Source organism: Urocampus carinirostris, chromosome 11 (assembly GCF_059441175.1).
Source record: "Urocampus carinirostris isolate Australia breed hairy pipefish chromosome 11, RoL_Ucar_1.0, whole genome shotgun sequence".
In the NCBI taxonomy this organism is placed as follows: Eukaryota; Metazoa; Chordata; class Actinopteri; order Syngnathiformes; family Syngnathidae; genus Urocampus; species Urocampus carinirostris.
Window position 1 is genome coordinate 20,915,488 of NC_142359.1, and position 220,349 is coordinate 21,135,836.

General features: G+C 40.5%; 7 protein-coding genes and 2 pseudogenes across 7 annotated transcripts; 5 read left to right on the forward strand and 4 right to left on the reverse strand.

Annotated features, from left to right (window-relative positions):
• Positions 1 to 444: 444 nt before the first annotated feature.
• Positions 445 to 16,858, forward strand: LOC148356746 (uncharacterized). Its single transcript, XM_088348189.1, has 9 exons — positions 445 to 761; positions 5,856 to 6,058; positions 6,147 to 6,248; positions 6,324 to 6,419; positions 6,491 to 6,601; positions 9,178 to 9,301; positions 9,371 to 10,914; positions 13,603 to 14,106; positions 15,313 to 16,858. Exons 1-9 carry the CDS (start codon positions 734 to 736, stop codon positions 15,796 to 15,798), a joined length of 3,198 nt encoding a protein of 1,065 aa, XP_088204315.1. The 5' UTR covers positions 445 to 733; the 3' UTR covers positions 15,799 to 16,858.
• A 17,650-nt stretch (positions 16,859 to 34,508) lies between these two features.
• Positions 34,509 to 72,730, forward strand: igf1 (insulin-like growth factor 1). Its single transcript, XM_088348590.1, has 5 exons — positions 34,509 to 34,770; positions 36,467 to 36,635; positions 67,261 to 67,523; positions 67,593 to 67,628; positions 68,585 to 72,730. The coding sequence occupies exons 1-5, from the start codon at positions 34,720 to 34,722 to the stop codon at positions 68,642 to 68,644; spliced, it is 579 nt and encodes a 192-aa protein (XP_088204716.1). The 5' UTR covers positions 34,509 to 34,719; the 3' UTR covers positions 68,645 to 72,730.
• An 8,586-nt stretch (positions 72,731 to 81,316) lies between these two features.
• On the forward strand, positions 81,317 to 84,750 carry pmch (pro-melanin-concentrating hormone). Its single transcript, XM_088348147.1, has 3 exons — positions 81,317 to 82,284; positions 84,395 to 84,521; positions 84,622 to 84,750. The coding sequence occupies exons 1-3, from the start codon at positions 82,090 to 82,092 to the stop codon at positions 84,672 to 84,674; spliced, it is 375 nt and encodes a 124-aa protein (XP_088204273.1). The 5' UTR covers positions 81,317 to 82,089; the 3' UTR covers positions 84,675 to 84,750.
• An 80-nt stretch (positions 84,751 to 84,830) lies between these two features.
• Positions 84,831 to 103,358, reverse strand: parpbp (PARP1 binding protein). The gene is made up of 10 exons (XM_088347524.1): positions 103,299 to 103,358; positions 102,941 to 103,096; positions 99,877 to 100,116; positions 95,665 to 95,940; positions 93,649 to 93,803; positions 92,047 to 92,227; positions 89,880 to 90,061; positions 89,726 to 89,807; positions 86,149 to 86,296; positions 84,831 to 86,066 (listed from the first exon to the last, which is right to left on the reverse strand). Exons 2-10 carry the CDS (start codon positions 103,088 to 103,090, stop codon positions 85,834 to 85,836), a joined length of 1,647 nt encoding a protein of 548 aa, XP_088203650.1. The 5' UTR covers positions 103,091 to 103,096; positions 103,299 to 103,358; the 3' UTR covers positions 84,831 to 85,833.
• A 49-nt stretch (positions 103,359 to 103,407) lies between these two features.
• On the forward strand, positions 103,408 to 126,908 carry nup37 (nucleoporin 37). The gene is made up of 10 exons (XM_088347558.1): positions 103,408 to 103,653; positions 105,071 to 105,244; positions 106,877 to 106,998; positions 112,050 to 112,122; positions 112,649 to 112,743; positions 122,400 to 122,490; positions 123,513 to 123,694; positions 123,770 to 123,820; positions 124,024 to 124,117; positions 126,710 to 126,908. Exons 2-10 carry the CDS (start codon positions 105,071 to 105,073, stop codon positions 126,821 to 126,823), a joined length of 996 nt encoding a protein of 331 aa, XP_088203684.1. The 5' UTR covers positions 103,408 to 103,653; the 3' UTR covers positions 126,824 to 126,908.
• A 9,166-nt stretch (positions 126,909 to 136,074) lies between these two features.
• Positions 136,075 to 145,465, reverse strand: th2 (tyrosine hydroxylase 2). The gene is made up of 12 exons (XM_088346665.1): positions 145,131 to 145,465; positions 142,689 to 142,863; positions 142,520 to 142,608; positions 142,373 to 142,440; positions 142,249 to 142,299; positions 142,032 to 142,177; positions 139,988 to 140,123; positions 139,833 to 139,902; positions 139,705 to 139,761; positions 138,236 to 138,331; positions 138,026 to 138,159; positions 136,075 to 136,344 (listed from the first exon to the last, which is right to left on the reverse strand). Exons 1-12 carry the CDS (start codon positions 145,362 to 145,364, stop codon positions 136,179 to 136,181), a joined length of 1,422 nt encoding a protein of 473 aa, XP_088202791.1. The 5' UTR covers positions 145,365 to 145,465; the 3' UTR covers positions 136,075 to 136,178.
• A 248-nt stretch (positions 145,466 to 145,713) lies between these two features.
• Positions 145,714 to 180,027, reverse strand: pah (phenylalanine hydroxylase). Its single transcript, XM_088346767.1, has 13 exons — positions 179,896 to 180,027; positions 177,601 to 177,720; positions 160,864 to 161,047; positions 155,554 to 155,642; positions 155,125 to 155,192; positions 152,827 to 153,023; positions 152,618 to 152,753; positions 152,479 to 152,548; positions 149,182 to 149,238; positions 149,018 to 149,113; positions 147,573 to 147,706; positions 146,126 to 146,241; positions 145,714 to 146,047 (listed from the first exon to the last, which is right to left on the reverse strand). Exons 1-13 carry the CDS (start codon positions 179,965 to 179,967, stop codon positions 146,004 to 146,006), a joined length of 1,383 nt encoding a protein of 460 aa, XP_088202893.1. The 5' UTR covers positions 179,968 to 180,027; the 3' UTR covers positions 145,714 to 146,003.
• Positions 162,934 to 163,102, forward strand: LOC148356753 (U2 spliceosomal RNA; annotated as a pseudogene).
• A 28,398-nt stretch (positions 180,028 to 208,425) lies between the features above and the next one.
• LOC148356754 (insulin-like growth factor 1 receptor pseudogene) lies at positions 208,426 to 210,478 on the reverse strand (annotated as a pseudogene).
• Between the last annotated feature and the right edge of the window lie 9,871 nt (positions 210,479 to 220,349).

The following is a 220,349-nucleotide window of genomic DNA, read 5'->3' on the forward strand; positions in this document are numbered from 1 at the left end:
TATATAGCGATATGCAGACAAAACAGGGTCTGTTGGTGTGACACCTTGACTGTTATTAAAATTGTGTCCTGTTATATTCTAGACCAAACCCGATGCATACGAGCATTGGCTTGGCTCTCGCATGTGATTCAATTATTCTTGTACATACTGATATATTATATGACTGCAGAAGTTCTCTTTTATCTACAAGCATATGTACTTGCGAAAAGAGCCACGCGAGCCATAGGTTTCTGGCCATGCTCCAGACAAAACTAGCTAGCTGGGTCAACTTTGAGATTAAAGTTATCGCGTCCTGTGCCTATTTAAAAAAATGAATTTTGAAGACCTTAAAAATGTTAGGAGTTAACCTACTGTATAGGTTTTATCTGCCGCAATGCTCCAAATGGACTGAAGAGGGCTATGTTTGCTCTTTTCACCACTTAAATCCTACGCGAAGAAAAAACATCCCTCAGGCTGCGCTCTTTTTCCCTAAGTTTGCTTTTGTATGGCAGCGTTGTGCTTCCACTCATTAATAACATTATAAATCCCTTTTCGAAAATTAGTAAAGCCCAACGTTACAATGCCAAGAACTGCTGAACGAAGACGACAGAAAACCTTTTGAGAAGGACGACGCCTGCGCAGTCAGGAGAGAAAATCGAGCCGCCTTTCCTGTCAACACGCTGAGCCAACATCAAGACGCAGTCAAACCTGTAACTCATCTTCCCTTTTTTCCCCCAAGGATCGTTTTAGAATCATGGACGATCTGCAAAGCATTATAAAAGGTGAGACGAATAGAATTGATTTAATATTTTACTCTTAGTGAGTTTCAGAGGTTTTCTTTAACCGTGTGTGCGCCCGATTTGCAACATGGCGTAGCCCGTCTTGATATGGCGCTGGTTTTGTGCTGTGATCAAAGTGTATTCATTGAGCTTGCAGAACATCGGCGACTGTTAAATTATGCAAAAATAAATATTATTAAGATTACTGATACGTCTTTGCTGAACTTGTGGAGATACTCGCTTAACCGTATCCGTTGTTATGGCCACAGATTTTAATCTTTTACGTTTGGTGACTACACCAGAAAGGTATTTTACTTTGTCTGGTTGTAAATTAAAGACGCGATGCAAAATAGCGTAGTAACAAAGTTAAGCTCTTTAAACGATGAGCTTTATTATGTTCAGTTAACTTTATTTATATTTAAGTTAGCCAACGAATTGACTCAATAAAGGTTTGCAGTCCTTTTTAATAAAAATTCCACATAACACAAATATGTATACTGTAATATGTATATATCTCATCTCATTAGCTGCACCGTTTATCCTCAGTAGGGTCGCGGGGATGCTGGAGCCCATCCCAGCAATCATCGGCAGGGGACACCCTGAACTGGTTGCCAGCCAATCGCAGGAAACACAGGGACAGACAACTCGCTCGCTCATTCGCACCAAGGGACAAATTGGACCAGCCAATCCACCTAAAATGCATGTCTTTGGAATGTGGGAGGAAACCGGAGTGCCCGACGGAAACCCACGCAAGCACGGGGAGAACATACAAACTCCGCACAGGAAGTCCGGTAGCTGGATTTGAACCCACACAGAAGGTTCCCAAGACCTTAGAACTGTGCCGCACACGCGCTAACCACTGTGCTGCCCTGTATGTATGTATGTATATATTTATAAGAAACTAAATATGAATAAAATTACTAAATTTTGTGCAGGCTTAGGGAGTAACGGAATACACGGAACAGCAAAAATCATGTCGCAAGCTGTTTGGATTTATTATAATTTTGTTTCTGTCGCATTTTATGTTAGTTTTGCCGGAGATCAAAGAGATTAAAGCCAGGAGAGAAAGCCTACCACTTGTTGTGAGTCATAATTTTATTCATATTTAGTTTATTTTGTCTTTTATTAGCATATTTGGTATTGGAGTAATCCCAAAAGTAATTGAAAGTAATCAAGTTAAAGTAACTCTACCCAACCCTGTATATATGTATATATATATATATATATATATATGTTATATTATATTCAAGTGGCTGAAATGAGCTGGGCTCTTAGAGATAAGGTGAGAATCTCAGTCATCCAAGAGGGACTCCCTGTAGAGCCACTTCTCAGTATTGAGAGGAAACAGTTGAGGTGGCTTGGGCATCTTATGAGAATGCCTCCTGTACGCCTCCCTCGGGAGGGATTCCCAGCATGTCCCACCGGCAGAAGGCCCCGGGGACAACCCAGGACACACCAGGGAGACTACGTCTCCAGGCTGGCCTGGGAACGCCTCGGGATCCTGTCAGATGAGCTGGAAGAAGTGGCTGGGGCTTCCCTGTCAAGGCTGCTGCCACCGCGACCCGACCTTGGATAAGCGGAAGATAATGGGTTGGTTGGATCCCTCAAGCAATAGGGTCGATGGGGCACCATTTCCTGTGGTGTGTCTTGGGCAAGTAAAGCCTGGTGGTGACCATTCCGCTCCAGGCCAACATGCATTTCCCCCCGGACAGTGTAGAAGAAGAATAGAATTTACTTTTATTGTCATTCTATGTAACCATGCACACAGAACGAAATGTCGATACACCTGACCCGTACAGTTAAACTGTAGCGAGCCGATGCAGCCGCAGCCAAACAGGGCGCAGCCATTTTAGACCCAACTGCTGTGTTGGGAGTCATTAGGTGACCAAATCCCCCAATTCCAAACCATGGAGGCAATGAGTACCAATGTTGTAAGTCTTAGGTATGACTCGGCCGAGGCTTGAACCAGCGACCTCCCAGTCTCGGAGCGGGCGCCCTACCATCTAGGCTACCGAGCTGTGTAATCGCTACTTATGAATTTATTAAGTTCTGGGAGTAGCTTTGTAACCTGAAACATTTGTAGGTAAAGACACATTTCGAATGTTAATGCGCTAATCCGTTTCAAGCCCTGTAAACGTATATATTTTTTTTATAATTTATAAAAGAGCAACAGAACATGAAACAAATTCATATTGAAATTAGATTACCCCACAATAAACATCTAGTAAGAGGCATGTAATGTATAAAAACGGAGAATAAAGGAAATAATAAAACATTATTTTATCTTTTAATTGGCCTGTTTGTTTACTGGTCCTCAGCAGTGTATTTTGCCTTGGGTTTCTTGAAAAAGTCATCAATGATGTCTGCTTTCGCCGGCTTTTATTAATCCGTCAAGAATGCGCGATGCAGACCTCATCATTATTAGTGATAGCTCAACCTGTAAATACTTTTCTGGGTGATTCATTTCCACAAATTCTGAATTTTGCCAAAATGTCTTCAACTTGGGCTGATAGAGTGACTGATGCATCTTCCTCCTTGACGTTTCTGAACTTTCATACCTTTCTATCATCTCTTGCTTTGTTTGGATGGCCAGAAAGTCTCTTCCTCTTTTTTTTTTCCCCTGTCCACTTTTTTGCATGTCTTCTGTTGGGTCCATTGTTAATGATAGGTTTATGTAGCAGTACCATAAAGTAGTATGCAAAAGTTTGGGCACCCCTGATCATTTTGAAGATTTTCCTTTATAAATCATTGGTAGTTCGGATTAGCAATTTCAGTTAAATATATCGTATAGCAGACAAACACAATGATATCTGAGAAGTGAAATGTAGTTCATAAGATTAATAGAAAGTGTGCAATAATTACTCAAACAAAAGTAGGTTGGTGCACCCTTGTTGTTTTATTGATTTGGATTTAGCCCTAATTACTGGAACACAAAATTTGTTTGGTAAGCTCATTGACCCTTGACCTACATACAAAGTGAAGCCAATCATGAGAAAAGGTATTTAAGGCGGCCAGTTGCAAGTTGCTCCTCTTTGCATCTTCTCTGAAGAGTGGCAACATGGGAGCATCAGAACAACTGTCAAATGACCTGAAAACAAATATTGTTCAACATCATGGTTTAGGGGACGGATACAAATAGCTAGCTCAGAGATTTCAGCTCTCAATTTCTACCTTTTTTTGGTTTGAACAAATTTATTGACACTAAAAACAGAAAACAATCATGACAATCAGCAATTAAGCACATTCACAATATTATATTCCAATATTACGTTTTTAACAGCAAACACAAAGTGAGGTTTGAACAAACCTTCTCGAAAATCAAACATATTCACAATTTCATTATATAACATCTTTGTTAGTGTCAATAGATCCGTCCAGGCCAAAGTCGATTGTCCTCGGTCTGAACAAATCCACTGACACCAACAGCAGCAAAACACAGCCATCAAGCATATTCACAATTTTTTTATATTTGACAATATGAAATGGAAAAGCACAGGCACAGTTCTTGTTAAGTCAAACTCAACCCACCGATCAGCTTCAAAGACCTACAACATGAACTTGCTGCAGATGGTGTCACTGCGCATCGTTCAACTATTCAGCGCACTTTGCACAAGGAGATGCTGTATGTGAGAGTACTGTGGCATGCTAAAGCACATTTGGACAAGTGAGCTTCATTTTGGAATAAGGTGCTGTGGACTGACGAAGCTAAAATTTAGTTATTTGATAGATAGATAGATAGATAGATAGATACTTTATTCATCCCCGTAGGGAAATTCACACTTCCAGCAGTCTACCCCGTTTGGACATAATAAGGGGCGGTATGCATGGCAGAAGAAGAACACAGCATTCCAAGACAATCACTTGCTTCCCACAGTAAGATTTTATGGTCGTTCCATCATGCTGTGGGGCTGTGTGGCCAGTGCAGGTCCTGCCAATCTTATTAAAGTTGAAGGTCGCATGGATTCCAGTCAGCAGATTCTTGTGAACGATGTTCTTCAATCAGTAACAAAGCTGAAGTTGCGCCAGGACTGGATACTACAACAAGACAACGACCCCAAACACTGCTCAGATTCTACTAAGGCATTCATGCAGAGGAACAAGTACAATGTTCTGGAATGGCTATCTCAGTCCCCAGACCTATATATTATTGAAAATCTCTGGTGTGATTAATAGCGGGCTGTCCATGCTTAGAAACTATCAAACCTGACTGAAGTGGAGATGTTTTGTAAGGAAGAATGGTCGAAAATACCTTTTAACCAGAATCCAGACCCTCGTTGGAAGCTATAGGAAACGTTTAGAGGCTGTTATTTCTGCAAACGGAAGATATATTAAATATTGATGTAATTTTTCTGTTGGGGTGCCCAAATTTATGCACCTGCCTACTTTTGTTTAGGCAAGTATTGCAGATTTTCTGTAAATCCTATAAACTACATTTTACTTCTCCAATATCACTTTGTTTGTATACTATTTGATATATTTAACTGAAATCGCTGATTCGAACAATTATTTATAAAGTAAAATCTTGAAAATGTTCAGGGGTTTTTGATAGCCAAACCATATATTTTAAGACAAAAAAAAAAACCCCAAACCCTCACTCCAGAAAAAAGCAAAATGTTCAAGACATTCTATTTTGCTGTGTGACGTTTGATGAATTGATAAAATCTAGGAAATAATAATGCCATGTGTCCCATATATATATATACGTACCGCTTAGAATTTATACGTCAACCGTACTTACTTCAGATTGTTGAGGCTCATTTCGACCATCATTTTTGTCGTTTTCAAAATAAGATACCAGCAAAGTTCTTTAATTTTGTAAGAAAAAAAACATTCACAGAATACCGCAAACAAGAAGGATAAGAATGTATTTAAAGGAGTGTGCTAAGTGTGGAGAGATCCTCCCCTCTATCGCTCACCCAATCAAATAGTTTGGGATGCTTGGCCGGCGTTTTTGCGTGTTTCGTTTGTTCTTTGGATTCATCATAAAAAATTTTTGTCTAAAGGGGCTTGTTATTGACTGGTAACCAGTACAACTAAAATAAAAGTATGTATTGTATGAATGATTCATAACAAAATGCTCCTTTAATGTGTGTCCAGATGCACCTCTCTTGCTTCCTTCCCTGCGCCTCTTCATTCCCCCTCTGCGCCTGGTGTCTGCCGCCATGTGGCAGGTAGTGCAGGGCGGCGATGTGCAGGATTATGGCACGGTGGAAGAGTTTGTCAGCACCGTCACAAACATTTTACCTGAACTCCTGAGTGTCGACCAAAGGACACAGCTGCTGCTTGGTCTCCGGGCACGGGTGGGTTTAAAAAGGAAAGCATTTAAGTGAACTGTGACAGTGAATGTCCCAGACACAATACTACCGAGTGACGTGAAATTTGTTGCAGGTGGTTTTGGAATTGTGTCGATCTGAGGAGAACACTGATAAGGGCACTATTGAAATACATCTGAGTCGAATCAAGGACCTCATATCAACATGGAGAGCTCAGGTTCGAATTTGAAATGGAACTCCAATGCGTGTCTTTTATTATCATCTACCTAAACTGCTCACACTTGTATTTTAGCCATGCTTTGCTGAGGTCCAATTTTCTGAATCAAACTTTGTGGATCAGATCAAACTGCTTATGAAAGATCCAGAAGAGAAGAACAAGTTCTTTCAGGTTTGTTTGTATTGTCAAAATAAAATAATGATTATAGGAGTCAGATTTTAAACCTGTTCACTGCTTTCCAGGAGGTGTTTCCTACCACCTTTGGACCAGAGTATGACAGCGCTCTGCAGGTGCTCATGCTGGACTTCCTTTCGAGGCTGGATAAGTTTCTGCCTGTTCCAGACATCCAGCAGGTACTGTGGTTGTATTTTCACATTTACTTTTTCCTTTAATCATGTTGCAACAAATGTCACATCACAAAATGAACAAATAAGAATAAGGGGATATAACTGGTTGACGCCAAAAGCTTATATGAGAACCGTCCCCAAAACAACTTTGAAAACTTCGTCTATCAATCATTTGAACTCATCATCGTGTCTGGTGTCATTTTAACCATCATTTTTTAGTCCATTTAGAAACAATACAAGAACTACAGTGAAACCAGGATTTAAGCTAAATTATTATTTTTTTGTTTAAGAAATCATGCGCACTACTGCACTGAAATAGCCTGTATTTGAATATTTCTCTCTTTTAATAAAACATTGAGCGATTTGAAAAATATACTTCACACTCATTTAGACTTTAGGTGCTCCTTTTATAAAACCCAAAGATAAGGATATAACTCGGTTATTTTCACGCCTACGACGTGCACAAAAAACTATTCAATTTCCTTCGAATGTGTGTGTGTGTTGTCTGTAATCAGGTACCACACCATAGTCACTTTCTCACGGAAAGCTTGTACTCGGCATCAACACATGCAGCTAATCGAAGACACTACTAAAAAGCGCTTGGCTACAGATTCACCCACCAGCAGCAAGAGAATGGTGGTTACATGTGAGCCAAAGGCCTTAGCCCTGGTCAAGGATGATATCCTCATTCCGTTAACAGAAGCTTAACGGGTGAACCCTTTTTCAAGATCTATGGTTGGATCTATAGTTTGCCCTTGGGAGTCCACGAGGTAGCAAACCAGATGCTTTTACCACAAGCTTGGGAACTGACACCTTTCTAGCTTACCGACCAAACAGTCAATATCACCCAATGGACAGAAGTCCCTTGTGATGTAGTCAAGCGGGCCGTGTCCGAGGGCCATGTTCTTGTTGTGAAGCGGACGAAGTAGAGGACACCATGAGAAGGTTTAAAAGTGAAGTGTGGTCATTATTTGTGTATGAAAGAAGAGGTTGAAAGGACACCTACACTGTATGTATGTCATGCAGAACATTGTGGTAGAACTGTGACTATGCGTGACCAATTTGATATCTGCGTATATCAGACACCATCTGCGAGAGTCACCACTAGCAACTAGTATTTTGATTTACCTTAGTGCCAGTGTTGCGATTTCTCCATTAACTTTCCACTGTATCTTTTGCATCGTCATGCCGTCTTCTTTTAGCGTGAATTACATCTTACACATCACATTATTTTTCTATATACCCTCAGAAGACTTAAGAAATTCGAAAATTTGCTGCCTAAGCAATGTCAATATCCAGGTAAAATGGTCCTGTGATCCCAAATATTTGATCAACACAACGTGAATCCTCTCTGAAAACGTCTTCTGGTGTTTGGTGATAGCGTCGTGTGCCAATAGCGCTGATCGCATCTTCTTATGGTTCCTCATCTGAGTGGGGATTCACAGCTGATTTGGGAAAAACAAGTGAAGCAACTTAAAACTGAGCTTTCCATCATTCCGGACGGACTGTGGATGCCTGGCCTAACGTTTCTGCTCGAACTATTGTTCGAGCTTTAATGAAAACCGGTATTTCAAAGAAGCCGCACAGCACAGAAAAGGACTCTGAAAGTGAACCTGTCACGTTTGATAGACATTCGGTGTAGCTGTAGAAATCAGTAACAGAGGATGAGGATATTGGTTTGATTGACAATGATTACCCTTAGAATTTTTTTTTGTTCCAAACGTATTTTTGTGTTTATTTTAGCCATGTGTTTTACCATGCCCATGTTGATTGATGGTTATAAAAAATACTTGCATCTATTAAAAGCAAACTCCGTTTTGCTACATCTTCATTTTCAAATACACACACTTTTGTGTAGAGGTAAGAGGGGCTAAAAAACTCATCCCGACCTAGCCGCGGGTAAAAAAGCCCAAACCAGTCAGAGCCCAACCGATTAAGTTGATTTGGGGGACAGAGCCCAAAGCAAGCTTGAAGTTTTCTTGTTTTTTTTTAGGACGAAGGGTGATTAGGGCTGTCTCCGACAATTACCTCGACCTCGCACTGTTCATGCTTCGCTGTGTCCGACAGTGCTGTCGGGCAGCAACAAATTCGCCGGGCAGCTTAAGCGCCGTTGTCCCGGCAAATGCGCCGAACAGCAGGCATCGTGCGCGGAATTCGCACTGCGGATCCTCAAGAAAGAAAAAAAGACAGAAAATAACGCGTGGATAATTTTAAAACAAATAATAAGAGAGAAGCCTGACCAGACCGATCTGAACTGATGAGTGACATTTTATGCTTGAACCCGGCCCGAAATTCAGGCCAGGTTGAGGCCTGGGCCCAAGATCATACCTGTGCGTGTGTGTGTTCTTGTTGTAAGGCGAACAAAGTTGCCCGCACCCTATCATTAGGTGGTCCTTATGTATGTTAAATACAGCAATGGCCACGTTACAGACTGCGCCTTACAGGATGGTGCACCTTGAAAAAAATGATATTTCTTTATGGGTTGTAGTGGAAGTTACAGTGAGTCCAAATGAGAAATTTCTTTTTGAGATGAAATTATAATGAACAATTGAGAGTTTTTTTTTTGTTTCTTTCCTTTTCAGACGGCTGCTTTGTTGAGCGCAAACCGAGAGATTTTGGATGAATGCGTCCACTCAGTTCCTAACCTGCATCACTTAAAGGCAGTACTCTTGCACCATACTGCACTCAGGCATTTTGATGTTACCGGTAAAGCTCTTTTGCATGCAGAATAGAATGTAAAAATAGGTTTTGATTCTTATTTGCTCTTCTCACTAGATGAATCTCAAAGCATCCTTTCCTCCTTTGGGAACTGCATCCTGTCCTCGCTGTCCCTTCCGCAGCTGCAGAAGGTGATCATTGATGCCGACCAGATGCAGCTGCAGCCACCCAGCGAACAGATGGAGGGATGTGTAACCGTGCAGGTGGAGGGCGAGACGGTCACGCTCTTGGACTACATACATATTGAACAGACGCCTGGCTTTATAGAACCAGCGCCTGAAGAGGAGGTGGAGGAGGAGGAAAAAGAAGAAGAGGGCGAAAAAGCAGATGACAATTCATTGAAACCAGCAGCATTCCAGCCACTCAAACAGAGCAAACGTCTGCAGCTGAAAAGGGAAGCCGCTGAGGCAGAGAAGGATGAAGACTCTTCCGAGCAGGTTAAGCATCAGAGGAAGAAGCACTCGAAGAACAAGACATGCCCGGTGTGCGGCAAATACTTCCTGCGCGCTGCCGCTATGAGACGGCACCAAGAGACCCACTTGGAGAACCGTGAACTCAAGTACAAGTGCTCCCACTGCGACAAGCGCTTCCGCGACTTGTACGACATGAAGCGCCACAACATGCGTGTCCACGAGCAGGATGATGACAATATTGACAATGAGATGACCATGGCAGAACCTGAAGATCAGGTGATGTCCGAAAACAAAAACTGTCCCTTCTGCGGGAAGTTCTTCGCCAGGCAGGTAGACATGGACCGGCACATGACGACGCACTCTGATGAGCGGCCACACAAGTGCTCCTTCTGTGGAAAGAGGTTCAAGACTCGGTACGTCCTTAAGCGACACCAGAAGGACTCCTGCAAAAGTCAAGAACTTGAGCAGCATGAAAAGCAGATCCTTGATCTGCATCCAGAGGCGCCACTCGAGGGCAAAGTTTGCCCCATCTGCAGCCGCAATCTGCCTTGCAGTGCTGACATGGACAAGCACCTGCGCTCGCACACAGAGGAGAGGCCCTTCATATGCGTCAGCTGTGACAAGGGCTTTAAGTACCGCGACACGCTAAAGAAGCACCAGATAATCCACGACCACGAGGGTGTCCGCGAGGAGCCCAGCAAAAGCGTGGAGCAGATTCTGGCTGAAGCCGAGCAGAACCCAGTGGACATCGCTGAAACCTCCAATGTCACCTCAGGGTCTTTGGGATGCGGTAAAATGATCAAAGTGTGCCCGGTGTGTGCGAGCTCTTTTGACAGCATCAAGACCCTGAACCGCCACATGCAGAGCCACACGGAAGATCGGCCCTTCCACTGCGTGCACTGCAAAAAGCGCTTCAAGCACCTGCACGGCCTCAAACGCCACCAAATCTATGCCATCTGCCACAAGAAGACAGCCCGCTACTCTTGGAAGAAGGAGGCCAAGGCTGGGTCCAGCCAAGGCGAGGCCCAGGCTCTACAGATCCCCGTGTGGTGCTCCAACTGCGGCAAGCATTTTGAGTTCCTCTCGGCCCTCAAAGAGCACCAGGAGAACGTGTGCAAGGAGGACCTGCGTGACGTCATGGCGTGCAGTGCATGTGGCAAGGAGTTCAAGAGCATCACTATGCTCAAGGTGAGGCTGTTCCCCACCTAACTTGGCTGACTTGTTGGCTCCTTGTTTGGTTTTGGTTTAAGGTTGTTTTTAGCTCTCAACTAGGAACACTTTTATCCTAAGAACTTAGTAGACAAGAACCAATTTGTGTTGCAAGTAACGAGAAGTCTAGAGCATGGAAGCTAACATAACTGTTCTTGGGGAGAAGGCTGTCTGGGGGCTTATGCATTTCTAACTTCGTTGCAATGTGTTTTTGACTAAAATGCCACTAGATGGTGCCAAAACACTAGTTACAAAATGTGTGGTTTAGGTCTCAATATAAAAGGCAATCTTTGTTTTTGTCACAAGCATCTAGGAAATTTGGGAGTTTCCTGATCTCTGATTTTTAGATGAGACACGTGTAATTATGGCCAAAGGAATCACATTTTTGTTTTTACATATTTGTATTTCCTTGACATTCTAGAACAGGGGTAGGTAAACTTTTTGACTCATGGACCACATTGGGTTTCAAAGTGTTTAGAGTGGGTCCGTTCCAGGAGAAAAAACAACAACGTTGTTTGAATGATTTCATTTTAGGTATTTGCTGAATCCCTATCCAATACTTTTCATCAAAATGAAGTGAATGAGTTAAAGCAAAATAATAAAACATGTACTTTTAAGCATTACATTTGATCAAATAAATGGGGAAAACACCCAAAATTCAATAGGGCAAGTTCAGAAGTTTTTTTTTTATCACATTAGATTTTTGTAGTGTGCGTTTTTTTCTTGATAAACACAATTTTTATACAAATAAAGTGCAAAATACAGAAAATAATTTAGCCATGACATTTACATGATTTAAACGTTTGCTTTGAGTGCTGTATACTTTAATGTGCAGCTTAGATGCTTAATAAAGGCAAGTTTTTATGGTTTTTACATGTTAATAAGCTTGTGCATTCTAAAATATGCGAGATAGACGTCTTTGGCATGTTACTACTTTCATCAACAAAAAGCAAAACTGGATTATGAGCCTGTTACATTTTCTCATCAAGTAATCAACATTTGTTTAACACTTATTTGAATTTAAGTGCATCGCCGCTGTTAACTTTATGTCAATTCTCAAATCTTGCGACTGCGCTGTCCTTTTTTCATATTTTTAGGTCCAAAGGAGCATAAACGCTTTAATTTAAATGAAGCAAAAACAGAAGTAAAATGAGAAGTTCTCCCAGTGAATTATCCCTTCAAGCTAGGCTGTTTGGTCAGAGCATGCATGAAAGACTTACTGTTGATTCGGTTGTGCATGTGTGTCACCAAACCTGCCGCTGAGATTGGATTGTGCCATCCAAAGTTTTCAAACATATGATGGGCGCCACCAGGCTGTACTTGCCAAAGACCCACCACAGGAAATGGTCCCCCCACGACCCTAGTGGTTAAGGGATCCAAACAATCAACTGATCAACTCCAAAGGTTTAATATAGTTTATGTGGGTCATCTATTGGGGAAACATGGGTATTGCAGCGAAGAATAAATGATAGGTGTACTTTTTTACATCGCACAAGATCTTTCAAAACATTTTGAGTTGCTGAGTTGAAAAAAAATGTTGCACATAGGAACGGGCCAGAGAAAAAAAATGATTGATGCATTTATTTTTTGTATATTCCAAAAGAGCAAGGATCGCTAACCTATGGTCCGGAGATAAAATAGAACTTGCACAATTGTTTAATGTATTGTCGTACATGCAAAGCGGAGCCAATATTGACTGTTCACTGGGTTTATTCCAGTCTATATAGGACACAATTTGAACTACAGTTTATAGTCAATGTGTCACAGCAACAGACACTGTTTTGACTGTAAATAGCAAAAAATCCTTTATATATATATGTTTATTGTTGAGACACTGTATGATGAATAGCCAAAAAACATCTTTTAAACACAAAAGATCTTTACCAAAGCACCTAGAGGAATTAGAATGGGTTAGCGGTAGGAATTGGCAAAGCTATACACAACACGCAAACACTCCTCCTCGCCCAGCGCCGTCTGCACTGAAAGTAAATATGTTGGTATCGTTGTTTACTGTTTTTTTGTGACATTTTTACCAAATAATTTTGCTCGCACCTTGTTTTGAAACCATTATTTAGGACAAAAAAAAAACCTCAACACTCTTAAATAACTGTGGGAAGGAGACAAATTTTAAGGGGTATATTTGAATTGATATGGGACATTGGCTCTGGTATTAATATTATTTTTCATTTGTCAAGTCATCAAACGTCACAGATTGAAATGAAATGTGCTGAAGAATTAGCATTTGTCTGTTCAGCATGTATGCCGTTTATTTTGAATTTTGTCTTGAAATATACAGTGAGTCTCTCTCAAAAAAAAGTATCAACATATTTTTGCTTTTATGGCTCTGTGGGTAAAAAGATTCCCGCCCCCTGCAATATGGTCTTAAAACTAATGCCCTGGCAATGCATGATGAAAACGGTTAACATAATTCACTCCAATTTTTCACGTTTGCATTTAACTGTACAAGTTGTGTTTTATTGTCTTTGTTTATAAAGGGAACATTTCATCCAAGTTGTTTTGAAACACACAAAATATGCCAATAGATGTTTTTTAGAGTGCCCGGTTGAACATTAAATATGTTGGAGGCCCAAGCATGGGAGTGTGCCTTTTTTTTAGGGGGAATTAGTAGTAGTTTTGTTGTGACAAAGTGTCTTCCTATCATCGAAGGTGCATCAAAGGATCCATGACCCGCTGTACTGCAAGGAATGTGGCAAAATCATGGGCAGTGAAGCGGCCTTCGAGAGGCACCAGCTGATGCACCGGCCAATGCCGTGCACCATGTGCGACAAGAGCTTCACGCTGCTGCGCCGCCTGCGCGAGCACTACGAGAAGCAGCACGCTTTCACCGGGCCCTACCCATGCTCACAATGCGACAAGACCTTTTCCCAGCTCTCTTACCTGGCCATCCACCAGCGCATCCACAAGGGTGATTTCCCCTTCGCCTGCGATTCGTGCCCCGAGCGCTTCCGCTCTTCCAACTGCTTGACAGTGCATCAGCGCAAGCACACGGGCGAGCGGCCCTTCCTGTGCTGGCAGTGCGGCAAATGTTACCGTTCGGCGTCCGAGCTCACCGTGCACATGGGCACGCACTCAGAAGAGCGGCCGTGGGGATGCACGCAGTGCGAGGCGGCCTACCGCACCAAGCAGCAGCTCACCAACCACGTGGAGCAGGTCAGACATGAAACTTTCTCTCCTTTTGAAAAATCGCCATTTTTTAAGTAAAAAAGGTGACAAATGTGAATTGTGTACAGTTAAGGAGAAACTTTTTCGAGGGGGAAAGGGGGTTTTGTGAGATTTCCTGAAAGTCGAGCGGGTGTTAGGGGTGGTGCGTTTGAATTCAGATCAGGAAGTTTGCGCAGGCGGAAGTACAGTGTTACCTCGGTTATCGTGGTTAATGGGGGGCAGAACCACCAGCAAAACTTCAAAAATCCACAAAGTAGCAACGCCCCTCTATAAATGCCCCCATGGGTCCAACTTACCTTGAGATGAAGTCCTTACTGACTGAAAGTATACAAAATAACAAATATAGATCAAATAAAGACACAGAATTGCAGTTCAATAAATGGTCGTTGTTATTATATAAAACAATAACATTTGAAAGCTTCTCCTTTCAGTGTAAAAAACGCCATTCAGAAAGCAGCTGGTTAGCGGCACATTAACATCACGTATCTTTGAATTAAGCCAAGTCTCCATAAAGATTAAGATGCAACCATCCCTAATGAAGCGGTTTCCCACGAGTTGTAGCTCCAGGTCATCCATTTCACGGGTAATGGATCTGGCATTGGTAAGATACAGGCTTGGCAGGGGTGGCTTGTTATGTGGCTGTAGGCATCAGCCACCGCTATTGCTTTCTCTCCCAATGCTGCCTCAGTCACTTCCCGGACCCAATAACAATCTAAGTAGCACCCGCTGGTGATCACCACTTCTTTGCGCTTTTTTGACTTTCCTCTGAGTCAGATTTAATTGATGAATTCATTTTTAATGTAACAAACCGCTGAAATACTAGCTAATTTGTAGCCGTGCTCTGCAGATTTTTGGAGTGGGTGTACACATTTATTTGCGCGCCCGCCCCCTTTGACTGTTTGTCTGACAATCGCACACAAAGCCCTGTCTGACCTGTTACTGTGAAAGCATTTATGCTGTCTGCTCGAAACACAATGCACGATACATTGATATTAATGACAATTAAGACAATTTAATTCAAAATCCGTGAACCAGCTAAAACCGAAGCACCAAGTAGTGAGGGGTCACCCCAAGATGTATTTGTGTTGTGTGGTGCCTCCTGTAGATAACTGAAACACAGTGCAGATCAACAGACCTAAATATTTTGTCCGGTAGGCACTCTTTTAACCCCTGACCCATTTTCATGCCCGACAGGTGCACATCGGCGTGCGCTACCCGTGCGCCATCTGCGGCAAGCAGTTCATGAAGGAGACTTCACTCAAGCGCCACGAGCTCATCCACACGGGCGAGCGTCCACACCAATGCACCGTGTGCGGTAAGACCTTCCTCACTGCGAACGAGTTGCGGCTCCACACCCGCTACCACACGGGCGAGCGGCCGTACAAGTGCGACGTGTGCGGCAAGGCCTTCATCCAGTCAGGCTACCTCAAGTCTCACGTGCGCATCCACACGGGCGAGAAGCCGTTTAAGTGCGATGTGTGCCAAAAGGCCTTCCGGCTCTCCTACCATATGAAGAAACACCGGCGTACGCACTCCACTAAGACTGGTAGGGTCAAGACTTACTCCTGCGACAGTTGTGACCTTTCCTTCCTGCACAAGAAAGCCATGTGGGAACACGCCGCCACTCACCACATCAAGTTGGAGCCGCCTTTCACCGAAGTCGGGATAGAGTTCCAGTAACCAAAGAAGGACTTGCCACCGCCATCATCCCTTATGTTAGATACTTTTTCTAAAAAATAAGCACACAGTGGAATTGACCTATGGCCAAGCCCTGCCCACTTCACTCACTCGGATAAACAATCAACATTCTGTTAAGAGCGCCATGTCAAGTGTCCCTGTACTAGACATTTTGCAGGATGCGAGTTATTCTTTTTGGGCCCAGAAAGATCACATTTCATCTCCAAATTACCAAAAGGGCTTTAACTATGAATTAGGGTTTTTTATTAATAATGTCAGTGTTGATAAGGCCGTTCTAAAGCTTCAGCTTCAGGCATAAATATACAGGTCACAATGTAAACATGATAAACCTAATCTTGTTGTCATCTTAAACAACAAGATGGAGGATCAGCATTGTTTATTTACTGCAGCGTAAGAAATATGATTTACCTTCAACTGGTCAACCTAACTTGATGTGACTTAAATTGGATTTGTTATTGCTACTAGCTTTTTTAATCTAAACTTAGCTACAACTATGCATTAGCCCAGCAAGATTTTTTTAACTCGCGTATGATTACCAAAGTACAAAAACTAGCACATAATTGGCCACTGAACTCTCCGAAAACAAAGTGACGTTATGTAGAACTCAGCCAAGAGCTAACGTTAACAAACGTCAGCTGAATGTTAGAGACATAAACCTGATTATTAACTTGATATTTCACTCCATCAAAGTGACAACATGTTGCCTCAACTAATATGTTGACTTATGCTAGAACAGATGTACATATCCTTATTCACTGAATCCACGTTGAGTTGGTGCTGTGGATGACCATAAAGCTTTAGCCAAAGCAGACATTTGTCTCGATTTGAATGTGGCTTTGGAAAAGGTAAAAAATACACACCATTGCCCAGCTTATCAGGATTCCTCTTATCATATTTTTATGCACACCCTTTGACCATTTCAGAGTTTTAAATGCAAGAAAAAACACAACAAAGAGACTGTAACTGACAAACTGCAATACAATTCTATAGACAAAAGAACTCAGAATGTCCGAGTGTAGTGGTTTTGTTACACACACTGTGATTAGCTCACCGCGTTTGAGGGCGAGGCTTTTACCCATGGTTCAATTCTTGCTTCAGTCTTTTTTCAAAGTTATTGTTTAAAGGAGCTGTACTGAATTTGGAAACTTTGTTACTCTCTGCCGCCATCTCCTGGCTTAAGTCATGATTACAACCTCAGCTGCACGCAAGTCGTGCATTTCTTCGACATGCTCGAATAAACTTCTTTATTCATCTTTTGAGTTTTGAGTTGGCATTTGGACTCTACAAGAAGCAGGCTTTTTTGTACTTTCACCATTTTAATGCTACACTGACAAAAAAAAAAAAAAAAAGCAAGACGTTTCCAGAATGGCCCCCATTCCTTGAACTTATGTTCCTGAACACCTCTGATCAAAGTATGATTAAAGCAGTTATGCACAGGGGAAAATAAAGCACACACAGGACACAGTATTTGATATTTTCCAATAATTGTTTTTCTTTTCCCATCTTTCTCCTCATTCCTTAGGGCCCGGTCACACAGCCGTTTGCGTCTGTATCGCGGGTAAAATTTTGCGTTGTTTTTTTTTGTCCGTGGTTGCCCGCGATGGAAAATGCGCAAAATTGTCCAACCCGCTGTTCATCGGTGGTATGCCCGCAAAACAGACGCCGTCAATTTGTGGACCTCGGGTATAAAAGCTCCCGAGCCGGTGTTGTGCCCAAATCCGACTCCTACGCAAATTCACGAGGCTGGCCGTGATACAGCCTCGATACGCCCGTGAAAGGCTGTTCACCCGTGCTCTAAAGTATTGAGCAGCGCAAAACTTTTTCGCGCTGCCAACCGCGCGTGAATTTCCGACCGCATGTTAAGCACTGCTGTATCTCGTCTGTATGACGATCTCAAAGCGTCCAATAGCGTCCGCCTCACAGGCAAAAATTTCTGGCCGTGATTCAGCCGCAAACGGCTGTGTGACCGGGCCCTTAACAATATAATATGAAAAACCTGCAACATTGATACATTTTCTTGTGAAAATTTTGTAATGGGATTGAATGTTTATCAAGAGTTACAGGGGCCTGACGAGAGCCTGTGCCCAGCCCCCATTTTGTCCGCTTTTTTCAGCTTCTGATGATTGCAGCTTATTTCAAGGTGTTTACAAGTGTCGTCTGTCTGCGAGGCTGTTGGCCAAGATGGCATCTCGACGTCGAAGATATCAGTGGTGCCATTCTGCGCGCCAATCAACTCGTCATTCTCCTCTGTCATTTTAACTCAGCCCCCATTCCCATGCTAACCAGTATCGCTCCGATGAGCATATGTATTCGCAGCGTTGTTCAAGTTGGAGACACCTGTTTCAGTGTTTTCTTGGGAAGCCCCTTCAACAGTACTCAGCACAGAGACTTACGAGACCCACCAGAGTCACTTACCTGGTATCACATTCCAATCCCACCACAATGACAACAATAAAAAAGTTCCTTCACACTTTTGTTTTTGTTTACATACTTCTGTACAGCTTGGGAGGCAACTGGGAGGCAAAAGTCCTTGGATCAGGTAAGCACAAGCTAAGTTTATTCTGATGTTGAAATTAAAATATTCACATTAATGATTTGTTAATTATACATTTACATCAAATACATTTCATCACCAAACTCATTTTTTGATTTACCGTAAATTCCGGACTATAGAGCACACCTGATTATAAGCCGCAGCCACCACATTTTAAGAGGAAAACCGATTTTGTACTTACACAAGCCGCACCTGTATATAAGTCGCATGCGCCCACATTAAAAAAATGAACACAAACACAAAATTAACCCAGACCCGAATTTAAGTCCCGCGATTGTAACTAAATATCCTTCATTAGAGTACACAGTCCAAAAATCACAGAATGAACGGAAAATGATACCGGTACCTAAGGTTTGATGCATGTTACAATGTATGTGTTTCACCCGGTGCGGTTATAAGGGGGCACCAACTGTCAATGTAAACACTGAAGTTTCCGGTAAAGCTGAGTGACATACATCGGTGTGCTAGTCGTCATTAATTAATGGAAAATCTAACATAAAACATGGTGTCAGAAGTATTATCGAACTCATAGACGCTAACGGATGTCGAGTGACGAAAGGGAAGTGAAAGAAGAAGCGGAGGACAGCATCAACGAACGTGAAAAGACAATGGATGCACTCGGTTTGAAACCTCCCGCCACATTGGATTGGCATTCCAGCTGCCTGGCGAAGACTTGGAAGACGTGGAAAGATGAGTTTTCATTGTATGTGGACATAACTTTGGCTGCGTCAGACGACAAGACAAAGGTAAAAGTGTTCAAATACTTGATTGGAGAAACCGGCAGGGAACTGGGAAGAACGTTGTGGGCAACACTTGGACTGGAAGAGCAGAGGGAGGAAACTTTGGACAAGCTAATAGCGGTGTTCGACAAACACTGTAATCCTAAACCAAATGAAACGGTTGAGAGATACAGGTTTTTCTCCAGAAACCAGAACGCGGGTGAATCGATTGATAAGTACGTGACTGAATTAAGAGTTCTTGCGGACACGTGCAACTTCGGAACTGCAAAAGACTCGTTGATTAGGGATAAGATAGTGTGCGGAATCCGGGACTCGCACGTGAGAGAGCGCTTGCTGCGCGAGGCAGACCTAACGTTAGAGAGAAGCGTCGAAATATGCAGAGCAGCGGATCTATCGAAGGAAAATGTGATGACAATCGAGGGAGGAGTAGGCGAAGAGGTGCATGCAGTAAAGAAGATTACTGGGACGCAGGGGGCGAGGCCAAAGACAATTAGGAACTGTAGGTACTGTGGGAAACAACATGAGTGGAAAAAAGAGAGCTGTCCTGCTTATGGGAAAGTCTGCAGTAAATGCAAGAAACAAAACCACTTTGCCTCAAGATGTAGAACGTCAGATGCACAATCTAAGCGAATACACTGTGTGGCAGAAACTGAGGAGGACTATGAGGAAATTATGAGCCTTCGTGCAGAAGGACAGGAGAATGCGCAGGGGAGACAACTGTTTGCGACCATGCTGCTGGGGGATAAGTCAGTGAGATTTCAATTGGACTGTGGGGCAAGTTGCAATATTCTTCCGTTACATCTGCTGAATCCCGACACAAAATTGGAGCAGACGCAACAGGTTCTTGTCATGTACAATAAAAGCACTCTGAAGCCTTTGGGCAAATGCAAGATTAAAATAAGAAATCCGAGAAACAGGAAGCTGTACAGACTTGAATTCATGGTGGTTGACGGGCAGGCATCTGTGCCCTTGCTGGGGAACAGAGCAGTGCAGGGCATGGATCTAGTCAGAATACAGAGAGAAAATATCATGGCCATTGATGACATAGTTCAACAAGCAGACGGCAAAGGACAAACACTGGAGAAGGAGCAGATCAGGGAGCAATACCCACAGGTGTTTGAGGGTGATGGCTGTTTATCGGGCACATATGAGCTGGAAGTGGATCTAAGCATAGCACCAGTGAAACTACCAAAGCGGAGAGTTCCAGTGGCTCTGATGAATCCGCTGAAGCAAGAACTGACAAGCCTGGTGGAAAGAGAAATAATAACGCCAGTTGAAAGGAGCACAGATTGGATCAGTAACATGGTCCTGGTTAGGAAACCATCGGGAAAGCTGAGGATCTGTATTGATCCCAAACCTCTAAACAGAGCACTGAAGAGACAGCATTTTCCGTTACCAACGATTGAAGATGTCCTGCCAGACCTGGCGAATGCCAGGGTTTTCACGGTGTGTGATGTAAAAAATGGATTCTGGCATGTGAAACTGACGGAGCACTCCAGTTACTTGACAACATTTGCGACGCCATTCGGAAGGTTCAGGTGGAGGAGGATGCCGATGGGGATCAGCCCAGCTCCTGAGGTGTTTCAGCACAGGCTGACACAGGCACTTGAGGGGTTACCAGGCGTACGCATTATTGCTGATGATATCCTGATTATTGGAGAAGGGGAATGTCAGGACAGGGCAGTAAGGGACCATGACGAGAAACTGAAAAGACTCCTTGAGCGATGCAGGTCATGCAACATCAAACTGAATTTTGACAAACTGAAGTTGAGACAGAAGGAGGTTCCGTACATAGGTCACAGGCTGACATCGGAGGGCTTGAAAATTGACCCGGAGAAGGTACGCGCCGTACAAGAAATGCCTAGACCCACCAACATTAAGGGCCTACAGAGATTGCTCGGAATGGTGAACTATCTCGCAAAATTCTGCCCACACCTATCGGATAGCTGTGAGGTCCTAAGGCAACTGACACACAAGGATGTGATCTGGGAATGGACTGACATACAGGACTCTGCCTTTGGGACAATAAAAGGTATGATAGCTACAGCACCAGTATTGAAATATTACAATCCAAGGGAGGAACTCACTCTACAATGTGATTCATCCGAAACTGGGCTGGGTGCAGCACTTTTGCAGGGGGGCCAACCTATAGCGTATGCCAGTAGGGCACTAACCTCTACAGAAAGAGGATATGCACAAATAGAAAAGGAGTGTCTTGCCATTCTATTTGGAGTCGAAAAATTTCACCAATACACCTATGGCAGAAAGGTAGTGGTACAGTCTGACCATAAACCACTCGAAACCATCACACGGAAGCCTCTGCTTAGTGCCCCAAAGAGGCTACAAAGAATGCTATTAAGGCTTCAGAAATATGACGTGGATATAGTGTTTGTTCCAGGCAGGCTGATGCTTGTTGCAGATACGCTGAGCAGGGCATACCTACCAGAATGTGCAGTTGAGGGTTCAGTTGAAGCTGAAGTTGAAACGGTGAATATGATTAATTACTTACCCATTTCAGGGGAGAGACGAAAAAAAATCCAAAGTGAGACTGAACAGGACCAGGCCCTCCAGGTGCTGAAACAGAGAATACTGCAAGGATGGCCGGAAGAGAAAGGACAGGTTGAGCTGGAGGTGAGGCCATATTTTTCCATGCGAGATGAGCTAGCTGTACAGAATAATGTAATCTTTCGGGGAGAAAGGGCTGTCATCCCAACAGCTCTAAGACAAGAAATTATGGAGAAGATTCATGCCTCACATTTAGGGATTGAAAACTGCATCAGAAGAGCAAGAGAATGTGTGTATTGGCCGGGTATGCATGAACATCTTAAGACATATATAGGGAAGTGCCAAGTGTGCAGGGAAGTGGACACTCGACAACAGAAAGAACCATTACTGAGCCATGACTTCCCATTGAGGCCATGGGCAAAAGTGGGTACAGATATTTTCACCTTTAATAATAAAGACTACGTAGTGACTGTGGACTATTTCTCAAATTTTTGGGAAGTTGATTATCTGCCTGATACCAAGTCCACCACAGTCATCCACAAGTTAAAGGCACATTTCGCTCGCCATGGTGTGCCTGATGTGGTGTTTTCGGACAATGGCCCACAATATAGCTCACAGGAGTTTAAGAGATTCAGCCAGTCTTGGGAATTTGAACACATAACATCGTCGCCCACATATCCCCAAAGCAATGGAAAGGCAGAGTCTGCCGTCAAGACGGCTAAAAGATTAATGGGGAAAGCCCTGCGGGCAAAGTCGGACGCATATCTAGCCATACTGGCTCACAGGAACACTCCCACGCAGGGTTTCCAGGCCAGTCCTGCACAAAGACTGATGAGCCGACGGACAAAGACGCTACTGCCCATGTGTGAAAGTCTGCTTAAACCTGCGATTGTGGACACTGGTAGCGCTGTGCAGGAAAACAAGCTCAGACAAGCTCGTTATTACAATAGGGGGGCTAGAGGACTACGGCCTCTGCAGAATGGAGAACAGGTGCGAGTACAGTCACATGTGGCCGGACGCACTGTCTGGACACCTGCAGCGGTGGTACGACAGGACCGGAGAAGGTCCTATTCGGTGGAGCTGGATAACGGGACTGTGCTGAGACGCAACCGTAGACACCTGAGGCCAGCACCAGGGGTCTCATCAGCAGCAGAGACGGTCAGCGGGGCGCCGCCCACCTCAGACCCTAGTGGTGGTGATCACGTCACAGACACACCTCAACCCTGCTCAACAGCTGCTGTGCCGGATCCTCAGATGGCCCAGACTGTTGTCACCACCACCAGATGCGGCAGGGTTGTTAGGAGGCCTGCACACCTCCGGGACTTTGTTTAGCACTATGTGGAAAAAAAAAAAAAAAAAAAAAAAAAAAAAAAAAAGGGAGATGTTACAATGTATGTGTTTCACCCGGTGCGGTTATAAGGGGGCACCAACTGTCAATGTAAACACTGAAGTTTCCGGTAAAGCTGAGTGACATACATTGGTGTGCTAGTCGTCATTAATTAATGGAAAATCTAACATAAAACAATGCAGACCTGCAGAGTCCGGTTCCCGTTGAAAGTAATCCAGGGAAAAAAGGGTATTTTTCCAAGGGTAAGAGTGGGAAAAATATATATCCACTATTGTCCGCCGTGTCCCCACTCACTCACCTTTACCGGTCCCCACTTCCGGCGTTTGTTACGCCTCCTCTTTTTAATTCGCCCGTCCAAAACATCAGAATAAGTGTCTAAAATAAATACAAATAAATACATTACAAAAATATACAGTTGCAAATACATATTATACATGGTTACACATATTTACAAAGAAAGACGGTACACCGAGATAGTTTTCAAAGCTTTAATAATGATAATATAACTTTCATCCGGGCAGTTAATGGTGGCAACACGCTCGCAACACAGTAAACGGGTCTGTTAAAAAAACATACCGTACTTGTAAAAATCACAGTAAACCGTCCTCATCTTCCTCCTTAGAACTGAAGCCATCAAAGTCGTCTTCCTCAGTGTCGGAAAGAAACAGTGTCATATAGACGTCGTCCCACGCTCCCTCAGCCTCACTCGCGCTGTCACAGATGGGTGCAGTGTAGCCAGCTTTTCGGAACCCGTTGGTGATGGTGGATTTTTTTATGCTGCCCCACGCTGTCAGGATCCACTGGCAGACTTCTGAAAAATTTGCCTTTCGCATGCGGCCAGTTTTAGTGAAGGATTTCTCGCCGCTAGTCAAGCCAAGAAGTTGCAGTCTTCCTCGACGCATATATTCCACCGGTCTAAATCTTACCTTTTGTACTCCAGCGCCGCTGGCGGCCGTTAGAAAAATTACATAAATTGGCCGCATCACTGAATAAGCCGCAGGGTTGAAAGTTTGGGGGAAAATAGTGGCTTATAGTCCAGAATTTACGGTACTTAGATTTCAACATCACTAAATCATCAAAAAGCACATTAAAAGGTTAATCGATGGGTTTATTTCACAGAATAAGCCCTAGAACCTCCCAAAGTGCTTTACAACCCATTCACACACACACTCACACACCAATAGCGGCCATCTATACTTTTCTCTGACATCCAAGCTAATTTTTGAACTGTGCACAGCACAACAGAGATTTTATGTTCCATGGACTTTTATTTGTTTATTATTTATTTCATTAACACTATTACTATTATGATTTTTTTCTGTGAAAAATCCAGAAGGGTTATTTGATGTCTGGAAAACAATAAATTTTGACATTTAGGCACTCCTGCAATTGTCACACTTTTTGTCACAAATTGACCGCGGCCCTTCATCAAAGAAGGGACTCAGAATGTGGCCCTCACAGAAAAATATTTGGAGAGCACCTGAATCACGCCGTTCCTTCCATATGTCATTGTTTTTTTAACCAGTAGATGTCAGCACAGTAGTGGTAACCAGCACCAAAAATCCGTCTTTGCAGTGTTGCTGCTCCCTACCGGAATTTTATCATCCTGCACCCTCTTCATGTTAACGCTTCATGTCAAATCTTTATTTATTTATCTTTTTGCCGACTTCGAGTTCTGTTGGGCCCCAATGACAATTTTAATCGCTGTTTTCCGATGTGTCGTCTGCAGAAGCAAAAACGACTCCACGGAGCCCTTTGCTTTCCAAGCCCGAGCTGAGCTGATTTATGTCCCCATGTAATTGCTTCAGCGTGCAGTTTTCCTGCACGCTGTGAGGTAGCTCGACAACGCACACGCAGGCCTCCTTTATGTGTGTGCCTATAAATATTATATTCTTTTACATAGCCTTTGGAAGCTCACAAAAAGCTTGCACGCGAGACTCCAAACAACTTCATCTTTCAGAGTAAAATAACTTGCATATGAGAGGAATACATCACGTGAATGCTACAATTTGCTTTTTCTCTCCTATCTTGATGAATCTGTAGATGTATGACCCCATAAAAAAATCGCTTTGGGGTTTTCTCAAAAGTAACTTTTATAGGAAGTATTCAATGATAAGGAATTACAACATTATACAATGATGATTTCTGCAGTTAATCTTACTTATTTAAGAAATATTTTTGTTTGTACGATGAACCGACGTTTTCCAGTCATGTCATTTAGATAATCGTTTATGAGGGTACATTTTACCAGTACATATGTAAAGAGCGATGTCATGTCAAGTCATGTTTATTTGTATAGCCCTTAAACACAAGGAGTCTCAAAGGGATTATTGCAAACCACAGACTATTATTACACCATCCCCTGATCTAAAACCTACATGCACTCTACCTACTCCGTCTTATATGAACGAAATTTGATGATGACAACACGAAATTTCCATCTTTTTAAACATTTATCACAATAAAGGCACTCTACACCACTGAAATAAGAATAAACATATAATAAGTGCACAAAACCCCACCACTACTATACTCTGGATTTTTCTTTTTAGTTTATCTCTCACAGTGGACATGGACCTACGATGAAAATTTCTGACTCCTACTTGATTTCCAAGTCGGTGAAATGGCAAAATAGTAGGATGTTCAAATACTTATTTTCTTCACTGTAGTTCAATGGCTGAAAGATCCTTTCACGAGGCCATCTGCTGTCATCCTTCAGTGTGGCTGTGCCTCCCTCGTGTCCCTTTCCTCACATGGTTAATCTGTGCCTTTAAGAAAGAATCACCAGCTTGAGCTACCAATACTTGAATTAGAAATAAGTTTAAAGCTGACAGAACTGTTCGGACAAGGGTATTCCGAAAGACAACGCACATTGACAAGCTCCCAAAAAGGAGAAATATTACTGGAAATGTTTCAACAAAGTCCCAAAAACTTTTTGTTGCAAGCAATTTGTGATGTTGGCATTTCAAAATCATCCGTCCATCACCTCATGAGATGTCAACGGACAAGTTACATTCCAAGATTAGTCCATGCTCTCAATGCTTGCCAAATAAATTTGCCAAAGTTTTTTCAAACTCAGGTCTCGTAGCCATCACTCGGTTCAATAAGTTCAATCTACAAAGAGAAAAATTAGTCTTGTATACTTTTTTTTAGGGATTTAACAAAGTTTTGTTTTTTTTGGGGTGTATTTTAGGACTAGGTTGTTCTTTGGGAAGCGTCACATTTAATCTGGAGAACGGAGGATTAATGGCTTTCCTAATCAAGCATCCTCATGTAACCCTGCTTGCGTGCACGGACATATTGTAAGCCATGGTCTCTCGAACATTATATCATTAAAAATGATAACGATATATGCAGATATTTCTTGTCGTTTTAAAGCATTCTGACACATCTTTTAAGACCCATAGAATATTGTATATTGTGGATTTTTCCTTTTTTTTTCCCTTCAGTTCCTAAGTCATCTGCAGTACTAAAAAAAATTTGGATTTAAAATGTAAATTCGCCAATATTGTCTTTGATTTCTCAAATTATAAACCCTTGAAAAACCCAGCAACAATGACTCACTTTGGTCAAATGTCAATGGCTTATCCATATGACATTTTTAAATTCGCTCCATGAAGTATATCCCATTTTCCTGCTCTCTGTATTTTGTTTATACACTGATAAGATTATAGACTTTTAGACACTCAAAATAAGGAAATAATATGTCACTGGATTTTAAACTTGCAAGGAAAACCAGGGGAGGGACCCCAAATGCCCTTTTCTTCTAGATTGCAGAAAAGATCCGCCCTAATGGGTGTGGAAATCAAAGAACAGCAACAAGATTGCTGGATTGTGACAATGATGTAAACCGTTCATAATAGTGAAAACCACAAACAGCAGTACGCAATAATAGTCAAAATAAAGAACTGGCATCCTATCCAGTCTCCTTTGCAGGTTTCCTATATTAAAAACAGAATACATTTCCTAAACAGTCCATTCAAAACTTTACTAAAGTAATGACTGGAGATGCAGGAATTTTTGGTACAGAAAGATTGTCTGTCTAAGATCACCTAAAGTGCATGTTCAGGTTTGGCCGAAAGAGGAAACAAATGGTCATGTCAAAGTGAGAGGAGCCTTGCAAAGCTGGTTTCCCCAGGGGGATGAGTATTTTTCATTTTACACGACAATACGGAGAAAATGGAGAACCCCGTCGAAATGGGAGTGCGGCCAAGCTTTTACAACAACACCCTTTCCCAAAAGTAACCGTGTCTTTTCCACAATTTTATCAGCTGCTTTTTTGACTTACCTAATGTTTACATGCTAACCACACAGAGCTCAGCAGTTTTTTATGTGTGATATTTATTCCATTCATCCCTGAAGTTGTTTATTTGGCACGAAGCTATGTGAGAGGAGAAATCAATCAATATCATTTTTGATTAGCTTTGGCGAATACTTGAGTAGTGTGGCTTGTCGCGTCGTCATCTTCGGCAGGTCCTTCCTCTCGTAGTCTTCTTGGCACCATTCACTGTCCTGTCCAATAAAAGCTAAAATGCACACAGAAAAGGCACACATGAGTCTTTAAATCCTAGGGCGTGTCCTATTGGGCAGTGTATCCTGTACTTCATGCAGAGCGGCAGATTGAGACCAGCTCGGTGACCTTAGGCTTGGGTGCACTGGTTCGAAACTTGACCGAGTCACATCTTACTTTACTTATTTTGAGGTGAAATCCGATATTTTTGTGAGATCGTCTACATTTTCTACCAAATGCGACTTCTATGCATGTTCTGTGTCTTCTAAGCATCTCTTGTTTTATTGCCATTATATCCGGTTTGCACAGAAGAGGGTTCGTGACATAACACGCAATGGATTGTTTGCGGAAGTGCTCATGGATGCTAACACCGTAGCCTATCCAGCATTTAGAAAGTTATTTTGTTACCGGAGGCCGAACAGAGTTGGCGCCCCAAATAGGAGTTATATCCAAAACCTTACTTTCCCTTCATTGAATTCTTTCCGTGTTTCGTCCGGCGTGGGGTGTTAATTTCTGTGCAGGCTTGAGGAGTAACGGAATACATGGAATGGCAAAAATGATGTTGGCAAGCTGTTTGGATTTATTTTCATTTTGTTTCTGTCGCATTTTATGTTAGTTTTGCCTGAGATCAAAGAGATCAAAGCCAGGAGAGAAAGCTTACCACGTGTTGTGAGTCATAATTTTATTCATATTTAGTTTCTTTTGTCTTTTATTAGCATATTTGGTATGGCAGTAATCCAAACGAAATTGAAAGTAATCCAGTTAAAGTAACCCTACCCAACCCTGCGCTTGTATACTTGTAAGTGTTGTGCCAAAAAATGACCGAACCATCCCCCTGCATGAACCTATCCCCCCTCGCAGCGCAAACCTCACTAAAACGTATTTGTATCAGCTTGACTGGTGAGTGAGACGCGGCAATCACCAATTTTCAAAGCAGACGATCCGACACGGAAAAGTTTGTTCTCGCTTCTTTGACCTGCTGAAGTTGATCGCACTCTGCTCAGTTAACAATTTAAACACTATGGCGCCCTCTAGCTGGTGTAGATAAGCTGGACCTTTACAAAACTATGGTGATTTCACCTTAAAAGTAATGCACCCTCTCCATTTAAAGATGTTCATAGAAGCTTGAGTTGGTAAAACCAGCTCGGTAGCCTGCTCCGAGACTGGGAGGTCGCTGGTTCAAGCCTCGGCAGAGTCATACATAAGACTTATAACATTGGTACTCATTGCCTCCCTGCTTGGCGCTCGGCATTAAGGGTTGGAATTTGGGGGGGGTTTGGTCACCTAATGACTCCCAACACAGCAGTTGGGTCTAAAATGGCGGCGCCCTGCTTGGCTTCGGCTGCATCAGCTCGATACAGTTTAACTGTACGGGTCAGGTGTATCGACATTTCGTTCTGTGTGCATGGTTACAAAGAATGACAATAAAAGTAAATTCTTCTTCTTCTAAATGGTGGCTGTAATATTTTGACGAGGCGTACGACTTTAACTCGTCTCAGGATTTATTATTTCTGGCAGGGCAGTGCTTGAACAGACCGCGTTTCCTGTCATAATCCAACCTCTATAGGCCCTACGACACTTCCTTTGATCTTGACACAGGTATGGGTGCCCGTAAGGTACATTCATGTGACGGTGCTTAATACACAATACATAAAATGTATATAAATTATATACAAATATATGACAGTGGGGCGGCACAACGGCTGAGTAGTTAGCGTGTCCGTGGCACAGTTCTGAGGTCATGGGATCAAATCAAGCTTCCAGCCTTCCTGAGCCGAGTTTGCATATTCTTCCCGTGCTTGCGTGGGTTTCTTCTGGGCACTCTGGTTTCCTCCCACATTCCAAAAACATGCGTGTCAGGTTAATTGGCTGGTCTAAATTGTCCCTAAGTTTGAATGAGCGAGTGAATTGTCTGTCTCTGTGTACCCTGTGACAGGCTGGCAACCAGTTCAGGGTATCCCCTGCCCACTGCTCGAAGACAGCTGGGATGGCTCCAGCACCCCCGCGACCCTACTTAGGATAAGCGGTTCAGATAATGGATGAATGGACATATGACAGTGGCTTTTATGGATTTACACCAGTGGTGTCAAACTTGTTTTAGCGTTTAACTAAACATTCTCCCGGGGGCCAGACTAGATGGAGGGCTGGGGGTCTAATGGGAGGCTCATGGTTAAATTAGAATTGGGGATGTATGATTTGATTATAAAATTATTATTAAGAGTTTTCCTGAGTATTTTTTTTTCCTTCACTAAGATGTATTCTCTTGTAGTGTTTATCAACTGTGCATTAATCTCCACCACAGTGTAGTTAACAGGGTAAAACTCATGCAGACTTGAAAGTGACAAAAATAGCACACAAAAACTGATTTAAATGATTGATTTAATTAATCGAAAGTATTTATACTCTTTATTCGTATTATTTTATGAAAATGTTTGTCTGAATATGGGAACCTCGCTGTCAGATTTCATACCTATTGTAGCAAGGAACTAAAGCTTTTTTAAACTTCTGCAAAGTCACCCAAGTGCCTTTTTAAAAAGAAAAAATACATTTTTAATATTGCATTAAACAACGTGTCGATGACTTTGGTTTTGAGTAAAACAACATCGGTGTGGGTTTCCTCAATGTTCTCTGGTTGATTATGGTAGTCAGCAAATACAGCTACAATGGGTGCTTTGTGAGTGGCACCTCTTTGGCGACATCTTGTGGACATGTTTAAAACTGCAAGTCATTGACGAGTCGTGGATCATTTTTTTGTGCTTCTCTTATCATTCTCTCATGGGTCACGTTTGGCCTACGGGCTTTGAGTTTTACAAATGCGTTCTACACAATTAACAATCACATCAGCTCGAAATAACCTATAAAGTTGTCACAGAATCTCTATACTTGCAGCCAAGCAGTTCATTCTGTGATCCTAAAGCAGCTTTCAGTGTCATCATCATCATTGTCGTCTTGCTCCTGCGCATGCGTGTTGACCCACTTCCCCCCTCCATCCTTAACTCCCTCCCACTCCCCCTGCCTTCCTCTCCTAGCGTGTCTTTTGGCTTCCCCGGTGGCCGAGGGACGCACGCTCGACTGTCCTGCTTTGCTATTGGCTCCCGCTCTACCAGTGTGCCCTCCCTTCCTTTTAAGCCCTGCGTGCGCTTTCATTGCTCAGTGGCGCCCTCTGCAAATTCCCAAACCTTAAACACCCCCCAACCCCACCTGGCCCATGCAAAAGCCCAATGACGCCCACAACCGCCCTCTGCAAACCTCAAAGACCCTGCAAACTCCTTAACCCCAAAGACCCCCACTCCCACTGACCGGAAAACCCCAAAGATGTTTATTTCCTGCTTTGTTTTATTTAATATCATTCTACTTTTATCTCGGGAAACACTTTAGTATTTCCCTTTCCAGAACTTGTGACTTGGATCACAAAAAGACATGCAATTTGTTATACAGTGGAACCTCGGTTTTCGAACGCCTCTCAGTTCGAACAAATCGTAGTCCGACCAAAAATTTTGAGAAATTCTTGATTCGCTGTTCGGTCAAAAAATCGGAGTTCGAACGCCAGTAATGCGTGAGTGCGTACGCTAGGGTGCGATGCTGAGCAGCGTACGGGTGTTTTAGCCCCTTAATATGCCCTTGAAGAAAGTCAGTGCAAGCAGCAAAGTTGCTACAGGTGAAAAAAGAAAAGTAGTGCGTACAACTATTGCATTTAAGAAAGAAATAATAGCAAAATATGAAGGAGGTGTGCGAGTGTCTGATCTTGATAGGGAATACAGCATGGCTAAATCTACAATCAGTACGATACTAAAGAATAAGGAGGCTGTGAAATCTAGTGATGTGGCTAAGGGAGTGAGTGCTATAAGCAAGCAACGGCCGCAAGTTTTGGAAGAGGTTGAAAACTCTTGATGATTTTCCTCTCCCCACCGTCCACCTGCGCCTTCTGCTGACCACCACAAAGGTAAGAAATCCTATTCATAATTCTTTTCTTTATCCTTTTTTTAATTTTCACACATTCATGTTAGCGTAATCTTTCGTACGGAAGATTACGATAACGCGAACGTACGATTAGCCTGGGTTAGCTTTACGTTAAACATTTAAGGTAAACATTCAGGGTGTTGGAACGGAGACCCCTTTCCAATGAACCGCTCACCACTTGTTGTGGAGACCCGGGTGCTAAATGACTTGTAAACGACCTGCTTTTTTTATTTTTACACGTTCATGTTAGCGTAATCCTTCGTACGGAAGATTACGATAACGCGAACATACGATTGGCCTTGGTTAGCTTTATGTTTACGTTAAACATTCAAGGTAAACATTCAGGGTGTTGGAACGGATTAAAACGATTTACATTATTTTTAATGGGAAAAATGATTTCGGTGATTGAACAAATCGGTTTTCGAACTGGGTTCTGGAACGGATTATGGTTGAGAACCGAGGTTCCACTGTATGAACAATGAATAAGGCATCTGATGATGGGAAGCTGATGTTGCAGCTAGGACGAACTGATGCTGACAATGAGCGGTCTAGAGCACTCTCTAGTGGTAGCCTCTGGGACTGCTCGTTGCTTGGATTTGCCCTCGTGCGTAAAGCAAAATTTAGCCACAAAAGATACCTGTACATCGGATAGGTACTACTGTCCTGGTATTGATACTTTTTCTCTTGCACCAATTTCCTCAAATGGTCGCTTTCCTATGCAGCTGGTGCAGCCCTTCTCTATCTCACCCCGTGCCCTCAGTCATTCTCAAAGTTTACGCCTGATAAGGTGACCAACAGGTCCACTTTAGCACCTGCTACTGGTAACCATTGAAACCAGTACTATCTGTTCTTTGTGGCGAAGCTTACCCCAAGCCAATACATCCTCTTGGAGAGGGATGGGCATACATTTTTTCTTGCCTAAGACACGCTAGAGCAGGGGTGTTAAAGTCAATTGCACAGGGGGCCAAAACTCAAACAACACCTTTGATCGGTTTTCAAAGGCTACATTGTCCGAATCAACTTTTTGCTCGGCCATTGTGAGAGTTTAGCATCTTGGTAATCCACAGCAACAGAAACGTCACCCTGCTTTTTTCCATTTAGCCTTCCGTTACATCGTGATGAATAGAACTTCGTCGCAGGGCGTTACGTCTCCGCTTCCTGTCACTTTTTGTTTTTGCTTTCCAACTAGCCAGCGTGTTGTTTGTCAGTAGATAGTTTTAAAAGTGGCTGTGCTCATCAGGCTAAAGGTATCTCGAATTATGCGGGAACATTCTCAGGACCATTATAGTTGATCTATATAAGAAGATTTCCCTGGCCGGTTATAATTGTATGCCGGGCCTGATTTTGCCCACAGGCCGTGAGTGTGACACCTATGCATTAGAGAAAATGGTGCCCCAACGACCCTGGCGTTTAAGGGAACCGTGAACATGAACAGTGATGGTGAATATAGAATAACAAATGCCCCTCTTCCACTACACAATTCTGGCCTTCCTCGCCTCGTTCTGGCTTTTTTTGGTTTTCCATTATGAAAAAGTAACCGGTTCTTGGTCCCCGGAAGCCCGGCCTTAGGTACCCTCTCTGTTGAGGTTCTATACCCCGGACGGGGGGCTTAAAACTATCAGGACTAGAACGGAAACAGGACCCAATTGCGTAGCGTTTACCACAAGTTTGATTGAAAGAAAGAGGAAGTGTTTGTGTTAATCGTACATTCGCGTTATTGTAATCTTCCGTTTAGAAAGATTACGCTAACATGAACGTGTAAAAATAAACAAAGGGTAAAGAAAATAATTATGAATAGGATTTCTTACCTTTGTGGTGCTCAGCAGAAGCCATGCTGTATGTATAGCAAGATCCGAAACTCGCACACTTTATTCATATTTTGCTATTTTTTATTTCTTAAAGGCAATAGTTGTACGCACTACTCTTCTTTTTTCACCTGTAGCAACTTTGCTGCTTGCACCGACCTTCATCGGAGGCATAATTAGGGACTAAAACACTTGGTACACCTATATTAAAAGCGAAAGCAAAACGAAACACGTCCGCACGTGATAACAGTTATTCACGAGGGGTGGGGGCAATCTACACGATCTACTCCGCTCAGCATCGCACCCTAGCGTACCGGCAATCGAACTCCGATTATTTGACCGAACAGCGAAGCAAGAATTTCTTGAAATTTTTGGTTGACAACCGATTTGTTCGAACTGAGAGGCGTTCGAAAACCGAGGTTCCACTGTATATGGTTTACGATTATTTTGTATGGGAAAATACGACAGTTTGTACAGGCATGGAGCCGTGGAGGTTGACAGGTATGATAGTGAGAGATGGGGTGTCACGGGCTGAAAAACTGGTCGGGACTGGGAGAGCAGAGCGCGGTCGGGGTCGAGAACAAATCATAAGCCAGGACGGGAGAGTAGACATAGTCGGCATCAAAAATGGGTCGTAAGCCGGGATGGGAGAGCAGACGTGGTCTGGATCAAAACAGGTCGTAGCCGGAGACAAACGGGAGCAAAAACGGGACAGGCGGGAGTCGGGGTTGAAAAAAGGCTTGCCTTGTAAAAACAGAGGTTCGCAAACGGACTGACAACCGGGAACTGACGGGACTGGGTTTAAACAGTGACAGGGAGCCAATCAGAGCCCGCAGCGGTTGGCGCTAAATGAGCGGGCACAGGTGTTTCACACCTGTAATCATGACAGAAGGTATCGGATCAGTTGATACCAAATTACCCCTGTATCGCCCATCCCTACTCAAGAGTGACGTAATCAATACTGTGGGCACTTCGAACAAACGCGCGCGCAGAAATTCAAACCACTTTAAGAGAAGAAGATGCAAAAAAAAAAAAAAAAAACTAAAAGAGAGAGAGTGGGAGAGAGAAAGACGAATGACGTGATTTGAAAGCGTGCCCCAAAACATCCTTAATGAATAACTTCGGAGGAGCGCGAGTCCGAAAGTCCGACCCAGCTGTTTCCTGCTCCAAGTCTTTTTCAGCGTGTGTAATGTTCGATCAATGTGAGGGATTTTCTCGCTAAATCCGTCTCCTGTTCGCTAAATCTCACTTGTATCCAAAAGGAGCGTGCGCAATGGAACAAAAGTGGGAATGCTGAGATGTGACATTGGCCCCCGGCGCGCGCATCTCCTCCTTTTCTCTGCCCTGCTCGTTCTTCCTCCTCCTCCTCCTCCCCTCCTCCTCTTCTTCCCTTTTCCTCCTTTTTTCCGTTTTTTGATGACTTGAAACAAGTTGAATTTTGAGCCGGCTTTTTTTTGGGTGGGTTGTGGAGACCCGCGGGGATGTCCTGCGATCTTTCCTGCCTCCGGTGGCATTTATGGGACGTCCTCAAGGTAACTTGTACCTGCTCCTCGCGCATTATATTATTATGTTCACCTGTAACTTTATCTCCTTTGGCATGTAACATGTTTTATCCGTCTATCGTGCTTTTATTATTTTGAACGCATCACTTTCGTTGACTTCTTCGCCGCTTCATCGATTTTAATACTGCACGCTGTTTTTTATGAATGATACTTTTGTTTGCACGCATGAGGTTGTTAATGTTTTATGGCTCCATTTTTTTGTACATTTTTTGGTCTCGGTAGATGTGCAGCTGTCAGCGGTAGAAGCGTCGGTGCGTCATTAAGCACGATAAAACCGGATTTTGTTGGGGTTTCTAATATGTTGGGTTCACTCACTAGTTAAGTTTGACTTTATTTCAAACGTTTCTTGCAGAATTGATTATATTAACTTGGTTTGGATCTTTTTGGCATAGCGCTCTTGAAGTGAGTTTCCATGCAGATTGCAGGAATGTGTGTGCGCTCGAGTGATGGTCGTTCGTGAACGACCAGACAACATGAGCTAGCTCTTTGTCGTGACCGGCAAGTGCCATCAATAAGGAGCCGGCTCCCTGTGAAACGATCTCCTTTTTTCTCTCTTTCTCTCTCTCTGTCTCTCTCTGTCTCTGTCTCTCTACTCTCTCTCGTCTCTCTTGTCTTTCTAGTCACTCTTTATCTCTCCCTCTCTTTCTCTTCCTCTTTTTCTTGTCCGTTTCGCTTTTTCTATCTCCCTTTCTCTCGCTCTTTTTTCTTTTCCTGTCTTTCTTACTCTCTCTCTTTCTATTTTGTTCTCATTCGATTGTTCTCCCTCTTCCTCCTTTGCTCCCTTTGCTTATTCTCTCTCTCTCTCTCTCTCTCTCTCTCTCTCTCTCTCTCTTGTTCTTCCCCTCTCTCTATCCATCTCTGTCTCTCTCTCTTTTGTTGTCTTTCCTTCGTCCTCTCTCTTTCTCTCTCACTTGTGATCTCTTTACGTCTTGTTCTCCCTCTCTTTCTCTTTCTAACTTCCTCTCTCTTTCCCTTTTTATCTCTCTCATTGTCTCTCTCTCTTTCTATCCTTCTTTTCTTCTCTCTTTCTCTTTCTGTCTTTTTCTTACTGCCTTTTCTCTTTCTTTAATTCTAGTTTTCTCTTATTTTTTCCTCCCCTCTCTGTCTTTCTTTGTCACTCCCTCTTTCTGTCTTTTCTTTCACTTTTTTTGTCCATTTTGCTCTCTTTCTTTTTGTCCATTTTGCTCTCTTTCTCTTCCCGGTCCTCTGTTTGTTTCTTTCTTTCTTTTGCTCGCTCCCTATTTCTCCATATCTGTCTTATTGGTGTATACATATATAACTATATGTCTAAATAATTTTTCTCTTTATGTATTTCCCTTTCTCTCTTTATCTCTATATTTTTTCAATATGAGAGGCATCCTCTGTGTGTTTTTGATGCTAAATAATTTTAAAGTTTAAATGAGGTAAAATTTCAGTGAAAATAGAAACAATAAAGTAGCGTGGTATTTAGAAAATTAATACATTATTGATAATACTTTAAGTGTTATTGATAAACTAGAATCAAAAGCCCAAAATCTGAAGAAGTGTTAGAGAGCCGAGAGAGCTGGCTCATTTAATTTTTCGAATCGAGCCAAAAGAGACGGTTCTCTAAAGAGTGCCGGAATCCCCCATCTCTCGTGCGCTCAGCGGTCATGCTCTCCTCACTTTCCCTCTCTCTCTGTTTCAGATTGCGATGTGCTGGATGACCCGGATGTGCCGTAGCCACGCCCTCTCACTCCTGCTGTGCGTCCTCAGCCTGACTCCGTCAGCTTCAGGGGCGCGGCCAGAGACGCTGTGCGGGGCGGAACTGGTCGACACGCTGCAGTTTGTGTGCGGAGAGAGAGGCTTTTATTTCAGTAAGTGCACCCGCCCGCGTGCGCCCGTGCACGCTCCCTCTCCTTATTTTTTATTCATGAAACTCAGCTCATCAATAAAGAAAGCAGCCTGCCTTGACATTGCCATCTTCTCCGGAAGATGTTCATCCAGGGAAACATTCTCACACCTGCAATTCTTTTATTCGTGTCAATTTGGGAATTGCACTGACTTGGAGAGAAATAAGTGTTTTCGTGCATTACTGAAAAAGTCATTAGTCACAGTTTCTAGTTGCTTATTTAAAAAGTAAATTTGTTGCACCCCACACAACTGACACCCGAAAGTAAAGCGTTACTCGTAAGGCAACTAACTCGTTACAAATGACAGAATATCCTCACATTGAAGCCGGCTCCCACAAACTTTAAAAGAAATAGATGAAAACGTGTCTACTACCTGTGTAAGCAGTGAAGCCTTCCTATTTCTTGGCAATCTTGAGAATTTACAACCCAACTATTTGCCGAGACACTCCATATCCATTTTTGTCTTTTGTTTTTAAACCACTCAACTTCTGACATATTAGCCAAAAATTTTCTTCTTACAGCCCTCCTTTGCTGTCAAATCTGTGCTCACGTTTGCACCATTGATATCCTTTTTCCTGTTAAGCCACACAACCTTCCCACCCGCTGCTATTTGCGACAGATGACACACAACCAAATACGTAAGCGCATGTAAACGGACCCCTGATTTCAGTATTTAATTTTGTAGTTGTAAATATCGCTTGGATGCGAGTATACACTGGATGAAGAATATCAGAATATCAGTAGGGATAAATTACAGTTGTGGTCAAGAGTCTACATACACTTGTGAAGAACATAATGGCATGGCTCTCTTGAATTTCCAGTTATTTCTACAACTCTGATTTTTCTCTAAAAGAGTGATTGGAACAGATAGTTCTTTGTCACAAAAACTTTCATGAGGTTTGGTTCTTTTATGACTTTATTATAGGTTAACAGAAAAAGTGATCAAATTTGGTGGGTCAAAATTATACATACAGCAGCGGTAATATTTGGTAACATGTCCCTTGGCCATTTTCACTTTAATTAGGCGCTTTTGGTAGCCATCCACAAGTTTCTGGCTAGTTCAATGGGGTTTATGTCAGGATGTTGGGAAGGCCATTTTAAAACCTTAATTCTAGCCTGATTTAGCCTTTCCATTACCACTTTTGATGTTTGGTTGGGGTCATTGTCCTGTTGTAACACCCAACTGCGCCCTAGACCCAATTTTCGGGCTGATGATTTTAGGTTATCTTGAAGAATTTGAAGGTAATTATCCTTCCTATCCAATTTACTCTCTGTAAAGCACCTATTCCAATGGCAGCAAAACCGCCCCACAGCATAATACTACCACCACCAGGCTTGACAGTAGGCATGGTGTACTTGGGGTTAAAGGGCTCACTCTTTCTATTCCAAACAAATTTCTGGGCATTGTGGCCAAATAGCTCAATTTGTGTTTCATCTGACCGCAGAACTTTCCTCCATAAGGTCTTATCTTTGCACATGTGATCAGCAACAAACCTGAATTGAGCCTTAAGGTGCCGCTTTTGGAGCAAGGGCTTCCTTCTTGCACGGCAGCCTCTCAGTCCATGGGGATGCAAATCACGCTTGACTGTGGTCACTGACACCTGTGTTCCAACACCTTCTAATTCTTGGCAGATCTGCTTTTTGGTGATTCTCTGTACTGGAACTGGCCATCAGATCGCGTGTTTTGAGACCCCTGCTTTATAAATGTGGGTCATTTAGGAGCACTGATGTGTCTGTGTTGAAACTTTACTTAAATGTGCTCCTAAGAGGCATAAATCGAGTCAACCTGAGTCAAATATTTCGCCTACTTTGCATCCAAATATTGTTTTCTAAAACATTTTGGGTCATTTGTTCTGTAAGATTGGCTCTGTGTTTTGATTCCGCTGGGTGTCTTGCTGTGTAATGAAAAAGTGTGGAAGTGCTGTAGTTCCCTTCATGTTTGCGAGAATTCAAGGAGGATTTTTCCGTTTTGAAATCCAGGAGAATAAGTCTGGTGTTGGCCATAGCTACTATTTGTTCCTACTGCAAATACATCTTTATCTATCTATCTATCTATCTATCTATCTATCTATCTATCTATCTATCTATCTATCTATCTATCTATCTATCTATCTATCTATCTATCTATCTATCTATCTATCTATCTATCTATCTATCTATCTATCTATCTATCTATCTATCTATCTATCTATCTATCTATCTATCTATCTATCTATCTATCTATCTATCTATCTATCTATCTATCTATCTATCTATCTATCTATCTATCTATCTATCTATCTATCTATCTATCTATCTATCTGTAAAGAAAATAAGTATTTGAACTGCTGCTTTGTTTTTTTTCTTCCACATACAAATCGTGCATTGTGATTTCTGGATTTTTCTTTTTAGTTTATCTCTCTCACAGTGGACATCTACCTACGATGAAAATTTAAGACCCCTTCCATGATTTCTAAGTGGGAGAAATAGCAAAATAGCAGGGTGTTCAAATAATTATTTTCTTCACTGTACATTATATATATATAACTTTTTTTCATAATCTAGTGAACAATATGTCATGTAAACTTGTGGCAATTTTATAATCAGGGATCAGAACTACATGATTGGAAAATGTATATTGACACTTGATCATTTGCATTATTTTGACCTATAACTATCTAAAAAAAGCCTGAGTCATTATATTTTGTCCGTCAATATTTCTCAAATGATTCCAAATTGTCTATTAGCTTCCTTCCATTGCTTCTCCCTGGTTGCACTGCTTCCATATGTGTGCTTTCATACTTAAGAATACAACCAATCACATTTCAGCCATTAGTTGTTTGAAGGCTCAGAAATCTACCTTTAGGCCTTCACAAAAATCCTGAAGGTTAAGTACCGGAACATCTTTGTTCAATAAAGCTGTTGATTTAGCAAGTCAGATTCCAATTTGTAGATTCAGTTCGTCCTAGCGGGCCTTGGGAAACGCCACTGGTCTTACAAACACTATGATTTGCTATGGGGCGGTGAACCAACCAAAGCAATTATGTCAACAGCCGTTAAACTGGAAGAGAACAAGCTGCACAAGGAAATCTCGTGTTGATTTATTAGCGAGCGATTGAACGACTCCGATGTGAGTAGGCCTTTTGCAAGCGGGACAAGATTTTGTCAGCCACTTTCAGCCTAGAGGTGAGATCTCAAGCCTTAGTCTGTGACTTGTATTTTAACTCAAATAAAATCAAATATTCTCTGGTGGCAATCAGCAAATACAGCTACAGTGGGTGGTTTGCTTTGAATAGGCGTCTTGCTTTGGGGACATCCAGTGAACATATTCCAAACTGCAGGTCGTTGTTTTGCGTTTGGCTGGTTTTTGTCCTACGCTTCTCTAAGAATTATCTTGCAGCCCGCGTTGATTCCGTTGGCAAGACTGATACGGCCCTCAGGCTGTATTTTTTACACCCCTTGCCTTAGTGGGATGGCAGCACCATTGCTAAGCGGGCAAGCGGAAGCCGGAGAGACCAACGAATGGTACATGTGACTCTGGAACCTTCTGGCAACCGTAACCACAAGTAAGGTTTAAAGTGAGCATCGGAGGATGATTGTGGGTGTCAAATGGCCGCTTTGGCCATCGGGGAAAGTCTTTAAGTGGAGTCTGGGGGGGAGTGAGCAGCTTAGAAACTTAACGTTTTCCACCAAGGGAAGGGGAAAAGTACCCAAAGAAAAGCAAGAGTTCATTCTCTGCTTGTTCCATTACGCCGGCTTCCTTCCCTACAATGAAACATGACATCGCCGTCCTTGTTTCTCAACTAAAGCCGGGCGGATCGATCCAAATATCGATCGAATCGATAATAATGTCCCGGGATTGATACTTCACCCCAATTTCCTCAAAGAACCGCTTCTATGTGGTGATAGCGCAGTCTTCTCTCTCTCACCCGTTTCCCTCCACCACTCTTTATGCCTGTTTATGTGACTGACAGGCTCCATTTTAACACCTTTCCCAACCTGGTCTGCTGCTGCATCTTGCCTGCCAGGCAAAAAAACAGGGCAAAATCTATTTTTTTTTTCATGAGAAGCTAAATATAATGGCGGCAGGTGTCATTTGCGTGGTAAAGTAGTCTGCTACTCTGGCAAACATGGAAAAAACACAAGGAAAGATTTTACTCTGGAAAGAGGAACAAGCTGCAATCAAAAATGTAAACGTGTTACTGTTCCTGAACAAAAACCTGTAAATCCGTTGTCACAATGGCAACATAACCAAAATGGCTTGTTCATTACATCACAGATTTTTTTGGTTTCAACCGCTTGACTTTGCTATGTAACAGTGATTGCAGGAGAAGTATTTTCTTTTTTTTATACTGTTTAACGTTTTTCAATTTTTTTTTGTTTACAGTATTTGCACTTTTTACATCGTTTTTGTTGTACTTTTTATTACATTGCTGAATTTTATTCGACTCTAGGCTTTTGTTCTGAAAATTTTGTAATAGAACATTTCTATTCATTTTTTTATACTTTTAATGTTTGAATCGTAGTCTTTAATGAAAAGTGAAACCTTTTTAGTGCCTAAAAACCTTGTGCTGTGTTTATATAAATATAAACTAACTTAAGGGGGCGTGTTAGGGTCTGGCGTGCCTCTGTCTACCAGTGGGTGCCTAATCGGTTTGTAAATGGGACAGGTGAGTCCAACTACCCCATGCCTGTCCATAATTAGCCTAACCCTCCATAAGGACATTTTGGACAGCACCCTTGGTCTGATCATTTTTCCATTTTCGCTTTTCACCATACACTGTCACCATCACTGTTTTCCATACAGATTTATGGGGTTTGGTTTTTGTTGTCTGGTTTGGAGAGTTTAGCTGTTCATTGACCATCTTTCTGTTACTTTGATAATTTTTGTTAATACATATTGTCATTTTTGAGCACTATGCCCTGGTTCCTGCTTTCCTGCGTTTCAGGTCCACGGCAGAATAACAACTTAATGACCCGACAATGAGTACTGTCCAAAATGTCCATAAGAAGGGTCTGGTTAATAAGGGACAAACCGGTTAAGAGCACCCTAGTAGATGACGGTGCATCACACCCTAACAGAATGTATGCAATCATTCAATAATCATGACATTTCCCGGGGAAAAGTATCGGATCAGGACGGATCAATACTACCTTGAATTCAATTGGACCGGATCGATATTTAAATATTCGCCTACCCATGACTCCCCATTTCCCCCCACGCCTCCAAAAAACAGCAAACCCATCTAACTTTCAATCGATGGACCGGTGTGCTGCTTTGACATCCATTAGTGGGGCTTTGGGTCCTGTCCCAAAAGCTGTTAGAGATTTTTCCAGCAAGCGTTTGGAAGCTGCCAAAACGACGTTTGTGGGAAGGATCTGTGCGGGGAATCGCAGAAGCTCAAGTGCTTTTCGATGGATGTTCTTTTCACGCTCGTTGGTCACTTCAGGAAGAATGATGAGTGAATAAGATGTTCATGATGACAGTTCACGCTTGTATTACAGTATATTGTACATCTGCACAATATAGTGGCCTCTGTACATTGGAGCTAATAATTTGGGGAATTTCGACTTTTCTTTTTTGACAACTTTCTTTTTTTGGCTCAGCTCACTAAAAAGACGGCTTTCTGCTCCCAAACGGCTTTTCGTATAATTTGTTGTGTTAATCAATGTTAGGAATTGCAGTGGTACTCTTCCCATAAGCCTAATTCGTTTCAGGTTCCAGGACTGTTCTGGTGCTCGTAGCTCGAGATGCTCGTGTAACAATATTCCCAAAATTAAATAATTAAAAACTAATTGGTCCATTCCTGTCCTCCCAAAAGTATCCAAGTGAACCCCAAATAGCTATGATACACATCTTCCTGATCACTAGAAATATATTCAAACAGAAATGAAATCTAAGAAAATACATTTATAATATAAATAAGATAAACCCAATTGTTATCTTAAAATAAAAACTATTGAATACAAGGGTCTCAAACTCAATTTACTTTGGGGCCTCCGTATTAGGGTCTGAGTGAAGTTGGGCTTAATTATGTTTTCTACAAGAAAAACTTCTAATAAAAAATTATACTATACTAAGATATCTTTAAAAAAGGCTTCACTAAAAATAAAAAATAAACCATCAAGAATTTATATGAAAATAAATCAATCAGTAATAAATGAATCCATGATTTGCGTGGGCTGCACTTAAAGTGACAGTGTGTATTGCTCGACCACTAGATGCCGTTGTATTGTGTTGTCTGTAGAGAAAATTGCAGCATGGCAAAAAGTTTCTCTATACATTTTGTCGCATCCATTTTTCAGCCAAGGGATAGAGAAAGGAAAAAACATGGCCGGCGAGGCCTCCCCTACGAGCGAGTGTGAAGAGAGAAAGAAAGGTGATCGCGCCTACGCTTTTAAAGGGTGATGAGGTCATGGTTACCGGAGGCGGGTCCTCTGACCTGTGAGACCTGGGAAGTTCTGTCGGTGGAGTTGGCTGGGGGCATCATTCCTACAAGTGCAATTGAAAGTGGAAAAAAACAGAAAGATTAAACAAACTAGGAAACTCTAAGTGATCAGACTAGCCTTTTCTGCCATTTTTGGGTACCTGGAGTAGCAAGAAGACAGACAATGTCAGATCCCTCCATGTGAGGCTAATGCTATTTAAAATACATGCAAATATCTCAACCTACAAGTATTTTAAAACATTTAGGCCTATTTTTGCTGATTTTTTTTAAACTACTGTTGGTTGGTTGGTTGGTTGGATCCCTTAACCTCAGGGTCGTAGGGGCACTGTTTCCTGTGGTGTGTCTTGGACTAGTACAGGTTAGTGGCGCCTTTCCTTCTCCAGGCCAATGTATGTTTCCATCTAACAGTAGGTTCTCCGTGATACAAATTACTCATTCAACCTTTCATATCAAGGCAGGGGCCTTAAACTATCATCCCACGATCCGCAATTGGCCTCTGGCCCATGAGTTTGAGACCCCTCATTATATAGAAATTAATACATATGTTCAACTGTCTTTATCGCCATTGATAACATGATTAACATCGCTTCAGGTCGCCGTCTTCGCTCCATTGTGAGCAAGACTACACTTCTTAAAGAGTTTTTACCCTTCCGCTGTTCGTATGTTCAACGGGAATTGATTTAGGTTATTATGTATTATGCCAGGTTATATTATATATATATTATATATATTATATATATATATATATATATATATATTAGGTTATATTATTATGCCAACAGCGTTCCTCCGACCTATCCTACTCTAGTCTTGTTATTTGTATATTCTTTCATTTTTAAACTATTCTATACACTACAATATCTTTTTTACTCTATTCTTTTTATTCTTTTAAATCTATTATATTATCATTATTGAGAGTTCGCGTGTCAAATGATTTCTTGTATGTATCATGTTTATGGTTTATACTGGCTGAATAGATAAATACAATAAATACAAAGTAGACATGGTACTCCGTGATAAACACATAATGAAGACCACGGTTGGGTAGGGTTACTTTAACTTGATTACTTTCAATTACTTTTGGAGTACTGTACTCCAATACCAAATATGCTAATAAAAGACAAAAGAAACTAAATATGAATACAAATAATACATTTTGTGCAGGCTTGGGGAGTAACGGAATACATGGAACGGCAAAAATGATGCTGGCAAGCTGTTTGGATTGATATTTATTTTGTTTCTGTCGCATTTTATGTTAGTCAGGAGAGAAAGCTTACCACGTGTTGTGAGGCATAATTATATCCATATATATAGTTTCTTTTGTCTTTTATTAGCATATTTGGTATTGGAGTAAACCAAAAGTAATTGAAAGTAATCAAGTTAAAGTAACCCTACCCAACCCTGATGAAGACTGGGGGGGAGTGAGCAAAAAAAAGACAAAAAAAATATCAGTATAAACAGGCAAACATACAATCACCAGCCACGTTATTACGTACACCTGTCCAACTCTTTAACACTTAATTTCTAAACAGCCAGTCATATGGCGACAACTCAGTGCATTCAGGTCAAACCGAGCGTCAGTACAGGAAAGAAAGGTTATTTAATTGACTTTGAATGTGGCATGGTTGTTGGTGCTAGAAGGGCTGGTCTAAATATCACAGTAAGCACTGATCTAGTGGGATTTTCACTCACTACCATCTCTAGGGTTTACAGAGAATGACCTGAAAAAGAAAAACTATCCAGTGAGCAGCAGTTCTGTGGGCAGAAATGCCTTGTTGATGCTAGAAGTCAGAGGAGAATGGCTGGACTGGTTCGAGCTGATAAAAAGGCAATAGTGACTCAAATAACAACAAGTCACAACCAAGGTAGGCAGACGAGCATCTCCGAATGCACAGTAAATCGAACTTGAGGGCAGATGGGCAACAGCAGCAACAGACCACGCCAGGTGCCACTCCTTTCAGCTAAGAACAGGAAACTGAAGCTAGAATCTGCACAAATTCCTAGTCTGATGAGTCTCAATTGAGTATGGTTAGAACTTCAAGAACGTAAACGCACGGATCCATCCTGCCTTGTATCAACGGTTCAGGCTGCTGGTGGTGGCGTAACAAGGTTTTCTTGGCTCCTTGGTCCCAATTAAACATTGTTGCAACGCTACGCCTACCTGAGTATTGTTGCTGACCATGTCCATCCCTTTATAACCGCAATGTACCCAATTCTGATTTCTACATTCACCAGGACAATGCGCCATGTCGTAAAGCTAGAATCATCTCAGAGTGGTTTCTTGAACATAACAATTAGTTCACTGTACACAAATGGCCTCCACAATCACAAGATCTCAATCCAATAGAGCATCTTTGGGACATGGTGGAACGGGAGATTCGCATCACGGATGTGCAGCCGACAAATCTGTGCCAACTGTGTGATACCGTCATGTCAATATGGACCAAACTCTGAAGAATGCTTCTAGCACCTTGCTGAATCTATTTCACAAAAAATTGAGACTGTTCTATTCGGAAAAAGGGGTCCAACCTGTTACTAGCATGGTGTACCTTATTAAGTGGCCGGGGGGTGGTTTACCAAGGAATTGCCTGGAGACCGACCTAAGTTGTAAAAATAATGCAATAGAAAATAGTGCATCGTAACAGTAGCACAATGAAAAGTAGTGCAATAAATATACATTTTTGGTGGATATATCTTGTTTGGAGTGAAATTGGTGAAAATTTGTGAAATTACTCCAAATGAGCATATTTGTTGCATTATTTGAACGATTTTTGACAATATTCAAAAGGGCCGAAGTTTTGATAGAATATCGCAATCGGATTTCAGCCCACATTTGTCTAGTTTTATAGTTTATTGTGATGTGTGTCAAAAGTTCATCAGATGTCTTCCGGAATGAAATCCGACTATCTAGCTCGAGATGAAAAAAAGCTTTGTTGACTCAGCTCAAATGGGTTGTAGGGAGATTTATGTCTAGAGTCAATGGACAACTGTCCTTCAGAAAACTTGCGTGCCCCGATTAAAAGTTTCGGATGATATTTATTGATACCGCTAGCCTCTTTTTGTGGGCCATCCCCTTAATCAAAGCAGGACATCTGTTTCAAATTCTAAGGTACCTTCCCTCTTAAATAAATCAGATTTATTATTCCCCACCTAGGCGTCAGACATTACGTCTGCACATGTCAGTAGGTGAGCCAATATTCTGATAGCCCATTGGACGCTGAACTTTGAGGCAGGGAAGTTCCACTCACATTTGAACTGAAACCACCTAGTGATAATCGGCACAATATTCTAGCAGTTAAATATCAAAATGTTACTCAAACTCAAATAACTACAAGTTTCTTTTGTTACTCGAGCGCAGAGTCTAAGTACTTCTGTCGGGTCTGTTCTATGCGATTTGTAATAGTCATAATTTAGTCAATAGCCGGGTTTTACATAGACTTTTTGTTGATTCCGATCCAAATGATTCCCAATGATTATATGTGGTCACCTGTTTGGATGAGACGTGATTCACTCTGCGGTTTTCGTGGTCGTCTTGTTTAATCAGATGAGCCCATGCAGTTAGTGGGGGCGGGTCGATCCAAATATTAATATTATTGATACTATGCGAGTACATGGATTGGATTGATACTAGGGTCCTGGGAATCGATACTTCACTCCCCCACCAATTTCTTGTAAAGTGCCGCTGAATGTAGATAGCACAGTCCTTTTCTCTTTCTCACCCAGAACCCTTGGCCCTCCTCTAAATTTATGCCTGAGTCGTTACTGACAGACACACTTTTAGCACCTCTGCCTACCTGGGCTTATGCTGCATCTTGCCTAAAAGGCAGAGGAGAGGGCCAAAAACTATGCGCAAACCCCAAACAGAAGCAAAAAGTGACAGAGGCAAACAGGAAGTGCATCGCTGTGTGTTTTTTTTTTCAACTACAGAAAAGAATACTGCCAGGAGTCACTTTGGTGATAAGTGGTTTGCTACTACGGCAACACCACCAATTGACATAAACATATTTAAAAAAGAGTGACAAGCTTCAACCGAAAATTAAAAACATTACTGTTCCTGATGGAATTCCTGTGGATCCGTTCTCACCATGGCAACAGAGCCAATGAGTCGTTACTGACAGGCACACTTTTAGCACCTCTGCCTACCTGGGCTTCTACTGCATCCTGCCTAATAGGCAGAGGTGAGGGCCAAAAAGTATGCGCACACCTTTACCAGAAGCTAAAAGTGACAGAGGCAAACAGGAAGCGCTGTGTAGACTCTTTTTTTTTTTCAACTACAGAAACAGGACACTGCCAGGAGTTATTTGTATGGTAAAGTTGTTTGCTACTGTGGCAACACTACCATTTGACATAAACGTGTGAAAAAAGAGAGCAACAAGCTGCAACTGAAAATTGAAAAACACAACATCCTGAGCAAAATCCGTTGTCACCGTGGCAACAGAGCCAATGAGTGACAATAGATACTCAATTTGCATTACGTCAATATTGTGCAATGGAATGTAGTATAGTTCTCTAGTTGACATAGTTAGACAGTATTTGTATGTTTGTTACTTTTTGGTTTGACTTTCTTGGATTTAGTTCTGAAACAGTTGTGATATAAATAGTTTTGATTTTTTTATACAGTTTAAGTTTGCAATTAAGTTATTTTAATAAGAAATGTAAATTTTGTGTGCCGAAATTATTTGTGCTTTGTTTATTGTTATTTTAAACTAATTCAATGATCAAGTATAACGTATTGATATTGGATTTATATTTTCTATCAAAAGATATTTCTCTCTATTTAGTTGAATTGGATCAATACCAAAATTCCCAGTATAGCCCACTGCTACTAGGCAGCAGACACAGAGGAATATCACGTGATTTAAAGTAGAATAGAATGGAATAGAGTAGAGTAGTCTTTATTGTGATTGATAATAACGTATTGAAAATTGTTTGCAACAAGATTAGACATGGCTCTCCAAGATAAACACATAATAAAGACAGAAAAACGAAAAAATGAGAGAGGCAAAAATATTTACACGGTAGTACATGGAGACTGGCCTAGATTGTAATTTCATTTCATAATAAGACTGCAATTAAAGGAGAGCAATTACATTTAACAGATAAAAGAACCTACATCTTATTATTTCTATCGGCAGAGCCTGAAAGCGATATGTGTAAACTGTAGCATGGAAAAAAACATTTTTTTTTTTAAATTATAAATTGCACGTCAGGTCAATGCACTGCTTCTTTTGAATAAAAGCATCAATTGATAGGTAACCCCCTACATGAAAACAGTTCATGCATCAAGAAAAATGATTGACCTGCTTTTAGCATGCTAATACTACTGTATCACTAATTCTATTGTTTTGAGATGAGGTGTGCCTCACTATCGCCCTCTGCCATGAGGCAAGAGAATTGCATTCTTTACTCAGTGTCTGCAAACGCTCTGCACAGTAAAATTTTACATTCATTATATTAATAATATTTGCAATGTGATGTGAAAATTAAGTTTTTTTTTCAAAAGAAATCCCTAAAATGTAAATTCAAATAAAAATGTGCTTATTACTTAGTAAATATAACGATTACATGTTTTTAATTTTACATTTCTATGACAGGTGAGGCACAGGTTCGTGCTTTAAGATAAATCCTGTCGGACCGCAAAAAGTGTGACGGATGAAGCAACACTGCTATGAGATATAAAATGCAAAAAACGCAAGCAAGTTCATTCTACTTAGACTTCCATCATGACAGGTGAGGCACAGCCTTTCTTGCCTCTCCTGACTGCTTGCCAGTGACTTTTAAGTACTTTTAAAAAATGTTAAACAAATTCTAGGGCAATTCTTAAAGGAAAAGCACTGTTTTTGTTAATGAAGAATACATGAAACTAATCATAAATACACCTCATACATTGGTAAGTCTCTATTCTAGCTCCAACATTCTGTTTTTAATGCAATATAGACATGGGTAAATATTTGCAGCAACCAGCACTCCCCCCCCCCGCGCCGAGGACAACAAAGTCAGTTAGTACTTTGTTCCTTTGTTTCTTTGTTTCCTTATCCTCACTGTAAATGTGGGACTGGAGTCGTCCAATTTCGTTGTCACAGCATATCCATGTTGTAACAATGACAATAAAGGCATATTCTATTCTATTCTATTCTATTCTATTGTCCGAGTAGTAAATCGTGTTTGTTAACTCTGTTAAAAAGATAAAAGAAAATTACAAAACTCATGTACAATTATGTTAGCACAGCTGAACACAGTTTAGCTGGTTAGAGAAGGCATAAAATGAGCATTCTTTTGAGCTAATCAAGTCTCTGGAGCATCACAGTTGTGGCTGTGATTAAACTTTCAGAATGGCCGGAAAAAGAGAATCTTCCTGTTAAACTCGACAGTATTCTTGTTCTTAAAAAATAAAATGTATTCTGTGCAGAAAATTAACAAGAAACTGAAGATCTTCTACCAAAAGGGTGCAATACTCCCTTCGAACGGCACAAACAGCCATATCTGAGGAAGACATTGATATGGGCAAAAGAACACACGCATTGGACAACTCCTTGGATTAATAAAAGTGACCTTTTCATGGAAAACATCAAATTGTCTGGGTGAACAGTAGTTTATATATGGAGCATTTTTTGGTGGTTGGGCTGTTCGGATTCATTCTAACCGTAGTACAAAACTTCATGTCAACCAGGCTAGTGTCTGTACGTCATAGTAAACGTCCTTTTGGAGGTTTTACTGTCTACGCTGGTGGAAACATCACTTGTCTACAGAAGTCGTGCTTGACTCAACGCCATCTCTGCTCGATTTGCTTGTCTGCTGCACCATGCTCTCTCAAAAGAGACCGCATACTTGTACCGGCTCAGACCGCTAATGCGTGCTTGCTGGCTTTTTGCACGTCCGCACGTCCATCGTTTTTTGGGATTTGTCTCTCGCCATGCTTTGGATGTAAATAACAGGAACATATTTCTTCTGTGACTAATGAATAGAACAGGGGTTGGCACAATACAGCCTGCAGGCCAAATAAGGCCCGCTAGCCTTTTAATCTGACCTGGCAAACAAAAATGGAATGAAGGAAATAACATCAAGCGTTTCGCACAGTCCAAAACTCACGGATTGTAGAATATAAGTTTTTTGTGGCTACAATTTGGGGATCAAAGAGTCAAGAATCAAAGATTCGGGAGTAAGGCACGGGCATCCGGGTACAGCATTATAATAGAGAGCAACGCTCCGACAGAGGAACCTGTTGGTGCAGTCATTTTTTTCAGGGTAGTTCATAAGTGTCATGTGTGGGTTATTGGAGGCAAGTGTGGAGCTTCTCCAGTCCATTTTTGTGAGTCTTTTAAAACTAATTAAAGGAAATTGTCATTCTATGAACAAATCTGAGATAAAATATAACATGTACTTGTACTGCGGGGATATTTTTTCATAAATGCATATAAGAAAATGAATTGGTCTTTGTTCTTCATAAATTGCCGAGATATCGGATTCCAGACTCTAGCATTCATGAATCATTTTTTCTCTCCTTCCTTTTTCTCCCTTCTCAAATATTTTAACACAGTGTGGCCCGCGACTCAAAAAGTATGCCCACCCCTGCTATAGACGCATTATTTAAAAAACAATCCTTCTTGAGCAATGTTTAACACAAGAAATGGTTGCTTATTCTAATTGTAGTATTTATATTTACCATTTTTAAACTTGTATTTAAAGAAGAAGAACTATACTTAAATAGTCAAAATTATTTCACACAATGTAGCTTGTAGACAGGTTTTAAAAATAGCTTCCCAGTGATAGGTCATTTCCATGAAATCTGATTTCTGACAGGTATTATATTTTAGTGGTTGATTTGAATAAACATCTTGTAATTGTAACATGGTGTTTAACATTATAACAACATGATAAGTTGTCATTTTAGAAAGGCATATCAAACTGCCAATTAGTAACAAAAGGTAGCTCTCACCTTCAAAAAGTTGGATGACCCCGGCACTACACAATACAGAAGTGGTGGGCTCTCAGGGCCTTTAAGGCCTTCTCTGCAGGCTTAAATAATATCGTAATCAAGTGACGTAATTATATTCTGTCCTTGAATACTTAATAGATCATTCCAAATTGTTTGTCAGCTTCCTTTCATTGCTTTCCCTCCTGGTTGTGCTTCTTTGATTGACCAATCACATTTTAGTCATTACTTGTTGTCAGGTTAAGAAATCTGCCCGGAGGCCTTCACAAGTTAATCTGCAGGCCCACCCGAGGCAGAAAAAGTGACAATTAAACTTTTGTTTTAACTAATCAGATTCCGAGTTGGCCACATCAAGGTCATCTTGCTGGCATCAGGAAAATCAGTTAGAGGGCGGTAATACACCAAATTCTAAAATCTATTATTCTACTTAATTATCATCAGACTTGTTTTTTCATTCTAGTGAACTTTTAACTCATTTATACTTTGAACCTTTTATACCAAGCAACCTTAAGGTCAAGCAAGTCGGAATCTCTGAAAAACAGAAATGTTTATTAAAAATATTGACTTTTCAATGCAAGGAAAAACATGAAATACAAGAATAAACTTTACATTTAAATGTATAAAACAAACAAAAAAAAGATACATAACAATTTAAAGCTTTTTATGTTGTCATTATTTTTACAAGTCATTAACTTAGAATCCCTGGGAAAAAAACATGCATATTGACCAATCACAAGAGGAAAAAATGTGTCTCGAAGGGAACCGGCTCTTTATTGGTGGGGCGCTGGCTTCTGTTATTCACTTTCAAGAGCAACCTCAGAGTTGATTGGTTCTTAAACGACACTTCACTGAAGGCCATCACTGAAGGCCTAGGTATGAAATGAGCTGCCTGCCACTGCAATACAGTGACATCTAGTGGTCAAATATCAAATAATTTAAATAAGATGTATTTTCTAACAATATCTTAAGAACTTTCAATGCAATGTGTAATTTACTGGTGATATATGTTTTGCCGTTTCGGACAACCCTACTCCTGTCAAACATTAGTTCCAATTCCTTTTCCTGGTCATTGGTATGTCTTCAGCTTCTTTCGTACCATAGCAAACCTCAATGACTGCGCCACCGTCATCCCCTGAAGTGATTTATGGAAACTTACCAGAAGGCTCCGAGTCCGCAACCTAAACATTTGCAAGCAATAAATGCAGATCGGTGTAAAACATGCAGCCCAATGGCGTCAGACTGCACCTTGCTCTTGGCTCCATTCGTCCTTCCCAGCGCACGGCTGCCAGGCACTTTGGATCTGGCTGCAGAGACTCCGCTGCTGGAGGCCTACCAAGCTTCTGAACGACAGCGAGCCCTGCCAGTCCAAAACTCAGCTGGCAGAGCTTGCCGGCGCTCAGGCGGTATGGGGCCTGCCAGCTTTCTGCCAGTAACACTTTGGGTTTTTCACTTGACATCTATGGATTCCTGCTGGTGTGCTACTTGTCTTGTAGAATGCAACCATGTTCTTGTCTTTCAGAGCTTCCAAGAACAGTATAGTGTTTTTCTTGTAAAATCAATACAATGAAGACAGCCCAAAGCTCAAGTGAGCCTTTGAATGCTGGACTCGACCCAGAGTCAGAGTTGCTAGTTGTGCCTAATTCATTTTAATACATGGCCGAAAGTTCATTCTGAACATTCAAAAGTCACGTTACCGCTCTATTATGGTGACAAACGATCACAGTCTGGCAGTTTAGGGTTAGGGTTGTTTATGTTGGTCTGTTGATAATTTTATAGTTTACTGTAGTACATACTCAAAGAGATGACATTAATTCATTTTGAACAGGACAAGACTGTACAAAAAACCCTCTCAATACAAAATTCCAAATCATTTCCGAAAGCCCTCCCCCGAGTCCTTTTTTTTTTAATGAAATCTCAAAGGTAACAAAAAGCAGATTCGCCCTAAAGGGTGTGGGTATTAAAAAAACAGCAATATTATTAGCCTATAGTAACAACGATGTGCATATTAGTCAAATAACGAACAACAGTGAAGTATACTAGTCAAACTAACAAAATGGAATCCTGTTCAATCTTATTTGCAGGCGTCCAATATTAAAAACATTCTAAACTTAGTTTATTATTTGCCGTCCATTGACCCACATCCCAGACTCTTCTTCGTCTACTATTATTGGAGTTTAACCTTAACTCAATGCAAAACACCTGTTGTTTCCCCCTTAACTCCTTGACAGTCCGCTCGACTTTCACCTGGTCTGCTTACTTTCAACTTCACTCTATCAACTGTCTTTTCCCCTCCCTCACCAAGCACACGAACAACCTCCTCATTTATATCCTAGTCCCTTCCTGCCTTGGATACAGCCATTACTTTATAATTATAAGAATAATGATAATACATTGTATTTCGAAGCGCCTTTCTGGACACCCAAGGTCCCTGTACATATGAGTAGGACACAACAATAAAGGAAGAGTAAAACAAGCAAGTAATAAATAGCAAATAAAACACATTAGAGTTGAAAGTGGCGATATGTGAGGCAGATGGTCAAGAAAAGGCAAATCTGAAGACGTGAGTTTTAAGTCCAGATTTGAAGGTGAACAGGGTCGCCGAATTTCAGAGGTCAGGCGGGAGTGAGTTCCAGAGCTGGGGGGCAGAGCAGCTGAAAGCTCTGCTCCCCATAGAGCTCAGGCGGGCAGAGGGTTTGGTGAGATGAAGGCAGGAAGATGATCTGAGGCTGTGGGATGGCTTGGCAGTGTGAAGGAGGTCGGAGAGGTAGGGAGGGGCATGGTGATGAATGGCCATGTAGGTGTGCAGCAGGAGTTTGTAATAGATTCTATGGTAGATTGAGAGCCAGTGGAGTTGCTGAAGGACAGGGGTGATGTGATGGCGGGAGGGGTGAATTGCAGTAATCGAGCCGTGAGGTGACAAGGCTATGGACGAAGATGGCTGTTGTCTGTGGGGTGAGGGAGGGGCGGAGACAGTTGATGGAGCGCAGGTGGAAGTAGGCTGACTGGGTGATGATATTTAGAAAAGTCTGTCTATAAACTTTAGCTGGTCTAGAACTCTGCTGCCCGCAACATCACCAAAAACCCTATCCATAAGAAACTGAGCTTTCAGGCGCTCTGCCCCCAAGGTCTGGAACGCACTACTACCTGACCTCCAGAATTCTGCCACCCTGTCCTTCTTCAAATCTGGACTCAAAGCCCACCACTTTAGACCGACCTTGTATTTAAAGTTCATGTAAGAGTTCTCTTACATGACCCCCCCGCCTTGTAAACTGTACTTTGTTTTTATTTTTTGTATTTATTGTTTGTTTATTTTATCTGCCTTTATTAATATAATTCTTTTAAATTCTATGTACAGCGACCTTGGGTGTCCTGACTGGCGCTTTAAAACAAAATCGATGGAAGCAGAGGGCTGTTGATGGTGATAGGGCCATGTGTCAAAATGAGAATGTTTAAATACTGACCCAATACTGTCTAAAAGTCTCTTCAAATATCAGGGATTTAGAGGTTTGGGGTTCAATTCCAGTTTCCGTTTTCCTGTATGGTATTTGCATGTTCTTCCCGTGCCAGGATGGGTTTTCTCCAGGATCTCTGGTTTTGTCCAAAACTTGTTAATCTGTAACTCCAAATTGTCTCTAGGTAATAATGTGTTTGTACACTGTTGTATGTCTGTGTGTGCGCTGTTGTATGTCTATGTGTGCCCTTTGATTGGCTAGCACTTAATCTAGCGTGTCCACTGTCTGGGTGTTAGCTGAGATGGGCGCCAGAAAATAAATGCTTGTGTTGTGTCAGTTAACATCATTTTTGTCCAAAAATGGTGTAGGTAGCTAACTGTTTAAAAAAAATCACTCCAACCGGATTCATAAAGTTTGAAAAGACCACCAAAATAAACGTTTTTTCCTTTTGTAAGTGGTCGACACCATTGCTTTTTTTCAAAGAAAGTTCAACTGGGAAAATAATTTAAGCTAGTCAATCATAGCCAGCAACTTACATCAGCAGAAATTCTTTATAAGATGTCACGGTAGTCACTCTCAAGCACCCATGTTAACCAGGGACACAAACCGAGTTGCTTTTCGTTTGTTGGCAAGTCGGACGGTTGGCAATCCCAAGATAAGCCGACAGCTGCAAGTTACGAGACGAGCAATGGCCGAGTCGAGGCGTAGACCCAATAAAACGTTGGCTACCTGTATTAGGAGTTTTACTAACGACCCTTGGAAAATCCTGTTCCTGCCTGTCCTGTTTGGCAGCCGTGACCGCCTCTACTATCTGTAGGATCCATTTAGGATGTGTCCAGTACAGCAGTGGTCTGCGACCTTTTCTTTACTATGGACGGGTTTAATATCTGACTTTATTCTTGTGGCCTAATAATAATAACACTAATAATAAGAATAATTCTAATAATAATAGTAATAATGCGAATAAAAATAAGCCCAAATCCACTGTCTAATCACTATACCACTCGAGATCTAGATGACATAGAATAAAACATTTGATTTAATCTCATCATCACACTATTTTTACTCATGGCACGTTGTATTACATTGTTTTGGCTTAACTATTTCCCATAATGCTCCATTACAATGAGTTGTAAAAATAGTGTGATGATGAGATAGAATATAATCTTTAGCTTTGTCATCCACAATCCTAATGGACCAGTGGTCAGGATTCGACACTCTAATGCGATCCAGGTTCGATTCCCGTTGTATTCAATGCCGAGCAAATGCTATGCATGTTAACTTATCCATCATTGCTCAAATATGCTAATAAACTACTGTAAAACTTCACTATAAAGTGGACCTCAACTTTGAGATATTTTGGGTGACAGAAAATATGTGTGCAGTAATCAATAATTTTCCTGGAAGTTGGGGTAGTCAAACCCCAAAAGGTAGAAACCTTTATATTTTATTATTTTTTTAATTAAATACTTAATTAAAAAATGTACAGGCTCAAGTATTTGTTAATAAAATAAATGACTTTATAAATGTTTTTCTTCCGTGAACTGACAAATTATGATTTAAAGAAATATCTATCTGCTTAATTGTATTAATATAGTACACGATCCACTTCACGTGATACTTTAAAATTAAGTACTGTACTTTATTAATTTTACCAAGAACGTCTGTACCGTCAAATAATAATTAATAAAATAATCTGGCCGTTATATTGTGTTAAGTACACAATAAACTTTACATGATACTTCTTTGACATTATGTGGACGTTATGCAAAACTGCATTTAGGGTTAAGGTCAGCAACCCAGAAAAAGCCATATTGAAGCGAAGGAAAAAATATTTAAAGCCATATATAAGCCTTATAAGAAAGGAAACACGCGCTGTATGTACCTATTTTCATTGGAAAATGTTGAGAACGTGTACTGCATACATTTTACAGAAACCACATATTTGTCAATTATCAAACATTTTTGAAAAGTGCCAGAGGGCCACTGGGGAGCACCAAAGATTTGTATCTGGCTCTAGATCAAGTGTAACGGGTCAAGAAGTCCAGCATTGTTGGCAGTAAGCATTTTATCTTACTCTGCCTTTTTGGCTCGGCCGCAGGGGCTCTTGTGGGTCCAGCGTGTTTTGTTGACATGAAACCTTTTAGAAAACCTTGAAAACCCCCCAAAATTTGCTTGTACATAACGTTGGTTCGTCAAACTGTTTTACATTTGTATGCAACTCAGACTGCAAGGTCAACGTGCAGGCAGACGAGCAGAAAAGGGCCGAGCAACTGTATAGCCAATCAAAGTGCAAAACACAATGCACGCCAAAAATCCGCAACATTGCGAAACCACGATAAGTAAACCGCGATACAGCAAAGGATTGCCTTATACTCAAATAAATACAGACGCTGTCCTACTTACGGACGATCGTTGGTCAGTTGAATTTGTTAGTAAGTTGCTTTAGTGCTATATTCTGTATGTTTATGGTTTATATAAGTATGTTTAAGGCTTGTATAAGTAACCTGTATTGTTTTGTACTAAAAAATAAACATTTCATAAAATTATATGCTCTATAAAGATAAATAAAGTTGAGTTAAACTTACTTTTGGAAGATGTGCTTCAAGAGGTGCTCCTCCGTGGTAGAAAGTGGCCGGAAAAAAGCGTTGCGACCATTTTCTCAACTGCATAAAGCTTTCTTATTCCACTTTCATTTCAAAATAAACGGCTCGCCTCTTCTTTATACTCCACACCAACCATATTGAATAGATGCAAGGATATTAAAAAGAAAAACGTCAAAGTTCTTTGTGCGCTATAGATACAGTACACATAGTATGTTTACAAACGAATTAGGAAGTAGAAACTGGATTTTTTTCTTCGGGGTGGATGCTGGGTGACCTCTCACAGAACTACCACATGCCGGTAGTGGCGGACAGAAGCACTACAGTAATGCTCTGTACTCGGAAAAAGGTGCGCACTATACAAAATCCAACTTAAAGTAATGTCCGGATATTTTTCGACATTCCGAAAAAAATGTTCGTATCGACCTTTTTTGTAAGTCCAATGGTCGTAAGTAGGCACTTTTTGTTCTTCTGAACAGCCTGGTAACTAAACTACTCACAGCAAGGTTGGGTACTGATCCACAGCCCGGTACCGGTCTGCGGACCGGTGGTTGCCGACCCGTGCAGTACAGGTCGAACGCTCGCCATCCCCACTTCCCCTGACCCCGCCGCCACAGAAGTGTTCCCATCCAGTGTTGCTTGTATTGGCCCGTTGATATCACACGCACCGTTGCAACCATCGCTCGCCTCTTGGACAGCTCTCATCCACCTTCGGTGTTTCACTTAAGCTTCAGGCCTGCACACTCTCGCCCTGCCGGGATACTAAATACTTAGCTAGGTGGAAAACAAACTGCGGTAGCGCGAGAATCCACCTCGGTCGTCACTTTTTCCAATTACTGCCCTGACCTAGAAATCCCAAGTCGTTTTTTACCGAGCCTCCACGGTAAATCCGAGCCCATAATGGGATGTTTTTCTGTACTTCTGGACTACTCTTGAGTTGAAGCTGAAACATTTGCTTCCTTCAAGTGAGTGTGACAATCGTTATCGCTCGGTTGATTTGTTGCTAACGAACCCTTCCCAGCAAGGAAAAAGTAAAGACCAGATGTGGAAAGGGTTAGCTTAAGTCCTATTTTTTTAGCCACCAGCTCGCAGAAGTCATATAGAAATTCATGGGATAGTGTGTATTATTTGACCACCAGATGTTTATAGCTTAGTGCAAGGGGTGTCAAACTCAATGCAATGATTCAGTCAACATAGTTTACTGAAGTGAAAATACAACCTGTTTACAAAAATTTATAAAAGATAACTAAATTAATGCACTGTATTAAAAAAAAAAAAACTAAGGAGAGTCAAAGTGACAATAGCACCATTATAATTTTCATTTTTTGCCCAGTCTTTTTGAGGTTTTGGCTACCCTGAAGAGCAAAATTTCGGACAATTTGGTCAGCTCCCTCTAGCTCCATCATTGTAGTTCCTTTTGTTGCCTGTGCAAGTATGTGAAGTTGTTAGATGAGCTTGAATAATCTCTTCATTTTTTTATCCTTTTTGTGATCTGGGTTGGGGTTTGGACTGTATTGGTCGTTTTCTTACTTTCACCGTTTTCATTTTGGAACAGAAGAAAACCACAGCCACACACGTGTCCGGAACACCGATGATAAAAGTAAGATAAAAGCAGATAGGCACATTGGAAAAAAATATATATAAAGGCTCTTTGAACTCAGATGGGCATTATTAACGTATACTCAACAGGGAAAATACAACATTGATTTTTATTTTTTAAAATAAATTACATTTTTTTACCACTAGGACACACTAAATAATACACACTGTCCCTTTACCCATCTATTCTGTAAAAGGGGTGGGGTCTGTGGTTAATGCTGTCCGCACAGTTAGAACCAACACTGGAAATTGGTTCTTTCCTTCACTCGATTTGATCCTCGTAAAGCTTCCGGCGGAGAATGTGTAAACACCACGTTACATGCATGCACGCAAACGGAGAGGCCTTGGCCCTCAGCAGCAGGGGATTATGGGGGATTACAGGATGATCAGCCTCCACGTCCGTCCCCACGGCAAACCTGAACCCACCACGGAGTCCAAAGGAAGACCTCCTGCGTCCCCAGAATCTCAAAGACCCCGTAGCTAAATCCTTGGTGAAAAAGCACCTGCTGGTTGGTCTGCCAAGGAAGAAAACAAGCAAGACCTCATTAGTGTGATGCCATCACACATGTGGAGCTTCTGTGCAAAAAAAAAAGGATTTTGAAAATGGAATTCTATTTTACTTCCGTAGGATATTATGCTTGCTCTCAGGTCTTGTTTAGTTTGATTGTGTTTACAGGAGTGCAGGGCCAAGCATTGCACACCTAGGCTAGTTGAATGTAACCCTCAATAACTATTTCATGGCTGTAAAATATGACATCAATAATAACGTAATAAAATAGCAATATTATTTCGAAATATTCCCACATTTTACTCAAGTTACTCTTTCATACAGATTTCGGTTCCGTCAAGAAGTTCTTTCCCCATTGAAGCTAATGCTGAAAGTCGAGCCTGTCCTGACGTATTTCTGTTTTCTTTTTTCCCTGATTTAGGGCTTTAAAATGTCCGTTCGATACAAGCAGTTGACATGGGGATGTCCCACCTTTTTGTTGACATTCTTCCGTTACCGCCTTCTAGCCAATCATAGTTTGCGAAACTGCTGACGTTTCCCAGGGCCTGCTAGCAGGTGCTGACTCACCAACTCGGAATATGATTGTCTAAAGTTTAGCCAATCAGTGTTTTTCAACCTTTTTTGAGCCACGGCATTTTTTTTTTAATTGGAAAAATTTTGCAGCACACCACTAACCAAAAATATTATAAAATGACACTGAACACTATGTTTAATTACAATATAATTTATAATTCCCCCAGTTTTTACAGCACAGACACTTGACAATGACATCATATTTGCAGAAAATGATTCATATATCCATCCATCCATTATCGGCACCGCTTATCCTCATTAGGGACTGGAGTTGCCAGAGCCCATTCCAACTATCTTTGGGCAGTGGGCAGGGGACACCCTAAACTAGTTGCCAGTCAGTCTCAGAGCACACAGAGACAGACAACTCACTTGCTCATTCATACCTAGAGACAATTTGGACCGGCCAATTAACCTGACATGCATGTTTTTGGAATGTGGGAGGAAACCGGAGTGCCCGAAGGAAACCCACGCAAGCACGGAAGGTTCGATCTCATGACCGCAGAACGGTGCCGCACACGCGCTAACCACTGCGCCGCCATGGTGCCCATGATTCATAAATGTTTTTATTAAATTTTAAAAAGTGACATTGGATAATTTCTCACGGCACACCTGACAATCTCTCATGGCACACTGTTGTGTTGCGGCACAGTGGTTGAAAATCACTGGGCTAAACCAACAGCTTAATCATCACTTCATTTATGCCCCAGGGCCTGCAGAGCCAATTGTGAAGGTCTTCAGGTAGATTTCTGGCCGTGACAACAAGTAATGGCTGAAATGTGATTGGTTGAATTCTAAAATATAAAAGCACACTTCTGGAAGCAGCACAACCAGAGGAAAAACAATGAATGGAAGCTGACGGACAATTTGCAAGTATTTAATAAGCGTTTGTGGACAAAATACAATTAACACCACATGTTTCAGAAATGTTCAAGGCCAGCAAAGAAGGCCTTGCATGCACTGAAGGCCCACCACTGCTTTCTAGCTACAACCATGCAAACCACAGCCTTTTTTACAAATTTTCAAAACAAACAAAAACTTTTGGCTGTGGAAGATTTGAAACTAACATCAGTTTAATACATTTTTTAAATGACCTGTTGTTTTTTTTCCCTAATTTTAATCATCTAATGTATTTGTCATGTGTGTATTTATATATATATATATATATATATATATATATATATATATATATATATATATATATATATATATATATATATATATATATATATATATGTATATTTCTTCACCACCACAGACTGGTACCCATGACAGTAGACCCTGCACCGAAACACCTGTCAATCTCCCGTGCTTGCTAAATCGTTTCATTACTTAGGTAATTCCAATAACCGGGATTGTTAACAACCACCTGCCATCTTGCTAAAGAGCTGATAATTTGTATAACCTGATTGGAAGAAGAGGAACCTCAAGTACATACACGAATACAGGACATGCAGCCCTCTAGGACCGGAGTGCTCAGGTCTGCGTTAGTGCATAATTTGCTTTGTTTAGAATGAAACCCCAGTCATCCAAATTGTATGATTCAAAATAATTGAATAATCAATTAGTCTGTGTTGATTTGATGATAACTTGAAGCCAAACCCAAGTTGGAAGTTACAACATTAAACAAAGATCCTCTCTTTTGTAAAGTTTCATTAAAATTCAACAAGCAAAACAGCTAAATTGGCTCTTAAAAGTTAGCAAATGGGACCAATGTGCTTATTTTGGAAACCCTATCAAGTTTTCCCAATCAATCATGACGCCTTTAAGTTTTCTAATCCGAGGGGACTGGATATGTCCAAAGATGACTGAATCTGACGCATGAAACACATTTTTGCAAGGACGGCCAAAACTAGCAGCCCCTTGCGCTCCAGTTTGGCTGTAAAACCTTGTCGAGCATCGGCCGGCACTCGAAAACACGGATTGTAAAAGTCCAGGAGCTCGGTGTGCCCTTCTGGAATGATGGCGGAAGAAGAATCCAAGCCGTTGATCCCTCCCTCCAGAGCCGCTTCCCAGAAGAACAAAGACTACGGCCGTTGAGATCTTGGCCCGAGAAGGAATCCTTCACTGCTACCGTTTGCTTAGGGGTGGGCCGGGGCGTAAATCACTTTTCAGGAAAAGTTGGGAGCCGTCGGATCGTGAAAGGGGAAAAAACAATCCCGATCACTGGACGTCAACGACGCGGTGTAAAAATAACAGAGCGCCGTCAAGAGGCCTTCTTCCTCGAGTCATAGCCCCTCTGCAGAAAAGCTGGGTCGTTCGCCGTGTGGTGAGAGGGGAATTTTCTTTTATTTATTTTTTTTGCATGGGATTATAGGCCTTATCCGTGGAGGCCAATGGTTTTAAAAGCGTATTAAGCTTTAAGACCTGATTATTATCATGTGCTGATTATCTGACATCTTACTAGCATTGCCAGCTGATTCATTGCTCCCCCAGCTGTTCGGCTGGTGGGTTGCGAGCTATTTTGAGGGATCACAGCAGAAGTTAATTTGGGGGGAAAGCACGACAAGGCATGAGGCCTGCTTAGCTGTTTGGCATTGGACATATTATATAATCTCTCAATGGGAAATTGTGCGCATCAGGTGGATATGCAATACTTCTCAAACTGTGGGTTCAATCGGGATTTAGAACATTTATTTTTCTAATATAAGAAATGTTTTTTTTTGTTTGGTAATGTCCGAATATTTAGAGTAACTCAAAGGTTGGCAACGCAAAGTCAAGAAAGATCCATATTGGAAGAAAAAAATCAGTGGAGTGGTTTGCCCTGTAGGCAAACTGATGAGGGTCCAGTGCGAGGTATAGGGAGTGTTTGGTATGCCCGAACACCAATAGCTCAGTTTATCCATGTAGTCTTTCTCCTCAAAGTAGCATTAGCTCTTAAACTTGGTGAGTGCCTTGTCCGTGTAGGTGTCGGGGAGTGCTCGAGCAGTGCTATCCGGAAGCTTGAGGAAGAAGCCAAGAGTGTCTTCCTGGCGGTGTGGGGCTTAAGGAGTGTTTGATGTGCTGGAACACCAATCTTTCAGCTGAAGCATTCTGAAGTAGCTTCTGCAATGCACCAGGTGGCTCAGTGCAATGTGCAGTGGGGTGCTCATGGCGTAACCAGTAGAACGGTTTGCCCTGTAGGCAAACTTATTAGGGTCCAGTGCGGGGCATAGGGAGCGTTTGATGTGCCCGAATACCAATCTGTCCATTTATCCAGATAGTCCTTCTCCTGAAAGGACAAGTATGTCTTGAACTTTATGAGTACTTTGTCCATGTAGGTGTCGGGTAGTGCTCGGGTAGTGCAGTAGTGAGTGTCTCCTTGGCAGTGTGAGGCTTAATGAGTGTTTGATGTGCTGGAATATCAATCTTTCAGCTAAAGTCCAGGAAGAGTATCTTGAAGTACCTCCGCCGAAACTCCAGGTGGCTCAGCACATTGTGCAGTGGGGTGCTTATGCTGTCATCAGTCGAAAGGTTTGCCCCGTAGGCAAACTGATGATGGTTCAGTGTGGAAGGGTATGGAGTGTGTAATGTGCTAGAACAACTACCTTTCAGAGCACTTCGTGGCCACAGGCTCAAATAAAACAGGCCTGGAGGGTGAGCACTGTTAACTTCTTGGAGACGGAGATGGTGGTGGATGTTTTGAAGCAGGATGGAATGGTAGGTTGTTTCACTAATCAGCACAGTCCCAAAGCACCCTCCATTGTACTCCCCCGGACCAGCCGCCTTTCTAGGGTTTAAAGTTCGCAGGACACGTCTTACTCCATGTTCTTAAAGTATCAGTGTGCTGCTGCCGCTGGTTGTTGTTGAATGTAGTGCGACCGCTGGTGGCCTAACATTTACAAAGCGGGCAAAGAAGAGAATTAAATCCACTGCCATTAACACTTTAGCCCCAACATTCATCAGTTATTTGTTACAGTCCCTACATCCTATTCAAGTATTTTTCGGCAAATTGGTCTTCAATCATCTTAAATTTATTGTGTGTGTGTTTGTGTTGTATAATTAGGGGAGTTCTATTCGGCCTCCAAAGGTTTAGAAAGTGTGTCCTGGCGGTATTCTCGCGAGTTTGGATTTGCTATTTGCCTCAAGAATGAAGCTAAAGCCTTTTGGGGGGCTCAGAAAAGCGCAGCATATGACGGCCCATCATTTGTACCTCCATCGCTTGTGATTGAAAAAAAAAAACACCGCCTGTCATAACCAGAAGGATTCTGTCAGGACCGACACCAAGTGCCAAGAGTTATTAACTGTAAAAGCAAAGGGGCATTTCCTCTCTGTAAATGCTAAATTAAATAATTGATTATTTCATTTCGTAACAGCTTAAAATAGGTCTGTATTTCTTAAAGGCAAATGGTTGTGTTGGATAGAAATTCAACCGAAATCTGGTTTCAGGAGGCAAAAATAACTTGCAGTAAAAATAGATGTCTTGCGTGTTCGATTACAAGAGTGTTTTTAATTTTCAATAAATAAATGAACAAAAAAATCCAGTCTGTAAACAGGGGAATCCTAGCCTGTTTTCCACGTTCCCCTCCTCCAGCACCTGGATAAAATGATCCGGTAACCAGCAAGCTATCCATGACACTTAGATTCATTATTGGATTCACATCTTGGAGGAGGTGCAGGAGACCCCATGATAACAAGACTTAAAAATGGATAAAAAGGTGTCGGAGACAGAAGAATTTGAAAATGTGACATAAACTAAAGCAAAAATGTAAAAAAAACATGTTTGTGGTCGATTTCTTACAAAATCAGTTACAGGAACAAAGCAAAGCGGAAATTGTCAAAATGATGACCGTGGGCTATTTGCAGTCCGCTGAACATTTTTTTAGTGTCCAACAGCATTTACCAAGGTTAAGCAACAAGTGGCTCTGGAGCCACATGGAGCTCTCTTTAGTGTTTCCCTGGCGTTTTTTCCAAAACGTTTGATCATGGAAAATTATATGGTTTCAGTACAAGGACAAACATGACACAAACATTTTTAAAATGCTCAAAGGGCATTTTTTGGCGGTAGTCATTTTTTATTTTTTTGGTCCAACATGGCTCTTTCAACATTTGGAGTTCCCAACCCCTGGCATAAACTGCAATGACACTTGAGCCTAAAAAATGTGAGATTTTTTTTAATATCAAACAATACAAATGAACAATTTATTTCCATCCATCCATTATCGGCACCGCTTATCCTCAGTAGGGTCGCGGGGGTGCTGGAGCCCATCCCAGCTTTTTTCGGGCAGTGGGCAGGGGACACCCTGAACTGGTTGCCAGCCAGTCCCAGGGCACATAGGGACAGACAATTTGCTCGCTCGCTCACACCTAGGGACAATTTGGCCCGGCCAATTAACCTGACATGTATGTTTTTGGAATGTGGGAGGAAACCAGAGTGCCCGAAGGAAACCCACGCAAGCACAGGGAGAACATGCAAACTCCACACAGGAGGTTCGATCTCATGACCTCAGAACTGTGCCGCACACGCTCTAACCACTGCGCTAACCACTGCGCTAACCACTGCGCTAACCACTGCGCTAACCACTGCGCTAACCACTGCGCTAACCACTGCGCTAACCATGCCCAACAATTTATTTATTTCATTTTTTTTTTTTAACTTGTTTTTAAAATTGATAGTTTTGGGGGAAAATAAGCCATGAACATTATTAAATGCTATTGTAGGTTTTAGATCAGGGGAGGGTGTAATAACCTTCGGTGGTTTGCAATAATCTGTGGTCTGTGCAGCCCTTTGATACTCTTTGATTAAGGGCTATGCAAATAGACTTGACTTGACTTGACTGTTGTAACTTTAAAAAAAAAAAAAAAAGAATTTGTTCGAGACCCTCAGAGAAAATAGTTTGGACACATCTGGTCTAGTACCTAGCTGTACTAGGAAGCCCTTACTCCAAATTTTTGTTTCCCAAACGTTTACTGTAGCGTTGCTAATGACGACTTTTAAAGGTAATAAATTAGCTAATGATAACAACTAGTTGGGGGGGCATCCACATTACTGTAAAATGTACTTTGTGGTTTTGCTGGAGGCTTGACACGTGAACGACTGCATTTTTATGGAAAGCTGGTAAAGGGAGACTTTGGTTGGGCTAATGTAATGGGCGCCATAAAGCTGGGGCAGTTTGCCACATGAGCCACTGTAAATCTTACGTTGGAGGAAATCAGTGTCATTGCCAGTGTTTGTGTCTGTGCGCCCTGCATGTGGACCCCATTCCATGTGCAGCGCAAAAATTGTCTTTACACATTTGCCATTAAATTGGATGCAAATTTATTAGGGTTGAGGCACACAAACCATTAAACATGCCGCAAACCTCTATTACACTGACGTAGACTATTAAAAATGATGTGAGAATGGTACATAAGGGATGCACAGCTGATTTAATAAGATGGAAAAGAAAATCTGGATTGAAATGTGCACGAAGAATTCAATCTGTGGAATAACTGTATATGCTAAACGTATATGTATGGTTTGAAGTTGTGATGACCATATACAATGTTAGGGGTATGGACAACACTTTTGGATGTACTGTAAATACAGTGGCAGGCCGTGCATTTCCCATCCAGGCCCTCAGTTCTGCCGCATCTGATTCAATCCAACCCTCAATCGTTATTTTATGGATATAAAACATTTATTGCCGCTACAACTGCCACGTACTAAAATAGTAGAAGAAAGAAGAAAGAAAACGTGTACACCAACCTGCGAAAGCAACGAACCCTGCATATTTCTTGCCTTGAGCAATCTTGAGAGATTGCAAACAAACACTTAGATGAGACACTCCATGTCCATTTTGTCTCTGGGCTTTAAACCACTTCAAGATCTCCTTCTCCATTCCTGGGTACTGTCCAAAATGTCTTTTTATTCTCCAGGCATTATATATGGCAAAAATAAAAGGACCAAAATTCTGCACTATTTCACATCACGTTTACCTCTTTCATTACCCGTTGGTTTGTTGTTCCTGTGAAAGCCACGCCCCCCACGCATGCGCTGCCTACCAATTCGGCTTAGATACGAGTATATAGAAGGAGACATGTAGAGACATTATCTACATGAGGAGAAATTCAGTCTGAGCTGGAGACCGTACTCCCATAATTGTATTTAGTTTGTACTTTGTGGTTAAAGATAAACGTGAAATGTTTGTGCAAGACTTGTCATTGCACTACTGTTACAACACACTATTCTTTCATTGCGCTATTGTTGTAGCTTGGGCCAGTCTCAGAACACTCTTTTTAAATATTCTATTTATCGTGACAGTCTTTTATCTTATTTTTCTTTGAAGTTTTTATCACATGTTTACCCTGGAGTGCCATGTCTGATCCCATTGCATACAATTTATCCCGAATAACTGTTTTTTTGAGTTTTTCCTTGCTCTCATGTAGGTTATAGATCAGGCGATGGTGTAATAATAGTCTGTGTTTTGCAATAATCTGTGGTCTGTGCAGCCCTTTGAGACTCTTCAAGATTAGGGGCGTCACAAATAAACATGACTTTTCTTGACTTGTTATGTTTTTTTTTTTGCATGGCCCAGGTAAGCCGACAGGCTACGGCCCCAACGCCCGGCGGTCGCGGGGCATCGTGGACGAGTGCTGCTTCCAGAGCTGCGAATTGCGGCGGTTGGAGATGTATTGTGCTCCGGCCAAGACCAGCAAGGCCGCCCGTTCGGTTCGAGCCCAGCGCCACACGGACACACCGTGGGCCACCAAGGTCAGCGGAGGAACCGTAGGCCACAAAGCCGACAAGGGCTCGGAGCGACGAGCCACCGCCACATCAGACAAGACAAAGAACAAAAAAGTGAGTAGGGGAATTTCAGGGGTTAGTAGATGTGCCCGTGTTATAAGCTTCTCCCTTTTCCTTCTACAGAAACCTTTACCTGGACATAGTCACTCAACCTTCAAGGTATGATATCATCTCTTTTATTCTGCCTTTTGATGGAATGTAAAACAATGATAGTGGAGGTTTTTTTCTCCTGGAGGAAAAAAAAGCTTTAGCCAGTGACGGGACGAAGTGGTGTTCATGGTAGACCGAATGGCACTCCCACTGTGTTCTGCCACTGTGTATTATGTGCCTGCCTGATGCATGCAAGGGTATTGCACTTGGCTCAAGGGAAGCATTGACACGACATCCCACCACCTGGCTTTTGTTGCCAGATTAAACAAAGTACCATAATTTTTGGACAATAAAAATGTCACACAATTTTAACAGAGGTGCGGCCAATGTATACATTTTTTTCTAATGGCTGCCGGGGATGCTTAAGCAGAAAAAGTAAGATTGAGACTGGTAGTGTTGAGGATGACGCAAGTCACAACCACCAATGAAATTCATAGAAGAAGTTTAATGTACAGTAACATGAATACATTAATCCTTATCATGTAACATGTAAAGCATATGATGCAGCTTTCAAATTTAAAAAATCAAGTTGACCGGAAGAAGGCAAAATTTTGTCATTGGTCTTATGGCATATCAGGGAGCCTTTACATTTGCACACAGACAGGCCATAAAGTCATCAAAAAAGGAGTCTCTATTGCCTTTGGAGCTAGTTTAAGAGACACGGCTTAATATTTGACCATTAGATGACGCTGTAATCTGTAGTCACCTCAGGGGCCAAATGTCCTACATGTTTCTAGTGTTTCTCTGCTCCAGTACAGGTGATTCCAATCAGCGGGACTTTATTAAGTTATTTGCCAAGAGCTGATACTTTGAATAGGCTGAGTTGGAAAAGAGAAACCATCAAAAACATGCAGGACATTTAGCCGTTGAAGACTGGGTTGCCCAACACGTAACCCTGTTTGAAAACAACTGTATAGTAACATCAACTTCACTGATTCATTTTGATTCTTCCCCTTCTCTTGCAGGAAGCGCATTCCAAAAACTCAAGTCGAGGTAACACGCCCGGCCGAAACTACCGAATGTAGGCGAGGGGAGAGGAAGGCCTTACCTGCCGCCCACCCACCACCAACCCCCGCTGCTACCCGTGGCCATAATCCACGATTGTAACGTGACAAAAGGATGGAGATGAAAGACTACCACAGATATTTTAGGGTTGTTTTTTTTTACACTGCACCTTTTGAGATTAGGTTCAATTCCTTGTCAACTTGATGTAAGAGACACTTGTTTAGCTGCAACCTGAGCAGATGAGAACAATTTAAAGGTATTCCCTAACTCTTAAACTTGCTAAGCTCAAAGCTCAGCATAAAATCTATATATATTTAATCAGTTTGTTCCAATTATTTTCCAAAATAATACATTTTACAGACAGTGTGTCATCCTGAGCTGTGACGTCATCGGAGGAACACCAGCACGCTAGCAAGTCAGTTGCCATGGAGAATGCAAAGGCGCTGTGTCGCAGGTTGATTCAGTAATGGTACAACAAGGTGAGAAAAGCCAAAAAGGCGCTACCTGGCAAAATAAAAAAACATGGAGGGGCTTACTGATGAACGAAAAGCTGCTTTGGCTACGGCCAGGCTAGCCAGCCAAACAACACACAGTGGGCACCCAACGAGCGCAAACCGGGAGCAAACAAAACAGGAAAGCTCTGAGCAGCCCGACGCTACACGTTATGTGCCTATTTGAAAGAAAATAAAATCTGTTTGGGAATACCTTTAAAATCATCTTGTCATTTGCCAGTAATGCATTGCATTTTATTTTGAACAAAACCCTTAAGACAAAGGTGGCTCTAAGTGGGATATTTAACAAAGATAGGTTTTTTTGTGTGTGTTTTTCTTGCCGGGACTTCCTCGTCAGAGCGAGAGTCTCAAAATTATTTTAGTTCCATTGAGAAAAGCTTTTAAAATCATTCATTGCTTTTGACTTCCGTAGCGTCAAAAATCGATTTCACCCATTTTGTAGGCTGGCATTGAATGAGTTACCCATGACTACCATAGAGACTGCCAGTGGGATAAAACTTGTGCCGATTGAAAAATAACACTAATTAACTCTTATCTTTTTCCAAAAAACAAAGATTTAATGTCAGGGAAAGACCAAAATGCATATGTAATTTAAAATATATATAACATATTATTACATAGTATCATATTACATCACATATTGTCAAATTGTATGCAATGTGATTTTTGTGAATTTCAGCACAAGTTTCTCGAAATAAGTACCGTATGAAAAAATTTACAGATTAAAATAATTTTCTTACGAGAAGGAATTTCTCCCAGAAAATTTGTGTTGACGTCACAAACCAATATTTACGTTTATTAAGGTTCTTTTTTCCATCAACAAAATTAAGGAATTCACTACTCAGAATTTTAAACAATCACTTATTTATTTTCTCATAAATAGGATGACTACCTTTTTTTTTATATTTGCATTTTTGTTTTAAAAAGAGTATCTAAACAATCATAGCGCATTTACTTTCGGAGATGTAAATTGTAAGTATGTTTGCAATTTTGTATTTTCTAAATCAAATCAAATTTATTGCTAAACATATACAGGAACCTGTTTCGAAATGGCTGCATTTTAGATTCATAAATACAGAGTGTTCTAAATGTCTTGGGCAAATTTTGACTTTGAAAATCGCAGAAACTATTGAGGCTATACTGTAACAACACATCTAGTAATTTCAGGAAGCTTGTAATTTTTACATGAAATGTTCGACGACGTTCAATGTGGGCACCATTGCTTACATGAAACGCATCAAGACCGATAGTCAAATTCTTGACAAACGTGTCCCAGTATTGGATTGTCAGTGGTTGCAACAGCTTCTTGTTATTCATGCCTTCAGCTCATCCACATGTCTTGGAATATGGGGCACATAGACCAATCCTTTCAAGAACCCCCATAAAAAGAAATCGCATGGTGTGAGATCTGGAGATCTTGATGACCAGGACAAAAGATCATTAACATTTTGCCCAGATTGTCCAATCCATCCATCTGGCAGTCTTGTGTTCAGAAGCTGTTTAACCCTGAGGCTCCAGTGTGGTGACGCCCCATCATCTTCGAAATGAAGTCACCAGACTCTTTCTCGCTTACTTCATACATTAATCAGTTTTCCAGCATATCAAAGTAAGTCTCGTCTTTTAATGTTGCTCTATCGAAGAACAACAGTCCACAGACAGCTTTTTCTACATAGCACAGACTAAAGTACTATTATGCCTGTTAACTTTGTCATTTAAGTCTTCTCCTTGCTAAAAAATCGGTCATATTCCGTTTTTGGTTGCATTGCTATGCAAAAGTCACAACAAGCTGCTTTTCTAGTGTCCTTTAACTGTTGGACTAACTGCGTCATGTGCAGTTAACTTCTTAAGACATACCAACCAGTTGTTGTAGGACACTGAAGTTACCTGTAGGCTCTTTTGATCGTTTCACAGGGGCTCAATCGCATCTCATGAAGTTGTTGGGCGTCCCGTTCTTTTTCAGCATTTACCATGCCATTTCACCATGGACTTCCTCTCAGGTAGCTTCTTTCCGAATTTTCAGTTAAATGCAACCTATGATTCCGGTTTTGCAAATTCAAGCACATAAAACGCCCGTTTCTGGTTGAGTGAACCCCATTAATGGGTCTAAAATATATTTTTTTCAAATCAATAGCTTTGCAAAAAAATATGTGATAAGGTTTAAAATGGCATTACTTTTATCTTACTAACATTCATAGTTAAGGAGATGTGGGGACTACAAGTTTGGCCACGACTTTTGGAAAACCCTGTACAGCTCTAGGTAATATAGGAGCCAAAGTGAATGAATCTCTTTTTATGGCACCTGTCAAAAATGGGTCTTTTTGATAGGGGATGTAGGCAAGTGCAAGCAGAAAAAGCCTTGCAAATTGGATTTTGGTCAACAGTGTGAAATGAATAGTTTGCATTTGGTTTGACAAAAACACACACAAATGCAAAGAAAATAATAATTCATCGACATGTTCCTCCTGCATATAATCCTAAACACATATGTTATAATCTATGCATTACTATTTCCTATACGAGCAAGGGTCCACTGTATAATGGTGCTACTTTGTGATGACGGTGGGTGAGGGGGTTGGGGGCTTCCCTTTTGCACAACCTAGTGGAATTGTTTTTCATTTAGTGAGTTTTTTTGTCGAGATCTGTGAACTCGACTTCAAAAGAGCATATAGCAGCAGAAATGCTATTTTTTCTACTGTTTTCAAACAATTTCATTCATAGTCGAAAGCCTAGAATGACCCTAAAAATTTAAGCTAAAAGTACTGTGAATTGAAAATACTTTTGCTATGAAATAGCCCGCCATTCTACAAGGTTTGACCTAATTCAAAGTGTGTTTGAAGCCAGACTACGCAACATCGGCTGTAATTCAACACCAAAATTAGCTTAGTTTAGTGCTAAAGCAAAGCTAGCTAAGGCCAATCTATTCCGCCTTAATTAGCATGAAAGCTCGGCACAAAGAAAATCTGTGCCTTACCCAAAAGGATAGTCAAGTCCAGTCATGTTTATTTGTGCTGCCCTTAATCAAAGGAGTCTCAAAGGGCTGTACAGACTGCAGACTATTATGACACCATCCCCTGATCCAAAACCCACATAAGGGCAAGGAAAAATATCAACCTATCTAACTTATTTCAAGAAAAAGCAAATAAAGACCCAAGTTACAATGTACTGCTATATCTGATTTATTCACCAAATATTTCTAGTGTTCATTTGTGATCTTTAGAACAAGAGAAATCTGTAGTAACTAACCTATGCTCGCAACTATCAGAAGTGTGTTGAATGAACATACAGTATGTTACGTAATCTCCCTTCAAGGCCACTGTAACATTTTAAATGCGATTGTATTTGAGTCACCGGATCTCTGCATGAATTTTAAGAATTTGAAGCACTTTTGTTAAATATTATGGTACGAACCAAAGACTTTCTGGACTGAACTGAAAAAAAAACAAAATAAATTTGGTCCTCATGTTGATAAATGTCATTGCTAATTGTTTAAGCATGATGACAACGAAGAGAATGCTGAGTTACTTGCGGCACTCTGTTGCCTTCTGTAGTTAGAATAATATATATATATATATATATATATATATATATATATATATATATATATATATATATATATATATATATATATATATATATACATGAAATAAACAAAAATGACAAATTGTTCACCATTCCTGCTGAATAAAGGCCTTGGCAACATCACATAGAGAGTGTGGATCCTTTTTTAATTTAATTGTTTTGTATTGTCATTATTAACAATGTGGCAGAGTTCTGAGGTCATGGGTTCAAATCCAGCTACTGGCCTTCCTGTTTGGTGAATTGGCCGGTCCAATTGTCCCTAGTTGTGACTGAGCGAGTGAGTTGTCTGTCTCTGTGTGCTCTGTGACTGGCTTGCACCCAGTTCAGGGTATCCCCTGCCCACTGCCAGAAGACAGCAGGAATGGGCTCCAGCACCCCCGCGACTGAGGATAAGCGGTGCAGATAATGAATGAATTAATAAGTCAATTCAAGTCAAGTCAAGTCATTTTTATTTTTATAGCCCTTAATCACAAAGAGTCTCAAAGGGCTTCACAGGCTATTACACATATTATATATTTTATATATAAATATATATATATATATTATATTATATTTTTTCAGACTATCATTACACGATCCCCTGATATGGAACCAACATGAGGGCAAGGAAGAACTCAAAAAACCTCAACATGAGGAAAATGAAGAAACCTTTAGAAGGGACCGCACATGTGGTATCCCCCTTCCAGGATGACCAGACAGCAAAGGATGTTGCAATCACAAATAACACAGAGATATTGTCCACGAAAAGTATAGGTTATTCATATGCTGTAGCGTAGAAGTGAGTCTTAAGCTTAGATTTAAACATTTCCACTGAGGTTGCAGATCGGATCTCAGGAGGAAGAGCATTCCACAGCACCGGTGCCCGGATGGAGAACGCTCTCGAACCAGCGGAACACTTCTTGGCTCTTGGGATCACCAGAAGACCGGCGCTCTCAGAACGAAGGCTTCGGACCGGAACATAGGGGGAAATCAGATCTGAAAGATTTGAGGGAGCAAGTCCATGTATGATTTTGTATAATACCAAGAGAACCTTGAAATCACATCTTAGGCTAACAGGGAGCCAATGCAGGTTAGCCAAAATCGGCGTGATGTGGTCGGACTTTTTTGTCTTAGTTAAAAGCCTCGCTGCGGCATTTTGTACCAGCTGAAGACTCTTGATTCTGGACTTGTGGTGAAACATTGTATGCATCGAGATTAGACACGGCACTCCAGGGTACACATATAATAAAGTAAATAAAACTCTGTGAAGCTTCAGTTTAAAAGCATGACCATCATCATTCAGCTAAGGAAGCTACACCCAGTGATACATGTAAACTGTTGATATGACAGTCTGAGCATTTTCAGTACATTTGGTTCAAACTAAAGGTGGGCAATTATGGGAATTTAAGTATCAGTCTAAGTAAATAGATAGATAGATACTTTATTCATTTATTCATCAAATACTTAAGTACTGACCGATACTGATCCAATATTGATACTTTTTTCTTGAAAATGTCATGATCATTGTTTCATTGAACCCATGAGTTGGTTTATACAGTATTTACGATAAACACAGCATAAAGAGGGCGGCAAGGGGGCTGGACTGTTACCATGCAGCTGTTCAGTGTGGAGGTCCAGGGTTCAATTCCAGCTACCGCAGCCTTCCCATGTTCTCCCCCGTATATAATCAAATTTTGGTGATAGGAGTGAGTGGAGAGGTGTTGTAAAAGGATAGTGGGATGTTTGGACGCGTTCCAAGGGATGGACAGGGCACCTGTATGATGCGGCAGGGGTAAACCAGTGAAAGCTGTCTGGCCCTGCTGTTGAACAGAAGAGTGTGTTGTGTCACCCTGACCCGAGTGACATGGCTGCTTTCTTGTGTCCTGTTTCATCTGGAGGGACGAAAGCATGACCAACTTGGATGACAAGGTGTTTAACTTTTTGGGGTGTTTGGGCATCTGGGTTGGCCATGGTCCAAAAATTTGTGTGTGTTTTTTTTTGCTACTTTTTCCCTTTTTATTTTTTTATTTTCTGTATTTTTGTATGTTATCTTGCTGTCGGTCACCCCTCTCGAGGGATATGACCAGGGTAGATAGATAGATAAACATCCAGCAAACCGTAATTTATTAGTGAGCCTCCATAAGGTTTCTCAGCATCCAGCTAAGTCTCACTTTTTAAGCAATTCATTTACCAGCCTGGCCCCCATGAGAATGCTTGTTTAACCATGTGGCCCCCGAGCTAAAATGAATTTGACACCCCTGCATTACACAATTGTTTGGGACCGTATTTACTATTTGAATCGATCATTAATTTTCTTGTCAAGTCAACTCATATCTATTTGTATATCCCTTAAGGACTACACAGGCCACAGTTACAACATCCCCTGATTCGAAACCTGCACGGGAGCAAGAAAAAAAAAATCAAAAACCTCAGCATTAAGAACATAAAAAAACGTTTTTGAGGGGTCAGACAAGAGGTAATCTCCCATGCAGGAGTACCAGGCTACAATAGCTGTTACCTTCTGTAACAATACACAGAACATAACCAACAACAACAATCAACATAAAAACTAAAATTGTTCAAGAAGTCCGAGAAAGCAATGAAGCAGCTGGTTAGTGCTGATGATGTCATGCCTCAGGTCTGGATGCTGGTCCCTTGATTGATCCAGGTTTATCCTTTTCCCTTAGTCAGGCAGTTGAAAAGGGCATGAAAACAAAAGTATGGGGTTGGCTTCAGTCCTAAACAATATAATATAAGAGTCTCTTAAGTCTAGATATAAACACTTTCATTGAGGTTGCAGATCTTATCTAAGGGGGCAGAGCATTCCACAGCACTGGGGCCTGGATGGAGAACGCTTTTGAGCCTGCAATTTTCTTCTTTGCTCTTGGAGTCACAAGTAGACCAGTATTTTACGAGTGGAGGCCCTGAGCAGGAACATAGGGGGAAATCAAATTAGAAATATAAAAAGGGGTAAGCCCATGCAAGCTTTTGTGTGTTAACAACAAAACCTTAAAACCTTAAACAAAGAAGGGGGCCTATGCAAGTTAGATATAATCGAGGTGATACAATAAAACTTTCTTGTCCTAGTCAAAGGTTTTACTGACGTTACATGTATTATCATTATCGGTGTTATTTCTTGAGCTGAGTATGGTTCAGCAAACGGATTGTTGATTATGCAAGGCGCATGTTTTAGAAGCATGTGCAAAATATTGCCGGCCTTCAGACGGAGCAGCCGTAACTGGAGCCGCAGCGCCAGCATTAAAGGGCCGCCGCGAGCGATACTTCCCAAGAGTTGGTGGCCTTTGCCAAGGCAAACAGAGTGTCAGGGCGTGGCAGCTCCCACCGAATCAAGCTGCCAAGTCAGCGCTTTTCTTTCCTAAATCCTTCAGAGTCAAGCGGTGCAGGACAACCCCCCCTTGATACGAAAACCTTGAAGAGTTGGATGACGGACAGGAGGTAGACTGGCACAGAGACCCCTGTTACTTCCCTTTCCCGCCGCCATCCTGGATGTTATTTCATCCTGGGAATCAATGATGTGGACCTGATGACCTGATGATATTCTGCAAGCTTGCAGCATTTACACCCAAACTGCAATAGAGAGAATCGGAAGGCCTCAACACAACCTTGCAGGAGAGGATATTTTAAGCCTGGGAAGTAGAATCCTAAGAAAGATCTGACTCCTGTTTGGATAAATGACAAAGGGATTTTTGATGGAGTGGGAAATGGAGAGACAGGCAAGGATGCAGAGTACAGAAGGTATTGTTTGTTTACAGCGGCGGTCACCAACCGCGTTAAAGCTGAAAGCTATTTTTGTTACTGAGTGGTACAAATGGCTACCTGTTTGATATCTATTTCTAAAATGACTTGTCTCGTTCTATGTCAGGGATGTCAAACTCAGTTTGGCTCTGGGGCCGGATCCAGACTTTCTGTTTTCAGGTGAGATCAGATCAGTAAAAAGATGGTCACACCAAATTTGTAGCTTTCTTATTCAGTATTTTGGTTTATCATACGCCCTACATTAATAACCTACCCTACCTTTTATAATTACAGATGATCAGGGATCTTTTCTAAAAAAACACATTGATTTACAAACAATAAGACTTCAGTGTTTGGCATTGAATGTGTTGACTGGTTTATCTTTACAGTTGAGTGAATGCAGCTTTACACCTGAACCAACTTACCACACTATACAAACTGAACACTTGCCTCTAGTGGTCAGAGAGAGCATTTGGTTTGCGACGACAACAACTTTATATTAAAAAAACATAACTTTTAATGGAACGGACCTAGAGGATAGCTTTTTTGACATACTCAAAAATGTATGGCAAGCCAGATTAAATCATCCAATGAGCAGGGTCCGGCAAGGTTATTGCAAGGTTGCAATTATTATGAGTTAGGTTAAAATAGGCTAAATCAATTAGAAATCAAAAGTCCTGAAAAATCACATTGACCTATCACTGGTGAGCTTTATTCAGAACCTGTCTGCGGGCCACTAAGGTGTTCTTAGGAGGCTATGTGGTGCCCTCGGGCACCACGTAAGAGACCCCTGGTTTACAGGTAGGACAGATAGATAGACATAAATGAAGAAACAAAGCTTATCAATAGTTTTAAAGCTATTACAAATTTTCTACACGCTTAAATGGGACTTTAGCATTTTCCTGTTTTAATGAATTTTAAATAATAAGATGTACAACAACAATAACAAGAGATACTGTAGGTTTACTATATTGTTTGTATCTTAAATTATTGTAATATTTTTATGTATTTTGTTTATAAATTATTTGTTTTTTTTTGCTTATTTTAGATATTGTTTTTGCTATTTTACGTTATTCAAAAAATGTCGTATGTTTCTTTCTATTTGACTATGTTCTTAGAAATTTCTTTGGGATTTTATTATTAATCAGAATAATCCTAATAAAAATGTCTTCTTTTTTTCACAAAATTAGGAAATTATAGTAAAATACAAAAATAATACTTTGAAATATCTAATCTTTCCTACTAAATTAATGAATATATATTGACATATTTGACTCTTTTGTAATTTTCTAGTAACATAAAATGGTCATTTACTTCTTTTTAATATATATATATATATATATATATATATATATATATATATATATATATATATATATATAACAATGAAGAAAAAAAAACAGTAATCTGCTGCCACCTACAGATTTTGATGAATGATAGTTACTTAATTGAAGAAAGCAAAGATACTGAATGTTGAAAGCAAAGATACTGAATGTTGGCATACTAGAAAGAGTCTCAAGGCACACTAGTTGAAAAACGCTGCTCTAGACTATATAAAACATTTATCCAAAAGCCAAAGGCCAGACTGATTGAATGTCGAAATGTTTTTAAAATGGAGCGTATAGTCTAGTGAACCTAATTAGACCTAATGAAATATATTGCAATATGATCAGACACATCAAGCAATATTTTCTTACGGCTCCATCAGACAGATTTCCTTTACATTATAACCCCTTATAACTTGAACATTAAATAAAAGAAGTATTGGCTATTGTGGCTAAAGTGGGATAATTTTACTTCAAAGAACAACAACAAAAAACAATAATAGCGATTTCCTTATGAGTTACACAACTGGAATATTTTTACAAATAAAGTTGATTTAAATATCATAAAACAGAGTGCAAAAATGTATTACAACACTTTCTTTGAGGAAAAATAACACATTGTTCAATAAACCCACAATGATTCCTTTTGTATTACGCAATAAAAATCAAGATCATGTAAGAGGCATGATGTGGCCCACAGGTCTTGTTTTAGACATATATATTTACGATGAGTCAAAATGTGTGATTTTAAAATATAACTCTTATCGACTGGACTGACTCTGATATATTAACGCCGACGGGGGGAAAAACGACCAAGAAATTCTCCCGTTTTTCAAGTATCAGTCCACAGTGGAAATTCACTGAGGCTCCCTGGTGTTGGCTCTGCTGCGAACTCCAAGAAGCCATGATGTCAGATCCTTGTTTTCCTTGGAGAACTCCTCATCAGCTGCATTGTTTCCAGGAAAGCGCCGAGGCTCTTCTCGAGGGCAACCCAGAGAAAACCGCAACACATACCTACGGCAATCTTGTGCTCCCAACCATAAGGAGAAGTTGGCACTGATGGAGTGTTGCTGATGTCACACTCTCCAGCTTTGCTGGGATTTATGAAAATGTGAACAAATGAGCATTTCTAGTAACATTTGGAGAACCATAACGATTGAGTATCGAGAGGAATATATGTATGAAATGAATTAGATATTGAAAATGAAATGAAATGATCTACATTTATATAGCGTTTTTTAAGTCAATGACTTCCCAAAGCGCTTTACAGTGTACTTCACATTTTCCAATAGCGGCCTTGTATTGCAGCCATGTAAGACGCTAACCTGCTTATTGGGGGTATTAGGGGTTCAGTGTCTTACCCAAGGACACTTCGACATGTAACACGGACAAGCCGGGATTCGAACTGGGATCCCTTGTGTCCAGAATCCAATTGGGGTGGTGCGGAAGCAAAGTGTAGAAACACTGATTAGTGAAGCAGGGTCTGGTAAACAGGAAGTCAGGTAGCGGGGCAACAACCATTGTCCAGGATGCAGGTGAGTAGTCGGTGTTCCAGTAAACCTTAACAGCGAGGGCGACAGTCCAAGAGTTTGTCAGTTAGACTAGCTTAGGACATGACACGGAAAACAACAAACCAGTACAGAGCCAAGGCAACAGAGTGTTTAAAGGGATCCAAAAAGACCATTTTTTTTCACATAGGCACAAAACATGTACCATTCCGCCTGATAGATTTACAGTTTTTTTTTCAAAATATTCCACGGGCCAGGGGATTTGAGAAATTTAGTCTCAAAGTTGAACGATCTCTCTATTCTCTCCCATAGTTGTGATGTCATTGAAGGAACACAACACTTTCAACATAGCAAATCCCCTTAACACAACATAGGAGGCAACTCTGAAACAGACTGCAATTGAGTGAACAGCGATTGCATGCAGCTCACTTCGGCTTGAAGAAATTGAAACTTTGCTCACCCCGTTGCTTGGAACCAGCCATTTTAAGAATTGGTGTTCAATGATGATGACATTGGTTTTGCCCAGAGCTCAGATAACAATGAATCACGGTTCACATATTTTCTGAAAAAGTTAGTTTGACCATTGGCACATTGATGTCAATACACTCAACATAAATTCTCAAAATGGCCTTCCACAGAGATTATTAAAGAAATGATGGCTATTTACTTAAAAATGATACACTCCGAATGAAAAATACCATGTTTAGACTAGTAGAAGCCCAAATATCGTGCCTCCTTGTCTGAAATCTTCTAGTACAGCATGTGTATCAAATTCATGGCCTGCGACAAAATGTGCCTACCATAATAATTTTACGTGGCCTGCAAGAGCTAAAATGTCTGAGGGTCTGAAAGAATATGTAAGTTGGTGATCGGGTCATTTTGTCACATTTGTGAAGGTGGACCCAAATGCAGGGAAGGCGGATAGGAGGCAGGGGTTTTCAACAAAGGATGGTATTTATAAAAAAAAAAAGAAATCCATTTAAAAAAAACGGTCTTAAAACAATGAGTAAAGTGTCATAACTAAAACAAAAAACTGACATTGTAACCGAAGACTGGATGAAAGTGGCAAGGAAATGGCATGACTCAATGTTCCCTCTAATTTTCCACGGGTCTGAGCGTTCACACAAAGTTGGTGAGCAACGCTTGAAACAACAGTGAGCAACCATAATCCCAAATGTGGCAAGATAATTAATTATCAAACTTGTCCAAAACTTGACATCAAGTTACATTTCGCTGAGTTTCCGGCAATGCAAAATTATTTTTCTCTTTTGAATGAATTGACTCATGTACTATTGCAAAGGTTGTATGGCCTACGAACGTCGTTTGTTCTTACAATTCTTTCGCATTTTTTTTTTTTTTCCTGATATATTTTGTCGCATAATATTAACATTTTTGGGGGCTTATTTAGTCGGTTGTAAGATACAGAACTGTAATTAATCACATTTTTTAGTGGAAGTACAATGTTGGCAACAAGATTCACTGGATATAATTGGAAATTATTTGAATGCAACACAAACTTTTTCTTCTTTTTTCTGTGTTTTTTTCTACTTTTTTTTAAATTCCTTAAAAAAAAATCTCATTGTGTTTTTTTTTCCCGAGCTGTTAATTTTTTCTTTTTGTTCTCTGTTTACTTTTTTTCCACATTTCTTTCTTTTCCTTTTTTCTGGCTTTTTTCTAAATTTTTCCTCCTTTTTTTCTATTCCTTTTGTTTCTTTTTTTCTCAGCGTTTCACTACTTTTTCATTTTGGTATTTTTTTCTTTTTTGTTCTAATCTTCCCTTCCTTTGAGTCATTTTGTGCATAATTTTACATAATATTTGGTCATGTTGGGATTAAAGAAGCAAAAACAACCTGTAGAGCCGTTTAGGACCCAAAAGAGCTGGTTCCTTTTAGTGAGCCGAGCCGAAGAAGCCGGTTCTCGACAAACTCTACTAACTTTACTCAACTTCGTTCTACTTCGACTCGACTTCAAAATACCGCATTTAGGACACAACGTCAGGGGAACCCGTGTATTTTTACCTTCATACACTGTAAGTTTGACTTAAGTCGCTTCTTAATTAGTAATTTTGAGCCTTCATTTTTGTGCGCTGGCTAGATTTTCTTGTGCGCTGAGAATGTGCGAGCAGTGCGCAATTGCGCACTTGCGCAGCTTAGAGGGAACACTGGGCATGACCCGAGCCAGTTTACTGTCCCAGCAATATAAAAGCTTCATATACTTAAGGATAGGCCTGTGATGATTGGGCTCAGGTTTTACCAGATCTAAACCCGGTTGCCACCCTCTGGGGGGAAGGTGGTGTACCCAATTGTGACAGTTTGTGACATATATAATGAATACATTCAGAGTTACTTTAAATCAAGGAGTATTTTCATTTATTTAGCACACCAGCTTCATTTAGTTACATTATACACTACATCGGACCTTTGAGGACATCATTACACTGATGTGGCGCTCAGTAAACAACAAGTTTGTCACCCCTGCAGTTAAAGCATAATAATTCACAAATTGACTTCAACGGTTTACGGTTTCTGGATGTTTTGTAGAAGAAGCCCTGCTGGTAGTTGTAGTATTCAATATTTAGGGCTCCATAATGAAGCCCCACACCTCTAACCTGCCCCTGAACTCTATTACAACCATGTAGAGACAAAATGACTCCATTAAGGAGCACATCAATGGAAGTCCGAGACCTGTGGGTGACACAACGCTGTCATCTTATCAGGAGCCACCGTGACGCTCCTGGGCCACTCGTCAATAAAAACTCGGCTGAGGGGCATCATAATCCAGGTGAGCCCATCGCCGTCCGAGAATCATGTCGTATGTCCGCCATGTGGTCCTCGCTCTGCTGCTCTTCTCCAGCCTCAGAAGATCAGCTGCCGGTAGCACAGAACAGGATGAATTGGGGGCCTTGATGGGGGATGAAAGTGCCACCCACCGCGACTTCAGAAGAAACTTAGTTTGGGATGCCCCGGAAGAAGACGAAAACCCAAAAGCCCTTCTTTTGGCAGTGAGTTTAAGTTGTTATCTGTTATGGTTTTTTAGTAGGCTTGTTATGGTTTGATTTCTGAGTACGGAAAACGTGTATAGAAAAAAAGAAATAAGGTAAACTGCAACATTTTGAATGTATAAAAAAGTATATCAAAATCAGAAACAGAAAGTATGATTTTTGGTTTGTTCCTTTTTGGTTTGGGAGGAAAATATTGTTCTTACATTATTGCGTTCTAGCTCTATGAACTCATGTTGGGGACATGTTTTGACAGTTTTAGCATCAAGATTTATACAAAAGAAGAACTTTTCCAACATGATTCTGATGGAAGTAGTTTCAGGAGATAATCAATAAATTTGTTATTTGAATAATCAAGTTAGAAATGAACCAGAGCTATTAATACAAGTAGATCATCCTGGCAATGTCTTCACAACTGGGCTGAGAGGAGCCCATAATTTTCTGGGCTGTGTGTATTACTCTCTGTATGTTTTTTTTTTCTGTCCTCTGCAGAGTTCCCAGCAAATATGCCGTTAATGAAAAATCTTCAAAAAAGGATGCTATCATGTTAAGTTACATTAAAAACCAGAAGAGGGAAATTACGAGTCAAATGTAAAATGAATAAGGGAAATTGTAATGAAAAAAAACATATTTTTATTGTTAAACTAAACAAATAAAAATGGTTGTAATAAATGCATTGAATAAGGTAAATGGTTAAATATAAAACAATTGAGTGTAGAATAAAAAAAAACCTTGATAAATTCAGAAACGTAACAGTTCAATTATATCTTAATAATTTGATTTAATAAGGCAGAATTTATTTTATAAGATGAATTCATATAGTGATAAGTTTGAAGTTTAGTTAACAATCCAAAAACATCAATATATTTTCAACTTGCTGAAAGAACAGAGAAGCGAGTCAAAAATTTAGATAAGAAACTCCAACCAGTTTTAAAAGCCCTTCAATAAGCCCTTTCTTTTTAATAAATCCCCTGGTTTACAAAAGCACCCTAAAGGGTTGTGAAATTAAAGACTAAATTAATGACCAGTCAAACAAATATTGCGCAGCTCTTGGATGAGGTCATTCACCTTGTCGTAAAGCATAAAGGGCGCTATTTAGAGAAACTGAGGATAGCATTAGCAATGCTAGCTACCAAGCCATAGTCTTCCTCTTAACATATTCACGCATCTAAACAAATCATCCAGTCTGCCTGACCTTATTACACACAATCTGTGCCACTATATTGTAAATGGAGTAACCCCATACACCCGTGCTGATCTAAAAGTTTATAAACGTTTAGAAGCTTACCAGTTCTCTGTAGCGGATATTCTTTACTGTGCTCCTTTTTGCCAACAAATGCACCCCCCAGCTTTCCCCTGTGCAAAGATTACTAAAACGTTATATTTAAAATGTCTGGGGATATAATAGAACAGTAAAGCACGGCGCATTTGCAGCTTGTATAGAAATCACTTTTGAGCATGTTGAAAATATTTACTTTGTCAACGTCTTCCCTTTTGAATGTTCATCCCTCATTTTACATGTTGATCATTTCGCCATTCATTTTGGCGCAATAAGCTTTATGGTAGAGCACATAACAGTGTTCAATACATGCGATATTCAGAAAATTAAAGTTTTGAATCCCTGGTTTATCACAATAAAAGCAGCTCATTTACATAGTAAGAAAAGTAAGGCACTTAAGTTAGCTAGTGCTAACTAGGTACTTAATATTTTGAGTGTATTTGTTGTGACTTGTATTTACATAAAATTGCTTGGAAATACCTCACATATACCTAGTAAAAATGTTGGCTGTAAATCCTGCAATACTTTGGGGCAGCCGGCCTTGTCCCTCCGTTAGACTGCAGATAAACATTGAAGTCTTCTGTCTTCATCAAAAGGGATAAAAATCCAAATCGAGCTAAGAATCTTGCCGACCGCATGAACCACCGTGGTAAAAAAGTGGTGGTTAAATTCTCCTTTCTTGGTTGTTATTTGTTTCAACTCAACTGCCAATTTAACTGCCCTGCGCTCAAGTGATTCCCGCAGTCCATCATGGCTCTTGTTCTGCCAGAGAACACACCGTGACGGTACATGCAAAAAAAAATGCAGTAAAATTCATTTCTTGCGCGCCTGCAGGACACAAGAAGAGGTTTACGTTTTTGGGGTGTCAATCAGCGATTTCCTGCAATGGACAAGCTACGTTGGAGGCAAAATCAGGCTGCGGAGAGCATCAACCGCAGGGACACGGAAACAGATATAGATAGTGAGTGGTCGTAAAAATTCCTGTCATTCTGCAAAAATCAGTGAAACTTAGGCTGGATGAAACTTCTAATAATTCTTTCCATTTTGTCGTCTTCATTCAGTGTTGCGCTGTATGATCGGCAGAGTTTACCGACCCTGCTGGGGAGGGACTTAAACATCAGCTGCCCTCTACAAGCATTCAGTACCACAGCAAGAGTGTTAAACAAAATAAAACTTTATTTAAAATCAACATTGCGACTTCGTGTGGAATTATTTTTTACAGGCAACGGCTTTCTGGGTTGACGTTCGCTACGATACAGGAACATGAAAGCGACCAGAAATGTGTGAGGGAGGGGAAAAAACCCCAACCAAAATCCTTATTTCCTGCAGGTTTTCAGTGGTGGTAAACATAAGTTCTGAGATATTACTCAAAATAAGGCTCACTCAAGCTGCCTCATTTCCACAGCAACAAAAAAGCACAAAAAGATAACAAGGTCAACTCCATTGCTCCATTTTGCAAAAGATGTTCAGAAAACAAATAGTTCTTGCACACCTGTGCTCTAGATCAGTGGTCAGCAAACCTTTTTGTACCATGGACTGGTTCACTGTCTGAAATAAGAATAATAAATTATACTGAGTTTTCCAATCTGATTTAAATGCCTAGTAATCTTTAATCAAGGTTTCACATTCTATGTGCTTTTTTTTTTTTTTATCTTAAAAGCGCACGTGATTGGTCAACGAACAACATCGTTTCGGCTGAACTCGTTCTCGTAGTTCTCAATTACGTTGCCGAATTGTAGAATGTTCTATTAGAGCCTTATGGGAATGCATTCAGCCAAAACAACATTGTAGAACAATCGACAAAGGCGAAATAACGTGGTAACATAAATAGAAATAGTGTGATGATGAGATAAAATGGAGTGCCTTTTCCCAAGTCAACAATCGCGCTCTCATTTATGCGATCTGGGCTTGATTCGATGCATTTATAGATGGGCTGTGTATGGGTTGACTGACTAATCCTTGCCCAAGAACTGTAACTTACCTCCATACGACCTCACCAATTTAGAGGGTATTATAGGTAAGAGGTTATTATTGGTAAAATAAAAAATTAAGTATGTAAACAAACAAATTTTTTGTGTTGCCTGGTATGGCACACGGCCTGGTACCGGTTCTTGTCCCTGTGTTTGCCAACCACTGTCAATTGTTTTTTTTTTTTTTTCAACCTAATTCAAGTATAAATTAAAAAAAGAAAAGTGCAACAGTATTTTTAAGTAAGACTTCCCCATTATGTGACATACATTAAAAAAAAAATCATGATTGAAAAAGGGGATTATTTAGACTCTAAAGAAGCCAGTTAGTGTCATCTGCCCGGCAATCAACTTTTTCGTTTTGGCAGAGGGCTTTTTGACACTCAATTTCACTGGCTGTTTCCTCTTCTCTGGAGGCTCGTCCTCCTTTTCCACATCAGGTTTCTTCCTTTTTGTTATCTTTTTCACAGCCTTTTCCGAACTCTTAGCAGGGACGGGGTTTGCGTTGCCGCTCCTGGGAACCAACACGGGGCCGATCTCTGAAAGTTTTGCAGGACAAAGGATTAGGTCAGTCGAGACGGATAATTTCAAGCCACACTGTTAAAAATGGAAGCTTTTTACCTGGGGCTGTGGACGTCTTTTTGGGTGCAGGGTGCACACAGGTGGGCTCTTGACTTAAGCTCGGGAAGTGCAAAACGCGACTGAGAGGCAGTTCCTTGTCATCCTGGTAGGTGCACGCAAATTGGGATTGGACAGGCCGGGGTTCCATCTAGAGCAGAGTGGTGGTTGTGTGTTTAAGTATTTTACTTCATTTCTCTACCTTTCAGCTCTTGTCTTTAAGGCCAAGACATACATTTATTGTACGTGGAAAAAAATACACAGTATTTGGGGCACAATTTGTCATCGGCCTTGATACAATGAGCCAAGACATTTGCATTAGTATCATGTACTTTAAACTGTATTCCCAAACACTAACAATAATCAATAATTTTATCAATGAGCTGACTTTTTTTTGTGAATGGAAGCATTATTTAGTGAGTGTAGGAAACAAGATTTTCATCGATGCACTGGTGTAAGAGATATCTGATGAAATGTATTCCACCGAAGGAAAGTTAGTGAAAAAAAGCTTGAGAAAAACTAAACCAAAATATAATCAAAAGCCAAGTCAGGATAAACTTAATAGAATTTTTACCAATTGTTTACCAATGGTCAATGGCCAAGCCTTGACCCATTGAGTTAGGTCAAAACCCAAGTCAGAACCAAGTTAAGATCTAAGTCAAGTTCAAATGATTCAAGAGTCATGTCAATACATTGGTAAGGAGCATGATCAAGAAATTGAAGCACAGAACATCAAGATAAGTCAAGTGATTGACCAAATGAGTGAGAAATATGTCAATAAAATCAGCAAAGATCAAGAAACGCAAAACAAGTTTAATAAAACGTTACAGTGTATTTCCGATTGCTGGTCTTGCTACCAGAAACTGTGCTGAAAAGTAGACATTGCGTGCAATTTCCCCTCACTCACGTTTCTGGCTCTAAAAGTGGGAAGCCAGCGTCTGTTAAGCCAATGTCTCTTAAGACAGAAAAAAGGGAGACCTTTCAAATCGCCGTCCAAAAGAGCGGCTTCCAAACGGAAGTTGGGGAAGCGGCGGGGCGTCTGGGGACTATTACGGAAGGCTAAATCGGATGACATCTGTCCACAGCATCGCAAGGAGCATGATGCGTTTTGCATACGTTCAGTTCTCCAAGAACCATGTCCTTTAGAAATAAAAAGTTGTTCCAGATGGATCAATATGGTTTAAATTTATGGCTGTCAAGTGCATGTCAAACTGCAGGGACCAGGCAAGCGTCAACAGTATTCTCTTCATTTAGGAACATTTCTCTTAGCTTCAGTGTTACAAGTATGTTTGAATGCTACATTTATATTTCTGCGGTCCAATAAAGCCATACCAACTAATATGCTCTAGGCTTTCATAACAGTACTGCTAGCCTTTTTATTGCATTTACGTTAGATATGGAATTGCTTTTTCAAAGTCAACTGAAAGGATTTCCATACAAAGAAATGGTGTATAAGCATTCACTAGTCTAAACACTGCATTTTAAATACATTTTGTTTAGCAGAGTTTGTTTTTCCCACCTTTCAGGTGACAATTTGGAGACTGCTTGTCGAGTGAAATTAACATCAGAGCTGATCGGGCCTCATGTAATGATCAATCACAGTTTTGCTTAATGGTCTGCGGCATCTTTGAGGTGACTTTAAAAAAATAAAATCTTTTCCATAATAAGGGTACATTGTGTAATATTTGACCACTAGATGGGACTGTATTGTCTAAAGTGATCAAAAAACAGTGCCAAATGAGCAGTGTAGCAGCATCAAGATGCCAGACCAACATGGCAGCAAACACTATGCAAAAGAAACACACATTTGTCGATCAATACATATTTATTAAAATCGTCATTGGTATGATAGTACCTGTATTTTGCAAATTATTCATATTCATGTTTTTATTTTTTTCCCCCTAAAACGAATGTTTCTTTGGCAACACTAAGCCAATAAATATTACTCAGTGTTCCTTTAAGTAAGTGTTAACAATGCCCAGCGGAGTTCATATGGCCCACATGTTTTTTTTCCCACCACGCCTATCTGCTCTTGTCTCACTTTTAGCAATTTTTTTTGGGCTGGAATACATTAGATGGAAGTAATTGGGGCGGGAGGATTGTTGGCGAGTGTGACATGCTTGTCCCTTCTTTTTTTTTTGATTTGTTACTGTAGCATAAGACACTGTATAGGACCAACTCTCGACAATCAGGGAAAATACTGAAAGTAGGAAAAGGCCGGCTTCAAATACACTATCAATTTTTGAGCAAGCACCAAAGATAACGAGCGAAAATAAATAAAATAGTAATTTCATAACAGGCAGCACAGCAGCGCAGTGGTTATAGCATGTGCGGCACAGTTCTGAGGTCATGAGTTCGAACCTTCCTTTGTGGAGTTTGCATGTTCGACCCGTGCTTGCGTGGGTTTCCTCCGGGCACTCCAGTTCCCTCCCACATTCCAAAAACATGCATGTAAGGCTAATTGGCTGGTCCAAATTGTCCTTAGGTGTAAATGAGCGAGTGAGTTGTCCGTCTTTATGTGCCCTGCGACTGGCTGGAAACCAGTTCAGGGTGTTCCCTGTTCACTGCCTGAAGACAGCTGGGTTGGACTCCAGCACCCCGCGACCCTACTGAGGATAAGCGATGCAGATCATGAATGGATGGGATTTCATAACAATAGAAAGTACCTTATTTTTGCGGGAAGAGATGTCCATTAAATGCTTGTGCTCAATTCAAACTGGCCTTATAACCCAAGACCAAACCTGCTAGTTGCCTGAACGTACACACAATTTCCCAAAACTACACCATGTAGCCCTTCATTAATTGACCAGATGAATGCACATTTGGTTGGGCCTGTTACAATGATTAGGATACAAATTCCTCATAAGGCGCCATTTTTGTGCTCTCTCATTCCTGTCCAGCATCCCAGTTTTGTTTTAATTTTTCACCGGTCTTGAGTCTGGCAACATGCACAAACTTCATGAACTTGCTTAACAGAGGGAGCAATGACGACACAAGCCAGAGAGTACAAAAAATGTCCAAATTCTGTACAGCTCCTTTAAAAAAAAAAAATCAGTTGACCTGTGATTAGTTATCTGAGGGTTGGGCAACTAGGACCTGATTTTCAGGGGGCAGAAAATAGAAAAATGGCAGACACCCTGGAATGGATAATAACAGGTGGCCATTGCTCCGTGACTCATATTCTACAATATGTATCAACACGGGGTTTTGAGTGAGGAAAAATGATTAGTGAGTATGCCACTTAGCAGGCTGCCAAGACTGAGGATATAGGCCCAGAGAAGGGAAAAATTGGATATGAGCTTTGAAGCGTGTTCTCAGTGTTACATTTTGCGCCACAAGTAACAAGGCCAGGTTTAATGGTAAATGTCAATCTCTTTCCTCCCTTCCTTCCTTATCAAGTAAGTGCTTTCATGTTAGTGGATGGTGGGATGTGGAAAGACAGCTGTGTAAACGCTAAGCCGGAAAGAAAGATGGAAGTAACCAGGGCAGCATAAAACAGACTGTTGCGAGGACAGACAGGATGTAAAAAAAATATTTGTCCATTTGATTTTATTCAATGATGACCCGTTGCACGAGTTACCTTGGACTTGAACAAGTTCAGACGGCTCTGGGCTCGCTTCTTCAGGGGTGCCGGGGAAGATCCAGTGGGTGCTTCAGGGGATCTGAGGAGGATGGTAGCAGGGGCAGGTTTTAGTTTATTGTTTCATTTCCACTTTGTGACCATTAAGGCTAACCTGAACAAGGTGAGGACAGATATGCCCTCGATTCCATTTAGTGCTGGCTGCTCTTCAGACAGCAGGTCCGCCTTGTTCATGCAGGGTCTCGTCACGGCCTCTTTGTCGAGCAGAGCCAGAAGTACCTTCACTGAATTTCGGCCTCCGCAAGCTGTATCATGATTCACAGCGTATTCCTTTGGCTAAACATACACAGAGTGGCACACAATCTAAGCAGAGCTACCACCATCAGACTAAGACCATATTAAGATATTTCACTGAAACTACTCCCAGAAAAAAAAAAAAAAAACAGAAGAAAACTGAGTGACAAGTCACAAACTTTATACAAAACAAATTAACTATCATGTAAAAACAAAAACAAAAAACAATAAAAGACAAGTGGGCCGTGAGGGCCTCCAAAAACTTCTTTGCTGGCCTAAAAATATCTGCATTTTGTTACATTTGTTATATATTGTTAATCAATACTTATTAAAGAACTCAAAATGATCTGTAATCTTCCTTTCATTGCTTCCCCCCTGGTGGGGCCTCTTTGAGATGTGTGTTTTCCTATTAAAGCATTTACGCATCACATTTCAGCCGTTACTTGTTGCCAGAGTCAAGCATCTACCCGGAGGCCTTCACAATCGACTCTGCAGGCCATGAAGCACAATATGAGTGATATAAAGCTGGTGGTTTAGCCAATTTGATTTTAAGTTGGCAGAGCCAGGACCTTCTGGAAGGCCCAAGGAATTGTTAGCTATTTCACAACCTACGATTGGCTAGGGGGCAGTAACGGAAGTATTGCATAGAAAAGGTGAAAAGCCTCTTATCCACTGCTTCTGTCAAACAGACATTGTCAGCCCAAAATCCAACAAAAACGTGTACTAGAAATAGAACACGACAGGCTTGACTTTCAGCATTAGCTTTGTTGGCGATAGAAAATATCCCATGATGGAACTGAAATGCACATAATCTGTAGGAAGGATGGATTTGTGCACAAAGAAAGGATTTTTGGTGAATAAAATGTGGCTAAAAAAATTGTGCAATTTTATGAGGTTATTATTCCTGCTTATTTTACATGCGTAACAGGTGTAGCTGCAGTAAATGTTTTACAGCCATAAAACAGTTATTGAACTACTTCTAGTCAAGTCAAGTCATTTTTATTTGTATAGCCCTTAATCACAAAGAGTCTCAAAGGGCTTCACAAGTTATTACATATAAGAAGTTTAGGTTATTCATATGAAGGCCAATCTAATTTTATTCTACATTCATTTATTCATACACATGAGCAAAATGAAAAAGTAACAGCAGCGTTGGGCACAAACTTGATTAAAGTATATCGAACTATCAAAACGGTAAAAAGAATTCCCCTAAAGTGTGTGTAGCCACCCTTCAGAATAACTAAACAAGGCTTTTCATCAGTTTTCCTGACATAATGATCTAAAAACGTATGTGGTGCTCCAAAAAAGCGAGACGAGTTTTGAAAAGAATAAACTCTGCTCTTTGATTCAATCGGTCAATAAATTCTTTGTTAGAATAATTTATTTACCACCCATATTCGTTACAATATCTACAAGATAAAACTAACAGAACACAAAATAAAACAAGAAAAAAAAAAAGAAAGATATAAGTTGGGATCTTGATTTGGCACCATTGGAATAGAAAAACAACATTGGCCTTATTTTTTCACAGTTGATCAAATTTAATTTATGCACATGTTCTGACATTGTTTCATATTTTTTCTTGACATGGCGAAACAGAATTCTGACCCAACGTTGGATGCACTACGACAACATCGTTCTATCAGAAGCCTTATTTTTTTTTGGGCACCATTGGAATAGAAAAACAACGTTGGCCTTATTTTTTCACCATTGATAAATTTAATTTAATTTATGCGCATGTTCTGACACTGTTTCGTATTTTTTCTTGACATGGCGAAACAGAATTCTGACCCAACGTTGGATGCACTACGACCACATCGTTCTATCAGAAGCCTTATTTTTTTCTTTTGGACGAAACAGAAAATCCGATTTTGGTCATTTGTGAGAGAAACTTTTTTGGTACCAAAAATGTGGTGCATCCCTGGTCAATACCCTTACAATAACGTTTTTTTAAGGCCTAGCATAAAAAACAGGGCCAAAGCAGAGACGTTTAAAAAAACAATAAGTAAAAAAGTATAAGGAGTCACCCTTGCAGGGCTGATCCCGGTTCCAGCTTTGTGTGCTGTGTCTTTCTGGAATTGGTACAGTTGGCAGATTTCCTCCTTCAGCCGGTTTGCGGTCTCCTCTGTCACAGAGCAAATGTCTGCAGAACCGCAGCCCTTCACAAGAGCCCCTCGGATGGCACACACTAGCTTGGACCCGCACACACTGGAAGGAAAGGATACTGTATTCAGGTGCAATTGACAAGCGTTTGACAGTTTTTAAGACAAGGCGCACTTTTTACATTAAATTAATCCCAAGGCACAATGCCATTACAAAATATTGTTATAATCAAATTTAAATAATGAAATTTCAATTAATTAGTGCAATTTAAAGTGTATCAGTAGGTCACTGTTTAAATTGTCATGTAGCCTAAATGGAAAAATTCAGTGATACGGTTCTTCTGTTTTTAACATTAGACATCTTCAAAGAAGAATGTATAGGAAGCCAGTTTGTTATTTTGACTATTTTTGCACACCGTTCTTCATCGTTTTGAGTATTATGAACGGTTTACATCATTGTCACTTTCGGCCAATCATGCCGTTCTTTGATTCTACACCCTTTAGGGCCAATCTGCTTTCGTAACCTAAAAGATTTAATAAAAAGGAAAGGTTCAAGGGAGGGCCTTGAGAAGAGGTAAGAATATATTATCTGAAGTTTTACTGCTCTCCCTGTTTTTCTTGCAAGTTTAAAATTTGCTTTTTGGACTTCGGAGCTTAGGTACTCTCTGCCACAATCTCCTGTCTTGAGTTAACATTGCAGCCTCAGTCAGCTCATTCATTATGCATTTTTTATAAGAATTCTTCTCTTTTTGTCTTCCTTAGAGTTGAGGTTAATGTTTAGACTACTTGAGACAAGCCTTTTCTTACTTTCGCCATTTCTTGCTACATTTACAGATTAAAAAAAACCTGTGGGGACGAGTATTCCTCAAACCTAATGTGATACAGTATTTAACTTTCAAATTTTCAAGGGCAGCTCAAACGACGCATCCCACCTTTGAAATTTGTTGATGTCTTCTCACCTTATTTTGGGTGTCCTCTAAACCATGCCTAATCACTATTTTATTCAAATAACGACATTCTCCCAATATTTTTTTCTCAGATTTAATGACATATTACATTAGATTTAAAATCTCTGCCTTTATTTTTTGAAACCCCCTGAAAGTTATGTATTTTTTCCCCATCCATTGTATTAAAGAGTGTGAGAGTTGCATATTCACATTGCAACTGCTAGGATCTTTGCAAATACAATTCTCGCCTGATCCAGGGCAATGAACTCTCAGCGTAAGGTGAGGGAAACGCAAAACACGCGTGCACCCACAGGCAGTTGCTGAATTTCTGAATTCACCAGTGTCTTGAGAAGTTGAGAACCATGTTGTTTTGCTCTGGGCTACCTGCCCCTTGCATCTTCTGTGGGCTAAATAATTCGTGATAAGCACTTGTGTTGTAGCGCAAGATTTGGGTAACGTATCCAATATCAGTAGCACCAAGTTACATACATGCACGCACGAAGTGCATCGTGTTAGTTTTCATTAATACCTTATTTCAGTGTATTTCTTTTATTGTAGAAAAGAAAGATGGATTTGATACCCAGGGTCTGTCGTCTCTCCCAAGATGTCCTCCAAGTTATCCAGGAAGTGGACAAAGGCAGACAGTCCCTTGATGTGCTTCCTTAGGGGATCTGAGGGGGCTGGAGCGTAACCCTTGCCCCCCAGCTCGATGGCCCTTACGAATGACGTCACCATCTACCGATGTTAGCATAGAATAGCTTTCAACTGCAATGTCCTGGTCAGGTTGAATCAAAGCTAAGCCATATGGCTTTTAAATATGATCTTTGTCCCCACCCAGATCAAAAGATTAAATAATAAAAAAACGAAATCAATAATGGAATTTCAGTATAATACTAAACAAGCTTAGATTGATCTTTATTTCCACGGCATACTTTTAGGAAAAAACACCTTTTCCTGAATACTTACATACAAATACATAAAAAAGATTATTTTTTTAACTAATTAATTAGCCGCCCAGTCTTTTTTTCATTACCTAGTCATCAGTTCATGATTTGTATTTACATGGGATTGGAATGAATGATTGTCACTCCATAAATGCTACAAGCGAATAAAACAGCAAGAAAAGTGTTTCAATAGTTTTAAAAGGACACTGTGTAGTAGATGTTGCTGTATTGTGTAGCGCAACCAAAAACAAGTGCTACAAAGCACAAGAAAACAAACTACAGAGAATCAGAGTGATCAAGCCGCATGATTTTTTTCATGAATATTCTGCATAGCATCCACAAAAGTTTTGATTTTTTTATGCTACTCGTAGCAGCAAGATGGTGGACAATTATTTTAGCGTCCTTTAAGGTAAAGCACATGTTATGAAAAAATAATCATAATTCTCTACCAAGGAGTATTTTTGGAAAAAAAAAAAAAAAGAAAAAAAGAAAAATTGTGATAATTCATTGTATTTTTCATTTGAAGTATTTTATTTTTACCAATACGAAGCTTTAAGTAATACACCCTGCCCCTTTGAAAACAAAAACCTAATTAACTCAAAAATGAATAAGGGATCGGCTTTTATAACATTAAAAGTGTTGCTGTCTTTGATAACTGGTTGCAAAAAAAAAAAAACAACATATTTTTTTTTATTTTCAGTTAACCGAAAAACAAAACGGTAAAACCTATTCTAACAAAAAGGTAGAAAAAAATAAATCCATGACACTTTTTAGATGTTGGATTTGAAAAATAATAAAAGCAATGGCAACATAGCCACAATGTTTCACCCACCATGACCCAGATATCCAAAACATTTTTGTAGTGTCTTATGAGAATGTTTTTACACTAACTTATATTTGATACATTCATCCAAAATAAAGTATTGTTGCTCACTGGTCAGCGAAAGTTTAGCAGATTGTAAATATTTCGGCAACCGTGGGCCAAAAATTCTACCCCCTGCATGGAATGTCCCTCCATTTCACAAAACGGCCTTGTATCTCATTTTTGGGGGGAATGTGTTCGAACATTAAAACACAGAGCATTCACAATTTGTATAGAAACACCTTTTGAGCAAGTCGAAAATAATTACTTTGGCGAAATGACACTGCTTTTCCTTACTCATCGATGGACACATACCCAAGTTGCTTTTACAGCGATCAACTAGCAATTCAAAACAGCAATCTTCCTAATATCACACGTCTTACAAAACTTATGTGCTAGACCATTAAGCTCATTACGCCAAAATAAACCAACAGTTTTTAATACATGTGATATTCAGAAGATAAGGCCAAAGTAAATATTTTCAACTTGCTCAAATGTTATTTCTTTACAAGGTGCAAATGCTCTGTTCTTTTTATTATGTATTCTAAAAAATGTTACAAAGTCATTTAAGTGAAGTTTGCGGGAGTGATATTTGCTAGGAGAGGACATTTCACACAGGGGGTACAATTTTTGGCACAACCTAGAATAATTGTGAGTCTGAAAAATAGCACACAGACTATGTTAGTGTGAAGAAAGTTGACAAATAAAAACCGCTCAATCATTTTTGAGGGGAAAAAAAAGAATAATGTTGAAATTACCCCCCCCCCCAAAAAAAAATTTGCTCACTTACCAAAAAAAGTGACATTTCCTTCTGACGGGCTGCGTGTTTCACGTATGTGAAAGTCTGCGGGCCGAGCGCCCGATTTGGAACGTCCAAAGTTAACGCCAAGGCCAGATCGTCTTTGGTGTTGACGAGCAAGCTCAGGTAGGAACAGAAGACTCGTCTTATCGCAGTTGCTATCTGCGAGTCGCACGATCGGTTTTTACCCGACGGTGTTGACAAAACAGAAGAATTGTTACTGTCCGAGACTTCAGTGCTGCCTAACAGGAACTCGTACAACTCGACCTGTGCAAACAAAACCAAAAAAAAATATTGAATGTTTCGTTTATTAAAATCCTTTTTATCACAACTATTCTTAAAGGTGAAAACCAAAAGGTTTCCCAATAATATAAATTTGTATTGGCAAGAGCATAGTTTTGGCATGGACAGAGAGGGGACATGTCGACACTAATCAAGGCATACGGGGCCTTTAAAAGCTGGGGCCCTCGGGGAACAAGGTCTGCAGCATTTCTGAAGAGCGGACTGACATTTTAAACCAAAAAACAGCGACCAGATAATGAAGGTGCTGTATCAGAGTCAGATCAGGAGGTTTCTACTGCTACCGGTAACCATAGAAACCAGTACTACCTGTTCCTTTGGGGGAGAAAACCCCCCAAACAGCCTGGAGAGGGATGGGCGCCGTCAGGCGGTACTTGCCAAAGACACACCAAGGGAAGTGGTGCCCCGACAAGCCGGTTAAGGGATCCGTGAACCAATCAATGATTTTTTGACCCACCAATAAAATGTTATCACTAAACAAAAATGCACCATAAATATCGAGCAATCACCATTTTGTCGCCACCAATATCATGTAATCACTTAAAAGAAATGTCCCCACCAATGCCAAGAACAAATCTACACCCTCGCATATAGGTCTCCCGTATTTGTATGTGGAAATATGAGTTAGAAAGCAATATCTATCCGTTTTGTCCTTCTTTGGAGGTGCCATTTTGAGAACGTGGAGGGAAGATGACATCACAATCGCTGGATTCAGATATGATCAATTTTGACTTTGCTTCAGAAAGGAGGTGGACTGTGAGTGGTCGTTTGTGATGTCATATTTAATGGACTACAATAAATCAATGCTCCCCAAACTGTAGCCCACAGATTTGGCCCACCTCCACATTTGGTCCAGCTCCTGAACAATACCAGCGAGCATTTCAGCGCACACTTCTTTCTTTTTACCTAAAGAATAATTCAAGAGTCTGGATGGTTGTTTTTGGTTATATTGAATTCAAATGTGGTCACGGTGTTAAAGGGGCTTAACACTTACCCCTGGACTACTAGTGCACCACTGTAGATAACCTATATAGATGCATCAGATATTTCTTTAGTCTTTGTATCAGGGAAAAAAGTGAATTTCGTTGTGCATTTCACATGTTACAAAAACAATAAATGTGTCACATACAATGCTTACGATAGAAAAAACAGAAAATAATGTATTGTAATTGTAACATGTGAAACACATAACAAAATTAAGATGTCTCTGGGAACATGACTAAAATATTGTAATAATGAAATAAAATCTACTGCCTTTTTGCAAGTCATTTATACCACTGGTGGTCCAATGCTCTGTTAATGATAGCGAAACCGTGCACGGCACAACAAAGTTCATGTTCCATGTACTTCTTTTCTGTGAAGAACCCAGTGTTATTTGGTTATTATTTATGTTAGAAATACATTTTTTTCCTGACTCTTCCTGAATTTCACTATTATTATAACTTTGATCAGTCTTCAAGGAATATATTGAAAATATTTTTGCCTATTTATCTAGACAGTCTTATCTTATTTTTCTCTTTGAAGTGTATTACGTTTACCCTGGAGTGCCATGTCTCTTTGCATACAATGCGTCACAACATTGTTATCAATGACAAAGGAAATTCAATCATACTTTGTAATGTGAAGAATCCAGAGAGGGTTGTTTTGTTTTTACTTATTTCAATAATAATGTTATCATTTATGTTGTAATTTTTGTTCTGTGAAGAATCCATGAGGGTTTTTTGATTGTGATGTCTAGAAAACACAACATTTTTACATTTAGGCACTCCTGCAATCGCCACACTTTTTCTTATACAAACTGACCCCCGGCCCTTCACCAAAAAAGGGGAGTAATGTGGCCCTCACAGGAAACAGTTTGGGGACCTTTGGACTTCATCACTTCTCCATTTAGAATTAGAAGCGTCTTTATTGTCATTCTTAACATGCAGTGGCTTTTGTTTGCAACTGCATTAGAATTCCACTCCAAGATAAACACGTAATAAAGATTTAAAATACAAAAATAAAAGAATGTCAGAATGAAGAATAAATAGGCAAAAATATTTACAAGGTACCTTGGAGACTGTTGTAAGTTGTTATACTCGTGCAATAAAAAAAAATGCATTGTAAAATGAAAACTAGTGCAATAACATTCAGCAGCAACATAAATTCTCAAATAAGTCGATAATACCCAGCAACTGGCAATAAGAATATTTTTTACAGTGTTATAGGCTTGACTGGAGGCTAACTTCTGATCGATCATATGCCTTAAACATATACTCATGTTGGCACAAAACATTAAGTCGTACAAACTGACTGCATTATATTATTGATTGCTTGCTTTTCAAAAAGGTGGCAAAGCTATCAAAAGCATAATATTTCATCTAGCTTTTGTAACGCTAAGAGTACATCGTAGCGCGTTTGGACACGCTAAAGAAGGTTCTTTAAAAAAAACAAAAAAAACTTTCAATCCCATTTGTATGGACGCTATACCTGTGATCTGCCATGATAGAGAACAGAAATATATTTGACATTTTACATTATAGCCTTCTCGGATGACCTTACTAAAACGCCCTGTAGCAAAAAGTCAAATGAGGATGAATAATCACATTTATGCCAACAGTTTAGCAGAAATAAGTCTTGAGCACCAGTACAGGGCGTGCATTGGCAGCATCATAAAAATGGCTGGCCACAAAAATGGATAAAAACAGGGGGATTTATGTTTGCCTTCACCCAGCTCATATTTCAAAAATAACACATGAATTAAAATGCCTTGTTTAATAAGAGCCTATAAGACATCATGTTTAAGGCACTAATGGCGTTGGCTTCCCATTTAAATAACAACTTCCACATATTAGTTTTGATAAATCTATTTTTGTGTTAATATGATCAAATAATTGATTTCGTAGAATTGATTATAAATTAAATGAATTCTTGGATTTCTCCCACCTGTTTGTAAAAGAGTTTATGTAGGGAGAGGTTTTCCATTCAGGCAGATATTGTTGAAATTATAATATTTTCTCTATTAAATATGTGTTAACAACGTCCAAATGAGTTTAGAGAGCTTTCATATTTTTTTCCCACCGTATCTATCTGCTTCTATGCAAAGTGACTTTATGCTCGGACAGCACGACAGCTGAGCAGTTCTGAGGCACAGTTCTGAGGTCAGGGGATCAAATCCAGCTACCAGCCTTCCTGTGTGGAGTTTGCATGTTCGTGGGTTTCCTCCGGGCACTCCGGTTTCCTCCCACATTCCAAAAACATACATGTCAGGTTAATGGCCGGTCCAAATGGTCCCTAGGTGTGAAGTGAGTTGTCGGTCTCTGTGTGCCCTGCGACTGCCTGGCAACAAGTTTAGGGTGTCCCCTGCCCACTGCCCAAAGAAGGCTGTGATGGGCTCTAGCATCCCCCGACACCCTACTGAGGATAAGCGGCGCAGATAATGGATGGATGGACTTTAATCTCTTCATTGCAGTTTTTTGCTAGGGTAGCATGAAAATGGTATAAGTACATAAACGGCCTGTTTCAAATGCAGTACAGTCCAAACGCCAACACGAAAGAATGAGCTGATTGAGGCTTTTAAGCCAGGAAAGTAAAAAAGCTTCCAATTCCAGATAGTTTCTTTAAGATTATTTGTGATTAATTGCTACACAAATAAATGAGACTTGACTTGATAAACCCTCTGTACTAATTGCCTGAATTTCTACAAAGAATGTTTTAATAAGTGGAGAGTACAAAGTATGGCCAATGCTTTACCTTAATTTGAAGGTACACGGTGAAACACAACATTAAAATTCAAGCATTTTCAAGGATTTCAAGCACCCTGTGTCTGATGTTTCCTCTTGTAACAATAACTATTTTGTTCTAAACAACAGCGTAATGTATGACAATTGACACAGCATATAGGATTTCTCGCTTTATACTCACAGGGCTTACGACCTCGTCGACGTCCGGGTCGTCTCCGAGCCGTTGGCACATGTTGAGGACGTGGACCAGATCCACAGCATTGGACCGCTTCAAGAAGGCCTCATACGCCTCCAGAATGAGGTCTCGCCTTTCCTGCTGCATGGTGTGGTTGTCTGCAGGCCACAGGCCAAGTTTGTCCAGGAGTAAGTGTTTCCACGCAAGCAGGACGTCGCTAAGGGACACCCGGAACTCTCCACTTTGCTGTCAACAGGAGAAAAAACAGCAGAGAGCTGTCGTTTGTCAGTGATTCCTTCCGCAGCCAAAACGATGTCAGGTGCCAATGTGATTAGGGGCAGTTCGACACATTACGTCAGCGCCAGACTGGCGAAAATAAGCAGACATGTCAACGTCTGGGTTGCAATTCAGGATTAACTCTCAACTCACACATACATAGATACAGAATACTTTAGTCCAACAAGGATTTTACAGCCAAATATGACTGTTGTCCTAAGCATTTGACAAGGCATGAAACAGGACATATTTGAAGTGTAAATTTGTAATAATGTCATCTTTTTAAATAAAACATTAAAACATATTAGGTTGCCTTGTCAGCATGTTTATTAAATAGAGGGTTTAGTGTAACAAATCAGTCGTGAAAGTGCTTCACATCAGTAAAATATCTTAGAGAGGGCATTTAGCAGGTGAAGCTGTTGCTCACTTGTCATCAAGGACACATTCCATTGAATTATAGTTTTCTCATTCATCTTTACAATTGGGAGGATTTTCTGAAGTATGTAACCAATTACTAGTCTTAGCGTCTGCAGCTGCACATTGAGGCACTTGCTTTTCTTGCCTCAAGGCAGAGGGCGAGAGTGATACCAGGAGGTTTACTTATCTATTTATACTTTCATTCAAAAAAAGCAGTATGGAACATTTTACTCTTCTGAGCATTATCTTGCCCTGGGGCAGAAGGCAATAATGAGACCAAGGATTCTGATTTAGCGCACACTCCAGCCCCAAACAATATTACCGGTATTGGTGATTGTATTAGCAAGCTAAAAGCAACCCAAGCTATCCGGTTTGAGGGTTTTTTTTCTCCCCGTTGCATGTACTTTTTTCAAAATGGAGGATCTATTGATTCTCTTATTCAAAGGAGCAGCAGGTACATATTTAAACATTTATAAGTAAAGGGGAGAGATTAAAATCTTATTTTCTATGCTACAGTATATCGCCATCTTCTTGCTCTGCCAATCAACTGAGTAAAATGTAGATTCATTTATTTGTAAATTGGACTCTGCCTGACCAGACCCAAACCTCACCACACGTCACTCGCATTAGGTAAATGAAAATGGTCTGCATTTATATAGCACTTTTCAAGTCAATGAAGACCTCCCAAAAAGCTTTACAATGTGCTTCACACTTTTTCCCTTTTACACACTAACTACCCGATAGCAGCGTCAGCCATGCAAGGCCTGCTATCGGGGGCATTAGGGGATTCAGTGTCTTGCCCAAGGACACTGTGACATAACACGGAGGAGCCGGGAATCGAACCTGTGACCTCTTGATCGCAAGACGAGCGCTCTACCTCCTGAGCTAATGCCTAATATCAGTAAAATAAAACAGAAACACTAATTTGGGTCAAAAAAAGCGTTGGCAGAGAAAGACGGGCTTCCAAGAGAAAAAAAGAGAACGGACACTCACGCTTGATTAACGCATGTGGGAGAGAGCAGAATCAGTTACACTCCTACAAAAACATTTACATAACATTTCATAGTTTGTTTCCCTAAAATTGGGTTAACATATAATCATATGCGTCACGCAGCAACCTCGTCTAGTGGTAGCAAATGGATGCGGAGAATGGTGCCCTCTTAGAACGGTATAGAATAAACAGCAGAATACAAACACCTTAACGTTAGTGATTTTAAAAGCACATATGACCCTGCTCATAGCCCTACAACCATAGCATAAGTGTTAATACTTAAGACATAGAATGCATGAAGAAAATTACTGGAGTTATTCCCATCTTTGCAAAGATCTCCCCAAATGCTATCCCAACCTGATGCTGAGAACTCATGCGTTTGTTATTTCTTGTCTCGATTACTGTAATACAGTGGAACCTCGGTTTTCGAACGCATCTCAGTTCGAAAAAATCGGTGTCCGACCAAAAAATTCGAGAAATTCTTGCTTCGCTGTTCGGTCAAAAAATCGGAGTTCGAACGCCGGTAATGCGTGAGTGCGTGCGCTAGGGTGCAATGCTGAGCGGCGTACGGGTGTTTTAGCCCCTTATTATGCCTCCGAAGAAAGTCAGTGCAGGCAGCAAAGTTGCTACAGGTGAAAAAAGAAAAGTGCGTACAACTATTGCATTTAAGAAAGAAATAATAGCCAAATATGAAGGAGGTGTGCGAGCGCCTTCTGCTGACCACCAAAAGGTAAGAAATCCTATTCATAAGATTACGATAACGCGAACGTACGATTAGCCTGGGTTAGCTTTAAGTTTACGTTAAACATTCAGGGGGTTGGAACGGAGCCCAACATTCAGGGTGTTGGAACGCAGCTCCCTTTCCAATGAACCGCTCACTTGTTGTGGAGACCGGGGTGCTAAATGACTTGTAAACTACCTGATTTTTTTATTTTCATACGTTCATGTTAGGGGAATCTTTCGTACGGAAGATTACGATAACGCAATCGTATGATTAGCTTTATGTTTACGTTAAACATTCAAGGTAAACATTCAGGGTGTTGGAACGGATTAAAACGATTTACATTATTTTTAATGGGAAAAACGATTTCGGTGATCGAACAAATCGGTTTTCAAACAGGGTTCTGGAACCGATTATGGTCGAGAACCGAGGTTCCACTTGCGCTCTCCTGATGTCTGGCATCAGACGTTTGCAGGTGGTGCAAAATGCTGCAGCAAGTCTTTGGACTAGGACAAGAAAGTTTGCTCATACTACCCACATTTTAGCTAACATGCACTGGCTCCCTTTAAGTTTAGAGGGTGAAGGTGAAGATCTTAGTCACAAGACACACCTAAGCCTGAATGGTGCCCCCAGGAATTTCACTTTTCCAAATGATTTCAACTTACTTCTTTATTGGCTTCAGCCATGACAAGCTGCAACACCATCAGCATGGAGTCAGACCCATACACAGTTGTTCTCTCAGATTGCAGCCACCGGTGGCACTCTCTCCTAAAAGTTCTCACCATCTGCTTCAACCGCTTTTCCAAAGACTGCATTGTCCACTACAATGAAATAATTATATTTTTCGATGTCATACACCTGGCACATGAGAAGTCATGGATTTTTTAGTGGATGATAAGTAACAAGATTACAATACTTATTGTGCTCTCGAGTAAACAAAGAAATAAAATATACAAGCATGCAAGTAATACTTAAAAAATATATTCTACAGCTAAAATCAAAAGTTGATAATATGTTACCAACCTGCAACTTAGTTGCCAGTTACCCACGATATTCGCACTGCTTAAACGAGAAAGCAGCTGACGTCATAACTACAAACCAATCAGCTTGCAGGAGACACAACATGGTTTTGTATTTTACGCTCTGTGTAACATCGATTAGTAGTATCTTTTTTATCATTGAACGTGTTTAAAATTAATTTTGGAACTATTGGTGCCACAAATACTTGTGAAATTGTATTTTTACGCTTTTATTAAATTTTCACGAAAGCACTCCGTCCCGATTTGCTTGTAAGTGGTTCGTTCCGAGCAGAACCCGGAAGCCGGTTCCATCTGCGCTCAGTATTTGACTCGACGCCGCGAATTGGTGAAAGCAAAAGGTGACATACGCATTATTTAGTAATTTCGCTGGTCTTGGAGAGGGAAATGGCGGCCGTATGGGCAATACAAATTCCGTTAATGTCGGGATTAAGAATGCTTTCAACCTAACTTTAAAGCCGTAGATAGCCTCGTGCCGCTTAGTTTGCAAAATGCGTGTTCCCTTATAACTATCCATCCATTATCTGCACCGCTTATCCTCAGTAGGGTCGCTCGGGTGCTGGAGCCCATCCCAGCTATCTTTGGGCAGTGGGCAGGGGACACCCTGAACTGGTTGCCAGCCAGTTGCAGGGCACACAGAGACGGACAACTCACTAATGAAATATAAAAGGCTATTTCGGGTTCTTCTCTTTTTCCTGCAGATCATGAATTAGCACACACTGAATAACTTGTGTATTTAGGGCTGACTTTCAAACATGTTTTACTACCTTTAAATTAAGGGCAATAATACTGATCTTCTACATAAAATGTAATCACTGGAAGTGTGTAAACAAAAACAATGGTGTTTATTGGAAGGACATTGGTATTAGGCATTTTTTCAGCAACGTATTGATTCCTTACCTGAGCTCCTACAGAAGTGGTCAGCAAGATTTTTTGAACCACTGTCTTAATTTTCTGACTGATTTTTACGGCCCGGCCCAAACATAGCATTAGTAACGATAGTAATAAACCAAAACTCAGTGCATTCACTAGACTGCAAGGGATCTAGATTACATTGGAAAAGTCATTCTATTTTATCTCATCACACTATATTTACTCACAGCACTACATTGTATGAGACTGTTTTAGCTTTTTCTCTCCCATAATGCTTTATTACAACATTGTACAATATGATTCTGTGAGGCAAATGGTGTGATTAGATAAAATCAAATATCTTTCACCCTGTCATATACAATCCTATTGACCTAGACATTAGACCGTCATACAGCCGTGATCTGGGTTCAACTCCTGTTGCATCTAATACTGATATTTGTTGAATGATCTATCATTGATCAATCATTTCTCATTTACAGTGATACACTACCCTAAAACTTTGATATATCGCACATTCAAACTTCGAGTTTTTTTGGATGGGTGAAAGAAAATGCGTGTATACATGATAAATACGGTAGAATTAGGTCCAGTGTCAGTTCCTGTTCCGGTGGTTGCCAACCACTGCCCCACAGGGATGGCCAATTGTTGATCACAAAATCTTCCTGAGGACAGCCCTGTTTAATAGTGGCCTGGAGGTTTAAATTTGCCTTGTAAAGTTCAGAATTTGAATCTTTACAAACATTATGTGTAGTTTGGATGGTAGTTACAGAGTTGTCGAATAAAGATATATCGCATTTAACTGTCAAACTTTATTTAGCTTCGAGTGTCATGTAAAATAATTCATTGTAATGTCATAATCCTCTATTTCATTTGTTGTCTTCCAAGATGAGCATTTCCAGGACATTTGGTGATGACACCAGTCGGGGTCCCAGCTACACAGTTCCATGTGACAACTACGTTCACGTGGTGGAATTTAGTCCCTTTTCCTCAGGCATGCCTGCTTCCCTGTTGGCCTATGGATGTAACCAGTATGTGGTGGTTGGCACCTGCCTCTTCCAGGTGAGGCTTGTGTTAGACCTTTCCTAACAACTTAAAAAATAAAAGTAAAGAAGCAAGTTTACTTTCCTCACAATAACAAACAACTCTGGACATTCATTGTACAACTGGTTATCCAGTGGACAGAGGACACCCTAGATTGTTTGCCAGTCAATCACAAGGTACACAGAGAAAGACAACGCTTCACGTACAGTTTCAAACCTAGGGAAAATTAAGTTGTTAATCGACCTGCAATGCATGTTTTTGGAAAGTGGGATGGAATGGAGTGACCAGAAAAAAATCCACTTAGTTTACGTTGGAAGGCCAAGTAGTTGGATTCTAACCCCTGACCTCTAAACTATGTCACCCAACATCAGACAAACACAGTTAGTTGCACTAGGGCTGCAGCTATCAAATATTCCTAGAAATGAGAGTTTTACAAAATATTGTTATGATTATTCTGAGGAAAAAAATGTATATCTTCTAAATGTTAATCCGTATGATATGATCTTGTCATCCTCAGGGCTAGGATAAAATCAGATTAATTGTCATTGTAATAGTTAAATGCTAGACAAAATCAAAAAATGCCATCCTGATGGTGCAAGAAAATTCAAGATAAATGATTACTTTAATTTAATGTAAAGGCTCAAGTGTAAAAATAAGAAATATTAAATAAATTAAAACTATCCTAAACTTACAAAATATATTTTTGACTGTGTTTGTCTAAGACTGGTATTACATGGCAAACAAGTAAGCAAACAAGTGTACACGAGCCTTTGGATGCTTTTTTTTGTAAGTTGGTTAAAACCAACTGTGTAAGTTTTAAACATCAATGAGAGCGTGTTATTTATATACAGTGCTTTTGTTTTTTGCGTTAACACATTTCTGTAAATGTAAATCTTTAATACCGTCTGTACAGCTTAGTTATTATTTGTGAATTTTTGGCTTCTATTAAAATCCTCTAACCATCATACACTTTACACTTATAATTAGGGAGTCCTCAGTTTTACATTCCTGATTAACCATTTTAATAATGGAACGACATTTACTTCAGTTAATATTGGTACACCCACCCTCATCATGAAACAAAACCTTAGGACAGGAGTGTCGAAGTAAAACATGGAATGGCCAAATAAAAAATTGAGCTACAAGCCAAGGGATGGATTGATTGAATTGTTTATGCATTTTGAAATGATGCTTAAAGGCTAGTGAGCCTAATTTAACCTACTGAAAAGCTGAGAAATATTGTAATATTATCATCAGATGAACAAAGCAATAATTTATTATGGCTCTGTCAGTAATCTTTCTGATTCAACTGGCATAGAATACAAATTTCCTTGATAGAATAATCCCCATTTTGAACATTAAATGATTATTTAGGCACCATCAGTCGCCTGTATTTAATGTTTCAGCAAAGTAGGTTGAAAACACTTATATATATATATATATATATATATATATATATATATTTATCATTCACTCAACTCCAATACAATAAAGTGCAAGCAAAAGTAATATGGAGTAAAGAGAGCGAAAAACACAACCATTACTGGCCTTTGATACAATAATGAATCAAGATCACCTCAGGGGCCAAAGAACACCTTTTCCAGGGCCGGGTGTGGGCTGCGGGCTTTGATTTTGACATATATGCCTTAGGAGGAGGACATGAATGTGGAGGGTGTGGAGTTCAATATTCTTCGTGCCTATCATCACGATTCACGGGTGGACACGCTCGCCTGGAGCCCGGAGTCCCGGCTGGACCGGATTCCCACTATCAGGTACCATTATTTTAACTGTCTAAAAAAGGGGAGGTTAGGATCCAAATTGATCTGGTCCTAATTGTCTTCTTTGTGAAGTCTCTCTGAGGCATTTTGTTGCTTTATGTCCCCTTTTTTTTCACAATACAGATCTAGAAAGGAGACTATTTTATAGTCTCCAAGTTTTGTTTGAGCTTTGTTAGGCTATGTCCAAGCTTTTCGGTGAAATACAGTTTTGCAGTCTAACAGTGACCTACGTAAAACTTGTCCGTCATAGGAGAAAAAGTTTGAGTGGGTTGGGGAGTAGCGTGTGATTTTTTTCAGAGTGAATCTGGCGTTTGAGGCTGTGCGTTTTGATTAAAATCAGTTTATTTCGCACGGGTGGGATTGGTTGCCTGTTGGGCCGTCTCAATGTTACGTTAAAAGCAGAGGTTCACCACCCGTGGAAAATACAGCAAAGGATTAAATCAAACCAAACTTCTGTGTTTCTTGCCAAAGTGGTCAACTGCAGCCCATATGTCATGGTTCACAATCCACGGATGCCTTAGGTGCCTGGGTCAACAGGGCACCCCTGAGATTGCAACTCTGGACAACCTTCTCCTCTGCTGAAACTTCCTGGCCTGTTTTTGGGTCATGGCAAAGTTGGCACCTTGATTTTGTCGGTCTAATTCTTATTAGGTCATGTTACATAGATTAAAAACCAAACAAACTCGAATGATGCTAACTGCTAAGATGGATCATTGCACTATATAGTGTAGAATCCTTCTAATCCATCTCTAGTCCAGATACATTCAGTAACTAGTAGAGCATCACGTCATTGTAGATTGCTAATGAGGATGAAGTCTGCAAAATCTGGCACTGTTACCTCTAATAATAGTGTTCGTTCTGGTGCTTGAAATCCTTGAAAATACTTGAATTTTAATGTCATGTTTTTGTGGATTGGAAAGTGCTTGAACCTCGGGTGAAGTGCTTGTAAATGCTTAAAACTGCCCATCTTTCACAACATCCATCCATCTATCATCTGCACCGCTTATCCTCAGTAGGGTCACGGGGGTGCTGGAGCCCATCCCAGCTATCTTCGGGCAGTGGGCAGGGGACACCCTGAACTGGTTGCCAGCCAGTCGCAGGGCACACAAGGACAGACAATTCGCCCGCTCATTCACACCTAGGGACAATTTGGACCGGCCAATTAACCTGACATGCATGTTTTTAGAAAGTGGGAGGAAACTGGACTGCCCGGAGGAAACCCACGCAAGCACAGGGAGAACATGCAAACACAGGAGGTTTGACCTCACGCCCTCAGAACTGTGCTGCACACGCGCTAACCACTGCGCTGCCGTGCTGCCCATCTTTCACAACAATTGTCCTTCAAAATGACTCTGACCTAGCTCTCTGGTAAATTTGCGTTGCCATTGCTTTTCTTCTCCCTCGTGATTAACTGCAGCTGGCATTAGTTTGTAAGGCATTGTTATATGAAGAATTAACGGCCCCTACAGGAAACGTGCATGCTACACCTAAACAGAGCACTATAACACATGTCATAGTGCTATAAATGGGTATCAATTATGGACATCTATTATGAACCATGCAAAAAAATGAAGGTGATGTTTCCCTGTGGCAAATTGTTTTGGGTGGAACTTCCTGCAACTGAAAATGTGACCTACATATTACATTCATTTTTAGCCAACACCTATGTAGCGAGAGATTTGTCTCAAAAACAAATATATTTCAGATTTACTCAACATCTAGACTTAATTTTAATTGACATAGCAATAAAACACATGGCCTGACAGCAATTAATGTTTAACTGAATAACTGGGTCGACAATATTTTGTTGGGTTGTACAATTTGCCACACCATAAATCATCCACCCTCTTCTCACCTTTTTATCACCTGACCCATTTCTGTTCCTGTAGGTTGCTTTCTGGGCATTGTAAAATCTGTATTGATGTTATTAATGTATCACCTTATATTACATAAGATCACATACAAGATTTAGACTGGCATACTAATGTCCAGTTTATTCATTTATAATCAAATCCAGGACAAGCAGCTGCTGTGTTGAAGTAGCTGTCACCCTGCCAAAGAGCTCCTAACGGCGCAATTGTTTGAACAGCGGCACTTTCCTTTTCACTAATTATTTAGCCCGTTCAGTGGGTCTAAATTTCCGAGTGTGCGTAACGGCCTGGCCCGCGGTGCTTGCACCACTCCCGGCCAAGCCACAGCAAGGCACTGTGACGTGCGTGTGTGTTATTGCGTAGATCACTTGATGCTTGAGTTCCATCAGTGCACGTAAGTTGCCAGGGAAGCCTGCCCGCGTTTTCAACTAGGACTGCAACAAACAACGATTTTAATAGGTAACTGGTCACCGACTATTGTTTATATACCATATGTTTTGAGACCCACAATCAACAGAACCGCTAAATCCGCTCTCCAGACAAAAGCTTACTCTTTACCACATTTGATTTCATTGTGTGACTTTTGATGATTTTCTAAAACAGTTTTGATAAGTTGTTGGACTAATCAGTTAATATATATTATCTGATTATTCATTAATCGACTTATTTATTATTATTGTTGTTTTCATGTTTTAAAAGTTAACACAAAGTTAATTTATGTGGAAAATTTAAATAAATACAAGAAAAATGGGTAAAAATAAAAAATATACTCCCGATTGGTACAAAGGTTAGTCTAAAACCAATTAGGCAATGTGTTTAGTCCGAAAGGACATGAATCTGTAAATAAACCCCTGCCATTTTTTTTTAAGAACAGGTGATTAGTAATACATCAAAATGAAATAAATATTTTGTATCCCTGTAAACCAAGAACAGGCTTAAGATATACAGCATACCAGAATAACACTAGTTATTTTTATTCTAATTAGATGACAACCAGTTTTTTGTTTTTTTTTAGATTAAAACTCCTGTCTTATTTACCACATGACTTGTTTGTTGTGTCATTGCCTTTATAACTAGGGTACAAATGGTTAGTTTACAAGGGCACACTTTTATCATAGATCTGGCTTCTTGATTTTGCTCTATACATGCACACACCTGATCCATGCGTTTGAATGTAAAATGTTCCCCAAAAAATTCTGGGGTAGCATGATGTGGCTGCAGTCGGTGGAATGGAGTGCGAGGTATTGCACAGAGTGAATCAAGGAAGCAAGGTTTTGGGTGCTCTGAGAAGAGTGATGAGATACAAGAGTACGATGGGTAGAATGTTAAGAGGGGACTGTATGAGAGTGTGATTGTGCCGACTGTGTTGTATGGTGCAGAGACTTGGAGCCTGAACGCAGATTTAAGAAGGACATGAAATGTTTTTGAGATGAAGTGTTTGTTAGGAGTGACAAGATTGGATAGATTGAGAAATGAAATTGTGAGAGACAGAACTGGAGTAGTCGTGGAACTGAGCAAGCGTGTTGATAAGAGAGTACTCGGTTGGTTTGGACACATGGAGAGGATAGATGAGGAGCGAATGTTGAAGAGGATCTACAAGCAGAATTCAATGGAAGGAGACCAAGAGGAAGGCCGCGATTGACGTGGATGGACTTGTTGACTTGTTGAAAAACATGGCAACAATTTCAAGCACTTCACCAAAAATTTGAGCACTTTCAATTCTTGAAAACACAACATTACAATTTAAGTGTTTTCAAGGATTTCAAGCACCCGTACGAACCCTGTCAGGAAAATAAAAAGATTATAGTCCAGGAGATTGGAGTGTTTCTGCCTCTTGCGGTGCACAATTATCTTGCGGAGTGGAGACGTTTCAAGCTGCAGTCCAAGGTGCATGGCTGCCTTGATGGGTAAGTGGATGGATGGGGTTATGAGTGCACTGCAGGAAAGAGGTCTAAATCTAGTGAAAGCTAGAGCTATTGTTGGGGATAGGAATGAGTGGAGAGGAGTTGTAAAAGGATAGTGGGATGTTTGGGCGCGTTCTAAGGGATGGGCAGGGCACCTGTATGATGCGGCAAGGGTAAACCAGTGAAAGCTGTCGGGCCCTGCTGTTGAACAAAAGAGTGTGTTGTGTCACCCTGACCCGAGTGACATGGCCGCTTTTTTGTGTCCCGTTTCATCTGGAGGGACGAAAGCATGACCAACTTGGGTGCCGAGGTGTCTAACTTGTTTGGGTGTTTGGACATTTGGGTTGGCCATGGTCCCAAAAAATTTGTGTGTGTTTTTTTGCTATTTATTTCCCTTTTATTTTCTTTGTTATTGTATGTGTTTGTCAGGCTGTCGGTCACCCCTCTCAAGGGATATGACCAAGGTAGATAGATAGCATGGCCCCAAATACCCCTAGACCAGGGGTCAGCAACCTTTTCGGTGTGGAGTTCCACTTTTAAATTTTCTTGTTATTCAGTGTGCCACTCCAAGATCAATGAATCGCACAACAATTTTTTTATATCCAACAGAGCTGTAATTTAACACCAGTCCGGATATACAACATGGATATACATTGAAATCGTATAACCGAGCAATTTATCTTCCTTTATTCTTGTTCATCAATAAACTAAAAAATGGACGTGAGCAATGGCCTGTAGCCATCCATGACTTCAACTTTTTACCACAAGAATTAACCAGAATAAGCCATTCTTCAGCAATAATGAACTACAATCAAAAACAAGTGATAGGGACAGCTACCATACCATTCATCAATGGAAATATTAAAACTTGAAATAACAGCAGCAAGACAGAAGGCTACTTGAAAATAAGTGCAACAGAAATAACAGCTGATTTGGTCACAGATATTAAATAGTTTTCCGTGCTTTGCTATGCAGTAAGCAATGTGATAACTTGCTTCAGTGGTGGTGATTTTAGCAGTGACAAAGGTTTTCAGAGTCTGTGTTTGTTGGCCGTATCTAGACACAGCGTGTTTTTTATGTATGCGACTTGTCAGACTTATCCTTTCGTCCATCTTTCGTCTCATGCCCTAGACCACCCATCCACCAGGGTTTCGCAATTCTAAATTATATGGTAATCAATTCTCTGTATAGGTGTGCACATCTTACAAAGTTGGACAACTTTTTCATATAATTGTATATAAAACTTTTTAACTCTTCTGTTTCCCTGCAGATTTTGCACCGCTGCTGCTGACAGAAAAATTCGGCTATTGACGTCAGACATTCAAGATCAACACGAGGTTAAGGTAAATCAATATCTGTTAGACAAAAAAACAAAAGTGCAACGTTCAGGATAGTATGTTGAGTGGGGAAACAAGATTTCCAGTTGCATTTGTTACCCATGCTTTAAAGGGACACTTAAAGAATACTGTTTTCCTATAAAACTCTGATTTTAGGTTGTAAGGTTTATTTTTCTGACTAAATTTAGGTCCCAATAGTTGTGTAACTGTTAATAATGATAAAAGCTAAGAAACATAAAAAACGCGGAAAACACCTTTGACCATAAGCAGAATCACAGATTAAGTGATAACTTCTTATATACAATGTATTCAACTCAAAGCATTTTTTTAATGCAAAAATGCCATCTAGCACGAAAAGGAGAGCGGGATCATGTTTTCCTCGAAATTTTGTTTCACTGCCAAAATGTGCAATTTTCCTGTGACGTTGTTCACCACAGTGGAAAAAGACTTCTAAAAAGTTCTCATACGTGATCGTGAGAAGTCTGTGTGTTTCTTTTTTGCTAATGACATATTTGTCTTTGTTTTTCATAAGGTGATGGAGGGCCACAGCAGTTACATTAACCATTTGGTGTTCGAGCCCACCGAAGGGAAACAAATTGCTTCCGTCAGCGATGACCACACGTGCAGGTCCAACTGGTTTCCTTTTTCCTCTTTCCCTTTTTTCTTTCTGAGGCGTACGTTACAGTTACGTGTGTTGGGGGGCCCTGGCTTCTGATTTGGAGTTCTGTTCTTCTGTTATGGGTTCAGAAAGTCCCGGCTGTGTTTCCAGAGTGAAACGTGACGCTAAGCACAACACGCTTCTCTTTGACTGTGCGTAAGCGGTGAGCTGTTTTGTGAGCTAATTGCTTGAATATGGAAATCCAATTAGCTACAGAAGGTTTTTCTCTCTGTTTGATTACTGTGGGCTGTACGTGTGTTTGATGTGTGCGCATGTGTGTGTTGGAGAGCATAACCAAAAAAAAAAAAAAAAATAGCGAGGTAGTGGGAGTAGCAAGGGTCACCTCCGGGACATGCCCCCAGAGGGGGCCCCATGACAGCCTTTCTTGGGCTTGTCAGCGGCTTTTTAGCTGATAGTTTTGCTGTGAATTTTTCCATCCACTCTGCCTGAGAAAAAGTAAATCCACAAGGCAGCACAAGACACACGGGGAAAAGGATCAAGCGCCGGCTTTTTTACACTACTAATCAAACTAAACCTTTAGAATACCTCGGATCTTAGGATTTTAGACTCAATTCTTCAGCAGGAATGAGTTGTTACAGAAGTTGCTTCACCATTGTTATATCAAGTCTAAAATGCAGCAAACAATCCAAGACATTTTTAAGAAGACTCCTTTAAGTTTAAGTAGTCCTTGTGATAGCTTCAGCAGATCTCTAGATTTTGCCCCCGGAAAATGACACTACCGTATTTTCCGCACTATAAGGCGCATCTTAAAGTCTTAATTTTTTTCAAAAGCTGACCATGCGCCTTATAACACAGTGCGCCTTATATATGGCTCAATATTAAATTCGCAAGGTCTCGCAACTTACTCAACAGCCGCCCACTCGATTTTACCCCGAACGTGGAGTAATCCGCGGTGTATGCTGGGATTTATATACCGGCGTTTCATTGGCTAACCAATGTGTCGATCATCATTTGAATCGATCACTATTGGCTGAAGTTATTCGAGGCCTCGGATTGGCTAGATGGCCAAAACAAACCCTGCAATCGGCCGAGTTTAGCAATGGCGTAGCAAGTCCGCGGTGTATGCTAGGATTTATATACCGGCGTTTCATTGGCTAACCAATGTGTCAATCATCATTTGAATCGATCACTATTGGCTGAAGTTATTCGGAGCCTCGGATTGGCTAGATGGCCAAAACAAACCCTGCAATCGGCCGAGTTTAGCAATGGCGTAGCAAGTCCGCGGTGTATGCTAGGATTTATATACCGGCGTTTCATTGGCTAACCAATGTGTCAATCATCATTTGAATCGATCACTATTGGCTGAAATTATTCGGAGCCTCGGATTGGCTAGATGGCCAAAACAAACCCTGCAATCGGCCGAGTTTAGCAATGGCGTAGCAAGTCCGCGGTGTATGCTGGGATTTATATACCGGCGTTTCATTGGCTAACCAATGTGTCAATCATCATTTGAATCGATCACTATTGGCTGAAATTATTCGGAGCCTCGGATTGGCTAGATGGTCAAAACAAACCCTGCAATCGGCCGAGTTTAACAATGGCGTAGCAAGCTTGCCTAAGTACGCCATAAAGAAACATGTTTCATTAGTCTGTATTTGTAAATATTCTACTCTCCTGGATTTACTTCACTCACGGTTGTAAGGTGACCATGGTTGCGTATCATTATTGAACGTGAGAACTTAGGTGAGTTATGCGGCTTTATATTTTCCCGGTATCTTGTTTTAGAACGATCTTGATGTTGCTGTGATGAGTTGAGTGAATTAAACTCAATTCCAAGTGTTTATTGTCATATGCACAGTAAAGTTGTGAGCGAAAAAGAAAATAGAAACATAGAAATGTTTGGCATTTCTTGAATCCCAAGACTTCAACCTTCCGAATGATATTTGAAATGACTCATTTAAGTGACATCGTACGGACACCGCATCCGCACGTGTCTACGACACGTATTTGCTTCTTTGCAAGCTTTGGGAATGTTAAGGGGGTAATCAGTTTGACTGAATCATCTGACTGTTTTGTCGACGTTCCCATTGTAGCGCCTTATAATCCGGTGCGCCTTATCTATGGAAGATATAGGACCAAAAACTTTTTTGGGGGTGCGCCCTATAACCCGGTGCGCCCTATAGTGCGGAAAATACGGTAACTATGACAGTAATTACCTTTAAAAAAAGCCCCAGGTAGTAACTCACTCACCAAACGAATGGTGACAAAGAAATGCTTTCAAAATGTAAAATTTTACACTTGCTAATAGTTGGCTAAAATCACACTGGCACAATGAAAGAACCATTTTAAGTTAGCACTTGTAACTCAACCTTGCTGTCTTGTAACATTTGATCCTGGTAATTTTTGCGACAAACTGACTGAGAATACTTTTTTATTCATTCACTGCAATTCCTCTCCAAACAATTCCTCCAATAATAGCGAAATTGCCGCTATTAATTCACTGCTCTTTTACTTCATGTTGTTCCACTCAAAAGGCTGTATTGTAATGTTGAAAAACAAAATGAAAATTCTCCTTAATTCTGATGCATTTACCACCTAGGCCAGTCTCCAAGCACTACCTTGTAAATATTTTGGCCTATTTATCCTGACACTCTTTATTTTATTTTTCCCTTGGATACATGTTCATGTACGTGCCTAATAACATTGTCAACAGTGCTCCAATTGGGCCGCATAATAATATTTAAAAAAAAAAAAAAGGAAAGATATTACTGTACTACCAATAATGGTTTTCTTTTTGCTGCAATGCTCATATTTCCCCAAAATATGGCACACTCAAATTAAATTGCAAGGGGAGATTGTAATAATAACAGCGGCAATCAAGAGTTGGATTCCGGCTATTGAAAATTTACTGAGACTTTTTAATTCAAAATTTTAAACTGTTGAACTATTTTTTATTTACATGTTAACGAGAATGAGTACATTTTAAGATGTGCTCTTCTTACAGAGTCTGAGTTAACTATCACTAGAACATTGTTAGGACACCATGAAGAAATTATGTATGTGTTTTAACAACTACGGTTGTTCTAACATTACTTTCAGAAATTAGACCTGCAGCCACGGTTACCACGTGCTGCCCTAGCAGTTTTGGGAATTAAGATTCCCACGTCCTCTCCCCATAACACTTTTGCGTCCTCTTCCTCTTAACACTTTACTTTAGGTGCACATTGCTTATACATAGGCATGTCAAACATACGGCCAATTGGATGATTAATCTGGCCCGCCATACATTTCTAAGTACGTCAGAAAAGAAGTGAGTTTCTAAGACATTTCTATAGAAAGTTATGATCTTAAACAAAATCCAAACCAAATGCTCCCTCTGCCCTCTAGGGGGCAGTAAATGGATTTCTCTCAGCTTTAGTAGGCTCAGCATAGTAGTTTGATCTGTAGTAGTCGAATCTTATTGCCTCTTTACTGATACAACTTTTTTTAATTTTTTATTCATTTCAAATCAGTTCGTCAAATAAGGCAAACATTATATTTTTTACAGCTCTCCATTGAGTTTGTATTGCTTGGTGAGTGGAAAACATTCACTCAACTGTTAAATACCAGTTAATGCATTCAATGCCAAACATGAAATTCAATCTTTCTCATTATGCTTAAAAATGAACCACACCTCGGGCATCATAATATTTAAAACAAAGACTTATAGGGTGGCTTAAGTCCAAAATAATTGCTTACAAAATACGGTAATCAGACAGGGAAGGCAAATGCCCTTCCCAACTTAACCATTGTATCTTCATGTTGCTGCAGAGCTTCGGACAGGATCTTCTCAAGGAAGATGTTGAATAAAGTTGGAGAGAGAATGCAGCCTTTTCTCACACCGACTGTGGTTCAAAACCACCCTCCATTGGTATCACTGATAAGTACCGCAGTGTTGGCATTTCCATACAGTTGTTCAATGGTTTGAACTACTTTCTGGCCCATGTTGTACTTCTGCATGGTGGCCTAAAGAGCGTCTTGCCATACTCTGTCAAACGCCTTCTTGAAATCGTGATAGAGGCTTCTTTGATGTTGTTGAAACTTCTCACATAGGAGTCGCAGATTAAAACTGTTCTAGGTGCTCCTTCCCTCCCTGAAATTTGCCTGTTTTCTGGCTAGGATGTTTTCATCTTGTGGCTTCAGTCTGTTCAGTAGGACCTTTAGCATTACTTGCATAGCTGATGAGATGGATGGTTTTGTAGTTGGAACATAGTTGAAGGTTTTGTCCATACAGATGGCCACTGTCCTGTTTGCCGGATCTTTTTGCAAAGCTTTGTCAAGATGTCTATAGTTTGCTCACTACCGTTTCGTATGAGTTTTAATGGGATGATGTTTATTCCTGGAGACTTTCCTTTCTACATCGAGTAAATTGCTGCCTCTACTTCTCCTAGGATACGAAAGTCGTCACTTTCCCCTGGGACGGAATTCTTAATTCCTCAAGGTCTCCCTTCATCGGGTGGTTGTAGAGTTTGGAGCAGTATTCTGTCTATCTGTTCATGATTTCTTTTTCTTCAGTTAGCTTTTTCCCTGGCTCATCCTGAATGCTGCTGACTTGTGCATGTTTTGTTTGTGTTGGGTCCTTTACAATCTGGAAAACTTTCTTTAAATTGTTCTTGTTTAAGCACTCTTCTAACTCGGAGCATTCTCCTTTGTATACTATATACTATAATGTAAAATAGTATAACATAAAATCATTTTCTAATTGTACATTTCGGTGAAGTAAAGTAATCATAGGAAAAGTTAATTTTTTTTAAATGTATTGAATAAATTAACATAAAAAAATATTCAGGGCGCAGTTATGTATTGTATTAGATATTTTTTGGGTGATATTGGCACCATTTTGCATGAACATGTTCCCTGCTTAAAAACTTGTGCAACGATATAATGGTAAAAACAGCAACATTATATCCAATAGTTTTACTTACTATATTATTTTTTACTTTTTTGCAGTGCAATCTTAAACAGATTGTTCAAACAAAATATTCCCCTCAGAGCAGATAATTAGTACAGTATATACTAAAAGCAGATAATTAGTACAGTATATATAAATCATATATAAACAAAATTGGCGACTTCTGTTACCTACTCACGTGGATGAATGTTATAGTAACTCTGTTGGTCACTGGAAGAAAGCAAAGACTGAACAATTTAATGCTTTTATGCATGGATAAACTGGACAGTTTTATATGGCAATCTGGTTGAAAAACACTGCATTAGTGTATGTGTTTCTCTATCCATGAACTTTGCGGTGATTATTAAAGCATACCGTAGATTGTTGAACTCAATAAAACACTACTATCGTGCAGTTTAGGTTCATTTAGAAATGTTACCAACCAGCTTAGTGCTTTGTTGTGATTAATATTAATATAGATATTGTATTGTCATGACAATAAGGCGCACTGTACCAAAAGGGACAGTCTCATTTTTGAGTGCCATTTTTGTATTTAGCACACACATAAGGAGCACCCAATGATAAGGTGCAATCTTTATATACTATCCAGAAGCAAACACTTGACCATTTAATGTTATTATCGTGACTACTATTGTCTCCTCTGCTACACTCACATTACACCCACAATTCACACACACACACACACACACACACACACACACACACACACACAGGCAAATACTGGTACCCACACATGTCAGTACGCACATACATCAGGGTTCGTGTGGGTGCTTCAAATCCTAGAAAATGCTTGAATTTTATTGTAGTGTGTTCAAGGGTTGGAACGTGTTTGAATTTTGGGTGAAGTGCTTGTAAATGATTCAAGTTGTTGCCATGTTTGTCAAAAAAATAACACAGACACTGCTCTCCCATGGCTTCACTTTGCCATTTACTTTTTCTTTCTTTGTGATTAAATGCAGCTGGCATTGGTTTGACGGAATTGTGCTATGACGCGCCATAAGCCAACCAATTATCATTAATGGCTACTATGGGCCATGCAGAAAAAGTAGGTTTTGTTGACCAGTGGCAAATTGGAATGGGAAGAACTTCCTGCAACTGAAAATCTGACCTACACATTTTTAGCCAACACCTTTTATGGGGAGAGATTTGTCTCAAAAATTAATATACTTGCCTTTTACTCAAGATCTAACAATCATCTCTTGCTTAAATGTACATGCAAGATTAAAAATCGCAGATATCATTTTGGCTTGGCAAAATACATGATTCACCCCGGATTCTTTCTTTTAATGGTGCTGGAGAAACTGGACAACTGGCCTTGTAAATTCCTCTAAAAGTGCTTGAATTTAGCAGTGAAAACGTTGTAAAAACCCTGATACCTTCTCCTTAGTTTGCGGTCACATCTCTTGTACACACACATACTAATACAAGCATACTCGTTGCACATGCTCTTGTGTTTTTATAAATACTCGACGCTCACACTTTCCCTTTCAAAGTTCCCATGGTGCCCGTCTACCTTACATCCACCACACATATATAGGGCACATTGCACGAAAGGGCGCGCCACGCTTTTGGAAGAGATTTGAATACTTTAATGTGCACCTTATAGTTGTGACAACACACTAATGTTATTACAAAGCTCTATGATAAATTTCTTTTTTTTTTTTCTTCTTTGTGCAACCTCAGATGTCCTCTGGAGCATCCCGAGTTATATAGCGCTCAGCAGGTCAACGGTGTCACATGTCTTTTTTTCTTGGCTGTTCATGTCTGTCCGCAGAGCCCCGTTTGAAGGGTGCGCGGTAGACCACACTTTGGCGCCGGTAGAGTAGCATTCAACTGAGCCTCATCTTTCAAAGTAAGGCTGAGTCCTTGTTTTGCTCCTCAGCCTGTTTGTGCTTTCCAGGGCTGATGAAGAGATGACACTTGGTAATATCCTTCAAGGGGGTTAAAAAAAATCGGTGTTAATTGACAGCTTTGTGGCTAATTTTTGGACGTAACCATCAAGTTGACCTCATCTAGCAGTTCCCGCATTCATAAGGTTCCCATGTGTTAGAAGCCTTCCCCTGCCCTACGATCCACCTTTTCTCGTTCCGGTGTGGTTAACCAGAGATCCACTTCAGTCAACCACAGCTCTCCTGTCCAAGTACTTTGTGACGTCCGTTTTTGTTTGAGCATTACTCTGAGTTGCTTATGCTATTGCAAAAAAAAAGAAGAAAAATAACTTTTCCTTCTTTTAATCCAAAAGTGATTGTCATTTTCCTACTGTAAAAGTAACTTGTTTTGCAAGAAAGCTATCAAGTTCAAACCAGGGCCGGCATTTAAATCGCTGCATCATTTCCTAGTGTCATAATGTAATAAAGAAATAAATGATGGAAGCAAAAGTTAAAGTTTCAAAGCAGGGCTCTCAAACACACGGCTTGAGGGACAGTTGCAGCCTGGGGGACGATATTGTGAGGCCCCCACCTTAGTATGTAATAGAAGTAAGAGGTTGTTCCTGGGCACAAACCCGGTACGGGTTTAGGCATAAAATGTTAATCAGTCAGATTTTTTTTGTCTTTTTTAGCAATTATCTATGTTCTACATTCCTTTCTTCGTGGAAGACCTGGACAGCATGCACAGCATGCCGACCGGTGCCTCGCAGGGTTATTGTCGGAGAGGGCTGAAATCCCCCTTCTTTTAACAAACAAAATGTGGAAATTCGGGTTTTCTTCAGGCTCTGTCCCTCAAATCAAGCGAAACAGTCGGGCACGGGCTGGTTCGGGCTATTAGACCCGCGGACTTGGTCAGGTCGGGCTGGATTTCTTAGGCCCTGAGCTTACCTCTAATATGAAAGCAGGAGTTTGATATGGATGATCCTTCGGGATGCTGTTGAACTGAAGCCTAAACGCTACTGGATACATCTTGCACGTAACTTTCGTTGAGTTTCTTCCGCTTGTGCTAAGTGTGTTAAACTTGTTTTATTCACTTTAGCATGCCTATAAAACAAAACTTGGCTTTATTTGCTTCTGTCCTTCCATCCTTTATCTGCACCGCTTATCCTCAGTAGGGTCGCGGAGGTGCTGGAGTCCATCCCAGCTATCTTCGGGCAGTGGGCAGGGGGACACCCTGGACTGGTTGCCAGCCAGTTGCAGGGCACGCAGGGACAGACAACCATTCACTCGCTCATTCACACCTAGGGACAATTTGGACCGGCTGATTCACCTAACATGCATGACTTGGGAATGTGGGAGGAAACCGAAGTGCCCGGAGTAAACCCACGCAAGCATGGGGAGAACGTGCAAACTCCACACAGGAGGTTCGATCTCATGACCTTAGAACTGTGCCACACATGCTAACCACTGCGCCGCCGTGCTACCCTGCTTCTTTCCTGATATGTCAAAAGAGTGAAATTTTACATTAAATTAAGTGTAGAGCAGTTCATCTTCAGAAAACTAAAGACACACATTAGAATCTGAATGATAATAATTAAATTTTTGTACTCGCATATGTAGTTCGAAGGTAGTGTCCGTAACTCCAAAAATGGTGTACTTGCTGCCGCCAACTTTTGGCTGAAATTATCATTGCAGCCTCTGTCAAGCTGCCTGTGTGCCATGTGCACGTACGTGCCTATCTTAGAAGCCCTCGAATAAACGTTTTGGGGGGTCTGGCTTGGCGTTTGGACTGTATTTGAAACAGTCAAGTCATGTTTATTTTTATAGCGCTTAATCACAAGAAGTCTCGAAGGGCTGCACAGACTAGACGATTATTGCACCAGCCCATGATCTAAAACGTGGGTGCGTGTTTCCCTTAACCACTAGGGTTGCAGGGGCACCATGTCCTGTGATGTGTCATGGGCAAGGGCAGCCTGGTGGTGGCCATCCCTCTCCAGGCCAACAAATGTTTCAAGCCAGTATCAAACTGAGGTAATTCCGCGTGTTGGAGGGCAAGGAAAAACCCAAAACCTCTGCATGAGGAAAATAAAAAACCTTGAGAAGGGGCCGCACCCTAGGTAATCCGCCTTGTAGGGAAACCAGGGTGTAATGGAATTTGCAATGGCATCAACAAACAATACACAAACATCATCAACATAAAACAGCGGTCATTCATAAGCTATATAATATTAGTGTGTTTTGAGGCCTAGAGTCAGTTCCACCGAGGTTGCAGATCGAATCCGGAGATGGCTTTCGAACATGCAATTTCTTAGTGGCGCTTGGGATCACCAGTAGACCAGCATTCTCGAACGAAAACAACCAGCACGCGTGTGAAGTCGGTCTCACCCACCCCCTGCTCCTTCCCTCCGGCCTAATGCATTGAATGGCCGGAACACCGTTGATAAAATAAAGATAAAAGCAGACGGGCGCAGTGAAAGAAATTATAGAGGCTCTTTGAAATCAGTTGGACATTGGTTACACATAACTAAAAGAGAAAACATTAAATTTTAATTTTTTTAAGGCCGCCTCAAACTAAGCATCCCACCCTTTAGTTTTTATATCTGCTGTATTGTTCTTATTTATTCATGATTTATTGTTTTAATTCAAAATATTTTTAGAGGTTTTTTTGGTATAAATGTAGGCCAACCTTACTCAGACCGAATCTCTGCCAGGACCCATGAAAATTTAGTATGAGACCCCTCCTTTAAAGCTTCTTTTACTTGAGTTAAACTTGGACAGCACAAAAAAAGCAAAACATCTTAACCTCATTGCCAAAAATAGGTGATTAAGTTGTCATTTCTTATAGAGTGTGGGACCTTGACGGGAATGAAAGCGTCATTTTTCAACTACAATCTCCTGGCGTTAGCGTGTGTTGGCATCCGGAGGAAGTTTTCAAGGTAAACGTTCTTAATTTTTCCAAGCATATACGGTATAACCAGCTCAGTAGCCTAGATGGTAGTGTGCCCGCTTTGAGACTGGGAGGTCGCTGGTTCGCGCCTCGGCCGAGTCATACCTAATTGGTAAAATGGCGGCGCCCTCTGTTGGCTGCGGCTGCATCGGCTCGCTACAACGGGTCAGGTGTATCGACATTTCGTTCTGTGTACATTGTTACAAAGAATGACAATACAAAGGAAATTATTATTATTATTATTATAGATGGCTAATCATAAACGGCTGTTTGTAGTCCATCAATCACGTTGTTATCCCCACTCTTGTGTTAGTTTTCAGGTAAAAGGCCCCATGTTTGCGGGTTGGTAGCGACCCGTGTCTTAAATCAGCTGTTAAATACACTAAAAACAATAATCCATCATCTGTATTTTTCTCATCTCTTGGTTATATAAGTTAGGCCCCCTTATCCATGATATTTTTTTTCCAAGAAGGCCCAAAATCTCTCACCCAATCCAAAACAAGTCGCAAAATTAGATTAAAATTCTCTCTGTGTAAGAACTTGCATATGTATGCAAGTATGTGTTAATATGCACTTGTGGCAATCAAAGTTATACTTTTAGTGTCATTTTTGCAATTATATGACTTGCAGTTGATGCATAACATGTCCAGTCCAGGTCTGATTTCAGTTTCGGCTGTTGCTAGTGTTTTCTAATATTTTATATAACTGGGTCGAAACCAACCCTATCAATACAAACGTAACAATTTATATTAGATAATTTTATGTTTTTTTACTTGATACTGACTAAGTCAAGAAGCCAATTTATGTGGTTTTTGTGTGCATTTAAAATACGAAACGGGTTGTTGGCGACCCTAATACAATAGAAGGGTTAAGGTATGTGCACTCCTTTTACTGATCCACACCTATATGCCACCACACATTTTGCATTTTTGACAAAAAAATTGTCCAATAAACTGTTTTTCTGGCTTTGCTGGCTTCTCCCTACTGATTGTTCTGTGTTCTGGCCCTCAGCTGATGGTGGCGGAGAAGAAAGGTACCATCCGCTTCTACGACCTTGTGAGCGAGCAGGCTATTTTATCGTTGGATTGTGGCCAATCACCTCTCAGCGCCGCCGACTGGTGCCTCTCGAACACCCTCAAAGTCGGCGCTGTAGCTGGCAACAACTGGCTCGTGTGGGACATCACTCGCTCTAGGTAGCACCCAGCCTGAGTAAACTGCACCTGCAGGAAAACCAAGAAAAGTCAGTTATTTCCCCTATATGTTTGCAGCTATCCCCAGGAAAAAAGGCCGGCACACAGAGAGAAAGCCCTGCAGTTCAAGTAAGAAAAATGTGCTGCCTAACAGTGTCAAATGTTGTTTCTAACTGCATGCACCACCTGTTTTATCCTTAACTCCGGGGTTTGTACGTGTGCTTGAAATCCTTGAAAATGCTTGAATTATTATGGGGTTTTTTTTTTCAACGTTTGAAAAGTGCTCAAATTTTGATTGATTGTACAAACAAGCGTCTTTCTTCCTTTATCAGGTGGTCTCGAGCACAGGAGAACCTTTTCGCTACGACTGGATGTCCTGGAAAGATCAACAGTCAGCTCCTTATCCACCATCTTGGCCACCCGCAGGTCAGTAATAGATAAATGTTAACCGTACACTAAACCATACTTTCCTTTGTGGAACGAATGTATGGCCCTGTATAAAGGGTTTGTTCTTTGATAGCAATGTATAATATTGTATTGTATAGTACCAGAGTCTCCCCGAATCCTTGAAAAGTCTTAGAAGGCATTGAAATTATTATTCTAAAAATAAGGGCTTATTTGGCATAAAAAATGTCTAGAATCCATTATCCGAAAGTCTTAAAAATGCGAACACATAAGATTTATATTTGTTTGAACTAAAAAAATGAGTAACATTATTAAATTGTGTTCTTTAGTAATTTATTTTCAAGGCAACATTGCGTAAACACAATAATGGAACTGTCAAAACGGTGATGTGGTTTCAGTCGGGCCTTTCATAGCAGACACATGTCTTAGTTCTATCCACAGTCCACATGTTTTTTTTCAATTCAACTCAAACGTCTTAAAAAGTCTTGAATTTAACTTGCCTTAAGGTATAGGAACCCTGACTGCAGTAATCCATCGTTTTTCGCAGTGGTTGCAGTCCAAGAAGGACCTGCTATAGTCAAAATCCGCAAAGTACAAACCTTCATTTTTTTTCATTTATTCATATACGTACAGTATAATGCATGTTGATACAATTAACACAGTGGCCCATTCTCAAGGTTTCTTATTTTCCCCATGCTGAGGTTCTTGGGCTTTTTCATGCCCGCATATAGGGTCTCAGATCAGGGGATGTTTGTGGCCTTTTGTGATTAAAGGCTAATTAAAAATACAAGTGACTTGACTTTGCTTTACTTATAACTTCTGCATTATCAATTTTTAATTAAAAAAATAATCTTGCTGCATACAAAAATGAGGCATAAAAATGTGTAGATTATTCAAAACAACAATTAAAACTACTGTAGTTTTTGAATTTTTTTTTTCAAATAACTTCTGGATTATCAAATTCTAATTTTCAAAATAATCTTGCACTATTGATTCGGCCTCTTTTTTTAAATGTATTTATTTATTTATTTTTTACTTCAAATGATATTTTTTGCCATCATATAGGCGTTATTGGAAAACAAAAATGTGACGTTATAATGCTTTTACCTTTCCTTAGATAAGTCCATGGCTTTTTGAGAAACTTAAATTGAAAACAATTTGCGCGTAATGTTAAACATACATGTACAACTTTGACCGCATTGTTATCGATTTACAAGCAGTCACAGGCAGAAAAGGGGCAAGGCGACTGTTTGGCCTACAGTATCTGAATGCAGAATAAAATGCACAATGAAAATCCGCAATGTAGCAAAACCTCAAAAAAATTAATGTTTTTACTTTAAGGATTTCACCTAACACGGGTTCCTTTTGGAAAGTAATCCTCACCATGTACGAAAGTTCACTGTACATGTTTTAAAAAGAAGATTCAATGCCATGCAGACTGGCAAGTTGCCTTTTTGTTCATTTTGCACATGTGAGCCTACAACACTTTAGTAATTTAAACGTAATGAAAGACGAACATCAAGCATTTATGTTACTCTATCACTGTCACATATGGACATGAAGACCCACGAAACGATTTCACCCATACAAATATAAAATGACACCTCACACTCAAACTAATATGTCCCTTCGTCATGCTGTCATGACATCACGCTCGAAATACACTTTAGAAGTTAATCAAGTTTCTCTTTTTATTATAATGAATATAGTAAAGGTATTAGTTTGCGAGGAAAGCCAAATAATACACTCTATCACTGCCTAGGATTCTAGTTCAAATTGGGTTCTAATCAATGTTCCCTCTAAGGTGCGTGTGCGTGTACCCAGAGCTTTTCCGCGCACAAGAAAATCTAGCCAGCTCACAAAAATGAGGGCTCGAAATTGCTAATTAAGAAGCGAATTAAGGTAGAAATACACTGGTTCCCCTGACGCTGTGTTATAAATGCAGTAAAGAAAGTAGAGGAAAAAAAGAAGGAAAATGTCAGGAAAAAAACCCAAAAATTAAAAGAAAGGAAAAAAGTAAATAGAGAACAAAAAGAAAAAAGTTACAGCTAGGAAAAAAATAAACACAATTAGATTTTTGTTTAAAGGAATTTAAAAAAAAGTAGAAAAAATCAGGGAAAAAGAAGAAAAAGTTTGTGTTGCATTCAAATAATTTCAAATTATATCAAGTCAATTTTGTTGCCAACATTGTACTTCCTCTAAAAAAATGTAACAGTTGTGTATCGTGCAACCGACTAAATAAGCCCCCAGAAATGTTGGCATTATGTGACAAAAGATACCAGGGAAAAAAAAATGGAAATTTTGTGAAAGAATTGTAAAAACAAATAACGTTTGTAGGCCGAACAACCTTTGAAATAGTACATTAGTCAATTCATTCAAAAGTGAAAAATAATTTTGCATAGCCGGAAACAAAATGGCAAGTTTTGGACATGTTTGGTAATGATTTAGTTGCCACACTTTGTATTGCTGTTGGTCACTGTTGTTTCAAGCGTTGCTCACCGACTTTGTGTGAACGCTCAGACCCGTGGAAGATTACAGGGAACATTGGTTCTAATATTTAGTTTTTGCCCGTTTTTGTCTTGTTGGCAATCGTGTTTTTCCTTTTGATTCCAGCCAGTGACAGTGGGCTCAGTGACGGTCGGCTCGGGCCTGAGCTGGCACCGCACGCTCCCCCTGTGCGTGATCGGCGGCGACCGAAAACTTTGCTTCTGGATGACGGAGATGTAGCGTGCAGCACGTGTTCCTACCACTGCTGGATTTGTAATGAGTTCAATAAAATATTTTTTCTAAGTAGATCCGGCATGAGCATGGAGGTCCGTGGACATGTTGTATTCGCTCCACCAACCCCAACTCCTCTCAGCACTCTCTTCCCTTACGCTCGTGTTAGCCACACCTCATTTGTTTCTACTGTGAGCACTGATGTGGCAGCTTCTCTGCCAAAGCTGTTCGCGGAGCATATTTTCCTCACACTCTACACAAGTGAGATTTTATTGCTTAGGCACTTTGTATATTCCTCCCCTGAAGTGTACAGCCTCTTAAAACTTTTTATATCTACTGTGCTTTTTATTTTGTTTGACGATCTCGTAACTCACTGCTGTATGCTGTTAGCTTTGAGCCAGTCAGGTGTTTGGCAGAATATTCCTTCCACTAAGGTGCAGTGTGGTTATCCAGGCACTTACACGTAACTCAACCTGTACCATTTTGGCCTGTTCTGTCATGCCAATCTAGCTGTAGTTAAAAGAAAAGGCACCTGTGCCATTTTCCCAGCATTCTCCATGTCATGTATTAGACCAGGGGTGTCAAACTTAATTAAGCCGGGAACCACATGCTAGAAAAAAAATCTTACTGGGACCGGACTAGTAGAGTAAGAAAGAGAGAAGGAAAGAGCGAAAGATAAAAAGACATAGTGTACAAGGGAGATCGAGTAAGAGGGAGAGACAGAGAGAGAGTGAGAGTAAGGGAGGGAAAAAAGTAGAGAGAAAAAAAGATATGAAACGAAAGAGAAATCAAATAAAAAGATCAAAAGTGAGAGAGAGAAAGATCAAAAGGGAGGAGAGACAGAAAGATCAAAAGAATGAGAGGAGAGAGAGAATAGAGTAAGGAGAGAGAAAGTTAGACAGTGAGAAAAAGAAAAATGTGAGAAAAGGAGATAAATAGAAAAGAGAGAGAGAGACAGTAAGAGTGAGACGGCGTAAGCGAATTACAGAGAGAAAGGGTGAGATTAGGGGAGAAAAAACAGAAGAGCGAAAAAGATGTAAAAATAAATATAAATAAGATAAATAGAGACAATGAAAGTGAGAGAAAGATCAAAAGAATGAGAGGGGAGAGAGAGAGAGCATGAGAAAGGAAGAAAGATAGGGAGACAGTGGGAAAAAGAAGAGTGAGAAAAGGAGATAAATAGAAAAGAGAGTGAGTTAGAGAGAGACAGTAAGAGAGAAACAGAGTAAGCAAATTAGAGAGAGAAAGGGTGAGAGTAAGGGAGGAAAAACAAGAGAGAAAAAAGATGCAGAAAGAAATAAGCGAGAATGATCAAAAGAATGAGAGGAGAGAAAGAGAGCATGAGAAAGGAGAAAGAAAGTTAGGTAGACACTGAGAAAAAGAAATGAGAAAACAAAAGAAATAGAAAAAAGAGTTAAAGAGCAAGAGAGAGAAATATAGTGAAAGGGGAGAAAGAGACGAGAGAAAAAAAGAGCGTGAGCAAGAGAAATAGTAAAAGAGAGAGAGAGATAGATAAGAAAGAGCAAGAAAGAGAGAAATAGTTAGATAGAAAGTGTAAGGAAGAAAGAGAAAGACAGGGAATTAATGAAAGACAGATATAGAAAAAAATAGGTTACAGTCCCTGTTAACCCTGATAACCGAGAGATTAATGAATTACTAATGTTGAAAAATGAATTTTAGACAATAACTTTGTGAGGTACCAACCAGGGATTTAGCTATCCCAATCAAACACAATTATATCTCACTGATGATAATTGCTGGTGTAATCCACTTGCTTGTTAGCACTGGTGTTCATGGCCTCCCACGGAATCATTTTACTGTTCTTGACATCTAATTACCTCAACCGACGATGCAAGGCCTTTAAAACCTTCAGCTCTTTAAAAACCAGTACGTCAACCTTGTATGTTTCTTGGCCTGTGCACTTAAAACCGCCGCCCGCAAGGAATAACATGCTACCGCTCTCCATCTACGACCTTTTATTTGAACAAGTCCAATGCGGTCGCTCGGGGCCTCGCTGTGCTTTCGGGGCAAGAAGTGCCGGAGCAGCAACTGCACGGAAGCCAAAGAGCCATAACGCTCTGTTCACACTCTGAATGTTTTCCAAATGTTATCAAACCTCCCTTTGGACGCTAAGATATTTAACCGCCCTGTAAAATAAGCTATAACTCTAGCAAGCTTTGCAGAACTGCCACAAGGACGCCATCACAAGGCTGAAGAGAGTAACAACGAGGATGGAAGCAAGTTGTGACCTTGTTCCTACAACCTTGCATTGAACCTTAAAAAGTTGAGTTTCCACTAATTGCATCGCTTGTTTTTGCTGCTTAAAACTTTAATCTCAACAAGAGCGGCGGAGCTAATGAGCAGCATCATATGAAGGCATAGAGATTAAAGCTATTTGAGGCCAGTATTTGTACTAATCTTGTGTCCCGTTTGCTCGGAGTGTTTTCCCACGAAAAAACTTTAAAAACCAAGCGCAAATGTCCTCTTGGCTGGGTAACAAAAGTCATCCAATTGATAATTGGTGCTAAAAACCTAAATAAATTTGATAGGATTAAAGTATGACCTTGCAGGAGGAACAGCTACTTTTGATGCAAATAGTAGTCACACCGGAATGGTTATGTGCTATTTAGAGTATCACCCCCATAGGGGGCGCTAAAGCATTTTTGGGTTCCCTTTTTTGACAGGATCATTCACCTCAAGAGTGACCTACCTGATTGCCTTTGAAAGACTCTGAATCTGGTCAAACTTGTTTGGTCCTGGGAGAGTACAATCTCTTTCTGCGAAAGCTTCTAGTCAATACCAAGCCAGCTTTTTTTGGGCAGGTTTCACATCTGGGATAACCTACCTGCCTGTAAAGGATGATGTGATATTCAATGTCATTATGACCTGGGAGAGTGGAATATCTTTATGGAGGGAAAAATGAGTCAGCAAAGCTAAAAGCCCTGAGTCAACTTTTTCCTGCAATTTTCACATCTATGGTAACCTACCTCACTGTGGAAGATGGTGGTCATATTTAAAATCCTTTCCCCTTTATCCTGGGTGAACACAAACACACAAACATACCGTAAATTCCGGACTATAAGCCGCTACTTTTTTCCCAAACGTTCAACCCTGCGGCTTATTCAGTGATGCGGCCAATTTATGTAATTTTTCTAACGGCCGCCAGAGGCGCTCGAGTACAAAAGGTAAGATTTAGACCGCTGGAATATATGCGCAGAGGAAGACTGCAACCTCTTAGCTTGTGCACAAATTAAATTAGCGTAAACCTACCCTCATCATGCAAATTGCAAAAAGAAAGGCACATGACGCAGCTTTCAAGCTAAAAGCAATCGAGCAATCGGATAAAGAAGGAAACAGAGCTATTGGACGTAAACTTTACTTTGCGAGCGTGTTGCTAGCGTGTTTTGGAATAAGGGAGCGTGGGACGACGTCTATAGATTACAAAGTTTCTTTCCGATACTGAGGAAGATGACTTTAATGGCGACAGTTATAAGGAGGAGGATGCGGATGGTTTACCGTGAGTTTTACGTACGGTATATTTTTTTTTAACAGACCCGTTTACTGTTTTGCGAGCGTGTTGCTAGTAGCGTGTTGCTAAGTGTCACAGTCACGGTTTGGGATGAAAGTTATATTATTATTATTAAAGCTTTGAAAACTCTCGGTGTACCGTCATTCTTTGTAAATATGTGTAACCATGTATAATATGTATTTGTAACTGTATATTTTTGTAATGTATTTATTTTAGGAAATATTCTGATATGTTTTCTACGGGCGAATCAAAAAGAAGGGGTGAAAACAACGGGAGCTGACGGGAAGTGGAGTACCTTTGGAAATATAGACTGTTTTTCCTTGGATTACTTTTAACGGGACCCGGACTCTGCAGCTCTGCATCAAACCTTAAGTACCGGTATCATTTCCCGTTCTTTTTGCTGGCTGTGGTTTTTAGACTGTGTACTTTATATTCAGTTACAATCGCGGGACTTAAAGTCGGGTTTGGGTTACTTTTGTGATTGTGTTACAAGTTTTAATGTGGGCGCATGCGGCTTATATTCGGGTGCGGCTTGTGTAAGTACAAAAGCGGTTATCCTCTTAAAATGTGGTGGGTGCGGCTTATAATCAGGTGCGCTCTATAGTCCGGAATTTACGGTACTTAGATCCCAAGTAAAACCATCACCACCCTTGCTTTACTCGCGGGTGCCAAATATTAATGTGTCTATGTCACCTTGTTCGTCCTTTATTTTTGTGTTCTGTCGTCAGCTTTTCTACAACTATTTATCCTCTAGGTGAACTTAATCTAAGAGTCGTCAATCCTCGAATGGTTTTCATTGGAATCATGAACTTCAGGCGTTTTGCAGGACTCTGAACCCAATGACCCATGCTCAAACTCTAAAGGAGGCAAGCTTGCCAATGTCCATGCAAACACTTATACGTTGTTTCAGGATGAGACAACCCTCTGGGATTTGTGGCCAGCAGTGCCGAACACAAGAATCTCCCTGGATCTTATCGTTGTTGTCGAGGCAACCTGCTGATATTTGGCCCTCGGGCAGACCCGCATCCCGTCTGTGGTTTCCCTGAGATTTGTGGCTTTAAAAACACCGGATGGAAGGATTGAGCGAGTGTTTGACGTCTGGTTTTCCTGTACACGACACTCCTAGTGTGAGTCTCCTACTTCCCGTAGAGGCCAGCGTAGGGTTTGTTTAGAAATGATTGAAAAGGGGGTATTAGCTCATTTGAAGACTTGAGTGTGGTAATAATAATGCCAATTATTGATGACTGTGGCTTTAATGTCACTCGTGGGCAATGGAAGCGTATACATTTGTCAAAACCTCAAGGAGCTGCCATTAGTTGACTTCTGGTCGACTGTCAGGTCCCGCTGACCTGGCCCTGCCTGTCGGGTAGACCTCAGTGTTGGCTCTGTCTTTGGGCAGCGGAGAGAACTTGATCCTTAAATCATTCATAATAAGTTTGTTCTCCCAGCTCAACAAGACATGCAGATTCGTTCCTTCCAGGAATTTTCGAAATGGAAATTGTCTGTTGGGAAACAAATGGCTTCCAGGCAAGTGTTGCGTAGCGGATTTGTCCTGTTTTATTTTTCCTCACGTGACAAAACGTCTTTTGCTGTTATTTTGGCTTTGTTGCCTGTTCAGGCTGCAAACAGCCTTTGTTTGGTGAATAATGGTAAAGACTCATTCAAGAAAGTAGGATTTCGCTCTCATCAGTGCCAGTTATTTATTTCTATCCCTGTTGATGTATTTCTGAAAACGTTTGTTTCTGTTTGGATTTTTCTGGGGTAGGGCATTTCTTGTATTTTGTAACTTGCTCTTTGTTGACCCATATGTACTCCCCTTGCCCATTTCACACTTATACAGTCATAACGAAAAAATGCCAAAACATACTGTACTGGACTACAGTGGTGGCAAAACTACGACTCGCAGGCAACATGTGGACTGTCAGGCTTTTTCTTTCGGCCGAAAGTAGTCAAAGATAATATAATAGTGAATAAAATAATAAAAAAGTTTTGGGGGTGCCAACTGTCAGAACCAACTCAGATGGAGGACCCAGACGCGTAACATTTTCACACAAGCTTTGTTTTACGGGAATGGGGCAGTCATGTGCGTGAACACAAACGCCAGGGATGCCGCGTTCCCTGGGCGGAAGAAGTGAGACAGAAGTCAGAGGCAGACGAGATCGAACCCGGACAAAACAGATGGGATCGATACAGGACACACAAGTAGATACTGGACGGGACAGACTGGATCGATACCGGAGCAAGATACCGGACAGGATGAGACAAACGGGATCAATACCGGATACCGAAGACTGGAGTAAGATACCGGACAGGACGAGACTGACGGGATTGATACCGAAGACTGGAGCAAGATTGCGGGCAGGACGAGACAGATAGGATCAATATCGGACACTGGAGACTGAAGCAAGACACCGGACAGGAGGAGACAAACAGGATTGATACCGTATACTGGGGGCTGGCGCAAGATAGCAGACAGGATGAGACAGACAGTATCGATACTGGAGACTGGTGCATGATACCGGACAGGACGAGACAGGCGGGATCGAAATCGGATACTGGAGCAAGATACCGGCCAGGAGGAGACAGACAGGGTCGAAACCGGACACTGGAGCAAGATACCGGACAGGACGAGAAAGGCGGGATCGATACCAGATACTGGATACACGAGCAGGATACCGGACAGAGTCAAAACACAAGACTTGCAAGTGCAGAGGTTTGTTGACGGACTGACAAGCAGTGAATGAGAGCACTGAATTTAAATTGGAGGGAAGCCAATCAGGCAACGAGCCGCAGCTAGCGCCAAACGAGGGCAATTGGCAACCGTGATACCAACATTGTCCCTACTTTCCCTTTATGTGTATACAAAATAAATACTACAAAATTACTACAAAACAAAGTATTAAATTTAGGCCTTAAAACTAGGACCTTAGTTTTAAAATGATATCTAAAATATTAAACATGAATTTGCGATTGTTGTAAATGGAGCACAGTATTGATTGCAAGACAATGATATTGATCTACTCCAAGTATTAGCTCAGTATATACAGTGCATCCGTAAAGTATTCACAGCGCTTCACTTTTTCCACATTTTGTTATGTTACAGCCTCATTCCAAATTGTATTAATTTAATCTCTTATCTCAAAATTCTACACAAAATACTCCATTATAACAATGTAAAAAAGTTTTTTTTTTACTTTTTTTGAATTTATTAAAAATAGAAAACTAAGAAATCACACTTACATAAGTATTCACAGCCTTTGCCATGAAGCTCAAAATTGAGCTCAGGTGCATCTTTTTTCCACTGATCATCCTTGAGATCTTTCTATAGCTCAATTGGAGTCCACCTGCAGTAAATTCAGTTGAATGGACATGATTTGGAAAGGCACACACCTGTCTATATAAGGTCCCACAGTTGAGTGTGCATGTCAGAGCACAAACACCAAGCATGAAGTCAAAAGAAATGTCTGTAGACCTGCGAGACCGGATTGTCTTGAGGCACAAATCTGGGGAAGGATACAGAAAAATGTCTGCTGCTTTGAAGGTCCCAATGAGCACAGTGGCCTCCATTATTCGTAAACGGACGACATTTGGAACCACCAGGACTCTTCCTAGAGCTGGCCGGCCTTCTAAACTGAGCGATCGGGGAAGAAGGGCCTTAGTCAGGGAGGTGACCAAGAACCCGATGGTCACTCTGTCAGAGCTCCAGCGTTCCTCTGTGGAGAGAGGAGAGCCTTCCAGAAGGACAACCATCTCTGCAGCAATCCACCAATCAGGCCTGTATGGTAGAGTGGCCAGACGGAAGCCACTCCTTGGTAAAATGAACATGGAAGCCCGTCTGGAATTTGCCAAAAAGCACCTGAATGACTCTCAGACCATGAGAAATAAAATTCTCTGGTCTGATGAGACAAAGATTGAACTCTTTGGTGTGAATGCCATGCGCAATGTTTGTAGGAAAGCAGGCACCGCTCAGCACCAGGCCAATACCATCCCTACAGTGAAGCATGGTGGTGGCAGCATCATGCTGTGGGGATGTTTTTCAGCAGCAGGAACTGGCAGACTAGTCAGGATAGAAGGAAAAATGAATGCAGCAATATATAGAGATATCCTGGATGAAAACCTGCTCCAGAGCGCTCTTGACCTCAGGCTGGGGCGAAGGTTCATTTTTCAGCAGGACAACGACCCAAAGCACACAGCCAAGATCTCAAAAGATTGGCTTCGGAACCATTCCGTGAATGTCCTGGAGTGGCCCAGCCAGAGTCCAGACTTGAATCCGATCGAACATTTCTGGAGAGATCTTAAAATGGCTGTGCACAAACGTCTCCCATCCAACCTGATTGAGCTTGAGACTTATTGCAAAGAAGAATGGGCAAAACTGCATAAAGATAGGTGTGCTAAACTTGTGGGATCATATTCAAAAAGACTTGAGGCTGTATTTGCCGCCAAAGGTGGATCAACAAAGTATTAAGCAAAGGCTGTGAATACTTATGTAAATGTGATTTCTTAGTTTTCTGTTTTTAATAAATTCCAAAAAGTAAAAAAAAAAAACTTTTTCACATTGTCATAATGGAGTATTTTGTGTAGAATTTTGAGATAAGAGATTAAATTAATACAATTTGGAATGAGGCTGTAACATAAAATGTGGAAAAAGTGAAGCGCTGTGAATACTTTCCGGATGCACTGTATATCGATAGTTGCATCATTCCACCCACCCTTATTTTTCAGTACTTTTTTATAGTGTTTAGTACTTCTTACTTTTCAGTACCTTTCAATACTTTTTAACAGGTTTACAACTTTTTGATATTTTTGAGGTTATTGGATTTTTCCGTGCCCTCATGTAGGTTTTAGATCAGGGGATGGTCTTATAATAGTCTGTAGTTTGCAATAATCTGTGGTATGTGCAGCCTTTTGAGAAACCTCGTGATTAAGGGCTATACAAATAAACATGACTCGACTCTTACATTTTTACTTTAAAATAACCAATCTTTTTGTCAATGGAAGTTGGGTCGGTTCTGGAAATTTGAAGATGTTGCTAAATGTTGTTATGTTGTCCTCAAACAAAATCCTCCCATATAATCGAATATTTGCCATCCATTTCCTAAGAATGTATTATTGATGTTTTAGCTTGACCATCAATTAATCCATACATGCCAACCTTTTGACATTAAAAAGCGGTGGATTTTATTACACAGTATATTTCATGTGCAAAACCCAATCTGTCTCTAGAAATATATAAAACAAAACAAGCTATATGTGCTTGTTCATAACCGGTAATGGTAAAAAAGGAAATCTAATGTGGTTGTTAAGGCGGATTACTCACGCTCAAAGACTTGGTCTTGCATTAAAATAAAGCAGCCGTCGACTAAAATACGAATAAGATGTTTTTGTTGTTCAATTGAGAAATCAGTTTTCCACTAGCGATATGGGGTATCGTAAAATTATACTCTAGTTACACGCTGGTGACCATCAATACCGAGGTTTGGCTCATTTTTACAGAGCGGAATGCTTTATACTGAAAAACAACGGCGACCAAATGACGAAGGTGCTGTGTCAGATCAGGAAACTTGTCCTGCTACTGGTAACCTTGGAAACCAGTTTAATACGGGGCGCAAACCCCTGCCCAATAAACAGCTTGCAGTGGGATGGGCCGGGCTGAACTTGCCCAAGATACACCACAGAAGTGGTTCCCTGGCGGTTAAGGGATCTGTTAACAGTGAAAAGGTATGCAATAACATAAAAATAAATTGTTTATTTGTTTACATCACAATATAGAATGTACCAATTAGGACAATTGTGGGCGTATGTTGAGTGTGTGATTTGTGTCTGGTCCTTTTATTCTCAGCACAAAGTGAGTTTCTCCATAGCACTCTGTAATATCTTCAAGTCCTCCTGTGTCTTGCTCAAGAGGTTTTGGATCTTGCTGGGATGATCAAGAACATCAACACTGCAGGTAATGGGTTCGTAGTGCACTGCAAATTGACGCTTTATGGTTCTAGAGTACTTCCTGGGTGCGAGAAGAAAAAAATTGAAGTCATCGTTGTCAACAAGGGTGAGCTATGAAATCGCATACCTGTCAACCTGTACGTTTTTGCCGTACAAAGTACATTTATTATGCATTTTAAGACTTGTACGACGTACAAGGAAATCTGTACGGAAAAACGCAAATTTGTAAATTATGGGTACTATCCGGTATACACCGACTATGACGAAACAGCAAGTCAAGTCAAACGAGTTCGCCGTGGTAGCCTCCATCTCGGTATTGGGTTTTTTTCCGTTGCAAACAAAGCGAGTGGTTTGATGCTACTGTGCGCATGCATCTGCCACCTCAGATTTCTTGTGGTAGTTATGTAGTGAAAGGAAGTCCGTCTCTTTTTAGAGAACCGGCTTTCAACTCCTTAAAGAACGGCTCACTTGCTTTGATGCATTATATTACGAATCATTATTGTATAAAGAAGTTAAGAAAAAAAGGAAGTATAAAAGGAGGAAATTAAAAAGATTTGTGGTTATCCCTTTAATCAGTATATTACCAACAACAATTTAATGCAGAAAATGAATTAATAATTTGAATAAGAAAATGTATTATTCTACTTAATTATACTTGCATGTATTTTTTTCTTCTACAGTGAACGTCCAAGCTACTTCATTTTTGAACTTTTTTTTAATAATAAACCTAATTCATGTCGAGCAACTCGGTATCTCACAACAAAATGTTGATTGACAATATATATGTAACTGGTGTAATAATAACTTTTATTGAAATTCCTTCTGAAATATGTGTATAGTTTTTGGTAAGTGTCCTGCAATGATGAGTCCAACAGTGCCACCTGCTCGTATGGGGTAGGGTTTGTTTTGGCTTTTGACATGTGACTGGAAGGCAGGGTTTTGTTGGTAGTCTACAGAGCGAGCTGCCAACGGTAAGACACATCTTTTGGTGCTCCACAAAAAAAGTTAATTTCACATTTCACATTATAACCACAGCTGACAAATCTCTCAACATGCACAGTAATGTGATTGATGTTGTCAAGCTGTTTGGATTTATTTTCATTTTGTTTCTGTTGTGCTAAAATGTTAATTCCCCTTATAGAGATCAAAGCCAGCAGAGAAGCTAATGTGACTCATTTCATCTGCAGGTAAATTTTATCCGTTTTTATACTCATTATTGTTCTTATTTCTATTGTCTCATATATATATAAAAAGGATGATGTTGGTTAAAATTCAGACTAAAGAAAAACATGTTGAATTCATTGTAAACATTACAAAGAAACCACTATGCGATCTCTTGTTAAAATGGATGTAAAAATGTATTGTGATATTCTAAAATGTATTTTATGTAAATTGAAAAGAAAGCTCTTTGATATGCTTTTGGCAGTCTACAGAGCGAGTTGCCAATGAGATCAAAGCCAGCAGGGAAGCTAATGTTGTGACTCATTTCATCTGCAGCAACTGTAATAAAAACCTCATCATCCAGTCCAGCGTGAATGTGGATCTTTGGTGGGACAGGTACACCGCAGTTACATATATGATATAACGAAACACATGTACAATATAACATGTTAAACTACATAAATAAACACGTTTGAATAAAAAATATGGTGTAAGATTATTTTGTAAGGGAAAATACAACATTTTGTAATGGCATGGAGCCCTGGAGGTTGACAGGTATGAAATCGTCACGGGCAAAATACCTGAATTTTATTGTGGCATCTTCAAAGCTTTCGGAGACAAAATAAACAGGCTGGTAGCTTTGATCTTGGTAGGGTTGCACGACAGTCTCCTCTGGATTGAACGGCTTGTAATCAGGTTTGTTCGACAGTGCGTACTAGAAAATGGATTGTAGAGCGTCAAGCCACATGAAAATGAATAAAAACTGTTTTGCAAGCATTGCAAAGTCTCACCACAAGTTCTCCGTATGATGAAAGGAGTCCTGCACCATAAGCTTTCACCGTTCCATTTTGTTTGCAGAGGCCAAACTCCACGGAGAACCAATACAGCTGGAAAAAAAGAGGCGGCGTGGATGCAGCTGTTAGTTTGTACCACTAGATGCTGCTCAAGTTTTATTTTTAAATGAAAATTCATCTCGTCTCGGGTGCTTTGGTGCATTAGTAGGCCATCTTTTCTGTACCACGGACCAGATTTAACATCAGACTTCATTCTTTCGGACCGGCCTACTAATCCCATTAATATTTCTTATAGCCATAAACCCAAATCCACTGTGTGAATGCCAGAGCACTAGGCGATGTATATGACACCGGAAAGGGCATTCATTCAATTGTATCTCATTATTACACCATTGTTACCTACGGTACCACGTTGTATAACATTGTTTTAGCTGAACTCTTTCCCATAATGCTCTATTACAACATTGTATCCAATAATGAGAAGATACGGTTAGTGTTATTTGTAGACGGATCCGTCAATCATTCCTCAATTCAATGTAGTACCATTAGGGGTGTGTGATACTGGAAATTCTGGTATAGATTATATCAGAGTAAATGCAGGGTAGTATTGTTTGTTACCAATCCTATATGAATACTTTTTTCATGGAAATTGCATAATTGTTGAATAATTAAACATTTTTCCCTTGAGTTTAACATTTTATAAACACAGCACAATATTTTAGCTGCTAAAATGTTTTTTTTTTTAATCGAATAACTCTGTTGAAAACTTTAAAGGTATTACTAAATATTTCTAAAACAACTGTTTCGGAGGGGTGGGGGAGGGGGGTTGAAATGCAATGTAACGAAAATACAAATGCGGTATAATCATGTAAACAAGACAACTATAGTACCTTCCATTGGACAATATTTTCAAAATAAAGTCAGTAATTCAAATAAAGTACTTAATTGTATACCATTGGCTCTGGCGCCATACTGATAACGGATATACAGGTTTTTGTCCAAGAACACTAATGTGTTTACATTTTTGGTTGCGGCTCAATGCGCTCTGCAAGGTTAGCTTTTTCATGATTTTATTTGTAATGCTGTTTGACTCTCACTTTTAGCTTCTGGTAGGAGTTTGCGCACAGATTTGGCCCTCTTTTCGGCCTGCCAGGCAGGATGCAGTATGAGGACAGGTAGACAAGGTGCTAAAAGTGTGTAAGTCACGCTCTCGGGCATACACTTAGAGTGGCTGAGGATGCTAGCTGAGAGACAAGTGATGCTCTGAGGAAATTGGTAGAGGAACCAAGAACTTACTTAGAATCGATAAAATCAATATTTGAATCAAACCACCCACTTCTAATTACCATAAAACCTCAGCTTTTAGCGCAAACAAGTTTTGAGTTTTTTGGTAATTACGAATAAACACTGTATAAGCAAAAACCAAGCATTTTCAATTCAATTCCATTCAGATCAATATATATTACCGTGGACAGTTTTTCAATGTCTTCTTGTGAGGCTCCAAGCGAGGCCAATCCAATGTCCTGAAAGTAACCCCGGGAATCAGTTAGGGCATTTCAAGGTAAAGAACCAAAGAACATTCGAAGCATCATACCTGGGAAAACTGGGCAAATTCTTTGTCTGCCAGCATGGGGATGTGACCAAGTAGCTCATGGCAGCAGTCCCTGTCCAAGGAGTAAGGGGATTAAAAGTCAGTGAAAAGAAGATATCCCTGGCTTGATGACACAATTGTACCCCAGAGGGACTTACGGCTCAGGGGAGTGCATGGGTGTTGACGCGTGGCGGATGTACTGGGTGCACTGAAACACTCGGAAAGCTAAACTGGCCAGGAAGTCTCTTGCGGACAGCAGTCCGGCGACTGGCCGCAGCTGGAAGCCCGTCTTTTCTGTGAAGGACACCAAATGTGTCATTCAGTACAGTGAATCCTATGACAAATCACTTAAACAAGGGTGGCCAACTAATTAGAGTCACATTGGGTGAGATAATGTTGGCCATGGGGCCAATCGTAGAGACCTACCCAATTTTTTCATTTAGGAATAATAATACATGCAGACTTGTACATGTTTTATTTCTATTTGTTTTTAAATAGATTACTTATATTGAACAGATTTTAGTTCCCTGTTCTAAGCACTACATTTGATATTTCGTTCTGTCGTATTATTGTAGTTGTATTTTTAGTATTTTTATAATGTTTCTGTTGTCGGATTTTTGTCTGATTTGTGTAGTATTTGTGTAGTTCTATTTTGGGAGTATTTTTGTAGTGTTTTTCCATCGTAGATGTCATGATTACCAATTTGGATCACCCGTGCCCGCTCATTTGGCACCAGCCGCAGCTGGCTATCTGACTGGCTACCTGTCCCTTTTTAAGCCCGGCTCTGTCACTCTCCTGTGTTCAGTCTATCTGCGAACCTCTGTTGTTACAAGGCAAGCCTTTTTGACCCTGACTCCCGCCTGTCCTGTTATTGCACCTGTTCTTCCACCTGCCCGTTCCTGATCTCCCCGTTTGTCTCCGGTTACGACCTGTTTTCTATCCTGACCACGTCTGCTCTCCCGCCCCGGCTTACGACCCGTTTCAGACCCTGACCACGTTTTTGCCCTCCTGTCCCGGCTATCGACCTGTTTTTTCATCCCTGACACCGCCATCGCCCGCTACCAAAGTTCCACTTCCATATTCGGATCACAAACCGATTACAAGAGCGACTTGGTTCCCGCCTCCAGCGAGCACCGGATCATGGGCGCAGCCCTTCCTCTTTCTTTCAATAAAACTTGTGGCTAACGTTACGCAATTGGGTCCTGATTCTGTTCTGGTCATGCCGGTAGAATGTTTCATAGTATATCTGTTGTATTTTTGTAGTAGTTCTGTTCTTATATTTCTCTTGTATTTTGTGTTATCGTATTACTGTGGTTGTAGTTTTCTAGTATTTCTGTAGAAATATTTTTGTAGTATTTCTGTAGTTTTATTTGAGTATTTCTTTAGTATTTTCGTAATATTAATTTAATTTTGTCGTATTTCTTTTGTAGTACTGTATTTATGTAGTAATATTTTTGTTCCATAAGAATACTGTAGTATCTTTGTAGATTTCCTTTTTCTTTTGTGAATAAAAGCAAAATATTATATCAGGTCCCTGTTTTTAAGCACTAAATTTGACATTTAGGCTTTAATCTTTTGTGTCGTATTTTTTTAAAATAATTTCTGTAGTAAAGTGTTTGTCGTAGACACACAAAGAGATGGTGGACAAATTTAGCACCTTTAAAACCTAGGTTTGTTAGTGGTACTTTCTTTACTATATTACTTTATATATATATATATATATATATATATATATATATATATATATTCCTTTGGTGGGCCGGAAGAAAAAGCCCGACAGGCAACATGTGAAATTGTAAACTACATATGTCATTTTTCCCCAACATCTATATACGGAAAGATAGTGTTTTAAAATATATATATATATATATATATATATATATATATATATATATATATTCATAATTTGCTCAAGATCAAAAAAAAATATTTCTTGATAAATGCAAGATTAAATATCGCACATGGAAAACGCAGTTTTAGTTGTGGCTCTGCAAAATACATTATTTGCCCGTTTTTTTTTTTAAATATTGATGTACTGGAGCAATTGGTAAACTGGCCCTTGAAAGTCCTTAAAAATGCTTGAATTTCGCCATAAAAAATGTGTAGGAACCCTTAACAATGGGAAGCCCCTTTACAACCTTAGTACAAGGAGTGATCAGTAAAAACAATGTGGAACTTGTTCAAATGTCATTTCAGTGTCACCTTTGAGAAAGGCCGAAACATCTCTGAGCTGGGGGATGCGGTCCTCACTGTAGCCGCATTCACTTTCCAGCTTCTGCAGGCTGTCCAGGAACTGTCGGCATGCCAGATTGGGGTAGACGCTCCGCAGTTTTTGGTACACTTCTCTCCTTTTTAAAGACAAACATTAGTCAAGCGTCATGACTTCTCTACGGCGGTCACAGTGTAACGGTTCCCTCACCATGTGGCCGTTTCTTCAGCTGTGTACTCCACCTCAGGTATTGGGTCACCTCTATATTAAAGCAGACACAATTTACAATGAATCAAGTGAATTCGTGGAGAAAAGGGTTTCTCTCGACACTTACTGTTTGTATCTGTAGGACAGCTCCGAAATGAAAGTGCGTCGCTTCCTGTATTCCGGGTCTGAATATCCCTAAAACACAGGTGACACTTTGTTCGAACACATGTTTTTCTTTCGGTAGGAAGAATAGTGAATTTTATAGGAAAGTCACCGGATGGTCTTTGTCCATGTCGGGATCGAATTTGGTTATCAACAAGTTGCATCTGTCGAGATCCTTTATGTGTCGAGGGAACCATGGTGCTGAAAGACACAGAGAATCAATTAGAGGGTTTTCTTTGAACTGGGCACAAACTTCCGAGTACTATTAACACCATAAGTACCTTTTTCTTCTGGGATGGACCGAACGTTTTCCACCACTCTCTTTAAAGAGTTGACAAAGACGTCTAAATCGGAGTTGTTCACTTCACACTTTACTAAAAATTCCAAGTCGGAGGAGCTGTTCTTGGACCTCTTGCCTTGCCGGCTTTCAACGTGGAGGAGTTTGGCATCAAATGTCTGAAAAGTAACAAAAAATATTTCAAACATTTTTGCAGTTATTCAATTTATGCCCATTCATGTTTGAGAGCATTCTGGCATACGGCGTCACGGTGTGCTATGCTGGGAGCATGACGGCGGAAAGGAAAAACAAAGAGAAAATGATCAGTACAGCCCAGAAGATCATCGGCTGCTCTCTACCCAGTCTAAAGGACATTGCCGGCTTGCGATACCATAGCAGAGCCTTCAACATTATAAAGGACTCCTCCCACTCTGGCCACCATCTCTTTGACCTGTTGCCCTCTGGTTGTCACGGTTGCCATGGCGCCCAATTGGCCCCGCCCGTGTGGCGCCAGCTGTGGCTCGCTGACAGATTGGCTTTCCTTCTATTTAAGCTCAGTGCTCTCACTCACCCTTTGTCAGTCCGTCAACAAAGCTCTGCACCCGCAAGACGTGGGTTTAGGTCCGGTTTCCTGTTTGTGTTTCCTCTCCGGTATTGTTCCCGTCTATTTTGTCCTGTTTAATTTCGAAATCCAGTTTTGATATCAATCCTGTCTGTCCCGTCTTGTCCGGTATCGACCCCATCTGTTCGATATCCGCTCGTGCTATTGGTATCGATCTCGTCGGCCGCTGGGTTCCTGTCATTCCACGCCAAACTGCCGCCTTTACGTTTTACACCCAACAATCGCCGAATCACTGGCGTTTGGGTTACCCTACATGACTGCCCCATTTCCCGTAAAATAAAAGCTTGTGTGAGCAACGTCACGCATTTGGGTTCTCATCCTGTTCCAGTTCTTGACACTGGTAGGCACTTCAGGTCCCTTGAAACTAGGACAGCTTCTTCCCCAGGTCCATCACCACCCAAGTGCATGAAAATTATAAAACATCTTCAGACTTATTTTAGGTTTTTTCTATTTTTGTTTCCAAGGTTTTTTGATTTCCCTATTATGAGTTTTTGAGTTTTTCCTTGCCCTCATACAGGTTTTGGATCAGGGGATGGTGTAATAATCCCGTGAGTTTTTTGAGACTACTTGTGATTAAGATTGAGTTGTTGTTTCATGTTTTTTTCTGTTACTGTTAAATGTTATTGTACTTCTTTTCATTACACTATTGTTACAATGCGTTATCAATATTTGTACCCATTTATCCTGAGTGTCATTTCTCCTTTTTTTCTCTCAAGTCTCTTTTGCATGTATACCCTGGAGTGCCATGTGTAATCTCATTGCTTGCAATGTTTCACAACGGCAATGACAATCAAGACAATTCAATTCATATGAATGAGCTTGTGCCCTCACTAAATCTTTTTGATAGAAACTCCTATTTTCAGGGTTGAAATGTTGATTTTTGAGTTCCTAAATAGAATTTTTTTGAATCGGGCTGCCGCAACAACAACAATTAACGGCACTTTGATTCATTATGTGTTTTTGTCATTATCTATCCATGTTGTAGGTAAGTTCGCAATTAAAATGAATCATTTTTTTAAAATGTATATTTTCATTGAAAGCCAAACTTTAGGTCTTTTGTAGTTGAATTTAAAGGATTTTTTCCTTCAGAACTGCCATTATAAATACATATCCTGTATTTGTGTCTTTGATCTGAATACTTGCAACATGTTTTACTATGATACCATAACGATATTATTTTCGAGATTCCTATCATGAAAGATAATAAACCTGAACTAAACGTGATTAAATGAATTTTCTTTTCTTTATGTAGTTTTAAAATGTTGCTTTGATGCTTTAAGAAAAACACATCGCTCATGGTAATAGATTACAACATTGAAATCAAATTTCAGACTTCCTTTTAATATTTGATGTCTCAGTTCTATATACATTTGTATTATTACTTGAAAGCCCGGTTGTCAATGTTTATTTTAAAACATGTTTTCCTTTATTTTTTGATGGAATCATTTTAATTTTTAAAATTAATTTAAAAACATAAATTATTTGATTAAAGATATGAAACTATTGGAAAATATTGTAAAACCGCACTGTAGAGGTTAAAAAGCACGTTGAGGGTCACTCGGCCTGCCCCCTTTCGAAAGTGTTGCGATGCGTTTGGTACAATGTGTCACGCAAAATTTGATAACGAAAGAGCTTTCCCCTTGTGATTCAAAAATCTGGTATCATTTTTGATGGGTGAGAAGGGCGCTGTCAGGCTGTACTTGCCCAAGACACACCACAGGTAGTGGCGTCTCAAGATTAACCGTGAATAATGTATGATGAAATAAAAAAAGGTTGATGAAAGAAAAAAAATGCAAGAAAAGGTTAAGGGTAGTGCATGGTTACCTCAAATATTTTCCCGGTCTTAAAGAAACCTGCGTTCTTTTCGCTGCAGAGGTTGAAAAGCACGTTGAGGGTCACTCGGTCTGCCCGGTCCTCAAAAACTTGTGCATCCAGCATCTGTGAGGCTCCTGGTGGGCCCGCTCCTCCAACGCTGCGCTCCCTCCGGGCATCTTCAATTAAACTCTGCCTTCGACCGCTAAATGGCGCTACCTGTCCTACACTGCCGTCTGTCTTCATGTTTTGATGATGTGCTCCACTGTGAGCCTCGCTCTTTTAAATAGCGTCCCATCTGAAGGCCAAATGCAAATGAGTGGAGGTTTTTTTCTCCGCACGCCTATTTTTTTCATCACCAAGGCAAAGGCAAGTTGTGGAGCCTGAGCTTGTTATTTAACGTCACCATCTGATTGTCATTCAACCGTAACAGGTCTTCGTCATAGGTTACATAAATGTTACTAAAAATATTTATGGATGAGGGGCAAATATATTTAGCTGCCTTGTTTTCCAACATTATGGTTCATTGAGAACACATTTGCTTACTGTTGATGTAATGATAATCCCTTTTAAGTCAAAATGAGACACCAAAGCATTATTGGTACAGAATGCCTAGTAGTTTAATTAAAATTTTCAATGAACAAAAAACATGAAAAGTGGGGGAACATGTTTAAATATTGGTTGGTTATCATAGAATACAAGTCATGTTTTGTATTTAAAACAAGGGTTCAATATGTATATACTTATGGAATAACAGAACATAATGAGAGGTTTACCTGTGATTCATTCAACTAAACACATATACTATTTTTCTTCATAATCTTTAGGTGTTTTAATACAACATCTGATATTCAAGAATAAGGTTTCAAGTGTATGGTCATTATGTCACTCCAATTTCTTCAGGGCTTCACATAATTTCCCCATTTCGCCTGTGATCAAGATAAGAAAAACGTATTAGGAAACATATTCTAATAATATTAGTTATATGACACCAGAGTGACTCTTACTTTTGATGCTGTTTGCCAGGTTGCTGAGCTGCTGAGTGTTATCCAACACTTCCACACTCTGAGTGTACGGGTTGTAGCGCACAGAGAAAGGCCGGGGGATTGTGCCGGCAAACTTCCTGTAAATTTACACAAGCTCTGTAAGTTTCACTCATGCGGTGCCTTGCAAAATAACTGCCCCCACCCCTAAGAACCTTTTGACATATTTCCACATTTCAGGCTAGAACTTATAGATAAAGATACTCAAAATATTTTCTAAGAATCAACAATAGGGGAGACACAATACAACACCTTTATTTTTTTTAGTGTCCTTGTCCTGTTGGGAGGTGAACCTGGGCCCTAATCTCAAGTCCCTTGGAGACTCCAGCAGATTTTTTGCCAGAATCTTCTGTATTTGATGCCACCCATCTTCCTATCAACCCTAAAAATCTTCTCAGTCCATGCTAAAGAGAAGCAACAACAGAGTATGATGCTGCCACCACAATGTATGCCAGTGGGAATGGTGTTTTTGGGGTGATGTAATATTCCTACGCCAAGCGTAATGCTTTGCATTCAGTTCAAAAAGTTCAATTTTGGCTTCATCTGACCAGAGCAACCTGTTCCATGTTAATTGTATCTCCCATGTACTGTAGCTTCTTGCAAACGCCAAGAGTGTCTTTTTTTTGTTTCACAAAGGGCTTCCTTCCATGCACTTTTCCATAAAAGGCAAATTTATGCAGAGTACGACTTATACTTGTCTTTTGGACAGATTGTCTGACCTCAGATTTGTATACCTGCAGGTCATCCAATGTGATCATGGGCATCCTGGCTGCTTCTATGATTAGTTTCCTCCTTGTTTGGGCCGAAAGTTAAGAGAGACGGCCAGAACTAGGTAGAATTGCAGTTGTTTTACGCTATGTCATTTTAGATATTATTGCTCACAATGTGCTCCAGGATATGTGTAAATGTTGCGAAATCTTCTTGTTATCCCATTCCTGCTTTGAAGTTTTCCATACCTTTATCCTGGACCTGCCTGGTGTATTTTTTGGTCTTCGTTATGCTGTCTGTTCTTTAATGTCTGCTTTCACAGTCGTCTGAGCCCATCACGGAGCAGTTACATTTACTCTAAAACTCATGACACTCTGGTTGTCATTATTAGTCATTTAGGTTGACATTGGATCATTCAGAAGTCATCTGGGAACTTTTGGTGTCTGGTGGCTGAGCTGAGAGAACAGATAATATTTTTGAAACACCAATTCTTAAGTTTCTTAGTTGAAAACTTATACAAAATCTTGACATAATTTGGTTCCCCTTCACAGTTGTCTCACATGTTGTTGATCCTTCGAAAATGTTTTCAGTTTTTAGCTTTAAGTTTGACGTCTGAAATGTGCCAATATGACAATAAGTTCTCATGGGGGTAATTTGGGGTTAAATACTTGTGCCAACATTTTGTGACTCTGGTCCAATGTACCTGACTCTGTCTTTGGCATCCTCAAAACTTTCAGCGACGAAATACACTGGTTGGTACTCTGTGATCGGGTATTTCTGGACACTGGTCTTTTCAGGGTCAAAAGGAAGCAGTTTGGGTTTGTCGGTCAGACAGTACTGGAAGACAAGCAATCACACATTCAATTATAGGACCGACACGTTTCTGGAATGCAATTGATTTTCTTGGTAACGAGTACTGTAACCCATTAATATAAATAACAGTTTTAACTCAACTGTTGTTACAACACTGAGATTTACTTTGCCAATTCTCGAAAGCAGATCACGAACTACAATGATTGCTTACTGATACTCCTTCGCTAACGATGCAACAAACCAATCGCCAGTAACGGTTAAAAAGTGCGGGCATAGTACAACTAAATACAGTTACAGAGTTGCTGTTTTTAGCACAGAGTAAGAGCAGGCTGAATTTCTTCTTATGGAGATATTCTCCCTATCGTATGTACACTCATCTAAGCCATATTTACAACTATAGAACACTGAAATCAGGGGTCGGCTTTTATGCACATATTTGGTTATTTGTAACCAGTAGGAAATGGTAGGCAGTGTGAGGGGAGTGGTTGTGGCTTTTACAGAAACAAAATCAATGAGGCAAAGAAGAGCACAGAATTTACAGTAAACGTATCTTTAATTTTGGCATTTTTTAACAGTGGTATTATTTTTGTAATGCACTATACTGTCTTATCATATGTTGGAGTGCCATGTCTAATCTCGTTTCTTACAATGTTTTACGAGGTTGATATAAATGGCATTTAAGACAATTCAATTCAAAACGTCTAGGACAGTACCTAGAAATGGAGAAGAAAATCTTGAATTGGTTTGAAAACAAAAACAATCAATATGGAGTGCCTTGGCTAAGTGTTGGTTTGCACAAGACAAAAATATGAAGGGTTCACTGCCTCGACAGGCTGGTGTACACATTTTTCTCTCGTTCTTTTATTACGGTATGTGGCTATTTTTAAGTAAGGTCAGCTTCAATGTGAGTATGCATGGTAATATGTAACTATGTAGTGACTTTAAGAGTAACGCGCTTCTTTTGGATGTCAATAATCTGGGGGGCTTCCTAAATGAAATTACTGTAACCGTTCACTGTTTTTCACTAAAGCGCCCAACACTGGACACATTCAATGTGTTCTCAAACGGTCAATGAGCCTTGAGATTCCTGTTTAAAACAGGAAGTGGAGTATGATTATGGCTTCTTGCTTTTGTCCCTGTACTCATTGGAGCATACGTCCTCCGCTGATGCAACATGTGACCTCCAGAGACACTTTCTTGGCCCACGCTGAGCCACTGAACCACTTTCCCCTCTCTAAGACGACCAGGCAATGTCAGTGACACATAAAACCCGATTGGACCACTAACCCACTTCCTGAGCTCAGACCCCCTGCCGTCTCTGGCTTATGAACCTACCTGCAGCTCTCCGAAGGACGACAACAAGCCTGCTCCAAATGCTCTTGTCTCAGAGCCCTGCTTGCACAGGCCAAATTCCACAGTGAACCAGTAGACCTGATGCGGAAATCAAGGTTGTAAACACTTGCTTGGTTGAAAATCTTGTGTTTGACACAAAAACCTACCGTGGCAAGTTTTTCGATGTACTCGTCTGGGGCACCGAGAGAAGCAAGGCCGATCTCCTGTTAAGATTAAATTAAATGTGCAACAAAACTGCTTAACATGACACAAACTGAGACTTTCTTCCTAAATGGCTATTATTGACTCATAATCATTTCTAAAGAATGCCTGTTCATATGTTAGTCCGGCATCAAGTCATGTTCATTTGTATAGTGTGTAATATTTAGAGCTGAGTATTGCTCAAGTCACGTCATACCAGGGATAAATCAAATTACTTTCCTTTATCTTTATAATTGCTTTCAATCATATACATATTACATATAAGTAGTGCTTTGTTGCAAATATTGAATATGTATCACAGATCCCTTAACCACCAGGGTTGTTTGAGCACCACCACTTGTCTGTTTTGGGGAAATACTGCCCATCCCTCTCCAGGCTGCCTTTTGGTGTAGGGGTTTGCGCCCCCACATGAAACACATAGAACTGGTTTCCATGGCTACCAGTAGCAGGAGAATCCTTCTGATCTGACCCGGATACAGCACCCAAGGCGTCCAGTCGCCATTATTTTCCCGTGTAAAGCGTCATACCGCTCCTCAGAGATGAGTCGGTCCTCGGCATTGACGGGCAGCAGAGTTTGACGATATTTATAACCAAATCCTAAATCACTAGCGAAAAACTATTTTGCTCCAAAATTTGGTGTATTACCTCGTACAATTGGGATTAGATCACGTGCGACTTTGACTTTTTGTCAAAAACAAACTTGACTTTAGGCCATTTGCTAAGTTTAAATGCTCAAAGGCTCTTAGTTACTCAAAAGATTTAGTGTTTCAGAAAAAAAAAATGATTTTTAATAAGGTAAATGATTACAGGAATAAATACATAAAAAAAGTTCCTTTATAAATGCATAAATATATAATTCAACAAATTAATATGTCCAGTATATACTTTATTAATGTTTTACCATGTGTACAACAGTAGTATTGGAATTAGTGTCCTTGGTACAAGCACTCCATTACAACTTTGTCCTTAGCATGTTGTTATGAAATCGCAGGTTAATTTATATATAACTCAAACAACAACAACATTGTCACTTTTACTTTTACTTATGGTTATTATTTTTTATTTCCCTTTAATGGTTTACTGTTTACGAATCCCTATACCGCATAGGTTGTCGGGGCACCAACTTTGGACAGCTTTTTCCACTGTTGACAGTCCATGCCCCGTTTTTGGGTCGAGGCAAAGTTGGCATCAGTCCAATCCTTAATTTTGTCGGACCGGTTCTTTTTTCGTCTTCCTCTCTTCCTGTGCTCTTAGAGAGCGTGTCGTGGAGTATGACCATGGCCAAACCTGATGATCTTGTGATGTGACCATACAACTGAAGTTGTGCACTGTTGACAAAAGATCTTCATAGGGTCCAATGTGCCTTCTGATGCGCACCATTTTGTTTGTCACATGGGCTAAGTAGCTGATGCCCATATGTTTCTTGAAGCATCACATCTCCGATGGCCTGGATTTATTTTCCAGGTTTTCCTGAGAGTCTATGTCTCACAAGCGTTGAAGTAACCAGCGCTTGCATGAGTCTGATTTGATTTCAGTGCTAGTCACTGCTGTTCTTGTCCCTCCAGTTTGGCAAGTGCAGCTGTGGTTTAAGCTATCTTGGCCATGATGTCTGGTTTTGACCCCTCTTATGGTGTGACAGCTCCAAGCTAATTAAATTTGGTGGCAGATTCTAGCTCACTGTGGTTGATGGTGATGTTTGTGGTGATATCTTGGGGATTGTTGGCCATTAGTTTTTTTTTTTGTGCTGATTTTGACCAGAGTTCCTGTTTGTCTTCTGCCAAACTGGCAATGTCATCAGCAAAACAGAGGTTATTATTATTATCATTAGGTGATTTCCCTTTACTGGTACCTAAAGTATTGGTTATGATAAATTTATTTACAATAAATTACTTTAAAGTGCAGTAATTAAAGACATGCACCTGTGCATACAAAGAGCCTTTAGTATATAGTATGTCACAAAAGTTAGTACACCCTTCAAATTTCTGCAGATTTTTCATTATAATGTTTAATTGAACACTGAAGAAACATCGCTTTGACACAATGAAAACGTATTCTGTGAAAATCTTATATAGTAGTATTTTTCCCCTCAAAAAACTCAAAATATAGCCATTAGGGGCTAAACCACTGGTAAAAAAGTGAGTGCATCCTTAAGTAAAAGTTCCCGAAGTTCAATATTTTGTATGGCCACTATGATTATGCAGAACCACTTTAATCCTCCCGGCCATGGATTTTACCAGAGCCTCACAAATTGCAGATGGAATGCTCTTCCACTCCTCCATGACAACATGACTGGGCTGGGGAATTTTCAAGATCTTGTGCCTATCCACCTTCCACTTGAGGATGCCCCAAAGATATTCTATTGGATTTAGATCTGTAGAAAGGCTTGGACAGTCCCCTTTACCCTTAGCCCCATTAGCAAAGCCTTGGTCATCTTAGAAGTGTTTCTGGGGTCATTGTCAGGCTGGAACATTGCCCTGCATCCCAGTTTCTGGAGGTAGGGGATCATTCTCTGCTCCAGTATTTCACACTAAATCCTTGAGTTTGCGTTTCCCTTAATGAAATGCAACTCCCCAATTCCAGTTGCGCTCAGGCACCCCCAAACCATGACATTCCCAATAAGTTGCTTAACTTTAGACACGACACAAACATGTTTGTACTCCTCACTTGGTTGCCGTCACACATAATTCACACCATCTCAGCCAAATAAATTAATCTTTGTGTTATAACACCAGAGGGTATATTTCTAGTAAGCCATGGCCTTTGTTTACACACTTCTTTTTATTGTGTCAAAGCGATCTTTCCTTATTGATGTTCTATTTAACATTCTACTGAAATCTCAGCAGAAATGTGAGGGATGTACTCACTTTTATGACAAACTGTATTACTAAAGAAGAAGACGTAACGTCATTGTACGATATGAATTTGAACAAAACAAGTCCACTCAAAATTTGGGAAACGGAATCAAGCTTTTTTTCCCTTCTTGTTCATCCACTCGCCCAGAAAAAAGGTTTTCCCAGTGATTTAAGATTTCTGGAGAGTGGGAGGAAGCTTTTCCCAAATGGTGCTTTTCCCAAACGGTGCTTTACAGCAACGGCAATCTAGATGATGAAGGTGCTGTATCTAAATTTGATCAGGTGGCTACTCCTGCTTATAGTAACCATGGGAACCAGTACTATCCGTTTCATGGTGCATCTACGATCCAGGCAGTCAAAAGGGAATGCAAAGTCTTTACAATGCTATACCTGGGAGAACTGGGCAAAACTGGAATCAGCAAAAAGTGGGACGTGCCCCAAGAGCTCATGGCAGATATCACTGGAACAGAAAAAAATCAATATAATTGTCACCAAGGACATGTAATGGAATTTACCATCCGACACTTACGGCTCAGGGGTGTACGTAGGCTTGGAACCATGACGGATGTACTGTGTAGAATGGAAAACGCGGAAGGCGAGGCCAGCGAGAAAGTCCCGAGAAGAAAGCAATCCGGCAACCGGGCGAAGTCGGAAACCGGTACAGGCTGCATTAGGGAGTGGAAAACCGAATGACACAAGTGCTTAAAAAATACAAACTTTGAGCTAAACCAAACTCACACTGCAGGAAGCGGGAAACATCCTCCAACTGTGGGATGTTGTCCTGCCTGTAACCGCAGTACTTCTCCAAAAGAGGGAAGACACGGTTGTGTTCACGGCAGGCATGGGTTGGGTATAAGGTCTTGAGCTCCTTGAATACGATGCCCCATGTGGCTTTTTCATCCTCTGTGTACTCTACCCGAGGGATGGGTTGGCCACTGAGAGAAGTAACCGAATACAAATTGATTCATTTATTCTATTTTTAATATTGTCCAGTCACATTTATTTGTACAGCCCTAATCACAAAATGTCTCAAAAGACTGCACAGGACACAATGGCACCATACCCTGACCTGAAACTGGCATGCAGGCAAGGAATAACACAAAAACTTTGGCATGAGGAAAATAAGAAACCTCGAGAAGGGGCCACTCAAGAGGTAATCACCCTTCCCAGATGAATAATGAATACCTGCAACAGAGACTTCATAGGATGCCAGTTCCTTATTTTGACTATTATTGCATACTGTTCTACCTTGTCTTGATTGTTATATCATTACCGGCCAATAATGTTGCTGCTTTTTGTAACCTTGAAGATTTATTCCAAAAAGGGCTCGGGGGGGGGGGGCCCTAAACCAGGCTAAAGTTGTTTTTTACTGAAGGCTAAGGAAGGGAGGATAGATTCAAATGTTGATATTATCAATACTGAGCAAGTACTATTGTCTTGGGACCGATAGTGAGCTCCCATTACAACTATAACAATGATAATGTTGTTAGTGGGTTGTAAGGTTCTGCATACATTAGAACTTTCAAATTTGATCCATTGTTTCTACACTCTAATAGCAATACTTGGTTTTGAAAATACTGTGCAATTGAAGGTATTCTAAATGTCTTTTTAACATTGTTATATTGTGTGTGTGTCCTGACGGATCACCACCTTATCGTGGTGGGGCACTTTGCGCGTCTCCATGACCCCTAGAGCTATGTCGGCGGGAGTCTCGTACTCCTGGTAGGGTTACCCAAGCCGAACAGGTCGAAGGGTAGAGTCCAGACTAAGAGTGATCCCAAAAGCTGGTGGCGGCACGCTTTGAGGCGGTTTCCTACAGACCTGGATCCCGTTAGCCGCCTGCAGTTGTAGGAAGATGCCAGTCGTCTAGGGTCTCCCTTGCCACTGGAACCATCTTCTTTACAATCAAGATAGTGGCGTTGGGGAAAGCGCACCCCTTACGCCACTTTAAAAACCATCATTGCGCAGGTATCCTCTTTTACCTGAGTCTCCGACCACAATCCAGGATCGGACTGTTCAAACATCAGCAGACTCACAAATCAAAGAAGATGGTCATCATCGAATCGATGGACAACCCCAAGAGCGAGAGAGAGATTTATTTGTGTTTGTATTTTTTGGTACATCAATGCTTTGTTAGGGTTTACTCTCTTGACTTTTGTTCTGAAACAGTTGTTATAGGAGAAGTATTTTTAATATACTATTGTTTACACTATTTACACTTTGAATTCAGTTTCAAAATATTATGCAATGGAAGGTATTCTATTTGTCATGTTGTCTTGGTTACAGTTGTATTTTCGTTACACTGCTGCTTTATTTTTGTTTGACTCGCTTGACTGTCTTCACTTGTTCTGAAACAGTTGTAATATATGTGTTTGTATTTTTTTACTATTAAAGTTTTCCTTGTAGTTACTTGATGAAAAAAAATATAAAACCTTTAGTACCTCAAATAGTTTTGCTATTTGTATCGTAATTCTAAACTGGATTTATGGGGGAAGGGAAGTGAAGGTTTCTTCATTTTCCTCATGTTGAGGTTTTTGAGTTTTTCCTTGCCCTCATGTAGGTTTCAGATCAGGGAATGGTGTCATAATATTCTGTATTCTCTACAGCCCTTTGAGACTCCTAGTGATTAAGGGCTGTACAAATAAATATGACTTGACTTGACTCAAGGATTCAGTTATTTGATGCTCACAACATTTCAGAGCGAAAAGTATCGATCAATACTACCAAGAGTTTACTTGGAACGCATTGATACCAAAAATCACATTATCGCCCACCTCACATCCTTCATTGTGTTCTCTCCTTATTTCAAGTGTCTCCAGTAGTTTCAACTTATTACCAATGCAAGACAAATGCAGTTCCTTCAGTTCTAAGAACACCTTAGATCTTAAAATGTGATGTTTTCTGAATCCGGATTGTGCACGGCAGTAGTTAGTGGTACGAATTACAGATTAATTTTTTTTCAGCCACTAATTTAGGGTGAGGAAGCTGTTGTCAAGAATGATAACAGTAATTCATAAAGATTAAGAGATTAATTACTGTCTGTAGTTGTAGGCGATGTCAGCAAACTCCTTCCTGCGGGTCCGATATACTGGGTCGGTGAAGCCCTGGTGGACGCACACACACAATCAGAAAAAAACTGTTAGATGTTGCAAATAAAACCCTGTGGTCTTTGGCAGCATTACCCACTCTTATCTCCAATGAGTGCATGCAAATGTGCATTCAAACGAAGCCTTTGTAGAGAGGTTTTCAGCTTTATGATGAATAAATTTTGCTTTAATGAAAGTAGCAAAAGGGAGCAATTATCTATAATTACAGGGGCCCCAATTAAAAGCAATTACATCAATTTGTGTGTTTCCATGAGAATAGACAGCCTGTCATCTCTGGAGGGGCTCATCTTTTATGAGCTGCGTCAGAAGATGTGTGTATGACCAAACGTACGAACTAAAAGATGAGTCACAAGTTTACCGGGTGATCGGAATCCAGCTCTGAGCCATAGCTGAGGATCTGGTTGGCAAAGCGGTCCAAGTCCTGAATGTCGTTCGGGAACCATGGCACTGGAAAGTCACAAATGTTCAACTCAATGACTGAGATTCTTTGATTCTTTAAAAATGGGTGCCTAATGAGATTATGTTATTTCGTCAAAAGACAAACCAGTTATAGATATATTCTTTCTGTTTGCTCCCATGTTTTCTCTTCTTGCTAACTGATCATACAGGTATGTATGGGCAGGGTTGGAACTATTGTGTTACAAAGGAAAACTTTCCTGGAACGCAATTACTTTTGCTCACGAGTACTGAAGCGCATTGTCAGAACCCGAAGAGACGCAGGACCCAGACGCGTAACGTTTTCACACAAGCTTTATTTTACGGGAATGGGGCAGTCATGCGCGTGAACACAAACGCCAGGAATGCGGCGATCGCTAGGCGGAAGAAGTGAGAGGCAGACGAAATCCAGGCTGGACAGAACAGATGGGATCGATACAGGACACACGGGTAGATACCGGACAGGACAGACAGTATCGATACCGGATACTGGAGCAAGATACCGAACAGGACGAGACAGGCTGGATCGATATCGGATACTGGAGACTGGAGCAAGATACTTGGCAGGAGGAGACAGACGAGATCGATATTGGATATGGGAGACTGGAGCAAGATACTGGACAGGGGGAGATAGACAGGAGTGAAACCGGATACTGGAGACGGGAGCAAGATACCGGACAGGAGGGGGCAGCCGAGATCAATGTCGGATACTGGAGACTGGAGCAAGATACCGGACAGGAGGAGACAGCCGAGATCGATATCAGATACAGGAGACGGGAGCAAGATACCGGACAGGACGAGACAGATGGGGTCAATACCGGACACTGGAGCACGATCCCGGACAGGATGAGACAGGCGGGATTGATACCGGAAACTGGATACACGAGCAGGATACCGGACAGAGTCAAAACACAAGTCTTGCTTAAGTAGAGGTTCGTCGACGGACTGACAAGGAGTGAATGAGAGCAATGAGCTGAAATAGGAGGGAAGGCAATCAGGAAACAAGCCCCAGCTGGCGCAAAACGGGCGAGGCCAAGTGAGGGCAATGGGAAACCGTAACATGCGTTAGCATTAAAATTGTGTCACTCTACTGTTGTTACTATTTGGTGCGTTACTATGTTACTCCGCTACATTATAAATGTCCCCTAATTGATGGGTACTCTTGCTTCATTTGTGTCATCACATACAAACTTCGATCCAATATGCACAAGACCTGAGGGGTGTTTATAATTACCTACAAAAAACAACTGAATACAGTTATGGTGTCGTAGTCTCAAGCACAGGGTAGAAGCACGCTAAATTCCTACCCATAGAGATATTCCCCCCTACCGTAAGCCAACTTAAAGCCATAAAATACTGAAATCAGGGAGTCAGATATATGCGTAATTTTCATTGTGTGTCCCCAGTAGGGAATGATAGGCACGGCGTGGGAGCGAGTTGCATGGTTTACGCAGGAACAACAAACCATCGCCCAATCAATGGGATAAAAGTGAGCATGGAATTTAATATAAAAGTGTACTGAATTTTGGTCATTTTTTGTAAAAATATTTTTGCCTGAAGAAAAAAAACATCTCGGATAGCACCCAGCAAGAGAGAAAGACATGTTTGAGTGGATTGCCCGGAGATAAAATGGATATGGTGTGTCTCAGGTAAGTGTTCGTACGCACGGTCTCAAAATCCAAGTCAAAACATATGGAGGGTTCACTGCTTCCACAGGTTGGTGTACACGTTTTCTTCTATATCTTTTACTTTAAAGCAATTCAAAGAGGTCTGCTTCTATGTTAGTATACCCAGTAAGTTGTAACTAGATCGTTATTTTTGGTGTAGCGTGACACTTTTTGGTGTCAGTATTCCGAAGGGGTAACTCAATTACTTTTTAAATGAGCTAACTACTAGCTGCTACACTGTAAGTCACATGCCCAATGCTGTATGGGCTTGAAATAAAAACAACTGCAAAGTATTATCAAATGCTGTTGGTCGTCCATTGTACGAGCGGAATATAACAAGAAGATATTGATAGAGACAATATGATGGCCTGGCATGTTGAAACGCAACAGAGCCGTGGATACAATCCCTCTGCTTGTTCTGAGGGATTTTCGACACAAAAGAAGCTCACGAATTTCCTATTGCACCATGTGGTCCGAAGGCCTGAGGCTACACAGGGACGACGAGGGTTGAACAGGCCTCCCAAATATCGGGACCACTAGTATCATCTCGTCCACTTGACCTTGACTGGGGGGAGGTTGCATCCCGGTAGGTCCTGTCAGTCTTAGCCTGGACAAGAGGTTCACATAGAGCTCTTATTCCCACCAGGCCTGTTGGTGGTGAATAGCAAAGCTAATGTGATTCTGGAAACAACCAATCATGGGGTCAGGACCGGGGTGGAGAGCAGTCTGTCTCATCGGCAAAGACGGCTGTCTATAAATGACTGGCCTTGAATACACTAAATTGTGGGGACTTTTTTGACAATAGCACTCTTCATACTCCGTTACATACTCTGTTACAAAGGAATACATTCCTGGAACGCAATTACTGGTCTCGACAACGAGTACTAGGATGCGTTATTGATTACATTTTGTAACTAACCTGTCGGTACAACGTGGTGTTTTACTCCACTATTTATTAAAAGCAGCTCATCCCCTTGACATTAACTATTCCTCCTTTGCTTACAATGTCCTACACAACCCTTTTATTTTCCTACAAAGTACAACTCAATACTGTTACGTTTGCTCCCTCTCAAGCAGTATGAGTCTGCTGAATTTCTCCCTACAGATATTCTGATATTGTCATGATTGCTGATTGAGCGCAGCTGCGACGGCTTAATTGGCGCCAACAGCCCGGACAGCTGATTGGCTGATACTCTCTTTTAAAACCCCCAACTTCCAAGAGGAAGCCGTCAGATCGTATGCGAACTGTTGCCTTCAGCTCAGTAAGCCTTTTCGTCCGATTCCGTTCCTGTCCTGCTTTTTTCTGCCTGATCTTTCTTGCCAACCTGTTTCCGGATCTGACTACGCCCCGTTCTGCCTGCCTGTTACCTGACCTGTTTTGCCCTGTTACTTGCCTGCCTCCTGCTACCTACCTCGCTGACGAACTCGACACCGCCTTTGATCTCCAGTCCCGGCCAACGACTTGCTATTCCCGCCTGTCTGTGATCCTCCTCGCCAGACACGGAAGTGCCACTTCCGCGTTTCCGCCACCTGCTACCCGTGTTCGTCGATCCGCGGATCGTGGAAGCAAGCCTTTCTCTCCCTCTTGTCAATAAAAACTGAGAAAACGAGCGCTATTGGGTCCCGTCTCCGTTCCTGGTTCATGACAGACATTATCCCTACCAACTTTATCTTTGCAAAGAGCATGCTATTGTTTAGTATGTTTGCTTTCTTCCGGTGATCAGCCGAGTAACCAAAGCAATCCGCAATTAAGTTTCTCTGTAACCGGTACTCTGAGGCACTATTTATAAAGTTTGTAACTCTACTGTCTTTACCTTATGATGCGTTACAGCGTTAGTTGTAGTACTTCAATTATGCAGATCATGGGTTACTGTGTGCTCAGAATGCATATCATTCCTTCATCACTCAAGTGGGCACAGACAACCCTCGATCGATCCTTAGCCTATGCGGTCCGGGGGGCGTTTACATTTACTAACAAAAAATAACTTAATACAGTTATGGCAATGCTGTCTTAAGCACTGGTCTTAAGCACTGGGTACAAGGACACTGATTCTCTCCTCATGGAATTATTCTCCCTACTGTTTATATTCTAAGCCATATTTACAACTATAAAATAAAATACTGGAATCGGGGTCGGTTTTTATGCATATATTTTGTTGTGTGTCTCAAGTGGCAGAGGGTAAGTAGCCATAGGGAGGAGGCGTGGCTTATACAGGAACAACGAAAACCGTTGGGCAAACGTGAGCCCAGAATTTAATGACCTACGGTAAACGTGGTCTGAATTTTAGTCCTTTTATTTATGGATAGAAAAGAAAATGTCTTGGGCAGCACCCAAATATGGAAAAGTGAATCTTAAAGTGGTTTGAAGCCCAGAGACAAAATTTATATGAAGTGTCTCGGCAAAATGTTCTTTTTGCAAACACTCAAGATTACGAAAGTCAGTTTGGTGCACGTTATACTTTTTTCTTGGTTCTATTTTATTATGTGGCTATCTTGAAGCATTATTAGGGGATAGTTACTTTCAGAGTAAGGCTCTACCTGTCATGATTTGCTCATTGCTCTCACCTGTGCTTACTCGTTTAGTCCCAGCTGCCACTCGTTCCCTAATTAGTCCTCATCCTAATTAAACACGTCTTTCTTATTCACTCCTGGTCAGTCCGTCTGCTAACCTCAGTGCATGCAAGGCAAGCACTTTTGACTCTGGCTCCTGTTTTGATCCTGACCTGTTTCCAAGATCGAACCCCGATCTAAGCTATGTTCTCTTGTCCCAGCTACCCGTATCCTGATTCTGTTTCCTGTACCGATCCCCGACCCAAGTTCCATTCTCCTGTCCCGGCTACCTGTATCCAGATTCTGTTTCCTGTATCCATCCCCGATCCAAGCTCCATTCTCCTGTCCCGGCTACCTGTATCCAGATTCTGTTTCTTGTTTCAATCCCCGATTCAAGCTCCATTCTCCTGTCCCGGCTACCCATATCCTGATATTATTTCTTGTATCAATCACCGATCAAAGCTCCGTTCTCCTTTCCTGGCTACATGTATCAATCCCTGATCCAAGCTCCGTTCTCCTGTCCCGGCTAGCCGTATCCTGCCCGATTCAGTTTCCTGTATCAATCCCCAAACCATGACTTCCCGCTTGTCCCGGCTACCCGACCTGTTCCGATCTCTGACCACGCTTCGATCGCAAGGGCGTCCCGCACCTACTGGGCAAAGAGCACCAGATCGCTGTCTTTTTCTCTCGCCCCGACTTCCCCGATCCCTTAATAAAGCATTGTGTGAAACATTACGCAGTTGGGTACTGGTCGTGACACTACCTCTGTGTGTCAGTCAACAAGGGGGCTAACAGAATCCCTTTTTAAATTAAGTAACTAGAAATTGCAACAAACTAGTGTTTTTCAGTAACTTGCCCAACACATTTCACAATACTACTTTTCATCCTCTGCTTTTTCCACGAAACTCCAAATCAACACGGATGTCGCGTTTTTTATCATCCCAAACTGCGATCCACCCACTCCAAAGCTGCTCATTTTTCTTCCATCTGTTCCGAATACCTGTCGACGATCTCACCGGTATCTTTCTGTTTGTTGCGTGTCAACTCGTGCACTTGGCCGCTGATTTGCGTGCGAAGGCCGTCGATGACTTCGTCCAAGGCATTTGAGCAGTTGGAGTCCACGCTGATGAAGAACTCAAACTGTTCCTTACTGATGCGTGATGGCCGGGACTCGATGTGCGTCAGGTTGATGCCCTTCTCCTGCAGGATCATTACGTTCATGGCTAAACATGAGCTTCAGGTCCATTAAAAGACAGTTTGTATTATTTGGTTTCAAAAGTGGTAAACCAAAAAACTATATCTATTCATTGAAGAAAATCATCCATATATCCATTATCTGCACCGCTTATCCTCAGTAGGGTCCTGAGGGTGTTGGAGCCCATCCCAGCTATCTTAAGGCAGTGGGCAGGGGACAACCTGAACTGGTTGCCAGCCAGTCGCAGGGCACACAGAGACAGACAACTCATTTACACATAGAGACAATTTGGACCGGTCAATTACCCTGACATGCATGTTTTTGGAATGTGGGAGAAAGAGAGAGTGCCCGGAGGAAATCCACTCAAACACGGGGAGAACATGCAAATTCCGCACAGGATTTGATCCCGTGACCTCAGAAAAATACATGAATACTAGCGTGCTTCTTTTGGATAGTCATAGGTTAAGACATATGCATTTGTTTTAACATAAGTTGAGGATCACTTAGAATGGATGGAGCTGATGTGGTTGTTGGACATCTTGCTGCTACAAGTACACCCAAAAATGTGTCTTTTTTTCCTCATTTCTTGTTTTTTTTTTCTTTATTTTCCTTTTTTCCTTCTATTAATTTTCCCTTTTTTAAAACTTATTTCTCATTATTTATTTATTTTTCTTCTTTCTTTTTGTTTTTTTCCCCTTCTTTCTTTCTTATTTCTAACATTATCCTTTTTCCTTTTTTCCCTTCCCTTTACTGCTTTTCGCTCCAGATTTTCACTTATTAAGTTCACAAAAGGCATGGCAAAAAAAGGAAATCAAAATGGTTACTTTGAGTCCCTCTATTTTGTGTTCTTCCTTGTGCTTATAACCCTCGTTTTTCAGTTACACAGTACAGCAACATCTAAGTTTCAAATATTACACATCACCAGAGGGCCATCACCGTCTTAAACAAGTGCACAAACCCGTGAAATAAATTACATACATATCTTTTGGAATTATTTAAGGATTTCTGTTGCTTTTTAATGTTATTGCACTATTGTTACGATGCACTATTTGTCATTGCACTATGATTACAACTTGCACCAGTCTCTAAGCACATCAATGTAATTTTGCTTGCCTATATATTCTGACAGTCTTTTATCCAGATTTCTCTTTACAATTTTTATCACGAGTTTTCCTTGTCGTGCCATATATAATCTCGTTGCATGCAAAGTTCCACTGCGTTGTTATCAATGACAATAAACACAATTCCATTCAATTGCGCGACGAAAGTTGCCCACAAGGGAGCGCTGTTGTAAAACAGAAAATAAATGTTGTTTATGGATTTAAAAAAAAAGACGCCAGTGTATCTGTTTTTGGGATTTATGGGTAAAAAATAAATGTTAAAAGCTTGAAGAGATACATTAAGATTTCATCTACTTTTTCCTTCATTTGTATGGCTTGAGAGTAAAACAATTCCAGAGGGCTTTATATTGTTTAGTTTTCTTATAAATTCAAGTTCAACAAAACACACCACGACCTGAAAAAGTATTCATTTTATAATAATAATAATAATAATTTCCTTGTATTGTCATTCTGTGTAACAATGTACACAGAACGAAATGTCGATTGCACCTGACCCGTTGTAGCGAGCCGATGCAGCCGCAGCCAACAGAGGGCGCCGCCGACCACTTTTTAAGTCTTAGGAATGACTCGGCCGGGGCGCGAACCACCGACCTCCCAGTCTCAAAGCGGGCGCCTTACCATCTAGGCTACTGAGCTGGTACTATGACCTTAGAATGTCCTCAACTTATAGTAATTAAAAAAAAATCACACCTGATACTGAGTTTGGATCAATGCAAAGCTTTGATGCTAGGTCCTTAGCTTGGCCTTAGCAAGGCTTTGATGCCAGGTCCTTAGCTTGGCCTTTGGCTTTGATGCTAGGTCCTTAGCTTGGCCTTTTGTGTACTTTCTATGAAGTCACTATCTTTGATTTTTGCATTTCGGAGATGGAATATGAGCTTGCTCTGTCCACTCCACGCATCGGCCCGGTATTGCAGTACCTCCGGGAACGGTGCATTCGCAATGATCGCAGCAAGGCTTTAGGGCTAGGACCTTAGCTTGGCCTTTTGGCTGAGAGTAAGTGTCCCGGCTCCTAGGCTTTGTAGCGTATTATGAACTGACCGATAACGGATAATGGATAATGAATAACGAAGATAGATCAATAACCCTTAAAAACCCCAATGTTCAAACCTCACATTGTTTATTTGCTAAAAAACAAAAAAACAAAACCAAGAAGTATTCAATTGCTGTTAAAAGTGTCGATAAAAACTCATATTGTTGGGATATGATATAATGAAATTGTGTGTTTAATTGCTGTTAAAAAATTGTTAAAACGTCATATAACGAAATTGTGAACATGCTTAATTGCTGTTAAGATTGTCGAGAAAAAATGTTCAAACCTCACATTGTTTATCTGATGTTACTAGTGTCAATAAAATTGTTCAAACCAAAGATATGGTAAAGAAGATTACAATATAAAGACTTTCTTTATACCCTGAATCCCATCTGTCCTTTTTTTTGCTCCCGTCTGTCCCCGGCTTCGACCCGTATTTGATCCTGACTACGTCTTCTCTCCTATTCTGGCTATCGACTTGCTTCCGACCCCGACCACGTTTTTGCTCTCCTGTCCCGGCTACCGTCCCGCTTTTTCCGTCCCTGACACGCCATCGCTCGCCACGGCAGATCCACTTCTGTGGTCGGAGCACAATCCGAGTACGAGAGCGACTTGCTTCCCGCGCCTAGCGAACACCGGATCGTGGGCGCAGCCCTTCCTCTTTCCTTTAATACAACTTGTGAGAAACGTAACGCAATTGGGTCCTGTTTCTGTTCTGGTCCTGAAAATACGGCAATTTCAGAGTGTGTCATTTCTATTAGAACTTAAGATTTTCAAAATAAATACAAACCAAATGCTCTCTAGAGGGCAGTGTTGAGTTTGTAAAGCGTGGAGAGTTGGTTTGGGTATAAAACTGCATTCATAAAACTGTTAAAATAAACCAGTTAATACGTCCAATACCAAACATGAAAATCTTCTCCCCCCATTGTTTCTGAATAAATGTGTTGTGTTTAGAGAAGGTCTCATATCTCCGGTGATGATAACATTTAGGATAGGTTACTAATGTAGGCAGAATGATGAAGCAAAATACTGAAAAACAAAGCTAAAAATCTGGAGTTGACATTCTTTTACTTTTTGGCCTGTCTCAGAACAGAAAGTCTGGATCCACTTCCTATTAACAGCAAATAAAAGCTTGGTGTTGGATGTTTAGGAGTTGCTTCAAGGCATCTCTGCGTAGTATACATAACGGATGGAAGAGGGTGTATCTCGTGTTTCCTTTTCCAATAGGCTGATCGTAACTGGGTTGCGTGAGTAGCTGGGGCCTCTGCTTCTTCCTGCATCTGGATCGAATCCCGAGATGAATGCAACAACATTTTACGTCGAAGGACGTTTGTGGCCTAGCTTCAGTCACGTCCAAATCTTCATAAGTCATCAAAAGGCTCAAATATGCAGTAAAAGACTCTAAACTATGCCATATGAAACATACTATATAGCAGGGATGTCAAACTCAGTTTGGCTCTGGGGCCGCCTCCAGACTTTCTGTTTTGAGGGGGGCCGGATCAGTGAAAGAATGTCAACTCCAAACTTTCAGGATTATACTTTATCATTGAGCCTATTTTCGTAACATACCCTACATATTATAATCACGGATGGCAAGGGATCTTCCATAGCTGCCTGTTGCTATCCCCCATACTAGAAGGTAGAACATATACTAAGAACAATAAAACCTAAATATTTTTTATTTTAGTAAGACTTTCTTTATGTGTGTCTCAAAAATGCAAAATGTGCTCGAGTGAGAGTCATGGCTTTCAAAGAGTATAAGTTCAGGGTATGCTAGTCGTAGGTTGATAACTGGGATGGGTAACTACGGATACAAGTTCACTGTATTGGTCCTGATCAGTGTTCCCTCTAAGCTGCGCGCGTGCGCATTAGCGCACTGCTCGCAGATTCTCAGCGCACAAGAAAATCTAGCCGGTGCACAAAATGAGGGCTCAAAACTACTAATTAAGAAGCGACTTAAGTCAAAGTTACAGTGCATGAAGGTAAAAATACACGGGTTCCCCTGACGTTGTGTCCTAAATGCGGTATTTTGAAGTCGAGTCAAAGTAGAACGCAGTTGAGTAAAGTTAGTAGAGTTTGTCGAGAACCGGCTTCTTCGGCTTGGCTCACTAAAAGGAACCGGCTCTTTCGGGTCCTAAACGGCTCTTCAGGTTGTTTTTGCTTCTTTAATCCCAACATGACCAAATATTATGTAAAATTATGCACAAAATGACTTAAAGGAAGGGGGGAATAGAACAAAAAGAAAAAAAATACCAAAATGAAAAAGTAGTGAAAAGCTGAGAAAAAAGAAGGAAAAAATCAGAAAAAAAAGCCAGAAAAAAAAGGAAGAAATGTAGGAATAAAGTAAATAGAGAACAAAAAGAAAAAAGTAACAGCTCGGAAAAAATAAACACAAAGTTTTTTAAAGGAATTTAAAAAAAGTTGGAAAAAACACGGAAAAAAGAAGAAAAAGTTTGTGTCGCATTCAAATAATTTCCAATTATATCAAGTGAATCTTGTTGCCAACATTGTACTTCCACTAAAAATGTGATTAAGTACAGTTCTGTATCTTACAACCGACTAAATAAGCCCCCAAAAATGTTAATATTATGCGACAAAATATATCAGGAAATTTAAAAAAATGGATATCTTGTGAAAGAATTGTAAGAACAAACGACGTTTGTAGGCCGTACAACCTTTGCAATATTACATGAGTCAATTCATTCAAAAGAGAAAACTAATTTTGCATTGCCGGAAACTCAGCAAAATGTAACTTGATGTTTGGACATGTTTGATAATTAATTATCTTGCCACACTTGGGATTATGGTTGCTCACTGTTGTTTCAAGCGTTGCTCACCAACTTTGTGTGAACGCTCAGACTCGTGGAAAGTTAGAGGGAACAATGGTCCTGATAGAAGCCTTTTTCCCCCAGAATCGATAATATTTATCCAGATAACAGTATCAGCCACCTACGTAGCCATCTAACAATCACAAACATTTACTAAAAACAAAAATAAGGTGTAGCATTAGACCAACCCTGGATTAGTCGCTAACTTCATCGGATGCATTGTGCACGGTACGCATAATAAATTTTGTTCTTCTAGCCAAGTTTGTTTACTGTTTAAGTGCTTAGTGTAATGATAGTCTGTGTAGCCCTTTGAGACTTTTTGTGGTTAAGGGTGTCACAAATAACCATGACTTGACTTTCTAAACACAACACATTTACATACCTGCCAACACTAGCTCTTATACGTTAGACTAGTGGTTCTCAACTGGTCTGATCCGAGCTGACCACGCTACACAAACTGAACACTTCCCTCTAAATCAAAAGAAATGTATTTGCGAAACAGTATCTAGGCGTTAAATTGCCACTAAAAGTGATGTATAAAACATTCAGTACAAAATAAAACAATCATACTATATACTACAGACGCACCCCTACTTACGAGCATTTGACTTACGTAAAACGGTGGATACGAACAATTTTTTCGGGATGTCGCAAAATATCTGGACATTGCTGTAAGTTAGATTTTGTATTGTGTGCACCTCACCCTTTCTGCCACTACCGGCGTGTGGTGGCGCTGTGAGAGGTGGCCCAGCATCCACCCCGAAGAAGAAGTCTGGCTACTACTTCCTAGTTTGTGAGTAAACATTCTGTACTGTCTATGTCTATACTATCTCCAATATGCTAAGAACTTTGACATTTTTATTGTTTAAAATCTTGTGCATCCAATCAATATGGTTGGTGTAAAGTGTAAAGAAAAGCCCAGCCATTTCTTTTGAAATGAAAGTGGAATAAGCAAGCTTGATGCGGTTGAGACAATGGTCAGAACGCTTTTTTCAGACACTTTTTACCGCAGAGAATGCATTTTGAAGCGCATCTTCCAAAAGTAAGTTAAACTCAACTTTATTAATCTTTATAGAGCATATTATTTTATATAGTGTTTATTTCTTAGTACAAAAAATACAGGTTACTTAAATGAGCCTCAAACATCCTTATATAAACTTTAAACATACAAAATGTAGCACTGAAGCAACTTACGGACAAATTCATCTTACGAACAATCGTCCGGAATCTATCTTGTTCGAAATAGGGGAGCTTCCTTAGTTATTGTATTTGAGATAGTACAGGTATTTGTTTGATGAAGAGTCCATGTTTGATCACTTTAAATCTCCGCAGTTTTTCCTTGTGCTTTGTTACCTTTGTTTGTGGTATTGTCACAATACAGTGACATCTAGTGGTCAAAAAATGCACACAAAATACACACAAACACGAAAGAAAATATTTTTCTCCCACCAGGAGATTTTTTGATTATATTCTAAGTAGTATTTTTTTTTGTTTTCATGAAAATGTGATAATGATATACTAAAACTTGAAAAACAGGTTAAAAATATAGAAAATTAAAAATATATAGCAACTTTTGTAGCTTAATATAAATGTGGAGTATTACCTATGGAGCCATGGTGGCCACAAATGATAAGAACCACTGTATACTTTCAAATTAGTCAATATGACAATTTAAATAAAAAAATGTAAAAAAAAACATTAAGCAGGGAAAATTGATATTTTATAATGAGAAAAATTATGCTTGGGCTCAAAAAAGGTTACCAAAAACTAAAGCAGCATCAAGCACAGGCACTAGTATTGTTAATTCCGGACTACAGAGTGTACCTGAAAAAAAGTCGCATGCTCAAATTTAAGAACAAAACTCATTTTTGTCTTTGTATGGATTTTAAGCTAAAAATGAACAAACTCACGTCCATTTCTGACATTTTATGACTGACGCACAACTCACGCCAACTGCTCCGAGTCGTCACAGGTTTTGGTATCATGTGACTTTTCAAAATATATGCACATATTTACTACTGCACCAAAAGAAAACGAGAATGAGGGCTGTGTCAAGTGAAAAAATGTGAGCCCATTATTTCTAGACGACACCGCCAGGGCAATTATACTGTTGAGAACAGTGCCAGATTGCAACCCGGACGTGGTTTTTGAGCTGTTGTCATTGGTGGTTGCCGTGGTGAAGGACTGAATTGCATTCACCTAAAATCGTTCCTTGAGGATTAAAGGAAACTTTAGCGAACTGATAATGACACGATTATGTGAAGAAAGAAGGCTAGCTTTTTGATGGATAACTTCCACTGTTCTTCAACTCAGATGTATAAATTGAGCAGTTAGATTTGTGGGGAAAAGAGTTGAAATATCGTGAATACGTTTGTAAATGTTTCAAGTCGTGACCTCGTTTTTTTCAATTTAGACGGCATGCCTTGTGGTAAAGAGCAGCTCTCCGATTTCTTTGGTCCGCCACCCAAAAAACGCGGCACCGTATTTAAAGCTGCAGTGTTAAAAATGCAGCAAAAAATGTAGTGGCTTGTTGTCTGGAATTTAGTGTATGTTCATTGTCTTCACTGGAAAGAGAGCGAACACACTGGTACCTCTTTCTATGTGTTTGAAACACTGAACAGCTGACTGCGTACTCAAATGTGTTTATCAATTTTTACATAGAAACTACCTTGCTGCACTACTACACTAGTATGCGAGTGACTTCCTCTCTTATACCCTCTTGGAAAGGTTACACAAAAAGGCCCTTAAATTACCTGCCAGTTTTGAGCTTTTTAAATAACAACTAGCTTACTGTTAGATAAAAGGATTTTTGTCCTTATGGACAACATTTTTTTAGCGCAGTAGTCAAAGAACATGGGCGCCATACTGGATTAAATGTTAGTGGCTTTTTTACCTAAGCCAACTAGTATGCAATTATGAGAAACATCGCCCCTTTTTAAGGGAATATTTTAAGGACTTTTACAATGAAGAATTGATTGATTTCTTTGTTTCTGTGCGTTGATATGAAAAGGAGAAACGATAAGTAAATCATAGATTCCGTTTTTAACTATCATACACATGCAAAGAAGTTTGCCGAGTATGCCAGGGCTGTTTATTATAATATCTATTATTTTGCACAGTTGTTAGTTTTTTTTAGCTCATTGTTTGTTTTTTCGGCAATTATTTCCCACTGCTGTTCGTTGTTCTGATTTTTATGCTTTACTTACATAACTATCACCATTGGTGTCATGATTACTGATGTGAATCACCTGTGCCCGCTCATTTGGCGCCAACCGCTGCAGGCTCTGATTGGCTCCCTGTTCCTACTTTAACCCAGTCCTGTCAATCCCCTGTGGTCAGTCCATCTGCAAACCTCTGTTTTTACAAGGCAAGCTTTTTTTCGACCCTGACCTCCGCCTGTCCCGTTTTTGCTCCCGTTTATCTCCGGCTACAACCCGTTTTGATCCCAGACCACGTCTGCTCTCCCGTCCTGACTTACGACCCGTTTTTGATCCCGACCACGTCTGCTATCCTGTCCCGGCTTACGAGCCGTTTCTGACCCCGACCACGTTTTTGCTCTCCACAAGGCATGCCGTCTATTGACCTGTTTTTCCGTTTCTGACACCGCCATCGCCTTTGAAGGAAGATCCACTTCCGTATTCTGATCACAATCCGATTGGGAGAGCGACTTGCTTCCCGCGACCAGCGAGCTTCCCTTCCTCTTTCTTTCAATACATTTGTGAGAAAACGTTATGCGATTGGGTCTACCCTATGTGCTGGTCCTGACAATTGACCAATCTTGTTGCCGTTCTTTGATATCCACATCCTTTCGGGCTAAAGTGCGTTTTGTAAGTATTTGTGAAAAAGAACAGGTTGGATTTTCTTCTCTGAAAGCTTCTCTCCCTGTCCTCCTTGCAAGTTCCTAATCCATTGATTTCATTTACAGTGTGTATTTTTTGACCACTATTTGATGCTGTATGGTGCGGTGCAACTAAAAACAGGTGCTAAAAAGCACAAGGGAGTACACAAACTCCAAAAGCTTAAAGGGACCAAAACACACAATTGTAAGTATCAATTTGTTGCCCAGACTTTTTGAGTACCCATAGCAACAACATTTATATCAGCTCCCTTTAGGTGAAGCTTGTGTCACATAAAATAAACCCAAAATTCTTAACCGATGAATATTGAATTCTTTAAAAAAGAATGTTTATATAGTTGATGTATTTTTGCCTAATATTGACAATGGATTCGTTTTTTTTACCATTAGTGGGCTCTGAATTATAAACACAGTCCCTTTAAGGACTAGCGTCAATATTTCTGCCTCACACATCTGACTACTAGTACTTTGAAGTGCACAGACAAGAAAGCTAATGGACTAAACTCACAATCGGCTTTTCATACAGAAAAGTCAGCCCGTTTGGATTCCACTAAGAACTGCACTACTCTCACGGATGGCATTTTCTACTCATGCCTCCTCAAGGGGAAAGAAGGCTTTGTTTTTCACATGAAACACTTTGATTTTTTTTTTCTTTTATAAGGCTGAGGACCCGGCAAAGTCAGCCCTAAAATCCCCAATAGCCAGTAAGAATTTCACATGACACGAAGTGGGCTATGTCACAAGAGCTGCCCTTTTAATAAGCATGGTTGAAAGTATGGATTTAAGTTGGGGCCAAAAGTGTTCAACTTGAAAAAAAAGGGCTTGAGTCTGAAAATGCATCCAGTAATATTGAATTAAGAAAAAAAAGTCATGGATTTTTTGTGGTGGATTGTCAAAGACTGTAAGGCCTTCTCTTTTGGCCTAAGAAATATCGACATCATGTGATTGAATTTTTTTTCCCTCCACGAATACTTAACTTATGGACTTAATTCATAACTCTAAATTGTCTGTCATCTTCCTTTATAATTGCCCCAACCTCCCCCGGTTGTGCTGCTTCCAGTGTGCTTTCCTATTTATGCATCACATTTCAGTCATTACTTGTTGCCAGGGTCAGAAATATACGTAGAGGCGTTGCAGGCACTGAGGCACAAAGTTTGTGTAAATAAGGCTGTTGTGTTAGCAATCAGATCATGATTTGGCGGGTCAGTGCCTTCTAGAAGGCGTAACATCAGTGTTTTCACGAGCTCTAATTGGCTGGGGGGGTGGGGGGTTAACGGAAGTATCACAACAATAAGGTAAAGAAAAATATCCTTGTGATCATTGATTCAGACAAAAGGACATTTTCAGCTCTCAATTAAATAAAAACTCATGCCAGAAATACAACAGGATGGACTGGACTTTCAGCGTTAGCTTTGATGGCGATAGAAAAAAAAAGTTCTTGATAGAATTTAAATCCGTAGGACAGAGTAATTAAAATATTCTAGAGGAAAGGAAGGAAAGTGGATTTTGTGCGCAAATAAAAAGGATTTTTGGTGGGTAAAATAGTATAGTAGTGTGATTTTATGATGTTATTAGTGATTCTTTTTTATATGTGTGGTAGGCAATGTTTCATCCAAATGCAAACGTTATTAAGGCTTGGATTTATGCAGATGTCGCACTACTGAAGGCATAGGTGTGTAATGCACAACCCACCACTGCATTTTAGTAATCTAAAAGCACAACAGAATTGTCTACATTCTTTGTTGCAATGAAAAAACAAATCTGTGTAACGCAGTTGTGGCCCACTTCCTTCATTTCTTGGAGGATTGGATCTGGTGAAGGTTTGCTACAACTGTCAGTCATGATTCCAGGCGCCCTCATTATATCAGGGCCAAAATAAGGAATCTCACAAATATCTGAACCTGAAAAAAAGGATCTGAACCAAAACTGAAAAAAAGGGTCTTAAAGTGATTTATATTTCAATATTCAACGTGACCAAATGCATTTCGGTTTAGTAAGTTCTGTTTTTTTTTTTCAAACATTTGCCCCCCATGTCAGTCATTGGTCAGCCGGGCTGTTTTGTGGGGGGAGGCAAAAGGGGGCGAGTCCGGGGGAGGATTGTGAGAGACTGAGCTCATAGGTTCAGAGGATCTTGTGCTTTTCTTCAACAATTACGTTCTACTACACACTTTTCTGACCCACTTTTCTTTAAAAAACCACAAAATCACAACCGAATGTTTTCAAGCACCAACTCGTCTGTGCCTTTTTTCTAGGGGTGCCCTTCGGAGTGTGTAACCATGACAAGGATGAATAAATAACGTAAGTACTGCCAATCTGTGTTGATCCGAGCAAAAAGTCACGTACACAGACAGCTGATCAATGAATAAAAAACAAACAAAAAAAGAACACAGAAGCAGGCATTTAATCAGAAGTCTTTTGGAAAAAAAATACCTCTGACATTACGTTGCAAGGGGAGAACATGCAAACTCCACACAGGAGGATTCGATCTCATGACTTCAGAACTGTGCCGCGGACATGCTAACCACGCGCCACCCAAGATAATCTTAACAATAATTGAAATTTCTGCGGGTAGTTTGAAGTTTTTTTTTCATGTATTATTGAATTTAATCAGTATATTTATTCAGTATTAGTAGTAGTAGTGGTAGTAGTAGTACTAGAAGTTGTAGTAGTATTTATTCAGTAGCTTTTATTCATATTCTAAATATTTTAACTGGGGTGAGCAAACTTTTGGAGATTTTGGGATGAAAAATTGGGCAAAAGGGCTTTCTGAATCACAATACTTTGGCATGGGTCAAAACAATTATGAAAACAACTCCAATTTTTTTGTTCTCATTTTTGCACACGCCATTCAGACAAAAGGAATAAATGACGAAAACAGTCGAGATAGGACTTTTTTAGAATAGCAGCACGATATGCATTTATGAATAAACACACAAACATGTAGACATTTGCTATCACTTGTTATGTTTCTTTATATTTGTGTTATATTTAATCAAAATGGGTTTAAAAAACTCAAAGCAAAGCAAAGTTATTAATATTTTTTAAAGCACTGAACGTTATCATATGTCATGATTACAGATTTGAATCACCCGTGCCTGCTCATTAGGCGCCAACCGCCGCGGGTTCTGATTGGCTCCTGTCCCCTGTTGTCAGTCCGGCTGCGAAAGTCAAGTCAAGTCAAGCCCTCTTTTTTGACCCTGACTCCCACCTGTCCCGTTTTTGTTCCCGTCTGTCTCCGGCTATGACCTGTTTTGATCCTGCCCACCTCTGCTCTCCCGTCCTGGTTTACGACCTTTTTTGTCCCCGACTACGTCTACTCTCCCGTTCTGGCTTCCCAGTCCCGGCTACCGACCAGTTTTTCCATCCCAGACACCGCCATCGCTCGCTACGGAAGATCCACTTCCGTGTTCGGATCCCAATCCGAGTACGAGAGCGACTCGCTTCCCGCATCCAGTGACTTCCCTTTCTCTTTCTTTCAATAAAATTGTGAGAAAACGTTACGCGGTTGGGTCTACCCTGTGTGCTGGTCGTGACATCATATGCACTGAAAAACTCCAAATGCAATTCAGATTTGTTTTTTGAAGTATAATAAATATTTTAATAAATAAATTAAATACATAATAAAAATTGCAAGTGAGGAAAAATGAAGCCAGCTATATGAATATTGGAGACAAATCAAAACATTTGTATTTGTAATTCTTGTATTTGTGTACCTTATTTTAAATCATTTCTATTTGCATTTTTGAATGAACCATTTCCTTTTAAATACATAAATATTTTGTAAGTAGAAACAAAAATATATGAAACACGAAGTCCGATACTGGACAAGGAGACTTTGAGCCTCACTTAGTTCATATGTTACAAAAGCAGAGGACCTAACGTCATGGCCACCTAGTGTTTTCAAGAAAAATAAAAAATGAAAGCCACTAGTGATGCAATGTGTATTGTACAAATATAAACAAAACAGGCCTACTCTAAATTTCGGAATGAGAGATTCTTTCTTTAAGATCTAATAGTGTCTCACACACACAGACACGCCGCTGCCCGTCAATGCCAAGATCCGGCTCATCTCTGAAGAACGGGATAATGCTTCACACCGAAAAACAGACCAGATGATGACCATGCTTTATCTGAGTCAGATCAGGAGGCTTCTAATGCCACTGGTGACCATTGGGGCAGCGGATCAATGCGGTCGGCTCACAAGCGAGATAAGCTTCTGTTTGTTCGGTCAGAAAAGGTCGTCAGCACAAAAACAAACACTAATGCATAATGAGGAGACCTTGGAGAGCTTCTATAATATCAATAAGCAACTATTCTTTTGTAACTTCTCGGCTTGATTATTTTGAATGTCTTACTCTCTGGTCTCCCGATTTCCAGCTTTAAATCTTTTCAGCAGATTCCAGATGTGACAGCGAGACTTCGGACTAGGACAATAAAGTTTGATCGTATTATATATGTTTGATCATGTTGAGCTGACATACACTGGCTCCCTTTCCCGTTTAAGATGTGACTTTAAGGTTATGTTACCAACACATAAAAGCTTGCAGGGAATTGCTCCATTTTATCTTCCTGATTTAGCTGAGCCCCATGTTCCTGCTCGAAACCTCTGCTCGGAAAATGTAGGTCTACTTGTGACTGCAAGATCCAAGAAGAAATCTGCAGGCACGAAAGTGTTCTCTATTCAGGCCCCGGTGCTGTGGAATGCCCCCTGAGATAAACATTCCACTGTTCTCAAATGTCTTTATTTCTACACAAATTAAGATCTAAAAATAATTGAAAGATCATTTTCTGCATTATAAGGCGCACCAGATTATAAGGCCCACCCCCAAAATACAGTAAGAGATACCGTATTTATTCCTGTATTACATTGCATTTTATACACTTACGGTATAAAATGCAATGTTTGATTAGTCGTAAAATGTCGTTGACCAAAATCGCAACACATTGTATGCAACAGAACCCGAACCCGGGAGGCGGCAGTGAAAGCGCCAGAACCTAAGCACTAGACCATTAGTGATGCAGAATGGGAGTTATGTTTTTTTCTCAATATCACACTATTTTTTACTCTGGATGCCAGAAATTAATATTACATCATGGAGAAAACAAATCAAATGTCCTAAAATGTATAAATAAACACAAAAAAAGCATGGCGAGGGAAACAACTCTTCTGAGTATCAGATGATGAATTGGACTTTGCATTTATTTATATCTTTCAGGACGACTTTTTGATTCCTCCAATCTCTAGCATTCGTTTCTGGCAGTGTAAAAATAGTGTGATAATAAGATCAAATCTACTGCCTTTTTATATATCAGCTATATCATTAGTGGTATAGTGCTTTCATTGCCACACACCGGGTTCTATTCCCGTTGAGTACAGTACTTTGCGGTTTTGGTCAAATACTGTGATATACTGTAAAACTTTGTGTAGTAATGCACATGTATAAGTACTAAATGCATTTCCAATTGTATCCACTGTATTTTGTGTTATACAAGGCTTATGAGGCGCACTTTCAAATTTCTGGCCAATTTGGGGGTTTTAGGTTCACCTAATTGTCTGGAAATAATAGTAAAACAACATTAAGGACGGGCTGCACTTACAATAAGCTCTCATATTGTGTCGTAGAAAAATCCATTTGAACTTGGTGCAGAGTAAATTAATTTGCTACAGAAGGAAGGAAATGGAATTGATTATTGGAAAATATATGCTTCAACTTTGGTGAAACTTTTTTTTTTTTTTTTTACAAAATGGTCTTAAGCAAAGATGGGCAACCTGGCCCGCTGAATGAAAACAATAAAAATCTAATGATAATTTAACATTACCCTAAAAACACAAGTTCATAACTCACTTTTTGTATCAAATTGAGGTTTGAGCCTAAATCTAGTTCCCATAGAAAGCTGCAAATATTTGCCAAGTGCCCAAGTAGTTCAACCGATCGTATTTCATCTAAGAAAACACTCTTATTCCCTATTGCCCTCAATGTAGGTTCCTGACACCCCCCCCCCAAAAAAAAAAAAAAAAAATTAAAATTATATATATATATATATATATATATATATATATATATATATATATATATATATATATATATATATATATATATATATATATATATATATATATATATATATATATATATATATATATATATATATCATGTATTTCTTTCATTTGTTATTATGTTAATTTAATTTCACGTTAAAAAAGACTAGTCTTAATTTATTTTGAGTTTTTCAATGCATATTATTAGATGTGTCACTTAAATGTTGGGGTGTCATTTGAGACTCTTTGTGATTAAGGGTTATACAAATAAACATGACTTACTTGACTTGAGGTGTACTTAAAAAGTTGAAAATTAAATATTTTCCCCACTGAGTATGTGTTAACAATGCCCAGTGGAGTTTTATCTTTTATCACAGCTGTTCAGGGCAAAACACATTTTGAAGAATGGGGGCTGGGGGGAGTGTTGGAGAGTGATGTTATGCTCATCTTTGCTTTTTTGGTTTTTATTTGTAGGTGTGGACTGAAAATGGTGAAAGTAATGAGGCCTGCTTCAAGTACAGCCCAAACGTCAACCTAAACCTCAAAGAAGACAAAAAAAGAAGAGTTTGTTCGAGCGCATCCAGGAAACGCACGTACTTGCCCGTGCATCATAAACAAGCTGACTGAGGTTCTAATCATGACTTTAAGCCAGGAGATAAGGTCAGGGAGTCACAATTTTACAAATTCGGTACAGCTCCCTTAAAATTTGCTTTAATTCTGAGTATTTAAAATCCAAATTGATGAAATGCTCAATTTTTAACCCCTTAACAATCCTGTAAAATTGGCCTAAAATCCTAATCCTGTTCTTGTAATGTTTGGAGAATATGGACATTTTTTGTCACTTTTGAAAGTAAAAACTCTGAATTTAGGTCCTCAACTGAAATAATCACTGGAAGTGCTACTAACGTTGAGTAATTTAAGTTCTCGCCAGAATTTCTTTTAGCAATCACATGCCTAAAAAAGAGTGTAGCATGAGGTTTTTAGCTGGAAAACAGCTGGAACAATAGCACAAAGTCTTGCCTGGCCCCTGGTCAAAATCGATAACAATCTAAAATTAAACATTGTATTTTATAAATTTTTATTTGGTTATCTTTAGGCTTTTCCAAAAGTGGCCATTTGGAGACGACAAGTGCACACCTCTGAAACCTTTTCAACCATCTATTTGACTTTGGCCAATTCTTAGACAATATGAAAGAGTTGTAAATAATTGACTTCTCATTCTCTATAACAATTGTGCACACTTGTTCGTAACAATTGCGCATAAAAGTGGAGCCCAAGTTGCAATTACGCATGTTTATTTTCGGCTCAGGTTTTAATACACATCCAAAAATTGCATACATTTATGTTGGGAATTTCATTGGCTAACCAATGTGTCGATCATAATTTGAATCGGTCACTTGTGGCTAAAGGTTTTCGGCGCTAAAGTAGGTCTTATGCGTTTTATTAATACAGGCCCCCCTTAGACTATTGCGGGCTGTGGACTGTAAAAAAAAGCCTGCAATTGGTCAAAACAAACCCTCAGTAAATATTTGGAGTTGATATTTTTTTTCCTGATCCAGCCCCATGAGAACATCACGGGCTGGATCCAGCCCCTGAGCCAAACTGAGTTTGCTATGCCTATCCTAGAGTGTCACGATTTATTTTTTTGCAAACTAGTCCTTTGAGCGGAACAAAAAGTGTTACCTCAAAAAGTCTCAATGCTCGGGCCAAGGCGCCAACCTCCTCCTTCAATGAGAAGATGCAGGAGACAACCTCGGTCTTCTTGCTGGTCTCCTCCTCCAGGTACATGGAGCCACGCCTCTTCTGAGAAGCAAAAACAGGACAAAATGCCATCTGTAACTAGTTGAACATTTAAATGTAGCCATATGTTGAAGGAGGTGGGAGAGTCGTGGAATTTTGAGGGAAAAACACAGTTACATCATCTCAAATCTTCAGCTGTTATCCCACCGAAGTCCTTTTGATTTTTAAATATTCCAGTCCAGATTCTCTCTAGCATGGTAACTCTAGTTCTCATTAATTAGAGTGTATCAATTGAATTTGGTATCATTCAAAAATATCAGAGAAAGGACATGATTTAGGAAAATCAAATTAATAATTATTAATGTTGACGATCATAAGACTTATTCTTTATAACTGAATGAGAAATTTACAAGTATGTGTATTATTTTCAATGCCCACCACCTGGGGTACGGCATACGTCAAGTCCAGTCCAAGTTTCCAGCAGATTACTATTTTTTTCTTTTTATATACAAATGATCCGCTCGTGAGTCAGTAAAGGGAAATCTATTTTTGAAATCAATAGTGTAGTCATGTCAAACGTGCAGCCCACAGACTGGATCTGCTCTTAGCGAGTCTCTGGGTCATATCTCTCAAAAGTTATGATTTTTAAAATATTGCTATAATAACCAAATGCTCTCTCCTGCCACTGGATGGCAGTGTTGAGTTTCTCTTGCGTGGTGAGTTGTTTCAGGTGTAAAAACTTCTTTTACTCAACTGCGAAAGTAAACAATTTAACACATTCGAAGCCCAAAATCAAAAACATTTTTCCCCATTGTATGTGAATAAATACATACATGCCAAACTTTGAACATTAGACATTAAAACGCGGTAGACTTTATTGCGGTAGATTTTAACTGCGAAACACAAACTGTCTAATTTTCAGATTCAGATTCAGAATCAGATTCAGATCTACTTTATTGTCATTCTAGTACACGTGTATACAGAACGAAATGTCGATACATCTGACCCGCACAGTTTCCTTGAATGTACAGATATAAATAAAATGTTGTATTGAGTTGGAGTATTGAGTACTAATAATATACTAGGTAAACAAGTCAGGTAAACACTAACAATAACACTGTAACAATAACACTGTAAGTACAATAGTGCAGAGAAACAGATGTGCAAGGAGTGGCTAGCTATAAAGAACTGCCAGTAGTGCAAAAAGTCAAACAAAACCCACAGATGTACAGATCAGCAGCAGTTTAGATTTACTATGTGTTTGATTGACCATTTAACAGTCTAATGGCCAGGGGGACAAGACTATTGTGGAACCTAGTGGTCCTGCACCGCACACTGCAGTACCTCTTCCCAGAGGCTAATATGACTGTAATATTATAAAAAACATACATTTAAAACCAAAATTGGAAAACTTTTATCAAAAACTTAAATCTAATGCAATTTTGTGAGGGTATTATTCAAAATAAAGCAGCCGTAGACTAGAATACAAGTCATGTTTATTTATTTTATTTTATTTTATTTATTTTATTTGTATAGCCCTTAATCACATAGCAAACCTTAGACTATTATTACACCATCCCCTGATCTAAACCCTACATGAGGGCAAGGAAAAACTCAAAAACCTCAACTTGAAGAAAATGAAGAAACCTTAAAAAGGAACCGCACATGAGGTAGTCCCCTTCCAGGATGACCAGGCCAAAATGGATGTTGCAATAACAAATAATTAACAAGTATCTAGTCAAGATTTTATTGTGGTCTATATTTAAAGAAATTGGTAGTTTTTTTAATTTAAAAGTGGTAGGCAATTCTAAGGGACGAAAATCAATAGTCTAGCGTGTTGAGCGGCAGTGTTGGCAGGTATGAAAATGTCTTATGTTTATAAAAAATCCCTTATCATCCGTGATTATAACATGTAGAGGGTAGGTTACTACTGTAGGCTGAATGATAAAACATAATACTGAAAAATAAATCTACAAATTTGGAGTTGACATTCCTTTGCTGATCTGGCCCTCCTCAGAACAAAAAGTCTGAAGCCAAACCGAGTCGGACATATTTTTGAAATTAAAACTGCTTGAGCCTGTAAATAGGGTTTGTTCTTGGCTTTCAAAGTATAATAGAATATTTGATCTACGTTGCGGATTTTGACTCCTTGCTGTCTTTTTGGGAGTCCAACCCCTGCAAAAACAAGGGATTGCTGTACATTATATTTGATAACAGTGTTTTTTCCGGCAGGCCTACCGATTTTTCTTGCTCGACGGGTTTGGCATCCTCACTGTGGTCTCCGTTGACCCTCCTGTAAACAACGTCCATCTTCTTTGACCTGCAGGTGAGATTTATGTGTTTGTGCGCGCGGCGTTTGGCTTCGCTGGATTTGGTTACACGGGGCAGCCACTTTTTATCACAGATTTGGTCACGTGATGCACACACAAAGGCACACACGGACACACCCCCCTGCATTGGCATGTGATGGGACGTTTGCTTGTGAAACAGAGCTGCGGTCGGCCCATGTGGTCTCTATTCTCACTGCCGCCGCGGCGGTAACCTGCGAAATAATGTTGTTCTTTGTGGACCTCCAGAATTTGTTGCATACTGCATACTACATGTAATGAGTTTTCAAGGGTGAGAGTTTCTTTCGGGCACTTAAAAGTCTTTTCATATTTGTGGTGGAAAAAAAATGTTCCTATACCTTTGTTAATGGGCACCTGTGAGCAAAGCGAGGGTGGAGATAATGTTTTCGTTTGGGATCTAAGTATGTATGTTTGTCTGTCTGTCCGCCCGATAAAAGGAGTACGGACGTTAAATCGGAACACAGTTTTTTGTAGGCAGTCAGGTAGGTTGATCTAGATGTGGAAAATAACGTTGCTCTTTTGCTTTTGTTGACTCAACATTTTTCTCAAAAGACATCCTTTTCATCCAGGCCAGAAGGACATATCAACACAACTTTAACAGGCAATCAGGTAGGTTACCCCTGATGTGAAAACTGCCCAAAAAGTGACTTTGCATTTTTTTTAATTTTGGTGACTCAAAAGCATTCCCAGAAAGACATTCCACTCTCTCAGGCCAGAAAAAGTTTGGCCAGAATTACAATCTTTCACGAGCAATCAGGTAAGTTAGGAATCTGGCTCTTTTTCTCACTGTTTCCTTTTCTAGCCACTCATGGTAGCTACTTGGTGGCAGATTACTATTGTTAGCTGTTCCGGCTTTGTCCTTTGGTGTCATTCACCTTCCACAGCTGCTCATGCATGCGGCCATCGCTGAGTTCTGTGATCAAGGCATATGTGGGCGGCAGTGGCTAAGGAGGTAGTGCGCTCGTCTTGGGATCAAGAGATCGCAGTTCGAATCCCGGCTCCTCCGTGTTACATGTACAAGTGTCCTTGGGTATGACACTGAACCCCTAATACCCCCAATATGCAGGTTAGCGCCTTACATGGCCGCACGGCCGCAATTGGGAAGTGTGAAGCACACTGTAAAGCGCTTTGGGAAGTCTTGACTTGAAAAGCGCTATATAAATGCAGATCATTTCATTTCATATGTCACATTTTTCACTGGTTCCTTCTCTAGCCACTCAATAGCCAAATGGCTTCTTGCTATAGTTCGCCACTAGCTGCTGTTGTCAGCATCTCGAGCTTCGTCCTTCAGTGTCACTGTTTTCGAGTTCTGGCTCTTTTTCCCCACTGTTTCCCTCTCTATATACTCAATAGTCAATTAAGTACTGGGTATAGCTTGCGGCTATTTCTATTGTTATCTGCTCTGGCTTCGTCCTTCAGTGTCACTTGCCTTCCACAGCTGCTCATGCAAGCAACCATTGCTAAGTTTTGTGATTGAGGCAGCTAGTGCTTTTTTTACTTCATTCTTTGGCCACTCAATAGCCACAATGTATATATTAGTGCAATGATTGATTAAACTGTCGAATAATGACAAAAAAAAAAAAAGAATTTCGGCTTTGCTTAATTGCCAGTTTTTTTTCAGAAATATATATTCCCCTCTACAGGGCTAAAACAAAATTTAATTTGAACACGAAAAAATTAGCAAGGTCTATCTCTATGTAAAAAATACCCCAAAATAGTCAGTTCAGCACTTTTTGTTTTGCTGATTTTTCTGGAAAGCTATTCTACTCTCTCTGGACAGAACACCATTGAATATCAACACTACCTTTTACAAGCAGTCAGTAAGGTTAGCCTGGATGTAAAAATTTGCAAAAAAGTTGACTTTGCATTTTTCGTTTTGCTGACTCAGGGGCTTTCCCATAAAAACATTCTACTCTCCTAGGATAGAACAAGTTTGGCCAGGATCACAATCTTTTACAAGCAACCAGCAAGGTCACTCTTCAGGTGAAAATGACAAAAAACTACGAAGAAACAAAATAACAACAATTGAATTGATTTCCACTCCCATTTATTTAAGTCAGGGAAACACATGCAGATTGGGTAGTGGCCGAAATAGCACACTAATTGAAATTATGTATTTAATAATTTAAAAGTATTTTGGTTTTATTATTTGGTTATAAATATGTTCACCTGAACATGTCAACTTTGCTGTTATAATTCATATCTATTGTAGAAAGGAAATAACGCTTCTATACTTCTGCTAAAACACTCAGGTGTTTCTTTTCATTTCATTTAAAATTTTTCATATTGACGTAAGCAGCATGTTTGTAACTTTTATTTTAAGTAAAATGTCACTAAAATGGTTGTTTAATGGTAATCAGCAAACAGAGCTACAGTGGGTGCTTTGCGAGTGGTGCCTGCCTTTGGCGACATCCATCAGACATATTAAAACTACAAGTGAATGTTTGACACGATACAGCTTATTTTTCTCCTGGGCTTTTCTTAGAATTATCTTGCCACATAAAATAATGTGGCGGGCCATGGGTTTGACACTTTTGTGCTAGCATATCCCTTAAGCTTACATAGTCAACAAATAAATTGTCTAAAATTATATTCAATATACTTTTAAAATCATAATTATTATTTTATAATGCACTTTAAATGTTCATTATTTCTAAGGATACACCATTCCTCTCTAATGACAAGCTGTGAGCCAGATCAAGAACAAAAATTCCACGTCTCAAATGTATCGGATGAAAGGATTGTGCAGAGAAAATAGAATATATTCACCTTTAAAAACCAAAACCAAAATCCAAAAAGGACCAGCAATAGCAAAACTATTTTAAGTACTGTAAAAACCTGCATATAAGCCTATATCTGTCACGAGACGTGGTGGCGTGGAAGGTGACCGGACCAGAACGGAGGCAGGAGGCATGAAGGGAGAACTCAAATGCGTTGACGATCCATAAGTTTTATTTAATAAAATAAAAGTCGCCCAATACTCCGGGGCAAAACAGAACAATACAGAGTTCCTCCGGCACGAACTCAACAGGACATGGCATAACAGACTAAAACAGGACAAGGCATAACAGACCGGGATTGTGAATAATGAGTAATGAACCAGCGCCCGCCAAACCCAAAATCCAGCCTTAAATAGCAGACCAGCAATCAGCTCATCTGCTTCAGCTTGAGTTCGGGGGCGTGGCATACTGGTCGTCATGGCGACCGTGACAGAGCCCCCCTCTTAAGGGACAGCTCCCGAGGTCCCAAAAAGAAAAAATTACAACCTCACGCCCCGGAATGTTGACGCTCGCGATTGGGGCAACCCCGCTCCCTCCTCCGAACACGCAGGAACGGGGAGAGGCAGGCGCCATCTGCGTCGGGCGGATCGGAATCGGCGCTCGGCAGGGAGGGGTTCTGGTGGGCAAACTGGACAGGGGATAACAGACAGGCAGAACCGACGAGAACAGGACAGGCAAAATCAGGGCAGGTAAACAGGACAGGCAAAATCAGAACAGGTAAAACATGAGAGAGTCAAAATCAGAACCGGCAAAACAGGAGCAGCGGAGTCGGACAGGCAGGCAGCGGAGTCGGACTGGCACGCAGCGGAGTCGGACTGGCACGCAGCGGAGTCGGACTGGCACGCAGGGGAGTCGGACTGGCACGCAGGCAGCGGAGTCGGACTGGCAGGCAGCGGAGTCGGACTGGCAGGCAGCGGAGTCGGACTGGCAGGCAGCGGAGTCGGACTGGCAGGCAGCGGAGTCGGACTGGCAGGCAGCGGAGTCGGACTGGCAGGCAGCGGAGTCGGACTGGCAGGCAGCGGAGTCGGACTGGCACGCAGGGGAGACTGAATAGCAGGCAGTCGGCACGGGAGTCGGGCAGGCAGGCATCAGAGTCGGAGTCGGCCCGACGGGCAGCGGAGTCGGAGTCGGCCCGACGGGCAGCAGAGTCGGAGTCGGGCTGGCACGCAGGGGAGACGGAATAGCAGGCAATCGGCACGGGAGTCGGGCAGGCAGGCATGAGAGTCGAACAGGCAGGCGTCAATTCTTCCCGGGAGTCGATTCGAGGCACAGCAAGGGCCACGACGGGCGGGGCCGTGGTTCGAACGAGCAGGGAAGGCCAACTCAGTAGGCGCCTGCCGAACTGCGCTCTCCAGCTCTCCCCAAGTCGCGCTGGGATCGTTCGCTGAGTTCTCTTTGTTGGCTGGTTCATTCTGTCACGAGACGTGGTGGCGTGGATGGTGACCGGACCAAAACGGAGGCAGGAGGCATGAAGGGAGAACTCAAATGCGTTGACGATCCATAAGTTTTATTTAATAAAATAAAAGTCGCCCAATACTCCGGGGCAAAACAGAACAATACAGAGTTCCTCCGGCACGAACTCAACAGGACATGGCATAACAGACTAAAACAGGACAAGGCATAACAGACTAAAACAGGACAAGGCATAACAGACTAAAACAGGACAAGGCATAACAGACCGGGATTGTGAATAATGAGTAATGAACCAGCGCCCGCCAAACCCAAAATCCAGCCTTAAATAGCAGACCAGCAATCAGCTCATCTGCTTCAGCTTGAGTTCGGGGGCGTGGCATACTGGTCGTCATGGCGACCGTGACTATATCGTGTTTGAACAACACCCTAAAACTGCTCAAATATAGCCACATTCTAAAATAAGTTTATACCCAAAATATTTTTTTAAAATCGTTAACCTAAACAACAATAATTACTTAATGTCAAAATAATAACAATGTCAAGAGGAAAAGGATCAAGACCCAAATGCGTGATGTTTCTCACACAAGCCTTTTATTTTACAGGAAATGTGAAGTCATGCACGTGAGGCAGCAGTCTGGCGTGGAATGGTAGGAAGCCAGAGCCTGACGAGATCGATACCAATTGTCCGAGCAGATTTCGGACGGATGGGGTCGCTGGGGATAGACAGGGATGATATCAAAACAGGATATCGAAAATAAACAGGACAAACTAGACGGGAACGAAACTGGAAACCAATATTAAACAGGAAAAAATAAACAGGAACAATACCGGACAGAAAATACCAACTGGAAACAGGACCGAGTCAAAACCCACGTCTTGCGGGCACAGGTTCGTTGACGGACTGACAAAGGAAGAGTGAGAGCACTGAGCTTAAATAGACAGAAAGCCAATCTGTCAATGAGCCGCAGCTGGCGCCACATGGGCGGGGTCAATTGGGCGCCATGGCAACCATGACAAACAATCAGTATACTGGTATATAACATTTTAAAACCATTTACTGTACCTACAGGCAGTACTTCGATGGCTGACACAATATATTCTTATTTCGCAGTGATTTCCTTTTACGACTCATTCGTTGTTGACACTGTCTTCCACTTTTACTTTTCCTTATCACTAACTTTCCTGGGACCCATTGTGGCACAAAAAGGAAATTAAACAGACAAAATCACGATTAAATGAGATGTGATCCACTCTCATCCACATTTGGGACCATGCCGTTCGACTGAAGAGGAAGGAGGGATTGAGCAGGGCATTACCCCATCTACTGTAAAATTGCCGCTGTTTTTTTTTGTTTTGTTATTTTGCCAGGGCAAAGACCCGCGACCCACTGAAAACAGGTCAAGACCCTCTTTAGGGTCCCGACCCACCAGTTGAGAGACACTGCCTAAACGTTAAAGACCGGACATTTCGATACACATCTAATAGGTTCATTAGCATTTTTTTCAGGAATTCTGTGTTGTTGACTTTAAATTTATTGAGTATATAAAATGATAATATTTTTGGTATTTTAGCATTTATTTTTGTAATTAAGGAAATGTAGATATATATTTTACCCCGAGTTATTATGTTTCCCGGTTGGCTGTATTCAACACAATAAATTTAGAGTTTATTCTAGTATTTCATATTTTATACGTTGCTGCACTGAAAAGTAAATCTTTTAATGATACATTTCGTTGTGTCCCGGGTTTTCCCAGGTTTCCGTGATACTTGACTTTAAAGTTGCATGGTATAAAAATGATAAAGGTTTAAATGAGTAGAAGTTAACACTGGAAAGTAAAAAAACACTTTTAATATTTATTATTAAGTCATTTTGTGCATAATGTTACGTAATAGTCTGTAATATATTGATTAAAGCGTCGACAAAACCTGAAAAGCCGTTTGGTAGCCAAAACCAAACAAAGATCGATCGATCGATAGATAGATAGATAGATAGATAGATAGATAGATAGATAGATAGATAGATAGATAGATAGATAGATAGATAGATAGATAGATAGATCGATCGATCGATAGATAGATAGATAGATAGATAGATAGATAGATAGATAGATAGATAGATAGATAGATAGATAGATAGATAGATAGATAGATAGATAGATAGATAGATAGATAGATAGATAGATAGATAGATAGATAGATAGATAGATAGATAGATAGATAGATAGATAGATAGATAGATAGATAGGGCTCTAGCACCCCCGCGACCCTACTGAGGATAAGCGGTGCAGATAATGGATGGATATAGGTAAGTGGCTAAAAAGAACTCGGTCACCAGCCCAGATGTAGTAAGTGGAACAAGAGAAGAAAATAAAAGTGTCTGATCAATTTATTACCAATTATTATGTAGCAATGTGGACAAAATGACTTCAAAAGGAGGGAAAAAAGCAAAAAAGACAAACAAAACAGGAGGGAAGGAAAGGCAGGAAAGGAAGGAAAGGAATTATTTTAACAAAAGGGAAAAAGAGAGAAAAAAAAAGAACAAAGCAAGAGAAAAGTTATGAAAAGAAAGAGAAAAGAAAAGAAAAACAAAAAGGAACAAGAGAAAAGCAGTAAAAACATAAAAGAAGAGGAAAAGGCAAGGAGAAAAAAATGTATTGTTTATATTGTTAAAGACACAAAATAAGCTAAATTCGATAGATAGATAGATAGATAGATAGATAGATAGATAGATAGATAGATAGATAGATAGATAGATAGATAGATAGATAGATAGATAGATAGATAGATAGATAGATAGATAGATAGATAGATAGATAGATAGATAGATAGATAGATAGATAGATAGATAGATAGATAGATAGATAGATAGATAGATAGATAGATAGATAGATAGATAGATAGAAATAGTAAGTGTTAGTCAGCCATTAGAATAAGCAACTAGCAAATAGGGCCTTGGGTGAGGAATGCTATGTTATGCAGGACTGAGTTAAGAGTGCACTGTGATATTAATTTGTATATTTTGATACCAAGTAACATAAGGTGAGTTGTTTTCGTGATTTTTTATTGATTCTTGAAAAGTACCAATTGATGGCAATGTTATTTTGTATTTAAATGTTTAAGGGATCTCACGTGATTTAGTGAGACTTGCTCAATAAACGAACCTTAATGCCAACAATTAAATTATGTTGTGTGAGACATTTATCAGCTCTTTTGCAGATGAGGTAAAACAACAACAAAACAAACCCACAAATATATTAAAAAAATGTGTAACATGGGGCACCACGGCGGCACAGTTCTGAGGTCATGAGATCGAACCCCCTGTGTGGAGTTTGCATGTTCTCCCCGTGCTTGCGTGGGTTTCCTTCGGGCACTCCGTTTTCCTCCCACATTCCAAAAACATGCATGTCAGGTTAATTGGCCACTCAAAATTGTCCCTTGGTGTGCATGAGTGAGCAAATTGTCTGTCTCTGTGTGCCCTGCGACTGGCTGGCAGCCAGTTCGGGGTGTCCCCTGCCCACTGCCCGAAGATAGCTGGGATGGGCTCCAGCACCTCCGCAACCCTACTGAGGATAAGCGGTGCAGATAATGAATGAATGAATGAATGTGTAACACCAGCTGGAGCTAGCCCGTCCACCTGGGTCCAGTTACATTCTGATGTATCAATTGTTCATGGAACTATTAAAAAACCTTTATATTCCATGGATTTTTTTCCCCGTCGACAACCCACAGAGCGTTTTTTGGTCATTATTTGTTTCATAAATAGTGTACATATTTTTTTCTGACTTGTGAAGAATCAGGAAGTTATTTGATTGTGGCTTTCTGGAAAACAATGCATTTTTACATTTAGGCACTCCTGCAATTGTCTCACTCTTTCTGTTACTAACTGACCCTGGCCCCTCTTCAAAGAGGAGACAGTTATGTGGCACACACAGGAAAACGTTTGGGGACCCCTGCATCAGCTGGATTCCTTCCCAATAAGTCCCACAGAGAAGCCACGAGGGGGCAGTGGAGTACTGGGAAAAAGGGCACAGGTAAATACAACAATAATTCAATTAAAGTATTCAAAGGCTGCGTGCAATATAGCATTTCTTATTTCTTATTATTTTATCGTTTATTTGTGTTCTTAAACAGAACAAAAGTATGAATATGTTCACAGTTTTGTGCGTTTGTTGTGAAAGGCTGTGGGGAAGAAGCTGTCTCTGAATCTGTTTGTCCGAGTTTTGAGGAACCTGTTGCGCCTACCAGAGGGCAACAGGGCAAAGAAGTGGTGGGCGGTGAGGGAATGGTCTTTTTCAAGATTCAAGATTCAAAGTGTTTATTGTTATATGGATGGTAAAGAACCACGTTGCCCTGAACAATGAATTCTTACTTTGCTGTCCACACAGCGTAAAAAGGGAAACGGATTGTATACATCTTATCTTCAGTAGGGTCGCAAGGGAGCTGGAGCCCATCCCAGATATCTTCAGGCAGTGGGCAGGGGACACCCTGAACTCACTCACTAGCTCATTCACACCTCAGGACCATTTCGATCGGTCAATTCACCTGACATGCATGTTTTTGGAATGAGGGAGGAAATCGGAGTGCCGGGAGAAAACCCATGCAGGCACGGGGAGAACATGCAAACTCCGCACAGGAGGATTCGATCCCATGTCCTCAGAACTGTGCCGCAGACGCGCTAACCACTCACCCGCCGTGCCTCCCAAATTTTAAACATGTATACATAAAAGAATATTTCAAATATTAAAAGATAAATATACAAGATTAACTCAAGATGAGTTATGGCATTAGGATAAAAATGAAGGTAAACCACAAGATGAACTCAAGTGTGCATGAGTACTCAAGAGTAGTTCAGTTGAAAGAATAATCCAAGTATTGTCCAGTTTAAAGTGTCTGTAGTGTGTTGAATTTGTCTGTAGTGTATTGTTCCATCAGCAGCCGTTTAACAGTCTGATGGTAGAGGGGTAAAATTAATTCTTTAGACGGGTTGTCCTGCATTTCACACTCCTGTAGCTTCGTCCTGAGGGCAGAAGTTTAAACAGTCCGTGTTCTGGGTGGGTGAGGTCCTTAATAATGGACTCTGCGGTGGTACATGCTATGCAGAGAGGGCAATGGAGTCCCAGTGATCCACTTTTATAGGGTTAACTTCTTTGCCAAGGTATCACAAGCCGGCAATGTCCTCTAGACTGGTTAGAGAGCAACTGATGATCTTTTGGGCGGTAAGTTTCTCCTGTCCGCTGATGTGCTCCCAGGACATGGAGATGCCATATGCCAGAATTTCTAAACTAGGGCTTTGTAGAATGACACCAGCAGCTTCTGTTCCAGGTTGTTCATAATAGAACCCTCAGGTAGTGGACTATTTAGATCATTGGCCATTGCAGGCTTGTGATACCGCAGCAGAGCCATCAACATTGTAAAGGACTCTTCTCATCTTGGTCACCACCCCTTTGACCCTTTGCCCTATGGTAGGCGCCACTGATGCTTTAAAATAAGTGCAAACAGGCTATTACAGGTAGTTTCTTCCGCAGACCCATCATCAACAAGCGCACAAAACTGTAAAAAGAAATACCAAAGACATGTATATTGCTGTTTGCATTAAAAAGTGCATACACTGTTATCATTTATTGACGTATTTTGGATTTTTTGCTAAATGTTTTGCATTACTTTTCACTGTATAAGTTTTACAACCTTGTAAATATGTTTGCATATTTCTGTAGCGCAGTGGTTAGCACATTTGCCTAACATATGAAAGGTTCCTGGTTTGAGACTGGGTGGAGAGGGATGGGCTCCACCAGGCTGAAACACTATAGAAAATGGTGCCCCTACTACCCTTGTGGTTAAGGGATCAACCTACCCAATCATTAATCTTCATATTTATTTACCCTTTTTTCTCTTTAAAGTCTTTATTACATGTTTGCCCTGGAGAGCAATGTCTGATATCTTTACATACAATGTTCACCACATTGTAATCAATGTTAATTAAGACAATTAAATTCAATTTAGCATTTTTCCCAAGTCCTTTTCTTGATATCAATGATGCCAACGTATCAAATAAGTCACATCAGCGTCATACTGTTTGTTAGTTTTCTGTAATGAATTCTTATCTTTGTTTCAAGGCAAAGGCCTCAGTGTTGTTCGTTAAAGCCGAGCTCAGCGTTACTTGTACATCAGTGTTTAAATGTTATCTCCCAGCGTGGTTGTGCCTGACTGATCATTGTTCAAGAGGACTAAGAAATAAGTGAAACTTGCCACATGCGCTGTTCTCACTCTCTATAAAGGAGCCCCCCCGCGCAGCTTTTACTCCACAAACAGTTCACGCTGAGAACGGGCGGCCGTTTTCTCACACGCCACAAGACTTATTGAATGTCTCCTATTGCTAACTTTTAAGATCCCCACACATGGCTCCGACAGAAAGTCTCACAGAATCATCATAGCGTACATATCGAACTACAAGCTGCTGCTTTTTGCTATAATTAATACACTGCGGCTTTAGATATGATGTGTTGTACAAGTAAAAGGCAAGCTGACATTATAAGTCAAGTCAAGTCATTTTTATTTGAATAGCCCTTAATCACAAAGAGTCTCAAAGGGCTTCACAGGTTATTACACAGACTAATTTTTCAAAATATTATTACACCATCCCCTGATCTAGAACCAACATGAGGGTAAGGAAAAACTCAAAAAACCTCAACATGAGGAAAATGAAGAAACCTTGAGAAGGGACCGTACATGTGGTATCCTCCTTCCAGGATTACCAGACAGCAAAGGATGTTGCAATCACAAATAATACACAGATATTGTCCACAAAAAGTATAGGTTATTCATATGCTATAGAGTAGAAGTGAGTTTTAAACTTGGATTTAAACATTTCCACTGAGGTTGCAGATCGGATCTCAGGGGGAAGAGCATTCCACAGCACTGGTGCCCGGATGGAGAACGCTCTCAAACCAGCGGAACACTTCTTGGCTCTTGGGATCACCAGAAGACCGGCGCTCTCAGAACGAAGGCTTCGGACCGGAACGTAGGGGGAAATCAGATCTGAAAGATATGAGGGAGCAAGTCCATGTAGGATTTTGTATAATACTAAGAGAACCTTGAAATCACATCTTAGGCTAACAGGGAGCCAATGCAGGTTAGCCAAAATCAGCGTGATGTGGTCGGACTTTTTTGTCTTAGTTAAAAGCCTCGCTGCGGCATTTTGTACCAGCTGAAGTCTCTTGATTCTGGACATCAGGAGACCGGAGAGTAGTGCATTACAGTAATCGAGACGGGAGGTAACAAACGCGTGAATTATAATCTCCGCATCCGACTGAGACAGTATAGGACGAATTTGAGCAATGTTACGAAGATGGAAGAAAGCGGTTCTAGTAATTTTCTTCACATGTGTTTGAAAGAACAGATCGGGGTCAAATATGACACCTAAATTTTTAACTGAGTCACTCTGTGTGATGTGACATGTGTCAATGTTCACAGCAGTTTTTGAGAATAAGTCGCGGCATTTAGATGGACCAATAACTAACCTTTCGGTCTTTTCAGAGTTAAGACGCAAGAAATTGAGTGACATCCACTCTTTTATCTCAGTGAGGCAGGCCTCCATATTTCCACAATTTAGTGTGGCAGATTCCTCCAACGGAAGATATACTGGACTGTCTCAGAAAATTAGAATATTGTGATAAAGTTCTTTATTTTCTGTAATGCAATTAAAAAAACAAAAATGTCATACATTCTGGATTCATTACACATCAACTGAACTATTTCAAGCCTTTTATTATTTAAATATTGCTGAATTTAGCTTACAGCTTAAGAAAACTCAAAAATCCTATCTCAAAATATTAGAATATCATGAAAAAGTATACAAGTAGGCTATTCAACTAATCAACTGAATCATCTAATTAACTCGAAACACCTTGCGAGGGTTTCCTGAGCCTTAAAAACACTCAGCTTGGTTCAGTAAACTAAATCACAAGTATGGGGAAGACTGCTGATCTGTCTGCTGTCCAGAGGACCATCATTGATACCCTCCATCAGGAGGGTAAGACACAAAAAGAAATTTCTCAAAGAGCAGGCTGTTCACAGAGTGTAGTTTCAAAGCATATCCACAAAAAGTCTGTCGGAAGGGAAAAATGTGGCCGGAAACGCTGCACAACCAAGAGAGATGACCGGAGCCTTAACAAAATTGTGAAGAAGAGCCGCTTCCAGAATTTGGGGGAGCTTCAAAGACAGTGGGCTGAAGCTGGACTCCAGGTATCAAAAGCCACAGTTCACAGACGTGTCCGGGAAATGGGCTACAATAGCCGTATTCCCATGGTCATGCCACTTCTGAACTCAAGACAACGGAAGAAGCGTCTGACTTGGGCTATGGAGAAGAAGCATTGGACAGTTGCAGAGTGGTCCAAAGTCCTCTTTTCAGACGAAAGCAAGTTTTGCATTTCATTTGGAAGTCAAGGCGCCAGAGTCTGGAGAAAGGCTGGAGAGGAGCAAAATCCAAGTTGCTTGAAATCCAGTGTGAAGTTCCCACAGTCAGCAATGGTTTGGGGAGCCATGTCAGCTGCTGGTGTTGGTCCACTGTGTTTCATCAAGTCCAGAGTAAATGCAACTGTGTACCAAGAGATTTTAGAGCACTACATGCTTCCATCTGCTGAAAAGCTCTATGGAGATGAGGATTTCATTTTCCAGCATAATCTGGCACCTGCCCACAGTGCCAAAACCACCAGTAACTGGTGCACTGACCATGGCATCACTGTCCTTGATTGGCCTGCTAATTCCCCTGACCTGAACCCCATTGAGAATTTGTGGGGTATAGTTAAGAAGAAGATGAAAGACACCAGACCTACAAATGCAAATGAGCTGAAGGCCGCTATCGAAGCACCCTGGGCATCAATAACACCTCAGCAATGCCACAGGCTGATTGCCTCCATGCCACGCCGGATTTATGCAGTAATCCGTGCAAAAGGATTCCCAACCAAGTACTGAGTGCATCAATGAACATTTTCAAATGTTTGATTTAGTTTTGCTGTTATAAAATTATTTTTTTACTTGGTCTGAGGAAGTATTCTAATATTTTGAGATAGGATTTTTGAGTTTTTTTCAGCTGTAAGCCAAAATCAGCAATATTCAAATAATAAAAGGCTTGAAATAGTTCAGTTGATGTGTAATGAATCCAGAATGTATGACATTTTTGTTTTTTTAATTGCATTACAGAAAATAAAGAACTTTATCACAATATTCTAATTTTCTGAGACAGTCCAGTAGTTCAGTGCCATGATAGTACTTTATTCAATATTCCCAACATACTCACAATACTCGAACAATTTCAGAAGTAAATCAAGTCCTCGAATTATTCATCAGAATTGAACAGAATTAAAAAACACAACATTTTATGTATCATATGCATTTTTGATAGATTCCTGGAGTTTCCCTTAATCCTTGTGGAACGGCAACAAGCGAATGCAATTTGGTCAATTATTGCGGCATTCACCAATGACAACAACCCAAAAAGACAAGTCTGCGTTCAATCTGACATTATTTTTTACAGTATGGTTGCTCTGGCCATATAGGGCTCACATTTAACACAAAGCGGCCCTCATATGCGTTTTTTTGGCACAGTAATAAATATGTACTTGGAGTTAAACAGAAAAAATCACAGCTAAAAATGGCAAGAAGTGTGTTGGGGCATGTCACAGGTGGCGTTCAGCAGTCAAAGCATCAACACCAAATTCCCCACGTGGTTGGCGCCTGTGTGCGCCAGGTTTAAAACTTAAGAATTGGATGTGAATTAGTTAATTTAAATGGCTGTTTAAACCTGTTTGTTAGGATCCGGCATGCCACCTTATCCCAGAGGGCACCAATCTGGTATGGACCAAGAGACACATGAGCCCAATCTTGACACACTTGTCCTTAATTATCCTAGCCCTTTATAATGACTGTTGGACATCACACGGCGTCGGGTTATTGCATCCCCATTTCCGGTTAGGTCTTTCAGGTTTGGATAATGTCAGATTTGATTTAGTTTGGTCAAGTTATTCATTTTGTGATCCTTGTTTGTTTCTTAGGGGCCGGTCACACAGCCGTTTGCGGCTGAATCACGGCTAAAATTTTGCGGGTTTTTTTTTGCCCGTGGTTGCCCGCGATGGAAAATGCGCAAAATTGGCCAACCCGCTGTTCATCGGTGGTATGCCCGCAAAACAGACGCCGGCGACTGTTCCGCTTCCTCATCGCGTCATTTCTGCGTCATTTTCTCGTGTGGACCACGGGTATAAAAGCTCCCGAGCCGGTGTTGTGCCCAAATCTGACTCCTACGCAACACTACCCACCCCCCGACCCCCTCGCGTGAACGCGCATTCTGCTGCGATCGCTTTTGACTTTTTCATCCGCGTTAACAAACGCATTTTGTAGAATACGATCGCACTTTATTGTTTAAATAAACGCGTTATATAGACTAGGATTTCCCAATTGTTATAATTAGCTCGCTTTATTGTTTTAATAAGCGTTTTATATAGAATACGATCGCTTTTGTTGGAAGCGCAGCAGAATGCGCGTTCACGCGAGGGGGGGAGGATTTACCGTTCGATTACGTTCACAACAAAAACAAAGACGGAATGGTTTAAGTTGTATTACATTCCCAACAAATGCAAGATGAAGTGGTTTTGGTTATATGTTCGCCATTACATTCCCTAAAAGTGAGATCAAACGAGGTAAAAGTGGTTGTAGTAGCGAGGGGATGCAAATCTCGGCAGGGATGCATTTCTCGGATAACACCGGGCTGTAGAAATCATAACCGCTCAAGACACAGTCCCTTGAAGATCAAGATTTCAAGCTATGGCATCATTTTTATTTTATTATCTTGAAAAGAAATGTCAAGAAATAAAATTGGATTAAGACGAGGTCACTACACTGACGGGGATCCATGTTCACCCCCTTGACGTCTCGAGCACAACTGACGTGTGCTCGGCAAATCGCGCTGTATATACGCGGAGAAAGGCGTTTGACCATCACACGCGTAACACGCTAATTTCACGTAATAACACCGCGATACAGGCGCAGAACATGCTATTACCATGCTCCACCCACGATTACCCGCTGAAATTTCCCGTCCTACCCATGTGTAACCACGCCCTGGCCGCGGCCAGAGCACGTCGTTCCGCGTCATTTCCGCGTCATTACCTCGTGTTGACCACGTGTGCGGCACGCGGTTTAACACGTGCTCAAACTTTTAAACAGCTCAAAATTTTTTCGCGCGGCCAACCGCGTGTGAATTTCCGACCGCGAGTAAAGCACTGCTGTAGCGTCTGCTTCACGGCCAGGAATTTCTGGCCGTGGTTCAGCCTCGATACGCTCGTGAAAGGCTGTGTACTCGCGCTCTGAAGAATTGAGCAGCGCAAAACTTTTTCGCGCTGCCACCCGCGCGCGAATTTCCGACCGCGTGTTAAGCACTGCTGTATCTCGTCTGTATGGCGATCTCAAAGTGTCCAATAGCGTCCGCCTCACAGGCAGAAATTTCTGGCCGTGATTCAGCCGCAAATGTCTGTGTGACCGGCCCCTTACTCTGTTTCCTTGCATTTCCATTTCCGGTTTGGTCTTTGTTTCTGGTTTCGATCTAGTCACGTTTGTATTATTATTTTTGACGTTATTTGTTTTGTGACCCCTTATTTGTTTTTTTTTTCGTTCCTGATTTTGTTATTAAAGACGGTCCTTATTTTGAATTGCTTCAGTTCCTGCTTCCCTACACTTGGGTCTGCCTGCAAAATGTAACACTGTGGTTTGAAATCCAGTGTCCTGTACAAAGACAAAATTAAGATTTGTTCTCAAATTTCAGTATGTGGCTTTTGAAGGTACTCTCTCCTTTTGGAATTAGCACAACAAGTGTACACAGGAAGTTCTCCCTGCAGATGCTCCCTTGTTCTTTGGCTAATCTGGTTAACATCCCAAACAACAGAAAGATACAGATCAAATTGAATTGATGAAGTCAGAGAAATGACTATTCGGGCCCACCCTTGTAATAAGGGGGTCAGTGCCTTTTGCCGCTCTCTGGTCGCACACAAAAGGTGTTAACGCCTCTCAGGCATGCTGCTCACTTTCACCTGTCACTCAGCTTCGGTCATGCGCCGCCTGCAGACGAAAGCTCAGGTGTGCAGCGGACCACGGCTGGGCCCTTAGGGCGGCTGAGATGAACAGACTGCTTTCTGTATCGCGGTTTACTTTTCGCATTTTCTCTACATCGCAGCTTTTCATCGTGTTCCGCATTCTGATTGGCTAGACAGTCACCCCGCTGTCGTACACGTACCCAAAACATATTTGCAAACCTACATTACATACGCGCAAATCTTCTTAAATGTCGAGTTTCTTCAAGAACCATTGTCAACTAAACACTCTGGACTCACAAAAGCACAAAAAGGCGGATGAAGATGCTTTCTATCGCCAACAAAATTGGACTTCTCCATAAGCCATTTGTATTTATTTCTCGGCCATTTTAGTATGTTGACTGTGCAAAAGATTGAGGAGAATAGTGCACTCATCAATCCAAGGGTGGGGACATACCACATACTTTTTAAGTGATCACAAAATATTGGCGGCGACAAAACGATGATTCCTCCATAATGGTGGGGACACGTCCCCTTTATCCATGCCAAAACCATGCCCTTGCATCTGTCTTTAGCTTAAAATGTACATTGTTGTTGTGGTCTCTCTTGGGCACCCCGAGTAGTTAAGTGACCTTTAGCTGGTAGTGTTGATGGATCCTTGAAAGAAACGAAAGTACTGACAACTGAGAATGAAAAACAAAGCACACATTCTGTTTTTGTCCAGGTATCGATGCACAGCTCAATCTTCACCCGTTGTGTAAATCAAATTTCCTTTGTTGTGTTTGTTCAGCTTTTCGTGAGCAAATTGCTTCCGCTTCCTGTAACACTAAAGACTCAGTGACAGATTATCATAATAGAAACCCAATGACTGATTGAAGAAAGGAAACTTCCTAAGGGAAAAGTCCACTAGGGGACGACAGTTATCCATTGCTGGTGTACATTTGTACCTAAACCGCTCCCCTCCCCAAAAACCACCCTGTTGCCTTGGTAACGCCCAAGCAAGCAGGTGATGCATTGACAGCGAGCAGATGGTTTTCAGCCGAGGTGAGCTCTGCAACCAGGCCCACAATACGGCCATCTTCATCATAAAGTCCGCCCCAACTCTTCGTCAAAGTATCAACACTCCACTTGATATTTGCTCACTGCGCGCTTTGTGCCAGGCCTCATTCAAAAGCCCCCAAAGTACTTTTTGTGCAGCTGTAAAGAGCGTGACTGGTTATTTAAAGGGGCCGCTGCTGATGAATGAAAAGTGTTGCATTCAGGGGCCTACTGTACATTGCGGCGCTGAGGCGAACAGATAAAGTCAAGATTAACAATCAGGCTCTCTTGCAGGTGTTTTAGGCCTCTTGCTCAAGAGAAAAAAAAGAAAAAGTGGTTCTTTTAGTGCCCTCAACCCACACATGCACTCACTACTTCTTCTCTTTCTCAACACAAACTCCTGAATAATCCGGCAGCTAGGCGCTGTGCAGTGGTACAGGTTTACTATTACGAAGATTAGCAACATGCTGTGGGATCAAGCAGAGTTTTCTTCCCCTGTGTTTGGTTTGCTTTCAGCAAGTGACTTGGGGCCCCAGGTTGTTTGCTGAAGTTCTGACCTCGCCAACTTATATTTTATCTAATCGTGAGAATCATGAAAAGTCGACTACTTACGACTTAGTAATCTTATTCAAGCGCATAGTATGTACACAACCAGGGAAAAACATTGATAGGGAGCTTTTAATAAGTATTGATGGACAAAATATAATTAACGTCACATGATTCAGATATTTTAAGGTCATCAGAGAGGGCCTTGCAGGCCCTCGTGGCCCACCACTGGTCCCAACGCTATCCACAAGCCGCAGATACTTAAAGCATCCACACCTGGAAAGAAACAACAGAGATGGTGATGGAGGGGTGGTGGGATTGATGGTGGGTTCCCTTTTGAGGGAGGGGCTGGGCGGTATTCACGGCCGACTATGATAAAGACGCGCAGCGAGGAGCCATTCAAGAGCCCTGCGGCTATAATGGAGTCACTAATAGGTAGCCATTCAGCAGAGAACGTGTTTTCTGGAGGAGGACATAAAAGTTTTTGGGTGGGAGGGGGTTTTGTGAAAAACACTTTGTCTGCTGCATGTATGAAATGTATGCAGCACTTCCCCAAACTCCCTCCCCTATGCTTGTCTCTCTTTTTTCCCTTCTTCTTTTTTTTGCTGTCTTTTATTTATAAGCGCTGAATAGGCAACACGCATAGTTTGGAGTTGTCCTTTTATCCTAACTTGAAAATAAAATGAATGGTCTCTTTTTGAGTTTGTTGAGTCCCCCCAAATCAAGCCAAGCGCCCCACCCATCTTTTCCCCCTAACAAAAGAACTACTTCTTCTTTTCTGTTTTTCACTTCCTGGAGATGTAATGGTCCGATACTTTTGTTCACAAAGAAAGTCTGAAAATCATTCTTTTACCCACATGAGCAGAAAAAAACAAAACAGTAGTTGCATAAAAATGGATTGGTGTCATTGTAGGATTATAATAGTTTCTGTAATAACCTATGTTCCTCAAGCAACACAAGTTCTTGTTTGTATTTTTCCAACATGTAGTCTAACAATGTATAAATATTAAAAATGTTTGTTTTAAAGTGCCTTATGAGGCTATTTGACTCCACCCGGGGGAGTAAAAGCCCACATTAAACCCCAACCCCACATTTGCATATTACCCTATTTTCATTACAGTGTGTATTTTTCGTAACACTATTTAAATGCTCTTTATTAACACGTTATATTGGGTATTTTTGTATTCTATATCTTTTATTTTATTTTTTTAACACAAGGATACTGCTGGAAGTGTGAATTTCCCTACGGGGATGAGTAAAGTATCTATCTATCTATCTATCTATCTATCTATCTATCTATCTATCTATCTATCTATCTATCTATCTATCTATCTATCTATCTATCTATCTATCTATCTATCTATCTATCTATCTATCTATCTATCTATCTATCTATCTATCTATCTATCTATCTATCTATCTATCTATCTATCTATCTATCTATCTATCTATCTATCTATCTATCTATCTATCTATCTATCTATCTATCTATCTATCTATCTATCTATCTATCTATCTATCTATCTATCTATCTATCTATCTATCTATCTATCTATCTATCTATCTATCTATCTATCTATCTATCTATCGAATTTAGCTTATTTTGTGTCTTTAACAATATAAACAATACATTTTTTTCTCCTTGCCTTTTCCTCTTCTTTTATGTTTTTACTGCTTTTCTCTTGTTCCTTTTTGTTTTTCTTTTCTTTTCTCTTTCTTTTCATAACTTTTCTCTTGCTTTGTTCTTTTTTTTTCTCTCTTTTTCCCTTTTGTTAAAATAATTCCTTTCCTTCCTTTCCTGCCTTTCCTTCCCTCCTGTTTTGTTTGTCTTTTTTGCTTTTTTCCCTCCTTTTGAAGTCATTTTGTCCACATTGCTACATAATAATTGGTAATAAATTGATCAGACACTTTTATTTTCTTCTCTTGTTCCACTTACTACATCTGGGCTGGTGACCGAGTTCTTTTTAGCCACTTACCTATATCCATCCATTATCTGCACCGCTTATCCTCAGTAGGGTCGCGGGGGTGCTAGAGCCCATCCCAACCATCCTCTGGCACTGGGCAGGAGACACCCTGAAGTGGTTGCCAACCAGTCGTAGGGCACACAGGGACAAACAATTCGCTCGCTCATTACCTTACCTACTGGTATATCCATTGTCTCAAATAAATGAAAGCTAGCAAAAAAGATCACTCTCTCTCACAGATTCATTTATGTAACTTGCGCGGCAACATTGACAGAATCACGTAAGTCACATTACGTGGGGACTGATGCAGACACTGTGTGTTTCGGGACGATCTAGTGTAAGATGACTTACATGGTGTAGTATGAATGGAATAGCATGTGTGCTGCCCACACTGCCCTTGTTACTACATGCAGTTTTTCTTCGGGTGGCCAGAGCATGTCTGTGTGTGGGCACTGCCCCCCCATAACCCCATGCCCTACCCTGATGACGCCCCTGCCTCCAAGACAACTTTTTTCTCTTGTGATTGGTCATAAAAAGGTTAAAATTGTTTTTTTGTTGTAGATTTATACATATTGTAATATATTTTCTGTGGTTTTCAGTTTTAAAATGGTTTATAAAATGTAAAGTGGTAATAATATTTTCCTATTTAATCTGTCTTTGTCATGATTATTGATTCGGGGCACCTGCGTCTGCCCCGTTGGCGCCAACAGACCTGGTCGCTGATTGGCTGTTACCAGCGTCAGACCATCTGTGAACCTATGCTTTTAGCTGGGCAAGCTCTGTACTATCCGACATTCTCCTGCCCTGTTTTCTCCTACCTGATACCTGTTACTGACCTGTTTCTGGACCCGTTTCTGCCTTGCTCCTCCGTCCCGGCCATCAACCTGTTTTGCCCTGTCCCCTGCCTGATACTTGTTTCCGACCTCTTTTCTTTTTTACTACCCTTGGTTTTCCGTCCCGACCATCGACCTGTTTTCCCTCTGCCTACGATTACCCTCGCTCGACACGGAAGTTCCACTTCCGCGTTCCTGCCATCAGCTACCCATGTCCGACGATCATCGGATAGTGGAAGCAAGCACTGCTCTCTCTTTATCAATAAAACTGATTAAAACGAACGCTATTGGGTCTTGTCTCCGTTTCTGGCTTTTGACAGTCTTTTTCCTTTTTAAATTTTTTTGATTTATTTTGTTTCCTTTTTTTCCATTTTTTTATTTTTTTTCTCCCTTTTAAGTCATTCCGTGCATAATTATGGATAATAGTTAGTAATGTAGGGAATAAAGCGACTAAAACAACCTAAAGAGCCGTTTGAGACAAGCAAAAAAAAACACAGTTTTCTAAAAATGGTCGGAATTCCCATTTCTCCAAGTAAACTCCGTTCAAAGATGACAACTTAGTGTTTCATATTTGCTCAGAAATTGTCAAATTCTACTTAATTTTAAAGTAAAAAAAACTTACTTTTCCTCGTAACTAGTACCTTTTTACTATATAGTAATTCATGTGCTAACTCAGTAACTTTTCGGATTACATAGTGAGTAACTCTAACTAGTTCCTTTTTTTACAGTGACGTGCCCAAGACTGTAAGTGTTTAAATTTAAACAAGAAAACCTCCATTTTGATTTTGAAAATAAAAGTTGTGTGAACATAGAACTGTAACAATTAAAAGGAAACGACCCTAAATTCGCTTTCCTACATGAGTTCCATTACTGCCAGTCTTGTCCTGATTGCTGTCACGGCTTTTCGCAACTTTATTCACCATTCCCTTTCCCTAGGGGCCCCCTTTCGTCCTGTGGCACCAGCCGGGGGTCCGGACCTCTTAGATGAGGTGACTAATCCTAAAAAGCTGGAACCATATTGAGAGAGAAAGAGAAATAAATGGTGGCAGCGTGTCAAAGGGCTCAGCTGACAGATTGATGAGATGAGGACATAACGGCGCATCCCGGTAGGGGGGTGGCAGAGGACTCAGAGGGGCTCAGGCCCTTGCCCGCGGGAGTCGCTGCAGGTCAACGCACTCTGATTGTGCGGGCAACAAAGGGCAGCGGCTGGTGTGGGATGGCGTGAAATGCTAACGTCAGACTTTCTTATTATTGCCTTTTTTCACTCAAACACAGATATGTTGCTCAAGTTGTTGGATTTGCCGTATACAGACGCTGCCCTACTTACGAACGAGATTGAAGTTGAAATTGTTCGTAAGTTGCTCCAGTGCTATATTTTGTATGGAATGTATGTTTAAGCTTTATATAAGTATGTTTAAGGCTTGTATAAGTAACTTGTATTGTTTTTTACTAAAAAATAAACATTTAATAAAATAATATCCTCTGTAAAGATAAATAAAATGAGGATTAACTTACTTTTAGAAAATTGGCTTCAAGAGGTCCTTCACCACGGTAGAGATTAAACACAAAAAAAGCAATCCAAGCATTTTCTCAACCGCATCAAGCTTTCTTATTCCACTTTCATTTCAAAATAAACGGCTCGCCTCTTCTTTACACTTTACACAAACCATATCCAATGGATGCAAGAGACATTAAGATAAGATAATCCTTTATTTGTCCCACAATGGAGAAATTTGTTTTGTTACAGCATTAAGACAGTGAATAATGAATAAGAGCTAGAATATGAACAGTATAAACAAGTATTTTGAAATATAAAAAAATAAAAAGGAATGTGAAAATATGTCATGAACATTAAAAATGTTCTGGAGATACAGTATAGTATGTTTACGCACAAACTAGGAAGAGGACGCGGATTTCTTCTTCGGGGTGGATGCTGGGTGAGCTCTCACAGAGCCATCACACGCCTGTAGCGGCGGAAAGAAACACTACAGTGCTGTCCTGTACTTGGAAAAAGGTGCACAATGCAACATCTAACTTACAGCAATCTCCGGATATTTTTCGACATCCCGAATTTTTTTTCGTTTCTAACATTTTGCGTAAGTCGGATGTTCGTTAGTAGGGGAGCGTCTGTATAAGTATGTGTCAGGAGGACCAGAACAGAGCAGGAGACCCCAGAGCGTTCGTACAATTCTTTTATTTGGGGAAGTGTAAAGGGTTAGCGGGAGACGCGATGACCGTCGAACGTCAGCAGCAACACAGTGAAGACAACTTCGGAACACGTAGCCAATCGTAGCGTGGGACGGAAGCAGGTCGAGTTTACCGGGACTGGAGAGAAGATCGTAGCGTGGGACGGAAGCAGGTCGAATCGGAGGCAGGCAGAATCAGGTAAACAGGTCAAGAAGGCACAGGTAATCGGGAGAGTCATACGGGGTACAGAAGTAATCCTCAGACGAAGAGGTCTCGGCGTAGCGTGCTTAAAAAGGGAACATAAACCAATCAGGAAGCGCATTCCAGCGCGCCAGATGATTACCCTAGGTGGCTCCACTTAGGTAATCATGACAGTATGTCATTGCACATTACAGGGTGTCCTGAAAACATGTACAAACAAAGAAAGGGCAGCGGTGGCGTAAAACTCAATCGCCCATTCACACCTAGGGACAATTTTTACAAGCCAATTAAGCTGACATGCATGTTTTCGAATGTGGGAGAAAACTGGAGTGCTCGGTGGAAACCCACGCAAGCATGGGGAGAACATGCAAACTCTGCACAGGAAAGCTGGTAGTTGGATTGTATCCCATGACCTCAGAACTGTGCCGCGTTAACCACTCAGCCGCCGTGCCGCCCCCCTATCGTAATTATTATTATTATTATTATTATTATCATCAATATCATAATCATTATCAGTGATGGTAGTTTGGACTTAATTTTGGAGATATTTGCAAAATTAAATTCTCATTTTAGATACACTACGCTAACGTGTTAAATGAAGTTTCGTAAAAAGACAGTGTGCATTATCCGGCAAATAGATATTGCTGTATTGTATAGTGCAGCCGAAAATGAGTGCTTTTTAAGATTTTCCGGTAGATAGTAGACAGTTATATCAACTCCCTCTTGGTGAGGCTCATGTTATGTTAAATGAAGCTAATTTTTTACCGATGAGTATTTTGATTAAAACTTGCATGTTTGAATGGTAGCTCATGTATTTTTGCTTATTTTCTAAATATAGATATTTTTTTTTACAAGGTGCAGAATAATGTACACTGTCATTTTAAAGGAGGAAAGATAAGTTGTTCAGAAATGAAGTGAGATCAAGCGTTATTCGTATGCGTGTAGAAGCGGAGGGGCTCAAGCGGGGATGTTTGGTGCAGTTGCGGTGGCAACGGGCCCCTCGCTGGTCCACAAACTCAGTTAATATGACACCAATGCGGCATTTAACTGGATTTTGCTGCTTTGCACGTCACAAAATGAAGAAGCCCCACTTTGAGTTGCACTCTATATAATAAGCTTTACACACACACAAACACACACACTCACACTCACAGACGCCACTGAGCTCTGATTTGTGTGCTTGATAGGCTTTCTTGTTGGCACACAGCTCTCCACTATATGACCCTAATGTAATTAAGAGCAGGGACATTTGTGCAATTGTAGGCCAGACACAACCTGACCCTATCTTTGTCTCATCACCTCTCACCTCTGGCATGAAAAAGCTTGTTATAGTCACCTCATTATACTCCTTGCCATGTCGTAATACAGGTTAGGTGTTGTCCACAATTGCAAAAAAAGTTTTAGAGCTGAGTTACTCAAATAAGAGACGAATATCTTAACCTCATCAAATTGTGTGTGTTGTATTTCTCCTTTCTGAAACATGGTTAATGTGATAAAACAGTTCAAATGAGAACAGAAGAGGAGCCTTAAAGGAAAAAGGCCACGTTAACAACTTGAAAACAAAAATGACACTAGTCGTTATGTCAATAGATGGCACGTCACATTATGGAGGCTTAAGTCTATGGATTAGTAGACACTGAAAATAAGGAGAGAAGACGTCAATGGATTTTGAACTTGCATGGAGAACAGGAGAAAGCCCTAACCTTGAAAAAGAAATACCAACCTGTTCTAAAGGCTTGAGCCGCGTCTTTGTATTAAATGTCAAAATGTTAACGCATCACTATAGTCGTAATTTTGTAAACCTGCAACCACATAACTCACAATGTCATTTGAAGATGTGTCTATGACAGTTTATGCTGTCTGTGACAGTATCTCCTGCTAGCTATTTGTCGCGTTTCCACGATGACAAAAGTCTCTCAATTTCATTTTGTATAGTGGTTAACAATTTTGAAAGAAAAGAACAGTTATGCCCCTATCTGGTTTTGTAGCCTTGATGACAATCTTCTGTCTCAATGTTGATTAAATAATAGTTGTTGGGCAGTTCGTTGGACGAGTGGATAGAGCATCCGCGGCACAGTTCTGGGGTCATGGGATAAAATCCAGTGACCAGCCTTTCTGTGCGGAGTTTGCATATTCTCCCCGTACTCGCGTGGGTTTTCTCCACGCACTCGGGTTTTCTCCCACATTCCAAAAAACATGCATTTCAGGTTAATTGGTCTGTCCAAGGCGGCGCGGCAGATGAGTGGTTAGCACTTTGGCGGCACAGGTTCTGAGGTCATGGGATCAAATCCAGATACCAGCCTTCCTGTGCGGGGTTTGCATGTTCTCCCTGTGCTTGTGTGGATTTTCTCCGGGCACACGGGTTTCTTCCCACATTCCAAAAACATGCACTTCAGGTTAATTGGTCTGTCCAAGGCGGCAAGGCGGATGTGTGGTTAGCACTTTGGCGGCACAGGTTCTGAGGTTATGGGATCAAATCCAGCTACCAGCCTTCTTGGATGTTCTCCCCGTGCTTGCGTGGGTTTCCTCCAGGCATTCAGGCTTCCTTCCACATTCCAAAAAAATGCTTGCCAGGTTAACTAGCTGGTAAAAATTGTCCCTAGGTGTGAATGGGCGAGTGAGTTGTCCTTCTGCGATTGGCAGGCAACCAGTTCAGGGTGTCCATTTCCCACTGCCTGAGGACAGCTGAGATGGGCACCCTGCTGAGGATGAGCGGTGCAGTATTGATCGACACTAACATGTTTTTACTTGGATCGAATCAATACCAAAATTCATAGTCTTACCCACCACAACTGGAACTTCTTGTAGATTGGATTTTCTCTCATATGTCGAGCAAGATTTTTGTTACAAATACATTTCATATCTTAAAATTTCTCGTGTCTCGTTCAACTTGTATATAGAGGTATGAGTTTAGTTTGTGGGTTCGAATGTGCACTTAGTTATGGACAACATGAGTTTGGTGGCTTCCAGAAACCCGTCCTTCAAACGTCTCTGGGGCAAGCTTGGTACCCGTGGTTCTCAGGGTGAGTAGTCAAATATTTTTTTGCAATCTTTGTTCAAGATTGTTCTTATTGTAGCTTCAATTCAAAGACTTCTAAGTCACAAGTTGCCAACATGCAACCTTTGCTGATCTTTTTGCTGTTGTCTGGCTGAATGCAACCTCATGCTGGGCGAAAAGCCGATCGCTCAGATTGTAGCCAGCCGCCTGTGCACCTCCGTGACACTAATGAATGTTAAGTAGGTTATCTACTGGCGCGCCACCGGTCCAGCTCTTTGTCAGCGTGGCTTTTGTGGCGACGCCTGGGCCAATAGTCGGTGTATTGATCCCCGGCTGGCGGATTTTGAAGCGTAAAAGGATCTCTGTTGCACCAGTAGGGGACTTTGGTGACTCCCGGAACTCATTTCAGGGTCACAGAGTCCTTGCAGCTGTCCTGACCTGGACCAGGACCCCGACCAGCGCGTAGCGCAACACCCGGCCTGAGTTTTTTTTTTGTTTATTCACCTAGTATGGTCAGATGCTCTTGCTTGGGCAGAATTGTGGCAAACTTCCTGTATGCTGATTAGGTTGGCCTTATCTTTTTGTTACATTCAGCCTGAAGTGTGCTTTTAGGGTCAAGCAAAATGACACAAATTCAACAATAAAATGCAAAGTGGATCTGGAAATGAATGGCATCCCCTGACTTCTCTGCAAGTCTAAAAATATCTGAATCATGTGACAGTAATTATATTCTGTCCATGAATACTTATTAGATTGTTTAGAAATGTTTTTGTATAACACAATCATATTTAAGCCATTACTTGTCACTAAGATAATAAAAAAACTAGACAGAGTCCTTCACAATCACCTCTGCAGGCCTTGAGGCAATAAAAGGTTATAAAAAAGCTGGTGGTGTCCAACTTTTTTTTAAGCTCACAGCTAGTTTTTGTCACTAATTTGCGCAAACTGCATCCGGTTTGATATGCATTTCTAAAATAAAAAACGGTTATTACTATCTTGTTAATATGTTATTACCAGGTTATTTTTGCAACTAGGGTTAAATTCTCAGTTAACCACTAAAAAATCATTGTAGTACAAAATAATAATGACCCAGCACTGGTAAACTACTTTTGGTCAGGTCTGGAGGCACCTCAGCTGTCCTTAAATTGGATCGAATTCAATCGCGGGCACCACGTTGAAAACCCTGGTTTGGCGTATCATATGCTAACGGTCCTTGGGAAACGTCACTGGTTTCACAAACTAGGATTAGCTAGGGGGCAGTAACGGAAGTATCACAGGAGAAAAGTGAAGAGGAAATCCCCATGTCCACTGCTTCTCTCAAACTGACTTTTTCACACCTAAATCAAATAAAAACATTTGCCAAAATACAACAAGGCTGGCTGGACTTTCAGCGTTAACTTTGATGGCGATAGAAAAGATGGAACTGAAATTCATGGGGAATCTGTGCGACACAGTCGTTGAAGTATTCTTGAGGAAAGAAAGGAGGATGGGTTTTGTGCACAAATAAAATTGATTTTTGAATTGTAAAACATGGTTATATTCCTAAATGTTATCGCAATTCCATGAGGTTATTATTGATATGTTTTCTCTTTCGCAGCTGTAGCGCCAGTCAATGTTTTATAGTTATCAAAAACTGGCTGAAGATAGAGACCGACAATGTTTTGTCATGATTGCTCATTGCACTCACCTGTGCCCGCTCGTTTTTGCCAGCTGCTGCTAGTTGCCTGATTGATTCCCCTCCTATCTATACCCAGTACTCCAGTCACTCGTGGTCAGTCCGTCAGTGAGCCTCTGCATACGCAAGGCAAGCACTTTGACCCTGGCTCCCGTCGGTCCCGTTTTCATCCGTGTCAGGTTTAACCCAACAGATGTACAAAACCTATATACAAAAAAGACAGAGAGAACGTGATATTTGATTTACTTGCAAGGAGTAATATCCATAGTCTACCCTTCGGCAGTCTGCTGGATACTCTGAAATATTCTTATGCTCCTTGTCTATTTATTGTGTTCGGAAGGCCCTAATTTACATAAGGTCTCCTTTGCTAAGGGAAGGGGAGTAACAAAACAAACAGTTGAGACCTGTTTATACGATAACATGTTATCCATAGCAAACAAAAACTAGGTGTGCCTGCGGTCAGAGAGGTCCCTTATCTGGCCGCAAATAAGGTGTTTATCCTGTTTCCTCCTTCTTCAAACACAAGCAAGAAAGGCGCATTGTATGCAAAGAAGCTTGTGCAATAGTAGAATAACATCTTTAGAGTTTAAATCCATCATTTCCCTCCTGTTTATTCACTTTGCACTATTTCTCTTTGTCATCCAATAACTTCTTCTCTCGATTTTCAGTTACAGAATCATGTTATAGTACTCATGTTACACTTAGAGGTTAAACTTTGTCGTCTGATTCACCGTAGTCAAAAACTTCTGAAAAAAGATCTGGAAAATGTAAGGAAGTGGCATTTGCCAGGCCAAAAAGGGCCCGGCGACGACGATCTTGAGGTCTTTGCAAAAAAAAATGGCGTTGTGGAGGAAGTTCTCAAAGAGCTTGAGAAAGACGCGGTCATCCTTCTCCCGGTCCTTCTCCTCTGGGGTCTTTGGGCAAACGCAGCAAGGACCCTTCTTGGCCCCGGACAATTCCGACTTGGTGGGCTTGCTGATCTCCTCCATGTCGCTAAATCCCGTGGCAGGGATCCGGATCGGGATCTTCAGCTCTTTGGAGTAGTAATTGTGCAGGTATAGCTCTCGGTCTTCTGGCTGCCGCTGCCATCTGACGAGGTAGTAAGTTAGGTTGCCGTTGGGAAAAAAAAGGCGGCGACCATTTGACCAGCAGCTTCGTGGATGAATTTGCGTAGGCACGGGGTTCTTTGGGCACGGTCGGCAATGACAGACAAGTTCGAATTCAAATAATGTCACTCTTTGCACCAGGAATGTGCTTGTCCTCCACCCACAGGGTAATGGCCTTGACAAAAATGGCATACTGGGTCCAGGGTTTGAGGTGGTGAATGGCGACTTTGGGGTCCGTATTATTATCCTTCGGAAGATCCACGTCCACCATGTGCCAGCTGTTGGAACCGCAGCCGTCCTGGTCGTCGAATTCGGTGATGTTCTTGAGAAGGGGCCTCCTTGTAGTAGACCATAAAGCTGATAAGGCCTTTGTAATCCCGTGGATGGTAGCGCTCCCACATCAGGCGGATGGCATAGCTGGACGTGCTGTTGGACAAAATCCTGAGGACGTGGCTCACACAACTGGCTCTTTCGCCGTTATTGCGAAAGTCGCCTTCCTGGGGCTTTTCCGTGACGCTGGTTTTCTCCCACATGGTGTGGATCTCAGACATGCAGAGTTTGGTATTGAGGCGGAAGAAGAGGCGTCCCGCACGGATGGTTAGGTTGTGCTGAGTCCAGTCCCAGAGGTTGTGAAGGTGCTGGATGTTGATGTCCAGATTGCCGGCGATGACGGTGCAGTCCTTGAGGGACTGAGCGGCGTTCACCGAGTCGATGACGGAGGTGGAGCAGATTTTGTCGCATAGGCCGTTGCAGGCGCTGCACAGCATCCGATTACTCTCGTTGGTGCGGACCCGGAGGGGCAGTCGGGCATGCACTCGCCCTCGTGGATGACGAAGTGAACGTCGCTGGGCAGGTGAACTTGTGAGCAAAGGTCCATGGTGATGCAGCGCCAGCCCTCGAACTTGAAAGTGCCGGGCGGGCAGTCGGGCACGCAGCGGCCTTCGTGGTAATAATGCAGGCAGGCGGCGCATGCCGTGTCGCTGTTTGCGTGCGTGCAGCTGCCCAGACATTGGCGGTGGCAGCATTCGCCTTTTTCGGTGCATGCGTGCTTGCAACGGCTGGGACACATTAATCGTTGTCCATTCGCAGCAGCTCCACCAGGATGGAAAGTTCTTTTTCCTACCACACTGCAGCACGGTTGTATGCCGCAAACTTCCAGTGAGAGGTTTTGAAGTGACCCTGCAGCGCCCTCCAGAGTTGCAGGGTTGGAGCTCTCAGCAAGGAGTGTCAAATATGGCTTCACCACTGCCGGGTGCAAAAGCATCTCAGCGCCCGTGGGGTTCTTGGAGAAACCTGGGGAACGCCATCCCAGTTGTCTTCCTGAGAGTTCTTTTACTTTTTCTTCTTCTCTTTTGCACATTAAGGTTTTCTTCAAATAACAATAAAAACGTTGCTATAATTGCTACTATCAATTCGCCTACCGCTACCATTCTACCTGTTAGCATTCTACCTGCAGATCTGCAATTCCTCCTAACACTTCCAGAGTTGTGGACAATCTTCACTGGTTTGAGACGACTGCAAACTATAATTGCAGCCCCCTTTGTAGCCAGACTTCCTCTGAAAGTTTTGTTGAGGAATAACAGCTCTCCAGTAGGTACCACAGTGCTATTACAATGACGCAACTAAGAACAATCAAAGTGTATGCTAAAATAGAAACATCGAAACAGTTGTTTTACTCATGCTTAATTACTTTCTTACAGTGTGTCAATTGAGCTCATGTGTTTTTCTGCAATCTTTACTGCTTTTTATCAGGACCCAATCACCTGGTTCAACTAATTGGCTTTCCTATGGAGACATAAAAAGTGTATCATCGTTATCATTACGATCCGCCAGTTGCTTCTGGTGCTGCAACATTTTTCTCATGTAATCAACCAGAGTACTTTCATCATCAGTTTCCCACATATTTTTAAATAATGGTAATTCACCAAATATTACTTCATATGGTGTTAGCACATTTGTACTGGTGATGTTAATATACAGTTTTACTAATTCTAGACATTTAGTCCATGGTCTTTTGGTTTCTTCCATACACTTCCTAAGTCTGTTTTTTTATAGTTCCATTCTTTTATTTCCACTAACCCTGCACTTTATGGGTGATAAGCACAGTGATCTTTTAGGTCTATATGAAATGCCTATTTTAGTTAATTTTTTTGATTTACAAAATGTGAACCATTATCACTATAGATCTTTTCTGGAATCCCATAACATGGAATTATGTCTTGGCATAATGCTTTAGCTACTGTTAGCGCATCTGGGTGTTTTGTAGGAAAAAGCTCTATCGATTTTGAGAATGAACCTATTATCATTAAACATAACTTTTTCCCTTCACTATTGTTAAGTTCTATAAAGTCCATAAAAGGTAATTAATTACAGTTCTCTATCTTTGGAAACTGTCCTCTCTTTGGTCTTAGATTACCCTGAGCATTGTGCTTTGCACATATCAAACATGTTCTACAATTTTTTATTTTATTATTATTATTATTATTATTATTTTTTAATAGGAGTTAAAACCATAGGTTATCAATATCTGGTTTATCAATCCTACTATCCCTCCTGTTGAGACATGTCTTCCCTTGTCTCAATATTTCTGCCCATTTGTATAGATTTTTTGGTAGGATTGGTTTATCTTCTTGTCATTTACAGATTCCATCTTTTAGGTGTGCTCCTTTTCTTTTCCAGAGTTCTTGCTCTGGTTTAGGCGATTGTTGTTGCATTTCTTGTAGTATTTTGTTTTTTTTAAAGGCATTTTCTGTTAGACTTAGAACTGTTATTTCTCGTTGTGCAGCTTGTTTTGCTATTTTATCTGCAAATGCATTGCCCTTTGAAACTGGGTTTGTTTCTGGTGTGTGGGCCACGCATTTACATATAGCTAACTGTTTTGGCAGCTACACTGCTTGTAATAGTTCTGTTAGCAGTTTTGCATGTGTCACTGGTTTTCCTGTTGATGTTATCATACCTCTATTTTTCCAGTGTTGTGCAAACGTGTGAGTTGTTGCATAGGCATACTGGCTATCTGTGTATATTGTTCCTATCTTATCTTTCATAAGTTTGCAGGATTCTGAAAGGATCACTAATTCTGCAGCTTGAGCTGAACAATGTTGAGTTAATGCTTCTGCCTTTAATACTTTATCATGTGTTACTACAGCATAGCCTGTCCTCCTTTTTCCTGTTTCATCTTTCTTTCCTACGAAACAATACTTTGTCTGTTATTTTAGCCTCTTTTTCTTTTTGTTCACGTTTTGTTTTCTTTTTTCTTTTAGTTAAATGACTATGTAGACATTATTTTTTATCCATGCAGATATATTTTTAAATTCTCATGATCTGTCTCAAGATAATTAATCTGCTATTTTTAAATTCCTATGATCCTACCTACTCAAGCTCAATCAGTTTCTCGTTATCTTCTGAAAACACTCCTTCCATAGAAATTGTTTCTTTTTAACTATAAGTCAGCATTTGTTACGTATTTATTAATCATTTGTTAATTGTAACATGCTTATACTTAAAAATTAAGCGTGGCTTATTTCACCTTCTCTTGAAGGACTTTTTATCAGTTGTCCTCCTAGGGGATCTTGTTCTTGGCGCTAAACTCATCAAAATTCCAAACCATCACACTGTCTAAACATCAAAAATCTCAAAAATGCCAAATGGAACTCAACGTCAAATCTTTTTTAATTGCCATTTCCTCTCTCTTCAATCATAATCAACTATCTTTTCTCATTGATTCAATATAAAACAACATATACTTGTCACTAATAAATTGCCTTATCAACTCGCATTGTATTATATTATATTATTATCATAATCTTCGGTTTGCAATAGTCTTTTCTCTTTGCAGCCCCTTAATATCCTTAGAGATTAAGAGCTATACAAATAAACATGACCTTATCTGAATTAATACTTAATACTGTGTGTATTTTTTTTTTTCCTTTTAAAAACAAAGCACATCTCATTTAGAGATTAAAACAGAAAATTTAATTTCCAATCTCACGATTTCTTTTTCTGTGTTAATAAGTCGTTATTTTCAAACTCATTTCAAAATTTTGATTATTTGAAATGACTCAGATTTCCTGCTCTTTAGTATGCAATATTATTTTTCTTTCCCTGGTTCTACTAATATGTCATCTACATAAGTTAATAGTTCGCTCTTATTTAGAGGCTCGAAACTTACTTGAGAGTAAATTCTTGGACTTTCATGATACCCTTGAGGTAATCTGGTGTAGGTATATATTTTACCTTTAAACGTAAATGCAAACCAAAATTGATTGTCTTTATGCACTGGTACTGAGAAGAATGCGTTGCTTATATCTACCACTGTGAAATATTTTGCCTTTGGGTTCAGTGAGTTCAATAGCGTGTGTGGATCCACCAAACAGGGACCTTTGGATCACTGTATTATTTACTGCTATCAAATCCTGAACAATTGTCCATCATGTTGATGGGGGTGCCTCATTTACAGGAAATATCGGTGTGTTTACGGGCGACTCAGCACATTCTATTAGTACTCCCGCCTTCTTTAGATCTTCTATTATTGGTTTTATTCGTTCCATTGCATCTGGTCTTAAAGGATATTGTTTTATTCTGGGCCGATGTTCTGTTTTGGGTCTTATTATTATAGGTTGTGCTCCTTTTACTAGTCCTACATCTGTGGGTCCCTGGGACCATAGTTTATTAGGAATTTGTTTTAATAGCTCCTGCTGTTCCTTAGTAAAGTAAATGTGTCATTCCTTCTTTTTTTTTCAGATGTACTCCTGAGTTTACTATTATAGTCCAGAATAATGACTTCCTGGATAGTCCAGTAGAATCGCTGAACCATGTGTTAACGCCTGTTGCTACCCAATACCGTACATTTTCTCCTCTGTAATATTATTTGTGTATAAATATTGTGGTATTTCTTTCTTCTTCTTCTTCTAAAGCAAAACAACATATTATGTCCATGCTTATTAGCATTTAATTAGATATTCATAATTTTCTTTTATATTAGTAGCTTTTCTATAAAAGTAATGTTATAAATGGTAAATGGTCTGCATTTATACAGCGCTTTTCAAGTCAACGAAGACCTCCAAAAGCACTCTATAATGTGCTTCACTCTCACCCATTTGCTTTTTTAGTCATCTAGACTTAACACAATTCAATGTTGAAAAAGTAAAGTTATTTGTCCCAATCTATGGTATTACGGTTAGTCTCACTTAATTTTCAACCAATTATCTTTTTTGATATTTAATTAACTTTCCCCTTTATGTTTCTCTTTTTTTTTTTTTTTTGTATGCTCCTTTTCTTAATATTTATTTTCTTTTCCCTTTATACCTTCTTTTACTTACTCTTATCTTTCTGTATTTGTAACTTCCCTACCTGTTCTGCCAACAATCCATTCTCAACATAACATTCCTTCCTTACACGCCCTCTCACAATAGCTTTTTAGCTCACTAGTTTAATGCGAAAATGACGTTTAATCATCTCACTCAATTTTAATTTTTTCCTTCAAACCAATTAAATCTACTATTTTAGCTTCACTTATTTAATGTGAAAATTCACATATATTGATGTGCAACAAGTTATATTACTCATTTGTATTCCACTCAATACATTTTTCCTCCATATTCATTGAAAATAAATTATTTATTAACGCTTTTTCAATACTTTTTGTATAAAAATGCCTTTATCTCAAATTAATTTATTCCAATTCACTCAAATAGATTTTTTCCTAGTCTTCCCAGTCCTTATTTTACCAATTTTGTACTGAAAACAGGAATATCTTATCTTTTTCTGTATTATTCTGTCATTATCTTGAATTAACGCATCTAAAATAACTCAGTCATTTTTTTTCCTAAATTTCTCAGTTTTTAATTTATCGATTTTCAACTAAAAAATTCGGACCGCAAGAAAAAAATCTCCAGATCTGTGGCCCCCGGTGCCTGTGTTAAACACCCTTATGGTGAACACCTATTCCTCAAAAAATCTACTTTTTCCAACTCCTTTAATCTGTTCTATCAATTCTTCTTAAATATCACTCTTTAAACAATCTCAGCTCTTTTGAAAACGTACTTTTTTTTTTTTTTTTTTAGCGTTTAGCTTTCTTTTTGACGAGCAAGACACACAAACACATAACATAAGACATACACAGGGCCCAAACAATCAAACTTCTAATAAATTTAACAAAATTTGGTGATTTAGGTTTCTTATTTTTTCTTTATACAGTATGTTTTCTAAGTTTAAAACCTCTTCTTCAAATTTCTCATGGCGAGTTTTGAAAAGATATTCTTCCTCTTCCTCATTTTTATCCTTTAGCTTTATCTCTATCTCAAATTTCATTTCAGGCTTTGGTCCTGGTTCCGGGCCTAGTCATGCACTCTGATGGTCTTGTGGGGAAGGGTTGCTTCTGCAATTTATAGCAATATGCCCTTCCTTCCCACAAGACCAACAGGTTCTAGGTTTATTGCTTGCACGTGATCCAAAAACCTCTGCCTCTACCTCTAGATTGTTGAAAGAACACTGTGGTTCCTTCATCTTCTTGGTAAAAAATTGTTGATGGCTTCTTCTCCCCTTTCTTACTTTTGATCACTTTCTCAGCATGGAGGGCATGATTTATGTATTCTGCAAGTGTTCCTCCATTCATGCTTATATAGTGGCGATTTACCCATCCACTAATCTCTGGTAAGGAGCCTGAGTGCAATGCATTTTTTAATTGTTGTTTATAGGGGCCCTCGTCAGCTCCATCACCAGGATCTAACCCACTATGTGCCCTAAACACCTTTTCCATTCTTCCTTTGTATTCATCAAATGGCTCATCTGGTTTTTGTTTACATCTCCCTATTTCATTGTAATTTGCTCTTTTCCTGTATTTAGTTCTGATTCTTTCTAGGAGAGGGGTCACCTGTTGTGTCAATCGTTCAGATTCGGGTGCAAGTATCACGGGAGGGTTAGCGTCATTAGTTGGAGAGTATGCTACTTTTACGTGGAACCAATCTGGCCCTAATTGTGTCATCCAAACTTGCTGTACTTCCATTCCGTTTAGATGATAAGATCGCCTTAGATTTTCTATCTGCGTTATGAATTCCTCTACATCCTCTCTCTCCTGTCTTGGCCTCCTTTCACCTTCCTCTCGCTGTCCTGCTATTTTTATCCAGACTTGTGTCTGTTCATAACCTTCTTTTCTCATCTTATTATTTTTCTGTTTGCATTTGTTTCTTATTTTTTGTTGCAGTTCTCTAATGCCTGCTGTGGACAACTTCCCATTAAAGTTATATTGTTTTATCCAGTAACATAGGGGTTCTATTGCTGAGGAATCTTCCTTTTCAATAACTTTCCAGTCTTTGCACAAAAAATCTTCTAAAAGCTTCTGTTTTGCTTTACTTTGCCCCTTTCCCATTTTTAGAACTAAATTTGGACTCAGTGGTTTTTAATACCTAGTGTATTCTAACACTGAGTTTCTCTTTCAACAGGATGGTGATAAATAACCTTTTGTGGTAAAACTCACTTCTACCTTTTTCCCAGGTGGAGTTTTTCTTGCCTACATGCATCCACAAAGGCTCACCATTTATTCCCTGTTGCTTTGGTATAAAATACAATTACCTAGTGGTAATAGTATTTTCTTTCACACTCACTTTCACTCTTTTTGAAGAACAAAGAACTTCCCTTGAGTTCTTTTTAAACAGAGAGGAACCCTTGCCCTTTTACTTAGAGGAACCCTTGCCCTCTTACTTAAAGAACTTCCCTTGAGTTCTTTTTGAAACGGAGAGGAACCCTTTCCCTCTTACTTAAGACTTCACTTATTGAAACATGAATATTTTGTTTGTTTGTTTGTACCATATTCAATTGTTTGTTTGTTTGTTTGTAAATGATTCAAATAGAATCTTTTCTTCCGGCGCCGTCACGAATGGCAGCCACTCCAGCAGCTCCCGTGTTATTTTCGATTGTTCTCGATTGTTCTCAGCTCAGGGATGCTGCTGGAAATGTGAATTTCCCTTCGGGGATGAACAAAGTATCTATCTATCTATCTATCTATCTATCTGTGTCTTAAGTCTTACTGGCCACGTTTCTCTTTTACCTAATAGTGCCTAGGATTGTTAGGATTTATTTTCTTAACTCTGTTTTGAATTCTTCACACTCATACCCTTTTACTTTAGTCACATGCATTCCTTTTTAAAATAAAAGTTTTACTCACAGTTCTCTGAGTCCTTGGACTTTCCGTCAACCTTCGGATCCCAACTTGTAAGGAAAAGGACCAGTCCCGAAAAGGGTCTTAATGCTGTGGCCACAGACTTGCCTGGATCTTTACTCACACGCTGGGATCGTCAGGTATCTTGGAATCCGGCTCTCGAAGGACCAAATAAATGTCAGGTTTAACCCAACAGATGTACAAAACCTATATACAAAAAAGACAGAGAGAACGTGATATTTGATTTACTTGCAAGGAGTAATATCCATAGTCTACCCTTCGGCAGTCTGCTGGATACTCTGAAATATTCTTATGCTCCTTGTCTATTTATTGTGTTCGGAAGGCCCTAATTTACATAAGGTCTCCTTTGCTAAGGGAAGGGGAGTAACAAAACAAACAGTTGAGACCTGTTTATACGATAACATGTTATCCATAGCAAACAAAAACTAGGTGTGCCTGCGGTCAGAGAGGTCCCTTATCTGGCCGCAAATAAGGTGTTTATCCTGTTTCCTCCTTCTTCAAACACAAGCAAGAAAGGCGCATTGTATGCAAAGAAGCTTGTGCAATAGTAGAATAACATCTTTAGAGTTTAAATCCATCAATCCGTATACCACTCGCCTGTTCCTGATTTTCCCATTTGTCTCCGGCTATCGACCCATTTTGTCCATTTGACCAAGCTCTGATCTCCCGTTCCGGCTATCGACCCGTTTTTGCCCTGACCACGCTCCGATCTACCGTTCCGGCTAATCACTCCCGTATTCCGATCACGCTCCGATCCCGTGAGCTGCTTGCTCTTCCTGTCCAGCGATCACCGGATCGCTGGCGTTTGTTTCCTCGAGATGCCAATAAACTTTTGTGTGAAATGTTACGCGATTGGGTCTACCATTTGTTTTGGTTTTGACATATTTTGTTTTTCAGATTGTGGTCAAATTTGACAAAGTAACAGGTAAGGCTTCAAGCAATTGTCTCACTTATTTTCCAGCTAAGATGCCCATGCTACATTCATCTGCAGGCATCCTTTATCCATTATCTGCGCCGCTTATCCTCAGTAGGGTCGCGGGGGTGCTGGAGCCCATCCCAGCCATCTTTGGGCAGTGGGCAGGGGACACCCTGAAATGGTTGCCAGCCAGTCGCAGGGCACTCAGAGACAGACAACTCACTTGCTCATACACACCTAGGGACAATTTAAACCGGCCAATTAACCTGACAAGCAGGTTTTTGGAATGTGGGAGGAAACCGGAGTGCCCGTAGGAAACCCACACAACCACGGGGAGAACATGCAAACTCCACACAGGAATGTTCGATCTCATGACCAAAGAACTGTGCCGCAGACGCGCTAACCACTCATCCGCCGCGCTTCATCTGCAGGCATTTGATTGCAAATAAAATTCAGGCGAAAATAAGAACCTTCTATTTCTTTGTTTTCCAATTCTGATTACTCAATGTTCGTAGCACGTTCAGGGATTATTTCAATTTTGGAACAAAACTTCAGAGTGTTACCTTTCAAAAGAAATCAAAGGAGTCCATGTTCTTCGGTTTAAGAACAGTATTCTATTTAATAATTCCTGTTACAGTCAATAAGGTTTGAATTTATTCGATCGATTTGACTTCGTTGACATTGAAATTATCAACAAATAAAAAAACTTGACTGCATTGCTATGAAAATGACAGAGGCTATAATTATTACAAAAGCTGATATGTGTAAAGCATGACAACCTGTCGTATTTGTAACCCCAAAGGAATAAAAGTGGCGACTGGTGGCTTTGTCTTCCAGCTATTGGGAATCAAACCCTCATGAAATGCCTATTAATATGCCCCAGTAACAGGCCGTTGGGCTATTCAGTCAAATTAATAAACCATCCCCTATTGGAGAGCAAGGCTCCCTGGAGGGGGCCGAGCAGATGGCCGCGGGAGTCAAAGAGCAGCCGGTGCTTTGGCGTTGAGCTCCAAATTGGTAATTTGATCAGACCTTTTTCTTCATGATGGTCACGTGGACAGGAAGTACCTGGAAAATTCCATCTGCCAGGTCGCCTCATCGTGTCAACGGGTTGACGCGATCGATGAAAGAAAGTGCAAACCACAGCACTGAAGATAAAATGCAGTTTTTGTGGATTTTATTGCAATAATATTCTTGATTTTTAATATACAAAGTGAAGAATACCCTCAGCACGACTTAAGGTGAAAATGAATTAGTAAAATTAGTTCAGTGGTGGGCCTAATGAATATCTGAATCATTTTCACTATGAACACTTGTTAAATCATTCTAAATTGTTAGTTTTTTTGTTGCTTTTACCCTGGTTGTGCTGCCCCCAAATGTGTGGTTTCCTATCAAAATATTTAACCTATCAAATTTCAGACATTACTTTTTGCCAGGGTCAGGAATTTACCTGGAGGCCTTCACAATCAGTTCTGCAGGCCTTTATGCCTACAATATGTCTGGATAAAGCTGCTGGTTTAGCCAATCAGACTTAGAGTTGGTGGACCAGGGCTTTCTAGCAGGTGTAAGGAAACGTTAGCAGTTTCCCAAACTAATGTTGGCTAGGGGACGCAAACGGAAGTATCGCAATGAAAAGGTGATGGAAAAATGCAGTATCCCCGTGTCGACTGCTTCAGCCATTAATTGTACAAAACGTGTGCCAGAAGTACGAAAGGATAGTCTTGACATTCACTATTAGCTTATATGAGGATAGAAAATAACCTCTTGATGCAACCAAAACGCAGTGATAGAGTAATTGAAATCTTCTCGAGGAGAATTTGTGCACGAATAAAAATGATTTTTGGTGAGTAAACTATGGCTATATTCTTAAATAATGATGTAATTTTATGAGGTTATTCTTGATGCTTTTCAAACGTGTCTCAGCTGCAGTAAAGGTTTTAATACCATGAAATAGTTATTGAGGGTAGGTTGAATTGATTCAGTCGTAGCACTACTGAAGGCCTAGGTGTGAAATACATGGCTAATGCCATTAAATAGTTATTGAGGGTGAGCCACACTCAGATTTACAGATAAATGAACCTATATCTTATTCTTCATTTGTTTAGCAGTGTAAGAAAGTAATATGTAAAATATTTTAAAGTCTTACCTTAACTTATAAATTAAGACTATGTTCTGCTTATTTTGATAATTATCAATAGCTAATTAATAGTCCATTGCGAAAAAATTCCATGCAATAAAAAAATTACAATGCTTGACTTGCTAATGCTAAGCCTTTTGAGACTCTTCGTGATTTAGGGCTATACAAATAAAGATGACTTGACTTGACTTGACTTGCTGTTAACTTGCTACTACTATCACATATTCTATTGTTTGGGGCTGAGGTGTGCGCCAAATCACAAATCTTGGTCTCACTATCGCCCTCTGCAATGAGGCA

Excerpts from the sequence above, each read along its gene's own strand:
- LOC148356746 (XM_088348189.1), top strand. The coding sequence starts at position 734 with ATGGACGATCTGCAAAGCATTATAAAAG. Across the intron at positions 6,249-6,323 it reads TATCAACATGGAGAGCTCAG|CCATGCTTTGCTGAGGTCCA; the intron begins GTTCGAATTTGA and ends CTTGTATTTTAG. Across the intron at positions 9,302-9,370 it reads CAGGCATTTTGATGTTACCG|ATGAATCTCAAAGCATCCTT; the intron begins GTAAAGCTCTTT and ends TCTTCTCACTAG.
- igf1 (XM_088348590.1), top strand. The coding sequence starts at position 34,720 with ATGTCCTGCGATCTTTCCTGCCTCCGGTGGCATTTATGGGACGTCCTC. Across the intron at positions 34,771-36,466 it reads ATTTATGGGACGTCCTCAAG|ATTGCGATGTGCTGGATGAC; the intron begins GTAACTTGTACC and ends TCTCTGTTTCAG. Across the intron at positions 36,636-67,260 it reads AGAGAGAGGCTTTTATTTCA|GTAAGCCGACAGGCTACGGC; the intron begins GTAAGTGCACCC and ends TGCATGGCCCAG.
- pmch (XM_088348147.1), top strand. The coding sequence starts at position 82,090 with ATGTCGTATGTCCGCCATGTGGTCCTCGCTCTGCTGCTCTTCTCCAGC. Across the intron at positions 82,285-84,394 it reads CAAAAGCCCTTCTTTTGGCA|GACACAAGAAGAGGTTTACG; the intron begins GTGAGTTTAAGT and ends GCGCGCCTGCAG. Across the intron at positions 84,522-84,621 it reads CACGGAAACAGATATAGATA|TGTTGCGCTGTATGATCGGC; the intron begins GTGAGTGGTCGT and ends GTCTTCATTCAG.
- parpbp (XM_088347524.1), bottom strand. The coding sequence starts at position 103,090 with ATGCAGTCTTTGGAAAAGCGGTTGAAGCAGATGGTGAGAACTTTTAGG. Across the intron at positions 100,117-102,940 it reads TGGCTGAAGCCAATAAAGAA|CAAAGTGGAGAGTTCCGGGT; the intron begins GTAAGTTGAAAT and ends TCCTGTTGACAG. Across the intron at positions 90,062-92,046 it reads CCGGGATCAGCCCTGCAAGG|CCAAAGGAATACGCTGTGAA; the intron begins GTGACTCCTTAT and ends GTGTATGTTTAG.
- nup37 (XM_088347558.1), top strand. The coding sequence starts at position 105,071 with ATGAGCATTTCCAGGACATTTGGTGATGACACCAGTCGGGGTCCCAGC. Across the intron at positions 112,123-112,648 it reads AAGATCAACACGAGGTTAAG|GTGATGGAGGGCCACAGCAG; the intron begins GTAAATCAATAT and ends GTTTTTCATAAG. Across the intron at positions 122,491-123,512 it reads ATCCGGAGGAAGTTTTCAAG|CTGATGGTGGCGGAGAAGAA; the intron begins GTAAACGTTCTT and ends TCTGGCCCTCAG.
- th2 (XM_088346665.1), bottom strand. The coding sequence starts at position 145,364 with ATGAAGACAGACGGCAGTGTAGGACAGGTAGCGCCATTTAGCGGTCGA. Across the intron at positions 140,124-142,031 it reads TGTTTCGGCCTTTCTCAAAG|AAAAGACGGGCTTCCAGCTG; the intron begins GTGACACTGAAA and ends TGTCCTTCACAG. Across the intron at positions 139,903-139,987 it reads CCCATGCACTCCCCTGAGCC|GGACTGCTGCCATGAGCTAC; the intron begins GTAAGTCCCTCT and ends CTCCTTGGACAG.
- pah (XM_088346767.1), bottom strand. The coding sequence starts at position 179,967 with ATGGACGTTGTTTACAGGAGGGTCAACGGAGACCACAGTGAGGATGCC. Across the intron at positions 149,239-152,478 it reads GTTTTGCCCAGTTCTCCCAG|GAGATCGGCCTTGCTTCTCT; the intron begins GTATAGCATTGT and ends TAATCTTAACAG. Across the intron at positions 146,242-147,572 it reads GATGCCAAAGACAGAGTCAG|GAAGTTTGCCGGCACAATCC; the intron begins GTACATTGGACC and ends GTAAATTTACAG.